Source organism: Erinaceus europaeus, chromosome 2 (genome assembly GCF_950295315.1).
Source record: "Erinaceus europaeus chromosome 2, mEriEur2.1, whole genome shotgun sequence".
Lineage (NCBI taxonomy): Eukaryota > Metazoa > Chordata > Mammalia > Eulipotyphla > Erinaceidae > Erinaceus > Erinaceus europaeus.
In genome coordinates this window covers 156,273,551-156,561,908 of record NC_080163.1, presented here as the reverse complement: position 1 = coordinate 156,561,908, position 288,358 = coordinate 156,273,551, and the positions used below count along the sequence as shown (strand labels likewise).

The following is a 288,358-nucleotide window of genomic DNA, read 5'->3' as shown; positions in this document are numbered from 1 at the left end:
TTCTGTCTTTGACAGATGACTGAACTGATACCCCAAACAGTTAAATGACTTGCCCACATTTACACTGCTGCTAGGGAGCACCCTCTTACCTAATGTTGAACAGACATTTATGTACTGGTCAGAAATACATGTTCTGGGGGTCAGACAGTAGTGCAGTCGGGTTAAGCGCACGTGGTGCAGCGAGGACCCGTGTAAGGATCCGGGTTTGAGCCCCTGGCTCCCCACCTGCAGGGGAGTCACTTCACATGTGGTGAAGCAGGCCTGCAGGTATCTGTCTTTCTCTCCCCCTCTCTGTCTTCCCCTCCTCTCTCCATTTCTCTCTGTCCTATCCAACAATGACAACAGCAATAACAACAACAATAATAATAATAACAACAACAACGATAAACAACAAGGGCAGCAAAAGGGGGGAAAATGGCCTCCAGAAGCACTGCATTCATAGTGCAGACACCGAGCCCCAGCCATAACCCTGGAGACCAAAAAAAAAAAAAAAAGAAAAAAAAAAGATACATGTTCTGAGGCAGGAGGTTTGGTTTGGTGAAGAAGTTGGTGCTGAAGCTATCCAGCATGGATGAAACCAGTTGAGACAGTGGGCTGAGTGTGAAGGAGGGAAAGGTTCTCATGCTCTCCTGTTATTTATGTTTCATCGTGATATGACTGACATAACATTACATTAGTTTCAGGTGTAGAATGTAAAGATTTGATTGTCTGGGGTTGGGCTCAGCGGGTTAAGCGCACATGGCGCAAAGCGCAGGGACCAGCAGAAGGATCCGGGTTCCAGCCCCCCGGCTCCCCACCTGCAGGGGAGTCACTTCACAGATGGTGAAGCAAGTCTGCAGGTGTCTATCTTTCTCTCCCCCTCTCTGTCTTCCCCTCCTCTCCATTTCTGTCTGTCCTATGCAACAACATCAACAACAATAATAACTACAACAATTCTTCGTCTAGCGTTTTCCCTTCTTCCGTAGCCAGTTAACAGCGTCAGGTTGAGCCTGTTGTAAAGTTTCGAGACCTCCTTTGAATCTGGAGAGGTGACAGTCGTTACAAGGGCAACAAAAGGGTGGAAAAATGATGGCCTCCAGGAGCCATGTATTCATGGCAGGCACCGAACCCCAGCAATAACCCTGGAGGCAAAAAAAAAAAAAAAAAAAGATTTGGTTGTCTATCTTGCAAATTTTTTTTAATGTTTATTTTATTTTATTTGCCTCCAGGGTTATTGCTGGGGCTTGGTGCCTGCACTACAAATCCACTGCTCCTGGAGGCTATTTTTTCCCTTTTGTTGCTTATTGTTGTCATTGTTGTTAGGTAGGACAGAGAGAAATCAAGAGAGGATGGGAAGAGAATGATAGACACCTGCAGACCTGCTTCACTGCTTGTGAAACGACCTCCCTGCAGGTGGGGGGAGCCAGGAGCTCAAACCAGGGTCCTTTCACTGGTCCATGCACTTAACCCGCTGCACTACCACCTAGCCCCATTTATTTTATTTTAATGAGAATTACAGCAAATGATGGGGGGGGGCACTCTGAGTACTGCTAAGCTCTGGAATATGGTGGTCCTGGGAGTTGAATCTGGGACCTTGAGACATCAAAGCATGAAAGTCTCTTATATAACCATTATGCTGTCTTCTCATCCCATAAAAATGTATTTTAAAAAAATATTTGGGCATGGGAGATAGTATAATGGTTACATAAAGCCATTATGAGGCTCCAGAGGCCCAGGTTCAATTCCCCCATACCACTATAAGCCAGAGTTGAGCAGTGCTCTGATCCTTCTATCTCTCACTCTCTGTATCTTTATCTCTAAATCTCTTTCTTTCATTAAAATAAATGAATAGGTTTTTAAAATATTCCTGGGCTGGGGAGATAGCACAGCAGTTGTACACTGGACTTATATGCCTGAGACCCCAGAGGTCTCAAGTTCTACCCTGACACCATCATACGCCAGAGCTGACCAATGCTCTGTTTGCTTGCTAATTTACTGTATCTCATCAAAATAAATATTTTAAAAACAAGATAGTCCTGGTATAAAAATATGGATGTTTAGTGAAAGAGTCCTAGTTGCCTGCAGAGGGTAAAAGGAGTGGTGAGGGTGGTCATGTATAGTAAATAAAAGCAAAAAGACTTCTGTGGCACTTTTGTTGGAAGCTTAACAAACAGCAGTTTCATTACAGCATGGGTTATAAAGGTACATAAAACTCTGGTAGCAGAATAAGCAAAGGGGGAAAGACCAGTTAACCATATGGCAGGGAGCCATGAGTCGTTAAGCTGAGTTACCAGTGTTCAGATACATGTGTTCAGGTCCAGGGGAAGTGGCATGGGAGAAGGCGAGTCCATGAAGATCAGCAGGAACTTAGACAAACAGAAGAGTCAAAAAAAGGCCAGAACTGCTGCCAGGTGCTTGTTTAAATAATCTCTTGCACCATTTGCTGGTCTAGCTTCGTGGGCGGGAGGCAGACAACCAGGGACTCATGGCTGAGCTGGGAACGCAGTTCAATCTTTATTGACGAGCGGGGATGCAGTTCAACAATCTAATCTCTTCTAATCTCTCTTCATTAGAAAGCCCTGTCTTTTATGTCTCCTGAGGTGGAAGTGTCAGGAAGAGGAAGTACGTAGGATAGGGGGTGGGGAGAAGGAAAATAGCCTGCGAACCAGTGGGGGTTAAACCAATGAAAACAATGATTATGTAAATAGACTACAACATCAAGCAATGCAACAGAAGGGGTCTTAGAAGCAGAATTTAGAAGCAGACCAACATTTCCCCCTTTCTTTTTAACTAATGGCCATAGTATCAGGAGTGTGGGGTGAACAGAAACCTATATCGTACAAAAGAACTGGCAGAAGACATGGAGGAACAAGTAAGAGAGCAACAAGAACCAGTGTGATGCCAAGGGGAGGCCTGAAGGGGCATTTCCTGCCTCAAAGGGCAGTGCCTAGCAGGCAAAAGGGCATTTCTTGCCTCTGGGGGCATCTCTTGCCTCTGGGGTCGTTTCATGCCTCAAAGGGCGTTTCCTGCCTCTGTGGGCAGGACCTAGTAGGGAGGGGGGGTTTCCTAATTCTGGGGACAGAGCCTGCAGGTGAGGGGGCATGGCCTATAGAGTCCCCAAGGCTGCTGGTTGCAAAGTCCATGGACTGCTGTGGTCAGTCTTTGAGAAACCCAACAGCATAAAGGGAAACTGCTGTAAAGTTGTGTAAAGTGTCTAAGAGATGTACTAGTAAGTCTGATAGAAGTGTCAGTGCAAAGCAGATGACCATGGAAGAAATGCCAGGGGATGTCTCGATGGGGAAGGTCAACCACTGTAATTCCGCTTTTCTGTAGAGAGTGAGTTTTGGAGTCTGTGAATCAGTTTCTTCAGGTTGTTCCAGGTCACATCATTGGTTTCTGGGTGGGGGGGCTGCTGTAGTCGTGCCATCTTTTGGGCGATGTCAGAGAACAGGGGTCCAGATGGATTTCCAGGGATTCCATATGAGCAGATGCTTTTTCATGTGAAGACTTGACAGCTGTAATTCACTTGTGAAGCAAAACTTGTAGCAGATTAGAAGTTTACTATAATTGATAACTTAGGAGTTTGCTTAAGTCTATGGTATGTTCTTGACATCAGGCTGACAACAGCCATATGCTAATTATGTTCATGTCCCATAATCCATTTTGCTCACTATAAGTAAGAACGAAGTTCCCAATAGTCATGAAGGTGTAGAAAAAAGAAATCTGGTGGTCCGGTAGGTGGCACAGTGGATAAAGCATCGGGCTCTCAAGCATGAGGTCCTGAGTTCAATCCCCAGCAGCACATGTACCAGAGTGATGTCTGGCTCTTTCTCTCTCCTCCTGTGTTTCTCATTAATAAATAAATAAAACCTTTAAAAAAAATCTGGGTTGAGCCATGGCACACCTGGTTAAGTGCACATAGTATTAAGCTAAGACTGGCACAAGGACCTGGGTTCAAACCCCCAGACCCCCACCTGCAGTGAGAAAAAAGAAATCTGAGGGGCCAGGTGGTGGCTCATCTGGTTGAGCTCACATGTTGCAGTGCACAAGGACACCCAGGTTCAAGCCTCCATGGGAAGGGGAAAGCTTCACAAGTGGTGAGGCAGGGCTGCAGGTGTCTCTGTCTCTCTTTCTCTCTGTCTCCCCATCTCCCCCTCCCATCTCAATATCTGGCTGTCTCCATCCAATCAATAAAGATAATTAAAAACAAAAAAGAAAGAAATCTGCTCCCCCATACTAGGTCTGACACTTGGCCTCCCTATGCATGGAGCAGTCAGGTTTCATCTGCCCATTGGCAGGGTAACTATCATCACTAGGGCCAGCAAACTTTTTTTTTTTTCTGTAAAGAACTAAACAGTATTTGGGACCAGCTGGTGGTGCATCTGGTTGAGCGCACATGTTACTATGCACAAGGACCTGAGTTCGAGTCCCTGCTCCCCACCAGCAGGGGGAAAGCTTTGCAAATGATGAAGCAGTGCTGTAGGTGTCTGTCTCTTTCTTTCTATATCATCCCCTCTCCCCATGATTTCCAGCTGTCCCTATTCAATAAATAAATGAAGTTTTTTTTTTTTAAAAAAAAAGGGTGGTCTGGGAAGTGGCACAATGAATAAAGCATTGGACTCTCAAGCATGGAGTCCTGAGTTCAATCCCCAGCAGCACATGTACCATGTACCAGAGTGATGTCTGGTTCTTTCTCTCTCTCCTATCCCTCTCATTAATAAATAAATAAAATTTTAAAAAAAGAACTAAGCAAGATTTTGAGCTTTGCAGATAATATGGTTTCAATGTAAATACTCAATTCTGCCCTAACAGAGTAATCATTCCTACAAAACTTTATTTAAGAACACTGATGTTGGGAGTCGGGCTGTAGTGCAGCGGGTTAAGTGCACAAGGTGTGAAACTCAAGGACCAGCTTAAAGATCCCAGTTGAAGCTCCTGGCTCCCCACCTGTGGGGGCTGGGGGGTGCTTCATAAGCAGTGAAGCAGGTCTGCAGGTATGTGTCTTTCCTTCTCCCTCTCTGTTTTTCTCTCCATTTCTCTCTGTCCTATCCAACAACAACGACATCAATAACAACAACAATAAAAAACCACAACAATGATAAAACAAGGGCAACAAAAAAGGGAAAATAAATTAAAAAATATTTTTAAAAGAACACTAATTTTTAGATTTTTTAATATTTATTTATTTATTCCCTTTTGTTACCCTTGTTTTATTGTTGTAGTTTTTATTGTTGTTATTGATGTCATTGTTGTTGGATAGGACAGAGAGGAATGGAGAGAGGAGGGGAAGACAGAGAGGGGGAGAGAAAGATGAACACCTGCAGACCTGCTTCACTGCTTGTGAAGCGACTCCCCTGCAGGTGGGGAGCCGGGGACACAAATCAGGATCCTTCTGCCTGTCCTTGCGCTTTACACCACGTGCACTTAACCCACTGCGCTATGGCCCGACTCCCTGATGTTTAGATTTCATGTCATCTTTATGGGTTACAAAAATGTTACATTCACTAACTTTTTTTTCTCCATGTAAAATGCGTATTTTGTAGATGCTTGATCTAAAATGGTGGTATCTAAGTGTCAGAAGGACACTAAATAGCCACTGAGTTGAATCCTGACCTGATCCATGACTCTCTGTTGACTAACTCCAGCCATTTCCTGAGGGTCCCAATAAAGTGAAACTTGCTTACTGGTATTTGGGGCTTTCCCCTAAGCAGACTATGGGATAATATACCAGAGGGGTAACCAGTTAAATCCTTCTGGGAATCCTTGGATGAAGTGTGTGGAGCACATCTCAAAAGTTCATCACCTACTCATTTCCACCTTGTTGATGGAGCATTATTCCTGAACCTTGACTTGACCCTGGCATTTCTGCAGGCTCTTTGCTGCAGACGCCTTGCAGCCAGAAAATGCCTACAAAGCAGAAAAAGGTGAGTGAGACAGCCAGTGCATCTGGAAACCTTCTACAGGTGGCAGCGGGGGAGGGGAGAAGTGGGTTGCAAAGTGACTGATTTCTTTTCTCTTTCTTTCTTTCTTTCTTCGTTTCTTTCTTTCTTCCTTTTTAAAAAAAATATATATATTTTTATTTTCACCAGGTTTATCACTGAAGCTTGGTGCCAGCACTAAAAATCCACTGCTACTGGCAGCCATTTTTTTCTTTTTTTTTTTTGTTTTTGTTTATTTGGTTTTTTTTTTAACAGGACAGAGAAAACTTGAGAAAGAGGAGAGAGAGAGATAAAGGGTGAGGAGGGGGAAATAGAGAAGGGGAGAGAAAGCCACCTGCAGACCTGCTTTACCTCTTGTGAAGTATCCCTGCTGCACGTGGGGAGTGGGGGCTCCAGCCCTTGTCCCTTCGCTTAACTGGGTGCACATCACAGCACTGAAGTCTCCCTCAGTGCTGTAGTAATTTGGTACTCTGGGGACTTAAATTTTGATTCCTTACAAAGCAGGAGCCCTCACTGGTAAGCTATCTCACTAGCCCTAAAAGTTTTCTCCTAAATCTCTCTCTCTCTCTCTCTCTCTCTCTCTCTCTCTTAATATCTACCACCACTTGACCGCCATGCTTTTATTTAAATTCCCAGAGAACCAAATCTGCTGCTTTTTATCACTAGCAGATAGTTGGTGACAGAGAGTCTGTTAGCCTTCCTGGATCTTCCCGGCTCTAGGTTAAATACTGCCAGTTCTCCTTATTCTCTGTGTTCTTGGCAACTTCCTCCAACCACAAGGCCTCTTCTTTGTTTTTTTGTTTTGTTTTGTTTTTTAATTCAACAGAACTGAGAGGAAGAGAGAGATAATATATATATATCACTTTTTTTTTTTTGGTGGCCTCCCACAATTCATTCTTGGTTTAGGGCAGATGACTGGAGTAGTGGTTGATGTGGCAACAGGTGGCTAGACAGTGAAGTCCAGAGGGAGACTGGTCACTCAGTGACACCCTTTAGAGTCAGCATGGCAGGAGATGGAGGCTGGTGAGGCTCAATGCAAGCCACAGATGGAACTTTTTCAGTACATATGAATCCCAGCAGGCTTCCATGGACAGACTAACAAAATTGACAGAAGCCTAGTGAGGAAGCCAGACCACAAATATATTAAATCACAATGGGACAAGCCCCTGCAAACCAGCTTGAAAATTTTATGTCAGCTTGTCAGCACATTCTTTCCCTTGTAGAAAAGCCCACATGGAAAGCCAGATTCAAGCTAGAGGGTTGGTATTCACAAAATCAAAACAAGGGGAGCAAGATGAATGACAAAGATACATGCAGTCTGGAATGATCTGGTGCTGGTGTGATTTCTCCAACTGTGTCCACAGCAGACATGACTAATCAATTACTGCACCATTGCCTTCATATTGCTTCCTGAATGAACTTTAATATTCTTACCAAGAGAGTAAGGATTAGAAGTCAGGCGGTAGTGCAGCGGGTTAAGCACACGTGGCGCAAAGCACAAGGAATGGAGTAAGAATCCTGGTTCCAGCCCCTGGCTCCCCACCTGCAGGGGAGTAGCTTCACAGGCGATGAAGCAGGTCTGCAGGTGTCTATTTTTCTCTCTCCCTCTCTGTCTTCCCCTACTCTCTCCATTTCTCTCTATCCTATCTGGCAAAAACAACATCAATAACAACAATAATAATAACCAAAACAATGATAGAAACTACATGGGCAACAACAACAACAAAAAAAGGAAATAAATAAAACATTAAAAAAAAAAGAGAGAGAGAGAGAATAAGAATTCAGAAAGCTCTTTGCAGACTCCCTGAATGACCAATAATGCTCAGAGAACTTTCAGAAATTCTGGACAACCTGGGAAATAAGATAGAATCTCAAAGATCAGATCAGTGTAAGAGCTCACCTGGATAGTGCATCTGCTCTAGCAGGTGCATGACGAAGGTTTCAGCCCAACCTCCACCAACTTGGGTTCTGTAGAGTCTTCTTTTCCTCTCTCTCTACCTCTGTCACTCTCTTTCTACCTGAAAAAAGTGGTTCCAAAGTAGTGAAGACCCAATGATGACACAAAGGAAAAAAAAAAACTCAGGTGGGGGAAATAATATGACTATGTAATAATATAATATAATAATAATATAATGTTATTATTATATTATAATGTAAATAATATAATGACTTTCATGCCAGATGCTTTGAGGTCCTCAGTTCAATCCCCAGCTTCACTATCAGCTGAGTAGTGCTTTAGTAAAAACAAAAAAAAAAATTTCAAAAGACTGCTCTTTGGTACTGCTTTTTCTTCTTTTTAATTTTTTTTACTCTTTTTTTATTTACTTATTGTTGGATAGAGATAGAGAGAAATTGAGAGAGGAGAAGGGAAAGAGACAGAGAGACACCTGCAGCCTGCTTTACCACTTGTGAAGCTTTCCCCCTGCAGGGGGAAACCAGGGGTTTGAACCTGGATCCTTGTGCACTGTAATGTGTGCTCTTAACCAGTTGTGCCAACACCTGGCCCCAGTACTGCTTTTTCTAAACATGCTCCACATAGTACTCTTTCTCTCTACCTAATATATTTCAGCTCATGTTAATACAATTGACTTTTTTTTCATTGTCAAATTATGATTACATTTCCAGACCTTGTTCTTCCGGCTTTGCCCAAAGGTACATCCTGTCCTGTCCTTAAGAAGTTTTGCAGATCAGTAATCACAAACATTGTGTGTCCAGTCCACTGATATACTCACCCATGTTTTAGGGTGATTTGCTGTGTACCTCTCAGGAACTTCTTGCAGCCAAGAAGTAGTGTGCTAGGATGTCAGCTTTTGCTCCATTATAGAACCAGCAGCATCATAATTTTAAACTGTCATGGGGGGTATAACTTGACACCGTCTAGACCCTGAAGTATACTGGGATGTTGGGAAGGGATGAGGAAGGTGAGAAAGCTCAAGCTAAACCCAACAAACCACTGTAGTTACCTCTTAGAGGCAGTCGGTGCACTATACTGGAGAGTTATGTCTTATTTTGGAGCAAGCAGACATTTTTGCCAGCCTAAAAAAGTGAACATTTTCCCAGCCACAAAGGTGACTAAAAGAAGCATCTGAGACAGCCCATGAAGCAGGTCAAGGAGATGGAAGAAGAAGATAAGGCATTCAAGCAGAAACAGAAAGAGGAGCAGAATAAACTCAAGGAACTAAAAACAGAGGCTTTAGGGAAGGGTTCCCTTGCCACAGATGGAATTGAGAAATCTGGCAAAAAGCTGTTTCTTATGCCTGAGGCAGCAGTGACCATTAATTCCATTCCTGTTTAAACATCTGGATTCCCTGCCATAACATCAATTGCCACCAGTAGTTAGAATGAAATGTCTTGGGGCCTGTTGTAAATTTAAGAGTAAATTTTTACAAAACAAAAACAAAAATAAGCATTTTGTCTCTGGCCCTTCCCTTGCCCCAGCCCACTCTTATAAAGAAACTTACCTAAAAGGAAAATTACATGCATACAGAGAATCTGAGTTGCTATGGGTCATTGATTAGAGAAGTGGGCCCTGCCCTCAGGGACTGGCCCATCTGACCTGGCTGATATATTCAGGAAGAAACAGAGAGACTGAGGGAAAGAGAGAAAGATACCAGAGCACCTGTTCTTTTTCTGGCATGGTGAGGGTTAGGCTCAAACCTGGATCTTGTCATAGCAAAGCAGGCACACTGTTCAGATAAGCTACCTTGCTGGCCCCCAAGATCCAATTCTAACTCAAGGAAGAATTCCAGTCTAGCAACCAGAGAGGTGGCTCAGTGTTAGAGCACAGAACTATCATGTGTGAGGCCCCAGTTTCCATCCCTGGCACTTCTAATGCTAGAGTGATGCTTTGGACTCTCTCTCTCTCTCTCTCTCTCTCTCTCTCTCTCTCTCTCTCTCTCTCCCTCCCTCTCTCCCTCCCTCTCTCCCTCCCTCCCTCCTCTTTTTCTCCATACCAGTCTAATGAGAAAAGCACAGACCCTAGCTTCTTTTATATATATATATATATTTTTTTTAATATTTATTTTATTTATTTATTCCCTTTTGTTGCCCTTGTTGTTTTATTGTTGTAGTTATTATTGTTGTTGTCGTTGTTGGATAGGACAGAGAGAAATGGAGAGAGGAGGGGAAGACAGAGAGGAGGAGAGAAAGATAGACACCTGCAGACCTGCTTCACCTCCTGTGAAGCGACTCCCCTGCAGGTGGGGAGCCGGGGTTCGAACCGGGATCCTTATGTCGGTCCTTGTGCTTTGCGCCACCTGCGCTTAACCCGCTGCGCTCAGCCCGACTCCCCAGACCCTAGCTTCTGTAGGGAGTCTGATGGAGAAGAAGCAAGCAGTATCCATGCTATAAACTGTCTCTTTACATATATCACTGTATTTGCTGTTTCCTTCAGTTAGCCAACAGGCAGGAGACTGGTTTCACTCACAACAGTGTTACACCCTGGCAAGTGTGTATATGCCAGAGAGTTAGTTAGTGGTTTCCAGGATGAACAGAGTAATTTTTTTTTAAAATGAGAGAAGGATACAGAGAACAAGATACAGAGATAAAGACTAGAGCTCTGTCCTGCTCTGGCTTATGTTAGTGCTGAACTTGGGTTTTATTTATTTATTGGATAAACATAGAAATTGAGAGGAAACGGGGAGATAGAGGGAGAGACACCTGCAGCACTAATTTACCATTCATGGAACTGTCCCTCTGCAGGAGGGGGCTGGGGGCTTGAACCTAAGTCCTTGAGCATTGTAACATGTATGCTCTATTGTGTGTGCCACTACCTGACCCCCATATTCTTTTTCAAGATTGTTTAGGGTATGTGCGTTTCACAAAGTTGGGTTACTCCAGCTGTGTTCGTTTTCTTTTTTTAAAAAAATATTTATTTATGTATTCTCTTTTGTTGCCCTTGTTGTTTTATTGTTATAGTTATTATTATTGTTGTTATTGATGTCATTGTTGTTGGATAGGACAGAGAGAAATGGAGAGAGGAGGGGAAGACAGAGGGGGAGAGAAAGACAGACACTTGCAGACCTGCTTCACTGCCTGTGAAGCGACTCCCCTGCAGGTGGGGAGCCAGGGGCTCGAACCGGGATTCTTACTCCATTCCTTGTGCTTTGCACCACTTGCGCTCAACCCGCTGTGCTACCGCCCGAATCCCACTGTGTTCTTTTTCAAGGTGTTTGATGATTTGGATTTTTAGTAAATGCTTTTAAACAATACTCTAGATGTCCAGAAAACCTGAGATGATAGTGTAGAGAGTTTTTATATACCACATAACCGGTTTCCCCAAGTACTAACAATAACAAATATACCATGCTACCTTTATTATATATTTATTATATTATAATATATGTACACTTATATATATTTATTATATTATATTATAAAGTAAAAGATGGCATATTGTTCATAATTGAATTGCACAGCTGAATCAGATCTTGTTTACCAACTGTTCTTTTTCCCCTCTGGGCCCCATTCATGTAATTATCATGTCTGCTTAGGCTTCTCTTGGCTGTGACAGCATATCTGAATTTCCTTGGTTTTGAGGGTCATAATGTGTTGTAGAATACTCTTCTGGGGGAGTCGGGCAGTAGCACAGCAGGTTAAGTGCACGTGGCGCAAAGCGCAAGGACCAGCATAAGGATCCCAGTTCGAGCCCCAGACTCTTCACCTGCAGGGGAGTCGCTTCACAAGCAACTCTGAAGCAGGTGAAGCAGGTCTGCAGGTGTCTGTCTTTCTCTCCCTCTCTCTGTCTTCCCCTCCTCTCTCCATTGCTCTCTGTCCTATCCAATAACAATGCATCAATAACAACAATAATAACTACAACAATAAAACAAGGGCAACAAAAGGGAATAAATAAATAAATATTAAAAAAAATGTTTTTTAAAGAATGCTCTTCTATTGGAATATGTCTGATTAAAAATTCATTCATTCATTCATCCATTCATTTAATGAGATAATGAGGGGCTAGGAGAAAGCTTACCTGAGAGGTCACAACCCTTACCATGTATATAACTTGAGTTCAAGCCCTGGCACCACATGGAAGCATCATAGATAGCACCAGGAAACTCCATGAACTTTGGAGTGACACTGTGGTGTCTCTCCTTCCTACCTTCTCTCTGAAAGAAAAGAAATGAACAAGTTGAATAGTCTGGGCTTAAAGCCCTTGCTTTAGATAGATTAGGGAAAGAGAGGGGGGATAGGTAGTGGTGCACTTGACTGAGCTCACATGTTAGAATGCACATGGACCAGGGTTCAAACCCCCTTCACGAGTGGTGAAGCAGGGCTGTAGATGTCTGTCTCCCTCTCTATATATCCTCTTCCTCTTTATTTCTGGCTGTCTATCAAATAGATAAAGGTAATAAACAAACAAAAAACTAAAAAGAGAGATAGAGATAGAACGCATTAAAGCATCCCACTGGCATGTATAGTGCTGGAGATCAAAATTGGTATCTTACACAAGCAAGCAAGTCCTGTGATTTATCACTGAGGCACCTCCCCAGCCACTAAAGTTTGTCATATGACTATGACAGGGTCTTGTGGATTTTGGAGAGGAAGACCTTGGAGATAAATGGCTGCTTTCATGACATCACATCAAGCATTCATCATGAATTAACTGCTGTTGATTTTGAACTCTGTGGCCTAACTGAAGTCTTGTTTGTCAGGTTTCTCCACTGTATGGTAACTCTAGTGTTCCTCCTTTCTTCAGAAGAAGTAATTCTGTAAAACTCGTATTTTTTCTAATTTTATTTATTTTCCACATCACCTTATTGAAGAAATAATGATTTCTTAAATACCATCTGTAAGTGATATCATCTGGTATTTTCTCTCTTTCTGGTTTACTTCACTTAAGATCATTTCTTTAAGTTTTATCAAAGCTATGGAAAAGGAGAAAATTTTACTTCTTTTTTTTACATTTCTTTTTAAAATTTTACTTATTTATTTATTAGCTATAGACAGAGAGAAACTGAGAAGGGAGGGGAAGATAGAGAGGGAGAGAGACACCTGTGGCCCTACTTCACCACTTGTGAAGCTTTCCCCCTGCAGGTGGGGACCAGGGGCTTGAACCTGGATCCTTGTGCACTGTAATATGCACACTTAACCGAGTGCAACACTGCCTGGTACCCCCAAAATTCATTTCTTACATTTAAGTTGTATTTCACTGTGTGTATTTTCCCTTTTATTTATTTGCTTGCTTGTTTGTTGATTGACTGATTGAGGCAGAAATTGAGTAAGGTGCGGGGGGCAATACAGAGATACCTGCAATAGTGAGTGCTTCACCACTTAAGAAGCTTCCCATCTTGCAGGTGGGAACTGAGAGGCTTGAACCAGGATCCTTGAGCACTGTAACATGTGCATTCAAATCAGTGTGCCACTGCCCAGCCACTTTACCACAACTTTTTTTAAATTTAATTTTTTATGTATAAAAAGGAAACATTGACTAAACCATAGGATAAGAGGGGTACAACTTCACACAATTCCCACCACCAGAACTGTGTACCCCATCTCCTCCCCTGATAGCTTTCCTATTCTTTAATCCTCTGAGAGTATAGACCCAAGGTCATTGTAGGATGCAGAAGGTTGAAGGTCTGGCTTCTGTAATTGCTTCCCCACTGAACATGGCACTGATAGGTCGATCCATACTCCCAGCCTGTCTTTTTCTTTCCCAGGTGGGGAAGGGCTCTGGGGAAGCAGAACTCCAGGACACATTGGTAGGTTTGTCTGTCCAGGGAAGTCTGGTCAGCATCATGCTAGCATCTGGAACCTGGTGGTTGAAAAGAGAGTTAACATACAAAGCCAAACAAATTGTTGAACAATCATGGACCTAAAGGCTGGAATAGTGCAGATGAAGTGTTGGGGGCCCTCCATTTTGTAGATAGCTGGTAGGCATATTTTAGTTATATTCCAAAGGGCCTGTGGCTATACTAGTGTTTTTTTTTTTTTTTCCTTTTTCTTTTTGCCCCTGAGCCTGAAATCTGATATGCAGGTGGATCCTAATTATTGTCTGGGGAGGTGATGTCATGGATGGCAGAAGGGCCAGAAAGCTGAATCAGGGAAGAGAGTAGCTCCAAAATACGGGAAAGGTGTATAAATATTGTTGACTGTAAACCCCATCAATTTGATGTGATCTGGGGCCCATATTCAGCTTAGGAGCCTATATGACCTCTGCATCCCTGTAGATCTGAGCTCACATTCTGTGGTCATAAGTAGGAACATTACAAGCTGCCCCAATATCAGGACCCTTCCTCAGGTGTAGCATAGAGTATGTTGTCCAGCCTCCCTTCAGAGGGTGGAACATTGTCTACCATTGTTGATCCAAGTTGAGGGCAAGGTTCTATACCACAACTTTTTTTTAACTACTCATCTATTGGGCATCTGGGTTGCTTCCAAATTAGGGCTTTTACAGACTATACTACTATTAACATAGGTGCACATATATCTCCTTGGATAGGTGTTTCTGTGGTTTTTGGAAAGATCTCAAGGAGAAGAACTTTCAGATCATGTGTAGATCCATTCTTATTGTCCTGAGGAATCCCCAGACTGTTTTCCACAAGAGTTGAACCAATTTCTCTCTTTTTTTTAATGCACCTTTTCTTTTCTTTTCTTTTCTTTTCTTTTCTTCCCTGTGTGTGTGTTTATTTATTTATTCATTTATTTAGGATAGAGACAGAGAAATTAAGAGGGGAGGGTAAGAGAAAGAGAGACACCTGCAACACTGTTTCAGTACCTGCAGGGGAACCGGGGCTTAAGCCCCAGACCTTGCACAATGTAGTATGTGCGCTCTACTAGGTGCACCTTCACCTGGCCACCTCCTTTTCTTTAGCCATTAAGCAATCTCTCCCAATTTCTGCCTGTCAGTACATCATGTTCTGGCCAAATAAAAAAATCCACCTAACATGCCCTCCACCAAGTCACACATCTGGATATCCTCATCCCCTCAAAACTTCTGTCAACAGCACTTCCTCTCTAACACTGCCCAACAGCTAAGCAAAAAAATCCCTCTTCCCTGCTGAACTGTCAGAGTTTTCCTCCGTGCCCACTCTTGCTCCATAACTCTATACACCTTAGATCCTGTGTCAAACACTGTGCCCTTTCTTCCCCCTCCTCTCTCAGGTTCTCTCTGTCCTATCCAACAACAACAACAATAATAACAGCAGTAGCAACAACAACAACAATGGATAAAAGATGGCTGCCAGGAGCAGTGGATTAGTAGTGCACACATAGAGCCCCAGCAATAACCCTGGAGGCAAAAAAGGGGGGGTGGCGGGGGGGATTGAATCTGGAACTTCAAAACCTTAATTATGAAAGTTGTTTATAGAACTTTATGCTATCTCTCCCATAGAGGTAACTGAGTTAGGTTTTTTGTTTATTAAAAATATTTATTTATTTATTTATTTCCTTTTTTGTTGCCCTTGTTGTTTCCATTGTTGTTGTAGTTATTATTGTTGATGTCGTCGTTGTTGGATAGGACAGAGAGAAAGGAGAGAGGAGGGGAAGACAGAGAGGGGGAGAGAAAGATAGACACCTGCAGACCTGCTTCACTGCATGTGAAGTTACTTCCCTACAGGTGGGGAGCCGGGGGCTCGAACCTGGATCCTTAAGCCGGTCCTTGTGCTTTGCGCCACATGCGCTTAACCTGCAGCGCTACCGCCCGAATCCCTGAGTTAGGTTTTTTGTTTGTTTGTTTGTTTGTTTTCTACTCCAAAGCACTCCCCAGCTCAGGCTATGGTAGTGGCAGGATTGAACCTGGGACCTTGGAGACTCAGGCATGAGTCTTTTGCATAACCATCATACAGTCTTTTGGCCTAACTCACAGTTTTTCTAATTGGTAATCTTAAAAATCTATGTATTTGTTGACCATCTGTATACCTTCTTTGGAAAAAAAAAAAAGGTATATAAATTAATTTAATTAAGCTGAGATTTTCTTTTCTTTCTTTTTTTGTCATGGAGTTGTGAGAATTCTTTCTATAATTTGTCTATTAAACTCTTACTAGACATGATTTGAAAATATTTTCTCTCTTTCTGTGGATTGCCTTTTTGCTGCTAATAGTACCAGTGGTGTTGATTGTGTTTAATACACAAGTTTTCCATTTTGATGAAGTTCAACTTATCTTTTTTTTTCTCTTGTACTCTGTGTTTTTGATATAACAGACCAGAAATCATTACCAAAACCCAATGTCATGAAGCTTTACAGTGTTTTGCTATAAGAGTTTGTTTTTAAATTTTTATTTATTTATTAATGAGAGAGATGCAGAGAGATATGAAACTAGACTTTGGCACATGCGATGCAGGGAGTTGAACTTGGGCCCCCATGTTAGAGATTCCAAGTCTTTATCCACTGTGCCACCTCCTGGGCCTTCTTATAAGAATGCTATGACTTTAGATCTTTCATGTTGATCTTTGATCTATTTTAGATCATTTTTGTATGTGATGTAAAGGAGGATCCAATTTTTTTTTTTTACACTTTTTTCCAACACCATTTGTTGAAGACTGTCCCGTCCCCATTAAATGGTCTTGGCATTATTTTAAAAAATATTTGAATGTATATTTGAGGATATATCCTCTGTAATTTTTACTCTGTCCCATTCATCTACATGTCTGCCACTATGTCAGCTCTCCATTGTATTGATTACTATAGTAGGGTTTTTTTTGTTGTTTTTTTTCTTTCTGATTTTTTTTAATTGGGGAATTAATGTTTTACATTAACATTCAACAGTAAGTACAATAGTTTGTACATGCATAACATTCCCCAGTTTCCCATATAACAATACAACCCCCATTAAGTCCTCTGAATCCTTCTTGGACCTGTATTCTCCCCACCCACCCACCCCAGAGTCTTTTACTTTGGTGTGATACGCCAATTCCATTTCAGGTTCTACTTGTGTTTTCTTTTCTGACCTTGTTTTTCAACTTCGGCCTGAGAGTGAGATCATCCTTCTGTTTCTGACTTATTTTACTCAACATGATTTTTTCAAGGTCCATGCAAGATCGGCTGAAAACGGTGAAGTCACCATTTTTAATAGCTGAGTAGTATTCCATTATGTATATATACCACAACTTGCTCAGCCACTCTTCTGTTGTTGGACACCTGGGTTGCTTCCAGGTTTTGGCTATTACAAATTGTGCTGCCAAGAACATATGTGTACACAGATCTTTTTGGATGGATATGTTGTGTTCCTTAGGATCTATCCCCAGGAGAGGATTTGCAGGATCATAGGCTAGGTCCATTTCTAGCCTTCTGAGAGTTCTCCAGACTATTCTCCACAGAGGTTGGACCAATTGACATTCCCACCAGCAGTGTAGGAGGGTTCCTTTGACCCCACACCCTCTCCAGCATTTGCTGCTGTTACTTATTCTTATGTATGACATTCTCACAGGAGTGAAGTGGTATCTCGTTGTTGTCTTTATTTGCATTTCTCTGACAACCAAAGACTTGGAGCATTTTTTCATGTGTTTCTTGGCCTTTTGGATCTCTTCTGTAGTAGGTTTTTGTTTGTTTTACCAGAGTACTGCTCAGTTTTGGTTTAGGATGGTGGTGGATTGAACCTGGGAGACCTTGAAGCCTCAGGCAAGGAAGGCTCTTTGTATAACCATTAAGCTATCTCCCATCCCTGTATTAAATTTTTGAAATCAGGAAATTTAAACACTCCAGCCATGTTCTTATTTTTAGTAGTTACTTATTTATGTATTTGTTGGATAGAAACAGAGAGCAATTAAGAGGGAAGGAGGAGACAAAAAGGGAGAGAAAAAGAGAGTCATCTGTAGCACTGCTCCACTGCTCCTGAAGCTTTCCCCCCTGCAAGTGGGGGCCAGGGACTTAACACCTGCTCTACTGGGTACATCACCACCCCTCAGCCATGTTCTTCTTTTTCAGGGTTGTTTAAACTACCTGGGTTTGATTACTCTAGCAGTGTTCTTCTTTTTACAAGGTTGTTTGACAGCTTGAGTTTCCTTGAAGCTCCATGTGAAATAGAATATGCATTTTTCTTTTTCTGGAAAAAAAAAACAACTCTGAGATTTTGATAAAGATTGCACTGAATTTGTAGACTGCTGTGAGTAATATTAACATTTAAGTCTTCTAACCCATGAACACGAAATATCTTTCTATTTATTTGTGTATTCCTTAATTTATTTTAGTAATATTTTTGTAGTTTTCAGTGTATACATTGTTTACCTTCTTGGTTAAGATTATTACTAAGTATTGCTTAATTAATTAATTAATTTTAACCAGAGCACTGCCCAGCTGTGGTTTATAGTGATGCTAGAGATTGAATCTCAAGCATGAGGTCCCAAGTTCGATCCCCAGCAGCGCATGTGCCAGAGTGATGTCTAGTTCTTTCTCTCTCCTCCTATCTTTTTCATAAATAAATAAATAAAATCTTTTTAAAAGGGGAGTAGTGCAGCGGGTTAAGCACACGCGGTGCAAAGCCAAGGACCTGCATAAGGATCCCCCGGCTCCCCACCTGCAGGGGAGTCGATTCACAAGCATTGAAACAGGTGTCTTTCTCTCCCCCTCTCTATCTTCCCCTCCTCTCTCCATTTCTATCTGTCCTATTCAACAATGACAACATCAGTAATAACTACAAAAACTATAAAAACAATAAGAGCAACAAAAAGGAAATAAATAAATGTTTTTTAAAAATCTTTAAAAAGAAAAAAAAAAGAGATTGAATCTGGGACCTCAGAGCATCAAGTATGAAAGTCTTTTGCATAACCACTATACTATATACTATCCCCCTGACCCTGCATTATTTTTTGTTGCTTACTTCCACTCTTTGATATTTTTAATATATTGAAAAATGGGGGCGGGGGTAGATAGCATAATGGTTATGCAAAGAGACTCTTATGTCTGAGGCTCCAAAGTCCCAGGTTCAATCCCCCGCACCACCATAAACCAGAGCTGAGCAGTGCTCTGGTAAAAAAAAAAAAGAAAGAAAGAAAGAAAGAAAGAAAGAAAGAAAGAAAGAAAGAAAGAAAGAAAGATGGGAAAACACAAAAGTTATATCAAAATGATTGATATAAGCTGTTTGATCCTCTCATGGATGACACATATACAATGATTGGATCTTTGAATTCTTTCATGATTATGAGGTCTATCTATCTACTCACCCTATAAAGATGGGAGGAATAGGCCTAGAGGGTCCCTTTTCCTAGAGTAGAGTGGGAATAGTATAAAGTCCCTCTCAGGTGAGCCCTGCTAAAAACCTGAAGCCACCAGAGGCTTCATTATAGCATCTCCCCCAGAAAATAATCTTAAGAACATTTAGACCCTGGCCCCGGGACCTGGTTTTTCTACCTGACACCTAAACAGTCACTCAGAGGTGCAGATGAGATAGAGTCGTAAACTTGCCTTCCCCTGCAGTCTTGCTAACCTTGTGCAGATTTTATCTGCTGGGTTTCTAGCCCACATCACTTTGAATTGGAAGAGTTGTGGGGGCCAGGTGATGGCACACCTGATTGAGCACACATGTTACAATAAGCAAGGACCTGGGTTCGAGCCTCCAGTTCCCACCTGCAGGAGGAAAGCTTTGCAAGTGATAAAACAGGGCTGTAGGTGTCACTCTGTCTCTCTATCACCCCCTTCCCTCTCGACTTCTGACTGTCTCTACCCAACAAATAAAGATAATTAAAAAAATATTTTTTTAATGGTTCCGGAGGTGGTGCAGTGGATATAGCATTGGACTCTCAAGTATAAGGTCCTGAGTTCAGTCCCATGCAGCACATCTACCAGAGTCATGTCAGGTTCTTTCTCTCTCTCCTCCTATCTTTCTCATTAATAAAGAAATTAATGTGAGGGCAAATTTTGTGAGAGCAAAAAGCGAGGGAGCACAAAATGTGTGATTGGTCCCTGCTTAGGCATTTCTCCCCACACTCTCACACTCTGAAAGCCTTTTTTTTTTTTTTGACCTTAGCATCGCTTGTGAAGCTGTTGTTTTTCAGGCATTGGATCTGCGGTGATTTATTTTTGGGTCTCTGGGAATGCACACATGCAGTACACACACACCTAATTCTATACCACTCCATATGTCCACAGAATTCATAGACCAAAGTTCTTGGAGACACAGTCTCTGCCTCTTTTTTCTCTCTTTTTTCCTCCCTCTCTTTTTTGCTGAAGTCTGTTGTTGTCCTATGCCCTGCTGGAAGCCCCCACTGTCACAGGGCCAAGTTCCAGGCCACTTGCTCTACTCCAGCTGCTGCTCATGCAGGGCCCAGCCAACTCCCATTTCCATAGCAACTGAAACTGATTTTTCCATTTCTGCATTTCTACTTTGGAAAGGAGCACATAATAGTCTTTTAAGAGAAAAAAAAAAATAAAACAGCTGAGCGACATCTGGCATAGTTAACTTGGACTATACAGAATGCCTCAAGCCCCTCCCCAACTCCCCTGGTCCCCTAATGCTCCTCCCCTTATATCCCTACCACCAGCCTCCACTCTTCTGACTCCTCGTGGCTTCTGGCTCAAAAGCAGTATTGAGTAGTCTGTGTGGGTCCTTTCTCCTTTAAATTAAAGCAAGATGACTCTGTGCTTTGCCAACGCCAAAAGAAGAGGTTAGAGGATCTATTTCCATTGCATCAGGAGATACTAGCCTGCGTCACCAGGGGAGTCTGTTTATTTACCCTCCCCCCTGGCCAGAGAGGTCAGAGATTGCCTGGATATATAATTATGTCACCTCTGAAGACAGAGGCTCCCAATCTCCAGCTTTCAGTAGGCAAGCATGATTCCAGGGTTGTCTGAGTATGATTTGATGAGTACCCACCCACCGTGGTGGTGTGGCTGGCATTACACACAAGGGAGTCAAGCTAGAAGTAGGATGAGAAGGGGCCTGGGAAAGCTCATCCCTCTCTCACTCTCCCAAAGATTTTCCTTCCTGACCAGACCCATCCCTGATGCCTAAAATTCCACCACTGTGTATGCATGCCCTTAGGGTCACACATTATTTTCTGTTCAAAATGTAAAGTCTGGGGGCCCAGAGGTGGCCCACTCAGATAAGCACACACGTTACCATGCCCAAGGACCTGTGTTTAAGCCCCTACTCCCCCACCTATAGGGTGGAGGCTTTCACAAGTGGTGAAGCAGAGCTGCATATGTCTCTTCCTTTCTGCCTCCCCCCCCCCTTAAATTTCTCTCTGCCCTATGAAATAAAAAAAAGGGGAGGAGGAAAAATGATCAGTGGGAGTGGTAGATTTGTCTCCCAGGGATCAAGCCCCAGTGATAACCCTCATGACAATAAAATAATAGCAAAAAGTAAACTTCAGTGACTATGGAGGTAGCCCAGTTGGTAGAACAGGGCTCAATCCCTGGCAGTATATGTGCTGTGGTGGTTCTGGTCTCTCTTTTCCTCTCATGAAAAACAAATAAATTAAAAAAATAAAGTAAAATCCATGTTAAATGTGATAGTTTGGATAACTAAAACCCCTTGCTTTGCAGACAAAAGTGCTCAATTTATGCTTGTTGTATCGACTTGATCTCTTGGCATACAGTAGCTCAGCAGATGACTTTCTGACACTTGGGAGGCACTTTCTGATCTGATATCTGGCCAGAAACACTTTTGGAATTGGCCTCTGGATAAGTACATTTTGACAGGAAGGAATTTTTCCCCCCACTGGTTGCTGCTTCTGATTCCTCTACTCCCTCACATCCTGCCGCACACCTCAGTCAATGTGGGAAGCCAATGTCACACACAAAATGCAAGAGGTTTCTGGTATAAGAATTTCCTCTACTGCTGCTCACTAAAAAATGTATGTTGGGAAAATAAAGAACATCAATAAATGCCTCCTATGGGGAGATAGTGCTTGTCCAAACACAGGTCATTATGTCTACAACTTGCTACCCTCACCCACTCCTGAGGCCCATGTGAGCTGGGCTTTTTGAGTCACTCATGATGTGGTTTTGAACGCAACGTGGGGGAAGAGCCCCCACGGTCTGTTCTGCTCTGGCGATGAAAAATACAAGCTGCATTTGACTGAATGACAAAAAGAAATCTGTTGAGCCAGGAAGCGTAGTAAATACCGTGACTCTCTGCAAATGTGCACAGCCCAGGCAGCTTTTTCCAGTCTGGAAAAATGAAGAGATTTGTCTGTGCAAAACCAGCCAAGACTCCACCCCTCCTCCCTTTCCCCCACCCTACCCCCACCTCCTAGCAGGGCCTCCCACCCAGCCCCAGACATTCAGTCATCAGCTTTCATCCTCTGTGACTTGCTTTGCCCCAGGAAATAACATTGCCCAGGCTCTGGGAAGAGACACCAGCCTCTCTCAAGCATCTTTGAGGGATGTCTGTCTGGCTGGGTTTTGCCAGTCATCTCTGACCTTGGATTTGGCTCACAGTAGATTTGTGCAGGAAGCAAAGTGGGTCTGGTGTCTCCTCTCCTCTTACTCATTCTCTCTTCCTTCTCCCCAGCCTCAACCTCCCCTCTTTTTACTTTGAAAGAACCTTTACCCACCCCTCTCTTTTCCACAATGTGTCTGTTGATGAGGAAGACTGCAAAAGATGAGGGTTTAACCTCTAATACAAGGGATGTATGTGTGGGGTGGTCGATTTCCCTCTGACTCTCAGACTACCAGTGCCTGGACAGACATTGCTGAATACAGTTTCTGTAGGGGAGGGACTCACAGGGGAAATGCATGTCTGTGCTTAGCCTTGAAGATGCATTTGCATAACAACTATGTTCTGTGTGTGCATGTGTGTGTGTGTTTCTTTGATGCTATGCTTTGCAGTGGGGTGGCAGTGCTGACAAAGACTGTGAGGCAGTGAACATCCACCCACCTGGAGGCTACCTGTACAAGTTTAGTTCAGTGTATTAGAAAGGGCACTGGGCACCCCATCACCTTGGGCCCTAGTCAGGGATTCCCACACAGACATGATGGACCTAAACCTCTAACAGATCCCAGTTACCACTGTCACTGGTCATCTCCATCAGGAACAACAGAACAACATAATGGATTCCTCTGTGGGCCCTTATCGGACCTGGTCCTCAATGTGGATTAATAATGGTAGGAAATGTTCCATTCTCTGAAGGGAGGTTGGATAGCACACTCTGCCTATCACCTGAGGATGATGGGTCCTGAAATTGGCGCAGCCTGGAGTGTTCCTAGCCATGACCATGGAATGTGAGCTCAGACCTACAGGCATACAGAGGTTACATAGGCTCCTGTGCTAAATACAGGCCCCAGATCAGATCAATGGGGTTTACAATTAATATTTATATACTTTCCCCATATTTGGGAGCTACTCTCTTCCCTGATCCAGCTTTCTTGTTTCTTTTCCAACTATGACACCATCGTCCCCACCCCCACACCCTGAAATAGCTTAGGTCACCTGCATATTGGATGGCCGGCACAGGCAAAAACTAGTTGGGTCATGGGCCCCTTGGAATATACCTAAAATAGACCTACTAGCTTTTTCTAAAACAAAGACCCCAAATCTCAATACACAATATTCTTGCCTTTAGGTTCATGATTAGTCAGCAATTTGCTCTGCTTTCTATCTTAACTCTTTTTCAGCCACCAGGTTCCAGATGCTACCATCATGCCAACCTGACTTCCCAGGATAGACGACCCCACCAATGTGTCCTGGAGCCCCACCTCCCCAGATCCCTGCCCCACTAGGGAAATAGAGAGACAGGCTGGGAGTATGGATTGACCTTCCAATGCCCATGTTCAGCAGGGAAGCAATTATAGAAGCCAGACCTTCCACCTTCTACACCCCATAATGACCCTGGGTCCATACTCCCACAGGGTTAGAGAATAGAGAAGCTATCAGGGAGGGAATAGGATATGGAGTTCCAATGGTGGGAATTGTGTGGAATTGTACCTCTCTTATCTTATGGTCTTGTCAGTGTTTCCATTTTATAAATAAAAACTTGAAAGAAAGAAAGAAAGAAAGAAAGAAAGAAAGAAAGAAAGAAAGAAAGAAAGAAAGAAAGAAAGAAAGAAAGAAAAAGAAAGAAAGAAAGGAAGGAAGGAAGGAAGGAAAGGAGTGAGGGAGGGAGTGAGGGAGGGAGGGAGGAAGGAAGGAAGGAAGGAAGGAAGGAAGGAAGGAAGGAAGGAAGGAAAGAAAAGGCACTGGAGTTGTAATCAGAAGCAATAGGTTTGTGCCCCGGGTCCTCTTATTCAGCACTGCATCCTTAGTTCCTAGCACAAACCTGCTAGCAGCAGGTGCTCTGTTGATGTTTATTGAATCAGTGAATGAATGCATTAGCCCATCACCTTGGACACTTTTCTCTTTGAATTTCAGTTTCCTTCTCTGTAAAATATTATTAAAGAAAATGTAATAGTTTATTAAGTGTATTTGTGAGAGACAGGGAGCACACAAGTATAAGTGTTCTTTGTCATCTATAAGTTGGAATTTAAGTCATTATTTCTCTCAGGTTTTCTATTTTACCTCTAGTGTGTATGCACCCTATTGAGAAGAGGGAATGCATTCTAAAGTGTCCCCTGAACACCTAGTTCTCCACTCTTTAATCATAGCACACAGGAGAGCATTTACGTTTAAGGTTTTTTTTTTTTTCCATCAACTGAGGGAAATAGTTCAACTAGTAGTAGAAAATGAGACTTTCATGCCTAAGGTTCCTGATTTAGTCCGTGACACCACATACACCAGACTGGTGCCCTGACCCTGACTTCTCTTTCTCTTTTTCTCTGTGCTTCTTGTGAAACTCTCTCATATGTAATAAATAAAAAATATTTTTTAAATTTTACTTATTCATTTAATGAAAGAGAGAGTGAGAGGGGACCAACCCCAGAGCATCACTCTGGCATGTGTAGTGCCAAGGATAGAACTCTGGATCTCACACAGTGAAGCCACTGGGCCAATTCCCTGGTCATTCACATTTTTTGTTTGTTTGTTTGTTTTGGCCCCAGGGTTATTGCTGGGACTCAGTGCCTACCCTATGAATCCACTGCTCCTGGAGGCCATTTTTTCCAATTTTTGTTGCCCTTGCTGCCCTTGTTATTATTGTTACTTTTGTTATTGCTGTCGTTGGCAGATAAGACAGAGAGAAATCGAGAAAGGAGGGGAAGACAGAGAGGGGGAGAGAAACATAGACACCTGCAGACCTGCTTCACTGCCTGTGAAGTGACCCCCCCTGCAGGTGGGGAGCCAGGGGCTTGAACAGGGATCCTTACACCTGTCCTTGCGCTTCATACCATGTGCACTTAATGTGCTACACTACCACCCAACCCTCCATTCACGTGTTTTTGACTGAGTAGTTTTAATCTGAGGACAAAGATGTTTAAGATCCTGACCTTCACTTACGGGCACTACCATGTTAGTTCCATATTTGGCCCCACATCTATCTACAACTTTTTCAGAGTAGAGCTTACCTGAGTTCAAACAGTGGGTTTTCTTCAAGTGCTAGAAGGTGAGCTACCTTCAATTTTTTTTTTTGCTTGTTTTGTCTCCTTATCTCCCCTTTTCACTTATCCAATTCCAGTTCATCCTTCAGATCTCACCTGAAACCTCACTTCTTCCAGGTTTCATCCCCAATGCCTTTCCTCTGCCTTCTCCATGTTCTTTCCTCACTGAATTGCAATTTCCCATTCACTTATCAGCCTCCCTCTTAAACTATGGAGCCCCTTCTACCCCCAAGAAATAAGACTATGTTCTTCCAGTTCATTGATGAACTTTAGCGCATAATTACCATAACGAACACCAACAAAGTGCTCAGTAATTGCAGGTTGATGGAGGCTAGGTGGTGGCATACCTGCTTGAGCACACACATTACTGTGTGCAAGGACCCAGGTTCAAGCCCTCAGTTTCCACCTATATGGAGGAAACTTTCAAGAGCCATGAAGCAGTACTGCAAGTTTCTCCCTTTTTCTCTCTCTCCCTCTATATTCCCCCCTTACCTCTCAATTTCTATCTCTATCTAAAATAGATACATAATTTTGTTTATCTTTTATTTTTTAAAGTTTTTTATTGTCTTTATTTATTGGATAGAGACAGCCAGAAATCAAGAGGGAAGGGAGAGATAGAGAGGGAGAGAGACAGAGAGACACCTGCAGTCCTGCTTCACCACTTGCAAAGCTTTCCCTCTGCAGACAGTGGCCAGGGGCTCTAACCCGGGTCCTTACGCATTGTAACATGTGTGCTCAACCAGTTGCACCACCACCTGGCCCCAATATATAAATAATTTTTTAAAAATTCAGGTGTGGGGGGCTAGGGGGAATAGCATAATGGTTATGCAAAGAGACTCTCATGCCTGAGGCTCTAAGAACTCAGGCTCAGTCCCCTGCACCACCATAACCCAGAGCTGAGCAGTGCTCTAGAGGGGGAAAAATGATGGTGGGTTTAAAAAAGTAGATAACAATAGTCTCTTGAGGAAATGGGAGAGAGACTGGAGTCCAGATCATTCTCTTAGGACACTGAAATATGAGGAACACTTCTCCTTCCACCAAAGTGGCTTGCATACAAACGAAGCATGCAAATACACATGCACGTACACACCCAAGCATCCGTGCTCACACGCTACTGCAGGTAATCACTTGTGCAATGCACTCTCCCTTGCTCTGAGATGTCTCTTCTTGTCATTGCCACCCACTCATCATTCTCACTCCCTGTATGTACATAAGGATTTGTGAGAATGAAAGAAATCAAATTGACAGAGTAAAGCTAACACCAGGAAAAAGAGACTCAATTATCACACCTTTGCTAGAAATAGTTCCTCCTCTCTGCACGATACATTACAGCGGCATCCCATTGTAAGAGAACTGTACTCATTTTTAAAAATAACTTTGTAGATGGCCCTGCCAGCTCTTTGGAGTCCAACCATTTATGTCTTTGGGCAAATAGTTCCCACTTCTATGCCTCAGTTTCCCTCTGCCTCTCTCACAGAGCTGAAGAACTGAAACTGTCCTCAAAGCATACATAGTATGTATTTTGAGGGACTGAGTGGATAGGGCAGAGGTTGGTGAGAAAGAGCTTCTTAAGTATAGTTACTGGTCATGCTTTTGCCAAGTAGGGAGAAAGGGAAATGTCATTTGATTCTTCAATGAGCAAGTAAGATGTTGTTCAGAAGGTTGACTCAAAGATGACCTGAGGCTGAAGTGATGATTGATCTTCTGAACTGGCCCCACAGACTGGCCTCAACAGAGGAGAATCTCTACAAAGGTTTGGGAAGGTAGCTGGGAAAGACCCAGCTGGCAGCCAATCCAGCATGATAAAATGACGGAAGCCCCAAATGCTTCTCAGGTCCTGGAACAGCAAGCAGTGCTACCTGCTTTGAATGCTGACAAGTCCTTTCATGCTGTGGCTTCACATGCTCTCCTCCCAGCACTGTCTACCACCCTGCAGAGCTAGAGTCACTTCCTAGGTCAGGGTTGCCAACTGGGAGACTCGGGTGAACTCAACACTGCTAGACAGGTTCTGCTTGGCTCCTAATGTCAACCTTTACATTCTTCTTTCATTTCAGTTCGTTCTTAAGTTGAGAGACATGGAGTCAATTCCAGATTTCCACTTTTTTGGGCAAATGGAAGATCTGGCTACACAGGGTTTACATTCTTCCTTAACAATAAATGATCATTGCACCAAAGCAAAGGACAGGTGTGGGTGCAGGGGTGGTGGGGGGAAGAAGGGGGCAGAGAAGGCTTTGAGAAGTGTTACAGAGTGTTTTTCTGGGCCCTGGGGCACAAGGGTAGAAAAAGACCTAAGTTTGGGGGTAAGGGTGTTTTGTAGATACCTGTCAAAGAGAGATGAGAAACTGTAGCCATGTGTTAACTGTAAACCATTATCCCTAAAATAAAATTACTTGGGGAAAAATATTTAAATAAGTCCTAATTCTTACTGGAATAATTTCTTTCTTCTTCTTCTCTCTCTCTTTTCTATCAAGAATTGAAAAGGAAGGGGGAAGTAGGAAGAGAGGAAGAAAGATATCTTCAGCACTGCTACACTGCTGGTGAAACTTCCTTCCCTGTAGGTGGGAACTGGGGGCTTGAACCCAGGTTCTTGTGCATGTAGTGTGTGTGCTCTATAGGGTATGCCATCACCCAGCCCCTTGCTGGAACAATTTCTGATGTTACAGAATTCACAAGAAATTTTTAGAACTAGATAATGTACATGAATTCAGTCGATAAAATAGTGATTTTATTAATAATAAAAAAATAACTGGTCAGAGCTGAGTAGCTGCTATCCCTTTCTTTCACTGAGGGATTACCATCTCCAGTCCCCCAGGTTGAGGCCTGTGTCAGCTGCCTTTGAGCATTTTACCCTTCAGGCCACTGTGTTACCTACCTCCTGGGTCCCTGAAGGTCTGTAACCTCTGCTTGAGTAAGGCCTTTCTGTCCCCTAGGTATTAAACAGACTTTCACTCCTGGCTTTGATGCTATCTTGTTCTGCCTCTCAGGAGTAAAGATTGGTCTTTTGCTGCCTTTCAGGGATAAGTTGCCATTATCATGAAGAACCACTTGGCCATTGGCTAAGGAGCAGGCAAGGACCTGCTCTTCTCTGCCCAAATAACACAATCCCACTTCAGCCATCACCTTCTGGGAATCATGCCTGTGACTTTTCTTTTTTCTATTCCATTAGTGACTTTCAAAGAGGAAATTTCAGTCAGCTAGAGGGAGCAGATGGCACTGTATCAGGCCTCCTGCAGGGTGGCGGTTTAGGGGAGTCAGGGTTTTCCTTTGATTTGATTTCCTGTGATATGATTCCTCATACCTGGTAAGTTTTGATCTCTCAGGTTATTGAGGTGTATTGTCCTAAGGAAGGAGTTAGGCCTTGCTTAACCTTGATCACAAAAAAAAAAAAAAAAAAAAATCAGTTTTCCTTGCCCTTCTTTCATAAACAAGGAAATTGGAACAGAGCAACGAGAGTCTTTTTCATGCGCTTTAGGAAAGAATGAGCAATGGAAAAAAAAAAGGAAATTGAGAGCTTTGGAGAGTTTATAGCAAAGGAGCATTTGAGTTTGAAATAGGAGCTGGGGATCCATATGTTTGGGAAGAAAGGAAAGAAAAGAACCAGCCACACGCACAGAGCTTCAAGGATATGTGCGGAAACAGTTCTGGGAAAGGGGGCAGGGAAGCCCATGTGGGTCTGCCTTTATCAGACCCAGATGTTCAGGCAATAGTTCTCAGGATGCCCATGAAAGGGTCCAGAGCCTGCTGTGCTAGTCTCACTGTTTTCTTAACTACCAAGGAGCACATCGAATTAGTGGCTGGGAGCTTTCTGCTCTATGCTCAATGACTCCCTGAGGCCCTGATGGGCCCTGTGTCACAACCAATTACCCACAAGCTGGACTGTCTCTTGGCAAAGTGGACAGGACTGGCTCACCTGGTCCCTGTCTCCAGGGCTTCCAATCCATCTCTGCTGCCCTCAGCCCCAGACAAATCTCAGAAAGCAGGAACTAGAAGGCCCCCAGGTTCGCTGTCAATTTCACATTATATCAATGATTAGCTTCTTAGAACCCTAGCTTTGCCATCTATAAAATGGGAGGAAATCATCTGTGAGGTGGATGTAAGACATGTGTAAAGGGCTCTGCCTGGAACAAAGCACAACACATCATAAAATTATCTGTTATACTTAAAAATTCCTGTGGAAGGGGGTCGGGCGGTGGCGCAGTGGGTTAAGCACATGTAGTGCAAAGCGCAAGGACCGGTGTAAGGATCCCGGTTCGAGCCCCCGGCTCCCCACCTGCAGGGGAGTCGCTTCACAGGCAGTGAAGCAGGTCTGCAGGTGTCTGTCTTTCTCTCCCCCTCTGTCTTACCCTCCTCTCTCCATTTCTCTCTGTCCTATCCAACAATGAACAACATCAACAATGGCAATAATAATAACCACAACGAGGCTACAACAAGGGCAACAAAAGGGGGAAAAAATGGCCTCCAGGAGCGGTGGATTCATGGTGCAGGCACAAGCCCAGCGATAGCCCTGGAGGAAAAAAAAATTCCTGTGGAAAATGGATTGCAGTAGAAGAAGCAAAACTAATGGGGTCAGGAGATAGCTGACCAGATGAGCATATGCATGATACCACATGAAAGAAAGAATGGAAGGAGGGAAGGAAGGAAGGGAGGGAGGGAGGGAGGGAGGAAGGAAGGAAGGAAGGAAGGAAGGAAGGAAGGAAGGAAAGAAAGAAGGAAGGAAGGAAGGATGAATGAAAGAGAGAGTCAGGCGGTAGTGCAGCAGGTTAAGCACACATGGTGCAAAGCACAAGGACCAGGGTAAGGATCCCAGTTCAGGCCCTCAGCTACCCACCTGCAGGGGGAGTCGCTTCATGAGTGGTGAAGCAGGTCTGCAGGTGTCTGTCTTTCTTTCCCCCTCTGTCTTCCCATCCTCTCTCCATTTCTCTCTGTCCTATACAATAGCAATAACAGCAATAATAATAACCACAACAATGATAAAAAAATGAATGAATGAATGAAAGGAGAAAGGAAGATTTCTATGGAACATCAAAAATATTTTCTTTATTATTTTTTTAAAGTTTTATTTATTAATTAATAAGAAAGATAGGAGGAGAGAAAGAACCACACACCACTCTGGTACTGTGCTGCCAGGGATCAAACTCAGGACCTCATGCTTGAGAGTCCAGTGCTTTATCCACTGTGCCACCTTTCAGATCATTTTTCTTTATTACTTATTGGGTAGAGACAGAGAGAAATTGAGAGGGGTGGGGCGATGGAGAGAGAGAGAGAGAGCTATGACACTGCTTCACTGCTTGTGAAGCTTTCTGTCTCATCTGCAAGTGAGGACTATGGGCTTGAACCCAGGTCTTTGTGTATTGTAACATATGTGCTCAACCAGTGCACCACCACCCAGCCCCTCTATGGAACATTTCCAACATGTATTCAAGTAGACATCATAAACCTTCATGCATCTCTAACCTAACCTCAACAGTGGCCACCTCATGACCAACCTCATTTCATCATTATTTCCATCCACTTCCCCAACCCTTCATTATTTTGAAGCAAATCTAATTATCACTTTGCTTTATCCCTTTGCCAAACTGATATGACTGACTCCCCTCTCAATCAACTGAAACCAACCCATCCTCAAATATCCCTTTCAGCACCCTTCTTGCCTTCCAAAGTAGCACATCTCCTGTCTTCATCATGAACCTAGAGCTTTGACTCCCAAGCCACTATTCTCATACAGCTGTCATGCTTGACAGCAGCTCAAGTTCTAAGTCCCAGGAGACCTAAGATCTTTGTATTTCACCTGACTCCGGTATCTTTAGAGAGAAGCTGGGCACCGAAGCATAATTCCTGGAAGGAATAGAAAAATCTTGAGCCATTTGAAGCCCTCTGTGCCCTCAAATCAACCACAGACACTCCAGGAATTGATGGAAAGGGTCTCCTTCTATTGGTACTTTTCTTTCAGGAAAAGGGTACTTGGAGGCAAAGAACACCACTGACTGCAGGAGACCCAGGCTCTCTTCTCCCAGCAGATACCCTACTGCTGACTATTGATAGTATATGACAGAACTGTGAAGATGAGATTCTCTTCTCCAGTCCTTATGGAGCGGATTGAATGCAAGTTTCAGAAGTCAGGAAGCCTGATTCGAACCCCGCTTCATCCATTTACAGCACATAGCTTCTCTGTGCCTTAGTTTCTCTTTCTCATTTGTAAAGTGGGGGGTTACAATTCTGGCCCCACAGTTGTTGAGAAGATTAAATGAGTTCATACTGTATTCATTAGGATTCTTGTGATAGCATGTGGAAGAAAACCCAGCTCAAGATATTTTTCTTTAAGCCTTAAAAGAAATTTGTAAAAAAAAAAAAAAAAAAATGTACCCATCCCCCAGCACCCTAAACTGAAAAGTCCAAGAGTGGATATGACTGAATTTGTTGTTCAGATGATAAACTAGAGACTTGATTTCTGTCTACTTGGTTCTGTCTTTTTGAGTTTTAATTTTTCTTTAGGGATAATATAGTAACATGACGATTGCATCAGTTTTAGTCACTGCATTTTCAGAGTCTTTGTCCCCAAAGTCCAAGAATACTTATTGCTGTGATTGAGTCATATGTCCATCCTTGAAGTGACTGCTGTGATCAAGGAGAAAGAGATGCATTTTTAAGAGGATGAGAACGAGTCTCAGAAGGAAATTGTAGAGGAGGTTGGGTGTGGTTCCAAATTGAAGGTGGCTGGGTAGCTGCAGGTGTTCACTATAAGTGCTTACTAAGTCTTTCAATGCATTATCAAGGCTCATAAAAATCATCAGTCTCTTCTATCTCATAGGCTATTTTAATTCCTTTTCTTTTTCTTTTCTTCTTCTTTTTTAAGCCAAGGTTTTTGCTGGGGGTTCATGCCTGCAAGATTCCACTGCTCCCTGTGGACTTTTTTGTTTTTTTTCTTTGATAGGCAAGAGCGACACATAGAAGAGGTACCAGAGCATTGGTCCAACGCTTGTGACATTGTCTCTTTGCAAGGTGCACCCACCTGGTGGCCAGGTGCTCAAATCAGGGTCCTCTTGTCCTCCCTCATGCATAGTAAAGTGTGTGCTCTACTAACTGAGGTATCCCAGCCCCACCCCAACCCCCACTTTTTAAAAAATTTATTTCCTTTTGTTGCCCTTGTTGTTTTACTGTTGTCGTTATTATTGTTGTTGTTATTGATGTCGTCATTGTTAAATAGGACAGAGAGAAATGGAGAGAGGAGGGGAAGACAGAGAGAGGGAGAGAAAGATAGACACCTGAAGACCTGCTTCACCATCTGTGAAGCGACTACCCTGCAGGTGGGGAGCCGGGGGCTTGAACCGATATCCTTAAGCCGGTCCTTGAGCTTTGAGCCACCTGCACTTAACCCGCTGCACTACCGCCTGACACTCCCCAACTCCTTTTTTAAGATAGTGACAGAGAAGGGGAGTCAGGCGGTAGCGCAGTGGGTTAAGTACACATAGCTCGAAGCACAAGGACTGGCATAAGATAGTGACAGAGACAGAGAGTGCAAGAAACCATGGTACCAAGCTCTCCTGCAATGTGGCAGGGCCCAGGCTCAACCTTGGTGGTACACTTGACAAAGGAGCACACTGTCCAAGTGAGTGATTTCACTGGCCAGCCAATCTCCACTTTTAATTCCTTTTCAAGTGAGTTGTCACATGCTTGATCTCATTGACCTTCATAGCAGTCTTGTGTGACCACAGCTAGTGCAGGGACCATCTTTCCATTTCACAGATGAGGAAATCAAAAGCACAGAGCATAGTCACAGCAAGGTAGCTTGAGTTTGGCCTGGAGCCTTACAGAGAGACACAATTGGCTTTGAATTCATTGGCAGACCCACTGGAACTGGTAACTGGGATAAACAGGCTGCGGGTAAAAGTCAAGGGATCTGGGTCAGCTGCCTGCAGTCTAGACTGGCAGCAGTCTGGGTAGGTCACGTACTCATTGTTGATGCCCTGGCAGGTGACAAGGGAAAGAGCAGGTAATAGGCCAAGAAACTGTCACCCCAGGACTATCCTTTCAAGACTGATTCCCTTTACACCAAGACACTGGAGTTTATCTCATCCCAAGAAAAAAAAAAATAGTCCAAATAAAGGGAGCTGGGTGTTGTTGGTTAGCCCTGACAGTTGTAAGACTGACTTCTCCCAAGAGAAACTGGTCCCAAAGCCAAGACTATCCTTTGCCAAATATGGAGGGAGGATGAGGGAGTGGTGTATGTTTGCGTGTGTGTGTGTGTGTGTGTGTGTGTGTGTTTGCAGAATCCTTTGGTCAAATGGTGGTGGTTTGGCCAGAGCTCTTGGGATCCGAGAAGTGTTGTTGGCGTCTCCAGAGAGCCTTCCAGAAAACAGCACTCTTCTTCTACACCTAGGTTCTGCATGCATTGAATAAAAAAAGACAAAGGAATGGCAGAGAGCCAAAAATACCACCTTAATTACCACTAAGGCTAGTATGGAGTATGTCACTTAGAGTGAGAACAGAATTGGCTTCCCAACTGAGCCCAGAAGAAGAATAGAACCAAGCAGATCATTCCAGATAGCCTTCCAGAGTTTTCCAACCTGATAGCTATGCCATCACCATAGGCAGTGAGAGTCAAGATAAAAAGTATATGTAAGGGAAAAAAAAAAATCTCTTCTTGTGGAAACTAAAAATGGAGAAATCATGTGACCTTGGCCAGTTCTTAATCTGAGAATTGTCTCAGGTAGAATGAACACAGTAATGGTGCCACGCTCACCAGGAGGGATGATGTGCATGACAGTCCTGGCACGTAGTGATCAGTCAGTAGAGGCTGGCCATGTCTGTATACAGTCCAGGCTCATGGCAGGTGGCCTTGCTTTTCTCTCCAGCATGAAGCCAGGACCCCTGAGTCCTGCTGTGTTTGTGTATCACTCTTTCTCTCCAGCTGTAAAAATTCATGAGACTGTGGGTTTGCAGAGGGGGGCTCTTCAGTTCTTGGCTCCTTCCCAGGCTGTATTTTCTCACTTGGGGTTGGGGGAAGCACAGGGGGATGGCAGACATCCTCTTTACTGTGGTGAGTCTCCTCCCAGCAACCCACCCCCCCATGCCCTGTTCCAACAGAGCCTGGCTCAAAGTTCAAAGCCGAGGTGGCTTTGTTGAGTAATTCAGTGACACTGCTTGCCCGCCCGCTGTCTAAGGGTAAGTCTCACTCCCACACAGCCATTTGCTGAGCATCTGCTGCCCTGTGTTTTGTGGTGTGGAGGCTGGGAACAGGCACGAAGCCCCAACTGACCACGGTGGGGCTGTGCTTCCTTCCTCTCCCCTCTGCCCTTGGGCTCTTGGTCTCACACACCACCCCGGCTCAGGGAGGTTTCAGATCCGCTCCCAGGCTGGTTGGCGCAGACTGCATCTGGATTCACACCAACCTCTTCCTCCTGGGGGTTCAGAGTGTTCTTGGAAGGGAGCCTGGGAAGGGAAAGGCCTTCCCCAGCATTCCCCATCCAGTGGTTGGCTGACAGCATAACACCGGGCTGCCAAGAGCACTGGAGTCAGACAGGCCTGAGTTCAAATCCCTGAGCGACCTTGGATAAGCTGCTCTCTGCTTCAGTTTCCTCATCTTCTAAATATGTGACAGTAAAAGGATCTGCCTCCTGAAACTATTGCCAGGATTCAAGGAGAGAGAGACTGGAACATTCACTCTATGGCTAGCATGTGGGGTGTGCTTGAAAGCAGGTAACTCTTGACCATCAGTGGGGCTTCCCCCACCTCCCCACCTCTTCACCTCCCTCTGGATATATTCACAGTGAGGAAGTGAACACCACCTCCTTTGACCCATAACACCTCCTGAGTCAGACCCCTATCATAATGACTACAATGTGACCATATTGCTTTGGTTTTCTGCAAACCTCATTTGGGGACAGAGAAGGACTATTTCATTTGTCTTGTAACTCCTGAGCCTTCTGTGGTGCCTGGCATTTAAAAAGTACTACAAGCTTGGAGTAAATTAGTCTAGGGTAAAGGAACAAGGGAGTGTCTGCCAGGCAGCAGCTGTTCCAAAACTGGTTTCTGAACTCTAGGGTGGTCTTTCTTAGCTTCTTTGCTTTCTTTTTTCTTTCCCTCTATTATTTCCAGGGTGGGGAAGAGGAGGCAAAGTATTTATCTCCAAGGCTTCACTGCCCTTGGCTGACTTTTTCCAGATAAAAAGATTGGGGGCGGGGCATGTGGGCAAAGGAAGAAAGCAAGGCACCAAAGCTTCCTTCAGTGTAATAGGGACCAGGCTTGAACCTGGGTTACACACATGGCAAAACAGTGCACTATCCAAGTGGGCTATTTTGCCAGCCCCTCACTTCTTTTCTTTTTCCTTCCCTTCTTCCCTCCCTCCCTCCCTCCTTCCTTCCTTCTTTCATTCCTTCTGACCTTCCCCCTTTCCTTCTTTTCTCCTACCCTTTTGACCTTCCTTCTTCAGACCTTCCTCTATCTCTTTTCTAAATGGAAATATCTTCCTTCTTGCCTTTTCTTGTACTATCCAAGCTGCGAGAGCATCCCTTGAGAGCCCTTCACCCAGCAGAGAGCAGCGATTCCTCTTTCAAATTGAGTCTGTCCCCTGACTCATTCATTAAAATGCATAGGGCACATGACCAAACTGCATAATGAGTCTCTCATGAGGAAGGCACAGAAGCCGGGAGATGCTGCCAACTGCAAAGGCAAATACTAACCCCCCCGCCCCCCCCAGCTGTGGATCAGGCTCATTGGCCATGGTGCCCTGGGAAGGCTGGGGGCTGCTGTTCATCTCCAGTAAATCAGCCAAGCCCTGGAGAGCTGCAGCCTGGCACAGGCTGTACTGTCTTGGAAGCTGTGTTGCTTTGCAGAGTCCAACCCGTGACCTTTTCTCAACCTCTCCCCAACCCCCACCTCATGTAGCTTTTCATTTATTTAAATGTCTTTTTAACTTTGCAACTGTTCTGTGAATATATTTCTATCATTAAAAAAATTCAGAGGCTGGACAGTGGTCTACCCAGTTGAGAACACACATTGCAGTGTGCAAAGACCTGGGTTCAAGCCCCCAGTCCTCACATGCAGGGGAGAAGCTTCATTTTAACAGTGAAACAGTGCTGTAGGTCACTGTCCTCTCTCCCTTTACCCTTTCAATTTCTCTCTGTACTATCAAGTAAGTAAATAAATAATTCAAACATAGGAGCTGGGCGGTGGTTCACCTGGTAGAGCACATGACTTAGCCTGGGTGTGAGCCCTGGAACCACATGGGAACACCATGGTTGGCACTGGAGGAGTCCCATGGATGATGGAGCAATGCTATGTTGTTCTCCTTCTCTGTTTTTCTCTCTCCCTTATTTTCTTATTCCTTTTAATTTTTTTAATATAGAAAGGGAGTTAAAGAGGCCATAGTGGCGTATTGCACCAAAGTAAAAGACTCTGGGGTGACTGGGGGGGAGAGTACAGGTCCAAAAAGGATGGCAGAGGACCTAGTGGGGATTGTATTATTATGTGGAAAACTGAGAAATGTTATGCATGTACGAACTATTGTATTTACTGTCAAATGTAAAACATTAATCTCCCAATAAAGAAATTAAAAAAAAAACATAAGGATCCCGGTTCGAGCCCCCATCTCCCTACCTACAGGGGAGTCGCTTCACAGGCGGTGAAGCAGGTCTGCAGGTGTCTATCTTTCTCTCCCCCTCTCTGTCTTCCCCTCCTCTCTCCATTTCTCTCTGTCCTGTCCAACAATGAGGACAATAATAACTACAACAATAAAACAAGGGCAACAAAAGGGAATAAATAATTTTTTTCCCCCTCCAGGGTTATTGCTGGGCTCGGTGCCTGCACCATGAATCCACTGCTCCTGGAGGCCATTTTTTCCCCCCTTTTGTTGCCCTTGTTGTTGTAGCCTCGTTGTGGTCATTATTATTACCATCGCTGATGTCATTCGTTGTTGGATAGGACAGAGAGAAATGGAGAGAGGAGGGGAAGACAGAGTGGGGGAGAGAAAGATAGACACCTGCAGACCTGCTTCACCGTCTGTGAAGCGGCTCCCCTGCAGGTGGGGAGCCAAGGGCTCGAACCGGGATCTTTATGCCGGTCCCTGCGTTTTGCGCCTCATGCGCTTAACTCACTGCACCACCGCCCGACCACCAATATTTAAAAAAAATTTTTTTAAAAGAAATTAAAAAAAAAAGAGACCATAGCACTGAATTTTCCTTCAATGTAGTGGGGACCAGGCTCAAACATCACACATATGACAAAACAGGACTGTCCAGTATCCAAGTGAGCTATTTTGCTGGCCCTCTCTCTCTTTCTTTCACTCTCTCTAAAATAAAGAAGTGATGTATGACTATTCTAATTCTGGAACACAGTTATATTTAAGTTTCTCCCTCCGTCCTTCCCTCCCTCCCTTCCTCCCTTCTTCCTTTCCTTCCTTCCTACCTATCTTCCTCCCTTTCTTTCTTCCTTCCTTTTGTTTTTTTTTTATTGTCATCAGGTTTATCACTGGGGCCTAATGCCTGCACAACAGATCCACCTCTGGCAGCCAATCTCTCTCTCTCTTTCTCTCTCTCTCTCGTTTGACAAGACAAAGAGAAATTGAGAGGAAAAAAGAAAACCTAAGAGAGATACCTACAGACCTGCTTCAATACTCATGAAGCTTCCCCCTTGTAGGTAGTGTTAAAGGGCTTGAAACCTGGTCCTTGGGCATGGTAACATGTACACTCAATGGGTTGCACCACCAGCCAGCACCCTACACCTAAATTTCTAATCACAGAACAATCTGCTATGTTTATTTGGAAGGGATCTGAGAAAGATGATTTTTTTATTGTTTTGTTAAGAACTGTCCTAGAACTTAAGGAAGACAAAAGAGTGTTGGGATCCACATATCACCTCCACGGGGCAGTGTCACCTAGTGGTAATAGGAACCTAGCATGTATAGAGAGCTATATGACAATAAAGTTGTCTCAGAGGGGAGTCTTCAGTACTGAGGAGTTGTCAAAGAGGGCTTACTTTTTTCTTTCTTTTTTTTTTTTTTAAAGATTTATTTATTTACATAAGAGAGCAAGGAGAGAGAGAAGCAGATCATTACACTGACACATGTGATGCCTAAAATCAAACCTGACTTCATGCTTTTGAATCCAGTTCTCTAGCCACTATGCCACCTCGTGGGCCACTTCTTTTTTTTTTTTTTAAAGTCACTTGTGAAGCTTGTTGTTCTGAGTTTCTTTCCTTTTTTTTTTTTTTTTTTAAATCTTTATTTATTGGCTAGAGACAGCCAGAAATCAAGAGGGAAGGGAGAGAGACTGAGAGACACCCGCAGCCCTGCTTCACCACTCCTGAAGCTTTCCCCATGCAGGTGGGGACTGGGTGCTCAAACCTGGATTCTTGTGCACTGTAACCTGTATACTTAACCAAGTGCGCCACTACCCAGCCCCAGGCCACTTTAAAAAAAAAAAACAAAAAACGGGAGTCGGGCTGTAGCGCAGTGGGTTAAGCGCAGGTGGCACAAAGCACAAGGACCGGCATAAGGATCCCAGTTCGAACCCCGGCTCCCCACCTGCAGGGGAGTCGCTTCACAGGTGGTGAAGCAGGTCTGCAGGTGTCTGTCTTTCTCTCCTCCTCTCTGTCTCCCCCTCCTCTCTCCGTTTCTCTCTGTCCTATCCAACAACAACAACAATAATAACTACAACAATAAAAAAACAACCAGGGCAACAAAAGGAAATAAATAAATAAATAAAATAAATATTAAAAAAAACAACTAGTTTTTATTTTAAGTTTTAAAAAGATTTATGTACACATGTATGTATGTATTTCAAAGAGGTGGAGAGAGAACTAGAGCAACACTGAAGCACATGTGATGCTGGGGATTGAATTTGGGACCTAATACTTAAGGGTCCCAGACCTTATCTGCTGCACCATATCCCAGACTGAACTTACTTCTGTGTTTGATTTTTTTTTTTTTTTTTGCTGGAGCTTCACTCACTGGGTCAACATTTTTCAGATAGAAGGAGACCCACAGGGACAGAGGCAAAGAGGGGAAAACAACACAGCAAGGAAGTCTCTCCTAGTGCGTTCATTGGGAGTGGGTCTCAGTCTTGGGTCATGAGCATAGAATAGAAAGCACACTCAAAGGTAAACTCTCTTGCCAGCCCTATGAATTAAAAATAAGGGAGCAGCTGGGCTGTGGTACACCTAGTAGAGTGCATACATTACTATGCACATGGACCTGGGTTCAAGCCCCAGGTCCTTACCTACAGGGGGAAACTTTATGAATGGTGAAGCCATGCTGCAGGTGTCTCTCTTTGTCACTCCTAATCTAGATCTTCCTTCCCTCTCAATGTCTCTCTGTGTCTATCAAAAAGAGAAAGAAAGTGGTCCAGGAGGTGGTGCAGTGGTTAAAGCATTGGACTCTCAAGCGTGAGGTCCCGAGTTCAATCCCTGGCAGCACATGTACCAGAGTGATGTCTGGCTCTTTCTCTCTCCTCCTATCTTTCTCATTAACAAATAAATAAAATCTTTTTTTAAAAAAAGAGGCACTTGTTTAAAAAAAAAGAGAGAGAGAGAGAAAGAAAGAAAGAAAAATAAGAAAGAGAGAAAGAGGGTTGGGGAGACAGCATAATGGTTCTGCAAAAGACCTTCATGCCTGAGGTTTTGAGGTCCCAGGTTCAATCCCCAGCACCACTATAAAACCAGAGCAGACCAGTGCTCTGGTCTTCCACTCTCTATTTCTCTCTCATTAAAGTAAATAAAAATAATAATATAAAAAGAGAGAGAGAGAGAGATTGACTGTTGGAGTGGTAGATTTGTCATGCAGTCATTGAGCCCCAATGATAACCCTGGTGGCAATAAATAAATAAATAAATACATTTAAATGTGTGGTTGAATAAATGAACCTAGAATCTTGTACAAGCACAATAGTAACCAAAGCACTGCCCTCCTCCATGATTCCCATCCCAGCAAAGAGGGCTGTTGTCCACACTTAGGAAGCAAACAAATAAACCATGTTGTTCTTTGATTAGGTATAACTGTGTTCCAGAGATGTCTACACATTAATATAGTCATGCATCACTTAAGAACCAGGATACATTTAGAGAAATAAGCTACTAGATGATTTTGGTTTTGTGCAAACATCATAGGATGTAATTAATTATACAAGCCTAGGTGGTATAGTCTCCTACTCATCCGGGCTGTATGGTACAGCCAATTGTGGAACACATAAGCATATGTCATTTATGCAATTCCTTGTTAACTAAACATCCTGACAGGAGACACAGCTATATTGGAATCTTGAAGAGTGAAAAGGTTGTCAAAATCCAGTTATTGTCATAGTGGCCTTTTGGGCACTAAGGCTGCTTGTACTCAACTTTCATGAGACAGGCCTCACAAAATTCATTAATTCATATCTTGGGTAACAACCTATTTAACTAGCTATGTGACCTTGGGAAAAACACTGTCTCCCAAAGACCACCTAGGAAGACAAAATGCAAATAATTCTGATATTCTTTCATTGAATTGTTGTGAGGTTTAAATGGAATTTTCTTTGTATAAATTTAGTACTATGTCTTGTACTTAGTCAAGATGCAATCAATATTTGCAATTATTATCATTTTTATTTTTACACTAATCTGTAATAATCTGATTTATGCATTCAGAGTTTAAGGCATATTTTTAAATGTTGGTTTCTTTTACTTTTTTTATATTTTATGTATTCCATTTAATGAGAGAGAGAGAGACATAGAGTGTGACCAGAGCATCACTCAGCTCTGGCTTATGGTAGTGCTGGGGATTGAACCTGGGGCTTCAGAGCCTCAGGCATGAAAGTCTTTTGCGTGGCCACTACGCTTATCCCTGGCCCTAAAGATTCACTTATAGAGAAAGAGAGACACTAAGACTAGTGCATATTGAATGCTGGCATCAAATCTGGGACGTCAAGTTTACAGTCCAGCAGTGCTCTAACCCACCACAGGCCTACTTCCCCAGGCACTCAGTGATATTTTTATTGGCTATCCATTAAATTCCAGGCACTGTCCTTGACCCAAAGAATACAGCCAAGAGGGAGTCAGGGGTTCTAATCCTCAAAGTGCTTATGTGTCTCCAGTGAATACACTGAATCTTTCAGTTTAATAAGCACTTTGTTCTCCATTATATTTCATGGTTTATACTAGCACTTCAAAGTCGGACAAAAGCAATCTAATAGAACAGATAAGCTATTGGGTTGCTGGAAAAGTCATGATGCATTTTTGCATAGACAGGAAAATACGTCATGACCTTTTTGACAACTCAATAGATAGAATATGATTGTAGAGACAAGAAGTTGAAGTTTGAAGAATTAAGCTAAAGGAACAGTGAGAAATTAAACAACTTGATCAAGGGTCTTTCTGACTCTAGTTTCTCTGCTCTCTCATGATAGACAGCCATGATTGTTCTGGAATGGAAAAGGGCATATATGCAGCCCCTAGAACCCTGAAAATCCTGACCCTACCAATGGAGAGGCAATTCTACCCTTCGCTCACCTGAGAGCTCAGGTTTTGTGCATGAAGTCAGTCAGTCAACCATTTTTCTGCTGAGTGTCCTTCTGCTTGATGCCAGCCTGGGAGTGGTAGGGGGCACGGAGCACAGGGAGAAACTTTTCAATGAATAACACCTATTCTAGCCTATGGTTCATGAGCCTCACAGCCCAGCTGTCCACTTTCCCCCTGAGCTCCCATAGAATAGAGGATGCTAGGACTGTGGGATTAGTGGTCAAACCTCACTTCTCAAGGTGGCACCCAGAGTTACCCACTAGAATGGGGTTTTCTGCAATCATCCCTGTCAGGGTCAAGAGGGCCAGGGCTGATCCCATCTAAGAACATGATGCACAGGAGCTGGATGTCTGTCTGAAAGAAAGAGGCAGGGGGAAGCCTGGCAAAGACCCCGGGGAGAGACAACTGGGGGCCTGTCATCACATGGAGACCCAGGTCCTGCACTGGACTCTGAGGGCAGCATTTCCTCAATCTCCTCATAGTGGCAGTTCACCCTTATCCTCTGACCACAGGTGACCTTTCTGAAGCTGCTTAACAACTAGTCACTTATATATGAAAGGGTTCCCACAACCAATGTTAAATGTTCAGTCTTTGTGGAAAAACACACCTTCCTTCCCAGCATCACTGTCTGCTATCCACTCTGTCTCTTGACATACCCACACCCTCCCAAGGTTATTTCATACCCGAGAGTAGATCTTTCAGACTGAACCCATGCGGGGTCCAGGAGGTGGTGCAGTGGATAAAGCATCAGACTCTCATTCATTCATTCATTTGAACATGCTCCCAGCAGACACTTTCTTCAGTACCAGCTAAGTAGAGACACAGAGAAGGAGAGACACCATAGCACTGTTCCATTACTCATGAACCAACCCCTCTCCCCAGTATGCTGTGGTTTTCTCATATGGTGGTGGGGGCTCAAACCCAGGCTCTCTAGCACAGTAAAGTATGCACTACCAGGTGACTTTATCTCCTGGTCCCAGCACTCTTTTATCTTCAATTGGAACTTCTACAACATGCATCTGGTTCTTCACTATATGTGTTCACCTCTTTATAATATAGTACACATCTGTGAGGCTACCGCTCATTCCTCCTCTGTACTTCTGCCTTTTCCAATACTTTGCCCCCCCATATGAATGTAATAATTTATCATCTTAACAACAGCACACATATCATACCCATTTACATTTCCTCCCAGCATTTAAACATTATCACCTTTATAAAAATGTATTTTACTAGTGATTTAATAATGATCGACAAAATTGTGGGATAAGAGGGGTACAATTCCATATAATTCCCATCACCAGAGTTCCATATCCCATCCCCTTCATTGGAAGTTTCCCTATTCTTTATCCCTCTGGGAGCATGGACCAAAGATCTTTATGAGGTGCAGAAGGTGGGAGGTCTGGCTTCTGTAATTGCTTCTCCACTGGACATGGATGTTGGCAGGTCAGTCCAGACCCCCCAGCTTATTTGTTTCTTTCTTTCTTTCCTCCTCCTCCTCCTTCCTCCTCCTCCTTCTGCTTCCTCCTCCTCCTCCTCTTCCTCCTCTTCCTCCTCCTCCTCCTCCTCCTCCTCCCCTTCTTCTTTTATTAAGGAACAGTTTTTTTTTTTTTTTAGGTTTAATTTTTTTATCTTTATTCATTTATTGGATAGAGACAGCCAGAAATTGAAAGGGAAGGGAGTGACAGGAAGGGAGAGAGACAGAGAGAGAGACACCTGCCGCCCTGCTTCACTCACTACTCACAAAGCTTTCTCCTTGCAGGTGGGGACTGGGGGCTTGAACCCAGATCCTTGCACACTGTAATATGTATGCTCAACCAGGTACACCATCACCTGGCCCCTCCCCAGCTTGTTTCTGCCTTTCCCTAGTCAGGTAAGGCTCTGGGGATGTGGTGTTCCAGGACATATTGGTGAGGTCATCTGCCCAGGAAAGTCAAGTTGGCGTCATGGTAGTAGCATCTGCAATTTGGTGGCTAAAAAGCATTAATATATAAAACAGAGGGATCCAAGCAGCAGCGCAGTGGGTTAAGCTCTCATGACACAAAGTGCAAGGACCAGCGTAAGGATCCAGGTTCAAGCCCCGGGGTCCCCACCTGCAGTGGGGGTCACTTCACAAGCAGTGAAGCAGGTCAGCAGGTGTCTGTTTTTCTCTCAACTTCTCTGTCTTCCCCTCCTCTCTCAATTTCTCTCTGTCCTATCCAACAACAACAGCAGCAATAACATTAACAACAAGGGCAACAAAAATGGGAAAAATGGCCTCCAGGAGCAGTGGATTCATAGTGCAGATGCTGAGCCTCAGCAATAACCCTAGAGGCAAATAAAATAAATAAAAAAATATATATATACCGGAACAAATTGTTTAATAATCAAGAACTAAAGGTAAGAGTATAGCAGATGAGATTTGGGGTCTTCATGTTGGAAGAAGCTCAGGAGTCTATTTTAGCTACATTCTGATGGGCCCATGACTTTACTAATTTTTGCCTAGGCCAGACAACTAATGTGCATGGAGGCTAAAAGTATTGTCTGGGAGGACTGTGTCAGAGTTGTGAATAGGACCAGAAAACTTTTTAGATAAAGAGGCAGAGAGAGAGAGAGAGAGAGAGAGAGAGTGTATGTGACAGAAACCACAGCACCAAAGCTGTAGTGAGGTCTGGACTCAAGCCTGGGTTGAGCACATGGCAAAACAGCACACTATTGTGTGAACTATTTCACTGACCCTGGACTTCTTATTTTTTTAATTTATTTTACCAGAGCACTGATCAGCTCTGGTTTATAGCGGTGCCAGGGATTGAATCTGGAACTTCAGATTCTCAGGCATGACAGTCTGTTTGCAAAACCATTATACTATCTACCCCTGCCCATTTATTTATTTTTAATGTAAATTTTATTAAACAACACCTCTTGCAGTCTGCTCATTTTTTAAAAAAAATTATTTATTTATTCCCTTTTTTTGCCCTTGTTATTTTATTGTTGTAGTTATTATTGTTGTTGATGATGATATCCTCATTGTTAGATAGGACAGAGAGAAATGGAGAGAGGAAGGGAAGACAGAGAGAGGGAGAGAAAGATACCTGCAGACCTGCTTCACCGCTTGTGAAGCGACTCCCCTGTAGGTAGGGAGCTGGGGCCTTGAACTGGGATCCTTAAGCTGGTCCTTGTGCTTGGCAGCACGTGCGCTTAACCCGCTGTGCTACTGCCCGACTCCCCAGTCTGCTCATTTTTATTGGATATCCTGGTATGGTTAACAAAGGTCTGTGGGGTTCACCTCACAAGGTATCCATGAGGATTTAATGAAGTACCATATGCTTGCAAAGCCTCTTCCATGAGACCATGTCACTGTCTTAGTCAACTGATCCTTAGCACAGTGCCTGGTTCCTCATCATTATCATCAGTGTCATCAATTTAGCAACAACAATAATAATAGGCAGCATTTATTGAGCTCTTACTAAGTGTCAGATACTAGGTTAATGAACACCTTCATTTTTATTATCTCATTTAATCATTCTAGAAACCCAATAAGGTAGACTGTATTACTCCTCCCATATAAAATTTGAGAAATTAAAATTAGCTTTCCCAGAATCATGCAAGTAGTAAATGATGCAGCCAGGATCTGAAGCCTGGCATCTGACAACCAAGCCCTTAGCCACTATATTGTAGGTGTCCAATAAACCTTTTTTTAAGTTTTATATATTTATTTATTTTCCCTTTTGTTGCCCTTATTGTTTTTTTATTGTTGTATTTATTATTATTGTTGTTACCGAAGTCATCGTCGTTGGATAGGACAAAGAGAAATGGAGAGAGGAGGGGAAGACAGAGAGGAAAAATAGACAGAGAGAAAGATAGACACCTGCAGACCTGCTTCACTGCCTGTAAAGTGACTCCCCTGCAGGTGGGGAGCCGGGGGCTCGAACTGGGATCATTATGCCAGTCCTTGCATTTTGCGCCATGTGCGCTTAACCCGCTGTGCTATGGCCTGACACCACAATAAACTCTAAATGTAGTGTCTTTACTTACCTATAGCTACAGGTAGGTAAGATGCTATGGTACATACTTTTTAAAATCTCCTATCAAAAGTATGGAACTTGCATACACATTCTGATTATAAACAAGGTTTTTTTAAATTATCATTTTACAGTAGTCAAATGAAGCTCAATTTATAATTGCTTATAATTTCTGAGCAACTATTACATAGATCTGATGAGAGATCTATTCTACAAATTTATCCCCAAATATCATGAGATATGAATTTATCCCTTACCAACAACTCCCCAAATTCTGTTCTATGTTGTGCTCTTATCAATCTTTTACTATCTCAGTCATGTATCAATTATGGAGCCATAGGAAGAGAATGTTTGTCTTGCCTATATCTGTATCTTTAGTTGGTTGTCAAAAAAATGCATCTGATGCAGAGTTGGCTAAAAAAAAAGAGCATTCATTCAGGAGTCGGGCAGTAGCACAGTGGGCTAAGAGCACATGGCGCAAAGCACAAGGACCTGCATAAGGATCCTGGTTCGAGCCCCAGCTCTCCACAGGAGGTCACTTCGCAAGTGGTGAAGCAGGTCTGCAGGTATCTATCTTTCTCTCCTCCTCCTCTGTCTTCCCATCTCTCTCCATTTTCTCTCTGTCCTATCCAACAACAACTATGACAGCCGTAACAACTAAAACAAGCACAACAACAAGGGCAACAAATGGGAAAAATAGCCTCCAGTAGCAGTGGATTTGTAGTGCAGGCACCGAACCACAGCAATAACCCTGGAAGCAAAAAAAAAAAAAAAAGCATTGATTCAATGAATTACCATTGACACATTACCAGGTAACTACCAAGGTTAATTACCATTAATATGTTACCAGGAGTGAATGAATGAGTGAATGAACCAATCAACACTAAACTGAGGGCAGCCCAGAATGTGATTCACTGGGTAGCACTCTGGACTGGGTTGCATGAAGTCCTCAGTTTGAACCCCAGTGACACATATGCCAGAGTTATGCTCTGTTTCTCTCTCTCCACCGTTCCTCTCATAACTAAATAAATTTCTAAAATGCTTAATTGCATGGCTAATAAAGAAGAATATATTGTTTTGATTTTGTGGCTTTATTTTGGAGCAAGTATTTTTTTTTTTCAGTTTTCAAACATTTCTGAGGGGAGGAGTGAGATTTGGTGTCTCTGTATGTCTAAAGGATAAAACAGTTCTGAAGATCCCAAACAATATTTGTTTGCTTTTCCTTTATCTCTTAAAAACCCACATCAGCAGTGAGCAGCCTGTCTCAGATAAGACTGGCAGTGAGGCAGGAAGCATTTCACAACAGAACAAAAACACCTGGCAGCTTTAACATAGCAAATTTTCTAGCAGCCTACATTGGTATCCAGGTCCACTGCACTCCATTACATATGCAAAGCATCTGATATATGTGTCACAGGCCTAAAGCCCTGGCTGTTGTTATTTCCAAACTGGAGTGCACTAGATAAATGCAGGAATCAGGAACCATCCCTCCTAGTCTGTGGCTCAGTTCTCAGAGCCTGGCCAAACGGGTAATTATAGCTTCCCTCTGTGGTGTACAGGGCAGGAGGCTGATTTAATAAAGGAAGCCTGCTGTCTGTCTCCAGCCTGGCTCTGACTCATGGAACCAGGGAGTCCCAGAAGTGCTACCCACAGAGGGTGGTGAGCAGCTGGGGGGTGGGAGGTGAGGGTGGCCTGCTAGCAAAGCTGAAAGCCCTAAGAATGAGGAAACTCCCAGCTTGGCCTGGAGGAACCTGCAGCTGGAGCCAGAGGAAGTGAGGCTCAGACAGAGCAGCTGCTGTTCCAGCAACTGCAGCCACTGCCGCACCCTAGAAAGGAGGCCCTTGCCGCGTGGAGATGTAAAATAAAATGGGTTAGTAATTTTCATATTCAAAATTCACTGGGGGAGAAAAACTTGCGTTGACTCTAGGAGTGATGGCTGCCTTTGTGTGGTAATACCCTGATGGCTTTAGTTTCTTTGTGTGTGTGTATGTGTGTAGGGGGGTGGGGGCTGGGGGCTGGGGGCTGGGTCCACAGAGTCTGGAGTGAGGAGATTTCTTTTCCTTTGCGCTCCCCCCCCCCCCCGCCGCCCCCACGTTGGCAGAGGAGGCAGCTAATTAGGTCTTTACAGCCACAGAGAGAGGCAGGCAGGCAAGCAGGCAGTTTGACCTGGGAGTGACTTCAGCTACACCCAGGGTGACAAGCCTGCTCTGGAGTGGATTTGGATTCCACTTTGCAAAGGTCACCAGAGGTCATTTGATCTTCCCTTCGATCTCCAGTAGCTCCTTCCTCCTTCTCCTCCCCTCCCCCCCTCCGCCCTGACTGACAGCCTGACCGAGACAACTTGACCTCCTCCTGCAGGCCCTGCGGGCCAGGAGATTCCGGCTCCCACCCCTTCGCTTCCCGCTGAGTCACCACTCCCAGTCAGGTGATCCTCCCCTGGTCCCTTCGGAGAGCACCTTGACCTATATTCCGAACTCAACTGCAGATTCTAATTGTCTGGAGAGCCAGCCCGCGGGGCGAGCAGGCTGGGTTCCCGACTTCACTGTTGGCAGCTCCAGGCTGCAGACAGGCGCCCCGGACAGTGGGGCCGGGTGGGGGGTGCCCCAACTGAGAACCCGGAGGAAGTCCGGGCTGGCCTGAAAATGGAAAGTTAGGCGGCTGGAGGCTGTGTGGGGCTGGAAAGAGGGGAGAGCGAGTTGAGTCAGCCGGGAAAGCTGACAGCCACTGGGTGGCTTCCTCCCCTCCTGCTCAGGTTCAGTGGCTCTTGGCCAGCCCCTGATTGAGCAGGCTGCTGGGGACAAATGGTGAAGGACATGCAATCCCAGCTTCAGGCTGGGGTGATGTTGCTGCCCCCAGGGAGGAGGCAGAGGTGAGACACTATGCAAATCAGAGGCTAAAGATAGATGACTCAACTGGATAATCCTGCTCAGAAAATTCTCCACCACCCCCTCTCCCCACAAGTTCCCATCCCAAAATTACTCACAAAATGGCTTCTACTTATTTTTCTTCCCCTATGGGTTCTTTGTGCAGTCTCTGTGTCCTCTGTGAGAATGATGGTGCTGTAGAAAGAGAATTAGAAGTGTTCAGAGTCAAACTTTAAGCCTCATCCTTCGGCATCGTGCCTGCAAAAAGCAATCTGAAAGGGAGATCACAGTTTCTATGGAATGAGAAAAGGCTCTGTACTAGAAGTCATTCCTCAAAGTCAAATGTTACCACTGAAGAGCCCATTGACCTTGGCCAGTCACTATGGACCCCAGTCTCCAATCTGTCAGATGGGTCTTTTTTTCTGAAACCACACTATTGGAGCTAGTGTGAACATGAGATCAGAAGCTGTGTTCAGAAATATATTAATTACACATGAAGATGCCCAACTATCCTTGCCTCTAGATGGTTCTATCATCACTACTACCACCCCAGACTGAGAGGATTATTGAACTTGTGCTTAACTCCACCTACAGATGTGAATAGAAAACCTGTAGCCTCTAGCTACATTGTGGTCTACCAAAGGTTTAGCACTCAGACACAGTTGCACATCCCTCACAGGTTAGTCTTACATTTTTGTTCTTTTAGATCCAGAAAAAAAATATGCACTTTTCACAGTTTGGGTAAAGTCCAGTTTTGTCGTCTGATTGTTTTTTTAAAATAATTTTTATTTATTTATTCCCCTTTTGTTGCCCTTGTTTTGTTGTAGTAGTTATTATTATTGTTATTGATGTCATTGTTGGATAGACCAGAAAGAAATGGAGAGAGGAGGGGAAGACAGAGAGGGGGAGAGAAAGATAGACACCTGCAGACCTGCTTCACCGCCTGTAAAGTGACTCTCCTGCAGGTCGGAGCCGGCGGCTCGAACCGGGATCCTTTTGCTGGTCCTTGCACTTTGCACCACCTGCGCTTAACCCGCTGCACTACCGCCCAACTCCCAGATACATACTTTTTAAAAGATTTATTTATGGGTCGGGGCTAGCCAGTATGCTGGAAATGCAAAGAGACTCTCATGGCTGAGTCTCCAAAGCCCTATATTCAGTCCCCAGCACCATGAGCCACAGCTGAGCAGTGCTCAGGAAACAGAGAGAGAATCAACCAAAGCATCACTCTGGCGACACACGTGGCCAGAATAGAGTCCAGGACCTTATTCTCAAGAATCCAGTGCTTTTTTTTTTTTTTTTTAAGCAGGATCTTGATTCGTTGTTACCGATTAAGGGATACCTCTGAGGCTCTCAGGAGTACAGGGCCTACCACTTGTCCAGGGGACCACGGTTGGGAATGTATTTGACTCCACAGCCCTCTGGGAGGAGGCACTTTTCGGCCACCATGTCTTCTAACTCATCTACATTAAACGTGGTGAAGCCCCACTTCTTGGAGATGGGGATCTTCTGGCGTCCAGGGAACTTGAAGTTGGCCCTGCGCAGGGTCTCAATCACATGCTCCTTGTTCTGCAACTCGGTGCAGATGGACATGATGATCTGGCCACAGTGCCCTGGGGCTTCCCAAAAGCACCTCGCATCCCTGTCTGGAGCCTGAGACTAGGGACAGCAGAAGGTTGGGCATAAAATGAGCACCGAGCAGGAAGGGCTGTCTCCAGGGCCCCTTAGGGCAGCTACACATGCAACAGGCTGCACTGCCCAGGAGGCTGCTGCTTGTAGCCGCTGCACGCCGGGCGCCATGGGGAGGCCAGTGTCGTCTGATTGTAATACAGTCTCTGAAGTTACTCTCTGGTGCGCAGTGGGTGCTAGATGTCAAGAAAGGTGCAAGTGAGATGGATGAAAAGAAGAGGAAGGGGAAAGGAAATTAGGTAATAGGAGTAGAGCTGGATTTACCAGGAAGCTGCTTAAATGATTAAATTTAGAGCCCTGGGGCCAGGTGGTGACTCACCTGGTTGAGCACACACATTACAGTGCACAAGAACCAGGGTTCAAATCCCCCAGTCCCCATTTGTAGGGGGGAAGCTTCACAAGTGGTGAAAATACATGTTGCATGTGTCTCTCTTCCTATCTCCCCCTTTCCTCTCTGTCTTTATCCAAAATAAATAAAATTTTAGAGCCTTGAGCTTCCATGTGTCCCTCCTTTTTTTTATTTTTAAATATTTATTCATTTTCCCTTATTGTTGCCCTTGTTTTTATTGTTTTAGTTATTATTGTTGTTGTTATTGGATCATTATTGGATAGGACAGAGAGAAATGGAGAGAAAAGTGGAAGACAGAGAGGAGGACAGAAAGATAGACACCTGCAGACCTGCTCCACTTCTGAAGTGACTCCCCTGCAGGTGGGGAGCCGGGGGCTCAAACCGGGATCCTGATGCTGGTCCTTGTGCTTTGCGCCACATGCGCTTAACCTGCTGCACTACCACCCAACTCCCCATGACTCCCTTCTGTGTTTTTTTTTTCTTTTTTTTGTTTGTTTGTTTTGGTTTGGGTTTTTGTCTATTGCCCCTTGTGTTACCAGCGTTATCACTGGGGCTCAGTGACTACACTTCTGGTGGCCATTTTTTCTTTTTATTATTTTTTAATTTTTTATTAGATAGGAAACATAGAAATTCAGAAGGGAGGGGAATGTAGATAGAGAAAGAGACACAGAAAGAAATTTGCAGCCATGCCTCACCACTGTGAAGCTCCTCCCCTGTAGGTAAGAAGCAGGGGACTCAAACCCTGGTCCTTTCACATGGTAATGTGTTTGCTCAATAAGCTGAAACACCACCTGATCCCCCCCAAGACTTGTTACTTACTTTTAGGTTCATGTACTTCTTTCATTAAGAGAGCCCACAGTATTGTACACTCTTCAGACCCTACCAACTATTGATCTGCTCCCTTTACAGGAAGTTTCTGAGGGACCCAGCCCTTGTTCTTGTTTAATATTAACAAAGATTAAAGAAATCCAAATGGTGAGATCTTCAGTTTCCAAGGTTGAATCTGGACCATGCTGGTTACTCAGCATCTGGTACTGGAGAAACAGCTTTCAATCTGGAACTTTCTGACTACTTTCTTCCCTAGTCCACTCTAGCAAGTTGTGAGGTATTGGCATAATTGCTTAACCTCTTTGGGCCTACATTTCTGTAAGTTTAAGATCATGGGAGATTATTTCAAAATGCTTAAGTTTCTTTCAAGTTATATTTACTTCTTTTTCTTACAAGAGACTAAATCTTTGCTCATTCAGTCTACGCAGTGCCAGGGATCAAACCTGGGACTTCACATGTGCAAGTTCTTTGCTCTACCAATGAACTATACCCCTGGCCTCACAGTGCTTTGTTTTAACTGCCTGTTCATGGCTGTATCCCATTTGTTGAGTACAATATCAAATAATAATGATATGTTATTAGCAAAAAATTGCAGAGGGTTTATTTGTGTGGGGACAAGACAGAGCTGTTACATAAATCTCCCCAGATCATCCAGCTAGTAAGTGGCAGAGCTAGTGAAACCAAAGCAGTCTGGCTCCAGAGTGCCCTTTCTCAATCTTTATAGCACTCAGTAAAAAAAAAAAAAAAGAGACAATTTTGTAGGACAATTTTAGATTTACAGAAAAAAGTAAGTACTACAGAAACTTTGATGAATGAAGCAAATCAACAAGTCACATGTCCCTTGATTGAGTATGGAAGGAATTCATACATCTGAGCTCCTTATATGCCCAGATTTTTTTGTTATGTCACTTAATTCTTATGGCCATCTTCTTGCATAGATAACATTAACTCCATTTTGCAGTGGGTAAGCTAATGCTCAGAGAAGCTTTTAGCTCTAGTTACCTAGCATGTGAATGATTAAAACTAGAAACTCTGACAAACATGATCCTAAAGATCATAGTCCCTCCTTCTGAGAAACCTCATAATCATTATCAAAAAGTATTTCATCTTGTATTCATTAATTTAATGATTGTTTCCAGTGCCTTATGACTTTAAGAAGTGTATTGCGGGAGTCGGGCAGTAGCACAGTGGGTTAAGCATACGTACGTGGTGCAAAGCACAAGGACTGGCATAAAGATCATGGTTCCAGCTCTCGGCTCCTCACCTGCAGGGGAGTCACTTCACAGGCGGTGAAGCAGGTCTGCAGGTGTCTATCTTTTTCTCCCCCTCCTCTCTCCATTTCTCTCTGTCCTATCCTATAATGATGACATCATTAACAACAACAATAATAATAAATACAGCAATAAAACAAGGGCAACAAAAGGAAAAATAAATAAGTTTTTTTAAAAAACATTTGTATAAAAAATGTGTTTTGTATTCATTTTTATCTTTTGGTCTACCCTACAACTCAGGATAATCAATGAGGCAGTTACTACCATTCCATTTTATAGTGGCAGCTACTCAGTCTTTAAAATAATTAATATCGGGGCTGGGCAGTAGTGCAGAGAGTTAAGAGCACACAGTGCCAAGCACAAGGACCAGCACAAGGATCCCAGTTTGAGCCCCGGCTCCCCACCTGCCGGGGGGGGGGGGGGGTGTCACTTCACAGATTTGCAGGTGTCTGTTTTTCCCTCCTCCTCTCTGTCTTCCCATCTCTCTCAATTTCTCTTTGTCCTACCCAACAGCAATGACAGCAATAATAACAATAATAATTACAACAAAAATGATAAAAACAAGGGCAACAAAAGGGGAAAAATAGCCTCCAGGAGCAATGGATTCATAGTGCAGGCACCGAGCCCCAGCAATAACCCTGGAGGCAAAAAAAAAAACAAAAAAAAAAAACTATCACTCTACTAGGAGATAGCTCACCCAGTAGAGTGCACATTTTACCATGTGTAAGGACCTATGGTGTGGGAGCACCATGTGTAGCAGGTGCTCTGGTGTCTCCTTCTCTGTCTCTTTCTCCCTGTCTTAGATTGGAAGGGAAAAGAGAGAGAGTTTGCCAAGCACAGTGAAATAAAGCAGGTGCAAAACCCCTGTGGGCCAGAAAAAAGGTTAAGATCATATGAGAAATGCTGAGATAGAATCAGGACTGAAGCACAAATATGTTGACTTTTACTCTCTGCCCCTCCCTTCTCACCAGGGCATCCCTTCCTTGTTTAACCACTTCATCACACATTGCCTTTTGCTACGCCCACACAGAGGAAACACCTTGCTTGCTAGGAGTCCTCAAGGGACTGGTCCTCTTCCAAAATCTAAGCTTTGGCTATATTTAAGTCTTTGTATGTGTTTGATATGTTATCTACACTTCTTCTTCTAGCGTTTGCCCTTCTTCCGTAGCCAGTCAACAGCGTCAGGTTGAGCCTGATGTAAAGTTTCGAGACCTCCTTTGAATCTGGAGAGGTGGCAGTTGTTGACTATGTGGGTCATAGTCTGTCTGTAGCCGCAGGGGCAGTTCAGGTCGTCTCTGGCTCCCCAGCGATGGAACATAGCGGTGCACCAGTCATGGCCTGTTCGATAGCGATTGAGGAGGGCCCAATCATAACGTGCTAGGTCAAAGCCGGGTTGACGCTTGCAGGGGTCTCTGATGAGGTGTTTGTTCTTTACCTCAGCTGACTGCCAGCTCTGTTTCCAAGAGACTGGAACAGAGAAGTTCAGTGTAGGCATAGGGGACCAGATTGGGTGACGAGACGTCAAGCGTTGGACAGGGTGGGCGAAGATATCTGCTTATATTGGCAGGTCCGGTCGAGCGTAGACGTGGGAAATGAACTTAGATGATGCCGCATCCCGAGGAATATCTGGCGGGGCGATGTTGCTAAGAACTGGCAGCCATGGGACCGGGGTGGAACGGATGGTTCCAGAAATTATCCTCATGGAGGAATATAATTTGGAATCGACCAAGTGGACATGGGGGCTACGGAACCATACTGGGGCACAGTATTCTGCAGTGGAATAGCATAATGCCAGAGATGATGATCGTAGTGTGGAAGCGCTCGCGCCCCATGAGGAGCTGGCCAGTCTTGCAATGATGTTATTCCTCACGCCCACCTTTGCTGCAGTTTTTATGAGATGTTCGTGAAATGACAGAGTGCAATCGAGAGTAACGCCAAGATAGACTGGCTGGGCTTCATGCCGGATTCTCGTATCGCCAAGCTGCACATTAAGCTCACGCGAGGCCGAGGCATGGTGTAGATGGAAAACAGATGATACCGTTTTTGCAGTGCTAGGGATTAGTCGCCATTTTTTACAGTAATCAGATATCAGAGATGTCTTTCGTGAGTGTTTCCTCGAGGATGTCGAACTTGGATGCCTGAGTTGCACAGCAGATGAACTTCCTTGAAGAAGTTTCTGGGAGGTCATTGATGTAAATATTAAATAGCGTAGGAGCCAGAACAGAGCCCTGGGGGAGGCCACTTGAGACAAGTCTCCATCTGCTAGACTTGTCACCCAGATGCACCCGGAATCTTCTGTTTTGGAGAAGAAACGATATAGTGTTGGCCACCCATGGAGGCACGCATCTTGAGATCTTGACTAGGAGACCACGGTGCCAGACCGTGTCATAGGCTGCTGTGAGATCAACAAAGACAGCACCCGTCTTTAAATTCTTCTGGAATCCATTTTCAATGTAAGTTGAGAGGGCCAGGGCTTGTTCGCAGGTAGATCTTCCTGGGCGGAAACCAGCTTGGGCGGGTGATAGGAACTTCTCTGTAAGATGAGAAATACGTGGCAGAAGCAGCCTCTCAAGGAGTTTGTAACACACGGAAAGGAGAGAAATTGGTCTATAGCTGGCGGCCAGTGTTGGGTCTTTCTTTGGTTTCAAAACCGCTATTATCTTCGCACGACGCCAAACTTTGGGCATAGACTCAGATTCCAAAATGTGGGACAGGAATGAAGCGAGCCACTTCTTTGCCGCGGGACCCAGGTTAAGAATGAGTTCTGGGGTGATGTTATCATAGCCAGCAGCTGTTCCCGGTTTAACCCTCTTCAAAGCGTCTTCCAGTTCAGACAGTGTAAAGAGAAAGAGTTTTGGAGATGGACAAGATAACTGGAAGTGGGATGACCACTCGTGGGAAATTTCTCTTTTCCAGACTGGGTCGATCTTAGCACGTCCAACTTGAGTTAGGTGACTGGCCACTGAGTTTGGAGATACGGGAGGATGGGAGACGGGAGGGGGTTGGCTACTGGCACCCAGTCTGTGAAGAAGCTTCCAGGCCTTCCTACTTGAGTGGGTGAAGTTCAGACTTTCCGTGAGTTGTTGCCAGCAGGCTTGGCGTGCTGCATCCAGGGAGGCAATGAGATGGTCAGCCACATCTGGGTCGCCCGACTCATCAAACTGCTTTAGTAGTTGCTCGCATTCAGCATCAAGACAAGGCGTATAGTTAGCACGTCTCCCACGAGGAATGGCTTGGGAAGCTGCTTTAAAGATGGCTTGACGGAAGCGCCTGTAGGAATCTTCAGAGGGGATAGAGTTAATTGGAATTGCAGGAATAGATTTGTTGGTAAGATCACTGAACAGACGCCAGTTTGCTTTCCAAAAGTTCCATCTTAGTTTCTCCAAGCACAGAACCAGTGGGAGCTGGAGACCAATGTGGATGATAGCTGGGCGGTGATGACTGTGCGGGAAGATCTTGAGAACTTGTCTCGTAGCGGGAAAGGCTTGGCTGTTGACTGTGCTAATCCAGCACAGGTCGGGTGACGAGTCTTTATTCCATCTAGCACTGTGAAAAGAGCCTGGCTGTTTGGGATCGAATAATAGGGAGAGGTCATTCGCTGAAGCCCAGTCGGCTAAGATAGAGCCGTCAGCACGAGTGGAGGAATATCCCCAGTCTTGGTGATGACTATTAAAGTCTCCAACGTAAACGGCTGGGTGATTCGGGCTAGGCAGGACCTCATTATCCCATGAGGCTTATATACGTTGACGAGCTGAATAGTTCCAATAGTAATGGAGTCATAGAAGGTCAAAGAGACCGTATGGTAAACGTCCGCAAGACATGATTTGGCGTAGATGGCTCGGCCGTGTTTAGGATGGAGATTATAGCATATTAAATCGAATCCACTGATGGTGAATCGAGCAGCTTCATCGACTGCTATATGTGTTTCTTGTAGGCAGATAACACCTGCCTGATGCTGTATCGCCAATTGACCAATAAGAACGTGTTTGGCAAAGGGCAGCCCCTCAACATTAAGTTGGAGGACTCGAAGAGCAGGACCAACAGCTTGAAAGCTGTCAGGAGCTGCTCGTTGCTGGCTTTGAAAGTGACTGGGATCCATGTGGATTCAGTCGGCTAGGAAGGATCGTCAGTTTCCCCAATGAATGGGTACTCACGAGATGCACCACGGCAAGGTCGATCCAATCCACTGATCTACACTGATACCAAAGCTTAAAGGAAAAAGATGAGCTGTGACTTTTTTTTTTCTCCTAATGCAGGGTGAGTTGGCCATTTACAGTTAGAGTATCTGATTTTGATGGCTTATTATCTGTATCATTGGGCTTGAAATTTCATTTTAGTGGTCCGGGAGGTGGCGCAGTGATAAGGCTTTGGACTCTCAAGCATGAGGTCCTGAGTTCGATCCCCGGCAGCACATGTGCCAGAGTGACGTCTGGTTCTTTCTCTCTCCTCCTATCTTTCTCATGAATAAATAAATCTTAAAAAAAAAAAAAAGAAAGAAAGAAATTTCATTTTAGTACCACAGGAAAGAAAAGAATTCTTCTCACCCTCAGGGCAATAAAAATATGCCTCTAAAAAAGTTATCTTTTAGTTATGCAAAGAGATTCTCATGCCTGAGGCTCCAAAGTCCCAGGTTCAGTCCCTGTACCACCATCAGCCAGAGCTGAGCAGTGCTCTGGTAAAAATAAAATAAAATAAATAAACAAGTTATCTTTTGTTTTTCTTGCCTCTAGGGCTGTTCCTGGGGCTTGGTACCTGCACTACAAATCCACTGCTCCTGGTGGCCACTTTTTCCATCTTATTGACAGGACAGAGGAAATTGAGAGATGAGGGGGTAATAGAAGGTGGTGGTGGGCCAGGAGGTGGTGCAGTAGGTAAAACATTCTCCTGTCAAGCATGAGGTCGGTCCTGAATGCAGTCCCCCACAGCATATGTACCAGAGTAACATCAGGTTCTTTCTCTCTCTCCTATCATTCTCATGAATAAATAAAAATCTTTTTTAAATGGGGGGAGGGGAGATAGATACACATCTGCAGACTTGCTTCACCACTTACTTGTAAAGCGTTCTCCCTGCAGGTGAGAGACTGAGGGTTCAAACCCCAATCCTTGAATGGGTCCTTGTACTTATTACTGTGTGCACCTAATAAGGTGCACCACCACCCAGCCCCCCTAAAAAAGTTATATAAATGCTGGGGAGTTAGTATAAATGTTATGCAAAAAGACTTACGTGCCTGAGGCACAAAGCCCAAATTGAATCTCCCACACCACCAAAATCCAGAGCTGAGCAGTGCTCTGGTAAAAAAAAAAAAAAAAAAATGGACACCCTTCCTTGATAGCCTCTAGTTGGAAGCTCCCAAGTTATTACTCCAGAACAGCTTTTTGTTTGGTTTGTTTGCTTCTGAACATGGCCTCACACACATGTGATTCTACTGCTTTAGGCCACTTTTTCATTCAGATAGGGAGAAAAAGCACAGAAGCAGAGCTGCCTCCAGTCATAGTTTGAATGTTTGACTGTGGACAGTGCACATGGCAAAATTCATACCCTAGCTGATGAATTATCTTTCCAGCTAGAAACTTTAATATATATATTACTGGGATTCAGGTGGTAGCACAGCAGGTTAAGCGCAGGTGGCACAAAGCGCAAGGACCAGCGTAAGGATCCCGATCCGAGCCTCCAGCTCCCCACCACAGGCAGTGAAGCAGGTCTGCAGGTGTCCTTCTCTCCCCCTCTCTATCTTCCCCTCCTCTCTCCATTTCTCTCTGTCCTAGCCAACAATGACAACATCAATAGTAACTACAACAATAAAACAACAAGGGCAACAAAAGGGAATAAATAAGTATTTTAAAAATACATATTACCTATTTTGAAAAAAATGAAATCTAACTTACAGAAAGGTGTAAGAATGTTACATTGAACTCTTTTCCCCCACCCCCTGGATTATCAAGGACTTGGTTGCTGTTAAATATTTTTTGTTCTCGTTATCTTCAGGGTTTCACTGCTCTGGACTGTTTCAAGTAGAGGGACAGAGGGAGAGAAGGAGAGTTATGAGAGCAACAAAGCTTTCCCCAGTGACATCCGGGATTGGGGGCCCAAACCTGGGATGTGTATGGCAAAGCAGGCACCCTCCAGTGAGCTATCTTTTTGGCCTTTTGTTAAGTTTTTTGGCTTATTGGGGAAATAATAATTTATTAACACAAGACAGTTGGTGTCACCTGGATAAAATTAAAATTCTCATCCTTCTGTGTTTAAGTGTTTGCACACCAATCTTTCCACCACAAATTTAGGCCTCTAACCATCATTCCCTTTGTTAATTTGTAAAATCTAATTTACTACAATCTTGTTTCTCTTTATCATAATTTTATTTACTTGGAATAGAAATTGCATTTCTTTTTTTTAAGCTTTTATTTATTTATTAATGAGAAAGATAGGAGAAAGAAAGAGAGAAGAACCAGGTATCACTCTGGTACATGTGCTGCTGGGGATTGAACTCAGGACCTCATGCTTGAGAATCCAGTGCTTTATCTACTGTGCCACCACCCTGACTACGAAATAACATTTCTTTAGTTCAAAATTCAAAAAGATGGCGGGGGCGGCTGGTGGCGCACTGGGTTAAGCGCACATTGTGCGTGCGAAGTGCAAGGACCCCCTTAAGAATCCCTATTTGGCAGTCACCGGTAGTGCACTTGGCGCAAAGCTCAAGGACTGGAATAAGCATTCGGGTTCGAGCCTTAGCTTCCCACCTGTGAGGGAGTCGCTTCACAAGCGGTGAAGCAGGTCTGCAGGTGTCTATCTTTCTCCCTGGCTTCCCCTACTCTCTCCATTTCTCTCTATCCTATCTAACAACGATGACATCAATAACAATAATAATAACTACAACAATAATGAAAAAAGCAAGGGCAACAAAATAAATAAATAAAAATAGGAATCCCTGTTTGAGCCCTGGCTCCCCACTTGTAGTGGGGGGAGGTCCTCTCACAAGAGTTGAAGCAGCCTACTGGTGTTTCTGTCTGTCCATCTCCCCCTGCCTCTCTCAATTTCTCTCTGTTCTATCCAATACAATGAATAAAAAAAATTCAAAAAGATAAACAGCGAGGTTTCTTCCCCAAATCTTGTTTCCCATTATCTAGTGTATGTGTTTTGTTTTTAGTAGATTTTAACCCTTTCCCCATATGGTAATATACTCTGTGATTCTATTTATTTGTTTGTTTGTTTGTTCGTTTGTTTTGCCTCCAGGGTTATCACTGAGGCTCCATGCTGGTACTACGAATCCACTGCTCTTGGCAGCCATCTTTCATATTTTTATTGGATAGAACAGAGAGGAATTGAGAGGGGAGGTGGAGTTAGAGAGGGAGACAGAGAGAAACACCTGCAGACTGCTTCACTGTTTGTGAAGATTTCCCCCTGCAGGTGGGGAGCAGGGGCTTGAACCTAGATCCTTAAGCAGGTCCCTGTGCTTCATACTACGTGTGCTTAACTGGGTGCGCCACCACCTGCCCCCCCCCCCCATGATTCTATATTTTAGTTTTCTCATTTAATTTTGCTCATAAAGAGTATTCTCATTTTCTAAAATATTATGTTATTGTATTACATTGTATGACTGTTCCATTATTTGGTTAACTAGATCAAAAAATTGTTGCTTAAGTTATTTTTAAACTTATGTCATTTTTGAATAGCCTTGTTCTTATGTTATTTGCAACCTTTCCTTTTGATTTTATTTATTTCTCTTCTGCTCATTTTTGGCTTTTTAGCAATCAAACCTGGGATCTCTCTTGTATGCAAATCCTATCCCCAGCAATTTTCTGACTTAAAATTTATGTATTTTGTCATAATCCAAGGCTTCACCACTGCAGAATGAGTATATATATTACTCATATATATATATATGAGTTATATATATACATATATATATATGGAGAGAGAGAGACTGAGGGAGAGAGTGGCAGAGAGTGAAAGAGGCCACACCACCAAAGTTTCCTTCATTGTGGTGGGACCAGACTTGAACCTGGATCATGGAAATGGCAAAACAGCAAAGCAGACCACTATCCAAGAGAGCTATTTTGCTAACCCAATTTTGCAACTTTCAATAGAGAATGGAATTCAGATTTTATTGAGTTTATATATTTGGAAAGTTTCATAAATTTTGGTACTTAGAAGGCAAGTCATTCCTTGACTCTATTTTATACTCCTTTGATTTGGGGGTTGCTAACTTACATAACATGTTTCAGATCTTAAATTTTTTCTGTGACATTTCTCTGGTCCAATAGTGCTCAGAACTTGCTCAGAGCAAGTACACTATCCATGAGTAAGTCATTTTCTTGTGCTGAAATGATGTATTTCTCACTGTTCTTCTGTGTCGACCTCAATTTAGCACATTTGTCAGTGAATTTAATACAAAAAGAACCTATGTAGCCATTATGAATCTGTACTGGTCTTTCTTATATATTTATTCATTCATTCCCTTTTGTTGCCCTTGTTTCATTGTTGTAGTTATTATTGTTGTTGTTGTTGGATGGGACAGATAGAAATGGAGGGGGGGAGATAGAGAGGGGGAGAGAAAGACAGATACCTGTAGACCTGTTTCACCGCTTGTGAAGTGACTCCCCTGCAGGTGGGGAGCCGGGGGCTCGAACCGGGATCCTTAGGCTAGTCCTTGCACTTTGCGCCACGTGTGCTTAACCCGCTGTGCTACCACCCGACTCCCTTTGTACTGGTCTTATCCATCAGTAAGGTTGCATCATAACTTGTCAGGTTAGAATACTTGACCTGCTGTTCAGGCTTCATGATATTTCTATTTGGAAAATGAACAAAAATTTCCAAAGTTTTTCTTTGAAGAATTTAAGGAAGCCCGCCTACAAGGGGACACTTCACAAGTGGCAAAGCAGGTATGCAGATGTCTTATCTTCCTCTCCCTTTCTTTTTTTTTTTTTTTTGTCTTTTTTTTAAATTTTTTTTTATTCCTCTCCCTTTCTATCTACCTCCTTCTCCTCTCAATTTTTCTGTCTTTTTGAATGAAAAGAAAAAAAAAATCAAGGAAGCATACTAAAAAGGTGCTAGTAACCAACAAAAAGATAGATATATTTCCCATCAGACAGCTGCAGAGTTCAGCAGCCAGAAACAACTCTGCTTCTTTTCAAAGTTAGTCTTATTACATGCATTATGAGGACATGTTTCAGAGAAAGAACTGAACTCCATCACTGTTAGTTTGGAGGAAAAGAAAGGTTCATAATGTAGTTAAAACTGTAACTGCCACACTAAACACACACACACACACACACACACACACACACACACACACACACACACTATCCCACCACCACCATTTCCAACACAACAGTCATACACTACATCCCATGTCATTCATATGGTGTTTTTATACTATACCATTCTGAAGGAAACAATGACAGAAAAAAAAAGTCACATCATTCAGAATCCTGCTGCTAAGATGGGTTCTTCTATTTACAAAAGGAGGAAGAAGAGGAGAGGAAAAGGAGGAAGAACAAGATCATTCTTGAAAAAGTTATAGAACTAGGTCTGGACAATGGCACACAGGGTTAAATGCATGTAGTACTAAGTGCAAGGACCTTCTCAAGAATCCAGGTTCAGGCCCCCAACTCCCCACCTATGGGAGGGGGGGGTGGAGGTCGCTTTGCAAGTGGTGAAGCAGGTCTGCAGGTGTCTCCCTGTTTCTCTCCCTCTCTGTCTTCCCCTCCCCCTCTTAATTTCTCTCTGTCCTAGCCAAAAAAAAAAAAAAAAAAAAGCCATAGGAGCAGTGGATTCATAGTGCAAGCACTGAGCCCCAGCGATAACCCTGGAGGCAAAAAATAATTTTTTTATAAAACTAAATGTGCATGTTTGTTTTTTTTTAAATTTCTTTATTGGGGAATTAATGTTTTACATTCGACAGTAGATACAATATTCTGTACATGCATAACATTTCTCAGTTTTCCATATAACAACACAACCCCCACTAGGTCCTCTCAAGGACCCCCCCCCCACCCCAGAGTCTTTTACTTTGGTGTAATACGCCAATTCCAGTTCAGGTTCTACTTGTGTTTTCTCTTCTGATCTTGTTTTTCAACTTCTGCCTGAGAGTGAGATCATCCCATATTCATTCTTCTCTTTCTGAATTATTTCACTTAACGTGTGCATGTTTGTTCTACAAGACATGTCTTGTCAAAACTTTGGATCTCTCTTCCAACTTTAAGTTTATTTGTTTATTTATTATTGGAAAGAGACAGAGAGAAATTGAGAAGGGAGGATGAGATTGAGAGGTAGAGACCAGAGTGGTACCTGCAGCCCTACTTTACCACTCATGAAGCCTTCCCCATTGCAAGAGGGGACCAGGGCCTTGAACCCGGGTCCTTGTGCACTTAATGTGTGCACTTAACCAAGTGCACCACCACCTGGCTCCTTAAATTAAGTTCTCATAGCAACAAATTCTACTTTAAGGATTATGGAGATAACATAGCACTATCACATCATACTTGTATGCATGCCTGAAGCCTTCAGTCCCTGCCATCACTTTATGCCAGAACTGAGCAGTTCTTTGTTCTGTCTCTTGCTTCTCCCACTGCTCTTCACTTCTCTCTCTCTCTGTGTTTCTCCCTGTCTCTCATAAAAATAAATAAGTAAAACTTAAAAAAAAAAGGGGGGAAGGGAATTCTGCTATGCATCAAATTGTTAACTACTGAAATAATTTTCCCTCTGGGACTTAGACTTATTTTTATTCAACAAGTCTTTATTGAGAGCCAGGCAGTGGTGCACCCACTAGAGCGCACACATTGCCATTTTTCAAGTGTCTGGCTGAGCTTCACTGACGGGAGACAGACGACCAGGGACTCATGGTTGAGCTGTACGCAGTATCTCTTTATTCATGCAGGAAGCAGCACAATCTATACCAAGCTAGACTAAACTAACAACTAACTAAAACGGAACAATGTTGTCTTTATATATACTTCCCAAGTAGGGTGTGAACAGGATGTGACGCAGAGAGGGTGGAGAGAAAAGTGACTGGTGAAAATCAGAGTGTGACAAGGAGAGGGGGCGGAGCAGGCAAGAATTCTATCACTGAACCACCAATGCCCTGGAGAGAGGGTGGTGCTTGTTAACAGCGGTTATGTAAATAGAATGAAGTGGTTATGTAAATAGAATAGTGTTAAGCAGGGGGGATTAAACTAATGAAACAGAAGGGGTTTTTAGAAGCATACCAACATTCAAGGACCTGAGTTCGAGCCCCCAGTACCCCTGCAGGGGGTGGGAAACTTCATGAGTTGTAAATCAGTGCTATAGATGGCTCTTATTTTCTATCTCTATCTCCCTTTTCTCTCTCATTTTTTCTCTGTCTCCATCAAAGAGGGAAAAAGGAGGGAGAAGGAAGGAGAAGAAAAAAAAGAAAAAAGGCTGCTGGGAGCAGTGGTTTGTTGTGCAGGCATGGAGCTTCAGAGATAACCTTAGTGACAATAGTAATAATACAAAAGGGGGGCACCAGATGGTGGTGCACTTGGCTAAGAGCACTCATTGCAGTGTGCAAGAATTCAAGTTCAAGCTTCCTGGTTTCCATCTGCAGGGGGAAAGCTTGACAAATAATGAAGCAGGGCTGCAGGTGTCTCTCTGCCTCTTTCCCTCTCTCTGTCTTCCCCTTCCTTCTCAATTTATCTCTGTCTCTATCTAATAATAAATAAATGAAGATTTAAATTTTTTAATAAATAAAAATCAAATAAAATCTTTATTGAATGGACCATGCAGGCACTACCATGGCACTGAGGACAGAGCAGACAGGCAGAAATCCTTATTCCATGAAACTTATGCTCTAGTGAAGAGAGAGAAATCACACTAACAAAATAGGCCCAACAATATATCATATGGTGCTCAGTGTTGGGGGGGGGGGGGAATCAAGCAGAGAATGCAAAAGAAAGTGTATAGAGGATGATCACATTTAATTTAAAGTAGTTAGGGAAGATCTCACAAGTAAATAACATTGAAACAAAGTTCTAAGCAGTATTGGTGGCATAATGGTGGCTTTCCGGATAAAGTAATTAAACCTCTTCTCTGGTAGTACAATTTGAGGGTAAAGCTTTTTGTTTGTTTGCTTTTATCTCCAAATATTCTTTCCATCACCTAATGATGAGTCCTCGCCTTTTCTTATCAGCAATAGAAACTTTTAGCTTGAAAACCAAAAGTAAGCAACACAGTCCTGCTGACATCTCTTGTGTCTTGGTTTATCTGATAGTTTTGATAAGGGAAGAAAGGTGATTTTGGAAGGAGAGGTATAAGTGGAGACAGCAAGCAGGTCTTAGGAAATGCAAGGAGGGGGATGTGATTTGAAAGCCTGGCTTGCCTAGCTGGTGCTGAAGTGGGCCTGAACTGCTCCATGGGAATCACTGTCATTTCTCCTACCATGTCCATGTTACCTAGTCCTGGGGATAGTTGTGGGGCTCTCAGCCAGTTCCTCCTGAGCAAAGTGCTGAGTGAGGTGCCCTGAGATAGAGGATGCAGACTGATGTGTGGTTGGAAAATCTCCCTAGGGTTTTGGAGTGTTTGGAGTGGTGCTATAGATAAATGGTATAAATGGGAACACACAGAAAGCAATCTAAGATTTGTAGCTCTTTGAGTCTACGGTTAATTTAACATCCCTCAGAAAAAATAAATAAATAAATAAGAGTCAAGAGACTCTGGAGCTGACTGGAAGATCATGTAGCAGGAGAGAACTGAACTTGTATTGTGCTCTAAGTTTCATCCCCAACATTGCATATGTTGTTAGACTAAAGCTCTAGCCTATTCTCTCCCTCTCTTCCTCCTCCTTCCCCACCCCCCCAGAAAAAGTAAATACTAAAAACCAAAAAGCTCTGGGGAGTAGGAAGGGGATTCAGCATTTGAGGTGTATACCTTGCATAAGTGAGGCCCTGGGTTTAATCCTCACCACAGCATGAAATAGTGGAGGGTTGATGGCATAATGGTGGCCTTCCAGGTCATTAAATCTCTTCTCTGGTAGTATAATTTGAGGGTAAGGCCTTTTTTTTTTTAATCTCCAAATATTCTTTTCATCAATGAATCATGAGTCCTAAAGTCTTCTTCTTCTTCTTTTTTTAATCTCTTATTTTTTTATTGGTTTAATAATGATTGACAAAACCATAGGATAGGAAGGGTACAATTCCACAAAATTCCCACCACCAGAGTGCTGTATACCATCCCCTCCATTGGAAACTTTCATGTTTTTTTTTTTTATTGGGGAATTAATGTTTTACATTCAACAGGAAATACAATAGTTTGTACATGCATAACATTTCCCAGTTTTCCATATAACAATACAACCCCCAGTAGGTCCTCTGTCATCCTTCTTGGACCTGTATTCTCCCCACCTACCCAGCCCAGTCTTTTACTTTGGTGCAATACACCAATTCCAGTTCAGGTTCTACTTGTGTTTTCTTTTCTCATTTTGTTTTTCAACTTCTGCCTGAGACTGAGATCATTCCATATTCATCCTTCTGTTTCTGACTTATTTCACTTAACATACATTTTGCAAGGTCCATGCAAGATCGGTTGAAAATGGTGAAGTCACCATTTTTTATAGCTGAGTAGTATTCCATTGTATATACATACTACAACTTGCGCAGCCACTCATCTGTTGTTGGACACCTGGGTTGCTTCCAAGTTTTAGCTATTACAAATTGTGCTGCCAAGAACATATGTGTACACAGATCTTTTTGGATGGGTGTGTTGGGTTCCTCAGAATATATCCCCAGGAGAGGAATTACAGGATCATAGGGTAGGTCCATTTCTAGCCTTGTGAGAGTTCTCCAGACTGTTCTCCACAGAGGTTGGACCAATTTACATTCCCACCAGCAGTGCAGGAGGGTTCCTTTGACCCCACACCCTCTCCAGCATTTGCTGCTGTTACCTTTCTAAAACTCTTCTTATTAGTAATACAGACTTTAGCTTAAATGCTTAAGGTAAGCAATACAGTTCTGCTAAAATCTCTGGTGCCTTGGTTTATCTTCTTCTTCTTCTTCTAGCGTTTGCCCTTCTTCCATAGCCAGTCAACAGCGTCAGGTTGAAAGCTGTCAAGAGCTGCTTGTTGCTGGTTTTGAAAGTGACTGGGATCCATGTGGATTCAGTCGGCTAGGAAGGATCGTCAGTTTCCCCAATGAATGGGTACTCACGGGATGCACCACGAGAAGGTCGATCCAGTGCATCCCTTGGTTTATCTGATAGCTTGGGTCTCCTTTCTCTCTTGCAATTTAAAAACAAAACAACCAAAGTTTCCTCCTTAGTCCTTGCTGTAGAACAAAATTACTTATGATGACAGTTGCCTGATCTCTTGAAATGATATTGTCCCTTATAGCTCTTTCTTTGGTTTACCTTTATTCTTGTAAGCTCAGTTTTCAAAGATGCTTCTATTGACATAAGTTTTAGACCATGAGTCACAGACTCCTATGTGTAGAGGGAATAGACAATACTGGATATAGGCAGATAGGGTCTTTACTTAGTTCCTGGGATTATTATCAATTGGAAATTCCAGGTTAATGTTGCTAGATTTCCTCATGTATCAATAGGAGCTGGAAATCCAAGCTTTAGTCACTAGTCTCCTAATTTGTAAATAAGTGCTGGCAACTAATCCAAGATAGTTAGATGTGTGGTGCAGGGCAGTTTATGGCCTCTGGTACATACAGATAATTTTGGTGCATCATGAATTTAAAAGACAGGCAGGCAAAGGAGTGGTTTCTGATCAACTTGACACTATAAGAAAGTCAAACTTTTAGTGAGTTGACTTCTGCCAAATTGACCCCCTTGCCAAGATTCTGCTTCATCTAATTTACTAGTTGATTCAAAGAGACAGGTTATTTCTGAGTAGTCCTAGTGAAGTAGGAGAAAATTTTGCACTGAAGTGTCAGGTCTCAAATGAAGTGTTTGTTCTCTCACAAACTTATTCTGCAACTTTGAGTAGATATCTCAGCCTTTCTAAAGGCATAATAGCTTCATCTGCAGAATAGAAGGCTAGACTGTTTGCAGAGTATGCCCTTCCAAGCCCAGGAAGTTTTCAAGATGCCTTTGAGGGGTGGGGAAGGATGAAGGATCCCAGAGTTTGCAGAAAGCAGCACAGCCTTTGTTCTGTTTTCTCTTTGGGACTTCTGCTTTTCTGTTTTAGACCTTGAGCTTCTGCCAAAAATAAAAAATCTCTTTGAAGCAAAGTTTCTAAGCCTGCAAAGAAGTTCCAAAGTCACTGAATTAGTTCGTCAGCTCTAAACAAGGTATTATAAGTAGAGGTTTGCAATCTCTGAAGCAAACTGCTAATCTGCATGATGGTTCTTTCTCCATTTGCCTACTACCGCTTATCTGATTAAAAATGCTGCTAGAGGGAGTCAGGCGGTAGTGCAGCGGGTTAAACGCGGGTGGCTCAAAGCGCAAGGACCTGAGTAAGGATCCGGGTTTGAGCCCCAGCTCCCCACCTGCAGGGGATTCACTTCACAAGCAGTGAAGCAGGTCTGCAGGTGTCTGTCTTTCTCTCCCTGTTTTTCCCTCCTCTATCCATTTCTCTCTGTCCTATCCAACAACAATGACAACAACAATAATAACTACAACAATAAAAAAAGGGCAACAAAAGGGAATAAATAAATATTAAAAAAAATAAAAGTCATATCAAGTAGACAACAAATATTACAGAAAGATTCTGACACATGGGCCAGTTCAGTGGCTTGTTTGGAGGGGATTTTCTTCCTTTATTTTGTTGAAAAAAAAAATAGGTCCTTGTTTTTGACAGTATATTCTTATATATAATGTAGTCACATGTGCTACTAGTAATGATGATTTGATCAACTATATCAAGTTTTCACAGTGATCTGCAAATTCTAGGTGTGCTACCATTCAAAATTCTGGAAATCACTTAGTTAACTTAAAAAAAATTAGATATCATTTATTGATAACCTTGTGGGCTATCAATAAATAAAACCTTGTGGATATCATCTCTAAGCTTCAGACTACTAGTCCTAAAAGGGAATATTTTTACTAAGATTTATTTGTTTATTTATTTATTTAGACAGAGAAAACAAGAGAGCAGAGCTCTATTTAGACATATGTTGTGCCCAGGATCAATCCTGGGGCTCTATGCATGCTAGTCCTGAGCTCTATCTGCTAAACAATCTCCCCAACCACAATTTATTCATTTACTTATTTATTTATTTATTTATTTAGAGAGAGGCACAGAGAGAGAGAGGCAGTGCATCACTTTGAAGCATATGTAGTGCTTCAAACTTCAGGTCTCACACTTGCAGGTCCTATACTCTACCACTAAGCCACCTTCCTGGCTGCAAAGAGATATATTTCTTTCCTCCTTATTTATTTATTTATTTACTTATCATTTATTTATTTTTAATTATTGCCACCGGGTTATCTCAGGGGCTTGGTGCCTGCACAACAAATCTACCACACCCAGTGGCATTTTCCCTCCCCTTTTATTTATTGAATTTATTTATTTATTCCTTTTTACTTATTGGATGGAGACAGACACTTGTAGCACTTGCTTCACCACTTGTGAATGTCGTCCTTTGTCCTTGTCTTGCCCATCCCCCTCCCCTCATATGAGTACCTGGGGCTTGAATCTGGACTCTTGCCATAGGTGTGCCTCCGCCAGCCCCTAAATATGTTTTATTTTGTTTTCTTTTACTAATAAATAAGGGAACTAAAGGTAGGTGAGGCCAAAGACTTGCCTGGACCACATAGGATTCCAACCTGTACCTGTTCCAGCATTTTCACATCTAGGGAATCTCTAAAGTTGTTTCCAGCCCTGAGAAGTTAGGAAGAGTTCTCCGGTTTCAAACTGTCCTAAGATCACCTGCAAAACTTGCTTTCAAATTTCCAGACTCTCTTATCTACAGAAAGCCTGGGACCGGAAGCTTGTTAACTCAGAGCTATTTGAGTTTGTTCTCATCTTGACTGATAAGAAGGGTTCTGAGTTTAAATAGTCCCTTCCTTTGCCTGGACATCTTCAGTGGGAAGTGAAAGACCTTTAGATCTGGGAGTAAAAGAAACTTTGGGGGATGAACAAGTGGATTTTTCAATCTTATTTCTGTGCTTGGCTGAATTGAATTACTCCTACTGCAAATGAAATAGTTTCCCCTGTTTGCTGATCTACTCACTGTTCTGGCCTAATGGATCTGGTTTCCCTAGTGGGGGATATATGATGAGAGTGTCCCAAAGCAAGTATTGATTATGGGTAATTTTGTTTAGCACTGTGCTGGGCACATAGTATTTCCTTGGTCAATAATTCTAATTGCCATAATGACACTAGAATTCTGGTTTGAAAGTTCACCTACAGGACCAAAGTCCAGTAATTTTTCATTTGCACATTTATAGCATTTTTTCAGAGAATGTGAACATTATCTTTAAGAAACAACCAAGTGTTATTCTTGTTTCACAGGGAAGGAAAATTGCTAATCATTCATTCAGTTGGCAAGTGGCAGAGTCTAGACTACAACTCAGATGTTTTTACTTCTAATCCTGTAGCCATTTGGCTTTTCTTGACTTCCTTAAGAAAGTTGCATTTATTTATTTATTTATTTATTTATTTATTTATTTATTTATTTTAGAAGAAGAGAGAGAAAGAGAACCAGGCATCACTCTGGCACATGTGATGCAAGGGATCATAGTTGGGACCTCATGCTTGGGATCCCAGCACTTTATTATCCACTACACCAACTCCTGGACCACTTATCTGACTTTTCTAATCAGGGAGAAAAAAAAACCAGTTGATGTTTATTATGAACTGAGCTTTTGCTAATATTTCCAACAGAAAATATGAAAAGTTTATTTATTTATTTATTTATTTATTTACTTACTTACTTATTTATCACCAGGGATATTAATAGGACTTACTAGTGGACAGTTCCACTGCTTCTAGGAAGCTACTTAAAAAAAAAAATTTTTTTTAAATAAATGATGAGAGATACCAAGGGGGAAAAGACAGAAAAGGAAGGAGAAAAAACAAAAAACAAACAAACAAAAAAATGCTCTACCATCCATGAAGCTTCCCCTTTGCACGACGAATCTATGCATGAGAAAGTGTAAGCTATTTTCTCCTCCCACACCTCGATTTTTGAAAATATTTCAGTGGCTTAAGAAATTTATCAACAACCATTATTTTTTCTTTACAAAAAAAGTAGTTTCCAGAGAGGTGGCATTGTGGATTAGAGTACATGACTTCTGTGTCTGAGGCTCCTGATTCAGTAGCCAACACTGCATGTGCCAGAGTCGTGTTCTTAGTCTCTCTGTCTCTCTCTCAATAAATGAAAACAAGTCTTAAAAAAATAATAATAATGTGGGAGTGGGGCGGTAGTGCAGCGGGTTAAGTGCATATGGTGCAAAGCGCAAGGACAGGCGTGAGGATCGCGGTTGGAGACCCCAGCTCCTCACCTGCAGGGTGGTTGCTTCACAGGTGGTGAAGCAGGTCTGCAGTTGCCTATCTTTCGCCCCCTTTGTCTTCCCCTCCTCTCTCCATTTCTCTCTGTCCTATCCATCAACGATGGCATCAATAACGACAACAATAATAACTAAACAACAAGGGCAACAAAAAGGAAATAAATATTTTTAAAATCTTTAAAAAAAGTTAGCTCAATAAGGCCTTATATTTTAGGTTTTTACCAATAATGAAAATATGAATGTATGAATATGTTTTAGTGTTTTTGGTTTCTTTTCCTATGGAGTGCTAGAATCAACCCATGGTATTGCACACACGATATAAGGCATGTATTCTACCACTGAGCCACCTCCTCAGCCCAATTTTTATTTTATTTTATTTTATTTTTTTAGAGGAACAAAAAGGTAAAGAGAGAGAGACCAAAGCACTGAAAACTTCCTTTTATACAATGGGAGCCGGGCTCAAACCTGGGTTGTGCACAGGGCAAAAATATTTTGTTGGCCTTTATTTTATAAATTTTTTATACCTTGGGGAATGGAATCAGGAGGGCAATCAAAATACCACTCCACCATCCACGGAATTACACTGGTTATGTTTTTTCGCTCTGTCATGTGGTGTCAAGGATTGAAACTAGGGCCTATAGTCTGAGTAAGGTATGTGCTCAACCATCCAGTCATTTCCCCAGCTCTGATGATGTACTTCTTCTTCTTCTTTTTTTTTTTTTTTTTTTTTTGCCTTCAGGGTTATTGCTGGGGCTCAGTGCCTGCACCATGAATCAACTGCTCCTGAAGGCCATTTCCCCCCCTTTTGCTGCCCTTGTTATTGTAGCCTTGTTGTAGTTATTATTGTTACTGTTGATGTCGTTTGCTGTTGGATAGGGCAGAGAGAAATGGAGAGAGGAGGGGAAGACAGAGAGGGCGAGAGAACAATAGAAACCTGCAGACCTGCTTCACCACCTGTGAAGCGACTCCCCTGCAGGTGGGGAGCGGGGGCTCGAACCTAGATCCTTATGACAGTCCTTGTGCTTTGCGCCACGTATACTTAATCCGCTGCGCTACTGCCCGACTCCCTGAACCTAGGTTCTATGGATGCCTTTTCTCTCTCCTGAAAGGTTAACTTTTCACGTGATTTGTAATCACAGACTATCAAATGAGGCAGATATTTAGAAGTCACAAGGGTAATCTATCAATAGGCAAAGGTGACTTACTTGGAGAATAAGAACTTGATAGGTAATTAGTTCAGTGCTGCTTTGAACAGTATTTTCCTGCCTTGGCTACACAATTTTAGTAAAAGAACTTTTTTTTTTAATTAATTAATTTTTTTAAGAAAGTATTTATTCCTTTTTGTTGCCCTTGTTGTAGTTATTGTTATTGCTGTCGTTGAAAGAAATGGAGAGAGGAGGGGAAGACAGAAAAGGGGAGAGAAAGACACCTGCAGACTTGCTTCACCGCCTGTGAAGCGATTCCCCTGCAGGGGTGGGGAGCCAGGGCCTCGAACCAGGACCGCCAGTCCTTATGCTTTGCGCCACATTTATAATTTATTTATTGGATAGAACCAGAGAGAAATTTATAGGGAAGGAGGAGATAGGGAGAAACACACTTGCAGGGGGGCCAGCACACATAGCCCCGTGAAAGAAATCCAATTCAAGCCCTCAGCTCCCCATCTGCGGGGAGGGTGGGTAGGGATCACTTCACAAACAGTGAAGTAGGTGTCTGTCTTTTCTCCTCTCTCAAGTTCTGTCCTACCTTATAAAAAAATGGGGGAAATGGCCTACAGTAACAGTGGTGCTGAGCCCCAGAGATAACCCTGAAGGAAAAAAAAGAAAGAAAACACTTGCAGTACTACTTTTATCACTTGTGAAGCTTCTCCCACTGCAGGTGGGAACTGGGGTTTTGCACCCAAGCCCTTGAATATGGTAACATATGTGCTCAACCAGATATGGCACTGCATAGCTCCATGCAAAGTTTTAGAAACTCTCTAGGCAGACACAACCACATATTTTCATTTATTTACTATTTATTATTTATTTAAAAGGTCTGTTTGAGGGCAAGGGGAGATAGCATAATGGTTCTGCAAAGAGACTCTCATGCCTTAGTCACCAAAATCCCAGATTCAATCCCTGGCACCAACATAAACCAGAGCTGAGCAGTGCTGTGACTAAAAAAAAAAAAAAAAAAAAAAAAAAAATCTGTTGATTAGCATAAGAGAAGAGGGAGGGAGAAAATACCACAGTATTACTCTGGTACATGTACTACCTGCGGTAAGACTCAGGACTTTTTGGGTTAAGTATGATACTGTAGCACTGACTATGCCTGCTCCCAGACTGCAATTTTTATTTACCAATTAACACATGAGAGACTGAACCAGAGCATCTCTCTGGCGCTTCACCCATTGAGCCACCTCCAGGTAAGCCCCCTGCTTCCCTCAAATCTTGTATTGCTGGAGCATGAGGGCAGCATGCTGGCCCTTGCACTACTCTGCTTATTTATTATTGTGGCTTCCTGATCAGCTTCTATGGGCTGATATTTCATCTGCCAGAAAGGCCAGTCTCAGTAGGGCTGGGGCTTCTTCTGGGGTATTTTTACCAATGAAGCCACACTCTAACAGTGTCATACTGTCCTCAAGGAGCTGGTCATTCTTGAATAGTTTCTGTTCTCTGGATGCCCTCTTAAGGATGCCCTCAACAACACACTTCAGCTCAAACACGGTGCTGTTTTCCTTGGCATCTGTGAAGATGGTGGTCTTCTTGTGCTGGATCATGAGGAAAACGTCCATTTGATAGTCTGTTCCAGGGAGGCACATTGTTGAACTTGTGATAGAGCACAGCAGTTATCTCTTCTCCTTAGTGACTCCACCAGTCATCCTTTGGTCCTTGGAAACATTGAGGAAAAGAACTCAAAAAAAATTCCCTGCAAATCTGGTTGCTGCCACAAAGGGTTCAAAGGCAAGTCATTCAATTACATATAGAAGTCTAGTTGGCTTTACCAAAGAACTCACTACCTCCAACTAGCAGGTAAAAAGACTCAAAGGACTTTTAAAACATACTCAAGGTTTTAAATTTTATTCTTATTTGATAGGGTAAAGAGAAGTGGAGAGGGAAGAAGGTGATCAGGAGAGAGAGAAGGAGAGATACCTACAGCACTGCTTCACTATTTGCGAAGCTTCTCCTCTGCAGGTGGGGACAGAGAGCTTGCTGATTGTGTACTCAACCAGGTTCACCACTGCCTGGCCTGCTTTTATTTGTTTGTTTTTTGCAAAGAATTCTGTTTTTTTTTAATTAATTTATTTATTAGGGGATTAATTCTTTTTAATTTCTTTACTGGGGAATTAATGTTTTACAGTCAACAGTAAATACAATAGTTTGTACATACATAATATTTCTCAGTTTTCCACACAACAATAGGTTCTCTGTCATCCTTTTCCAGAGACTGTGCTCTCTCCCCACCCCCCACCCCAGAGTCTTTTACTTTGGTGCAATACGCCAATTCCAGTTCAGGTTCTACTTGTGTTTTCTCTTCTGATCTTATTTTTCAACTTCTGCCTGTGAATGAGATCATCCCATATTCATCCTTCTGTTTCTGACTTACTTCACTTAACATGCTTCTTCAAGCTCCATCCAAGATCAGCTCAAAACAGTGAAGTCACCATTTTTAATAGTTGAGTAGTATTCCATTGTGTATATATACCACAACTTGCTCAGCCACTCATGTTATTGGACACCTGGGTTGCTTCCAGGTTTTGGCTATTACAAGTTGTGCTGCTAAGAACATATGTGTACACAGATGTTTTTGGATGGCTGTGTTGGGTTCCTCAGGATATATCCCCAGGAGAGGAATTGCAAGGTTATAAGGTCGTCCACTTCTAGCCTTGTGAGGGTTCTCTAGACTGAGGGTTCCAGGACACACTTGTGAGGTAGTATTCCCAAAGAAGTCAGGTTGGTATCAGGGTAGTATCTGCAATTTAGTGGCTGAAAAAGCAGTAAGATATAAAACAATGGGTGGGGGTAGATAGCATAATGGTTATGCAAAGAGACTCTCATGCCTGAGGCTCTAAAGTCCCAGGTTCAATCCCCTGTGTCAGCATAAGCCAGAGTTGAGCAGTGCTCTGGTAAAATAAATAAATAAAACAGAACAAAATATTTAATAATCAGGAACCTAAAGGCAAGAATATAGCAGATGAGATATGTGGTCTCCATTTTGGAAAAAGTTAGTACGGCCCATGACTTTACTAATTTTTCTGTGAGCCCAACAGCCAACATGCAGGTAGGCTAGAGGTATTGTCTGGGAAGATTGTGTCAGAGTTGGAAAAAGGACTAGAAAGCTGGATCAGGGAAGAGAGTAGTTCCCAAATGGGGGAAAGTATATAAATATTGTTACCTGTAAACCCTATTGATTTGATCTGGGGCCCATAGTCATTGCAGGAGCCTATGTAACCTCTGCATCCCTTTAACAGCATTTTTTAAAAATCATTTTGATGAGGAAATGTTTATTTATAAAGCTGTTATTGCCACAGAGGCACAGTTTCAGATCTCTCCAAGATAAGTGTCAACACAACCTACCCTCCAAAGCCCGGTAATTTTGAAGTTCTCCAGGTGATTCTATTATGTATCAAGGTCTAAGAATTTCTCTCTTTTCTTTTAAATTTTGTTTATTTATTTATACCAGAGCACTGCTCAGCTCTGGTTTATGGTGGTGCATGGGCTAGCACCTGGGATCTTGGAAACTCAGATGTGAAAAGTCTGTCTGCATAACCTTTATGCTAGCTCCCCCACTCAGGTCTAAGAATCTTTGACAGAGGCTTCTACTGTCTTGTTCAAAACCTAGTGAAAGAATCCAGATGACAATTCTTTTTCCAGAACATCACAGGTGTGTTGAATAAACAACTTTTTTCAGTGTAAAGTACACATTTGTTCAACACCTATTCTCTAAGTGCTGGGAGTGTTTTTAGAAACAAGTCAATCTCTACCTCCAGATGCTTTTTTTTTTTTTTTTTTTTTTTGCTTTTTGCAGTGGACAGAGATAAGGAATAAACTGACAAACAGAATTGTGATAAGTATTAAAGAAAAAAGCAGACTGGGTAGATAGGGGTCATGGAAGGCCTCTCTGAGAAGCCATTTTGGCAAAAAGCAGAAGGGGAAGGAACAGCCCTGCCTAGATCTGATGATAAGGCAAGGGAGTAGAAGGTGGAAAAGGTCCCATGACAAGGAGAGTGGTGTGTTTGAAGAACAGTCACTTTCATTTATCTGGAAAGAAAAGTGGCAGATAGTGATTGAGCTCCAGCTTGACGTTTCTTACAGTTTACACAAATCACTCAGTAAGTGCATGCCAAATAGTGCATACTCTGCAAAGGAGAAGTATCCTCCCAAAGCTAGGGTACCCTGTGTTGGACCAAGAGGACTCTGCATTATTAGCCCAAGATTGCTGACTGTAGAAAAAGTTAAGCAGCAAACTGACATAGAAATAAGTATGAGAAGGAAATAAGTTCATCTACACATTAGCTATCTAGAGGATTTGGCCTAATTCTGGAGTCATTTATCTTGTTGCTAACCATCCTTTGAACACAGCCAATCAGTGTGGCAGAACTGTCCTCATTTTACCATTCAGTTTTCTGACATACTATTTTTGAGGTCTCTTCCCAGTTTAACTTTCTGGAAAGTGGAAGGTTTGTCAAGTTACCTAAAGTTCTGGAGAAATCAAAGACTAGGCAGTGTGCACCGGGTTGGGTCGCGTGTATGCGTTACAATGTACAAGGACCCAAGTTCAAGTCCCTGGTTCCCACCAGAAAGAGGAAAGCTTCACAAGTAGTAAAACAGTGCTGCAGGTATCTTTCTTTCTCTGTCCCTCTGTCCCTCTCCTTCCCTATCAATTTCTCTTTGTCTCTATACAATTAAAAATAAAATTGGAGAATCTAAATGTGTGCCTAAGTGTTCTTAAGAATTTTTTGTTTTCAGAAACACAAGCCTCCACCCCCATCCTTGTTTTCTGCTTAAATTGTTTAAGGTCACTCTACCTATTTCATATCTGCTGGTAGCCAGAGGAAAAACACTACATTGATTTATTTTCAGAAAATAATATTCTAAAAGTCCCTCTGCTCTTGATTTTTTTTTTTTCAAATAACCTGTAATTAGTTTTCCAAGTTGGCATGCTGCTCCTTATCCTCTGTAAAACAAGTCATGGGGTTCAGTGCAAAGATAACAACTATAATTATAGATCATCAACCATAATGTCCCAGAATTCCAATAATTCACAAGTGCTTTTACATACAAGATTATTAAAACAGCCTGACAATTTAAAAGTGCTTTAAAAATATGATCTTACAGGGGTTGGGTGGTAGCACAGCGGGTTAAGCACACATGGTGCAAAGTGTAAGGACCGGCATAAGGATCTCAGTTCTAGCCCCTGGCTCCCCACCTGCAAGGGGGTTACTTCACAGGTGATGAAGCAGGTCTGCAGATGTCTATCTCTGTCTCCTCTCTCGATTTCTCTCTGTCCTATCCAACAACATCAATGGCAACAATAACAACAAGGGCAACAAATTGGGAAAAAATGGCCTCCAGGAGCAGTAGATTCATAGTGCAGGCACCAAGTCCCAGCAATAACTCTGGAGGCAAAATAAATAAATAAATAAATAAATATAGATTAAAAATAAAATATCTTACTAAAAAAAAAAAAAAGACCTTTGTTAGGAAATCCATCTAAGTTATGAAAATACCGAGCTGACAACAACAACAGAACAAGGTTGTGGTCATTGTCAAAGGATTTATTTCTAATAATAATAGATGAATTTTATAAATTCTTCCCAAGACATAAGTAGGAGTGTAAAACTTAGTCAATGAAATTAGGGGAAGATGGTAAACAAATTATAGTCATGGTTGTAACTAATAAGGAAAAACATACTATGAAATACTCAAAATAAACCCAGAACAATTTTGTCTTTTTTGAAACTTAAATAAGACAAGATGAGTTTAAATCGTACCAAGAAACCTTTCTTCTTGAAATAAGGTACCCATATGTCTGTAAAGTATACCAATTGATTAGAAAAATGCCTGTCTACATCAGTCCTTAGGCTCAGTGGTATGGATTATACATGGTTTTTAAGCACACTAATCACAGCATATTATATATGAAAGTTAAGTATTATCAGACTTAATTTTTAAAATCATTAATTAGGGGGCTGGGTGGTAGTGCAGTGAGTTAAGCATACATAGTGCAAAGCGCAAGGACCAGTGTAAGGATCCCAGTTCAAGCCCCCAGCTCCCCACCTATAGGGGAGTCGCTTCACAAGTGGTGAAGCAGGTCTGCAGGTATCTATCTTTCTCTCCCCCTCTCTGTCTTCCCCTCCTCTCTCAATTTCTCTCTGAACTATCCAACAACAATAACAACTACAACAAGGGCAACAAAATGGGAAAAATGGCTTCCAGGAGCAGTGGATTTGTAGTGCTGACACTGAGCCCCAGCAATAACCATGGAGGCACATAAAAATAAAATAAAAATAAAATAATTAATTAGTGGATATTTATTTATTCCTCATAAATTGCTGTAAGACTGAAGAATTATGCCTGTCTTGTTCATCATTACATTCCTAGGCATCCAGCACTGTACCTGCCAATTCACACTCCTTTAATACTTGAATGAATTCATTTTTAAAATACCACCCATTCTTTATGCATTGGATCTCTCAAAACTTGATTTAGACGTAACTTCTCCACGAGTGCCTAGATTACCCAAAGGAGTCAGACAAACAAAGACAGGGAGATAGATACTCAACATTATCTTATCAAGGAAACAACCAAAATGTTTTTTTCTGAAGACCTTTTAAGATTAGGAGAAGCAACTGTTTATAAAATCAGAACAGTGGAAGATTTGAACTGTCAAGTAGGTTCATGCTTTGAAGTATATTCCTGCCTAAAAGCAAGGGATCAACTAGATAAAGTGTAGAGACTGTAAGATCTGCCCCCGATTAAGTAGGTCTAAGAGTAAAAGTCTGAAGAACGGATACCTGGCTGAGCACATCAGTTGGATGACATTATCTATAGTAGGCTCTAAATTTGAAAACAGTGTTGAACATGTTTTAAAATCATCTTTCAGACACTTTAAGTTACAGCTAAAAGCCTACTCAGACCTCTTTTCTGTTTGCTTAACAGCCTAAAGTAGGCTAGAGAATTTCCTAGTTACATCCTTCACTCATATTCTCAAAAGAACCTGTGTTCCTCACTGAGTTAAGGAAGTTTCAAATTCCCGGAGGCTCATGTGAAGTTAGTTTTCACTTACTGTTAACTTCTAAGTTCCTTTTACATTCTTGTTCTAGAATGGGAAATATCTGAGTTCTTCAGGCTGCTGTTTATCATTCAGAAAGATGTTCTGGTCTATAATATAATGGAACATAAAACATCCAGGTTATGAGTATACATTTAAGTTTGTGAAATATTTAAAAAGCATGCCTTACAGTTTACAAGTACTTATCATTGGTCTGTGAAAGAACATTTTCTTTAGTACCTAAACCAGTGAATAAATGTCAATAAAAATGAGTGAGAAGGTACTTAAACACACAGTTGTCAAATATTTGCTATAGTGTATATTCGTTATTAATCTACTATTATTTCTATAGTAATAATAATTCTTCCTTCTGTAACTGATCCCACACCTAACTGGTCCACATGCATGGTGTAGGCATCTGAACTAAATAAATTTATCAATGTCACACAAAACTGATTAACCCAACATGAGAAATAATAGTGTCACTATACCAGTTTTTGACTTGAAAGTATTAACTAAGTTAACATTAACATTAACTTAAACATTAACTGCTTAACTAATTTGACAGATATAACTAAAACTTCGTGCTTTTGTCTGAACTTATATATGAACACACATATTTGTGTGTACTTATAATATACGTAATACTTTGATAGAATTGGAAGTCATGGGTTAGGCATTATTTAAAAAACATTAAGGGCTGGGAGATAACTCATCTGGTACAGTGCATACCCTATTTTGTGCTCCAGGACCTGGGTTTGAGCTTGTCCACCATGTATGGCACCAAGGGTAGCTTCCTGAACAGTGGAATGAATGGTGCTGTGATAACTCTCATTCTCTCTCTCTTTTTTTTTTTGCCTCCAGATGGATGAATTCATTGCTCCTGGTGGCCATTTTTACCTTTTTTTTTTTTTATTATTATTTGACAGGACAGAGAGAAATTGAAAGAGGAGATAGAGAGGGAGAAAGACAGACACCTACAGCCCTGCTTCACTGCTTGTGAAGTGGGTCCTCTTCAGATGGGAAGTGGGGGCTCGAACCTGGGTCCTTGTGTGTGATGATGTGTGTACTTAACCAGGTGCACCACCACCCAGCCCCAGATCTCTAGCACGGTCTTTCTCTTCCTCTCTGTCTCTTCCATAAATTAAATGGAAAAACAGCCTGCCAAGAATAAGAAGCCCTGGCAAGAAAAAAACAAACAAAAGCAACTCTATTGAGGTAGTATTTACATCCCCCCCCCCCCCACCAGAGCACTGCTCAGCTCTGGTTTATGATGATTTGGGGAATTGAACCTTTACCTTTGGAGCCTTAGGCATAAAAGTCTTTTTGCATAACCAGTAATCAGTATGCTATCTCCTCAGTCCAAGATAGTATTTACTTATCACAAAATTTACACTTCGGTGGTATGTAGTATATCCACGGTTGTGCAACCATCACCATGTCTAATTTTAGAACATTGTCATCAACCCTCAAAATCACCTGTTAGCAATCATTCTCTATTCTTTATCTCCTTCCCCCCCAGCCCAACCCTAGGTAACCACTAGTTTACTTTTGGTCTCTATAGATTTGCTTACTCTGAGTACTTCATATAAATTAATTACACTACATGTGACTGTTTTTTTAAATTTATTTCTTTATTGGGGAATTAATGTTCTACATTCAACAGTATATACAATAGTTTGTACATGCATAACATTCCCCAGTTTCCCATTTAACAATACAACCTCCACTATGTCATTTATCATCCTTCATGGACCTGTATTCTTCCCACCCACCCACCTCAGAGTCTTTTACTTGGGTGCAATATGCCAATTCCATTTCAGGTTCTACTTGTGTTTTCTTTTCTGATCTTGTTTTTCAACTTCTGCCTGAGAGTGAGATCATCCCATATTCATCCTTCTGTTTCTGACTTATTTCACTCAACATGATCATGTGACTGTACTTGACTTTTATCAGGCTTTTATCACTTTGTGTGATGCTTTCAATGTTCATTCATTAGTACTTAATTTTTTTCCCTCTGGGGTTATTGGCTTGGTGCCAACACTACTAATCCACTGCTCCTGGAGGCTATTTTTCCCATTTTGATACCCTTATTGCCCTTGTTGTGATTATTATTGTTATTGTTGTGATAGCTGTTGTTGTTGCTGGATAGAACAGAGAGAAATCGAGAAAGGAGGAGGAGACAGAGAGAAAGATAGACACCTGTAGACCTGCTTCACCGCTTGCGACGCAACCTCCCTGCAGGTGGGGAGTTGGGTGCTCAAACCTGGATCCTTATATTGGTCCTTGTTCTTTGCACCATGTGCACTTAACCCGCTGTGCTACTGCCCAGCCCCCTCCTTAATTCTTTTTTTTATGGCAGAATAGTATTCCCCTGCATAAATGTGCTACTATTGTTTACACATTCATAAATTGATGGACATTTGGGTTTTTTTCCATTCTGGGCACTATTTATTATTAATCATACTGCTATGAACATTTGTGTGTAAGCATGGGTATATGTGTTCATGGAGAGGGGATTGATGGGTCTTAGAATAACTATGTTTAACTTTTGAAGAGTTATTTTCCAAAATGACTGTGCCATCTTACATTCCAACTAGCAGTGTAGGAGGGCTTCCATTCTTTTCAATACATATTACTTCCTTTTATTAAAACCATCCTAATGGCTTTGACATACATATTGTTACCTTGATTTGCATATCTTTAATTGTGACTGAAGTATGTCCTCGTTGACTATTTGCATATCTTCATTGGGGAGCTATACTATATCTTGTATATTTAAAAATGGGATCATCTTCTATTGTTGAATTTTAGGAGCTCTTTATACAGTCTGGATTCTAAATCTTTAACACATGTTTTATTTGCAAATATTTTCTCTGTTTCTGTGGGTTTATCCTTTCTTCTTTTCTTTCCTTTTTTTTTTTTTTTTTGAGATGTCAGAGAATAATTGGGATGTCACATATGTGTGGTACCTCCAGAAGCCTCCCTATTTAAATTGTCCATTACTTTTTTGAGAGAGAAGAGAGGAGAGATCACTACAGAAAGAGAAAGAGGAGAGACATTGTCCATGGTGCTCTCATGTGTGGTCCTGGAGTTCAAACCAGGGCCCCAGGCATTGTAATGTTTGGGCTCTACTGGATGACCTATCTCCCCATCCCTGTTTATGCTTCATTAATTTTTTATAAGATAGAGAAAAATGACAGGAGGGAAAGAAAGGAAGGAAGGAAGGGAGGGAGAGAGGGAGGAACAGATCACTACTCATCTCTGGCTTAAGGTTGTGTCAAGGATTGAACCAGGGGCTTCTAGAACATGTCAGTCAGTGCTCTGACAGGCTATCTTCTTAATCCTCTGCAACTTATTCTTTTTTTTTAATCTTTATTTTATTTGATAGAGATAGCCAGAAATCTAAAGGGAAGGGCCGGCCCCTTCTACAACTTCTTACCGGGTATTCTTTAAATCACCCGGCCCCCCTCTGCAACTTCTTACCGGGTGTTCTTTAAATCACAGATATTTTCTACTTACTTTAATGTTCATTTCATCTACTTTTTCATTGCTTGTACATTAGCTTTTTTTTTTTTTTTAATGGGACAGAGAGAAAATGATAGGGTAGAGGGTAAAAGGGAAAAAGAGAGACAACTGCAGACTTGCTTCACCACTTGTGAAGCTTTCCCCCTCCAGATGGGGACTAGGGACTCTTGCATTTGGTAACGTGTCTGCTATACTGGGTGCACCAACACCTGCCCCTCTACACAACAGTTTTTAATGAAGTCCAATTTATCTATATTTTCTTTTGTCAGTTATGTTTTTGGTGTCATATATAAGAAGCTGTTATCTAGGGGGCCAGGAAGTGGTGCACTTGGTAGAGCAGACATGTTACCCCATGCATACAGGCCCAAGTTCAAGCCCCTGCTCCCACATGCAGGGGGAAAGCTTGTCAAACAGGAATCAGTACTGCAAGTGTTTCTCTTTCTCTCTTTTGATTTATCCTTCTCTCCTGCTCTTCCTTCTTCCTTTTAAAATTGCCACAGAGGTTATTGCTGTGACTTGTCACCTGAACTATGAATCTACTAGTAGTGGTGGTCATTTTTTACTTTCTTTTTCTTTTTTAGTTGATAAGACAGAATGAAATTGAGAGGGAAAAAGAGATACCTGCAGCACTGCTTTATTGCTCATGAAACTTCCCTTCTGCAGGTGGGGATCTGTGCTTGAACTTGGGTACTTGCATATGGTAGCATGCTCAATCAGGTGCACCACCATCCAGCCCCTCCTCCATATGTCAGTATCATACTGTCTTGATTATTATGGTTTTGTAGTTAAGTTTTGATATTAGGGCCCTGCAAAATAGCTCACTTGGATAGTGTACTGCTTTGCTATGTGTGTGATCTAGGTTTGAGCCCAGCTTCCACTCGATTGAAGGATAGTTTGGTGGTGTGGTCACTTTCACTCTACCTTTCTGTCTCTATTTTAAACAAGCAAACAAAATATTTTGATATTAGACTACATGAGCCTCACCCCCAGGTTGTTTTGACTACTCCATGGAGATCACTTCTGTAGGGTGACCCTTAGATTTGCTGTTTTAGGATCCTAATTATATCATTATGTCACAAAAGGAAGCAGACATTAGAGAATTGATTCCTATACCTCAAAACTTGAAAGAACTAAAGTGCCAACTTTGATGTATGCATTATGAATTCTTTCTTTTTTTTTTTTTTTTTTTAAAAACAACTTATTGTGTTGCCTATACAGGGGCTGTTCCCCTTGCAAGTTACTAAAATGTTATTTCATAAAGATAGAATTCCATACTACATCCAAAGCAAGGGATATGGTATAGTAAGAGTTACTGTCTTTAGGACCAGAGAGCTTTCAGTTTGAGTCCTATCTCTGTGATGGTATAACCAGGGCAAGGTTTTGGATCCACTTTAATTGTAAAATGGGAGAAGTTGCTTCTTCATAAAGTGGTCATGATGGTAAAGTGAAATAACAAAAATAAACCCAGTGCCCAGGACTAGTTAAAGTTCAATAAATAAGACCTATTACATGCACTTGCTTTGTTCAAAATGCTGAGAACTGCTTGCTGTCATGGCATGGAATTTTTTCATCACCTGATTGAGTCAGGTCACCAATTCATCAAAGGCAGATTCAAGGTCTTCTTTATTTAATGTGTTGTGGGTAAATAAATTCATGGCTCTGCACATGAATATTACTACTGAGTAGCTTCTTCAGCCCATTTGTCCATTCTTTATATTTTTGAGATACAGGGAGAAAGAGACAGAGGAGAGGCACCATAACATGCCTCCACCATACATAGAGCTTCCCTGATGCTCTCCATAGTGCTCAAGACTAGTGCTGGGCCTCATATACAGCTAGGCATGCACTCTGCTGGGTGAACTGTCTCCTGGACCCCCAGAGCCTTTTTGATTTGAAGGGGACCAGGTAGCAATGGAGTTCTCACTCTTGATTGGGATAGAGGAGCTCAGAGAACATGACTTGACTCTGGATATTCCATTGCCTGAGGGAAATGGTAAACCAATGTTACTATTACTAGATTTGGATGTTGATAATGATAATGACTTCTATTACAATGTAGATGGCACTGTTTACTGATCTGGTCAATAAATTCAATGAAGTAGAGACATCCTTTATAGTAACTTTTCCAGAATTCACCTATCCAGAAACCTGTTACTGAGATTAATCCTAATATTAAAAAAAAAAAAAAAGAAAAGCGGCCACTTCTTCTTCTAGCGTTTGGCCTTCTTCCATAGCCAGTCAACAGCGTCAGGTTGAGCCTGATGTAAAGTTTCGAGACCTCCTTTGAATCTGGAGAGGTGGCAGTCGTTGACTATGTGGGTCACAGTCTGTCTGTAGCCGCAGGGGCAGTTCGGGTCATCTCTGGCTCCCCAGCGATGGAACATAGCGGCGCACCGGCCATGGCCTGTTCGATAGCGATTGAGGAGGGCCCAATCATAACGTGCTAGGTCAAAGCCGGGTTGACGCTTGCAGGGGTCTGTGATGAGGTGTTTGTTCTTTACCTCAGCTGACTGCCAACTCTGTTTCCAAGAGTCTGGAACAGATAAGTTCAGTATAGGTGTAGGAGACCAGATTGGATGACGAGATGTCAAGCGTTGGACAGGGTGGGCGAAGATATCCGCTTATATTGGCAGGTCCGGTCGAGCGTAGACGTGGGAAATGAACTTAGATGATGCCGCATCCCGAGGAATATCTGGCGGGGCGATGTTGCTAAGAACTGGCAGCCATGGAACCGGGGTGGAACGGATGGTTCCAGAAATTATCCTCATGGAGGAATATAATTTGGAATCGACCAAGTGGGCATGGGGGCTACGGAACCATACTGGGGCACAGTATTCTGCAGTGGAATAACATAACGCCAGTAGGTGATCGTAGTGTGGAAGCGCTCGCGCCCCATGAGGAGCTGGCCAGTCTTGCAATGATGTTATTCCTCGCGCCCACCTTTGCTGCAGTTTTTATGAGATGTTCGTGAAATGACAGAGTGCGATCGAGAGTAACGCCAAGATAGGCTGGCTGGGCTTCATGCCGGATTCTCGTATCGCCAAGCTGCACACTAAGCTCACGCGAGGCCGAGGCATGGTGTAGATGGAAAACAGATGATACTGTTTTTGCAGTGCTAGGGATTAGTCCCCATTTTTTACAGTAATCAGATATCAGAGACATGTCTTTCGTGAGTGTTTCCTCGAGGATGTCGAACTTGGATGCCTGAGTTGCACAGCAGATGTCATCGGCGTAGATGAACTTCCTTGAAGAAGTTTCTGGGAGGTCATTGATGTAAATATTAAATAGTGTAGGAGCCAGAACAGAGCCCTGGGGGAGGCCACTTGAGACAAGTCTCCATCTGCTAGACTTGTCACCCAGATGCGGCCACTGAGCAGTCAGGTCACATAAATTCATATGCTCAAGGCAGGGGTAGATAGCATAATGGTTATGCAAACAGACTCCCATGCCTGAGGCTCCAAGGTACCAGGTTCGATCCCCTGCACCACCATAAGCCAGAGCTGAGCAGTGCTCTGTTAAAAAAAAAAAAATCATATGCTTAATCCAAAGAAGAATCTCACAGGAAGTCTTTACTCAAAACCTGATGGTCTAATCAAAGTTTTTTTTTTAATATTTACTTATTCCCTTTTTGTTGCCCTTGTTTTTTTATTGTTGTAGTTATTATTGTTGTAGTTATTGATGTCGTCATTGTTGGATAGGACAGAGAGCAATGGAAAGGGAAGGGGAAGACAGAGAAGGAGAGAGAAAGAGAAACACCTGCAGACCTGCTTCACTGCCCGTGAAGCGACTCTTCTGCAGGTGGGGAGCCAGGAGCTTGAACCAGGATCCTTACATGGGTCCTTGCGCTTTGCTCCACCTGCGCCTAACCCGCCGTGTTACCGCCTGATTCCCAAAAGTTTTTATTTTCAAGTTCATAGTAGAATAGTAGCCCAAAAAGTCAGGAAGGAAAAGGACCTAGGAGGTGACTCAATTAGTAAAGCACATACTTCACATGCATACGACCCAGGGTTCAATCCAGAGCACCACAGTAGAGCACTAAAAACAGTGTTCTGGGAACTAGATAGCTAATTAAGTTGTGCTTTAATTAGCTTAAAAAAACAACAAAACAAAACAAAAACCCCATAAATTGAGCCAGAGAAGCAGCTTAAAAGTAGCATGCATAGATGAATCTGAGTTCATTCTGTGGCAGCACAGAAAAAGGTGTGGTGGTGGTGGTGGTGGTGTGGTGTGTGTGTTCCATCAGGTTTTTTTTGCTGGGGCTTTGCATCTTCAAAATTCAACTGATTCTGTGGAACTGTCTATTTTATTTTTAGACAGAAGGTGAGAGGCAGAGAAGAGAGAGTAGAGAGAGGAGAGGTACCACAGCACTGTTTCTCTGCTTGTGAAATTTCCCCTGGTTCTCCTGCATGGCAGAGTATGCAATCGACAGGGTGAGCCATCTTCCCATCCCCATTTGTTTGAGGCTATTTATTTACTTATCTGTTTATTAATTTATTGCCTCCAGGGTTATCGCTGGGGCTTGTGCCTGCACTATAAATGCACTCCCCTGATGGCCTTTTTTTTTTTTTTTTTTCCATTTTACTGGACAGGACAGAGAAATGGATAGAGGAAGAGATAGTGAGGGAGAGAGAAAGATAGACCTACCTGCAGCCCCGCTTCATCGCTTGTGAAGTGACCCCCCTGCAGGGAACAGGGACTCGAACCTGGAACCTTGATCTTTGAGTGGGTCCTTGCAGTTTGCTTAGTACTATGTGTGCTTAGCCTGCAGCGCCATCGCTCCCATCCTTTTTCTTTCTTTCTTTCTTTCTTTTTTTTTTAATAGGTAAAAAGGCTGTTGGGGGAGTCAGGCGGTAGCGCAGTGGGTTAAGTGCACGTGGCGCAAAGCTCAAGGACTGGCAGGAGTAAGGATCCCAGTTCGAGCCCCCGGCTCCCCACCTTTAGGGGAGTCACTTCACAGGTGGTGAAACAGGTCTGCAATGCGTCTAACTTTCTCTCCCCATCACTCTCTTCCCCATCCTCTCTCCATTTCTCTCTGTCCTAACAACAATGACAACAATAGCTACAACAATAAAACAACAAGGGCAACAAAAAGGAATAAATAAATAAATATTTTTTAAAAGGCTATTAGGTTGAAGAATGGAGAAGTGACTATGCAAAACTGATAAAAGACATAAAAATCAGGGAAGTTTTAAAGTAACAAAAATAGCAGTCTAGAGGACATACATGTAACTTTGAGGACATTCATCAATAATAATGTTGATAACTATAGTTAATACTCTTTAGTCACCAAGTGTAGGCATTTTTAAACAGTCAAGAAAACATGAGTTTTCCCTGGAGGTGTGTGTTGGTGTAGCTAACTTTTCATTTATGTGGATATCTTAACTCTTCAGTGATGCCACATATATGAGATGTTAACTGACCTTAAATTTGACTCAACAGGTTGAATTTGCAAACTATGCAGTATTCAAATAAGTAATATTGTGAGCAGAGAGATGAATAAGTTCTGTGCAATCTGACATCCTAGTATATGGTTGTTATTAAGTATCCTTAAGCTGTAATTGTAACTTCTCTGTAGGGTTTCCTTCCAGCCCCTTCAATGTCTCAGTTAAATACAGTTGTGTTGATCCACTCTGGAAGGCCTTCTTGTGGCCTATAAAGAATGAAACTACTCCGCAACTAGCATTCACTGTACAGGTAGCTATTCCATTCTGTTCAGGCATAAACAGGTACAGTGATACTGCTCTGTGCTATGTGGGGAATGAAATTCAAGAGATTTCTGTCAATTTTAAGGTGAGTGTGAAATATTACCCACACTGTTTGAAATAGTAAACGGTCTTGAACAAACATAGCATGGCTGTATTGCTAACAGTTCATTGTTTGCTTCCATCTCTCACTCTAATAAGGATTTTAAAGTTTTAATTAGGCATTAGCACCAACGCTGGGCCCAAAAGAGACACGTAGAACTTTAGAGCTGGAAGGCTTTTAGAAAAGGGGGAGGGTTGTGTGTCCAGGCTTTATAGTTTACAGAAAACCACGGGCCAGGGGCACATTTAAGATTTGATGTGTGGGAGCTGGGCCTTAGCGCAGCGGGTTAAGCGCACGTGGCGTGAAGCGCAAGGACCCGTGTAAGGATCTGGGTTGGAACCCCCGGCTCCCCACCTGCAGGGGAGTCGCTTCACAGGCGGTGAAGCAGGTCTGCAGGTGTCTATCTTTCTCTCCCCCTCTCTGTCTTCCCCTTCTCTCTCTGTCCTATCCAACAACAATGACAGCAATAACAACAACAATAACAACAATGATAAACAAGGGCAACAAAAGGGAAAAAAGTTTTAAGAAGTTAAAAAAAAATTTGATGTGGGTCACTTGTTTAATTGAGTGACAAGAGCATGAGGGAACCCAGGTGTCCCCACGCCTTCGCAGGTCAGCGGTTTTCTAGCACATCGTCCTCCACCCTTGGGTCATCCTCTTCTGTTTTTCCTGTTTCTTTTATTCTTTCCTTCCCTCCACAGCGGTGCAATTTCAAATGTGTGCCGGCATCGGACTGGGTTCTGAAACCCAGGTCTCCACAACTTGACATGTGCCTCTCTCTCTCTTTAGATGTGGACTTGGGGGCTGGGTTTCTCTTTAGCTAGCTGCCTCTTCTCATGGCAGGTGCTTAGCACCTGGACCGAATCGCTGCATCGTCGGGCGCTCTCTCCAAGCTCCCGGTTGTGCTGCACAGGCAGGCATGTGTCGCTGGGGTCCCTGGGAGTAAGGAGAAGAAAAGTGGGTCCGAAAGCATGGCTGGCTGAAGAAGCTGGAGGCCCAGGAAGCCTCGGTGTTGCGGGAAGGTGGGGAGATGCCTCGCATGCAAGGGTCCCGGGTGCAGCCAACCCCGCCTCCGGTCAGCTCGCGGCCGAGGCGTGCCCGCGGGGCCTGACGTGGCTGCAAGGGCTGCGGGGAGGGGAGAGGCCGCCGCGAGGGCGCGGCCTGACGTGGCGCCTCCGCGGGGCGGCGAAGAGAGCCCAGGCCACTGCACTGCCCGGCGCTCCGGCCAGAGGGCGCCCGGCCCCAACACTTCCCCCCACCCTGAGGCCGCCCGGGGCTCAGGGAGTAACCGCACCCGCGATTGGGTCGGTGGCGCGGCGGGGCCATGTTGGAGCCGGGCGGCGACCCCGCCTCCAGCTGTCCTCCGCCCCAGGTCGGGTCGGGCCGGGAGGGGTGGGGGAGAGACCAATTGGATCCTCCCTCCCGGGTCGCCCGACACGGCAGGAACTGAGGCGGGAGCAGCAGCGGTCACCACCGCCCCTAAGAGCCCGGACCAATCAGCGGCTCGGGCACAAATATGCAAATGGAGCACCGGTGCTGCCGGAGTGCCGCTTGCAGGGGCTGGTGGGGTCGCGCTGGGGGAGTGAACTGGGCCAATCAGGCGGGTGCGTGGCGGCGCGGGGGAGGCGGTGCCCCTTCACTCCTCCCTCCTCTCCCTCCCGGCCCCGCGCTGACAGGGGGGCCTGGCCGCGCAGCCGGTAAGTGCCGCCGCCGCCCGCCGCTGCCACCCTCCGCCCCAGGCGTGGGGAGGAAGCCCGGGGGGCACCGCGGTACAGCGGCCGCCGCTCAACTGGTGGGGAGAGGCGGGGACGGGTTCTGACAGCCGGGTGGTCTCCCGAAGCCGCCCCCGCCCGGCCAGCCGCGCGTGTCAGTCTTGGTCGAGGCGGGGGGCGGCGGGGGCGCCTCAGTCATGGCGAACCCCTGCGAGCGGCGGTGAGTACGTGCAGCCGCTGCCGCTCGGCCGGGCCGGGGGCCGGGGAGGGGGGTCGGGCCCGGCCGGGCTGCGCCGCCTCCGCCGCCGCCGCCGCCGCCACCGCCGCCACCGCCGCTGGAGGTGAGGGGCCCGCGCCCGGGCTGGGCGGGCGAGCGCTCGGGGAGGCCGGGGACGGGGTGCAGCCTGCACGTGCGGTGCGGCCCAGCCCGCCCGCCGCCCGCCTCCCGCCTCGCGCCTGTCATGGCTGCGGGCTGCTGCCCCCGCCCCCCGCGCTGGCCCGCAGACCCCGGGGTCGAGACCCGGCCGCCGCGGTGGCCGCCGCGCCTGTTGCGCTGCAGGGAGGTGAGGGCAGGGCTTGGGTGGGCAGCACCCCCCTCCCTCCTCCCCACCCTGCGTGAGGTCGGGGCCTCCCCCTTGTGCTCGCTTCCCTCTGGAGGGTCGGGCTTCCCTCCATCCTGCAGCCTCTTCCTCTCTCTCTCTCTCTCTCTCTCTCGCCCTCTCGCCCTCTTGCCTCCGTGACTCATGACAGGGCGTCCTGCACGAGCGAGCCCTGGGTGTCCCCCGGCGCTTTCCCAGGCCTCGCCTCCCTTGTGGCAGCCTCTGCTTCCCTGCAACCCTGAGCCTGGGGCGGGGGGAGCCCCGGGGCCGGGATCGGGACTTTGCCTGCCCCCCAGTGTGTATGTGTATGTCTGTGTCTGTCTCTCTCTGTCTCCCTCTTCCTCTCCCTCTCTCTCCCTCTCTCCCTCTCTCCCTCTCCCGCAAAGCTTCTGCCGGTTTCCTTGGGCTCTAGAGATGGGTGTTTCCTGGCTCTCTTCATGGACATCCATTCCCACTGCCAAGCACGACCCAGAAAGTCTGGGTGTCTTCACTGGCTCGTTGCAGTCACCAGCCAGCTTCAGAGTGGTTTCAGTTTGTTCCTTTTTTGTTTGCCTCTCCACCTCCACCTCCTTCACCCTCCCCCCTCCCACTTGAAAAAAAAAAAAAGGATAGGAAAAAAAATCATAAAACTTTCCCGAATAAAGCGGACAAGAATTTGCTCCCAAGTGGTGATGTTTACAATGTTACATCTGGGTTTTGATACTATTTGTGACTTTTTTTCTTCTCGTCAGTTGTGTGCAACACTCAAACGTATTTCAGAATTCCCCCATGTCAATAAAGTTTGTCATCATTTATAAAGTCTCCCTCACACTGTAGTTGCTAAGTTTGGCATGCTCCTTTTCGTCTTACCCTTTTCAGATTTCACACTCTCCAGTTCTACACCACCAACGACCATCCTGAACAGAAACGAGGACACATTTCTCTCCCTACACTGTGCATTATTGTACTCGTACTTGTAAGAACTAGGTCTGCAAACACTTGAATATAAGAAGGTACCTTAACCCAGGGGGAACTACACGATGCAGAAGGAGGGGTTTAGCTGTGTGCCTATACATACATTTTTTTTTTTTTTTTTGCAATGCAAAGGGATGATCATAGTGTTTCTCCTTTCTACTGGATTTTCAAAGTTTGGATTTAAATGTGACATTTTTCTACTAGGAGTTATCACAGAGCCTTTCATATTATAGGTACTTGGGCAAATGTTTTATTAAATAAAAAATAGCTATTGCTCCTAGTAAATTAAGCCTGTTTAGTGTATCTATCTTCCATGGCTTTTCTGTCTATTGCTTTACCAGTTCTTATGACTTGTAATATACTGATTAGCAGGTCTCAGTCCTTAGAGAACTTACTATAAGCTACATATGAAATGCTCTGGAGGAAAAAAAAAAAAAAGGCAAGGGGTGTCTCTCAGTTGGTTGGGGTATCTTGGTTATCCTTGAACAGTTTCAGAAGAGTGGGTGTTGTAGAGTGAAAAGCAAAAAGTCTTACCATTGCTTAACTAGAAGATACTGTCCTAAGGACATAGGAAATCACTTGGGGGGGGGGTGGGAGTAGCGGTGGGGGTGGGGTGAAGTAGAGTCTCTTGTTCAATAACCATTAGAGGCTTCCTGACTTTGGAAGAGTATTGAGAGTGAATAAGAATTCTTTCACTTTCCTGTGTAGCTATAGTCAAATTTCTTAACCTTTCTGAACTTTACTTGTCTCTAGTTTTGCAATCCCATAATTCTTTTATTTTTTTTAAATTTGTTTTCCCTTTTGTTGCCCTTGTTTTTTTTTTATCATTGTTGTGGTTATTGTTGTTATTGATATCGTTGTTGCTGGATAGGACAGAGAGAAGTGGAGAGAGGAGGGGAAGAGAAAGACACCTACAGACCTGCTTCACCACTTGTGAAGCGACTCCCCTGCAGGTGGGCAGCCAAGGGCTCAAACCGGGTTCCTTGTGCTTTGCGCCATGTGCGCTTAACCCGCTGCGCCACCTCCCGACCCCCTTAGCTAGAATTAATCCTACAATTCTAAGTAGCTGGTGAGTTAGATATATATGTCTATGCATACATATATACATTTTTTTACATTTAAGAAAAGGCAAAGGGTTTGACATTCACTGAACATAAGATTTTTCAAAGAATAGCCTCAACTATGAGTAAGGACAAAAAAGAAATGCTGTTTATGGGGAAAGTACATGACAAGATATAAAGTCATGGAATTTTCAGATTGAAAGTCACTGTTTAGAAATGTTTTTATTCAGAGTTGTATGGGTGGTGGAGCAGTGCTGCAGGTGTCTTCCTCTCTCCCTCTCTGTTTTCTTTTAGAAAAAAAAATTGGCTGCAGCAGGAGACTGGGAAGTGAGGGGTGTGTGTTAAGGCGACTAGGAATAGTGGAGTTATCATGCAGCCACCAAGCCCCAGTAGTAACCCTGGTGGCAAGATAAATAAAAATTAAAATCTAACATTAAAAAAAATAATATTGATAGAAGCTAAAACTAAAATTTTCAGACATGTGAATATTTTAAATTTTAGTCATTGATAACAACCAAATCCTTTGACAGAAGGAAAAGAATAAATTTTAGAAGTCATTTTATAAAAGAAAAATAAATAATGAGGTAAATTGATCTACTTGGGGACATAGTGAATAAAAGCGTAGGTGAGAAAATGGAAACTTGGCAGTTAGTCACAGTTAAAAAGAATTTGAGTCAAATGAGATATGTGGAACTGAGATGAAGTGGTTTTAGTGGTCCTTTATGTGTAGCTGAGTTGCCTTAGTGTGATTAGCATGTTTTAAGATAGTAAAGATTTTTACATACTAGAATATTGGGCTTTTTAAATATGTGGTATTGGGAATGGACCCGCGGACCTTGTGCATACACTCCATTGCTAATCTATCTCCTGGGCTCAAGTTTTTATTTTATATATAAACAGTGCTTTTTTTGCACTGGATGCCTCATGCATACATGATTTCACTGCTCTCAGTCTGACTTTTTCACTCTTTTATTTCAGATAGAAAGAGAGAAAGACAGAAAAGGAGAAATACCACGGCACTGCTCTACCATCTGTGGAGCTTCCCCTGGTGCTGTCCTTGGTGCTCCCAAATGGTGGTGGACGCAACCCAGATCCTCACACATGGTAAGCTAAGCTATGCATTCTAGTGGGTAAGCTGTCCCTTGGCCCTTTAATGTTTTTATGAGAAAGATAATAGAGAGGAAGAGATACCAAAACACCACTCCACTCCACCACCCATGGAGTTCTACCTATCTCTGGCCTAGTGTTCTATTTGTTACTAGGGAATTGAACCCAGCTCCTCATTCCTACAGTGAAGACAGTGAACTCTATGCTGAATGCCCTCTATAACTGAGTCACCTAGATGGCAGTGTAGTTTTTTTCATGCTTAGTTATTATTATTATTGTTGTTATTGCCTCCATGATTACCACTGGAGCTTGGTGCCAGCACTACGAATCCACTGCTTCTGTGGCTTTTTTTTTTTTTTTTTCTGTTTTGATGAATTAGACAGAAAGAAATTGAGAGGGAATAGAAAGATAGACACCTGCAGACCTGTGAGACACCCCTCTCCCAGCACTTCGCAGGTAGAGAGCCAAGGGTTCAAATCAGGATCCTTGCATGGTCCTTGCCGTTCCTACTATGTGTGCCCTTCTGACCCCCTGCTTACTTTGTAAATACAAGTTATCACACTCCACCTTTATAACTTTTCTAATACATTGTATCTCAGTTTACTTCCTTATTTGGACTTCAGTGCTGTAGATTATACTTGTGAATAAAATCATCTCTTATAGTTTTAGCCCTTAGAAATGTCTCTTTTCTGTAAGGTCAGAACATTGTTGTTACACTTATTTGACTTGTATCACTCTCTGACATTACTCCTATTATATTTGCCTTTGATTCTACAGAGAAATACTTGTTCCTCCCTTTTATATAGAAAGATGAAAAGCTGATCAAATAGTACTGGGAGACCTAGAGAAAAGAAAGTCATCTTGAGATATCATTTATTCACTAGGCTCCAGATCATTGTTATACATTAAACAGGTTTATTAAATGAATATTAAGTGATCCCATAATTATATGTAATTTATCTGTTGAGTGAATATAAAGCAATTCTTACTATTGTTGAATATATAGTCAAATTGTGGAGATGGATAATAAGTAAATAAACAAAATGTAAAATAACAAGTTGTGAATTCAATAAGGGGATAGAATGCTGTGAGAGGGCTATGGAGAGGATTTTAAATTGTGTGAGCAGAGAAGCTTTCTCTCGGTGGTACTGAAGACATTTTTTTAAACAATCTAGAGAGGAGCATATTTCCTGGAAGAGAGGAAAGTATGTATGACAGCTAGAAGGTGCTTCATATGTTGGAAGAAATGAAGGGTGTTCATGTTGGTAGTAGCATAACGATAGAGGAAAACTGCAGGATAAATGAGAAAGGCAGAGAGCAGATCATGTGATATTTTGGTAAGACATGTTGAAGACTTAATGGGTTTTATAAGGACAACAAAGTCATTAAGATTTTTGAAGCAGATAATATGCTTTACTTTAAAATGTTCAAACATCGCTTTTGGGGTGGGGCTGGGCAGTGGTGCACAGAGTACAAAACACAAGGACCTACTTAAGGATCCCAGTTCAAGCCCCCAGCCCCCCACTTCAAGGGGTGAAGTAGGTCTGCAGGTGTCTGTCTTTCTCTTCCCCCTCTGTCTTCTCCTTACCTCTCAGTTTCTCTGTTCTTTCCAAAAAAAAAAAAATCACTTTAGTTGAAAATAGATTGCAGAAAGACAAAAATGCTTTAATACTACAGTAATCTGGGCTAGACATGATGCTAGCTGGAACTAGAATAGCATTATGGAGATGAAGACAAGGAAAATAACATGTATCTCATAATTTTAATTTGATTTCATAGGGAAGTAGGAATGACAGGAGATTGATAGCTTCATGATAGATTGAATGCTAAAGAAAATGTCAAAAATCACAACAGGTTATTGGCTTGAGGATCTAGGGAGATGATGAAATTTATCAAGATGTTGAGAAAAATGATGAAGGAGGGAAAGATTTGGCAAGAAATTTTGAACACCATCCAGAGACAAATATTTCAGTAAGTAATGAGGTCTAATTTTATCTGAATAAGTGCAAGATTATAGTCATATTAGTCTCAAGATGGTAGCAGTCTTTAAAATTATTAACTTTATAAACTTGTAAGAAGCCTAGTATTAATTTTTTAAAAAGATTTCCTTTTTTAATTTTTATTTTAATGAGAGAGAGGAATACAGAGAAAAAGAGACCAGAACACTGCAGCTCTGGCTTATGGTGGTGCTGGGTATTGAACCTGAGACCTTAGAGTCTCAGGTTTGATAGTTTTTTTGCATAACTGTTATACTATCTCCCCAGGCCATTTAAGTTTATCATTTTTAATGAGACTTCTGTGCTTATGAGTAAAAATTACAGCTCAAATTATTAGTAGCTATTATTTATCAAATAGCTGTGACTAATGATATTCCTATTATAATTTGGTATTACATGAAGTTAAGCAAGTGCTTTTTACTTTCTTTAATCAGTAATTTTAAGCACTGTTAATACTACAAAATTACATGACCTAAATTTTTTTATTTTTCTTTTTTTTTTAAATATTTATTTTATTTATTTATTCCCTTTTGTTGCCCTTGTTGTTTTATTGTTGTAGTTATTATTGTTGTTGTCATTGTTGGATAGGACAGAGAGAAACGGAGAGAGGAGGGGAAGACAGAGAGGAGGAGAGAAAGATAGACACCTGCAGACCTGCTTCACCGCCTGTGAAGCGACTCCCCTGCAGGTGGGGAGCCGGGGTTCGAACCGGGATCCTTATGCCGGTCCTTGTGCTTTGCGCCACCTGCGCTTAACCCACTGCGCTACAGCCCGACTCCCAATTTTATATTTTTCTTGTCCATTGATCATTTCAGTTTCATTTACGTGACTAAGCAGCAGCAGTATAACATATTAAATTGTATCCTATCGGAAATCAATGCCTATTCTTCTGAAATATAACTGCTAATATATCTTATTATAATAGTTCTTTTTATAAGAGGAAGGAAAAACAGGATAATGTTTTATAGTTTCTATTGTCTCATAAAGTTTTTGTGTTTTACCACAGGTTGAATACATTGCAACTTACACTCTTTTCCATTAGATTAACTTAATAGAATTTTAGTATTTTTTCAGTTGTTATCTTTGAAATGTTTTTTTTTCTTAATTTTCTTAAATCTTTACTTATTTGCTGGATAGAAACAGTCAGAAATTGAGAGGGAAGGGGGTGATAAAGAAGGAGAGAGACAGAGAGACACTTGCAACACTACTTTACCACTTGTGAAGCTTTCTTCCTGCAGATGGCTGCCAGGGGCTCAAACCTGGGTCCTTGCACACTGTATCATGTACACTCAACCAGGTGCGCCACCACCTGGCCCCTAGGATATAACTCAGCAGTAGAACACATACTTTCCATGCTAGCAGCTCTGCAGTTGATACTGAGTTCAGTACTGGAGCATCACGGATGTCATAGCAAGGAAAAAAACAGATGGAATTGGGGGTTAGGTGGTGGTGTACCTGGTTAAGCACACACATTACAGTGCACACGAACCCAGGTTCAAGTCCCTGGTCCCCACATGCAGGAGAGAAGCTTCATGAGTAGTAAAGAAGGTCTGTAGATGTCTCTCTGTCTCTTTTCTTCTCTATCCCTCCCTCCCCTCTAAATTTCTCTATCCAATTAAAAAAAAAACATTATTGCACTGGATGATAGAGTGCTGCTTTTTTAAAAAATTTATTTCTTTATTGGGGAATTAATGTTTTACATTCAACAGTAAATACAATAGTTTGTACATGCATAACATTCCCCAGATTCCCATTTAACAATACAACCCCCACCAGGACCTCTGCTTTGAACTCTACTTCTCCCCTCCTCTTTCTTCCTCTAAAAATATACAACAGAAATTGGGCCATGAAAGCAGCTCAGTTGTCTTGTACATTAGCAAGATACTGGGTTCAATTCCTAGCACTTTATTTAAAGAAAAAAGGCATTTGATGCTTATATAATTTTTTCCATTCAAAGAACTGAGAAACTTTATCTAAAAAAAAAATCTAGAATTTAAAATTGTTGATTTAATGTACTTTTTTTTTCCCCTTTTTAAAATTTCTTTATTGGGGAATTAATGTTTTACATTCAACAGGAAATACAATAGTTTATACATGCATAACATTTCCCAGTTTTCCATATAACAATACAACCCCCATTAAATCCTGTGTTATCCTTTTTGGACCTCTATTCTCCCCCCCACTCACCCCAGAGTCTTACTTTGGTGCAATACGCCAACTCCAGCTCAGGTTCTACTTGTGTTTTCTCTTCTGATCCTGTTTTTCAACTTCTGCCTGAGAGTGAGATCATCCCATATTCATCCTTCTGTTTCTGACTTATTTCATTTAACATGACTTTTTCAAGGTCCATCAAAGATCGGCTGAAAACGGTGAAGTCACCGTTTTGGTAGCTGTGTAATATTCCATTATGTATATATACCACAACTTGCTCAGCCACTCATCTGTTGTTGGACACCTGGGTTGCTTCCAGGTTTTGGTTATTACAAATTGTGCTGACAAGAACATATGTATACATAGATCTTTTTGGATGGGTGTGTTGGGTTCTTTAGGATATATCCCCAGGAGAGGAATTGCAGGATCATAGGGTAGGTCCATTTCAAGCCTTGTGAGAGTTCTCCAGACTGTTCTCCACAGAGGTTGGACCAATTGACATTCCCACCAGCAGTGTAGGAGGGTTCCTTTGACCCCACACCCTCTCCAGCATTTGCTGCTGTTACCTTTTCTGATGTATGACATTCTCACAGGAGTGAAGTGGTATCTCGTTGTTGTCTTTATTTGCATTTCTCTGACAATCAAAGACTTGGAGCATTTTTTCATGTGTTTCTCAGCTTTTTGGATCTCTTCTGTGGTGAATATTCTGTCCATGTCCTCCCCCCATTTTTGGATGGGGTTGTTTGTTTTCTTGTTGTTGAGTTTTGGCAAGCTCTTTATATTTTCTGGTTAATAGCCTCTTTTTGATGTATAGCATGTAAAGATCTTCTCTCATTCTGTGAGGGGTCTTTTGGTTTGGGTAGTGGTTTCTTTTGCTGTGTAAAACTTTTTAATTTGATGTAGTCCCATAGGTTTATACTTGCCTTAGTCTTCTTTGTAATTGGATTTGTTTCATTGAAGATGTCTTTAAAATTTATGCAGAAAAGAGTTCTGCCAATATTTTCCACTAAGTATTTGATAGTTTCTGGTCTAACATCCAAGTCCTTGACCCAGTTGGAATTTACTTTTGTATTTGTATTTCTGCATGTTTCAACCCATTGTTTCCAACACCATTTGTTGAAGAGACTCTGCTTTCTCTATTTAATAATCTGGGCACCTTTGTCAAAGATTAGATGTCCATAAGTGTGAGGGCTTACTTCCAGGCTTTCAATTCTGTTGCACTGGTCATTGTGTCTATTCATGTTCCAGTACCAAGCATTTTTTATGACAGTGGCCCTATAATACAATTTGAGATCTGGGAGTGTGATGCCTCCAGTTCTGTTCTTTCTTCTCAGGATTATTTTGGCAAATCTAGGTCTTTTCTGGTTCCAGATAAACATTTGTTGCATTTGTTCTAGTCTCCTAAAAATTGTGGTTGGGATCTTGATGGGGATTGCATTAAATTTGTAGATGGCTCTATGTAGTATATTCATTTTGATGATGTTAATTCTTCTAACCCATGAACATGGAATATCTTTCCACTTTCTTGTGTCTTTTTTTTTTTATTTATTTCTTTATTGGGGAATTAATGTTTTACATTCAACAGTAAATACATTAGTTTGTACATGCATAACATTCCCCAGTTTCCCTTCTAACAATACAACCCCCAGTAGGTCCTCTGTCATCCTTCTTGGACCTGTATTCTCCCCACCCACGTACCCCCACCCCAGAGTCTTTTACTTTGGTGCGATACGCCAATTCCATTTCAGGTTCTACTTGTGTTTTTTTTTTTTTTTTCCTGATTATGTTTTTCAACTTCTGCCTGAGAGTGGGATCATCCCATATTCATCCTTCTGTTTCTGACTTATTTCACTTAACATGATTTTTGTGTCTTTTTTAATTTCCTTGAGTAGTGGCTCATAATTTTCAGTATACAAGTCTTTCACTTCTTTGGTTAGGTTTACTCCTAGATATTTTATTGTTTTTGTTGCTATAATAAAGGAGTTGATTTCTGGATTTCAACTTCTTCCAACTTAGTGTTTGCATAGAGGAATGCCACTGACTTTTGAATGTTAATTTTGTAGCCTGACACCTTACTGTATTGCCTGTTGATTTCCAAAAGCTTCTTGCTGGATTCCTTGGGTTTGTCTATGTATAGTATCATGTCATGTGCAAATAGGGAGAGTTTGACTTCTTCTCTTCCAGTCTATATCCCTTTATTCCTTGCTCCTGCCTGATTGCTATGGCAAGAACTTCCAACAATATGTTGAATAATAGTGGTGATAGTGGGCATCCCTTTCTAGTACCTGATCTGAGGGGAAATGCTTCCAGTTTTTCACCATTGAGTATGATGTTGGCTGTAGGTTTGCTATATATAGACTCCACTATCTTAAGGAGTTTTCCATCTATTCCCACTTTTTTTAGTGTTTTGATCATAAAGGGATGTTGTATTTTGTCAGAGGCTTTCTCTGCATCTATTGATATGACCATGTGGTTTTTGGTCTTGCTTTTATTGATGGGTTGGATCATGTTGATTGATTTATGAACATTAAACCAACCTTGCATGTCTGGGATAAACCCCACTTTGTCATGATGAACAATCTTTTTAATATACTGCTGTATCCGGTTGGCTAGAATTTTGTTCAATATTTTAACATCCATGCTCATCAGAGATACTGGTCTATTGTTTTCTTTTTTGGTTGTGTCCCTATCTGCTTTTGGTATCAGAGTTATGGTGGCTTCATAGAAGCTGGAAGGGAGCATTCCTGTGTCTTTAATCTTCTGGAAGACTTTCAAAAGTAGAGGTGTTAGTTCTTCTTTGAAGGTTTTGTAGAATTCATTTGTATAACTATCTGGTCCAGCACTTTTATTCTTGGTAAGATTTTTGATAACTGTTTCAATTTAATTAGCTATTAGAACTATTTAAATTAGCTGTTTATTTGTGCTTTTTCTTGTTTCCTAATGTGTGTTTTTATCGCTATGAATTTCCCTCTCAGTACTGCCTTAGCTGTGTCCTATATATTTTGATAGCTTGTGTCTTCATTTTCATTGAACTCTCGAAACATTTCGATTTCTTCTTTGATTTCCTCCTTGACCCAGTAGTTGTTAAGTAGTGTACTGTTGAGCTTCCACATTTTGGGACTATTACTAATCTTTTGTTGATTGTTAAGTGTCAGTTTAATTCCACTGTGGTCTAAGAAGAGGCTTGGGATGATTTCAGTGCTCTAGAATTTGCTGATACTGTCTTTGTGGCCTAACATATGGTGTATCCTTGAAACTGACCCATGTGGACTAGAATAAAATGTGTATTCCAGTTTCTTGGGATGAATGACTCTGAAAATGTCCAATAGTTCTAGTTTATCTTATCTCCTCCTTTAGCTCTCTCATTTCTTTATTGATTTTCTTCATGGATGATCTGTCAAGTTGAGAGAGTGAGGGTGTTGAAGTCCCCTACTATGACTGTGTTGCTGTTAATATATTGCTGTAGCTCTTTCACTAGATGTTTGATGTATTTAGATGGCTTCTCATTGGGTGCATAGATGTTAATAATTGTTAAGTCCTCTTGATTGACTGATCCACTGACCATTAAGTAGTGTCCATCCCTATCTTTTAAAATTTTATTTATTTTAAACTATCATGTCAGATATGAGAATAGCTGTTCCTGCCCTTTTTTGTGGGCTATTGGCTTGTATGGTAGTTTTCTGTCTTTTCACTTTGAGTCTTTGTTTGTCTTGTTGAGTTAGTTGGGTTTTCTGTAGACAGCATATTGCTGGGTTCTGTTTTCTGATCCATCTTCCTACTCTGTGCCTCTTAGTAGGTAAATTCAGGCCATTGACATTTATTGATATCAAAGATTGAAGAAATTTTAACACCATTCTTGTTGATTTTTAGAGTGTTCTTGTCTATGGCCTATTTATGATGGTCTGGCTGTTTATAGGAGACCTTTCAGAACTTCTTTCAGGGCAGGCTTGGTGTTAGTTGATTCTTTCAACTGTTGCTTGTCTGAGAAGGTTTTTATGTCTCCATCTAGTCTGAATGACAGTCTAGCAGGATACAGTATTCTTGGTTGAAAGCCTTTCTCATTGAGTACTTGGTAGATATCTTGCCATTCTTGTCTGGCCTGTAGTGTTTATGTGGAGAAGTCTGCTGCTAATCTTATGGCTTTTGATTTGTAGGTCACTTTTTGTTTTTCTCTTGCAGCCTTCAGGATCTTTTCTTTATCCTTATTCCTATCTATTCTAAATATGATATGTCTTGGTGTCTTTGAGTCTGGGTTAATTCTGTTTGGGACCCTCTGGGCTTCTTGAACCTTTATGTCTTTGATGTTGTCTAGATTAGAGAAGTTCTCAGCTATTATGTCCTGAAGAATGCTTTCTTCCCCTCCTCTTTTTCTTCCTCTGGTAAGCAATGATGCGTATATTATTTCTTTTGAAGTCATCTCATAGGTCTCTGTTGTTGTTTTCAATATCTCTTACTTCTTTTTAAATTGTCCCTAGTTCATCTTCGAACTTGCTAATTCTGACTTCAGCCTCATTTATTCTATTCTCTCTCCCCTCTACTGTTTTCTGGAGTTCATCTATTTTGTAACCCTGTTTTGATACTGTTTTAGCTTGTTCAGCTAGTTGTGTTCTTAGCTCAGCTCTTTCAGCTTTCAGCTATCTAATAACCTTGAAATAATTGGTGTTTTCTTCCAGACTCTCATTTGTTGTTTCTGCATTTCTGATGATAATTCTTTCAAGCTCTTTACTCACTCCTGTGATTATTTCCTTAACCAGTGCTTGGATGTTGACCTGATTATTTTGTGCTTCACCCTTTGGTGGGCTTTTAGCTAGACTTTTTTTTTTTTTAATTTTTTTAATATTTATTTTATTTTTTATTTATTCTCTTTTTGTAGCCCTTGTTGTTTTATTGTTGTAGTTATTATTGTTGTTGTCATTGTTGGATAGGACAGAGAGAAATGGAGAGAGGGAGGGGAAGACAGAGAGGAGGAGAGAAAGATAGACACCTGCAGACCTGCTTCACCGCCTGTGAAGCGACTCCCCTGCAGGTGGGGAGCCGGGGTTCGAACCCAGATCCTTATGCCGGTCCTTGTGCTTTGCACCACCTGCGCTTAGCCTGCTGCACTACAGCCCGACTCCCTTAGCTAGACTCTTATACTGATTCATTTTTCCAGTATTTCTTCTTGTTGGTTTAACCTTTTTATATAGTATGTTATGAGTCCCTCTCTCAGTACTTTTCAAATTGCTGATCACTCTTGCCTGGAGTGACTTGTGTCTAAGAAAGGTACTCAAGGGCTTACAGTTGTAGAAATTAACAGTTGTTTCAATATTATTTTAATTCTTGAGTTGGAGCACAGTGACTTTAAAAGCCTCTTTTGTTCTTTTTCTTTCCTGTAGGCTATGGGAGCCCAAGGGTTTTTAAACTATAAGTAGGCTTCTTAGCTTAATCCCTCACTCCTAACCAAGAGATAAAGCTATAGAAGAAGACTTAAATGAACATTTCTGTACATTTGTCTTTCTATTTTTAATTTTATTCATTTTGTCATCTCTCAGACTTTACCACTCCAGACCCACTTTTTTAATGTTTTTTTTACTTTGTTTTTTAGTTTTAATTTTTATTTTTCCAGAGTATAGCTCAGCTCTGGTTTATGGGGGATTGAACCTGAGGACTTTGGAGGCTCAAGCAGGAAAGTCTCTTTGTATAACCATCATGCTATCTCCCCCACCCACCAGACCCATTTTTTTATTTTCTAGAATTGGTGTATTAATGAGAGAGAAGAGGAAGAAGGGAGATAGAGAAATAGAGAACCCAAGTATCACTTTAGCATATGTAATGCTGGGAATCAAACTCAGGATCTCATACTTGGGAGTCTAACACTATTGACTGTGCCTCTCCCTGATCTCTTTACATGTATCTTTTGCTGCACATGCACACAAGTTCATGTGAAATGTATTTATAGAATAGGCGGCACTGGCCATAGGCATACATATATATTGTCTAAGTTAAATAATAATGCCATGTGTTTTTCTAAATTTATTGTTTTAATTTACATGCCTTTTACATTTCTAGATTAGACTTCATGAGAATGGCAGTTACTCCATATTCAGTCCCATAGTTGGTCTCAAGTACTAATGTTCATAAAACCTTGTTTTCTTTTTAATCTCAAAATTGTTATCAATTATTTACATATAAGTGAGATATTGCATAAATCAATAAGAAATTAAAAAATTGCAGTCAAGTTGTAGTATCCAGATTATCCCAATTGGGTTATTACAGATTGAAACAGTTTTATGTTCTTGAGGTTATAGTGCAGCCAGAGTCATTGCCTTTTCTCCTCTCTCTCTCTTTCTTACTTTTTTATATTTATTTGTTTATTTATTGTCATCATTGGAGCTTCGCTGCTTCAAATCAATTTTTTTTTCCACAGATAGAGAGGCAGAGGTAGAGGGAAAAACGCCTCATCACCAAAGTTTCCTTCAGTCTAGTGGGGGCCAGGCTCAAACCTGAGTCAAGAGCATAACAACATAAACACACTATCCAAGTGAACAATCTTGCCAGCCCTCATTGTCTTTCCTTGATTCTTAAAAATGTATTTCTCTTTTTAATATTTCTTTTAACCCTACACCATTGGGGGAGAAATAATTTTGGAAGGGTGAAGATAATTGTATCTGTAACTTAAAAAAAAACTTTTTAAAGATTTATTTATTTCACAAGATAGATAGACAGACAGATAGACCAGAGCATCACTCTGACATATGTAGTGCCAGAGATTAAACTTGGTACCTTATGTTTGCAAGTTCAGTGCTCTACCACTGTGCCATCTCATGGGATGCAAGAAATCTGAAAGAAGATGGAAAAAAAGAGATTCTGTACTTCTCTTGAGATGATAAGAATGTACCAGAAATGATCATAGTTCCCAGGGCAAGTGGTAGAGATATATACAATTATAAAATATCTGGTCTATATAATTGGAACCCCCAAAACACTGCTTTCTTAGTATGTCTTTGGTCAGAGTCTTTCAAGGAGGGCACTGACATGCTGTCTGGTCTCACTGGAATTGTGGTTTGATAGTGAGTTTTGTGTCTTTATATAGCTATAGAAGGAAAAAAATTATTCCAAGAAAAATGGAATTGAATTTCCATTTAAAACACACACTCAGCAATTTGAATGTGAAATCACATTTTAGAAGATATGTTGAAAAAAGGTGTGTCAACATTTGACTCAGTTTGAAATACTATATAAAAATGAGCAGTGCACAAAAGCTTATCTGTTAAACTTTTAAATAATCAGAAATGCAAAGAAGATAATAGGAAAGCAAAATCAAGGATAGAGTAGTATCTTAGACTGTAAGAATTTCCAGAAGGCAAGGGGTTAGTTGAATTGATTTTATAAAAACCAACTTTTATGGGCAAGCAAGATTGGTTATTTGAATACTGTGCCTGCTTTGTCATGTGTATGATCCAGTTTCCAGCTTGGTCCCCACCAACTGGAGGAAGTTCAGATGCTATGTTGTCTTCCCTCTATCTATGTCTCTTTCTGTCTCTGTCTGAAAAAGTTGATCTAAAGTGTTGAAGCCCCAGCAACAAGAAAACAAAACAACAACAACAAAATACAAGGCAACATATTTTATTATAGCCCATGCAGGTTAGTAACTGGTACCTAATATGATAAAATGATAGGCCTTGATTTTTTTTTTCTCCAGGGGTATCATGGGCTCAGTGCCTGTACCACAAATTCACTGCTCCTAGAGGTTATTTTTCCCCTTTTGTTGCCCTTTGTTATTTATCATTGTTGTTATTATTATTGTTGTTGTTGCCATCATTGTTGTTATTGGATAGGACAGAGAGAAATGGAGAGAGGATGGGAAGACAGAGAGGAGGAAAGAAAGATAGACACCTGCAGACCAGCTTCAGTGCTTGTGAAGCTACCCTCTTGCAGGTGGGGAGCCGGTGGCTGGAATCGGGATCCTTAATGCTGGTCCTTGGCGCTTTGCGCCACATGCACTTAACCTCCTGTGCTACCACCCAGCCCCAGGCCTTGATTTTAAATGTACTCTCATGGCTGATTCTAAGCTAACTTCTGTTGTCACTTTGGTTAGTGATGGCTGACATTTCTTGGTGATGAAAGACGAACTGAGAAATCACTCAAATTTGTCTAGGGCATTTTAAGTACAGTTACAGTAATTTTATGGGGTCAGGAAACTAAAGTACAAAAGGTTGACAAATGGGTGTTAGAGGCAATGGATCACTGGTTTTCAATATTTATCACTGAATGGAAGTATAGAAATAGGATGGTTTTGCTTGTGCTTCTGTTGCTGCTTATGCACAAAGTTAAAGAAGAAGCAGGCAAAAAAAAAAAAAAGAATCAGGCAATTGCAAGGACTGGCTAAAGATTCTTTATAAATATATCTCTATATATTTATTTATTTTCCCTTTTGTTTTTATTGTTGTAGTTACTGTTGCTATTGTTGTTGTCATAGTTGTTGGGTAGGACAGAGAGAAATGGAGAGAGGAGGGGAAGACAGAGAGTAGAAGAGAAATAGAGACACCTACAAACCTGCTTCAACGCTTGTGAAGCAACTCCCCTGCAGGTGGGGAGCCCGGGGCTCGAACCCGGATACTTATGCAGGTTCTTGCGCTTCGTGTCATGTGCGCTTAACCCACTGCGCTACCACCGACTCCCGAAGGAAGTTTTGTCATTTGTTTGTTTATTTATTTATTTATTTGGATAGAGACAGCCAGAAATCAAGAGAGAAGGAGGTGATAGGGAGAGAGACAGACACCTGCAGCCCTGTTTCACCACTTGTGAAGTTTTCCCCCTGCAGGTCGGGGCCAGGAGCTCGAACTCAGGTCCTTGTGCACTGTGACATGTGTGCTCAACCAGGTGCGCCACCAGCCTTAAAGATTTTTTAGAAAGCAAATGTGTGCAGGTGTGAAAGTCTAGTTAGAATGGTACTAAGAGATGAAATATTTATTTTTTGAAAATTGTGCTTCTGAGACAAGTTTTTTTTTTAAGTGGCAGGGACAGGTGTTGGTGCACCTGGTTAAGTGCACACACTGCATTGTGCAGGGACCCAGGTTCAAGCCCCTGGACCCCACATGCAGAGGGAACACTTCACAACTGGTGTTCCTATGTCTCTCTTCCTATCTACCTCTCCCCTTTCATTTTTCTCTCTGTCTCTAATAATAAAAATAAATTTAAGGGAGTCGGGCGGTAGTTTAGCAAGTTAAGTATACGTGGCACGAAGCTTAAGGACCCATATAAGGATCCCGGTTTGAGCCCCTGGTACCCCACCTGCAGGGAAGTTGCTTCACAGGCGGTGAAACAGGTCTACAGATGTCTGTCTTTTTCTCCCTCTCTCTGTCTTCCCCTCCTCTCTCCATTTCTTCTGTCCTATCCAACAATGATGACATCAATAACAACAACAGTAAATAATAAAACAACAAGGGCAACAAAAAGGAAAAAAATATATTAAAATTAAAAAATAAATTTAAAAAAATTTTAAAAGTTGCTTGGGAAGTGGCACAGAGGATAAAGTATTGAATTAATTCTCAAGCATGAGGTCCTGAGTTTGACCCCTGGTATCACATGTGCCAGAATGATGCTCTGGTTCTTCTTTTGCTCTTCTTTTTTGTAAATATTTATTTATTTATACTCTTTTGTTGCCCTTATTGTTTTATTGTTGTAGTTATTATGGTTAGATGGATATGACAGAGAGAAATGGAGAGTGAAGGGGGAGAGAAAGATACACACCTGCCTCACCTCCTGTGAAACAACTCCCCTGCAGATGGGGAGCCAGGGGCTGGAACCTGGATCCTTAAGCTGGTGCTTGCGCTCTGCACCACATGCGCTTAACCCGCTGCGCTACTGCCTGATTCCCTCTTTTGCTCTTCTATCTCATTAACAGATACATAAATCTCCTTTTGAAAAATGGTAGATACAAAGATCAATATGTGTTTCTGAAAATAAAAGATGAATTTCAACTGTAAAAGATGACTAAAACGCAAAATTGTTCTTGTGTGAGAATGAGAAAGTTAAGATTAAAGGTGTGAGGGAAATGGTCCAGGAGACGGTGCAGTGTATAAGGCACTGGACTCTCAAGCATGAGATCCTGAGTTCTGTCCCCGGCAGCACATGTACCATAATGATGTCTGGTTCTTTCTCTCCTCCTTTTTTTTTCTAATAAAAAGGAAACATTGACAAAACCATAGGATAAGAGCAGTACAACTTCACACAATTCCCACCACCAGAACTCTGTATCCCATCCCCTCCCCTGATAGCTTTCCTATTCTTTAACCCTCTGGGAGTATGGACCCAAGATCATTGTGGGATGCAGAAGGTAGAAGGTCTGGCTTCTGTAATTGCTTCCCCACTGAACATGAGCATTGACTGATCAATTCATACTCCCAGCCTGTCTCTCTTTCCCTAGTGGGGAAAGGCTCTGGGGAACTTGAGCTCCAGGACACATTGGTGGGGTTGTCTGTCCAGGGAAGTCTGGTCAGCATCATGCTAGCATCTGGAACCTGGTGGTTGACAAGAGAGGTAACATGCAAAGCCAAACAAATTGTTAACCAATCATGGGCCTAAAGGCTGGAATAGTGCAGATGAAGAGTTGGGGGGGGGGGTGTCCTCCATTTTGTAGATAGCTAGTAGGCATATTTTAGTTAAATTCCAAAGGGCCTGTGGCTATACTAGTTTTTTTTTTTCCTTTTTTTTCTTTTTCTTTTTTTTTTTTTTGCCCCTGAGCCTGAAATCTGATATGCAGGTGGGTTCCAAGTTATTGTCTGGGTAGATGATGTCATGGCTGGGAAAAGGACCAGAAAGCTGGATCAGGGAAGAGAGTAGCTCCCTAATATGGGAAAGGCATATAAATATTATTGAATGCAAACCCCATCGATTTGATGTGAACTGGGGCCCATAATTAGCTTAGGAGTCTGTGTGACCTCTGCATCCCTGTAGATCTGAGCTCACATTCTGTGGTCATGAGTAGGAACATTCCATGCTGCCCCAATATCGACCCATCTTCCTCAGGTGTAGCATAGAGTATGTTGTCCAGCCTCCCTTCGAAGAATGGAACATTCTCTACCATTGTTGATCCAAGTTGAGGGCAAGGTCCTATGGGGGCCCACAAAGGGGTCTATTTTGTTGGTCCTGATAGAAATGACCAGTAACAATGCAGAGAGGGATTTATTTGAGTTCTAGGCCCACCAAGTCTGGGAATCTCAGGACTCCCTGACTAGGGCCCCAGCTGGTGAAATGGCCTGATAGTGACTAAAGAGTCATTGTTAAAGTATGCCAGTATCTTGCCCTTATTCAGCTTTTGCTTTGATAAGGTTAGCTTTGGAGTGAGTGAGAGAACTGTAATAGGAGGTAGGTGAGGAGGGTATCTAAGTCTAAGTGGACGCTATTTCATTATGAACTTGATACTGACTCACTAAATTCTATTGTGTAATTTTGCTTTCAGGTATATATTTTGCCCTAACTTATGGATACATGTGAACATATGCTCTATCTTATGGGACTTGGTCTATATCTAGATTTTGGGACTTTGTTAGACAGTGAACTTCCTGGAATGGAATTAGAGACTACCATGAAAGAAAAAGGTCTCACCCGAGTGATGAGGGTGAAGGGTTGGCATTCCATGCCTGACATCTCTGGACATAGTCTGAAGTGAAGCATGCTGAGGTGGTACTCATTGCATTGATTAGGTTGGGATCGGCAGATGTAATATCATTTGGTATTAATTGAGAGAAGCATGCAGGGAAGTGAGCCCCACCCCAGAGGTTCCAGGATTGGTGGAAATATAGGCTCTATAGAAGAAGTGGGAGGTTCCTGCTGTCTTAGGGTTTAAGAAGACGATAGTTATTGCTATAATCACATTGTTTGGTAATTGGGTTAACTTTGAAAAATCTCTTTGTTAGTGATGCTGTATCATACACACCATCACTATATTTTATGTCCTTTGACATTATTTGTATATAGCTATACCACTGGTTGCTTCTGTTCTCCCTGGACTAAGCTTTTAAGAGAGTCAACATATCAAAGACTCAGCCTATGTATTAAAAAGACTCAATCTGTGCTTTAAAAGTTTGAGATATTCAATCAGTTTTTCCCCTCTCATATTACCTAAATAGTGATTTATATGACTACAAATTAATAGGAGTGTACATAAACACCATTCCCACCACCAGAAGACTGTCCCCCATCCCATCCCACCCCCCGCCATGAAGCTGAACACCCACCCTCACCCTCAACCCAGGGTTTTTACTTTGTTGCCCTACTACATCCTCCTATCTTTCTAATAAATAAAAATATTTTTTTAATGTGTGAGGGAAAACAAGATAATTGCAAAGAGATAACTTAGAAGCATAGGAAGTGAATTTAAATACAATGAAGGTAAAGATTAGAGTTAACTTGTATTAAGAAAGGTTCCAAACATATAATAAATATTACAAATATTCAGAAAATATTAATTTAATTGAATTGGATTGAGGCCTGAAGATAAAATTATAGGGGTGATATTAATACACTATGTAGTGTGAAGTTGAGTACAGGAAAAAGTGATGAGAGGACATCATTGGAAATAATTAGTAAATAAATTTGAAGAGACATGGAAAAGTCTAATAGGAGAACTTCACTGACTAGGTTCTTGGGAACTGAGCTATGATTATTAAGCTGTTAGAATGTTTTAGGAACTTTTTGTTTTTCTGGAACTTGATCTTTGTGAATGCATAATTGCATATGTCCAGGGCAATTCTTCATTCAGATAGAAAGACTAAAGAAGACACTACACCAACCTAGCATTTACCATTGCTGTGCTGTTGCCTAGGTGGTGCTGGGCCTTGAACCTGGGTCACACACATGGCAAGGCAAAAGTTCTACCCAGTTATATATCTCTCTGGCCCTGTTTTAGGAACTTTGAATGCATTTCTAAACTCTGCAACTCAGGAGATAAAAGTGGTGCTAATCAACCTGGGTCTCAGTTTTTAAAAAATATTTCAATTCCAGAAAACTTTGCATTTCAGTCAACTTTAGTTCTTGATATTAAGTAAAATTTATTATACTTCAGAATATATATTTACCTTTAATTGGGTTATGTTTGTGATTGATATTTAAGAAATTTTTGAATGAAATTATTTGACCTGACTCAAATAGCAAGTAGGAAATTAGGAATCTCTATTCAATCTCAATTCCCAACTTGATTATCTTCAATCAGCTTCTACTAAAACTAGAGATGAGATAGTTTTTTTAAAGATCTCCCTTTCTGTTTGTTTGTTTGCTTGCTTGCTTGCTTGCTTTTTACCAGAATGTGCTTTGGCTTCTTCCTCTTTTCTGTCTCATGTCAAGCTCTCATATGTAATCAGTTTTTAAAAAAATGGGAATAGAAGCATTAAGATGAATATTATTTAGGTTTTTAATTCTTTTAAATCAAGGAATCTTTTCTGTTTCTAAAATCATATTTGAAAGTTCAGTCTATAAAATAAACAGATGAATAATTCAGAGCAAACTCCTTCACTTAGGAAGAATCTTTAGCCCTTTTTCAATAGTTTAAGATTACTCAGCATTCCAGGAGCACAGATTGAGAATTGGGTATTTAAGCAGTGCTTTATGTGGATGATTTTAGAATAGTTCTGTGAAATCAGTAATGTTGTAATACCTATTTCACAAATGAAGAAACTGGCCTTCAAAGTGATTTTCTTAAGATTACACAGCTAATGATTGATGAAGGCTTTCCACCTTCACAAGATTCTAATTTTGTTAGAGTACGTACTTCTTTTTTTTTGTGTGTGTGTGTGTGTATGTGTAATTTCTTTCTTTTTTAAAATTTATTTATTTTCACTTTTGTTGCCCTTGTTTTTTATTGTTGTAGTTATTGTTATTACTGATGTCATCGTTGTTAGGACAAAGAGAAATGGAGAGAGGAGGGGAAGACAGAGAAGGGGAGAGAAAGATAGACACACCTGCAGACCTGCTTCACCACTTGTGAAGCGACTTCCCTGCAGGTGGGGAGCCAGGGGCTCTAACCTGGATCCTTAAGCTGGTCCTTTCCCTCCGTGCACTTAACCCGCTGCGTTACTGCCCGACTTCCGGAGTTCGTACTTCTACTTCTACTTACTGCCTATAAAAGAGTGTCACATGAGATCCAAAGAGAAAGAAATAAGCTAGAGCACCACTCTAGTGCATGCAACACCAGGGATCAAACTGGAGCCTCAAACATACTAATCCAGTGCTTTACCATTTGAGTAAATGGGTCTCCTTTGCAGGATTCAGTGAAAGTAGAATTCGTTGACTGAGGAACGAAAATAAGGAATTAAACTTTAAATTGGATTACTGAGGCATTCTTGTGTATAGGTTAAAATATACATAAGATTTATAATCTAGCAAGTAGACCAGCCAAAAATAATGATACAGTATGTAAGCTATGGAACACAATAAATGAGTACTTACCAGTTTGAGAAGTGTGTGTGTATGTATTTTTGTATATATGCTTCATAGAAGTGAACAAAACTTGAATGTGCACACACACATACACATATAGTACTGATAGAAAGTAAAGAATGTTTGATGAATTTAGGCGTCACTTCATTATGACTGAAGCATGGATTGCTTCTGGTGCATTAGAAACAAATAGTAGTAGAGGGACACTGGTTTCTTTTGCAAGGGAATAAAATGAGGAAATATATTTTGGGAGGGCTTAGGCTTATGATAATTATGATTAAAGTGAATATTTTAAAAAATATTTATTTTAGGGGCCGGGTGGTGGCGCACCTGTGTAAGTGCACATGTTACAGTGCACAAGGATCCAGGTTCGAGCCCCTGGTCCCCACCTGCAGGGGGAAAGTTTCACGAATGTTAAAACAGGGCTGCAGGTGTCTCTCTGTCTCTCAATCTCCCCCTTCCTGCTTGATTTCTGGCTGTCTCTATCCAATAAATAAAGGGAATAAAAAATATTTATTTTAGTGAGAAAGATTCAGAGAGAAAGAAACTGATCAAGACCAGAGTACTGACCAGCTCTGGCTTATGGTGGTACTGGTGATTGAACCTGAGAACTCAGAGCCTCAAGCCTGACAGTCTTTTGGCATAATTACTGTGCTATCTCCCTAGCCCAAAGTAGATATAGTTGGAAACAATCAGTGACAATACACTTAGATTTTACTGATTTTTTTTTTTTTCAGCAAGTCAATATAGTCTTGATGTATGTAGCTACTTTTAAAGGTCAGTGAGAGGAAAATATGTATTTATCGAATACTATGTTTTATAATTTTGAGTATGTGCTTTTAAACTCTACAATCCTGAAATACAGACAGGTGAAGAAACAGACTGAAAAATTGTAAGAATTGTTCAGTTACACACCTTAGAAGGAGGCCCTTGGAATCTGAACTCACTACTGAGTTTCTCCAACTATGCCATAAGTGACTCATATTTGCCAGATATTTTTTAGTTGCCTGAATATCTAATTTATTTTCTAATTTAACAGTTGACTACCAATAAAGAATTTAGTTAGACTAATACAAACCTTATCAGAGATACATGATACATGTATAACTGAAAATTATTTTGGGCCGGGTGGTGGTACACTTAGTTGAACACACATGCAACTATGCTCAAGGACTCAAGTTTATGCCTCCAGCGTCCCCACCTTTGGGGGAAGCTTCATGAGTGATGCTGTCTCTTTCCTTCCCTAACTACCCCTTTTATCTCAGTTTCTGTCTCTAATGAATAAAGAACTACCAATATTAAAGAAAAAAGTCTGTCTAAATATTATTTAGAAGGATGTCGTGAATGACTAGTACAAATTGCTGATTTTGTTTTCCTGTTAAATTCTAATTTTTTAAAGCTATATATATTTTTAATATTTATTTATTGCTTTTTGTTGCCCTTGTTTTATTGTTGTAGTTAATCTTGATTTCATTGTTGTTGGTAGGACAGAGAGGAGAGAGGAGGGGAAGAGAGAAAGGGGGAGAGAAAGATAGACACCTGCAGACCTGCTTCACCGCCTGTGAAGCCAACCCCCTGAAGATGGGGAGCCGGGGCTCGAACCGGGATGCTTGCACCAGTCCTTGCGCTTTGCACCACATGCGCTTAACCCGCTGCACTGCCGCCCGACTCCCAAGTTCTAATTTTCATTAGCATTCATGTTTTGCTTATTTATTTATTGGAGAGACAGAGAAGTTGAGGGAGATAGAATGGAAAAGAGAAAGAGAGACATCTGCAGCATTACTTTGCCACTTGTGAATCTTTTCCTTCTGCAGGTGAGGATCAGGTACTTGAACCTGGGACCTTGCACAGAGTAATATGTGCACTCTACAGGTTGCTTGTGACATGACCTCTAGCATGGTTTGAAGATGTTAAAGTTAAATTATCCTGAAAAAAGAAAAGAGATGGACAGTGATATTCCTACAGTCAACATAGTGACTGCTTTGCCTTTAGCACAATAGTATTTTATGGAATATATAACTCATATCCCTTAAAAAGAAAAAATAATTTTAATAAAAAAGTAGGTTTTAACATTTTTTAAATAAAAATTACTGTTTTATAACAATATATGTCTGAGAGGATCCTTTACAGCACCTACTTAGAATTGCAAGACTCTGATCAGCTATATTAAGTATATACTTTTTATTATAAAGAAGTGAGGTAGAATTCATGTAAAAGTACATTAAGGTGCAAAGAAAGCTTGTGAGGACAGACCTGCAAGGGCCACAGTGAGAGAGAAAAGGCCTGCCCATGTCTTTCCTTCTCTTAAATTGCCTATCTTCGTCACACCTGGGACTAGCTTCCAGTTGACTTGCTGATATCACCTGGCTTTCCTATTAAGTTACGGTTCCCCAGGTGTGGTTACCTTTCTAAAACTTCACCCATAGAGAAAAGGTGCTTCTTTTGTGCCCTGGAAAAATTTATCCAACTGCTTCCCGATGCTTCCTTTAAGTTCTTCCCCGCTGGTATGGGGAAATGTGATAACACAAAACAAAGTGACCAAGTCCTGACTGCTTGAGACTTCAGGTCCCGCGTCCCTCAGAACTATTCCTAACAGTTTCACCTGAGACTTTTAATAGTTGAAAAAAACTTATATGTTATATAGCATTCCCTCTGTCCTACTCCAAAAGAAAGTGCTCTTTGTATATTCCTTGAAGAAGCTCCAAGAATTTATTTACTGCTCATTGTCTGATAGGTACTAGAAATATGTTAAACATTTCAGAATTCAGTATTGCACATGTGCAAGGTCCTGGAGTAATTCCCAAACACAACAATAACAACTTTTCCCCCTGAACTTACATATACAGAGAACCTGTGATTTAGAGGAAGCAAATATGTAACATATATAATACTAGCTAATAATACAATGTAAAAAACATAGAGTAGGGAAGGAGAATTTGAAGTTCTGGAAAGAAATTTGTGGTCAGGGAATGCCTCGGTGAGAAAATTAAAAATGTATGTTTGTTTGTTTTTTGATACCAGAGATTTAACCCAGGGCCCCATAAATAAGGAAGCATGCACTCTACCACTGAGCTACACGTCCTGCCTGAGAAATTTACTTTTGACAAAAGAACTAAATGAGGAATGATGTACTCAGCAAGTGCAAAGGTCTTAAGGAAAAAGCATGCCTAGCTCTTGTATGTATGAGTATGGTAAGATATATATAACATAGTACTTGCCATTTTAACCATTATATATAAAATTTATATTTCTGTTCACAGTGTTTCACAACTGTCACCACTATCTTATTTCTAGATTTTTTTCATCATGCCAAACAAACTCTGAACTCATTAAGCAGTAGCTTCCTGCTTTCATTTTTCCCCTAGTATACTCTAAAATTTCTGACTCTTGTAAGTTTTCCCATTGTAGATATTTGATGAGGATTCATGCAGTATATTCCAGATTGTATTTATTATTTTAGCATAATTGTTTTCAAAGTCATCCATGTTGTACCATGTATCCGAACTTCATTTCTTTTTTATTTCTGAGTAATATTTCACTCATATATATGAGTTTATTTAGTCACCTGTTATTTGATATTTGTATTATTTTCGATGTTTGAATATTGTGAACACTCACTTGAAATTATCTGAGTTCCTGTTTTTAATTTGTTTGGTTATATAATGTATGCATAACAGAAGAATAGGTGGGTTATACATTATTTTATTTTATTATTATTTCAGAGGTAGGGCCTTCCTTGTACATGCCTGATTTTACTCTCTCAGGCAGTTTTTTCATTCAGATACACAGAGAGGAGGTGACTTCACTGTACCAGAGCTTCACCAGGTGCCACTGCACCTACCTAGCCTGTGGTGTGGAAAATTGAACCTGGGCTCTGTGCATAGCAAGCCACTCACCCTACCCATTGAGCTGTCTGTTCAGACCCTATAATATATTTAAGTTTTTGAGAAACTACCACACTGTTTACTAGTCACTGAACCTTTTTATATCACCCCCTCAACCCCCCCCCCCCGCAATATCTGTGGATTCCACTTTATCTCCTCTCTAACATTCCCAACACTTATTTTCTCCTTTTTCTTTATAGTATTCTCAACAGGTATGAAGTGAGCTCTTAACTTTGATTTTGATGTGTATCCTACTCAGTGACTAATAGAGTCTCCTCATGTTTTTATTGGCTAATTGTACACTTCCTTTAGAGAACAGTCTGTTGAAGCTTTTTGCCTACTTTTTAATTGTGTTGTTTTTATAGTGTTAGTTGTGGGAGTTCTTTATAAAAATTAGATATTGGGTTGGGAGATAGCATACTCAGTAGAATACACACATTACCATACTTGAGGACCCAGGTTCCAGCACCAGAAACACATGGGGGCACCAAAGGAAACTCCACAAATGGCCAGTGGTAGTGTGCTCTGGAATCTGTCCTCTTCTCTCTGTCCTTCCTCCTTCATTCTTTTTTTATTATTACTATTCTTTTTTGTTGCCCTTGTTTTATTGTTGTAGTTACTATTACTGATGCCATTGTTGTGGGATAAGACAGAGAGAAATGGAGAGAGGAGGGGAAGACAGAGAAGGGGAGAGAAAGATAGACACCTGCAGAACTGCTTCAGCACCTGTGAAGCAAACCTCCTGCAGGTTGGGAGCCGGGGGCTTGAACTGGGATCCTTGCACCAGTCCTTGCACTTTGCACCACTTGTGCTTAACCCGCTGTGCTACCACCCAACTCCCTCCTTTATTCTTTTTTTAAACATTTTATTTTTTAATTAATTAATTTTTTTTGGTACCAGAGCACTGGTGGTATGGGCAATTGAATTTGGGACTTGGGAGCCTCAGGCATGAGAGTCTCTTTGCATAACCATTATACTATCTACCCCCATCCTTATTTTTTAATGAGAGAAATACAGACAGAAAGATAAAGAATAAGACCAGAGCACTGCTCAACTCTTATGGTGGTGCAGGGAATTGAACCTGCAACCTCAGACCCTCAGGTATGGAAGTCTAAATGTTAAACCTTTATTTTATATATGATTAGCAAATAGTGGGTTGTCAGAAAAGTTGTGATATACTTTTCTATGCCAAAATGTGCCATGTCTTTTCCAGCAACCCAGTATTTCCTCACATTCTGTATGTTGTCTTTTCATTGTCTTGTTAGTGTCCTTTAATATACATGCTTTTTCCCCCTATCATTTTATTAGGAGTTAATAGTTTATAGTAGAGTTTGCAAGTGGACACAATTTCGCACTTCCCTGTGATAGGTATCTGGAGAACACTTTTACCCCCAGCCTAGGTCCTTTCCCACTATTATGTATCAGGACTCCAGAGCTTCACCACCCTCACACACACCCCAACTCACCCCCAGTTCCTTTCCCCCTTCTCTGAAGTCTGATTCATCTGTTTTCTTTATTTCTATTTGTTATTAGTAATTTATAAGATAACAGGTATAATTCCACACCTTTCCTTCCATCATTGTGTCCCCATTCCCTCCATTAGAAACTGCATTAGTATGTATAAATGTGGACAGATAGCTACAGAGATGATGGCTGGCCCATGTGGTGAATTCACCATTTTTAATAGCTGAGTAGTATTCCATTGTGTATGTCTACCATACCTTACTTAGCCACTCATTTGTTGTTGGACACCTGGGTTGCCTCCAGGTTTTGGCTATTACAAATTGTGCTGCTAAGAACATAGGTATACACAAGTCTTTTTGGATGGGTATATTGGGTTCCTTAGGATATATCCCCAGGAGAGGAATTGCAGGATCATAGGGTAGGACCATTTCTAGCCTTCTGGGGAGTTCTTCAGACTGCTCTCCACAGGGGTTGGACCAATTAACATTCCTACCAGCAGTGCAGGAGGGTTCCTTTGTCCCCACAACCTCTCTAGCATTTGTTGCTGCTACCTTTTCTGATATATGACTCTCCTTTCCCCCATTTAATAGTCTGAGCACTTTTCTCAAAGATTAGATGTCCATATGTGTGGGGGTTGTGGTCTCTTTCATTCTGGTTATTCTGATTTCTTTAAAATTTCATATTAATTTTAGGTTGTTTTTAATTCTTTGGATTGTTTAGTGGAACTTAAATTGATTTTGTAGGTTACTTTGAGTAATATTGTCACCTTAATATTAATTACTCAGTCCATGTACATGAAATATCTTTTCATTTAGCTATATCTATTTTTAGATCTAATTAAATCATTCTTCCTTTTTCTTCCTTCCTTCCTTCCTTCCTTCCTTCCTTCCTTCCTTCCTTTCTCCCTTCCTTTTCCCCTTCTTTCCTTTCTCTCTATCTCTTTCTTTCTTTCTTTCTTTCTTTCTTTCTTTCTTTCTTTCTTTCTTTCTTTCTTTCTTTCTTTTTTCCACCAGGGTTATTGTAGGGGTTCAGTGCCAGCATTACTAATCCTATGGCTTGCAGCAGCCATTTCATTCCCCCACCCCACTTTTTTTCTATTTTATTGAATAGGACAGAGAGAAATTGAAGGATGGAGGGAGGGATGGACTGAGAGTGAAAGTAAGAGAGAGTCCTGCTTCACCACTCATGATGTTTGCCCCCTGCAGGTGGGGCGCTAAGGCTCAACAAGTCCTTGTGCATGGTACTATGTTCACTTAGCTGTGTGAACCACCACCCAGCTCCTGATGTACTTTCATTTCTTTCAACAATCTTTTTGAATTATATACATTCAGTGTATACAATGTGTACATCTTATATGCCTTTGATTAAATTTATTCCTATTTTATTCTTTTCAATGCTGTTTAAGCTGGAATTGGTACTTTAATTGTTGGCACATTGCCTGCTATTTTCTTTTAAATTTTTTATCTTTATTTATTTATTAGATAGAGACAGTTAGAAATCTAGAGGAAGTGGGAGACAGAGAGGGAAAGAGACAGAAAGACACCTACAACCCTGCTTCACCACTCAAAAAGCTTTCCCCCTGCAGGTGGGGACTGGGGGCTTGAACCTGGGTCCTTGCATATTGCAACATGTGTGCTCAACCAGGTGCGCCACCACCGGGCCCATTCTTTCTTTCTTTTCTTTCTTTCTTTTTTTTTTTTTTTAAGAATGTATTTATTAATGAGAAATATGGGAGGAGAGAGAAAGAAAGAACCAGATGCATCATTCTGGTACATGCACTGCCAGGGATTGAACTTGGGACCTCACAGTTGAGAATCCAATGTATTATCCACTGTGCCACTTCCTGGACCACTTGCTTGCTATTTTCTTGAAATACCAGTGATTTTTCTATGTAACTTCGTATTCTGCAGTTTGCTGAATTAATTGTTTCTAAAAGATTGGATGTATATGTAGTCTTCTACATATACAAGATCATACTGTCTATAAATATAGATAGTTGTGATTATTCCATTCCAATATGAGTGCCTTTAATTTTACTTCCTTGACAGTTTTTTTCCTGACTAGATCTTTCAGTACTATGTTGATTAGTAGAGCTAAATGTGGGGATCCTTGTGTTGTTTCTGATCTTGGGACAAAAACTCATTCAGGGGAGTCGGGTGGTAGCGCAGCTGGTTAAGTGCACATGGCACAAAGCACAAGGACCGGAGTAAGGATCCCGGTTCGAGCCCCTGGCTTCCCACCTGCAGGGGTGTCACATCACAATCGGTGAAGCAGGTCTGCAGGTGTCCTTCGCTCTCTCTCTCTCTCTCTCTCTCTCTCTCTGTCTTCCCCTCCTCTCTCCATTTCTATCTGTCTTATCCAACAACAACGACATCGACAATAATAACTACAACAATAAAACAAGAGCAACAAATGAGAATAAATAAATAAATATAGAACAATAAAAATACTCATTCAGGCTAATGATTCAATATTCAGAGTAATGTTGACCTCACAGAATAAGACAGAAAGTATTCCTACATTATCACTTTTGTATAATTTTGAGAAGGGCTGGTAAAAGTTCTTTAAATACTTGATAAATTATAGTGGGGGTGTCACCATTGAAGAGCTTTGTATGTAAAAGGGTGGAGTCCTGAGTTTGACCCCATAGCTCCACATGTTAGAGTGCTGCTCTCATCAGTGTCTCTCTCTCTCTCCCTCCCCCCATCTTCATTTATTAAAATTGTTGGACTATATCTTTAAAACAAATAAATATCTGATAGAATTCACCAATAAACCTATCTGACCTTGGACTATCTTTTGTTGTTGTTTTTTTTAAATTGGGGTATAATTAATTTGTAATATAAATTTCAGATATATAACTTAATGAGTTTGCATTTGTATATATTATAAAATTATCACCATGGATAGCTACAAAAATTTATTCTTGTGAAAAGAGCTTATAATTATCAACTTTCAAATATGTATTATGGTATCATCATATAGTCACCAAACTATACATTATATCTCCATGATTTATATTTTTAACTGGAAGTTAAAGTCAGTTAACCACTTCACCCATTTTGTTCTTTCCCCCTGGCCCCCAGTCTCTATCAGCTACCAGTCCTTTTCTGAATCCATGTACTGGGTTGCTTTAAATTCCACATGTAAGTGAAGTAATTTGCATTTCTCTATTTCATTTAGCACAATGTGTTCAAGGTTCATCCAGATTATCCTGGGTGGCAATGTTTATTCCTCTCCTTATTTTGTTTAAGTTGTCTCCATGTCCTAGCTATTATAAATAATGCTGCAACAAACAGAAAGGAGTAGTACATGTGTCTTTTTAAATTTGGGGTTTATTTTTGTTATATAAGTACACAGAAGTGTTATTGGGGATGGAGAGGTAGATTATGTAGTAGAGCATGTACTTTGCCATGTGTGAGACCCAGATTTGAAGTCCGTTACCACACAGGATCATCATGGACAACACAACAGGAGCTCCATGAATGGTAGGGGGATGCTAAGTATCTCTCCCTGTCATTGTATGCCTCTTCTTTTCCAGCCCCAACAATGTTTAGGTCTTTGAAATATTTAAGATTCTGTTTTTTCAATAAAAGAAAATAATATAATTTAACAATGAGTTAAAATGCTGAAGAAATGACTAAATAATTTGACAGGAATCTATGGTTATCATGTTAAGTAGGATAAAACCATTAACATGTAGAATTTACTAAATGTATGAATTCATTTAATGGATATTGCGTGACCTATTTGAAGACTATAGAAACAGCATTGGACATTGAAGAAAGTCAGTTTCTCAATATATATATATATATATCAGTGTATATGTGCATACACACATCCTTCCTGTTACAGAAAACATTCAATGATCTCATTTTACTCTTAAGGCCCAGTTCAAATGGTATCTTATCACTATACCTTTCCTGACATTTTTCAGACAATCCTATCTAACTTGTATAATCGTAGTATTTTGTACACATCTCTACTAAAACAAAAATCATACTCTATATATTCTCTTCCCTTCTAGATTATTAATTTTTGAAGGCAGAAATTTCATTCTTATATTTAAATATATTTTGCATGATCACCACATCATTAATATTAAATAAATATAGAAAGGAAAATATGTACTGTGATACTGACTCTAAATACTTGTCACACATAGGTGGACTTAAGCAGGAACAGGGTGTCGGGCAATAGCGCAATGGGTTAAGCGCACGTGACAAAGCTCAAGGACTGGTGTAAGGATCCTGGTTTGAGCTCCCGGCTCCCCACCTGCAGGGGAGTCATTTCACAGGTGGTAAAGCAGGTTTGCAGGTGTCTGTCTTTCTTTCCCCCTTTGTCTTCCCCTCCTCTCTCCATTTCTCTCTGTCCTATCCAACAACGACGATAAGACAGGGGCAACAAAAGGGGGAAAAAAACAAGTTAAAAAATGTCATAAAAAAAAAAAAGAAGCAGGAACAGAAATGGAAAACACAAAATAAAGCTTGGGCTGGGTGTGGTGTGTTGCACCAAAGCAAAGGACTCTGGGGGACTTTGAGGTCCTGGTGCATGATGGTGGGAAAAAACCCGAGTTGGAATGAGAGTGTTTTGCAGATACGTATCATGGACACAAGATTATACTCATATCTCAACAACTGTATCCAGTAGAGCACACATGTTACCATGCACAGGGACCTGAGTTCAAGCCTTGGCTTCTACTTACGGGGGGAAGCTTCCCAAATAGTCCAACAGTCCTGCAGGTGTCATACTTTTTTTCCCCCTCCCTATCTCGCATTCTCTCTCAATTTCTGTCTATCAGAAAAGGAAAAACACACCAAGCCTGAGGGATAACCCTGGTATCAATAAAAGAAATTAAAAATCCACTAGAAAACTCCTAGAAATTATTAAGCCATACAGTATAGTGACAGGCTCCAGAATTAATATACAAATATCAGTGGAATTCCTTTATGCAAGCTCTCAGCTATTAGAAGAAGAAATCCATAAAATCAGTTCCATTTACTATGGCAACCAAACAGTCAAATATCTGGGTATAGTCTTAGCAAAATATGTGAAAGACATGTACATTAACATTATTCCCCAATAAATAAATAAATAAATAAACCAACAACTTCTAGCAACTGTGTGAAAGAATGCTTAAGGTGGGCCTCCACAAGTTCCTTCTGACTCAGAACAGATCCAAGTGAGAATCCTATCTTCTTGAAAATTCAAAAAATTAGGGGCCAGGCAGTGGTGCACCTGGTTAAGTGCACACATTACGGTACCCAAGGACCCAGGTTCAAGCCCCTGGTCCCCACCTGCAGGGGGAAAACTTCACAAGTGGTGGTGAGGTAGGTCTGCAGGTATCTGTCTGTCTCTCTTCATCTCTATCTCCCCTCTCAACTTCTCTGTCACTACCCAATATTAAATAAATAAATAAAAAGAAAGACATGTACAGTTGTGATCTTTTAAATGGCAGTGTTGGAAACTGAATGTAGGTTTCACAGTTGGATTCTGCTGAGCATCTTCCCCAGCCTACTTTTGTGTATGTGTATGTATGTTTCTCATGAAAAAGAGACAGAAAGAGAAAGCAAAGTACTGCTCAACATTTGACATGTGGTGGTGGCAGGGATTGAACTTGGTACCTCTGGGACCACAGAGACCTTTGCCATGCAAGTCTGGTGTCTATCTCCCCTGCCTTTATCTAGAGAGAGAGTGAGAGAGAGTCTTATTCTATGTTTTAAGATAATTAGAATTATAATAAGTTTATAAACTATTAAGAGAAAATGTATGAGAGATGGAGAAACGCAAAAGCCTAACTCCAGCATCTGTGGAGTTCCCTTGGTGCTGTCCATGGTGCTTCCACATGATGCCAGGGATTGAACCCAGGGCCTCATGAGTGGTAAAAGCGTGTACTTTTTACTCAATGAGCTGTCTCTGGGTTGATGTGATATTTTTATACATTTGGAAAGTAATACATTTACCTGACTGGATTAATATGGTTGGTCTAAAAGAGGAACTTAACTGACTACTGTATTGACTGTAGAATAGATTGTTCAAGTTAAAAAATATGACTGTCAGATTTCATGAGCATTTTCTCATAGTTCACATACTCTAGTTTTGCAACTAAGGTTGAAAGTCATGGTATCTCATTAAATATATATCCTCCTGTAATCTTAGTGTCTGTATTCATTTTCTTCATTAGATTTTCAGTATGTATCAATAATACATATTGATAACGGCCTGTTTACTTGTTTATATCCCCCTTCAGAGATCAGTTCTTATTATCCTTCTATTTCTTGAAAGTTATCAGTATGTATTTATTAAATATTAAAGTTTTCTTAATTAAATTTCTATTTCCCCCATACTTTAGGTAAGCCTTGGGTTATATAAATATGGAAAACATTCTGTTACCATAGTCTACCATAATATACAAAGATTCAAAATGATATACTTCTGATACATCATAAACTTATTTGCAGAATAATCTAGGAAATGTCCATCTGTATCAAATCATTTGATATATGTAAATTCTGTATTAAAACGAGTTTTACAAGTTAAAAGTGCTTTATATTTTTATTTAAGTTCACTGTTAGACCTTGCTAAATAGTAATATTATTACCTAATGTCATATCTTATTGAAAGACTGGCAAACGCTAGAAGAAGAAGATTGAAAGACTGGGGAGATGACTCAGTGGTAGAATGCATGCTTTGCATGAATGAGGACCTCAGCTTGAGTAGCACCACATAAAGCAAAAAAAGATCAAAAAGGGGGGGAGACACCAAGGTGTCAGAGCAGTACTTTATTTCTAATAATGAAAAATATTAATAAACCATTTTCAGTGAATTATTATACAATAAATTTGTATACTGATTTTTAAATTTATGTATAAACTTCATTTTTAGAATATTAGCAAATACTCATTAAATTTTTTAACTGCTTTTCTTCTTATTTTCCTAGGATTCTGACACTTCATGTCATGTCATTATCTACAGCAATAATGAACATTGACTTGTTTTGGATTAGCTGATGGCCTTCAGAAATGATTCAGTATTATCTACTACAGAGAAGCTGAATATACTCCATTTGGAGTGAACAACCCAGATTGTTAACTACATTTTTCAAGATGACAGATCCAATGATGGATTTTTTTGATGATGCCAATCTTTTTGGTGAGACCTTAGAAGGTTTATCAGATGATGCTTTTGTACAACCAGGACCTGTTTCATTAGTTGATGAATTGAATTTGGGTGCCGAATTTGAACCTTTGCACATAGACTCACTAAATCATGTTCAAGGTACTCCAACACATCAGAAGATTACTGATTATGAACAGTTAAATCAATTTGACTCAATGAAATTTCACCAAGTTAATCAGTCTTTCGGTAGCCCAGCTGAACATGTTTTATCTCCACATGCTCAATTCAGTTGTTCTCCAATCCATCCCCCAAACCAACCCAATGGTTTGTTTCCAGATGTAGCAGATGGGAGTCCAATGTGGGGTCATCAGACAGCGACTAGCATTTCACATCAAAATGGGTCTCCTTTTCACCCACAAGGACATTCTCATGCTATGCATCAAAATAAAAGCTTTGTTGCACACCATGACTTTGCCTTATTTCAGGCGAATGAACAGCAAACACAGTGCACTTCACTACGCTCCCATCAAAACAGAAATAATCTTAATCCAGGGCAAAATTCTCTTAATCAGTCTAAAAATTTTATGGATGTTAACGTTTCTGGTCCACACAGAGTCAGTGTTAATCACCCACCGCAAATTACAAGTGCATCAACTTCACAACAGTCTCTTTCGATGCAGCAATTTTCTCAACCATCAAATTCTTCAGTACATTTCCTTAAGTGTAGCAATCACCAAGAAGGAAATTTTAATAGACCTTCTCCAAATATGACTTCTTGTTCTGTCAGCAATTCACAACAGTTTTCTTCACATTATTCCTTTTCCAGTAATCATGTATCACCAAACAATCTTCTGCAGTCCTCTGCAGTCCTTGCACCTAACCATACAAATCAGACTTTATCTGATTTTACTGGAAGTAATTCCTTTTCACCTCATAGGGGAATCAAGCAAGAATCCACTCAGCACATGTTAAATCCAAATGCATCATTGAATTCATCTAATTTCCAAATGTTACATTCATCACATCCTCAGGGTAATTATAGCAATTCAAAATTATCTCCTGTGCATATGAACTTCCCAGATCCTGTTGACTCAGGAACTCAAATGGGCCATTTCAATGATCATGTAGAAACCAATGGCTTTTCATCATTAGAAGAAAATTTACTTCATCAAGTTGAATCTCAAACTGAGCCATTCACGGGACTTGATCCTGATGACCTCCTTCAGGAAGGTCTTCTTCACCATTTTGATGAGTCAACATTTGGACAAGATAATTCAAGTCATGTTTTAGATCATGAGCTAGACCGACAATTTACTTCACATCTTATAACAAGGCCCTGTGATATGGCTCAAACTCAGTTGCATAGTCAAACTCGGAGTTGGCATGCATCACTTTCTAATCATCAGCATTTACATGACAGAAATCGCCTGTGTTTACAGAGACAGGTATGTAGCTCTGTTATTTTGATGAATTGGAGTAGAGTGGGCTTTTACTCATTTGGCTAATTTTATATAGGATATCAAAGCTTCTTAACCTCAGTTCTGTTCATAAACATGCATATTTTGATAGAGGCTTATATTGTTTTTTGATAGTCTTTTATTTGAATGTGATTCATTGATGTGCTCAGAGTAACAGACTAACTTTTTTTAAATTTTTATTTATATATTAATGAGAAAGATAGGAGAGAGAAAGAACCAGACATGACTGGTACATGTGCTGCCGGGAATTGAATTCAGGACCTCATGCTTGCAAGTGCAATGATTTATCCACTGTTCCACCTCCCAGGCTACTAGACTAACTTTCTGCATTGTGAAAATTTCAAAACTTCAAGACCTGGCCTTCATTAAAAAGGGAGCAGTAGTTTGGGAATATTTTACTGCTAAAATAGGACTGTTTTTTCTTTTAAAAAAAGTTCACAAAAGTAAATAAAACTTTAGCACTCAGTTGATAAAGCATATCAGCAGATACTCATAATTGATTTCAGATTAACATGCATTTTAATTATACAATTTGCAATGTGTTATTTTTCTCATCAGAAAATATTTGAATGTCAGTGGTCAAACTTACGGTGAAATTGGAACTACATAGATTTGTTAACTGATGCAAATGTTCTGGATAGCGGTTTGGTGTTATATTTAAGTATAAAAATATTGTATTGAGAGCTGGGAGGTAGCACATCCAGTTAAGTGCAGACACTACCCAGGGAACTGGGTTCAAGTCTCCGATCCCTACCAGCAGTGGGGAAGCTTTAAAAGCAGTTAAGTAGGTCTGCAGGTGTTTCTCTTTCTCTCTCCCTATCTCCCCCACCCCTCTCAATTTCTTTCTGTCCTATCCAGTTAAAAAATAGAGGGAAAACGTATCATATTACAGTAACCCAATAGAGAAAAAAATTAAAATATATGAAGATACTCATCTTACTATGTCTATAAGAGACAAACAAGGGGCCAGGCAAGGGTGCACCTGGTTGAGCACACATGGTACAATGTGCAAGGACCCTGGTACTGAGGGATCCCAGCCCCCACCTGCAGTGGGAAAAGCTTTGTGAGTGGTGAAGCAGTGCTGCCGATGTTTCTTTCTCTCTCCTTCTCTGTCTCCCCTTACCCTCTTGATTTCTGGCTTTCTCTACTCAATAAATAAAGATAATATAAAAAAATTAAAAAATAAAGACAGCATAATTTCATATGTTTGTGTTGGATGGGCTAATATGGATATTAAAAAGAATAATAATACTGCGAACATATTAATGAGGGGGAAGCATAATTGAAACTGAAGATCATAGCCAGGTGGTTAAGTGTTCAAACTCTGGTAACAGAACAACTTGTTAGAAGTTTGATTCCAGCTACTTAATAGCTCTGACTTTTAGTTATATGATCTCATGTCTCATTTGCTTCATCTTTAAAATGTGGGGGAAAATTGTATCCTTAATATGTGGCTTTGGTAAGGATTATGGTTCATAATATGTAAAGGTGGTTAAAATTGTACCCAGCAGGTAGTTAGCACTTAATAAATTCTTCTATAATTATACTACTTCATAACAATATGGAAATAGGCATATAAAAAATCCTGGAAGGAAATCATTTTGGGGTGGTACTATTATACTTTGCTGAAAGGCATTTAATGTAATACTTTATCATTTTCCTGAATTCTTGTAAAATTAAGCATTCATAAATGATTCAGTATTTCCGATACCTGTGAACTTCAGCAGGCACTGAAATACCACAGTTCTCAAAATTAAACACTATGGAATCCATTTCTTGTTGCAAAACCTTGACGTAGTAAAATCTTGACTAGGTAATATCTCTGCTGTTTCCATTGGTTTGATTTTAGTTCAGTTTCAAATAGTACTTTAAGTATGATTTTTTAAACGTCTGAATAGATCTTGTGGTAGCTAAAAGTTAGATTGTAAACTCTCCTCTAGCCCATATTTTTGTGGCAGGAGTAGAATATTAGGATTGTACTCCCTCTACTGGGAGAGAATAAAGCATTTTAGGAGAACCTGGGGTAAGAAGACCCACTAATTGAACTTGGGGCCTTGTTAATCCGTTTACATGTAGATTTCTGACTACTTTTACTAAGCATTCTCTCTGGTGTGTAGTTTTTTTTTTTCTTTTTTTTAATCTGGTATTTATTGACGTCTGAGTTTTATGTTTCTAAGGCTTTGGCATTTAAATTTTTGAAATTAATGTTTTCAAAATGTGTACTACTGACTTTAAGAAAAGTGGAGATTTGCTTTTATAGATTAGAATGAATGGATGGTAATTATTATAACTAAAGTAGTCCCTAAAACTCTGAGATTTTTTTTTAAGTTCATAAGCAGCCTTCATATAGCATCTTATTCTATATTAGCTTTGTAAGACTTTAAATCTGTTTGCCTTTTTGTTTAGGTTTATTTTGTTGACATCTTGTTATTTTTGTTACATGTTCAAAACTGGAAAAGTCCCTAAGGGTCATTTGATTTTTTTTTTTCTTATTTTCGTATTGAAGTGTCAAAAGAGTGGTATTGCTTCTATTTTTATTTGTTTAAGGACTGTCCATACAGTCTTCCAAAGGGGCTGTACCAATTTACATTCCTACCAGCAATGTAGCAGAGTTTCCTTTTCTCCACAGCCTCTCCAACACCTGTCCTTTCCTGGTTTGTTGATGTGAGCCCTTCTCTCAGATGTGAGATGGCATCTCAGTGTAGTTTTAATTTGCATTTCTTAATGATAAGTGAAGTGAAGCATTTCTTCATGTGTCTGTGGGCCACATGTAGTTTTCTTTAGAAAACTGCCTGTCTAGTTCTTTGGCCCACTTTTTTATTAGGTTATTTTTACTTCTTTTGTAGATCTGTACCAATTCTATATAAATTTTGGTCTCAGTCATTTGGATGATGTGTGATGTGCAAATATCTTCTCCCATTTATTCAGTTGCCTGTTTATCCTTGTGTATATAGTTTGCTTTCAATGTGTAGAAGCTTTTTAGTTTCTTGTAACCTCACTTACTTACTGTTGTTTTCATTTCTCATATCAGGGGGTTGAGTCTTCAAATACATCTTTGATGTGAAAGATGTACAAAGTTTCACTGACCTTTTTCTTCTATAAGTTTTAGAGTTTCTGGTCTAATATCTAGCTCTTTAATCTATTGTGATTTGATTTTGGTATATGGTGTTAGGTAGTGGTCTAGTTTGCCCTTTTTTTAAAATAGCTTTTTTTTTTTTTTAATGAGACAAAGGATTCTGTATTATTAAACAGCAAACAGTGTTAGTGATCATGAGTAGTGAAAAAAATTTTTGAGGGTTCTTTTTTAAATTTTATTATCTTTATTTTTATTTATTGGATAGAGACAGCCAGAAATCGAGGGGTGAGGGGGTGATAGAGAGGGAGAGACAGACACCTGCAACACTGCTTCACCACTTGCAAAGCATTCTTCCTGCAGGTGGGCACTGGGGGCTCAAACCTGGGTCCTTGTGCACTATAACATGTTCACCACCTGGCCCCTTGAGTGTTCATTAAAAAAAATATTTGTATTCATTTGTTATTGGGTAGAAACAGAGAAATTGAGAGGGGAGGGAGAGAAGTAGAGAGGGAGAGAGACAGAGAGACACCTGCAGTCCTGTTTCACCACTTGTGAAACTTTCCCTCTGCAGGTGGGGACCAGGGATTTGAACCTGGGTCCTTGCACACAGTTATAGTGTGCACTTAACCAGGTGCACTGCCACCTGGCCCCTTTGTCTCATTTCTGCAGTAAAATTAACATGCATCACTGTATGATCTTTCAATGTTTATAAATTAAATTTAATGTTAGAATTCTGTAGCAGAGACAATGTTATGGGATAGGACAGCTGAACTAGCAATTAAACTAGGAAATATAACTTTAGGCTATATGTAATTATACATAGTTTTTGTTGTTTTTTTTGCTTTCTGATGAGTGTGTTACTTTATTTGCTATTGTGAGTTTTAAATCCCCAAAGGTATGGGAAACATTCATAAGCTTTTTATTTAAATTTTTTTTGTTGTTGTTAGGGAGTCAAGTGGTAGCGCAGCAGGTTAAGCACATGTGGCACAAAGCACAAGGACTGGCATAAGGACCCCAGTTCGAGCCCCTGGCTTCCCACCTTCAGAGGAGTCACTTCACAATTAGTGAAGCAGATCTGCAGGTGTCTATCTTTCTCTACCTCTCTCTGTCTTCCCCTCCTCTCTCCATTTCTCTCTGTCCTATCCAACAAGGACGACATCAATAACAACAATAATAATAACTACAAGAATGGGAGTCGGGCTGTAGCGCAGCGGGTTAAGCGCAGGTGGCGCAAAGCACAAGGACCGACATAAGGATCCCAGTTCGAACCCCGGCTCCCCACCAGGCGGTGAAGCAGGTCTGCAGGTGTCTATCTTTCTCTCCTCCTCTCTGTCTTCCCCTCCTCTCTCCATTTCTCTCTGTCCTATCCAACAACGACGACAACAATAATAACTACAACAATAAAACAACAAGGGCAACAAAAGGGAATAAATAAATAAAATAAAATATTGAAAAAAAAATAACTACAACAATAAAAAACAAGGGCAACAAAAGGGAATAAGTAAATTTTTTTTTAAATTTTTGTTATTAATGGTTTGTTACAAGATTATATGGTTACAATGTATAGTTCCACAAGACACAAAGTTCTGTATCCCTATCTTCAACCTCCCAGAGATAACCACTGCAGTTCTTACAAGTCTTACAAACAGTTTGCTTGTTTCTTCTTTGTTTGGAACTTTTTTGGCAAGTTCATATAAATCAGATCTCTAGATTTCCACATTTGAGTGAAACAATCTGGTAGTTGTCTTTCATCTGTTTACTTATTTCACTAAACATGATCACCTCTAGTTCCATCCATTTTGTCCTAAAGGACACAATATCATCTTTTTTGATTGAAGAGTATTCTATGGAATATATACCCCATAACTTCTTTACCCAGTCATCTGATGATGGGCATCTAGGCTGCTTCCATTCTGGCTATTATGAATAATGCAGCTATAAACATAGGGGCTCATATGTCCCTTTTAATTAGTGTTTGATTATCCACTGTTTCATGTAATCTCACTTATTTACTGTTGTTTTCATTTCCCATATCAGGGGGTTGAGTCTTCAAATACATCTTTGATGTGAAAGACGTATAAAGTTTCACTGACTTTTTTCTTCTATAGGTTTTAGAGTTTCTGGTCTAATAATGTAGCTCTTTAATCTATTTTGATTTGATTTTGGTGTATGGTGTTAGGTAGTGATCTAGTTTCCCCCTTTTTTTAATAGCTTTTTTTTTTAATTGGATAGAGATAGAAATTGAGAGGGTAGCAGGAGAGAGGCAGAGAGATACATGCAGCCCTACTTCACTTCTTGTGAAGCTTCCCCCCTACAGGTGGGGACCAGGGACTTGAACCCAGGTCCTTGCACACTTGTAGTATGTGCGCTTAACCAAGTGGGCCACCACTTGATCTCTACACTTTTCTACATGTGGCTGTCCAATTTCTCAGCCCATCTGATGAAGGACCTTCTTTACTCCATTGAATGGTTTTGGCCCCTTTGTCATGTACTAGGTGGTTGTATTTCTGTGGGCTCATTTCAGAGCTTTTGATTCTGTTCCATTTATGCAAGTATCCATTTTTATTCTAGTATCATGCTGTTTTACTATTGGTTACTTATTGATTATTTTACTATTGATTGCTGATTACTATTTTATAGTATAAAATGAAGTTGAGGAACGTGATACCTCCATATTTTTTTTCTTAGGGATGCTTTGGCAATTTGTGGCCTTTTTTGGTTCCACACAAATTTTTGGACAATTTGTTCAATTCTCTTTAAAAAAAAAAAAAAGGCTATTGGAGAAGGTCGGGCGGTAGCACAGCGGGTTAAGCGCACATGGCACAGAGTAAAGATCCCAGTTCGAGCCCCCGACTCCCCACCTGCAGGGGAGTCGCTTTGTAAGCAGTGAAGCAGCTCTGCAGGTATCTATCTTTCTCTCCCCCTCTCTATTTTCCCGTCCTCTTTCGATTTCTCTCTGTCCTATCCAACAACAATAATAAATAACCACAACAACGATAAAACAACAAGGACAACAAAAGGGGGGGGGAATAGCCTCCAGGAGCAGTGAATTCATGGTGCAGGCACCGAGCCCCAGCAATAACTCTGGAGGCAAGAAACAGACTATTGGAATTTTGATAGGGATTGCATTGAAATTGTAGATTGCTTTTGGTAGACTGGTCATTTTAGTAATATTCTTCCAATCCAAGAACAATGAATATTCTTCCACTTCTGTGTGTCCTCTATTTCTTTTAGCAGTGTCCTATAGTTTTCATGTCCTTTGTGACATACACCTTAAGGTATTTTATCTTTTTGGGCTCAATTATAAATAAGATTGAGCCTTTTTGTCCCTTTCCTCTAATTCCTTGTTTGCATACAAAAATGCCACAAATTTATTTGTATTGATTTTGTATCCTGTTACTCTATACTGAATTATTAATTATTTCCAGTAGTTTTTTGGTGGAGTTTTTGGGGTTCTTTTGGTATGATATCATGTCATCAGCAAATAGTGATAGTTTGATTTCTTCTTTTCCTGTTTGTATGCCTTTGATAACTCCTTTTTTTGTCTGATTGCAGTGATGAGGACCTCAAGAACTGTTTTGAATAACAGTGGAGATAGTGGATATCCTTGTCTGGCTCCTGATTTTTTGGGGGGAAGCTTTCAGTTTTTCTCCGTTAAGAATGATGTTAGTGGTAGGTTTGTTGTAGATGGTCTTAATTTTGTTGATGAATGGTTTCTCAATTCCTAGTTTCTGGAGGGTCTTTTTCATAAATGGGTGTTGGATCTTGTGTAATGCATTTTTGGCATCAGTTGATATGACCATGTGATTTTAATCTTTCTTTTTGTTGATATGATGAATTACATTGATAGATTTGCAGATGTTGAACCATCCCTGTTTTCCAGGGGTGAATCCCACTTGGTAAATTATTCTGTTGATAAACTGTTGAATTCTATTTGCCAAGATTTTGTTCAGGATATTTGCACTCTAGTTTTCTTTCCTGGTAGAGTCCTTTTCTGCTTTGGGGATCAAAGTGATGTTCACCTCATAGAACATGTTTGGTAGTGTTTGCCTTTTTACAGTTTTCTGGACTAACGAGCATAGGCATAACCTCTTCTTTGAAAGTCTTACAGAATTTGTTAGTAAAGCTGTCTGGGTCTGGGCTTTTCTTCTTGGGGAGATTTTTGATGACTGGTTGAATTTCTAAACTAGTGATTGGCTTGTCTAAGCTTTCTACTTTGTCTTGGACTGGGTTTGGAATTCTAGGAATACGTCCATTTTATCTAGGTTGTCCGATTTATTTCCATAGAGATATTGGTAATATTCACATATGATTCTTTGTATCTCCTCATCTTCAGTTGTAATCTCTTCTCTCTCATTCCTGATTGTTTTTGTTATAGTTTTCTTGTTCTTTTTGTGAGTGTATCCAGTGGTTTATCCATTTTACTTATCCCTACAAAGAACCAGCTCTTGAATCTCTTATCTCTTTAATCACTTTTCTGGATTCTATTTTGTTTATTTCTGATCTGATTTTGACTGTTTACTTTCTTCTGTTTACTTTTGGGTCTCTTTGTTATTCTTTTTCTAGTTGACTCAGTTGTGATGTTAAGTAGCTTACTTGAGGTCTTCTATGTTTATTAATATGCGCCTGTATTGCTATAAACTTCCCTCTTAGGACAGCTTTTGGACATCCCACAGTGTCAGGTAGTTAATCTCTTCATTTCCATTGCTCTCAAAGTAATTTTCAAATTCTCTTTTAATTTCTTTAGTGACCCAGGTATTCAGAAGTGCATTGTTGTGGGGATAAATAGCATAATGGGTATACAAAGAGACTCTCATGCCTGAGGCTCCGAAGTCCCAGGTTCAATCCCCCGCACCACCATAAGCCAGAGCTGATTAGTGCTCTGGTTAAAAAAAAAAAAAAATTAAGTGTATTGTTCAGTCTCCATAGTTTGGCTATATTTCTTTGTTTCTTTTTGTAGTTGATTTCTAACCTCACTGCCTCATAATCAGAAAAGATATTTTTTATGAATTCAATATTCACATATTTATTAAGGCTGTCATTGTGTCCCAACATATTCTTTGGGAATGTTTCATGTGCACTTGAGAAGAATGTATATTCTTTTTTGGAGGGATGAAAGATTCTGAATATATCTGTGAAGCTTATCTCATCTGACTTCATTTAAAGCCTCTACTGTTGATTTTTTTGTCCTGATGATCTGTCTTGCTGAGAGTGGTATGTTGAGGTCTCCGACTAATAATACTGTGCTGCTATTGATATCTCCCTTATGGTCAATAAATGCCATTTTTTGTTTGTTTGTTTGTTTGTTTTAATTTATTTCCCTTTTGTTGCCCTTGTTGTTTTTTTATTGTTGTTGTTATTGATGTCATCATTGTTAGATAGGACAGAGAGAAATGGAGAGAGGAGGGGAAGATAGAGGGGGAGAGAAAGACAGATACCTGCAGACCTGCTTCACCACTTGTGAAGCAACTCCAGGCAGGTGGGGAGCCCAGGGCTTGAACCGGGATCCTTGAGCCAGTCCTTATGCTTTGCACCACGTGTGCTTAACCTGGTGCGTGCTACCACTGGATTCCCAGTAAGTGCGTTTTTACATACCTGGATGCATGCATATTAGAAACATATATATTGACAATGGTTATGTCTTCATGTTGGTTTGATCATCTGACCAATATCTAATGTTCATATCTTTCTCTTTTCACATTGTTTGTCTGAAGGTCTAATTTATCTGATAATAGAATAGCTATTCCTGCCCTTTTGTTTGCATTATTGGCTTTAAATACCTTCTTCCAACCTGTCACATAGAGCTTGTGTTTGTCTTTCTTTTGGATGTGTGTTTCCTGGAGACACTGAATAGATAGGTCTTACTTTTTAATTCATTCAGTTATTCTGAATCTAATGACAGGTGAATTTAGGCCACTCACATTTAGGGTGCTTATTGATAGATGTAGTTTGCCTTTCTGGTTTTTGTTTTGAAATTGTTTTATGTTCTTGTTGACTTTTTTCCTGTTTGTTGCTTTATGTGGATGGTTTTCTATAATGGTCTTGCTTACTGTCTATGTTTTCCATTTGTCTTTGTGCTGTATTTTATTTTGTGGTTATCATGAATATTATTGTCTAACTTATGTTATCATGCCTCTGGAAGTCCCCATTCATAGACTTAAAAATCTTTGATTAAGGGGGGTCTGGCAGTAGTGCAGTGGGTTAAGCGCATGTGACACAAGGACCATCGTAAGGATCCCTGTTTGAGCCCCCAGCTCCTCACCTGCAGGGGAGTCACTTCACAGGTGGTGAAGCAGGTCTGCAGGTGTCTATCTTTCTCTCCCCCCTCTGTTTTCCCCTTCTCTCTCCATTTCTGTCCTAATAACGACATCAATAGCAACAACAATAATAACTACAACAATAAAAAACAAGGGCAACAAAAGGGAAAATAAATATCAAAACATCTTTGATTAAGATAGGTTTGAATAGGCTAGGTAAGGTACATATAAAAATAATGAATTTTATTTTTTAATGATAAAGGTAATACAGAGATGGGGAAATAAATCATTTGGATAGTGTATCTGCTTTGGCAATGTTTTGACCCAGGTTTAAGCCTAGCCTCCAATGCACTGGAGGAAGTATTGATACTGTGTTTCTTTCCTTCTCTCTTTACTAGCTTTCTGTCTGGGGGAAAATAAAAAGTCTGCCCACAACAGTAAAGCCCTGGTGATAACCAAAATAGAAAGGAAAAAGAAAAAAAATCTAACACCATAAGACCGTAATGTTATTTAAAATAAATAGGACCGTGGTCTGGGAGGTGGAGCAGTAGATAAGGCTTTGGACTCTCAAGCATGAGGTCCCAAGTTCAGTATCTGGCAGTATATATACCCAGAGTGATATCTGGTTCTTTCTCTCTCTCCTATCATTTCTCATGAATAAATAAATAAAATCTTTAAAATAAATAAATTAGACCAGGCCCAGGCAGTGGCACACCTGGCTGACCACACACATTATAGTGCACAAGGACCCAGGGTTCAAGCCCCTTGTCCCCACCTGTGGGGGGAAAGCTTTGCAAGTGGTGAAGTTGAGCTATAGGTGTCACTCTGTCTCCTCTTTTCCTCTCCATTTTTGGCTGTCTCTGTCCAGTCAAGATAATAAATTTAAAAAAATTAAAAAGACCATGTGAAAAACAGAAAAATAAAAACATTTAATATCACTATTGAAAGATACTACTGTTAACATTTTCTTCTCCTTCTTCTTCTTCTCCTTCTCCTCCTTCTCCTTCTCCTTCTTCTTTTTTTTTTTTTTTTTTTTTTTGCCTTCAGGGTTATCACTGGGGCTCTGTGCCAGCACTACGAATCTACTGCTTCTGGAGGCCATTTTTTCCATTTTGTTGCCCTTGTTGTGGTTGTTATTGTTGTTATACCTGCTGTTGTTAGATAGGACAGAGAGAAATAGAGAGAGAGGGAGAGAAAGATACCTGCAGACTTGCTTCACCGCTTACGAAGTGACCCCCCTGCAGGTGGGGAGCTGGGGCTCGAACTGGGATCCTTGTGTCAGTCCTTGTGCTTTGCACCAGGTGCACTTAACCCACTGTACTACCTACTGCCCAGCCCGTGTTAACATTTTCTCATTTGAATTTCCTGTGAGATCTGTTGTTTGTCTCTCCTGTGTCTTCTACCTATATTTTTTCCATTTTTTTCAAAATTGATATTAGTGGGTTGACAGGATGGCTCACCTGCTTTGTCATGTACTCAGCACAGGTTCATGCTCTGCATCCACCACATTGGAGGAAGCTGGTGTTTTTTTTCTCTCTCCTTCTGTCTCTCCATCTCTCTAATTACATCTGAAAAAGTCTACCCAGAGTAGTGAAGCCCCAGTGGTGGGAAGAAAAAAAGAAATTGGTTGTCATACTGCTTATACTCTTTGCAAATTGCTTTTTTTTAAGTTCAAAGTTTTAAAAAATATTTATTTATTTGTTATTGGATAGAGGTAAAGAGAAATCAAGAGGAAAGGGGGAGATAGAAATAGAGAGAGAGAAACAGACACCTGCAGCACTTCTTTACTGCTTGTGAAGCATTCTCCTTGTAGATGGGGATAGGGGGCTTGAACATTGTGACACTTGTGCTCAACCAGGTGCACCACCACCTATCCCCTAAATTGTGCACCCTCTTTCTCTCTCCCTCTCCCTCTGTCTCTCTCTTTCTCCCTCTCTTTTTCTCTTTAAGCTTTTTAAATTAATAAATCATAGGCTTTTTCATATTATTAAGAACTTTTCTGAATATGTTTTTAAGTGACTCAATATTCAATAGATTATCATATGAGGTGCATAAAAGTAAGGTTATTGAGATGGAAAAAATGGTCAATGTACTTGAAATTATTGTTCCTTTAGACTCCTTTCAAACCTTACCTATGCCTTCTTAACATGTCCTCGCTAGCTTCTATTTTTATACTTTATGAATCAGTATTTCTTAAGGCTGGAAAGATAGGATACTCAGCGAGGCATGTCTCTTTTCATGTGCATCGCCCACATTCGAGCCATGGAACCACCTGGAAAGTTTCATGTCATTGAGAGAAGCTCATTTGCTTCTCATTTTCCTTCTGTTGCTTTCTCTGTATCTCTATATATACGGATGCAAAAGTGACCTGGGGAGTGTTAACATTGTGCATGTGTAAGAAAGAGCCTAGCTCAACAAAACAAAAAAAAATTTTTTTTTTAAATGCCCTTGCCTTAGACCTGGAACTAGGTACTTCTTCTTGGAGCTTACTTACTTTTATCCCTATAGCATAGGAACTCAAAATATAATTGTGTAACTTCTTAATTGGGGTTTTGTTTTTGAAAGCTTATTATGAATACATTTTAGAAATGTTGGTTTTATTTTCACATCTGATTTATCAACGTCTATGATTAAAATTGGATACAATATTTGAATTTATGCTACATGCTAAGAAATGCTGATTCTTTAGCTTTTTCTTTCTGTTTTGAATGTGGTGCTGGGGCCATCTACCACTGCCTGGCAACTTCCCTGGGCTGTCTTTCTCATTCTCTTAGAGAGGGTTGAGACACAGAGAGAAAAGTCACAGCCACAGTTTATAGAAATAATGTTTATACCGGTTATAGAAAAACTTTGGAGTTTCCCATGTAGTGCTGGCAGTCAAACCCGGGGCCTTGCTCTTGCTCACAGTTTGCACTCTCCTGGGTAAATTATCTCCTGACCCCTGAAGCATTTATAAAATACTTATTAAATTAAAATATATAAAAATAAAAAGTATATATATATGTATATATATATATGTTTCTCTGAGACCCCATACATATGTAATACCACTGCTGCAAGCCAACTGTTTCAGATTCACAGAGAGGAGGGGAGACTGACCTAGAACTTCTCTGGAACCTTGGCAAAGCAGGCATCTTACCAGGTGAGCTATCTCTTGAGCTCCTTAAATTCAAATATATTTTGAAAACTTGTATAACATAGCATGTTAAGTACTTAGGCTTGTTTTTTGTTTGTTTGTTTGTTTTGTTTTTCACTCATAAAAGAAATAAAACACATATAACAAGTATGCATACCCCCCCTCTCTAGAGGAGTATATTAGGTCAGCAGTGCATGCAGAGATTATATATAAAGAATTGCATCCAGTGCCGGGTGGTGGTGTACCTAGTTGAACATACATGTTACAATATGCAAGGACATGGGTTCAAACCCTTGGTCCCCACATGCAGGAGGAAAGATTTATGGTGCTGCAGGGGTTTCTGTCTTTCACCCTCTCTATATCCCCTTTCCTCTCAGTTTCTGACTGTCTATTCAATAAATAAAGATAATAAAAATATTTAAAAAACAAGCAAAAATTTTTTAAAAACTTGCAGCCAGGGAGTTGAGTCAGTGGTAGGGCTCAGGACTTGCATGTGTAAAATCCTGAGACTGATTCCTGGTACCATGTATGCCAGAATGAAAGTCTGGCTCATTCTCTCTCTCAAAAAAGTAAGTAAATAAATATTTTTATATATAGTGACTCTACAATGGTGGTTAATAATAAAATATCAGTTTTTACTTAGTGTTGTGTTTCTCCTTTGGGAATTAATATTTCTTATAAGTTAGTGAAATTATTTATTTTAAACATCTCTTAACTGCCTGTGAAGCTGTGAAGGGATAAACATTTTACATCTACACTAGTAATGCATATTCAGTGAAACTATTTTTAAAAATTTAGAAAATAGGGGCTAGGTGGTGGCACACCTGGTTGAGCCCACAAGTTAAAATGTGCAAAGACCTGGATTTGATTCCCAGGCCCCCACCTACAGGGGGAAAGCTTTGCAAGTGGTGAAGCAATGCTGCAGGTGTCTCTCTGTCTCTATCTCCTCTTCCCTCTTGATTTCTGGTTATCTCTATCCAATAAATAAATAAAGATGAAAAAACTTAAAATTTTTTAAAAATTTAGAAAATGGAAAAGAAGAAAAGTCACTTTACACCTAGTCAATTGGAAGTAATGATTTTTTATATTTTATATATTTTTAGCTTCATGTAGTCTATGACTGTTTTCTTTTTTTAATTTTTTATTTATAAAAAAAGGAAACGTTGACAAAAATCATAGGATTAGAGGGATACAACTCCACACAATTCCCATAACCAGATCTCCATATCCCATCGCCTCCCCTGATAGCTTTCCTATTCTTTATCCCTCTGGGTGTATGGTCATTATGGGGTGCAGAAGGTGGGAGGTCTGGCTTCTGTAATTGCTTCCCCACAGAACATGGGCACTGGCGGGGCAATCCATACTCCCAGCCTTTCTCTCTCTTTTCCTAATGGGGCAGGGCTCCAGGACACATTGATGGGGTCTGTCCAAAGAAGTCTAGTTGGCATCATGTTAGCGTCTGGAACCTGGTGGCTGAAAGAAGAGTTAACTATATGTTGACTGATCATGAACCTAAAGGCTGGAAAAGTTCATATGAAGAGTTGTGGGGGGTCTCAGTTTTATAGATAGTTACTAGTTCTAATTTAGCTATATTCCGAAGAACCCATGACTATACTAGTTTCCTCCCCCCCCCCCCCCACTGAGCCTGACATCTGATATGCAGGTGGATCTAAGTTATTGTCTGGGGAGATGATGTCATGGCTGGGAAAAGGACCAGAAAGCTGGATCAGGGAAGAGAGTAGCTGCCAAATAATGGGAAAGATGTGCAAATATTGTTGACTGTAAACCCCATCAATCTGATCTGATCTGGGGTCCATATTCAGCTTAGGAGCCTATGTGACCTCTGTATCCTATAGATCTGAGCTCACATTCTATGGTCAGGAGTAGGAATGTTCCAATCTGCCCCAATTTCAGGACCCTTCTTCCTCAGGTGTAGCATAGAATATGTTGTCCAGTCTCCCTTCGGAGGATGGAACATTCTCTACCGATGTTAATCCATGTTGAGGGCAAGGTCCTATGGGGACCCACAAAGAGGTCTGTTGTGTTGTTCCTGATAGAGATGACCAATCTCTTGTCCTTATTCAGCTTTTTGCAGTCCTTCCTTCTTTTGATAAGGTTAGCTTTGGAGTGAGTGAGGGAAGTATAATAGGAAGTAGGTGAGGAGGGTATCTAAATCTAAGTAGACACTATTTCATTATGAACTTTATGGTGTCTTTTTAGATCAAAAGCTGAATAAGGGCAAGAGACTGGCATACTTTAACAATGACTCTTTAGTCACTATCAGGCCACCCCATCAGCTGGGGCCCTAGTTGGGGAGTCCTGAGATTCCCACACATACATAACCAGCCTAGATCTCGAATAGATCCCTCTCTCCATTGTTACTGGTCATCTCTATCAGAAAATCACCATTTTAACACCTGAGTAGTAGTCCACTGTGTATATTTGTGAATATTCCACAAATATTGTGTATATTCCATTATGACCACTTCGTCAGTCACTAACCCATATACTTTTAATATGTATTGTGCAGGGTGTCTTTTTTTTTTTTTTTTTGCCAGCAGGTTTATCACTGAGATTTGGTCCCTGAAGAACTCCACTATCCCCATTGGCTTGTTTTTTTTTTTTTATGGAGGTTGAGAGACAGAAAAGGAAAGACACCTGCGTGACTGCTCCAGTACTCATAAAACACCACCCACGCAAGATGGGGACAGGAGCTTGAACCCTGATCCTCACACATGGTAAAGGAATACACTGAGGGCCAGATGGTGGCACACCTGGTTGAGTACATATGTTACAATGCCAAGGACCTGGGTTCAAGCCCTCAGTCACCACCTACGGGGGGAAAGCTCAGCAAGTGGTGAAGCATTGTTGCAGATGTCTGTCCTCCCTCCCTATCACTCCCTCAAATCCCAATTTCTGGCTGTCTCTATCCAATAAATAAATAAAGATGATTTAAAAAAAAGAGTAAAGGAATACGTTCTACTGGGTGAACCACCACCTGGCCACTGTTTTTTTTTTTTACAGAATGTTATTTTTTAAAAATATTTATTTTATTTATTTATTCCCTTTTGTTGCCCTTGTTGTTTTATTGTTGTAGTTATTATTGTTGTTGTCGTTGTTGGATAGGACAGAGCGAAATGGAGAGAGGAGGGGAAGACAGAGAGGAGGAGAGAAAGATAGACACCTGCAGAACTGCTTCACCGCCTGTGAAGCGACTCCCCTGCAGGTGGGGAGCCGGGGTTCGAACTGGGATCCTTATGCCGGTCCTTGTGCTTTGCGCCACCTGCACTTAACCCGCTGCGCTACAGCCCGACTCCCCTGTTTTTGTTTTTGTTTTTTTGTCTCCAGGACTATTATTGGGGTTCACTGCCAGCACTATAAATCCACTGCTCCTAGAGGCCACTTTTCCCATTTTGTTGCCCTTGTTGTGGTTGTTATTGTTGTTATAGCTGTTGTTGTTGCTGGATAGGACAGAAAGAAATCAAGAGAGGAGGGGAAGACAGAGAGGAGGAGAGAAAGATAGACACCTGCAGACCTGCTTCATCGCTTGTGAAGTGACACGACACCCCCCCCCCCCCCCCCCCCGGGAGGTGGGGAGCCGGGGGCTCAAACCGGGATCCTTGGGCTGGTCCTTACGCTTTGCGCCATGTGCACTTAATACACTGCGCTACTGTCCAGCCCCCCAACCACTGTTTTTTTAAATTTCACTCCACTACCTAAATTTTTTTCAGATATCTTTTAAAAGTCTTCTCCTAAACATAGTAATCCACAATTAAAAGGAACTGTTCTAGAGCCACACGAATGTAGGGACCAAGTCATCATGCTCAAAGTCCCAGGTTCCAGTCTCTGCCTACTGCCTGTGTGGGGGAGGAAGGAGAGGGGTTATAAGCTGTAAAGCAGATCTGAACGTGTCTCCTATCTCCCCCTCCCTTCTCAATTTCTTTCTGTGCTACCTAATAAAAAAGTATAAAGAGGAGGATGGTAGAAAAAAAAAAAAAGGAAAATCAGCTGCCAGAAATAGTGGATTCACAGTGCAGGTACCAAGTCCCCAGCAATAATGCCGGTGGCAAAAAAAAAAAAATAAATAAATACAATCGGGCAGGGGCAGATAGCATAGTGGTTATGCAAAGAGACTCTCATGCCTGAGCCTCCAAAGTCCCAGGTTCAATCCCCTGCACCACCTCAAGCCAGAGCTAAGCAATGCTCTGGTTAAAAAAAAAAAAAAATCACAGTAATGCACAAACAAAACCTGAAATATGGACCTGGTGCAGGCCCACCTGGTTGAGTGTACATGTTACAGTGCACAAGGATGCAGGTTCAAGACTCCACTCTCTACTTGCAGGGAGAGAGCCTCATAACTGGGGAAGTAGATCTACAGGTATCTGTCTTTTTTAAAAACTATTTTTAAATTTATTTTCATTATCTTTATCTATTGGATAGAGACAACCAGAAATTATCAGGAAGGGGGAGATAGAGAAGGAGAGAAGCAGAGAGATACCTGTAGCACTGCTTCACCACTTACGAAGCCTTCCCCCTATAGGTGGGGACTGGGGACCTGAACCTGGGTCCTTGTGCATAGTAATGTGTGCACTAAACCAGGTGTGCCACCAGGGTGTCTTTTCTATGACATCACATTTACTGTAGAGGTGTTTATTAATGAGGAGAGCAGAAATGGTGCCAGAGTATCACTCAGTGTCAAGTGACTGAATTTGGGACCTTATGCTTGAAAGTGTAACACTTTACCTCGCAGGCTGCTACATGTCATTGTACTTTATCCTCAATGAGCTTATGATATTAGTGGTGGCATCTTAATATGCAAATTTAATTAAAAAAAATATCACTTTATAAAATCATAGTCCCAAAATTTTAAGACAGATTTGAGAAAGGTAGGCATTGAGAAAGAATACAAAAATCATGATTGTGTGGAACACACTCCAATATTTTTGATGTTTTTAATAATAATATGTTGACTACAAAACAAATCTTTTAATTTTTATTAGTGATTTAATATTGATTTACCAAATTATGAGATAACAGGTGTATAATTCTGCACCATTCCCACCACCAGAGTTCTGTGTCCCCATTCCCTCCATTGGAAACTGCAGTAGTTCTCCCAAGGTCATAGATATGGGTTGACTATTTCTTTTCTTTTTTTTTCATTTTTATTTATTTATTATTTGGAGACATAGAAATAGAGGAGGGGGGAGATAGAGAGACACCTGCAGCCCTGCTTCACCACTCGTGAAGGTGGGGATCAGGGGTTTGAACCTGGGTTCTTATGCACAGTGATGCATAAGAACTTAACCAAGTATGCTACCACCTGACTCCCTGGATTGACTATTTCTATAACTATCTATATTTTAATTTTTTTTTCTATGGTCCTGCCTTCTCTTCCTTTCTAAGTCACACCTATACCTATTACTACTTTTGAATGTTCTTCCTCTTTTCTCTCCGGGTCCTGATGGAATTGGAGTTCAGAACCCTCTGATCTGGTCATCTTCCCCTGTTATTTCTCCCCCTCTGAGAGTATGGACCGAAATTCTTTATTTGATGTAGAAAGTGGAAGTTCTGACTTCTGTATTCAGTTTTCCAGTGGACATGGGTTTTGGCAGGTTGATGAATACTTCCAGCCTGTTTCTATCTTTCCCTAGTGGGACAGGGCTCTGAAGAGGTGGGGTTCCAGGGCACATCTGTGAGGTCATCTGTCCAGTGAAGTCAGGTTGGCTTCATGGTAGCATCTGCAACTTGGTGGAACTCCGTGCCTCCTTTGTCCTTTTCACCCTTCAGTTGCCAGCCTAAAGGTGAGTTATATGTCTCTGTCTTGGTTCTACTTTGATATCTCCTGCATACTTCCTCCACCACTGGCCTGGAAATCCTGCCCTCACCCGAAATTCCCATGTTTAAAGGAGCCTCCTTGGAGAGCATATGCCATGTGTTGTCTTCAAGCCTCCATCTTGACTCTGCCCCCTATAATATTGTGTATAAGGGGGCCAAGAGGTGGTGCACCCAGTTAAGCACACATACTACTATGCACAAGAACTCATGCAAGGATCTGGTTCGAGCCCCCACTACCTAGCAGAAGCAGGGACATTCACAAGTGGTAAAGCTGATCTATAGGTGTTTATTTTTCTGTTCCCCCGCCGTTTCAATTTCTCTTTGTCCTATTGAATAAAAGAGAAAGAAAGAAAAAAAAAAAAGGAAAAGATAACTGCTGGGAGCAGTAGATTCATATTGCAGGTGCAGAGCCCCAGCAGTATCCCTAGAGGCAAAAAAGAGAGAGAAAGAGAGGATGAAAGATAAGGGAGCAAGAGGATCACGACACTGCTCAACTCTGGCATGAGGTGGTGCTGGAGATGAAAATCTGATCTGCTATCTTTTTAAAGTGCTCTCTAAATGTATTTCTTCCTTCAGGGAAAGTGTAGGTTATAATTGGGTTAGCTTGAAGGAATTTGTGTAATTTGAGGAAGATAGGTGTGTTGCTAAGGATCTGTTTTAGATTTTATCTAGAGTGATGTGAAGAATGAGGAATTACAAATATTTGAAAGTTGTTTTAGTAATATACTAAGAAGAAATATAGACGACAGTACTTTCTTTGGTGAGAAAAACCATTTAGATTTATTGAAATGTACATAGGGAATACATTTAATTTTCAGCATACTTATTCTGATATTTATTAAAATGACATTAATTATTGAATCATGGCTATTCTTCAAGAGCTACAGTTTCTCAAATTTCTTATGTTAGAATTTGAACTTTTGGGGAGTCGGGTGGTAGCGCAGTGGGTTAAGCGCACGTGGCGCAAAGCACAAGGACTGGTGTAAGGATCCTGGTTCAAGCTCCCCGGCTCCCCACCTGCAGGGGAGTGGCTTCACAGGCAGTGAAGCAGGTCTGCAGGTGTCTCACTCTCCCCCTGTGTCTTCCCTGTCTTCTCTCTGTCCTATCTAACAACATCAATAACAACAACAATAATGGTTATGCAAAGACACTCTCATGCCTCAGGCTCCAAAGTCCCAGGTTCAATCATCCGACTCCAGCATAAACCAGAGCTTATCAGTGCTCCTGGTAAAATATAAAAAAGAAGAAGGAGAAGGTGAAGGTGAAGGTGAAGGTGAAGGTGAAGGTGAAGGAGAAGGAGAAGAAGAAGAAGAAGAAAGAAGAAGAAAGGAATGTGCAGATAAACTACAAATGTTAGAAAGGATTAAAACAGAAAAATACTTTTGTGTGTGTTCAGTTATAGGGTTTTTTTTTTTTGTTTTATTTTGTTTTCAGAGCAGAGAACTCACACATTTGTGATTTTACCATCTCTGGGCTTCTGCTTTGTTGAGGCAGAAAGGGAGATAAGAAAGAGATCCCATAACTCTAGCTTCCACCTCCTAGGTGGTGCAGGGGCTGGAACCTGAGTTACTTGAGTGGCAAAGTATATACTCTATCCGGTGAGCTATCTTTCTGACCTCAATATAAAGTTCCTCCCTCTGTCCTTTCCTTTCTTCCTCCCTCCCTCCCTTTGTTCCTTCCTTCCGTCCTCCCTCCTTTCCTTCCTCCCTTCCTTCCTTCCTCTCTGCCTTTCTTTCTCCCTCCCTTCCTTCCTTCCTTCCTCTCTCTCTCTCTTTCTTTCTGCTTGTTTTAAGTAGTTCGTATGTTCTTTTATGTATTAAGAGACTTTAAAGACAGGTCAAAAATGCTTCTGAAAAAGTTTTGCTGTGTAAAAATGAGCTTAATTTTTCAGTGTGATATTGGAAGAATTAACATATGAAGTACCATTTAATTCCTTTAGTTGATAGTAATAATGTTGAAAAGGTGGTTGAGGATTAGTCTCTGATTAAAAATAGTAAAATAAATATTTTACTGTTCATGATTAAAGTTTCCCTATTGTGAAACTTTGCTACTTTAGTTATGTTGGGATATTTGCTTTTACTGCAAAAAAAATTCAATGGAATTATGTATTTACTATGCTTTTATTATATGATTTAGTTCTTGGTCAGATTTACTGTAATTTCAGAGGATGATCTTTTGTAGACACTTCCATGGAATCTAACATTGTCTAAGAAAGGTATATTGATAAGGGCTCTTCATTTGGGATTAATACAGTCTACATTGTCATTTCTGTATACTTTTAATTTTTTAGAAAAGTCATAAATCACACTATGTATTTATTCATGTATCTTATTACCTTTATTAATATATTATATTGGTTTACAGTATATAACTTCAAGATCATATGTTTTTACCTCTATATGTTTATAAAACTCACTGAATATGGAACTGGGCAGTGCCGCAGTGAGTTAAGCACACCTGGCACGAAGCGCAAGGACCAGCATAAAGATTCTGGTTCTAGCCTCTGGCTCCCCACTTGCCGGGGGTTCATTTCACAGGCAGTAAAGCATGTCTGCAGGTGTTTAATCTTTATTTATTTATTTATGAGAAAGATAGGGGGGAGAGAGAAAGAACCAGATATCACTCTGGTACATGTGCTGCCAGGGATTGAACTCAGGACCTCATGCTTGAGAGTCTAGTGCCTTAGCCACTGCGCTACCTCCTGGACCACATGGTGTTTAATCTTACTCTCCCCCTCTCTGTCTTCTCCTCTCTCCATTTCTCTGTCCTATCCAACAACAATGACAGCAATAACAATAGTATTAACAACAATGACAATAAACAGCAAGGGCAACAAAAGGGGAAAAAAGAAACCTCACTGTATCTGCTATTAAAATATTAGTGTCAGCCCGCTTAAAAGGTTTACCCATTCCTTCCATTCTTCCTCCTATCTGATATCCATAATAGTTTTTGCTAGGAGTCATAGTAATTTAAAGGTACATAGGGATTTGATAGGAAGGGAAAAAACTTAGCCTAAGTATATGAAAAAATGAATTTGTATAATCATCTCAAATGGGAATTCACATTCACATATCATTAATTCTGTTAAAGCAGTAAATGTACTGAGACCTACTTTTTTAAAAAAATTATTATGTGGAATTTCAGATACCAAATAAGAGTAAGTATTTAAGTTATACTTGTTTGTGGATGTGTGAACAAGCAAATATGTAAAACATTAACTTCCTATTTACATTATGAACATAAGTTCTTTATACAGTTACAGTCAACAACCATCTACCTACTGCATAATACTTTTTTTTAAAAGTAATTATGATTAAAATGATGTAGTCATTTAAAACTAATGATTTTAGTGGTCCAGGAGGTGGCACAGTGGAAAAAAGGTGCCAGACTCTCAAGCATGAGGTCCTGAGTTCAGTCCCTGGCAGCACATGTACCAGAGTGATGTTTGGTTCTTTCTCTCTTCTCCTATTTCTCTCATGAACAACAACAACAAATGTTTACTGACTCTAGACTGAGACTTAAATTCACATAACCTCTTTATTAGTTTTTGGGTTTTTTTTTTCTTTTTTAAGAAAATTGTAGATATAAAAACTGGAAAAGCACAGAAGTATTATGCGTATACCCAGGAACCTACAATTGAGGTTTAATAAATGTAATATTTGTGTTTTTTTTTGTAATATTTGTTTTAAATCTTGAATTTTTTTTCTTTTAGGAAATGGGATATAATGGATATTGAACACCCCTCTCCCTTTCTAAAGCAAACCTCTGTTCTGGCTTTGTAAACCATTTTTAGAATGTAGTTCTAGAACTTCTCATATATGTATTTTTTTTCCCCTACTGCTCAGCTCTGGCTTATGATGGTGCAGAGGATTGAACCTGGGGCTCAAGGCCTCAAGCATGAGTCTCTTTGCATAACCATTATGCTATATCCCCTGCCCTAGAACTTCCTCATAAAAATATACATTCTTCTAAACATCTGGGGAGGAGAGGAGAAGGAATGGAGAGGAAAGCAATATATAGACAGTCTTTAACTATTTAAAAGATGTTTGAAATAAGTAAGGTAAATGCTAAAATCTATGTAATCTCATTTCATGGGTGTTATTTTCTCTATGTTAAAAATATTTCATATTGTCCACGAAATAACTCATTATTTATCAGCCTGTGCCTTACCACTTTCGAGGCACTGGGTTTGTGCCCTGATGTCAGATAGGAGCACCAAGACAGTATTTGGGGAGGTGCTCTGTGGATGGTGGAGCAATGCTGTGATGTCTCTCTGTCCATCTCTCCTTTCTCCTCTCTAAGTAAAAAAAAATTAAAGAAACTGGGCCCCGGGAGGTTACTCAGTGGCATTCTACATGATCAAAGCCCTAAATTCTTCCTCTAGCCTGGTTTTAAAAAAATAAACAGAAACCTGATAGTGACTTAAGCATATTATACTGGCAATAGCATTTAATGTCACATGTAATTTTGGACTGATTCAATATATTTAGTGTTGTGGGTAAGTAGTAAATTTGTGAGATTTTGTGGCTTGATATTTTAAATATATACTTTTGTTCGTGATTTGATGGTTTAAATATATACTTTTTTTTGGAACTTAAAGAACTTTGGAGGTCACCAGGCAGTGGCACACCCGGTTAAGTGCACGTAGTACTGTGTGCAAGGATACATGCAAGGGTCTGGGTTCAAATCCCCACTCCCCACCTGCAAGGGGATTGCTTCACTAACGGTGAAGCAGGTCTGCAGGTGTCTTATCTTTCTCTCCCTCTCTCTCTATCTCCTCCTCCTCTCTCAATTTCTCACTGTCCTATCAAATGAAAAGAGAGAGAAAGAGAGAGAAGTTCCTACAGTGTCTATCACAGGGGAAAGGAGCTGGCCATAATAGGGCATGCTGGTCCGGCACCTGAGGGACGAGCAGTGACACCCCAACCCCTCCCAGAGGAGCACAGTCTGGAAGGTCAGTTTATGAACCTGGTCCTGCTCAAGTCTTCCAGGATATGACTGAGGAGAAGGGCAAGCCCGGAGATAGGGTGGTCATGCCCTACAGTCAGGTGAGGCTGCAGTTTGGCAGGGATTGCCCAGCCTGTGGGAAACCTGCTGTTCTCAGGCCAGACACTTCTCTGAGATCCAGAACCTGGCCTTCACCTCAAAACAGTTTATTCTTTTCTACCTCACCACCATAGTATTTGGTGATCATCTCCTCAGTACAGCCACCTAGGTTCCAGATGTTACCATGATGTCAACCAGACTTCCCTGGGCTGATGACCCCACCAGTGTATCCTGAAGCCCCGCTTCCACAGAGCTCTGCCCCACTGGGGAAAGAGAGAGAGAGATGGTCTGAGAGTACTGATCGACCTGTCAATGCCCATGTTCAGCGGGGAAGCAATTACAAAAGCCAGACCTTCCACCTTCTGTACCCCCGAATGACCTAGGTCCATTCTCCCAGAGGGATAAAGAATAGGGAAGCTATCAGGGGAGGGGAGGGGATATGGAGTTCCGGTGGTGGGAATTGTGTGGAATTATACCCCTCTTATCCTATGGTTTTTGTCAGTGTTTCCATTTTATAAATAATAAAATTTTTAAAAAGAGAGCGAGAAAGGCCACCAGAAGCAGTGGATTCATAGTGTTGGCACCAAGCCCCAGCAACTGGAAGCAAAAAAAAAAAAAAGTACTCTGGGTAAGGCTCTGGGGATGTGGGGTTCTAGGACACATTGGTGATGTCATCTGCCCAGGGAAGTCAGGCATCAAGGTAGCACCTGCAACTTGGTGGTAGAGTATTTGAACTTGAGGGGTGACATCCCCGGCCTCACATCTCTGGACATAGTCTGAAGTGAAACATGCTGAGGTGGCACTGGTTGCACTGATTGGTTGAGTTCAGCAGATGCAGTATCAAATGGTATGGATCAAGAGCAACATGAAAGAAAATGAGCAAAGCCCCAGGACCAGGAGAAATATGACTTTTACAGAGAATGAGGAAGGTTCCTTGCTGTCTTGGAGTTTAAGAAGACAATAGATAACTATTATTATAACCAAGTTATTTGGGAACTTGATTTACTTTGAAAATCCCATGGTTAGGATTTACTGTACCAGATCTTATCATGATTTGGGTTACTTAGTGCTATTTACAAATAACTATATCTTATATGCTGACAAGTCGGGTTGCTTCTGGTCTCCCTGGTCTAAGATTATAGGTGATTTAAGACCTAATTTCATTTTTCTGCATGTTGCTGTCTAGTTCTAAGTTTCTTTTAATTATTTTTCCCAAGTTTTTATTTATTTATTAATGAGAAAGACAGGAAGAGAGAGAGAGAGAGAGAAAGAACCAGATATCACTCTGGTACATGTGCTGCCATGGATTGAACTTGGGACCTAATGCCTTGAGAATCCAATGCTATCCACTACACCACCTCCTGGACCACTAATTCTTTTTTAAAGCCCTTCTTTCTCTCTTTCTGGGCTTCATAACTCCAGGATAACTTTTTCTTTTTCTTTTCTTTCTTTCTTTTTTTTTTTTTTTTTTTTGCCTCCAGGGTTATTGCTGGGGCTAGGTACTGGTACTGTGAATCTTACTGTCCTGGCAGCAATTTTATTGGATAGGATAGAGAGAAATTGTGAGAGAAGGGGGAGATAGAGAGAGAAAGATAGACATCTGCAGACCTGCTTCACTGCTTGTGAAGTGACCCTCCTGCGGGTGAAGGGAGGAGCAGCTGAACCTGGATCCTTGCACAGGTCCTTGTGCTTAGTACTATGTGCAGTGAACCAGGTGCACAACTGACTGCCCCCCCCACACACACAGGATGACTTACAGATACAGAAAGACAGCAGCAAAGAGACAGAGAGAGAAAATGAAAGTGACTACAGTGTGGAAGCTGTTTCCAGTACAGTGGTGGCCAGTACAGTACAGGCTTAAAACAGTGTACCATCCAAGTAAGATATCTGGCTGCCCTGTCTCTTAATTTTTGGTTCCCTTGTTTCATATAATTTTTGCTGAAGAAATGGAATAATTTGACTAGAGTATCTCACATTTTGGATTTTATTGATTGTATTACTATGGTATCCTCTATTATGCTTCCCTCTTTCTTTTTTCCTTTAATTCTTACAGTAAATTTTTTATAAAATTTATGGGGGCTGGATTGTGGTGCATCTTGTAGAGTATGCCCATTGCAATCGGAGTGGCCTCCCCCAGGGCTCTGTTCTGGCTCCTACGCTATTTAATATTTACATCAATGACCTCCCAGAAACTTCTTCAAGGAAGTTCATCTACGCCGATGACATCTGCTGTGCAACTCAGGCATCCAAGTTCGACATCCTCGAGGAAACACTCACGAAAGACATGTCTCTGATATCTGATTACTGTAAAAAATGGCAACTAATCCCTAGCACTGCAAAAACGGTATCATCTGTTTTCCATCTACACCATGCCTCGGCCTCGCGTGAGCTTAATGTGCAGCTTGGCGAGACGAGAATCCGGCATGAAGCCCAGCCAGTCTATCTTGGCGTTACTCTCGATTGCACTCTGTCATTTCACAAACATCTCATAAAAACTGCAGCAAAGGTGGGCGCGAGGAATAACATCATTGCAAGACTGGCCAGCTCCTCATGCGGCACGAGCGCTTCCACACTACGATCATCATCTCTGGCATTATGCTATTCCACTGCAGAATACTGTGCCCCAGTATGGTTCCGTAGCCCCCATGCCCACTTGGTCGATTCCAAATTATATTCCTCCATGAGGATGATTTCTGGAACCATCCGTTCCACCCCGGTCCCATGGCTGCCAGTTCTCAGCAACATCGGCCCGCCAGATATTCGTTGGGATGCGGCATCATCTAAGTTCATTTCCCACGTCTACGCTCGACCGGACCTGCCAATATACGCGGATATCTTTGCCCACCCTGTCCAACGCTTGACGTCTCGTCACCCAATCTGGTCCCCTACGCCTACACTGAACTTCTCTGTTCCAGACTCTTGGAAACAAGAGTTGGCAGTCAGCTGACGTAAAGAACAAACACCTCATCACAGACCCCTGCAAGCGTCAACCCGGCTTTGACCTAGCACGTTATGATCGGGCCCTCCTCAATCGCTATCGAACAGGCCATGGCCGGTGCGCCGCTATGTTCCATCGCTGGGGAGCCAGAGACGACCCGAACTGCTCCTGCGGCTACAGACAGACTATGACCCACATAGTCAACGACTGCCACCTCTCCAGATTCAAAGGAGGTCTCGAAACTTTACATCAGGCTCAACCTGACGCTGTTGACTGGCTACGGAAGAAGGGCAAACGCTAGAAGAAGAAGAATCGGAGTTCAAGCCTGGGTCCTCACTTGTAGGGGTGAAGTTTCACCCAGACTAAAGCAGTGCTGCAGATGTCTTTTTATCTCCCCTCATCAACCCCCCTCCACCTCCTTTTCTGTTTCTCTCTTTCTGTATCCAATAATTAAATAGCTTACCTAGAGTGGTGGCGTTGTGCAGGCACTGATTCCCAGTCACCTTGGTGGCCTGCTGTCCCAAAAATATGAATGTGTACTTATTACCTGAACTCCTATGTAGATGATCAAAATAAAGATGATACTTAACAGTTTTACCTTGCCAGTGTAAAATATTGGATTTATGACAGTGCTAAAAAGAAATGTCATAGTTAGCTAAAAGTGGAAACTTGGGTATTGCTACAAATAAAAAAGATTAAAATAAGATTTTCAATGTGTGAAATGACAGTTAACAGATGTGAAGTAAGCAGAGGAAAATAATTGCTTTGTTTCCTTCAAAGATTTTGAAACAAATCTAAAGGTAAAACTGAAAGAAGACTTTGACAGTCTTTTTCAATTTGCCCTTGGATCAATTTCCCCTATCTTTTCTCTTTAAATGATAGTCATTATTGGTAGCTTGTAGGAAAAATATGTTACAGATGCAAAATGAGCCACCACACTAATGTCTGACACATACTCATATAATGTAGATGGGTATAATATGAATATTTGTATAAATAATTATTGTGATTTTTTGTGTGTGTGACTTTTTAAGTGTGGGGCTGGAGAAAGAACCAAGTGCAGTCACTAGGCAGTGAACCAAATACCAGTGAGCAACCTCTCCAGCTAGATTCTTTTTTTTTTTTGCCTCCAGGATTATTGCTAGGGCTTGGTGCCTATACTTCTCCTGGCAGACATCTCTCTCTCTTTTAATTTCTAAAATGTAAATATTGAAAAGACTATAGGATAAGAGGACGTGCATGCTTCGTTCGACAGCACATATACTAAAATAGGATAAGAGGAGTACATTTCCACACAATTCCTACCACGAGAACTCCATATCCCATCCCCTCCCCTAATAGCTTCCTATTCTTTAACCCTCTGGGAGTATGAACCCAGGGTCATTCTGGGGTACAGAGGGTGGAAGGTCTGGCTTCTGTAATTGCTTCCCCACTGAGCATAGGCATTGACAGGTCGATCTGTACTCCCAGCCTGCCTGTCTCTTTCCCTAGTGGGGCAGGGATCTTTTTTCCATTGTTGTTGCTGCTGCTGTTATTGTTGTTGGATAGGAAAGAGAGAAATTGAGAGAGATGGGGAAGACAGTAGGAAAGAGAGACACCTGCAGACCTGCTTCACAACTTGTGAAGCAACCCCCCCTGCAGGTGGGGGGCTCGAACCCGGATCCTTGTGCAGGTCCTTGTGCTTTGTACTGTGTAACCTGGTACACCACCAGCCGACCCCCTCTTTTTCTTATTATTCTGTTTCCTTTGCAGGGATTCAGGGGAACAGACAGACACCAGAGTAGTGTTCACAATTCATGAACCTCCCTTGGTGCCATCTACCATGGTTCCAAGTGATGCCTGGGATCAAATCCTGGGTCTCACACATTAAATAAACTGTCTACTCTACCTGCTGAGCTATCTCTTAGTTGTTTTTCTTTTTTTCCTTTTATCAGAGCATTGCTTAACTCTGGCTTATGGTGGTATGGGGGATTGAACCTGGGACTTTGGAACCTCAGGCATGTATCTCTTAGTTTATTCTACATTTTGTTTTTTAATTTGCCATCACGGTTATTGCTGAAGCTTAGTGCAAGCACTATGAATCCACTGCTCCTGATGGTCTTCCTTATGTCCCTTCCTTTTGTTTTATTTGAATGAACAGAGATAAATGGAGAATGGAAAGGGAGATAAAGGAGAGAGAAGGGGCTGGATGGCGGCTCACCGGGTTAAGCGCAAATAGTAAAAGTGCAAGGACCCTTGTCAGATCCCAGTTCAACCCCCCAGCTCCCCACCTGCAGGGATGTCATTTCATAAGTTGTGAAGCAGGTCTGCAGGTGTCTGTCTTTCTTTCTTCCTCTCTATCTTCCCCTCCTCTCTCAAATTTCTCGCTCACCTAATAAAAAAAAATGGAAAAAGTGACCTCCAGGAGCAGTGGATTTGTAGTGCTGGTACTGAGCCCCAGCCATAACCCTGGAGGCAAAAAAAAAGGAGAGAAAAATGTAACCAGATATTTGTAGAGATGATAGTTAACCTATGTCTGCAACCTTGGGAGAACTACAGTGGCTTGCAATGGAGGGATTGGGGATTCAGAACTCTGATGGTGGCAACAGTGTGGAATTATACCCCTGTTGACAGGTAATTTTATAAATCAATATTAAATCACTAATAAAATTAATACAAATTTTTAAAAAGAGAGAGATAGATACTTGCAGACCTGCTTCACTGTTCATGAACTGTCCTCCCTACAGGAGGGGATTGGAGGCTTGAATCTGGGTCCTTGAGCATGGTAAATGTGTGCTGTCAGTCAGATTTATTTATTTATTTATTTTTAAGATATTTATTCATGGGGGGAGAGGGAGAGAGAGAGAGAGAACCAGACATCATTCTGGTACATGTGCTGTCGGGGATTGAACTTGGGACCTCATGCTTGAGTTAGTCCAATGCTTTAACCACTGTGCCATCTCCCAAACCACTGAAGATTTATTTATGTTTTCATGAGAGAGAGAAACCAGAACATCACTCTGGCACATGAGATGTTGGAAGTTGAACTTACGACCTCATACTTGAAAATCCAAGATTTTATTCACTGTGCCAGTTCTCGGGGGACCTTTGCCTTAATTTTTAATTTTCAAACATTTTTGGCTTTTTTTGTATTATGCAATTTTTTAATTGAGGGAGATAATGCTCTACCATGGATTCATTGACATATGCATATAATTTTATTATGTATTAGGCCCTCAAAGTTTTATCCCTATCTTCCCTTCCCCAAGCATTTTGTATTTTTAAATTATGAAAAACTTAAAGAAAATGTCACAAGTGGGATGCCAAGCTTCTTTTTTTTTTTTACAATATTTTTGCAATATTACAAAGATATTGAAGTATATTGATACTTTGCTATTATAATTACTGACTTCAAATAAAATAAAATAAAATATTTAAAGCTAAAAAGTCAGTAAGAAAGAAATGGAGGGGGAGAGAGAGAGAGAGAGATACCTGCAGCACTGCTTCACTGCTTGTGAAGCTCTTCCTCCTCAGGTGGGGACTAGGGGCTTGAACCCACATCCTTGTGCATTGTAGCATCTGTACTCAGGCAGGTGTGCCACTGCCAAGCCTCTCTACCTTTTTTTTTTTTTTTTTTTTTTTTTAAGTGTAGCACCAGGGAATGAACCAAGTGTTTCAAGCATGACTTTCTTTTGAGAGGGAGTGAGAAAAAGGAGAGTGAAACAGATAGAGAGTAGAGATAACTGGCACCTCCCTCTCATCATGGTGCTCCTATTTCGTGCCCAGATTCTTAGTTCCTGCTCTTTCACCAGTTATGTGAATTTTAGCAAATTTCTTCTCTTTACTTTATTATTTTTTTAATTTTATATATTTATTTGATAGGAAAGAGAAATTGAGAGGGGAAGAGGAGAGAAAGAAGGGAGGGAGAGTGAGAGGGAGTGTGGGGGGTGGTTTGCAACACTGCTTCACCACTAGCATAACTTCTCTCCTGCAGATGGGGACCTAGGGCTTGAACCCCAGTCCTTGTGCATGGTAACATTTGCACTTAACCAGGCAAGCCACCTACCTCCTGGACCCACAAGTTTCTTCTCTGCCATATCTCAGTATCCTCAGCTATATAATGAGGGTAACAGTGGTATATATCTTACAGAGTTTTTAAGATTGAGTTATGTAATATTAATATAATATGCAAAATTAGGAATACTACCTGACACATAATTGTGACCAAGTATTAGGTTTTATTCTTATCATTATTTTTTAATATTTTTATTTATTAGTGGGAAGAGACAGAGAAATTGAGATGGGAAGAGGAGATAGAGAGGAAGAGAGACACCTGCAGCTCTGCTTTACCGCTTGTGCAGCTTTCCCCCTGCAGGTGGGGACAGAGAGCTTGAACCTGGGTCCTTATGCACTGTAATGTGTGTGTTTAACTAGGTGTGCCACCACCCGGCCCCCATATCATTATTGTTTTGCCATTTGTTGTCATGGGTCTGCTCTTTTATATTTAGAGATTCCACCTACATGTTTTTCCCATCTGCTAGGTCTCTTCTCTCCACTTTAAGTATTACCAATTAGCATTCAGAATTAAACTAGCTATGGCCTGTAAAAATGCTTAGAATGGTGCTTAGCACTTAGTAACTTCTCAATAAGTACATAGTAAATATTCTTAATTATTGGCTATTGTGATCTTTATGTAGCTGACCTCTCAGGGCAGATTCATTCTTTGCCATTAATGATGCCATGTCTTTGATTTCTGCTCATGCTCTTGAAGTTGAGCTCTGCTTTTATAATGTTGCTCTGTATAGCAAATTTCGGTGCCTAAAAGAGAAAAAAAATCACTACTTTGATAAAGATATCAGATGACTTGACCATATCAACTGAAACAATGTGTTATCAACGTGAGAGAAAAATTGAATGTTGAAGCAATGAAAAATCTTGTTTTAGCTATCTAAGGAAATCACGAAAATATTCTCGGATATTTTATTGAAAATATAATGATGAGAAAAAAATATATAAAATATATATAGAAAATATAGTGATGAGAATTCAGGTGGATTAGTGACTTTTTTGGCAAGCTAGAGTTAAGAAATTCTGTTACTGATTTGACATCTGTTAGAAAATTATAAGAATTCAGAACTATAGTTTCACACCACTTTGTGTGTGTCTGCATGTCTATATGGTATACCACACCTACCTCCAAAGGTCCTATACCCCTCCTCCTACCCCCGCCCCCAATCCTTCTTCCTTCTGATAACCAATATACTGTTCACAGTCTAACAGGTAGTTGAAACTAAAAATTTACCTAAGGAAATCAGCAGCTCAATTAAAATATGATGTGAGGAGTGAAGGTCAGGAAGGCTTTATGGTTTTTGTTTTTTTATATAAATAAAACTAACGTGTTTATCCAGCTTTAAAAAAGGAAAAATATTAAGTGTGGGTAGCAGTTCTTTCTAGACATCTCTCATGTGTTATTTCAAAATCTTAAACTTCTTCAGAACTCAAATGAAATAACTTCATTTCTCTATTTTAAAAATAATATTGTGAGCTTTTTGTTAGAAGAATTAGGAGACAGACCTTACCTAATTTCTTAAAGAGAAGTCGCTTGTTATGTGTTCATTTGCATGACCTGTTTGTTAACCCTTTGGACATCTTCGAATACTTTCATAATTTATATATTTTAGAGTATTTCAGAGAAAGGTATTTTCCTGCAGTACAAATTGTATTGTCTTTCTTTTTTTTTTTTTTCAAGTATTGATAGCAATGCAAAGCCGTTTCACCACAGTTTTGGTTTTCAGATGAAAATCAGGGTTTTGTATACACTTTCAAAAAAAGAGAAAACTTTACTGCAGGAAATGGCAGTGTGAGAGTTAAAATATTACATGGAGGGAAGAACAGTCCATTGGGGGTTAAATTGCAGAGTCTAATGGAATAATAACTGGTAGCACCATCTGCTGGCCTACTTCCGCAGAAGGAGTCAGTATTTTTAACGACATCTCTAATATTCATGCTGATGCATTTTGATGCTTTGTGCATTCATTTCTTTCTGTGCTTTGTTGGAATCTGGCTATCTGCTTACAGCTATTGAGGAAACCCAGCGTCTTAGGAGGGTTTTGCAGCGTTTTTCTTATCTACAAAGAATGAAGAGTGAATATAAACTTGCCAAGGCAGAAATGTGTTGATAAATCACAATGTGTATTTTTGGAGGGTTGTGCATCTCTTGGTTGCTGCTTGCTAAATAGGCCATTTAGGAATCTTCTTTCAATGCTTTTTTCTTGAGCACTGCCTGGGGTGGTGAAAAAGCAGAGGGCAAGCCTTTGTCTGACGCCAAAAATGTCTTCAGTGAAGAGGCCAAGAGGAAGGGTAAGTGAAAGCCTGAATGAGTGGGAGGAGGAGGGGTTCTTTGGGCTAAAAGGCTAATGGGATTGAATAACCTTCCTTATTACTGGCTGCTGCTGCGGGAGTCGTACTGCATCGCCATCTTGAGCTTGTTGCTGTTTTCTCGAGTCTTGGTTATTTGTTATAGCCTGTAGGCCTAAAGGTGGCATTTTAGTAAGCGATTCTAAACCCTCCTTCCTTTCCCAGTGCTGCAGCACTGCTATGAAACCTTTGATGAGGCAGGTATAGAAAGGATATTCAGTGAAGCACACTGGAATCAGCATGAAAATGTGTTTGGAAATTCCTGGTGTTTTTTTCCTTTGCTATAGTCAGAAGCATGTTTACGGGTAAGAACATAACAAAACTGTGATCTAAGATTATCTGGTTGAATGTGTTTGAAGAGAATATTCTTTTTTAAATGCTGTTGATCGGCTTCCTGTGATTGCTAAAATATTAATAATAATTTAACGTAAAACTGTAAAACTTGTTTTCTCCCCCCCTCAGAATTGCTTGAGCAAAATAATTGTGATGGGGGTGGGGGGTCTACTTATAACTCTTACATGGAAAAACTAAAACTTTCTCAAAATTTAATTAAGAGGAAGAATGTCTGTTTACTAACTAGCTATGTTGCTGCATATATTGCATATTTAAATAATTTAAATTATTTGAGATTCTGTTTCACTTTTCTTGTAAAACAGATCTAATTTACCTAAAAATTTAAGGACTAGTAATTCTAAGTCAAAATTGCTATTTTATATTTATTGACAATTTTCAGAGTTCTGACATGAAGGATAAGACCTTTACTCCAGTTGTACAGACTAGTTACAAGATAAAATTTGAAACAGCTATGTTTAATAGAACACAGTTTGAAGCAGATAATCAGATATGCTATGAAACTATAAATTAATCTGTTAGTCTTATTTAACCTTCATTTTTAAAAGCAGTAGTTGAACTTCTAAATTTATTCCTAGGCTAATTTCTAGAACATCAAAAGTTTTAATTTTAAATTTGTAGCACTCATGTACTTGCACATATATTTTACTTATTTGAGCTTAATTTTAAATTTTCAGATACCAGTATGAATTGTTTCAAGTTCACAGTGCATAAAAATACTTTGGTTTTTTTCTAGCCTCCATCTTCCAAGAAGAGTGATGGTTCTGGGACATGTACTAAGTTGCAGAATACCCAGGTGAGGATCATGTCCGAGAAGAAGCAGAGAAAAAAAGTGGAATCAGAAAGCAAGCAAGAAAAGGCTAACCGAATAATATCAGAAGCTATAGCAAAAGCAAAGGAACGTGGGGAACGCAATATTCCACGAGTAATGAGTCCTGAAAACTTTCCTACTGCTTCAGTTGAAGGAAAAGAGGAAAAGAAAGGTAGAAGGATGAAGTCTAAGCCAAAGGACAAAGAGAGCAAAAAAACAAAAACTTGTTCGAAGTTAAAAGAGAAGACAAAAATTAGGTAAGTTGGTTAAGAATTAAGATTAATTCCTTTGACCTTTTTTGTTAAAGTGTACTTTGTCTAGTCTTTTACTATGGTTTGTGTGATATGCTTACTTGCACTTTGGGGTTTTTGTTAGATACTTTGTATACCTTACTTTCTGAGTGAATTACCATGACTTTTGCGGGATCTGTCAATACCTGATTTTATTATTTTGGGAATACAACCTTTTGAACATTATCAGTAAAAGAAATTTAAAGTAGGGAAATATTTCACATGTAAATCAGAAAAAGGGAAACTGAACAATATGAAATTTGTACTGTGCTACCAGTTCACTTTCTTGACAGAATGAACACTGAAATTCTTTTTTAAATTTATTTACATGAAAATTGTATTTCCTTAGACAGCTTATAGTTTGAAAACATGAAATTTACTCTGTTTTCATAAGCCCACAAACTTGAAGTAAATAGACTGAGTAGCAAGAAAACTTAAGGCCATTTAAATCAGTATTAAGCGGCTCTGGTCTCTAGCACTCTCTTACCGTCTTTCTGATTTACTTTATGTAATAAAGAGGCCAGGTGACGATTAATGCTCTAGGAGAATTATAAGGGCAAAGAATTATTTTTAGGCAAGTACATTAATCCTAACTATTTTTACTAGAGTACTTAACACATTTTCAGAAATAAGTTTTATTTGCTTTGTATGTATGCTTTGTATATACAAGGGTAAAAATTATCTAAAACCAGTGCAGTTGATAATTATTTTTGCTGGAACACATTTTATTTTTATTTATTTATTTTTATTGTGTGATTTCACTGATTTGAAATATCTAGAATAAAGGATATTATATTGGTGGTTGTCAGGGACAAGAGGGAGGTGAGTAGTCCTGTGCATGTTTCCTTGGGGAATGAGTTAAAATGTTTTGGAATTCAGTACAGATAGTGGTTGTACACTTTAAAATTGTTAATTTTATATCATATATTTCTTATCGCAATTAAAATTACATCACATCCTTCTTTTATTTGTATTTTTTACTAGAGCACTGCTTAACTCTGGCTTATGGTGGTGTGGGGAGGATTGAACCTGAGAATTTGGAGCCTCAGGCATTGAACCTGAGAATTTGGAGCCTCAGGCATTAGAATCTCTTTGCATAACCATTAAGCTATTTACCCCCCACCCTGCAGGAACACTTTCAATGCTTTCTTTATATGCTATTTTAGGAAAAGTACTTAACCTAATTTTTTGTCAGGTTAAAAAGTACCCATTAAACAAAGAATTCACTTATTAAAATGCTCACTTGCTACAGAAATTATTAATGTGTTATAGATATTTAGAATTAGACAATTTTGGAAACCAAATTATTTCTTGACATTCTAAGTGCAGCCACCTTATTGAATTATACTGTTAGGTTCTGATTACTTTAGTCCAAACTATTAAATAGCATGGGCTCCATTAAATAGCTAGAAATTAAATCTTTACTTTTATTTTGGTGTGAAAGTATCTTTCCCAGTGTTTCTATTTTACTTAGGAAGCCCCATATTTATTTCTTTTTATTAATTTATTCCCTTTTGTTGCCCTTGTTTTATTGTTGTAGTTATTGTTGTCATCGTTGTTGGATAGGAGAGAGAGAAATGGAGAGAGGAGGGGAAGACAGAGGCGAGGCGGAGAGAAAGACAGACACCTGCAGACCTGCTTCACCCCTTGTGAAGCGACTCCTGCAGGTGGGGGGGGGAGGCTCAAACTGGGATCCTTACATCAGTCCTTGCACTTTGTGCCATGTGCACTTAACCCGCTGCGCTACGGCCTGACTCCCAGGAAGGCTCCTATTTATTTCTTTAATGTATTAAAATTTATGTTTTTCAATTTTAAGTTATACAGAAATAGAGGCAAAAGAATGCTCAGTTTGAAGGATAGTGAAAATCTTTCAGAAAGCATGAGGATGTTGGTATATTGATTTAACTAAATTTTAGGAGGAATGTCTAGGTGGCAAAAGAAATCAGAAGTGAATCTGATTTAAGAAGAAAGTACATAAGGGGAAATAGAAATATATTATAATTGAGAAGCATGAATCTTTGAAAATGTTGAACTAACATGCCAGAAGGGCTGGAGACAGAGTTTTCACTGGGTAGGGTTTGTGCCTTGCTATGCCCATGGCCTAAGTCCAAACCTTCTACCACGTGGGAGATACTATGGCATTGGAGGCAGCTCTTCTTCTTCTTCTAGCGTTTGCCCTTCTTCCGTAGCCAGTCAACAGCGTCAGGTTGAGCCTGATGTCTGCTTGTTGCTGGCTTTGAAAGTGACTGGGATCCAAGTGGATTCAGTTGGCTAGGAAGGATCGTCAGTTTCCCCAATGAATGGGTACTCACGGGATGCACCACGAGAAGGTCGATCCAATGCATCCCGGAGGCAGCTCTAATACTGTGCATCTTTCTCGCTTGCTCACTGAATAAGAAAGCTGCTCAGAGAGGTAAAATTCCACACATATGAGGTCCTTTTCTAAAAAATCTACATGTATGTAGTACAAAGTAATAATATATTGTAGTATAAGTTCTTAAATCATTCTATGCTATTTGTCTTTTTGTTAAAAATTTATTAACAGTGGATTATTTTAAAATAACATAATATGGATTAGTTCAGCTCTTTATTTTAGAGAGGAAATCTTTAGAAAACAAAATAGGTAAGACTTGTCCTGGAATAGTAAAATATTGAGTGTTTTCTAGGAAAAATTGTTGAATATAGAAGAGTTTGATAGAGGAATTACAAATGGCAGTTAAGTAAATTGAAGCTTACCTATCTCTCTCTCCATCTATCTCCCCCCATATATATGTATGTATATATATAATCTTTATTTATTTATTTATTGGACAGAGATAGCTAGAAAGTGAGAGGGAAGGGGGGACATAGGGAGAGAAAGAGATAACCTGCAGCACTGCTTCACCACTTGCAAAGCTTTTCCTCTGCAAGTAATGACCAGAGGCTAGAACCCAGTCCTAGTGCATTATAACGTGTGCTTAAACCAGATGCTCCATCACCCATCCTGCTTGCCTATAAATACTAAGCTCTGGAGTAAAATGATGTCTTCATCATTTGGACAGATAATTATCATGTTGAATTTAAAAGCATATTTGGAAATGAAATTGATATGTAATATAGAGTTCCTACATTACTCACTTGAAGTATTTCATTTTGTGCTTACCAACAGTCAACTATATTTCATTATATTGTATTAATTGACTTCTTTTTCTGTCAAGAGTCACATTCAGTGTCAAATAGCATTATCTGAATCGACAGCTTTTTATAATACTAACTTTTTCTACGAAGTTGAGGTAGTTTTAGAAACCATTGGGCTGTGATTAATATCAAATAAAATCAAATAGAATTGAAGGGAATATATGCTGTAACTTGACTACCAGCAATATGAAATATAATATTTCAGTGATTGAATTTGTCTTTTAAATTATGGTTGACATAGTCAGTTGGTATTTATTTAACCTACATAAATGATATAATGTAGTCTAGGAAGACTGATAAAACAACTCTGCTTGCTATTACACTTGAAATCTTTTTGTTACATTTGTTACCTTTGTAGGTTGATTTTATTTAAATACAAGGAATAGAGAACTCTTGAGATTATTCTTATTTATCTTTACAATAGTTCTGATTGGGCATGTTGTATGGTAATATGGTTAAATTATCTCACTTTAGAACGAGTCGCATTTGTTCACATGCAAGTTTTGTCACTTACAAGTAGCATGATCCTGCGTGCACAAATGCTTCTCCACTCTGGACACTTCTTTTTTTTTCCTCATGTAAACTGGGTATAATGATAGCACTTGCCTCAAGTGTTATTTATCACTTTGGAGTTGATCTACTTTAAGACCTATAGATTAACACTTTGTACTTAATAATGAGACCATCTACATAATATATATGTATATAGTGTGTATATATCTACTATATATCCTTTTAAGGGGGAAGGGAAAAATCAAGTCTACTTATTTTTCTACCTAGGTTCTCTTTCCACTGAGCTTCTGTTTGTTTGCTTATTTATTTATTTATTTATTATTGGATAGAGACAGAGAGAAATTGAGAGAGGAAGGGGAGATAGAGAGGGAGAGAGACAGACACTTGCAGCCCTGCTCCACCATTCGTGAAGCTTTCTCCCTACAGTTAAGGGGCCAAGAACTAGAATCCAGGTCCTTGCGCACTGTAATGTGAGCACTTAACCAGGTGCACCGCCACCTGGCCCCTAAGCTTATGTTCCTAAATAAGATTTGTTAAATAAACTGAAGCAGTTGCTACTTGCTAAAAGGGATGATGATTTAGTTTACTAAAGGCCTTTTCTTACCCCTGGCCATACCTGTGTTTAGCAGGGTAGCTTGGAGATTGAAAAGGTTGCCCACAGGTATATGGAATAGTATGAGCTGAAATGTCAATGGCAAGTGTAAAAGAAACAGTGAAGTGAGTCTGGAAACAACCTTTCTTTACCTTAAGCTTTTTTGTGATCCAAGGAATCAAACTCTTTTTTTATTTACTTTATTGGGGGATTAATGGTTTACTATCAACAGTGAAATACAATAGTCTGTAAATGCATAACATTTCCACATAACAACACAACCCCCAACACAACTAGTGATTTTGTAATAGTAAAGAATAATTTCTAAAATAAACTAGTTCTATGATTTCCTGTAGTTTATGACTTTGTTGTGTTTTGGATTTTTTTTCTTTTTTTGCCACCAGAGTCTTTATGCCTGCTAATTCTACTGTTCCTAGTGTCCATTTTTTCTTCTTCTAGATAGAAGGAGAGAGACTGAAGCCCTGCTCCATGAAGCTTTTTCCCTGCAGGCGTTCCCATTGTGGTGACTGGGGGCTTGAACCTGGGTCCTCATGCATAGCAACGTGTGCTGTACATGTGAGACACCACCCAGTCACCCTGGTTGCAAAATAATAGGAAGTTAATATCCGTTTGAATAAAATATATATTATTTCTTGGTGTATGTAAATAAATTTAAAATATATATGGTATACATGCATTATGTGTTTTAAATTATTTTTTTGAATACTTGGGAACATTTTCACCCGATACTGGCTTCATTCAACACTGCTACAAATACTAGAGATCTATGACAAAAGGATCATACTAATAGATATATTAGGAAAGTACATATGTGTTTTAAATTTTAATCATATTCCACTACTAGTCTATGTAAATTCTGTAATTTTGAAAGCTAATCAGATAAAAAAATTAATGATTCTATTACTTACAGTTAAATTTGAACTCAGTAAAATCTAAAACATAATCATCTGTTAAAAATATATGATGGGCAGGGGAGATAGCATATTTTTTTAAATATTTAATTTATTTATTAATGAGAAAGATAGGAGGAGAGAGAGAGAGAGAACCAGACATCACTCTGGTACATGTGCTGCCAGGGATTAAACTCAGGACTTCACACTTGAGAGTCCAATGCTTTATCCATTGCGCCACCTCCCGGGCCACAATAGCATAATTTTTTTATGCAAAAATATTTTCATGCCTGAGGCTTGATAGCCCCAGGTTTCATCCCTGGCAACACCCTAAACCAGAGCTGAGCAGTGTGTTAGTTAAAAAATAGGGAGTCGGGCGATAGCACAGCAGGTTAAGCACACGTGTTGCAAAGCGCAAGGACCATCTTAAGGATCCTGGTTCCAGCCCCAACTCCCCACCTTTAAGGGAGTCGCTTCACAGGCTGTGAAGCAGGTCTGCCGGTGTCTTTTTCATTCCCCCTGTGTCTTCCCCTCCTCTCTCCATTTCTCTCTGTCCTGTCTAACAACGGCAACATCAATAACAACAATAACTGCAACGACAATAAAAAAAGGGCAACAAAAGGGAAAATAAATATAATTTTTTTTATATATAAAAATAAAAAGACAATGCATTACTTATTGTGAATTGAACTGAAATTTGCATTTTCCTTTATTAAGTGCATCTTTACATAGAATTTATTAGTAAGATTTCTCATTAGCAAAATATATTTATTTCATTGAATCTTAGATACCATTGGTTATAAGATACATATTGATTTTATGTATCAGCAAGAAATAAAAATGTTGCTAGTTAAAGCTGTGGCATATATTTGAATTTTAGTTGAATCCTGATTTTGAAGGAAGATACGTTTCTTAGGGCCATTGAACTAAAATATTTGAATTTTAATTTCCTATTTTGGTAAGCCAGATGGTGGCGCACCTGGTTAAATGTGCACACTACAGTGTACAGGGACTAAAGTTCAAGCTCTTGGTCCCCACCTGCAGGGGGAAAGCTTCACAAGTAGTGAAGCAGGTCTGCGGGCGTCTCTCTGTCTCTTTCCCTTCCTATCTCCTCCTCCCCTCTCAATTTCTCTTTCTCTAATAATAAATAAATAAAATTAAATATATATGTCCCTATTTTGTCAGATATTTTTTACCATAAATAATGTTATTTGTCTTATAGAGAGTATGTTTTTAAGCAAAGGAACTTAATTAATGGGCTCAGGAAATAGTTCTAGTAGAACACATGCTCTGTTTGCCATGTGCAAAGATCTGGGTTTAAGCCCCAGATAGGACATAGTCATGGGGAAGATTCATAAACAGGAGATTAGTGCTATATAGTCTTGTTTTCCTCCCTTCTTCCCTCCCTCTTCACATCTGAAATTAAAAGAGAATAAAAGGAGTTCACCAGGAGCAGTGAAATCTGCAGGCATAAAACCTCACACTCAAAAGAAAGGAATTAAACTGAGGTATTGACCATGCTTCACACCTAGTTAATACCTGGATCATTACTTATTTTCATGAAACAACTCAGTGAATTCAAGTAATTTGTAGTTCAGGTTCTAAAAAATACCCAAAATGTTACTTTCAAAAATTTAAAGATGAACTCTTATAAATAAACAAGAACTCCTGTAAAACTTGATCATTTTGTCCACTTAACCAGGAGTTGTTTTCTTTTTGTTAATTTTATTGTTCTGTTTAAGATTTGTATTGTGATCTGATAAACATCAATGTTTTATTTTAAATTTGTTAAAGATGTTCATTTTTTTAAAAATTTATTTATTCCCTTTTGTTGCCCTTGGTTTTTTGTTGTTGTTGCTGTAGTTATTATTGTTGTTATTGGTGTCGTCGTCGTTGGATAGGACAGAGAGAAATGGAGAGAAAGATAGACATTTGCAGACCTGCCTGACCACTTGTGAAGCGACTCCCCTGTAGGTGGGGAGCCGGGGGCTTGAACCGGGATCCTTATGCCAGTCCTTGTGTTTTGCGCCACGTGCACTTAACCTGCTGCACTACCACCCGACTTTCTGCATGTTAATTTTTAAAGTAGTGACTGAGTAAAAAAAAAAAATATATATGAAAACTAGATTCTATTTTGCTTTATAATAAGCAAAGAACTTTGTATAAAAGCAGAACTTATAGTAGTACCAAGCAAATCAAGCATTTATGATGTCATTATTAATGTCTTACCACTTAAGTAAGATAACCAGGAGTTTTGGGTTAGACCCTAAACTAGAATCATTTCACTAAGCGAAAGGAGTGAGTTTCTTAAAAAAGAAAGAAAAGTAAGAAGGAAAGAAACAAGAGTTTGTTGACTTTGAAACTCACCCCAGTGCATTTACTTTGACTTTAAAAAGAAGATACAGATGTCGAAATACTAGGTTAGCTCGTTTTGTTCACTTACGAAAATTAGATGTGTTAATTATAACAAATGAATTAATTGAATAAGATTCATTGTCCAATTAATTACAATGAGAGAATCAACAGGGGGCAGTAACAGATTGACTCTATAGAATGCAGTTTGTTACACAGACTACATGTGGTCAGGATTTAGATGAGGGCATAAATTACATCTGAAAATCTAGATGTCAGATATAAATATAAACATTGAGGTTTTCTAGTGCCCTTGCTTATCAAGTGAATTAGCATTTCAAATTTATACTTAGCCGAAATTGCCCTTTGCTGTCTTAAGGTACATTTTGATAGTTATTTCTTTTGTTTGTCTTTTTGTCAGTTTGCTGACATTGAAAACAGATCACTATAATATTTGTGAAAAGTTGAAATTTGCACAATTTGTTAGTCATTACTTTGTTGCTCTACAGTGGTGATATTTCTCTTTCTTTTTTTAAAAACCAGAGCACTGCTCACCTCAGGCTTATGGAGGTGCAGAGAATTAAACCTGGGACTTTGGAGCCTCAGGCATGAGGGAGGGTCTCTGCATAAACATTATGCTATCGACCCCTGTGGTGGTAATATTTGTAATAGCTAACTATCAGTATATTTGAAAAATGTATTTACAGTGAAGTTTTCTTTTAGACTTAATACGGTATATTGTTACTTGAAATAGAAGAATGCTCTTTGGTAATTAGGTATCTTGCTGAACTGATTTCATGTTCTTTTTCCTGTTTTTGGACCACTCCTGAAGCTGACCCACTATAGGTGGGGATCAGAGGTTTTAAGCCAGGTCTTCCATGTGGTAACACATATGCTTAACCAGTTGTGCCACCACCAGTCTTCTCTATCCTGGATATTTTTAAAGTTTGAGATTAGAATCCTGGTGTTAGAATCTACATATAAATCCATACTGACTGTTTTTATTTATTTTGTGAAAGAGACCTGAGCCCCCCACATGAATTTTCTATGTTAGGACCCATTTAAATCCTGTCCTTTGCCTACTGGTCTACTTCCCTGGCTACTGTTTTTTTTACTTTTTATTCTAAAATAACTTTAAAATTATGAAAATATTTCAGAGTTCCATTAGAGTGCTAAACTTAACTTCCTCAAATATCAACCTCATATCGAACCCAAGTACAGTTATTAACAACAGAAATTACATATATAAACTACAAATATAATCTTTCAAACCTCATAAACATTGTCAGTTGTTTTATTTATTTTTTGCCATGATCCATTTCAGAATCTCACATTTCATTTTGCTGTCATGTCCCTTGCATTCCAATTTGGGATAATTCTTTGTGTTTGCATCCCATGATCTTTCCAATTTTAAAATATTGTCCACTAATTTTGTAGATTAGCTCTCAATTTCTCAAGGAAATCTTATGTCTGTCAGGAATTTTTGTCTCCAGGGTTATCGCTTGTGCTCAGTGCCTGTACTATGGATCCATTGTTCCTGGAGGCCATCTTTTTTCCATTGTTGTTGTTGGATAGGACAGAGAGAAACTGAGAGAGGAGGGGAAAACAGAGAGGGGGGAAAAGCAAAGTAGACACCTGCAAACCTGCTTAACCAGTTGTAAAGCCGACACCCTGCAGATGGGGAACCAGGGACTCAAACCAGGATCTTTGTGCTTTGCACTATGCGCATTCAACTGGTGCACTACCTCCTGGCCCCCTGGAATTTGCATTTTTTTACCATTTCTTCCCAATGAACCTTTCTTAAACTTTGAAAGAAGCCTTCTTACACAGTGGTCAATATCAACATAATGGCTCCTCTGTGTAGTACTACCTATATACTTCTTTAGAATGTTTCAGAATTTAAAATAAATTCTGCGTGATATAATTGTTTCCAAGGAGCCCAATTTTCATATTATTAAAACTAGTTTTTAAGTCTTAAATATATAGTTTTTACTGAAGATTTATGCATTTAGAGACTGAGAGATGACTTAACTTGGTGAAGCCCTAGATTTGAGTTCTGACACCATGAACAGCACCAAAGGAACTCCATTAATGGTAGAAAATGCTATAGTGGCTTTCCTTAGCCTATTTCGTTCCTTTCTCTCTAAAATGAAGAATGCAAACTTGACCTGAGGAGGCTGATCAGCGGTAGTATCCACATTTGTGAGACCCTAATACTACTTTTTTTGTTTCTTTGTTTTTGTTTTTTTTGCCATCAGGGTTATCACTGGGGCTCAGTGCCTAGACATCAAATCCACTGTTCCCAGAGATCATTTTTTCCCTTTCTTTTTCTGTCTTTTTAAATTTCTTCTTTGTTGTTGTTTGTTTTCTTCTTTATTTTTTTTAATTTAATAGGACTGGTATAAATTGAGAGGGAAGGAGAGAGAGAGAGAGATAGACTTACAGACTTACTTTACCACTTGTAATGCTTCTCCACTGCAGATAGAGACCAGAGGCTTGAATCTGGGTCCTTTACATTGTAATGTGTGCACTTAATTGGGTGCACCACTGTCTAGCGCCCCCCCCCCCCCCCCCCCGTGCTACATGTTTTTAAGAGGAATTGTGAGGGGCTGGGTAGTGGCCTACCTGAAAGAGTACACAAGTTATCATGCTTGAAGACCTAGGTTTAAGCCACTGGCCCCCACCTGCTAGGGTTGGGGGGGGGATTTACCAGGCTGTGGAGCTGTGCTACAGGGGTCTCTCTCTCTTCTTCTCTCAGTCTCTTTCATCCTCTGTCAAAAGAAAGGAAATAGTGGCCACTAGATATGGTGGTGTCATGAAGACAACTCCAGAAATAAACCTGTTGGCAAAAAAGGGGGGAGGAGTGATTGCTTTGTTACTTGAGATTGTGATATCTATAAAATACTTAAATAGTTTTGTGAAATTTTAATGTTGGGGGAAAGTTCTCAATTTAATATAAGATCTTTGAATCAGGGACATGTTTTAATGGCAGAGCACAGGACTTACGTACATGAGGTCCAAGTTCTATTTCCTGGTACCTGCATATGCCACCTATTAGCTGTATTCTTATTTCTATTGTGCATGAGCTCTTGATTGTTTTTTTCGCTGGCTAGCTTTCTCCCTGTCACCTCTCAAAAATATTAAAAATACATATTTTAAGAAATAAATTTAAGATTCCTCAACTTCTAGGTGGTAAATAAGAATAGATTAAATTGAACTTCCCAGTGTCAGTGTTTAGAGAGAAGATCGAAGACAAAATTTTATGCAATGCTAAGTTTAAAAGGCTGACAAAAAAGAGCTGACAAAGACTAAATATTGCTGAAAACCAACATTCAATAAGTAAATGTAGGAATAAAAGCCAAACAAGATTTGTGTGTAGAAAAAATGATATTTTTAATAAATATAAATGAATAAACAAAATAAGTTGTTTTGCAATAACCACAAAATTATTGTATAATGGAGCCAGGGCTATAGTAAGAAAAAAGTGACTCTTTTTTTGGTGGTTGTTGTTTGTTTATTTTTGTCAGAGCTCTGGGGCATTGGAGCCTCAAGTATGAGAGTCTCTGCATAACCATTATACTATCTACCCCTGCCCATGACTTATATTTTTTAAATTTTACTGGATTTAATGTTTTTTAATCTTTATTTTTATTGCATAGAGACAGTCAGAAATCGAGAAAGAAGGGGGTGATAGGGAGGGAGACAGACACCTGCAGCCCTTTTTCACCACTTACAAAGCTTTTCCCCTGCAGGTGGGTCTGGGGGCTGGAATCTGGGTCCTTGCACATTGTAACATGTGCACTTAACTAGGTGCACCACCACCCGGCCCCCTGATTTAATGTTTCAAAGATCATTTGTAGACTTTTACAGTAGAAGTGCAAACTTTGGAGGGAGGCATTCCTCTATTCTTACTATTTCTGTGACTTAGTATAAGTTATTTTACTTTTTATTATTTATTTATAAAATACAATATAGAAAATAACAACAAAACCATAGAGTAAGAGGAGTAAAATTCCACACATTTCCTACCATCAGAGTTCCGAATCCCATTGGAAGCTTTCCTATTCTTTATCTCTCTGGGAGCATGAACCCAGGATCATTATGGGGTGCAGAAGGAGGAAGGTCTGTCTTCTGTGATTGCTTCTCTACTAGACCTGGACACTGGCAGGTCTAGTACTCCATACTCCCAGCCTATCTCTGTTTTTCCGTAGTGGGGCAGGGCTCCAGAGAGATGGGGTACCAGGGTACATTAGTTGAGATAGTCTGCCCGGGTAAGTCAGGTTGGCGTCATGGTAGCATCTGCAACTTGGTGTCTGAAAAAGCATTAAGATACAAAGAAGAACAAATTGTTCAATAACCTGGAACATAAAGGCAAGAATATAGCAGATGAGATTTGGGGTCTCCATTTTGGAAAAAAGCTAGATATGTTCCAAGGGCCCCATGACATTATTAATTTTTGCCTGAGCCTGATAGTTAACACATGCGGGTGGGCCAAAGGTATTTTCTGGGGAGATGGTGTTAGGGTTGGAAATAGAACTAGAAAGCTGGATCAAGAAAGAGAGTAGCTCCCAAGTTGTTTTACTTTTTATTATTATTATTATTTATTTTCCCTTTGTTGCGCTTGTTGTTTTGTTGTTGTAGTTATTGTTGATGTCGTCGTTGTTGGATAGGACAGAGAAAAATAGAGAGAGGAGGGGAAGACAGAGGGGGAGAGAAAGACACCTGCAGACCTGCTTTACCGCCTGTGAAGCGACTTCCCCTGCAAGTGGGGAGCCAGGGGCTTGAACCGGGATCCTTATCCGGGTTCTTGTGCTTTGCACCACGTGCGCTTAACCCGCTGCGCTACCACTTAACTCCCTGTTTTACTTTTCTAAGCCTCACCTTCCTCTTACGAATTAGTGATGCTTGCCTGTAAAGTCAATAGAGATTGACTCTTGGAAAATACTCAATTAGTGAAAGATGTGAATATGAAAAGTAATTTCAAAAGAGTTCAAATTAAAGTGGGTTGAGGAATGAAACTGAAACCATCTATATAAAAAATGAACTTTTTTTTTTTTTGAGAATTATGGATAAGGAGGAAATACAAGATCATGTGGTATGTGATACTAGATGTGACCTCAAGAGAGATTGTATTTTTGGCATCAAACCAGGAGACACCAGAGGAGGAATGAAATGACCATTGAAAGTGAGGAGAGGGAATGGAATATAACTATAGTTGGTTCCCCAGTGCTTTTCCAGTATTTCTTTACCTCTGGATGTTTTTTTTTTTTCCTCCTCCAGGGTTATTGCTGGACTCAGTGCCTGCACCATGAATCCACTGCTCCTGGAGGCCATTTTTTTTTCCCCCTTTTGTTGCCCTTGTTGTAGCTTCGTTGTGGTTATTATTATTGCCCTTGTTGACGCAATTTGTTGTTGGATAGGACAGAGAGAAATGGAGAGAGATGGGGAAGACAGAGAAGGGGAGAGAAAGACACCTGCAGACCTGCTTCACCGCCTGTGAAGCGACTCCCCTGCAGGTGGGAGCCGGGGGCTCGAACTGGGATCCTTACTCCGGTCCCTGCGCTTTGCGACACATGCGCTTAACCCACTGTGCCACCGCCCGACCCCCCACCTCTGGATGTTTTTACAATAGCCCTAAATTGCATACTCTGTCCACTGATTATCTCTTTATTCTGTGGTATTCCTCTACCTAGAATGTGCATGCATGTGCTCTCTCTCTCTCTCTCCACATATATACATAATCTGTGAAATTCAGCTGCTATCTAAAACTTTGATCTTTTCTATAAGGTTTCCTTTTACTCTTCATGTTTGCAGACCTCCCTTTGTGTTCACATTAAATCCTATGCCAGCGGGAGTAGAGTGGTAGTGCAGTGGGTGAAGCGCAGATGGCGCAAAGTGCAAGGATTGGAGTAAGGATCCCAGTTCAAGCTCCCAGCTCCCCACCTTCAGGGGAGTTAGTTGCTTCACAAGCTGTGAAGCAGGTCTGCAGGTGTCTATCTTTCTCTCCTCCACTCTGTCTTTCCCTCCTCTCTCCATTTCTCTCTGTCCTATCCAACAATGACAACATCAATAACAACAATAATAACTACAACAATAAAAAAAGCAAGGGCAACAAAAGGGAGTAAATAAAAAATTATTAAAAGAAAATCCTATGCCAGCTTCCATTTTAACATTTTAACTGAGAGCATACATTAATAATAATACTTTTCTGTTATGAAGTCTGTCCACTTTATTTTCAAATTGTTGAACCTAGAAAAGCAACTAGCATTTAATAATTGGACACAGTTATTGTTAGCTGAGAATTTTCTGTTCCTCAGGACTACAAAGACCTAACATACATGATCTTAATTCTTGTAGTGATAGTAGTTATTTTATAGAACTTAAGCAACTTTCAGTACTTAGGAATATAATAACTATAGTGTTGGTTTATACATGTTCCTTTAGAAGAGTATTCTATTCAAAATAGAACTTTTTAAGTCTTGGTATGGATTTTATGAAAAAATATCATGTTTGGTGAGCATTTAAGAAAGTTTATGTGATAATTTGAACAAATATGGAAAAATATTTACTGTTTACTCTTTTCCTCTTGAAAAAGCAAACTCATCATTACATTGGGTAAAAAACAAAAAAGAAAGAATGAGTCTTCAGATGAAATATCTGATGGGGAACAAATGCCGCAGCACACATTCAAAGAGGAAGACTCTCAAGTGAGTATTAAAATCTTTTCTGAGAGATGGAACACTGGAAAAGTTACTGAGATAGCATAATAGTCTATTGTGGGTATTTATACGCTAGCTTAGTATAAAAAATACATTTTATGGTATTGCAAAGCTTATATGACAGCTATTAAAATTTGCTCCTAGTAGTACTTCCATAGAATGTTAGACCTGGGAGGAAACTTAGATATCCTCTCCAAATCCCTCATTTTTTCAGAAAATAAAACTGAAGACCAGAGAGATTAAATAGCAACCCAAAGTCTTTTGGTTGTTAATGAGAACTATGTAGTGATATTATTGTATTCTTATAGGTTGCTTTTGAATGGATTTGATTATGGAGATAACTTTTTAATCATATAAGTTGCAAAGTAAATGGATTGAATTACTCTTAAGAGATAATTCCTTTTGTCTCCTATCAAAGAAAAAAAAGAACCAATTATCTTTAAAAGATCCTAATGTAGACAAAAAAAATACTGTGCATTTTACCTTTCTGGGGAAATAGATATACAAAAGAATCTTTCGAAGTTAAATAAAAAGAGAGAGAGACATCTATAATGAAGGTCAACAATTCAGGCCACCCTCTACTCTTTAATAATTCAAGTACAACTCTAGACCATAGGGGTGGTGGCTGTTGTTGAATTATGGGGCCAGAAAGCCCCTGAATGGCCTTTCTTCTTCCTTATGCAGCTTCTTATCCAATGGGAGAGTAGTGGCTCAAGGCTCCTGGGCTGCTGCAAGAGTTGAGGTAAGGGCAGTGACTGAAGCGCCTAACATTATATGGCCTGGCTTTTTATTCATATGTTATCCTTAACTTAGGCAAACATGATTGACTTACTCAACTTGAGAAAATTCAGTTTGATTTTTACTAGAATAATGCTGGCCATTTTTCTATTATATAATCACCAAATAATGAAATGGTAGACTAGGTAAACATGCGGATTGCTTACATACCTTTTATAATGGTATTATATTGTTCTGCTACCTGCGTTGCTTTATACAACAAAACTGAATGAATAAAAGAAATATTTTTCAGTAAACAATTATAAACCTGCACCATTCAGATATTTAAATGTGTCTTTATATTTAAAAGTGTCATGATGAAGAGGCACACCAGACTTTGAACTACAGTGCACTGTTAAGATCTGAAGGCTTCAAACTAATTTCAATTTAAAGTTGGGAGTCAGCTACAGATTAATAGATGGTCTTTAAAGTGGATCTAAAACTGAATATGAATTATTTTTTTATCTTTAATCTTAATAGTACAGTGGTCTAGTTATATTTAAAAACTTAATTTTAAATTAAAAAAAAAACTTCTTAAATTGGGCCTATGGATTATCACAGGAAAAATGTTATATTGCAATAATGAAGTGTTAAGCATTTGAAAACATGCTTCTGACCTCTTATGTAAAGTGCTTTGAACTTATTGAAGTCTTTAAAGAAAAAAAAAAGAAAGTGAAGGAAAAGTGAGGGACATTTAAATAAAGAATTTCTCACTATTTTAAGTGTACTATGAAAGTTATGGAGAAGTTAGTAAAAGTACATTTCTATAAAATGGGGATATCAAATTAGTTTCTCTATTTTTTTTAAAAGATTTTATTTATTTATGAGAAAGATAGGAGAGAGAAAGAATCTTCATAGTATGAAAGTTTATAGGAAGTAGCCCTCATTCTATCTTGTATAGAATTACCTCAATGTACATACTTGTGAATTCAGAGAATTCTTTCAGGCCTCTCAGTTTCTGTACTACTATATATCCAAGGAACAAGAAAGGAAAATTTAATGTTGTAAACATCTGATGCAATTTTCTAAATGAGTACTGAAGTAGTCTTATACTTTATGACAGAATATTTGTGCTTACTGAGACATGACATTGGTAGTATTATGTTAATGTGATATCACTATTGGTTATTGACTTAAACAAACTTTTAACACAAAGAATTCTATGACACCCACAATAGAACTTTAAGCATTCTTTTGGCTTAGTGTTAGAGATCTGCAAACTGTCCCCCTCTCCCTCCCAGGTACAATAAATATCTCTTCTTTTTGAGAATAGAGCAACTTTCTGGAATTCCTTTTATTTTAATTTCCAAAACATTCTTGTCTCCCATATTATCAAATATTTTATCTGTCTATTTGATAGAGACAGAGAAATTGAGAAGGAAGGGGGGAGATAGAAAGGGAGAGAAATGGGAGTTGGGCGATAGCACAGTGGTTTACAGGCACGTGGCAAGAAAGGGAGAGAAGTACCTGTAGTAGTTGCAGCCCTGCTTCACCACTTGTGAAACTTCCCCCCTGCAGGTAGATGGGAACCAAGGGCTTGAACCCAGGGCCTTCCATATGGTAATGTGTGTGCCCTACTGCATATACCACTGCATGGCCCCTTCAATTTCAGATTATTAAAATTGTTACATTGAAGCTTGGAAATGTATATATCTTCATGACCAAGAGATGCAAGAGATGGTGCATCCTAAGTGAGTCATGGCATTGTCTACTACAGTTGGCAGATCTCACCACATTAGTATCATTTTTTTTTCTTCGAATTATTCCACTACTCAAGAGAAAGAAAGAGAGTCATACTAAAGGCCACTAAAACCTTTCTTAGTGCAAATAATAGTTTGTGCCCGTAACTGCTACATTGACCCATCCACAATTGTCATGGCTACTGGAGCATGAAAGACTTATCAACTTAAGAAATTTTGAAGAACCCTAAAGGAGAATGCATAGATTATTTTGCTGGTTATATTTTGAGGGAATGTTGTGAGAGTTACTAAATACACAGAAGAAAATGTAATAAAAAGTGAAAGAACAGATAAAATAACCAAATATTGAGAACCAAGCTGACTGAGAAGCCTCCACACAACATTTTGGGGAGATGAAAGAAAGAAAGCTTAAATCCTATGGGATTTTAAAGCCTACATAAGACTTTGTTTCTATAGTGGTAACATAAAGTGTTACATGTTTAGGGAGGTAAGTAAAGCCAGGTGTAATTTGGTACTTAAATCAAAATTACTTAGATTATTTAAAAACTTATGTTCTGCATGAGCACTTTTTAAAAACTTGTTTTTATAAGAGCGATCTTCATATTTTTAAGAGAGAGAAGTTAGTGAACATGGATTCCTCCTTCATTTACACTAGATTATTGTACTATTTGTTTTTAACACCAGTTCATACACTTTGTGGCAAATACTATTTAATTTCTTATTCTATCCTTCTGATTAAAACCATTATTCACCTGATGGATTTTTGTATGTTTTTGTATGTATGGGCATTTTGATAATTTTAATCAAGGTCTTAAGATGTTTAATAAAACAGAAACCTTTTTCCTCTTATTAGTAACTGTTTTGTGAGAAGAGTAATAAAACAGAAAAGAAAAAAAACTAATTAAATGCATTATGCCCAAGCTGTCAAAGTTAGATAAAAGAAAATATTTTACTCTTAACAATTTCTAAAGAAAAGTAATAAAGGTATTACTACTCTTTGTTATTTGAAGCTGTAGTAAATAAGACTAAAGATTGTCAGCCTTTGGCAATAGGAAAAGTACACTTTTCCTTTAATAAGGAAAACCAAATATAAATGTATGATTTCAAGAATTTAATATACTAAATTACCACATGAAGAGTACTTTTTAAGTATTTCCTTTAAAATAAGCCATATAAACATGCTCCTTATGGTTCATTATAGAAAAGAAGATCAAATCGACAAATTAAAAGGAAAAAATATGCCGAAGATGCTGAAGGAAAACAATCTGAAGAAGAGGTTAAAGGCTCTATGAAAATTAAAAAGAATTCAGCTCCTCTACTTGGTGAACAGCCTTTACAATTATTTGTGGTAAGCTAGGTTTGGGATTATGACTATGAACTCATTAGAATCAGCCAAGTCATATTATCTTTGCTTCTAAAACTATTCTTTTTTCCCCTTTTGCTTCTTCATTTAATTTGTCATCACAATTTCCAACTCTTATTACTGAAACTCGTGAAAAGCCTACTTTCTGCAGAAAACTTCGAAATTTTAAACCTGGTCACAGTACTTTTCTTTTTATTAAAACTGTTCTGCAGTTTCCTATGTCTTAAAATAATTATACCTTTCCAGTTTAGCATATAAATTCTTTGCATGAATTGTCTGTCCTCCTTATTTCTTGCCACATCTACCAGCTCTTAATTTTGGACTTAACATAGTTACCTGAATGCTATATTTTGACACCTATATATTTTTGAAATACATTTCCCTCTTTGTATAATATTTTTAACTTTTCATATCAGAATTGTGGCTCAGCCACTCATCTGCTCACTGAGTAGTCGGACACTTTGGAAAATTACTTATCTTGTCTATGCTCCAGCTTCCTCGTGGAAATGGAGATGTTAATAGTACCTGCCTCATAATGTAGTTGAAATGATCAAATTGGTCAGTATGTGAACTACTTAGACTAAAGCCAGATGCATTAAGCAGCATAATTTGTTTATCATGATAATGACATAGCAGATAGTCAAAATAGTAATGAATTATTTTTCCATATTTGTATTTTTTCACATTAATTCTTTGGTTTTTTGCTTTTGTTTTTGTTTTTAAATCACTGCATTGTGGAAATAGTGACTTGCAGGATAGTTGTTGACAGTGGCTTTACAGCCTCTCATCTCATGGTAGATTGTGTATATACTGTAACTACTGGGGACTCATTAAGTCTATTTTTATTTATTTTATTTTTTTTATTTTATTTATTTTTTATTTTATTGGACAGGACAGAGAAATTGAGAGGAGGGAGAGAGAAAGACACCTGCTGACCTGCTTCACCGCTTGTGAAGTGACCCTCCTGCAGGTAGAGAGCTGGGGGCTCGAACCAGGATCTTTGCGCAGATACTTGCCCTTTGTACTATGTGTGCTTAACCCAGTGTGCTGCTCCTAAATCTTATCTCCACTATCATTCTCATATGATATTTTGATGTTCAGTATGGTGCCTAGTCCATGTACAAATAAGTGTTAAAATTTACATATACTCGGGAGTAGGGCAGTAGGTAGCGCAGCAGGTTAAGCGCCCAGGTGGCGCAAAGTGTTAAGGACTGGTGCCAGGTTTCAACCCCTGGCTCCCCATCTACAGGGGAGTCGCTTCACAAGTGGTGAAGCAGGTCTGCAGGTGTCTATCTTTCTCTCCCCCTGCTCTCTCCATTTCTCTCTGTCCTATCCCAACAACGACATCAATAACAACAACAATAATTACAACAATAAAACAACAAGGGCAGCAAAAGGGAATAAATATTTTTTAAATGAAGATTTAAATATACTCATAGGCATACTAAAGAAATTTTGAGAGTGTACTATCATAAAGATTTTTTTCTTTCCTTCCTGTAGGAGAATCCAAGTGAAGAAGATGCTGCAATTGTGGACAAAATCCTGTCTTCTAGAGTTGTAAAAAAAGAAGTAAGTAAATATACATTACATTTTTATACTTCATATTCCATGATCTGATTATAAAAGTCATAGTTATTGGTTTTATTTTTTTAGATATCACCTGGAATGATGATTGACACAGAAGAATTTTTTGTAAAATACAAAAATTAGTAAGTATTAGGATTAGAAAAGTAATAATGGAAAGGTGTTGGTTTAAATATAAGTGAATATTTGAATATGTTAAGTTAATGTATAATTGCATTATAAAGGTTGTACATGTTTATATTTTATTATGAAAATATACATGTTTTATATAAGCATTTGTCAAAATTATACATACTCAACTTTAAATACGTTCATTGTTGTATGATCTTAATAATCATTAAAAATGAGATCAATGAAGTGTTAAAACTGTGGGTTTTTTTTTTTCAGAAGACATTAATTACTACAATCAAAATACAAGGCTCTTTAGAAATATTTTCACAGTTTATAGATATAGTTATATTTGAATTGTGGAACTTTTCCAGTTTTAGTCAACTTTCTCTTAGAGTTTATTGAAAGTATTTTAAATAAGTAATATTGGTTTCAGTATATGTTAACCTTCCTTATAACAAAGGTATTATAGACAAGAAATAAATCATAAATTACATTTGATACTCTTATAATTCATTTTACTGTTGTGTTTTTTTAAATGACAAATTACATTCAGATAGTGATAGTCTTAGGATTTAGTGATCCATCATGGCTTTATTTTAGAAATTCATATATGGAGTCTCAATATTAGTGACATATGCTACCTGTTACTTGTAAAGTTCAAGATAGTAGTTTGTATTAAATGTTGTGATTAAAAGCCCTGAAACATGGTACTTTGATTATTCTAATATATTGCTTTTATAAAATTTTTAGTTCCTATCTTCACTGTGAATGGGCAACAGAACAGCAGCTTTTGAAAGATAAAAGGATACAACAGAAGATCAAGCGATTCAAATTGAGACAAGCACAAAGAGCACACTTTTTTGCAGATGTAAGAAAAGATAAATGAGACTGCTATTTGTTGAACTTAAAACAGATACTATTCGGGAGTCGGGCTGTAGCGCAGCGGGTTAAGCGCAGGTGGCGCAAAGCACAAGGACCGGCATAAGGATCCCGATTCGAACCCCGGCTCCCCACCTGCAGGGGAGTCGCTTCACAGGCGGTGAAGCAGGTCTGCAGGTGTCTATCTTTCTCTCCCCCTCTCTGTCTTCCCCTCCTCTCTCCGTTTCTCTCTGTCCTATCCAACAACGACGACAACAACAATAATAACTACAACAATAAAACAACAAGGGCAACAAAAGGGAATAAATAAGTAAAATAAAATATTAAAAAAAAGATACTATTCTTCAGAATTTAATTATTAGTCATTTTATTTTTTCGATTTCCAATTATCTCCTTTACCCATGACTTACTAAAATTAGTCCAGTGTCTTCCTGCTCTATTTTGTTCTCTCTCCTTTTTTTAACTGTATTTTAATCAAGTACAAAAAGAAGAGAAAGACTAGAGCATTGCTTATCCTTGGCATATAATGGTTTGGGAATTAAACCTGGACTTTTGGGGGCTCATGCATAAAAGTTTGATACACAAACTACTGTGCTATCTCCTTGATACTCATTTTTCTTTCAATAAACTTTTTAGAGCAGTTTTTGAATTACCTAATTATTTCTTTTAATATTTATTTATTCCCTTTTTGTTGACCTTGTTTTATTGTTGTAGTGATTATTGTTGTTGTTATTGATGTTGTTGTTGGATAGGACAGATAAATGGAGAGAGATGGGGAAGACAGAGAGGGAGAAAGACAGACACCTGCAGACCTGCTTCACCACTTGTGAAGCGACTCCCCTGCAGGTGGGGAACCAGGGTCCTTACACTGGACCTTGTGCTTTGCACCACCTGTGCTTAACCCTCTGCACTACCGCCCGACTCCCAATTTTTAACTTTTTACTTGAAAAAATTCTACATTAACAGTTAAGTTATAAAAATAGTACAAAAATCCCCATGTTTATTTTAACTAAGTTACCTAAATGTTACTGTCATTGTGTTTACTTTATCATATTCATATTCACTTCCTCTTTACTTCTGTACCTGTATTTATTTTTTTCTCTTTCCCTTATTCTTTTCTAGCCCTTTTCCCCTGCTTTTTACCCATTCATGTATTTTCTTTTTAAAATTAAATTAATTGCTTGATTTTAGATAGAGAGTAGGGAGATGGGCCAGGTGGTTGTGCATTTGGTTGAGTGAATGTGTCACAATGCAGAGGACCCAGGTTCGAGTTCCCAGTCCCCACCTGTAAGGGGAAAGCTTTGCAAGTGGTGAAATATTACAGCAAGTGTCTCTGTCTCTGTCCCTCTCTGTCTCTCCCTTCCCTCTTGATTTCTGGTTGTCTCTATCCAATAAATAAAGGTAATAATTTTTTTTTTTTTTAAGAGAGAATAGTGAGAAACTAAGAAGAGGGTAAGGAGGAAGGGAGAGATACCTGTAGCATTGCTTCATCACTCATGAAGCCTCCCTCCTACAGGTGAAGACCAGTAATTTGAACATTGTATCTTGAGCATTATATCCTTATGCTGGTCCTTGTGCTTTGTGCCATGTGCGCTTAACCCACTGCACTACCGCCTGACCCCCATTGAGCATTATATCATGTGCTCTCTACCAAGTGCACCACCTCCCAACCCCACACACTTTATTTTTTAAACTGTGGGAAAGTAGGTTACAAATACATCAATACTTTCTAAAAATATTTTCTTATAGTGCTAGAATTAGCATTGATGTGTTTAATCTCATCTACATGCTTTTATATATTTTATAAATTCTTCCACTAATGTTTTTTAACAAAAAGTGTATGTATTTATTATGCTCCAGAAGTCAGTTCAGCATCACATGTTGTATGAAACTATCACAATCTCATTTGCTTTAATATATTTTATTTTTATTAATATTTTAAAAATTGTATTGGGGTTAGTGGTTTACAGTATGGTTGTTGACATATGGGCACATCAATACCCCATGACCCATTTTACTCTCCTCTCTCTCCCTCCCTCCTTTCATCCTTGACACCTCCATTCCTTCCCCCAGAGTTTTGCTTTGTTGCAGTATGCCCTGCCCAGTCCAGGCTCACTCTGTTTTTCTTTCCTGATTTAAATTGCACTTAAAAGTGAGACCATCTGGTATTTGTCTTTCTCTTTTTGACTTTCCTCACTTAATATAATGCCTTCAGGTTCCAGTGAGAATGAAGCAAGGGAGATGACTTCATTTTTGGTAGCTGGTTATATATATATATATCACAGCTTTCTTAGCATTCATCTGTTCCTAGATATTTGATTGCATTTATTGCGATTGTAAATGGGACTGATGCCTGGATCTCTTGTTTCTTTTCTTCTTTCTATTGCTGAAGGGGCTTCAGTATTTGAGCTAACTTTTTTTTTTCCCCAATTGAAGCAGAGGATGGGAGAGAGACATCACTGGACTGATGTTTTCTCCCATTGCTCTGGTGGACATCAGGGCCTATAACTTGGGACACATATTCTAACTTGCTGGCTTCTTCCTTAGTGAACTGTCTTGTCAGTTTATCATGCCTCATTTAATCATCATTGTTGCTCAATTGCTTCAACATTTTTTACAAGTATATATAGTTGTTTTTTTTGTTGTTGTTGTTTTTGTAAACTGTCCCCAAATTAGAGGTTTTCTTTTTTTGGCATCTGGCAGATTTTTCTCCACCAGAAAGTTTCCAATAATTCCTTTCAAGTTATAAAGCAGGTCTGCAAGTGTCTATCTTTCTCTGTCCATCTCTTATCTTCCCCTCCTCTCTCAATCTCTCTGTCCTAGCTAATAAAACTAAAAAAAAAAAAAAAAAAAATTGCCATAAGGAGCAGTGTATTCATACTGCAGGCACTGAGCCCTAGGATAACCCTGGGAGCAAAAATAAAATAAAACAAAATAAATGTAAAATCCTATTCACTCCACAAAATCTAATGTGGACCTGATACCCAAACCCAAAAGTCAACTAAAGTTATTAAAAGAAGTTCAGTCCTGTGTACCACCATATGCCAGCACTAAGCAGTGTTTTGGTCTCTTCCTCAATGTACATTTCTCTCAGTATACCTCTCATAAAAAAATTTAAACTTTAAAAATAACATTTAAAGAGTTTAAGCTAGGAAACAGTATATGAGTCATTTTTGAGAAAGATTACCGGATCCATGTGAAAAGAATTAAAGAAAAGCACGATAGTTGAACTAGTTATTTTTTAAAGGTTCAAGTAATGAGACTGTGAGAATGATGAAGGAAGAATCACTAAGTCATCAGAAAAGTCATGGTGCATTTCTGCGTAAAAAAAATATGCCATGACTTTATCGACCACCCAATAATTCCTTGTAATTAAAGGCATTCTGCCTGGGTTTGAAGCCCATCCCCCACCCCACTTGCAGGGGGACATTTTATAAGCTGTGAAGCAGGTCTGTAGGTGTCTCTCAAACTCCACCCTGGCACTGAGTCCTAGTGATAATCCTGGTACAGTTCTTTACAAATTGATGACTTATTAGATGTGTGAGACAAGAAAACAGATGTGTAAGATTTCTTCATTTTAGACCTATATAATCAGGGCTAGCTGGGTTACCATAACACAGAAAGAAAATACTAGAAGTATAGTTGAAGAGAAAATGGGTGAAGTTGGATTTGAGGCTGTACCCATAGGGACTTTGTATTATTAAAGTAAATGAATAGGAACCATAAGAGCTTTCCTACAGATAGCATAATTGATTTTCAACACTTAGACCCAAAGAAAGTAGAAAAAAAATATATATATATAATAAATGTTTCACTTTTAAGCTTTCTAAAGGACTTAACTTTTATATTACTTTAGTTTCTAGAATACCTTATTTTTTAGTATTACCTGGTTGTTTTCATTGTATATTTTTGGTGATTCATAATATAGTCAAATATCTTAGATGTTTTTTGGAAATGAACATGGAGCTATTCCATTTATTGTCGTCTTTATAGAAATCCAGCTTTTGTGTTTCTTTTATAGTGAGTAGCTAATAAATTTGTCTTTATTTCACTTTCATTTTTCTACTTTGTCAAATATCACTTGTCTTTTGTAAATTTTAGATGGAAGAAGAACCATTTAATCCAGACTATGTTGAAGTAGACAGAGTATTAGAAGTCTCTTTTTGTGAAGATAAAGACACTGGTGAGGTAAATATTTGGTAAAATCTTTTTAAGTAAACACCCTCCCCCAATTCTCCATATGTTAAAATGTATTGCTTTTTTTAAGTTAAAGATTTAAAAGGATTAAAAAATGTTTTGTTATTCATGTAGGCTAGTATATTAAATTACTTCTACCTATTCTCAATTAAGATATCTTACTGTTTTGCAAAAGACTAAAATAAAACTTTTTTTTTTTATATAGCCTGTTATTTACTACTTAGTAAAATGGTGCTCATTACCTTATGAAGATAGTACATGGGAATTAAAAGAAGATGTAGATCTTGCAAAAATAGAAGAGTTTGAGCAATTGCAAGCTTCGAGACCTGACACAAGACATTTGGTAAGAACATTACTTATCAACTTAATAAAAACAGCATTTGTTTCATTTTATACTATTATAAACTGCTACATTAACTTTGAGCTAGCCTTTAAAAGTCTGTAACTCAAATCATAAGTGTGTTTGCTGGATCAGAATATATGTGCTTTCAAAATATTTAAAATAAATCGTTTCCTTCCAAATCCCCCCCCCAAAGCTAGTAAACATTTCCACTTTTCCTGTGTACTAGTTTTCACTATCCCTTCTCTTAAATTACGTATATTTTCACTTTAAAACACATGGTTATTATTATGTGAATTTAGTTCACAGAGAGCCAAAGTAAATTTACCTTGAGACCTATTTTGATTTTATTATGCCTTCCAGTCTTTTTGCAAATATTATATAGTCATGGAAATTTATGTAGTACATTGGAAGTGTATACCAGAAAGGATAGGAATAGGTCACTTTTGAATTAGTTCCAATGTGAGGAAGGCTTCCATAGATAATGTGAAGATGTGAAATGAATTAATTGTTCCATAAAAGAAATCATATTGTATCTACAGTACTTTTTCTTATCTTATTTTCTAGTTTTCTTGGCTTCCAGTAATACCCACAGCCTAGTACCAGGAGTAAAGCAGCTCTCATACATTTCCTTTTAAATTCTAAATGTCATTCCTTGAACCAATATTAGCAAGCTTAGGTAAAAATGTGTATCAAGATATTGTGGAAAGGAAAGATTTTCTTTTTGGTAAAGTTATTGAAGGTGAAGCGCTGGGTAGCAGATCAGGGTCCCCCTTGGAATTCCTGGTTAGGTCATGGAGGAATATCATAGTGAAGAATCACAGAGAATGGGGACAGGTGGTGGCGCACCTGGTTGATCACACATTATAGTGCGCAAGGACCCGGGTTTGAACCCCGGGTCCCCACCTGCAGGGGGAAAGCTTCAAAAGTGGTGAAGCAGTGCTGCAGGTGTCTCTCTGTCTCCTCTCTATCTTCCTCTCAATTTCTGGCTGTCTCTATCAAATAAATAAAGATTTAAAAAGAAATAAAAAAATTACAGAGACTCAGGTTTCAACAAGCCAAGCACTTATTAGAACAAGTACTGAGGTGGGAAGAAGAGAGATACATGCACAGGCATGTGTAGGCCTTCAAGAGTGAGAGGAGCTAGTAGGTCCCACATTGGGGATAAGTTACCCTAAAAAAGATGAAAAATGTACAGAAGTATGCTGGTTTCTCAAACCCTCAGTCTCCTTCCCCATCCCCCAGCCCCTTTTGCTCCAATCCATAAAAGTTGATTTTGCTCTGTGTCCTGCCTGTCTGGTTAATGTTTGACCTCCAGGCATTGCAATCTGGTGTGCACATCCACAGTTCATAGCCTCAAAGCAAACGAGGAGCTATTGATGCAACATTGTGGCATCTGGGCCCTTTTTATGCTATATGGTGAATGTAGCAGAGAGGATGGTATGGGGTTGGGCAGCCAGTTGGTCAGCTTGACCAAGTTCTGGGTATGCTTTTCTGTAGCCTTCTGGATCCTTCATGTGGGACAGACAGGGATCCTAAGCTTCTCTTCACAGGGTATATGCTTCAGTCATAATCAGATGGTTAGCCTCTACAAGTAATCAGTGGTTTCCATTTATAGATGCATATCATAATCATTTTGGGAACGTAAAAAAAATTAGTGATGATTATACTACCTGCAAGTGGACCACAAACATAAGCAATTTTATGCCCATGACTAGGAAACATCACTGCTTCAGATATACAATATAATAAAGTCCTGAGCTGAAGGGACTCATGTAGTAAAAGTAATCCCATTAATTAATATAAAATCAATCTGACAAAAGAACTAACCTATCATAGTTAAATAATGTAGGAGGCTTATAATTTTTTTGCCAGTCTATTGCTATTAAAGTATTATATAATACATTAAAAAGTATTTTTAGAGATTCTGGAAATGAAACTTCTTCCTAACCCAAAGCTAATGAAATGTAATAGTAATCAGACTGTTGAAAAGAAGAGTGTGGTGGATATGATTTAATGTAGAAATTCTTTTAAGCAAAAATTATGTATTGCATGTTAAATATTCTAAAGTTCATATGCTACTTTTTAAGAAATATTTTCTCTAGTAAATTCTGGTTGTAGTAAGTAACAGTAGAACTTTTTTTCTTTTTTTTTTTTTCCTTTTGCCTCCAGGGTTATTGCTGGGGCCCAGTGCCTGCACCACGAATCCACTGCTCCCGGAGGCCAATTTTCCTATTTGTGTTGCCCTTGTTGCCATTGCTGTTGGATAGGACAGAGAGAAATGGAGAGAGGAGGGCAAGACAGAGAGGGGGAGAGAAAGATAGACACCTGCAGACCTGCTTCACTGCTTGTGAAGCAACCCTCCCTGCAGGTGGGGAACTGTGGGCTCGAACCAGGATCCTTATGCCAGTGGTGAAGCAGTGCTGCAGGTCTCTCTCTGTCTCTCTTCCTCTCTATCACTCTCTTTCCTGTCAATTTCAGGCTGTCTCTATCAAATAAAGATAATAAAAAAATAAAATGTTTACAGTATTTGCGTTGGTCTTTAATTATTTTAAAGAATCTGTAGAGCTAATTTGGTCTTTAGATATTTCTTGTAATTTCACTACAATGCTATGGCTTTGACTTAGTCTTAGACTACTATGATTATTTTAATAGCAGTGCTTTTCACCATATATAGGATGTATTAAGGATTTAAACTCTTGAATGCATCATTTATTCTTTGTCCCCCCCACCCCCAAAAAAGGACCGTCCTCCTCCTAATATTTGGAAAAAAATAGATCAATCCAGGGACTATAAAAATGGCAATCAACTCAGGGAATATCAACTGGAAGGACTCAACTGGCTCTTGTTCAATTGGTACAACAGGTATGTAGTAAATCATAAAAGAAAAGTCTTTAGTGTGTTAGATGATGCCTGATGATTTCTAAAAGCTTCTTGCTGGATTCCTTTGGTTTTTCTATGTATACTATCATGTCATCTGCAAATAGGGAGAGTTTGACTTCTTCTCTTCCAATCTGTATGCCTTTACTCCTTCCTGATTGCTGTGGCAAGAACTTCCAACACTATGTTGAATAGTAATGGTGATAGTGGGCGGCCCTGTCTAGTACCTGATCTGAGGGGAAATGCTTGCAGTTTTTCACCATTGAGTATGATGTTGGCTATAGGTTTGCTATATATAGACTCCACTATCTTGAGGAATTTTCCATCTATTCCCATTTGTTTAGTGTTTTGACCATAAAGGGATGTTTTATTTTGTCAAAGGCTTTCTCTACATCTATTGATATGACCATGTGGTTTTTGGCCTTGCTTTTGTTGATGTGGTGGATCATGTTGATTGATTTACGTATATTAAACCAACCTTGCATGCCTGAGATAAACCCCACTTGGTCATGATGAACAATCTTTTTAATATACTGCAGTATTTGGTTGGCTAGAATTTTGTTCAATATTTTAGCATCTATGTTCATCAGAGATATTGGTCTGTAGTTTTCTTTTTTGGTTGTATCCGTGTCTGCTTTTGGTATCAAAGTGATGTTGGCTTCATAGAAGCTGGGAGGGAGTATTCCAGTGTCTTCAATCTTCTGGAAGACTTTTAAAGGTAGAGGTATTAGTTCTTCTTTGAAGAACAGCAATAATAACTACAACAACAATAAAAACAACGGCAACAAAAAGAAAATAAATATATAAATATTTTTTTAAAAAGCCTCTTTCATTCTTTTTTTTTCTGTAGGCTATGGGAGCCTGAGGGCTTTTAAACTATAAGTAGGCTTCCTAGCTTAATCACTGACTCCTGACAAAGAGATAAAACAGGGTGGGGCAGGGATAATCCAGTGGTTATGCAAAGAGACTTTTACAGCCCCACTGCTAGGCCAGGGAGGTATAGATCTTTTCCCGAGTTTCCTGGTTAGTTCTCTGTCCCCTGGTGTCAGTACAGAGCATCCCTGCCTCTCCTCCAGATTATGAGGGCAGTAGCAATGGAGACTCACAGTTGCATTTGGTGAGTCTCAGGGGAGTTTTCTCCTCCCTTCAGTGGTCCCCTTGTTGGTGAAACAGTCTAGAGGTTGTGTCTCAACTGGTAAACTGCTGGATTATTGCCAGCCACTTAATCTCTCCCTAGGTGCCTCTCTGTCCACGAGCTACACATGTTTACACTCACTGGTGGTTTGGTGGGCTCCTGAAGTCGTTCTAGTCCTGTCTTGTTGCCGTCCCAGGTGGTCTCCTTTGGTATTCCTAGTTGACCTGGGAGAGGAGAGGAAAAAAAACACAGCTGTTGCTGCTCCGTAGCCCCACCTCCCAAACCTTTGTAGACTTTTTTAAAGCCTACATTAACATTTTACAATTTTATAAAACAGTGCTGTCTTTCTGTGCTATAGTACATTATATAAATACTATTTATTTACGTGTTTGCTTCTCTAGTAGAAGTCCCTGCAGGAGAACACATTCTTTTTTTTTTTCTGTAGTTCAGTTAATTAATTTTATTTATTTATTTATTTAAAAAAGGAGACATTAACAAACCCATATCATTAGAGGGTACAACTCCACACAATTCCCACCACCAGATCTCTGTATCCCATCCCCTCCTCTGATAGCTTTCCCATTCTTTATCCCTCTGGGAGTATGGACCCAAGGTCATTGTGGGATGCAGAAGGTGGAAGGTCTGACTTCTGTAATTGCTTCCCTGCTGAACATGGGTGTTGACTGGTCAATCCATACTCCCAGCCTGCCTCAGAGAACACGTTCTATTTCTTTTGTAGCCCACCTTCTTATGTTGTCCCCAAGATAAAGAGAATATTTAATAAATGTTTCCTGAACTTATAATATATAGTCTGCCTTGCTCTTGCCACTTCACTTTTTTTAAAAATAATCAAACATCTAATGAGTGTTGAAGCTGCAAAACCTGTAATTTTCCTTTTGTGGAATTGTAATAAAATTGTCATTAGCCTCACCTGCACTTAAATAGATTTAATTTTTAATGCATATATTTTAACTTCATCTTTGATTATTTATTTTTGTATCTTTGTCTTAAAATGTAGTGAATCAAAAACACATAAACATGCATAATATATTTGTTTATTTCAGACGAAACTGCATCTTAGCAGATGAAATGGGTCTTGGCAAAACCATTCAATCAATTACATTTCTCTACGAAATCCTTCTGACTGGTATAAAAGGACCTTTCCTGATTATTGCTCCACTTTCTACTATTGCAAACTGGGAGAGAGAATTTCGCACGTGGACTGATATTAATGTTGTGGTGTATCATGGGAGCCTGATTAGCAGACAGATGATACAGCAATATGAAATGTACTTCAGGGACTCACAGGTGTGTTATTAGTGATTTTGTTTGTTGTTTAAAAGGTCATGTTTTAAAAGATTAGTATTGCATACTAATTACTTTCAAATTGGCATAGATTTTAATTACTAAGATCATAGCTTAATCTCTTTATCATATTTACATAACAATAAACATTTTAATGGTTGAATGAAAAAAGTTCTGAGGGTCAAGATAGAGTTTACTGTAAGAAAAAAGTATGCCGATTTATACAAATGTGCAAATTTGTTGTACTCTTGATTTTCACCTAGAGTAATTTATTTTATTGCTCTAAATATAAATTGAGAGAGAAAACACAAGATGAAATTTGGACTGGATTGGGTGAGTAAGGTGTATTTCACTAAATCATAAGACTGGGGAAGAAGGGGAAAGATGGGGTAGAGAGAGCCTCAGGATCCTGGTGCTTGATGGAAACGGAACTAAGTTGGCAGAGAGGGTGTCAATAAAGAGACCTTTCCCAGGCAGATGGGAAATTGTACCCATGTGTCAACAACTGTACTGTAAACCATTAACCCTCCCAATAAAAATTATATATATGTAGATTTTTATCACTTCATTGGAGGATATAATTTACAAGAGTTATTGTCCCATGTGTACACATGTGTACAGTTATCTCTCATTAATAGATGTCTGCATAACATACTCAATACCAACTAAAAATTTCCTCCACTATCTTGCACTGAGTCCCCCCCCCATCTTTATTTATTGATATTTCACATGATTAAGTTACTTACTTAACATTATTCCTTTAAGTACCATCCATGGTAGAGCAAAAGAAAAGGTCTCATTGTTTATTACAGCTGAGTAGTATGCCATTATGTTTATTTACCAGAACTTTCTTAAACATACATTGATAACATGGGTGGGTTTCCAAATCTGGGGTAATACAAATATTTAAATTTATTTTCTAGAGTTAAATGATCTTTTTATTATTTTTTTCCCTTTTGTTGCCCTTGTTTTTTATTGTTGTTGTAATTTTTATTGTTGTTGATGTCATTGTTGTTGGATAGGACAGAGAGAAATGGAGAGAGAGAGAGGAGGGAGAGAGAAAGAGAGGCACCTGCAGACTTGCTTCACCACCTCTGAAGCGACTCCCCTGCAGGTGGGGAGCCAGGGCTCGAACCTTACGCCAGTCCTTGGGCTTCGTGCTACATGCACTTAACTTGCTGCGCTACTGCCTGACCCCCTTAAATCCTCTTTTTCATCTTCCAGTTTTTCCCTGTATTTAAAATTTTTTAGATGTTCACTGAACACTCTGGGCTTTGGGGTAGGACAGTAGCGCACTGGGTTAAGCTCATAAAGTATTAGGCAGAAGGACCTCTGCAAGGATTCCAGTTAGAGCCCCAGGCTCCACACCTGCAGAGGAGGGGAGTGCTAAGAGGGGGTCACTGAGGAAGGTCTGCAGGTATTTCTCTCTCCTATCTTCCCCTCCTCTCTCAATTTCTCTCTGTCCTATCCAATTAAAAAAAAAAAAAAAAAAACCCTCTGGCCTTAAGTGCTAATTGAGGTGAGAACCATGTGCTGGTTTTCACTTATTTTCAATGCATTTGGACTGGATACTTTTAAAAATTTGTTTTATATACTCTGATATAAGCATACCTCTAAATCTTTCTCCATTTTGAATGGGTTATTTCAATACTCAGATGTTTTATTTCTTTTCCTCACTTCTATATGCTAGATGCACACTAACCATTGTATACTGTCCACTTCCATTCTTTAATTTGCTAAATATAATGTGATAAAACTAAGAAATGGTAGTATAAGAAAATTTCCAGCAGATAATTAAGTCTAGGAAATAAAGAAGTACTGAAAGTTGTAGGGTTTTTTTGTTTTGTTTTGTTTTGTTTTTGCCACCAGGGTTATCACGGGTTTCAGTGCCAACATATGAATCCATTGCTCCCAGAGGACACCCCCCCCCTTTTATTATCTTTCATTTTATTTGATAGGATACAGAGGTAGAAAGTAAGATAGATACCTTCAAACCTATTTTCAGTGCTTATGAAGTATCCCCTCGGCAGGTAGGAGGACAAGAGGTTGAACCCAGGTAATGTGTCTGCTCAACTGGATGTGCCACTGCCCACCCCAGCAAGTTGCAGTTTTAAGTACTAAATGACTGTTAACTTTTATTACTGATGAACAGAATCATTTAAAACAATTCACACTGTTTACTTTTTTTTTTTTTACATAGAGCTTATAACTTGGCAAGTCTCTCAACAATCACCTTAGTCTTATTTTTATTTTGCTTTTGCCTTGTAAGAACTACTATAAGACCAGATTGCCTCATTTGATTAAATTTAGTGACAGATGATTATGTATAGCCTTCTACTTTTACTTCCTAACTGTAGCAGATTTTCTACTACTTGAGACTGGAAATAATTGAATTGATGTTGTTTCTTTAACCTTATTAACCATTCTATTTCTATAACTGGAACTATTTCATATCTTAAAAATAAATTATAATTATTCTTAGATCTTATTATATTTTATTGAAAACTCACCTTTGTACTCCTAGAGCTTGTGACATCTTAGTTTGTTTATTTTTCATAAAGTTTCATTATTCTTATTTTTACCAGAGCATTGCTAACTCTGGTTTATAGTAGCACTGGGGATTGAACTTGGAACCTCTGTGGCCTCAGGCATGAAAACTGTTGTATAAACACTATGCTATCTCCCTGGCTTCATTACTCTTAGTCATGTGTCTGTAGAGAGTTTTATTATCTGTATGGCATCATATAAATGATTTCAGTCTAACCTTTTATAGAAGGTACAGTTTAAGAGATTTTTTTTTAGCAAAGTCACAATTTTTTTTTCAAAGATTTTATTTATTTATTAATGAGAAAGCTAGGAGGAGAGAGAGAACCAGACATCACTCTGGTACATGTGCTGCTGGGGATTGAACTCAGTACCTCATGCTTGAAAGTCCAACGCTTTATCCACTGCGCCACCTCCCGGACCACAGCAAAGTCACAACTTTAATGTTTCTTATATGTTTGGTATAAATGTGATAGTCTAAAACCTGGAAGATTTTTATCAGCTGACAAGCATTTTAAGTATCTCAGTTTAACAGTGTTATACACTATTATCTGAAGAGTTTAATATTTCAAAAGGTAATGATGTCTCTTTTAACATAATAGACATGTCTGTACTTTAGTTACTTTTCCCAATTTATTTTAATAAAACCTAATTGAATATTTAATCTCTTCCCTCCTTCAAGTTATTAAATAGGTATAAATCACAATAGGAGTAAAATCACACTTGAATTACCAAGAACAATATAAAGCTATAAGCATTTATTTAGTATTTACCATGTAACAGGAATTATACCAGTTTATATATTTCACCCCATTTTGTCATGTCATACTGTATGTAGGTAATAATATCCCATTTACAAATGAGTAAGCTAGGATTGAAAGAAGTTACATATAATTGCCCACAAAATGACAGAATCAAGATAGGATTAATAAAACCAGCATAGTTATAATTAAGAATCTTTCCCCCAGCTCCCCACCTGCAGGGGAGTCGCTTCACAGGCGGTGAAGCAGGTCTGCAGGTGTCTTTCTCTCCCCCTCTGTCTTCCCTTCCTCTCTCTATTTCTCTCTGTCCTATCCAACAATGATGACAACAATAATAACTACAACAATAAAACAACAAGGACAACAAAAGGAAATAAATAAATATATAAAAAAATTTTTTTTGTGAATCCTTGCCCTTAAACTTTATTCTTTCCCCTTAACTGAATACATCATATCCCAGTTTTTTAGAACTATATAGTTTACCATACACAGTATTTTATACATCTTTTTAAAATTTTCCTACTGGTGCTATTGTTCAAATCAATGACCCGTGTATACAGTGTGTGTGCATTACTCTGAAATGTGAAGGCCCAGTGATAGCTAATCCAGGGGAGCCTACATCTTGCCAGTTGCAAGAACCTGGGTTCAAAACTTAGCACTAAGGTTCGAGCCTTGCTCCCCACCTGCAGGGGAGTTGCTTCACAAGCGGTGAAGCAGGTCTGCAGGTATCTTTCTCTCCACCTCTCTGTCTTCCCCTCCTCTCTCCATTTCTCTCTGTCTTATCCAACAAGGACATCAAGAACAGCAACAATAATAACTACAACAATAAAACAAGGGCAACAAAAGGAAATAAATCAATTAAGTAAATATTTTTTTAAAAAACTTAGCACCAAATATCTAAACTTAGGGGTGACCCAGGGCTCAGGGCTCATTCTTAGCAGTTATAGCCATACTTATTCTGTCAGAGATTTTGTTCATTCACATTATTTAAATACCATCTACATTGCATGAAAGATCTCTCTCACCTGCGTTAGCCTCTTTCCTAAATTCTAGACTTATGTTTAAATGCCTATTCAATGACCTCACTTGGATAACTAATAGATATGTCCAAACCAGAGTCCTAATCAAATTCTTTTTTTTTAAAGTATTTTATTTATTTATTAATGAGAGGGATAGGAGGAGAAAGAACCAGGCATCACTCTGGTACATGGCTGCTGGGGATTGAACTCTGAACCTCATGCTTGAGTCTAGTGCTTTATCCACTGCGCCAATTCCCAGACCCTAACCAAATTCTTGTTGCTCATGGTAAAAATTTTAAAGTTGAACTTAAGTCCTTGCGTTTATCTCACCCTATACTTATTCATTAACAAATCCTATTAATGCTATCTCACAGTACCTAGATTTGTGTACTTCTTGTAACTTCCTTGATGATTGCTTACTATGAGAGCCTCTTAAGTGATTTCTGATCCTCTCCTTGACCTATTTAAGATATTTGTTCTTTACCATAGAAGCCAGAGGAACTTTCAAATACTAGTCAAATTGTAACTCATTTTGTCTCAAAACTCCAGTAGTTTCTTGCTCAGATTGAGAGCCAAAGTACTTAGCGCAACTTTAAAAATTCATGTACACCTTTATCTCCTCTACACTCCTGTTTTTAACCACACTGGCTTTTTGGAATTATTGGAATACTGCCAAAGATAATTCTCACATAAGGGCCCTCATACTTGCTACTTCTACCAAGAAAGTTTTCACCTCTAAGCCTTTAAGTATAAATAAGCCTTACTTGAGGATTTTGCTCTGGTGTTACTTCTCAATGTATAAACTCATAGTTCAGTTTCATCCCTGTACTATACACTACACCCCTCTTATTTTCACTCCACAGCCCTTTTGGGATTTTGTTTTCTTTTCCTTAATGGTTATATCCTGTGTTTGAATCAATGGAATGTTAGTTCCACTTGGATAATTATTTTTGTTCTGTTTACTGCTGTATCTCCAGAAACTAGAAGATTATCTGGCAAATAGACACTCAGATATTTGCTGAATAAATTACTTCAGTGTAAAATTTACTATATTGTTTTTAGATATCATTAGATGTTTTTACTCTATTTGACATGAATTTAAAAATGATCAAGATATTCTGATTATTATCTAATAATACATTTATAGGGACATATTATTCGAGGAGCCTACAGATTCCAAGCCATCATCACCACTTTTGAAATGATTCTTGGAGGTTGTGGAGAGCTTAATGCAGTTGAATGGCGATGTGTGATTATTGACGAAGCACATAGGTTAAAAAATAAAAATTGTAAGCTTCTTGAAGGTCTGAAGCTCATGAATCTGGTAAATAATTTATCTTTATAACCTAATTCAGTTTATTAGCTTCCTAGGCAAAACACTAAGTTTTTTTATTTGGTCCCCTATTTATCCACACCTATCCCAGTTTCAGCCTTTAACTCAGCACTTGAAGATTGTTCTATCAGATGGGATATAAGAAACAAAGCAAAGGACAATACAGGGTAGATTCTTAACAGACTATCGTTAATGGCAGCAGATTTAGGAAGGATTCTGGGAGATCAGTAAAGAAAGGTTGAGAAACTATGGTTTTATGGTCCTATAGATGGAACAAGATTGATGGTTTGTTTGCGGGTGAAAGGTACTAATACCAGTTTTGGGGAAATATGGAATTGTACTCTCTTGACAATAGAAATCTGGTAAATCAGTATGTTCTCTGTAAAGTGATGTTGGAATTGGAGAATTTTTTAAAAATTGCTGTATATTTTCCTATACCATATACTAGCATTTTAACACAAGCAGATAAACACATACATACAAAACATAAACTTGTGTGTTTTTATTATAAATGACTTGTGCTATTATCATTAAAATACTTATTTTATATATATATGTATTTTTTGTTTGTTTCTACTACATTTCATGTGTAATACAATTCAAGCTTAACAGTATATCCCGGTCAGTCATACAAATTGTTGGGTTATAAACTTAGTAGTTTTCAGACTTTGTTTCTGTGTGGAAAATCAAATTATAAAGATCATGGTTTATATAAGTTAGCATGAAGAATGAGTAGATCCAAACAAAATACTCTGTTTCTAAAAGTATTTCTCTGACATGTTTCTTATTTATTTATTCCCTTTTGTTGCCCTTGTTGTTTTTTTATTGTTGTAGTTGTTGTTGTTATTGATGTCGTTGCTGGATAGGATAGAGAGAAATGGAAAGAGGAGAGGAAGACAGAGAGGGGGAGAGAAAGATAGACACTTGCAGACCTGCTTCACTTCTTGTGAAGCCACACCCCTGCAGGTGAGGAGCCGGGGGGGGGGGGGGGGGGGGGGTCGAACCAGGATCCTTAACGCTGGTTCTTGCACTTTGCGCCATGTGTGCTTTACTTGCTGCGCTACCGCTCAACTCCGTATTTATTTATTTATATTTATTAATGGATAGAGACAGAAATTGGGAGGGGAGGTGGAGATAGAGAGACAAAGAGACACCTACAGCCCTGCTTCACCACTCATGCAGCTTCCTCCTGCAGGTGAGGACTAGGGGTTTGAACCTAAGTTCTTTCACACTGTAATGTGAGCGCTTAACTAGGAGTGCCACCGCCTGACCCCCTGTTTCTTTTTCTTAAAACCTATTTTTAAAAGCAAGAATAGGTGATTAAAAAAAATAGCATTCAAAGTGATGATGAGAGTGATAATTTTTTAAAAAGGGTTGAGAGAGTAAAAATTTACAAGTACAGATGAGCTTTTAGTTCATTCTTGAAAACTGTATTCAGAAAAATAATAGCTTTTCTAACACTGAACATTTGTTGACCTACATCAGTTTTCATATCGTTTTAGTAGTACCATGGTACTTGACGTGAATTATTCTTGCTTTATGTAGGAACACAAGGTGCTTTTGACTGGTACACCTCTCCAAAATACAGTTGAAGAACTGTTCAGTCTTCTTCACTTTCTTGAACCCTTAAGGTTTCCTTCTGAATCAACATTTATGCAAGAATTTGGGGATCTGAAAACAGAGGAACAGGTATCCTACTGGTTTTTTGTTTTTGTTTTTTTTACAAATAAAGACATTGAATCCATTGTTGTAATGATCTGTGTGTAAGTGTAATCAAATATGCCTGTATGCTTTACATCTTTGTTGTTTGCTATATAGGTACAGAAACTTCAGGCAATTCTGAAGCCAATGATGTTGAGGCGATTGAAAGAAGATGTGGAAAAGAAGTTAGCACCAAAGGAAGAAACAATAATTGAAGTAGAACTTACTAACATTCAAAAGAAATACTATAGGGCTATTTTGGAAAAGAATTTTTCATTCCTATCCAAAGGAGCAGGGCAGACTAATGTGCCGAATTTGGTCAATACTATGATGGAACTCAGGAAATGCTGTAATCATCCATATCTCATCAAAGGTAGCTAAAAAGAATTATGATTGAATACTTTCTTTTTTCTCCAACAAATGCACATGAATTAAAAATAAAACATTTTAGCATATTAGGTTACCGTTATCAGAGAATTTATGTTCAGTCTATTGTAGATTGTAATTCCTCCTCCAGTTTAATCCTCATAGTTAAAGATAACAAAGCCGGTCTTTGGGCTTTCAGATTTATATTTTGTTTCTTTCAATCTAGATGCTCAGTTCTCTCAGTTATTGTGCTGTTACTTTTTACTTTTTTATTCAGTTTTATTTATTAACATGAGAGAGGAGAAGTGAAAGCGATAAAGTATCATTCTGACACATACGGTGCCAAGACTTGAACTTGGGCCTTCATGATTGAGTGTCCACTGCTTTTTCTACTGTGCCACCTCCTGGGGCTTATTATGCTGTCAACTTTTTTTTTTTTTAATTATCCTTCTTTTTTTCTTTCTTTATTGGGTAGGGACAGTCAGAAATCAAGAGGGAAGGGGGAAATAGGAAGATAGACACCTGCATTACTGCTTCACCACTTGCAAAGCTTTCCCCCTGCATGTAGGGACTGGGGGCTTGAACCTGGGTCCTTATACATTGTAATGTGTACTCAACCAGGTATGCCACCACCACCTGGCCCCCATGCTATTAACTTTTTTAAAGATTTCTCTATTAATGAGAGAACCAGAGCATCATTTCAGCACATATGGTGCCAAAAAAATCAAATTTGGACCCCATGCTTATAAGACAACACCCCAACCACTGTTGCCATTTCTTTTTAAGGTCATACTGAATTCTCTACCAACTTTCTTTTAGCATTTAAGTCTTTTCACTTATTTCTGGAAGTATACCTCTCATTTTATATGAAGTCATTTCCTAGGCTAATAATTAACTCAGTTGAAATTCTAGTTATTGCTAAATAGTCTATAACAAAGCAGTATGCCTCTTTAATGTTGATCTAGACTCTTTGTATTTTGACTCTAGACATTACATCAAAAACCTATAGCACAATTTCCTTTTTAATTTTTATAACCACAGGATGCCCACCCACAGTCTCAACTAGATTATGATCATTCTTCAGTGATGACCACTGTGTGTTTAAATATTGATGTTTGTTAAACTCTTTGTGTTTACTCACCTAGATTAGAACCATGGTCTCATTAATTCTTCTCTTAATAGCATTCATTAAACATTTAGAGAACATAAATTTACACTATGCCAGGTGTCTTGGGAGGTAAAAAGATGCTTAAGGGGAGTCAGGTGGTAGTGCAGCAGGTTAAGCGCAGGTGGCACAAAGCGCAAGGACCAGAGTAAGGATTCCAGTTCGAGCCCCCGGCTCCCCACCTGCAGGGGAGTCGCTTCACAAGCAGTGAAGCAGGTATGTAGGTGTCTATCTTTCTCTCCCCCTCTCTGTCTTCCCCATCTCTCTCCATTTCTCTCTGTCCTATCCAACAATGATGACAACAGTAATAACTACAACAATAACACAACTAGGGCAACAAAAATAAATAAATAAATAAATAACTTTTTAAAAAAAAAAAAAATGCTTAAGACACTGTCCCAATCCTCGGTGGAATTATAATCTAGTGTTGGTGGGGATTTAGTTATAAATACAAATAGTTCTATTAAAAACAATACTTTTGGTACCATACTATTTTAATGTGTTGCTAACACGTTAAAGAGCAGCAGTCTATTTTATATAAAGTTAAGGAAGTTGAACAGTTGTGAATTGATGTTGTCTTACATTTCTTTGACAGGTGCTGAGGAGAAAATACTTGGAGAGTTTAGAGATACATATAACCCAGCTGCTTCTGATTTTCATCTTCAAGCAATGATCCAGTCTGCTGGTAAACTGGTACTTATTGATAAATTGCTTCCCAAAATGAAAGCAGGAGGTCATAAAGTGCTCATTTTCTCTCAGATGGTACGCTGCCTTGACATCCTGGAGGACTACCTTATACATAAAAGGTAAAATATGTCATTCTTCCACTGATTTATGCTATGAATTATGCTAAGTGTATCCTATTAATGCTTTTTCATCACTGTACAGTAACCCAACTATACCCATACTTTCTCTTTATCTAGATAAGAGCCCATTTGAATCTATGAGTAAAGATTGCATAGCATCATGTGTCAGGTGTATACCTAAACTACATATGTTGCAATGGTAGGGCTAAGGAGACTGATTAAGAAAATTCAAAATTGACAGGTGTTTATTAACCTAGGAATGGGCTTATTAGTTAGTGTACATGCTACTTGATTTTGTAAGCTTTGTGACAGTGGTCACACTTCAAACAAACTTATAAATGTCTACAACATTGAAAAAATGTGAATCAAGTTTCTTTTCAGATATATTCCATTGTTATACTTTCTCAACTTTCTTATTTATCACAGGCACTATTTGAAACTTTATACGTTGTAATCTTTTCTCATTTGTTTAATAATTTACTTCTTATATTTTATGCTGCACAGCAGCAGTCAACTAAAATATTGTCTAGTGGTAAGAAAGAGTGTTTATCTTAGGACATTTCATCAGCACTTTAGTCATCCAGTCAGATACTAGAATATTAAAAAATTAATATTAAAAAAATTAATATTAAAAAAAAAGCTGAATCCAGGGACTGGGCAGTGGTATGCATGGTAGAGTATACATATTGCCATGATCAAGGACCCCTGAGAAAGGAATGAAGGGAGGAGGGAGGTAAGGAAGGAAGGACGGAGAAAGAAGGAAGGAAAGAGGAAAGGAGAGGGAGGGAGGGAGAGAGGGAGAGAGGGGCAGGCAACTGGGAGCAATGGATTCATCAGGAGGGCATTGGGTCCTATTGGTTACCCAAGTGGCAATAAAAAAATAAAGTCAGTTGTAGATTTTAATTAGATCATGACCCTTATGGTTTATATTAGCAGAGATTATGTAGTTAATTTTTAAATATATATATTTTTTATTTAAGTGAGAAAGTGAATGAAAGACCAGAGCACATCTCAGCTCTGCCTTATACTGGTGCTAGGGATTGAAGCTGAGACTTTAGGGCCTCAGGCATGAAAGTCTTTTGCAGAGCCATTATGCTGTCTCCCCAGCCTCATTTTTATTTTGTATTTTTCATCTTCTTCTGGTTTAGTGCCAGTATTCCACTTCTTTAGCCTCATTCCAAAATACATATTCTCAGTTTTAAAGTTTATCCAGTAGGAGGGAAAGCAAATTATACTATTGCTACAAGTAGTCATTCTTTTATTTTCAAGTTTTTGCTACATGATTGAATGTCCATTCTGGTGAATTTTATGGAAAACCTCCATTCTCTTTTTGTCAGAAGTAACATTAGAAATCACATTCCCATTTGACAGATAGTTGAGATAATAGAGGACTTGCAAACTGTGTGTGGAAAGAAATGTCTTGAGTCAGAAGAAGTGTGATGATAAGTGCCACACTCTTAGTTCCTGAATTTTAGTTTTTATTGATAATTTATTTTTGTTTTAGAGTTTCCTGCTAGATGAAGTAAAATGTTAAAAATAATTGCTTACCAATAATGACTAAAAATAACTAGTATTTTAGGTTGCTCTTTAGACTACAGTTTACAAGCAAATATATCAGTTGACAGTAGCATGATTAAGACAAAGACACATTTTATTGTTTCTTCTGTAGTTTTATGAAAATCTCTCTGCTAGTTGTAAGACATGAATTATTATAATGAATCAACAGAGTAGTTTTAAAAGCATTTCTTTGTGATAGGAGAGAGGAGGAAGGATAGAGAACCAGGGCATTATTAGAACGTGCGATACCAGGGTCTGAACTTTGGCCATCATGCTTGAAAGTCCAATGCTTTATCCCCTGTTCCACCTCTCAGGCTACCAACAAAGTAGTTTTATGGACCGCATTTCAAATTTGTTGAAATATTCATTGTAATGGCATTTCACTCATACATCTAGAAATTTAGAAGTTTTGTTTCTCTGTTACTAGTTAGCATTTCCTCTCCCAAGTATAAAGTCATTAAAACTGTCTGGAGTAATATGATTTCTTAATTTTATAGTAAATGTAATGTTGCCAGAAAAATATACTTTGATAGAATGTATGCAACTTTGTAAATGTATTGTATCTCATTTGACAGATACTTGTATGAAAGAATTGATGGAAGAGTCAGAGGAAATCTTCGACAAGCTGCAATAGATAGATTTAGTAAACCTGACTCAGATCGATTTGTTTTTCTTCTCTGTACCCGAGCTGGTGGGTTGGGCATCAACTTAACTGCAGCTGATACATGTATAATTTTTGATTCTGACTGGAATCCTCAAAATGACCTTCAGGTAAACAGTTCCTTTAGCTAATGGTATTACATGTTTTAATTTTTATTGGTATAATTATTTTTGTAACCTTTTATTTTCTTATGACATTTTATGTAGAGCATACGTCTTCTTGGAATCTTCAAAAGTTTGCCTACTTAAATAGTTTGTCTAAAGTATGTTATGTAAATTTTACAAATGTCAAAACTCTTAGTAACTAATTTTTAATAAATAAAAACTTCAAAATTCTAATTCCTTAAAAATAAATGTTATATATATGGAGTATTAGAGAATACTTATGGAATATTAAGGTATAAAGTTATGACTATAATGGACTTCATAGAAATAATAGTTGAATCAAACAGCAAATATTTATAGCTAACATATATTTAGAAAATATCAATAAAGTATAAGAGGAATTCTTTTTATTATTCACAATACTCTTAATTATACAGCAATTAATATTATTACTTTAGATAATTGGAAATAAATATGTTAAATCTAGTGTTTATATACCTGGTTTAATGAAAGATACGGTTGCAACCTCATAAATGTGGGTAGTCTGGTTTTCCCTCTAGAATACATATTTTACTTAAAACCATCCTTTAAAACCATCCTTTGAGGGGGGGGTCGGGCAGTAGCACAGCGAGTTAAGTGCACATGGCGCAAAGTGCAAGGACCAGCTCAAGGAGCCCCCAACTCCCCACCTGCAAGGGTCACTTCTCAAACAGTGAAGCAGGTCTGCAGGTGTCTATCTTTCTCTCCCTTTCTTTGTCTTCCCCTCCTCTCTCCATTTATCTCTGTCCTATCCGACAACAGTGACATCAATAACAACAATAATAATAACCACAATAATGATAAAACAACAAAGGTAATAAAAGGGAAAAAAATAGCCTTCAGGAGTAGTGGATTCATGGTGTAAGCACAGAGCCGCAGCAATAACCCTGGAGGCAAAAAAAAAAAAAAATCCTTTGAGCATGTGATATCTAAAATAAAATACAGTCATTTGAAAAGGAAGAAGTGTACTGGATTCTTCTTCTCTTAACTGTTAATGTAAATTATTGGTAATGTAAAGCTACTTTATTCAGACTAATACTTTCCTTACACTTGGATCAAAGTTACTTACTCACAAATCTACATTCCAAAGTGCATAAAATAGATATGTGTATAAGGATATTGAAAACAGACATACTATCAATGTCACCTGTACATTTCAAAGCCACAGTTAATAGAATTATCCAGAGACAATAGAAAGGTGATTAATATTTCAGAGAAAGACCATTGATTCTTTTTTTGTATTATTTATGAATATATTTTAATGTGGACAGAGAGAGAGAGATACACCACAGCACTGCTTAGCTCTGGCTTATGGTGGTGTTGGGGATTGAACCTTGGACCTCAGAGCCTCTGGGATGACTGGTTTTTGCATAACTGTTATGCTGTCTCCCTGGCCAAAAACCACTGATTCAGTTTTTTATTAGTGATTTACAAGATTATAAGATGGGAGCATAATTTTACAATACTCCCACCTCCAAAGTTCTGTATCCCCATTTCCCTCCAGCAGTAACCACCATAGTTCTCCTAAGGTCATGGATATGAGTTTTGTTTGTTACCCATTTTTATTTACTTCTAAGGCTCCGAGTTCACTTCCTTTGTAAGCCACACCTAGACTTGTTAAAACTTCCTAGTGCACTTTCATTTTTCTCTTCGCTCTCAGTGATGGTATACTGGACAGAAATGGTCTGGCTCCCAATGGAACTGGGCTTCAGAGCCCTCTGGTCATCTTCCCTAACTTTCCCCCCTGGGGGGGTATGTACCAAAATTCTTTTTGGGTTACAGGAGGAAGGAGTTCTGGCTTCCTCAGTTGCTTCACCACTGGACATGGACATTGGTCATTTGATCTATTCCCCCAGCTTACCTGACCATTGATTCTGTATATTTTTAGAGTCAAGCAAGATCTGTCATAGTAATTTTAAATGTAGTTGAAGTGAAGATAAAATATGAAATTATTAATATAAACTCTCTTGTCTCTACTTTAACATAAGTTAATAATATTTAAATAACATTAATTCCCCATAGTTACTTAGTGTAGGAAAAATTTAGAAATTTTGGTTAGCTTTAAAGCATAAAACTTGAAATGTGGTTAGCGAAAAAGAAAAATCTACAGTTAGTGTTTGTGTTCATGTCAAATATTAAATTTTAAGACACCTTTAAAAATAATGATCCTTGGGAGTCAGGCAGTAGCACAGTGGGTTAAGCGCATGTGATGCAAAGCGCAAGAACCAGTGTAAAGATCCCGGTTCGAGCCCCTGCCTCCCCACTTGCAGAGGAGTCGCTTCACAAGCAGTGAAGCAGGTCTGCAGGTGTCTTATCTTTCTCTCCCCCTCTGTCTTCCCCTCCTCTCTCCATTTCTCTCTGTCCTATCCAACAACAAAGACAGACAACAATAATAACTAGAACAATAAAACAACAAGGGCAACAAAAAGGGAATAAATAAATAAATATTTAAAAAAATAATGATCCTTGATACTTAATTAAAAATATGTTAAGGGAGTCGAGCGGTAGCGCAGCGGCTTAAGCGCACATGGCACAAAGTGCAAGAACCAGAATAAGCATCCCGATTCGAGTTCCCAGCTCCCCACCTGCAGGAATGCCACTTCACAAGTGGTGACGCAGGTCTGCAGGTGTCTGTCTTTCTCTCCCCCTCTCTGTCTTCCCGTCTTCTCTCCATTTCTCTCTGTCCTATCCAAAAACAATGACAGCAGTAACAACAATAAACAACAAGGGTAACAAAAAAGGGAAAAATGGCCTCCATGAGCAGTGGATTCTAGTGCAGGCATTGAGCCCCAGCGATAACCCTGGAGGCAAATATATATATTTATATATATAAAAATTTGGCTTTCTGTTGATTGTGGGGTTATTTTTCACACTGTTAAGGTCTACCTTCATTTCTAGAAAAATAAAATTCTGCTTCAGTAACAAGTGTCTAAAAAAATGTTCACATACTTTCCTATGCTATTTGGATAGTTCATTGTTAAGTCCCTTTGTATAATGCCTTTTGTATTATTTTATAAAAAAGAAATCAAATGTATACTTTTCACTTTTTGTAGGCCCAAGCTCGTTGCCACAGAATTGGTCAGAATAAAGCAGTGAAAGTCTATCGACTAGTAACTCGAAACTCTTATGAGAGAGAAATGTTTGACAGAGCCAGTCTGAAACTGGGTCTAGATAAGGCTGTGTTACAGAGCATGAGTGGACGAGAAAGTAATGTTGGTGGTGTATGTATTTTTTCTTTTTCACTTGGCATTTATTATTTTTGTTTTTTATGTTTATTCATTTTATTTTACTTATTCTTTTTTATTTCACCTCATATAATGTATTATTTAACTTTATACTAAACACTAAATAGGATCGGTTATGTAAATAAAAAAGATTTCAGAATACAACTGTGTTTAATATCTTTGAATCCTGATTTTTTTAGCTTTAGTGCTTGTAAATTTTAAGAATATGTTTCCAAAGTAGAAATTCTTTGCTCTTATTTTTAGAACATTTACATCATGGCTTGGTGAAATAGAATTTGTATTTTTCTACATTATTTCTCTAATCAGTTTTTCATATGTGAAATGTCAAGCTGTTAGCATTGGCTGGTAAATTATATTTTTCTCACATTTCCCTGATGATTACTGTCTTACATTTTGTGCTTACATGGGAATCTTAGTATTAAAGAACCCTGGTGTTGCATGCTTTCCTTCAGATTTGTTTTTACTAAACCTATCTTAGAAAAATGATAGCTTTTTCTTTCTTATTGTAAATAAACAAGACAACATTATTGTTTGAGGGAATTCTATTTTGCATATCCCATTCCCCACTGTGCTCTTTGACATGTTTTTAGGAATACTTTCTCATTTCATGGAATTTAATAAATGTTGCAAATCTTATCTTCTTTAGATTCAACAGCTTTCCAAAAAGGAAATAGAAGATCTGCTTCGAAGAGGTGCTTATGGTGCAATTATGGAAGAAGAAGATGAAGGCTCTAAATTCTGTGAAGAGGATATTGATCAGATTCTACTGCGTCGTACAAAAACTATTACCATTGAATCAGAAGGACGTGGGTCAACATTTGCCAAGGTAACACTTTGAAAAATTAACTTATTCTAACTTTATACAGCATCTACCAAATGTGTCATTTAACTTTAGTTTATACTAAACACTAAATAGGGTGGGTTATGTAAAAATGACTTCAGAATACATTAATTAAAATGAACTAGCTCAAAAGGATCCGGTAATATGTTCTTTTTTTCTTCATTTGTTTCTGACATAGCAAATTTCACATGTAATTTGCTCCTAGTGAAATAGATTTAGTTTAATGGGTAGAAATAGAGGTGGGGGTTGATACCATAATGGTTATGCAAAGAAATTCTCATGCCTGAGGCTCCAAGGTCCCAGGTTCAATCCCATGTACTACCATAAGCCAGAGCTGAACAGTGCTCTGATGAAAAAAAAAAAAGCAGAAATATAGATATATCAAATATAGATATATCAAAATAAATATAATCATAGCTTAAAATATTTTACAGTTATCAACAACTGAATAATTTAAAGATGCAGCCTAACAAAATGAAGAACACTGAAGACAGAATTCATATTAGGAAAATAAGATATTCAGGGCAACAAGATAACTCGCTTCAATAGTACATCCGCTTTGTTACGCACCCAACCTACATTTGAGCCTGATCCCTAATGCATTGGAAGACAATTTGATGTTGTGTTATCTTTTCTTCTCTCTGTCTAGAAATAAAAAAGTTAACTCAGAGCATTCAAACCCCAGAGATTTTACAAAAAAGAAAAGGGATGTACAATTTTGAACTGTACTATACATATAAAGGTTTTCTTTCTAACAAAAATATTTACTTTTTTAAATATGTATTTATTTATTTCCTTTTGTTGCCCTTGTTGTTTTATTGTTGTGGTTATTATTGTTGTTGTTGTCATTGATGTTGTTGTTGGATAGGACAGAGAGAAATGGAGAGAGGAGAGGAAGACCGAGAGGGGGAGAGAAAGACAGACACCTGCAGACCTGCTTCACCGCTTGTGAAGCGAGTCCCCTGCAGATGGGGAGCCAGGGGCTCGACTGAGATCCTTAACGCCAGGTCCTTGTATTTTGTGCCACGTGCGCTTAACCCGCTGTGCTACCGCCAGACTCCCAACAAAAATATTTTTACGATATTTAAGAAAGTAAATCACTTATATTTCTTGTTCCTCTGTTATTTCTTAAATTACATTTGTTAATGATATAAGAAAAAAGAATTCACATAAAGGTATAGTGGCACATTTCCATTATTTTGCGATTTTTAGGAGACATTTCTCTAAAAATATGATGGAATTAAATAGAGTCAGGGTATCCCAGAAAATGATCTGTTTGGGGCAAGCATTTTTTCAAATTCTTGCTCAATATAATTTTTTAAATTCATCTAGCATTTTTAGAATACATCTCTGTCCTGTGTAGTTTCTTGATCAAAATATTCTCACTTAGCAAAAGTTTTAAGTTAAACAGTATAAATTGATTTTATTTCATTCCTAAAACTGTTGTCTCAGTTGGCATTAAGCCTTTTGCTTTAAGCAGGTGGTGTAGGTATACTGTGTTTCAGACCATTGCTTTTGAAATGTCTTTTAAATATATGTATATATACTGAATTCATTTAGTTCAAAGTAAATATACATTGATCAACTATTTTCTCTAGACTTTAGAATACTTTGAAAAACTGCCATTTTGCTTTTAGGCAAGTTTTGTGGCATCTGGAAACCGGACAGATATTTCTTTAGATGATCCCAACTTCTGGCAAAAATGGGCTAAGAAGGCAGAAATAGATATAGATGCCATCAGTGGCAGAGTAAGTATTTCATTCCATATATATATATAACCATAACTTAAAGCTTTTTTTTCTATAAGTGAAGTACAATACGGAATAGCATGTTAAAAAAATAGAAATATATTAATATATTGTAAGGGAACAGAAATACAGTGTGAACTGAATGAAAGATATAAAGGGAAAATACTAAAAGAACAGAAAGTCACATAAAGTTTCAATGAATATTAGTAAAAGATTAATTTTAGTAATCATGTTTAGAATTTAAGTTAGTGAGAAATATAATACATTCTTTACAGAGTAACCCTAGAATTTTTGCATATTTCAAAGTTTATCTCTTCAAATATTTGTTAATTATAAGTGGAAATTAACATTATGTAACCCCTTAAATACTCTGTACATAGTGGGGTATCACATGAATTTTTATAGTCTGGCCCCTGTTTCCTCTCTAAAGGTTAATCCTTCTCCTGCTCTAGTACTTATCGTGTCCTAAATGTCAAATGCTACACCACTTCCCTGGCTCTTTCCTCTATTATAATGCTATTTTCTTGGGTGTCTATCATACTACTACTTCATTTCTTTTCAGTATCACTACTGTGAAGCTTTCTTTGACTTTATCTGTACCTAACTTGTATTGTTAAATTTTTGCCAGGGGCCACAGGGAGGTTGCTTGCTTACAGGTCCTTGCACACAGTGGTGGAGAAGACCTAGGCAGTGGGTCAGAATGTCTTGCAGAAAACTGAGAAATCTTATACATATACCAAAAGCTATATTTACTATGTACTGTAAACCATTAATTTCCCCAATTAAAAATATATATTTGCCTGGAATAACATGTATTTGTTAACACATCAATATGACCCTCAAGGTCTTAGATTCCATATGAGTAGGAAACTTTTTTATTGATGATTTAATATTGATTTACAAAATTACAAGATAATGAGGGTATAATTCCATATGGTTTCCACCACCAAAGTTCTGTATTCCTATCCTCTCCATTGGAACTGTAGTAGATCTCCTAAGGTCACCAATATGGGCTGTTTCTATAAATATCTATCTATTTCTATATATTTTTCTCATTTTTTCAACAGTGCAGGAAGCTATCTTAATCATCTTTTATACCCATATCCAATAACATAGTGCCTACCTTGAATATCTCTAAAGTAGAAAGTAATTCAAGTTACCTCGAATGAACGAAGACTGTATTATATAGGGAGGTTTACACACTTAATAGCTTTATTTATTTATTTATTTATTTATTTATTTATTTATTTATTTATTTTGCTGTTCATGAGTATAACTCTTGTAAAGCACTGAATATTTTTCTATATTTGTGTAATCTCATCACATTTTGACATGTAAATTTCTGGGTATTTCTTGGGTTCATATTTAAGATAAATTCAAATCACAAAGATTTACCTTACCAATGCTTATTTTAAAAACTGAAAATTATTAGAGTATTAATAGGTAGGTAAAATTGTATATAAATTCACTTTAAAATACTTTTGTTATAATATTTTTATTATAATATTAATAATCATGATTCTAGCATATATTGTGCCAGGAATCAAACCTATGCATCCAAGTTTGACACTCTACTTACTATACCACCTATTAGGTCATTAAAATATATTTTTGTGGTTATTGCGGAAATACAGTTAATTTCGTATGAGCCATAGAGACAAATGTCAAGTTCTTATATTGCATGACTATAATATCACAAACTAAAGGACTGTAAAAATATTTGGTAGTCTTCTGCATCCCACAATGACCTTGGGTCCATACTCCCAGTGGTTAAAGAATAGGAAAGCTATCAAGGGGGGGATGGTATACAGAGTTCTGGTGGTGGGAATTGTGTGGAGTTGTACCCTTCTTATCCTATGGTTTTTTTAGTGTTTCCTTTTTATAAAAAAAATTTTTAAAAATCAGGTGTGTCACTGCCTGCCCCCCCAAATATATATATATATATATGGTAGGTTGTTGGTTGATTTATTTTTTAGTAATTTTTTTCTGGCCTTCTACCTTTATTGTTTGTATAACTTAAAAGATGAGAATGTAAAGGATTGTTGTAAGCTAAATAGTAACAGAACCTTCAACTAATAGCTGTTAAATTTTACAGAACAGTTTGGTTATTGACACTCCAAGAATTAGGAAGCAAACAAGACCGTTTAGCGCTACAAAAGATGAATTAGCTGAATTATCTGAACCCGAAAGTGAAGGAGACGAAAAACCCAAACTCCGGAGACCCTGTGATCGTTCCAATGGCTATGGAAGAACTGAATGCTTTAGAGTAGAGAAAAATCTGCTAGTTTATGGGTAAAATGTTACTTTTGATGATTATTGTAGTAGTCTAGAATGCAAAATTATGGAAACATACTATATGCTACTGTGTTTTTATCCTTATATAATAAATGAAATATATTTCTAAGTACCCTGAAATTCAATGTTTTGCATTTATTTAATAACAGGATGGTAGAATATACTGAAGCCTTTTAACTATAAAAATATCACTGAAGTTAAAATCCTGCTCTTAGATTTGTATATTTAATAATATAGAAGGAATAGTATTGTTATCCATTATCTTAAAATTGTACTAGAAATTAGTATATCTTATTCATAAAGTTTATTACACAAATCCAGTTATGCCAAGGTACATTTTTAGACCTTTCAAAAATAGTGTTTTTCTCTAATGCTCAGCTCAATACTAATAAGCTATGCCTTTTTTTCAACCAGATGGGGCCGATGGAGAGAGATTCTATCTCATGGCCGCTTTAAAAGGCAATTAAATGAGCATGATGTAGAAATAATTTGCCGAGCTTTGTTAGCATATTGTCTTGTTCACTATCGAGGAGATGAGAAAATCAAAGGATTCATTTGGGACCTTATTACTCCCACTGAAGATGGACGGACAAGAGAGCTACAGAATCATCTAGGTAAGGAAGAACATTTTATTTCCTCTTTAGATTTATTTTTAATTGTGTAAATATTGCTTCACTTAGTAACTTTTAATATGCTGAAGAATTACAGAAAATGTCAAACAGCTTTAATGACTGACTCAATTTAAGTTCAAGCTTTTGATAATACCAGTGTAAACACTTTTGTGTAATTTCCATATTGTTAACAAATTAAATTTTTTGTTTTTCTCAGATGGAAATACCTCCTTTGTTTATTATTGGGTAGAGAAAGGGAGGGGGAGATAGAGAGGAAGAGAGACACCTGCAGCCCTAATTCACCACTCATGAAGCTTTCCCCCTACAAGTGGGGACTGGGGGCTTGATCCAGGGTCCTTGTGCACTGTAGCATGTGCGATTAACCAGCTGTACCACCACCTATCCACTGGAAATACCTCTTAAGATAGACTGTTTTGCCGATAACTGGTAAACCCATGATGTCTCATTAAAAAAATAAATAAACAGGGAGTCAGGAGGTAGCGCAACAGGTTAAGCGCAGTGGCACAAAGCGCAAGGGTTTGAGCCCTTGGCTTCCCACCTGCAGGGGAGTCGCTTCACAAGCGGTGAAGCAGGTTTGCAGGTGTCTATCTTTCTCTCCCTCTCTCTGCCTTCCTCTCCTCTCCCCATTTCTCTCTGTCCTATCCAACAACGACATCAATAACAACAATAATAACTACAACAATAAAACAACAAGGGCGGGGGCTGGGCGGTGGCACAGCGGGTTAAGTGCAGGTGGCACAAAGCGCAAGGACCAGTGTAAGGATCCCGATTAGAGCCCCAGGCTCCCTACCTGCAGGGGAGTTGCTTCACAGGTGGTCTGTCTTTCTCTCCCTCCTCTGTCTTCCCTTCTCTCTCCATTTCTCTCTGTCCTATCCAAAAAGAGAGAGAGAGAGAGAGAGAGCGAGAGAGAAATTAAATGAAGCCTTAAAAAAAATTTATAGAGAGGTCCAGGGGGTGGTGCAGTGGTAAAGCTTTGGACTCTCAAGCATGAGTTCCTGAGTTCAATCCCCAGTAGCACATGTGCTAGAATGATGTCTGGTTCTTCCTATCTCCTCCTATCTTTCTGATAAAATCTTTTAAAAAATATTTTTAAAAAATGTAAAGAAAACAGCAAGGGCAACAAAAGGAAATAAATAAATAAAGATAATTTTAAAAATCAATATTTAAAAAAATAAATAAGGGAGTCAGGTGGTAGCAGAGCAGGTTAAGCACACCTGGTGCAAAGCACAAAGACTGGAGTAAGAACCCCAGTTCGAGCCCCTGGCTCCCCACCTATAGGAGAGTCGCTTCACAGGAAGTAAAGCAAGTCTGCAGGTGTCTTTCTCTCCACCCCCCCCATCTTCCCCTCCTCTTTCCATTTCTCTCTGTCCTATCCAACAGTGATGACATCAATAACTACAACAATAAAAAACAAAGGCAACAAAAGGGAACAAATAAAAATGTAAAATAAATAAATAAATACTTTGTTTTATTTTATTGAGAGTTCAGTGCTTCAGGCCTGAGAGTCTTTTACATACTTTGGCTTAGTGGTCCACAGTTTATTTGGTGTCTTTAATGATGCATATTCATGATATTTCCAGTTTTAAGCCATTAAAAATCAAGTTTCAGTACCAGTGGTACAGCTCACCTGGGAGAATGGCTGCTTATCACAGACCCAGGTTTAAGCCTTGCCCCCACCAAACTAGGGGAAATTAGAGAGCTTTGGTATGTTTTCCTCTGTGCTTCCTTCTCCTTCCCCCTCTCCCTCTCCTTCTCCTCTCTCTCTTCATTGTTTCCTTCCTTACTTTTTGCCATCAGGGTTATTACTGGGGCTTATTGCCTGCATGACTATTTCACTGCTCCTGGTGGCCATGCCCCTCATACTCTACACTTTTTTTCTTTTAAAAGAGGGTAAGAGAGAGAGAGAAAGGAGAGATACCTGAAGCACTGCTTCACCCTAGTAAAACCTTCCCCACTGCAGATGAGATCAAGAGCTTGAACCTGGGTCTCTGCACATGGTAACATGGGAGCTATAAAGTAATACACCACTATCCAGTCCATCTCTCTCTTTCTGCCTGAAAATGTTTAATAAGTACATGAGTATACATAGAAATTGAGTGACTATTGATTCATTAAAAATAAAATTTGCTGTACAGTGTGACTAGCTATTTACAGTCAAAGTAAAGGTATGTTCTAGAGCAGTTTTTCTCTACAACCTTTCTAACAAAATGTTCTTTTCCACATAAAATAATTTACTTACATAAATAATTGAATTTCTATAAAGATAAAATGTAGTACTATGCACATAAACTTTGAGTTGCAACATTGTTCTGTTTAGTCAACAAGTACTTTGAAGTGCTATATGCTTCTTTTATAAGGCACTAAGTGAATCTCTTCCCCCAGCATAGGGGGCCATGGTTTCAATGTGACTACCATTTGGTATCCCATTCACTTTTTAATGATCTCTGTATATGTCACCCCAGGAGGTGGTGCAGTGAATTAGGCATTGTATTATCGGGCATGGGATTTTGAGTTCTATATCTAACATCACATGTACCAGAGTGATGATCTAGTTCTGTCACCTCCCTCTTCATAAATAAGGAAATAAGTCTTTGAAAAAAATTCCCTGTGTATTCTACACAGACTAGAAAGTCTGCATTAATTTCTTGCAATGATAAAATAAGTTTCAAATTACAGATCTTTATGCAAATTGTCTATTATTATTATTAGAAAAAAGGTATATAACCCCCACTAAGTCCTCTTCTACCATCATGTTCCAGGACCTGAACCCCCACACATACACACTTCAGTCTTTTACTTAGGTGCAATATACCAATTCCAGTCCAAGTTCTACTTTGTGTTTTGCCTTCTGTTCTTATTTTTCAACCTCTGTCTATGAATGAGATCATCCCTATTCTTCCTTCTCTTTCTGGCTTATCTCACTTAACATGATTCTTTCAAGCTCCATCCAAGTTGAGGTGAAGAAGGTGAATTCACCAATTTTTTTCATCCTTTTTTTATTTCTTTATTGGGGAATTAATGTTTTAAATTCAACAGTAACTACAATAGTTTGTACATGCATAACATTTCCCAGTTTTCCATATAACAGTACAACCCCCACTAGGTCCTCTGTCATCTTTTTTGGACCTGTAATACGCCAATTCCAGTTCAGGTTCTACTTGTGTTTTCTCTTCTGATCTTGTATTTCAACTTCTGCCTGAGAGTGAGATCATCCCCTATTCATCCTTCTGTTTCTGACTTAGTTCACTTAACATGAATTTTTCAAAGTCCATCTAAGATCGGCTGAAAACGGTGAAGTCACCATTTTTAATAGTTGAGTAGTAATATTCCATTGTGTACATATACCACAACTTGCTCAGCCACTCATCTGTTGTTGGACACCTGGGTTGCTTCCAGGTTTTGGCTATTACAAATTGTGCTGCAAAGAACATATGTGGACACAGATCTTTTTGGATGGGTGTGTTGGGTTCCTCAGGATATATCCCCAGGAGAGGAAATGCAGGCTCGTAGGGTAGGTCTATTTCTAGCCTTGTGAGAGTTCTCCAGACTGTTCTCCACAGAGGTTGGACCAACTGACATTCCCACTAGCAGTGCAGGAGGGTTCCTTTGACCCCACAACCTCTCCAGCATTTGCTGCTGTTACCTTTTCTGATGTATGACATTCTCACAGGAGTGAAGAATATCTCATTGTTGTCTTTATTTGCATTTCTCTAACAATCAGAGACTTGGAGCATCTTTTTCATGTGTTTCTCAGCCTTTTGGATCCCTTCTGTGGTGAATGTTCTGCCCATGTCCTCTCCCCATTTTTGGATGGGGTTATTTGTTTTCTTTTTGTTGAGATTTGCAAGCTCTTTATATATTCTGGTTAGTAGCCTCTTGTCTGATGTATGGCATGTTAAGATCTTCTCCCATTCTGTGAGAGGTCTCTTGGTTTGGGTAGTGGTTTCTTTTGCTGTGCAGAAGCTTTTTAATTTGATGTAGTCCTATAGATTTTTGCTTGCCTTAGTCTTCTTTGTAATAGGATTCATTTCATTGAAGATGTCTTTAAAATTTATGTGGAAAACAGTTTTCCCAATATTTTCCTCTAAGTATCTGATAGTTTCTGATCTAACATCCCAGTCCTTGATACACTTGGAATTTACTTTTGTCTTTGGTGAAATATAGTCATTCACTTTCATTCTTCTGCATGTTTCAACCCATTTTTTCCAACACCGTTTGTTGAAGAGACTCTGCTTTCCCCATTTAATAGTCTGGGCACCTTTGTCAAAGATTATATGTCCATAGGTGTGGGGGCTTACTTCTGGGCTCTCAATTCTATTCCACTGATCAGTGTGGTCTGTTCATGTTCCAGTACCAAGCAGTTTTGATGACAACGGCCCTATAATACAATTTGAGATCTGGGAGTGTGATGCCTCCAGTTCTGTTCTTTCTTCTCAAGATTGTTTTGGCAATTCTAGGTCTTTTCTGATTCCAGATAAACATTTGTAGCATTTGTTCTATTCTCCTAAAATATGTGCTTGGGATCTTGATGGGGATAGAATTAAATTTGTAGATGGCTCTGTGTAGTATATTCATTTTTTTTAAATATTTATTTTATTTATTCCCTTTTGTTGCCCTTGTTGTTTTATTGTTGTAGTTATTATTGTTGTTGTCGTTGTTGGATAGGACAGAGATAAATGGAGAGAGGAGGGGAGACAGAGAGGAGGAGAGAAAGATAGACACCTGCAGACCTGCTTCACCGCCTGTGAAGCGACTCCCCTGCAGGTGGGGAGCTGGGGTTCGAACCGGCATCCTTATGCCGGTCCTTGTGCTTTGCGCCACCTGCGCTTAACCCTCTGCGCTACAGCCCGACTCCCAGTATATTCATTTTGATGATGTTAATTCTTCCAACCCATCAATATCTTTCTACTTCTTTGTATCTTTTTCAATTTCCTTGAGTAGTGACTCATAGTTTTCAGTATACAAGTCTTTCACATCTTTGGTTAGGTTTACTCCTAGATATTTAATTGTTTTTGTTGCTAGAGTAAAAGGAATTGATTTCTGGACTTCATCTTCCTCTAAGTTAGTGTTTGCATAGAGGAATGCCACTGACTTTTGATTGTTAATTTTGTAGCCTGACACCTTACTGTATTGCCTCATGATTTCCAAAAGCTTCTTGCTGGATTCCTTAGGTTTTTCTATGTATACTATCATGTCATCTGCAAATAGGGAGAGTTTGACTTCTTCTCTTCCAATCTGTATGCCTTTAATTCCTTGCTCCTGCTTGATTCCTATGGCAAGAACTTCCAACACTATGTTGAATAGTAATGGTGATAGTGGGCAGCCCTGTCTAGTACCTGATCTGAGGGGAAATGCTTCCACTTTTTCACCATTGAGTATGATGTTGGCTGTAGGTTTGCTATTTATAAACTCCACTATCTTGAGGAATTTTCCATCTATTCCCATTTTTTGTAGTGTTTTGACCATAAAGGGATGTTGTATTTTGTCGAATTCACCATTTTTAATAGCTGAGTAGTATTCCAAAATTTATTCACTCATTCATCTGTTGTTGAAAACCTGGGTTTCTTCCAGGTTTTGGCTATTACAGATTGTGCTGCTTTAAACTTAGGCATACACATATCTTTTTGGACTCCTTAGGATATAGCCTCAGGAGAATTGCAGAGTCATAGGGAAGGCCCACTTCTAGCCTTCTCAGAGTTCTGGACACCGCTCTCCACAGGGGTTGGACTAATTTACATTCCTACCAGTAGTGCAGGAAGGTTCCTTTGTCCCCACAACCTCTCCAGCATTTGTTGCTATCTTTTCTGTTGTATGACATTCTCACAGGAGTGAATTCTTACTTCATGTTGCCTTTATTTGCATTTCTCTGACAGTCAGTTGACTTAGAGCATTTTTGGATCGCTTCTGTGGTGAATATTCTATTCATATCCTCTCCCCATTTTTGGTGTCTTTTTTTTTTTTAAACAGGCCTATCAGCCCCTGTACCTAGGGGTAGGAAAGGGAAGAAAGTGAAGACTCAGACAAGCTCATTTGATATACAAAAAGCAGAATGGCTTCGGAAATACAATCCCGAACAGCTACTTCAAGATGAAGGCTACAAAAAACATATAAAACATCATTGTAATAAGTAAGTAGTAGGGTAACAGGATTTAATTAAAATTGACTTTTCTGAATTTATTAACTGTCTTAAAGCATAGAAAAGAAAATAAATGTCATGTACATTTTCCTTTCTAGTAATTTTAACTCCATGGATGAAGTTTGTTTACTGTTTCATTTCTTCATTTGTTTTTTATTTCTTTACTCTCATTTTTAGAGTTTTGCTTCGTGTAAGAATGCTATATTATCTAAAGCAAGAAGTCATTGGAAATGAGTGTCAGAAAGTATTTGATGGAGTTGATGCAAGGTATGTTAAGTGTCTTGTTTACATTTATTTCTAAGTATCATAATGAAGCAAAAATTATATATGACAAAAAAGTAGACATTTATAGTTCCTTGTTCAGTGAAATTCATAAAAACAAGATCCACCAAGCTTAGAATTAACCTACGAATTTCTTGCCTTTTCTCTGTTAATTTTGTCTTTGACTCTGTCACTGAAGATTGTACGTGTTCTGGGAGGTGGCACAGTAGATGAAGCATTAGATTCTCAAGCCTAAGGTCCCAAGTTCAATCCCTGGCAGCATATGTACCAGAATGATGTCTGGTTCTCTCACTCTCTCTCTCTCTCTCCCCCTCTCTGCCTCCCTCTTCTTATCTTTCTCGTGAATAAATAAATAAGTAAAAAAAATCTTTAAAAAGAAAAGGTTATAATAGTAGAAATGATAGCAGTTGCATTAGTTGTAATAATAATGATATCAAACCTAGAGGCCATTAAAGTAAAAGTGATGTGCCTTTGAAGTTCTCAGACTATGAAGAGAAACCTGGGACCTTGTGCACGGTACTGTGTGTGCTCAATAGGGTGTGCCACTGCCTGGCCCCCTGGAGCATCACTCTTAACACATGAGATGCCAGGAATTGAAATCAGGGCCTCCAAGGGCCAAGTGGTGGCACACTTGGTTAAGTGCACAAATTATCATGCACATGGACCTGGGTTCAAGGCCCTAGTCCCCACTGGCAGGATGGAAAGATTCACAAATGATAAATAAGTTAACAAGGTGTCTTTCTGTTTCTTTCTCCCTGTCTATCTTCCCCCCCCCTTTCAATTCCTCTCTGTTCTAGCAAGTAAAATAAATAAAAGTTTGAAGGAAAAAAGAAAAATCAGGACCTTCATGTTAAGCACACTACATTATGCCACCTCTTAGACCCTTCTCTTTTTCTTTCTTGAATTTTTTTCTAATTTTTGTTTTTTTAGTTTAACCTTTTAAGGATTTTAAAATCCTTTAAAGCATTGTTTACTGTCTACCTTGCATTATCACTTCAGTTCTAATTAATCTTTCATTTCTACTCCCCCCACAGAACTGGTTCTTCTTTCTCAATGAGGGATGCAATGGTTATGCAAAGAGAATCTCATGCCTGAGGTTCCACATTAGTCTTAACAGGTAGAAATAGAAGTGAGGGTAGATAGCATAAGGGTTATGCAAAGATTCTCATGCCTGAGGTTCTAAGGTCCAAGGTTCAATCCATTACACCACCAGAAACCAGAGCTGAGCAATGCGCTGGTAAAAACAAAAATAAAGGGGGCCAGACGGTAGCCCCGCACATGGCATGAAGCGCAAGGATCCCAGTTTGAGCCCCCCGGCTCCCCACCAGCAGGGGAGTCGCCTCACAAGCAGTGAAGCAGGTCTGCTGGTGTCTGTCTTTCTCTCCCCCTCTGTCTTACCCTCCTCTCTAGATTCCTGTCTTTCGTATCCAACAGCAACAGCTATAACCACAGGGGCAACAAAAATGGGGAAAATGGTCTCCTGGAGGGCAGGCACCAAGCTCCAGTGATAACCCTTCAGACAGAAAATAAAATAAAAAATAAATAAAGCTGGAAGTCGGGTGGTAGCGCAGCGGGTTAAGCACACATGGTGCAAAGCACAAGGACCGGCATAAGGATCCCAGTTTGAGCCCCCGGGTCCCCACCTGCAGGGGAGTCGCTTCACAGGCGGTGAAGCAGGTCTGCAGATGTCTATCTTTCTCTCCCCCTCTCTGTCTTCCCCTCCTCTCTCCATTTCTCTCTGTCCTATCCAACAATGATGACATCAACAACAATAACTACAACAATAAAACAAGGGCCACAAAAAGAAAAATAAATAATAATAAAAAAATTAAAAACAAAAATATATAAAGTTAAAAATGTATTTTTCCTGGGTTGGGGAGATAATATAATCGTTATGTGAAAGTATTTCATGCATGAGGCACCAGAGGTACCAGATCAGTCCCCAACAGCACCATAAACCAGAGCTGGGTGATGGTGCACCCGGTTAAGCACACAGTACTATGAAAAAAGATAGATGAAAGTATCCAGGTTAGAGCCTCCATTCCCCACCTGCAGTGGGGTTGTTTCACAAGCAGTGAAGCAGGTCTGCAGGTGTCTATCTTTCTCTCTCCTTCCCTACTTCCCTCACCTGTCTCAATTTCTCTCTGTCCTATCAATTAAAAAAAAAAAAACTGCCAGAAGCATTGGATTTGTAATACTGGCACCAAGCCCCAGTGACTGGAAGCAAAAAAAAAAAAAATATTATTTTTTTTTCTTTATTTCCTTTTGTTGCCCTTGTTTTGTTGTTGTAGTTATTATTGATGTTGTTGTTGTTGGCTAGGACAGAGAGAAAGGGAAGACAGGAGGAGAAAAAGCAGACACCTGCAGACCTGTTTCACTGCTTGTGAAGCAACTCCCCTGCAGGTGGGGAGCCGGGGGCTTGAACCGGGATCCTTATGGCGGTCCTTACGCTTAGTGCCACCTGCGCTTAACCCACTGTGTTACCGCCTGACTCCCCCCCAAAAAAGCTATTTTAAATTAGTGGTTTAATTAGGGTTTATAAGATATTTTTTCCATTTATTAGTTCTTTTTAAAAAATATTTATTCCCTTTTGTTGTCCTTGTTTTATTGTAGTAGTTGTTACTGTTGTTGTTGTTGGATAGGACAGAGAGAAATGGAGAAAGATGGGGAAGACGGGTGGGGAGAGAAAGACAGACACCTGCAGCCTTGCTTCACTGCTTGTGAAGTGACCCCCCCAGCCGGTGGGGAGTCGGGGTCTCGAACTGGGATCCTTATGCTGGTCCTTGTGCTTTGTGCCACCTGCTCTTAACCCTTTGCCCTACTGCCCGACTTTCTATTTTTATTTGACAGAACAGAGAAAAATGAAATGTTACTGGTGATAGGAGGAAAAAAAAAAAGAAGTAAAGGAAAGAGGATTTGTACAAGGAGGAAGAGCACAGAATGAGTCTATCACATTAAAAATAAAAATATTAGTAGTTTTAAGTAGGAGGCAGAGCAGTGGATTGGTTCTTAATCCTTTAATAGATTTCTAAATGTTGGATTGAATGGGAACTTTGTCCTCAGCTTGCTCTCTCTCTCTCTCTCTTTTTGTCTATACTTTCTCCTTAGGTGAACTCATCATACCAAATAAGCTTATATAAACAGTTGACTCGAATTTACATAATCAACCTAGAATTCTCTCTTGAGCTTTCGGAGGTAACTAGCTCCCAACACTTCTTTTTAATTTTTTGCTGTTTCTGGGGTTTTACCACTCCAGGACAACTTTTTCAGATACAAAACAAGACAGATGGGAAAAGGGAAAGACCACAGTACTGAGGCTTTCCCCTGTGAACTGTCTTGCCGAATCTTCTCTTTAATATTCTAGAATTAGAATAGTTGTTTATCTAGCATTTATGAGGTTCTATTTATTTCATCTTTTATTGTTTTTTAATTTGGTTCCAGGGATCAAACCCAGAGTCTTACACATGAAAAGCAGTAATTCTCCAGCTGAGCCTCTTCCAACTTCTCAGAATTTCTTCTTGAATTTCTAGCTGGCATTTAAAATTTTCCACAGTTCTGTCTCTAGTCACTCCCCCCACTCCCACCCCTTACACACACACCTTCCTTTTTTACAAGCCTTTTCATCATAGTAAATATAACACTGCTATTCTAGTATCATTCTCAGTTCCTCTCTTGCCCTTAAATCCTGCCAAAAGACCTGTCAGATCATTAAAGTATGTGTTAACTTTGATCACTTTTCACTGTCTTTTCTCCTAAATTCTTAGCCCAAACCACCATTACCTCACATTTAAATGTTTACATTGGTCTCCTAATTTGATCTCTACCTTTGTGCTTAACCTTCACACCAGCCAAAGTGATCTTCCTGTAGCAAAAAAACACTCCATGGCACTCTTCATAAAACCATTCAGAGTTCTCATTTCTCTTAGATTGAAATCTAAACTTCCTCCAAGGTGCTAAACGATTTGTGACCTCTTACTTCATTCATTCTCTCACCCACAATTTCCTAACCACTGGGGTTTTTTGTTATTGTTGTTATTGTTGTTTGTTTGTGTCTTTTTATTTTTAAAATTATTTAGGAACTGGGCAGTAGCACATCCAGTAGAATGTGTACATTATCATTCACAAAGACCCAAGTTCAAGCCTTCAGTCCTCACCTACAGGGGGATGGGGGGGGGGCTTCATGAGCAGTAAAACTATGATTACAGTGTCTTTCTCTTCTACCTCTGCCCTTTCTCTCAATTTCTGCCTATTCCTATTAAAAATAAAGGAGAAGAAGAGAATGAAAAGTAAAATTGCTGCCAGGAGCAGTGGATTTATTGTACAGATACTGAGCCCCATCAATACCCGTGGAGACAATTAAAATAAAGATTATTTATTTATTAATAGAGGTCAAGAGGATTGGAGGAGAGAACCAGAGCACCAACCACTCTGATACATACAATGGCAGGAACTGAACTTGGGAGCTCATGCTAGAATGTCCAACACTTTATCCACTGCTCTGCCTCCTACTTAAAACTACTAATATTTTTATTTTTAATGTGATAGACTCATTCTGTGCTCTTCCTCCTTGTATAAATCCTCTTTCCCTTTACTTCTTTTTTTTTTTCCTCCTTTCTATTTTTATTTGACAGAACAGAGAAAAATTAAAAGGGGAAAGGAGACAGAGGGAGAGAGAAAAACAGACACCTGTTCCACCACTCATGAATCACCCTTCCTGCAATTGGGGAGTGGGGACTTGAACTTGGGTCCTTGCACATGGTGCTATGTGTTCTCAACCAGGTCTGCCACCACTCAGGTCCCTCAACCCCTTTTATCTTTCAACAGAACCACCTCGTCACATCATTTAGGTTTCAACTCAAGTGTTACTCGCCCAAATAGGTTTTTTCTGCCCATCCCAGCTATAGGAGCCCACTAGCCACTCACTATCGCTTAACCTTATTTTAGCTCATGAGTATATTATTAAAAATTATATTTATTTTTAAATTCTTTCTCTTGTTATACTGTAAGTTGCTTGTAAGTTAAGCATTCTGTCTTTCTGATCATTATAGTCTTAGTATCCATATTCCATAACACAGTAATTACTCAGAAATTATTTATGAGAACTGTTGACTGACTCTTCTTTTTTTTTTTTCTTTGTTAAGTCTGGGTTAGGCTTATTCCAGTGTACTTTGTCACTGCTTTCATCACATAGCATTACAGAAACTATTCACAAAGGCAGGGATTTGCCTGGGTTTTATTTGTTTGTTTTTGGAGGGTGTGTGTGTATGTGTGTTTTGTTTTTGATTTTGCTGTTTCCATCACTGGTACTTACTCAGTGCCATATGTTTATTCTACCAGGGTTATTTCTGGTAACTGCATAATAAATCCACCACTCCTGGCAGCCATTCTTCCTATTTTTTTTCTCCCCCTTTCTTTTTATTTGATGGGACAGAAAGAAATTGAGAGGAGCAAGAGGAGATGTTGAGGGAGATGCATAGATCACTGCAGCACTGCTTTACCACTCCTGAAGCTTCCACTATGCAAGTGGGGACCAAGAACTTAAACCCAGGTCCTTGTGTATGGTAACATGTACGCTCAACCAGATGTACCACTGCCTGGCCTATAAATATATATATTTTAATTTCTTTATTGGGGGATTAATGTTTTACAGTCAACAGTAAATACAATAGTTTCTTCATGCATAGCATTTCTCAGTTTTCCACATAACAATACAACCCCCAGTAGATCCTCTGTCATCCTTTTCCAGGACCTGTATCCCCCCCCCCCCCATAAATATATCTTGAATAAATGCTATATAGCCTGTTGAAGTTAAAGGATGCTTTACTGCTGGAGGTAACACATGAAGAAAATCTATGAAAGTATAAACAACTTGGGAACATGTGCCTTATAATTATCCCTTTTCATAGCAGTTAATGAACATTTCACATCCATATGGCACTCATAATTGTACCATGCAGTAGGTAGATTATATATATACTTTGTGCTCTTTACACACAGAACCATCCACATTCTGGTATTTTATCCATAGTGTCATAGTGTGCCACCTAATGGCTAATAAGGGAACTACTTGACCCATTTGGAGAGCCCATCTCCAGTTTTGTTCTTTCCTTTGTCTTCAGTTCTTTCTTTCTCATTTTTAAGATTTATTTATGAATTTGTTTACTTATGAGTGAGAGGGAACTGGAGCACTGCTCAGCTCGTGCATAGGTAGTGCCAGGGCTTGGACCTAAGCTCTCTGGCCTGTCAAGCATGCGTTTTGGTGCTATAGCAGGCTGGCTATGTCCCCAACCTATCTTTAGTCCTGGTCAGGAATTCAGTGATAAATGAGTTTCAATTTATTATTCTCACCAGGTTTATTGCTGGGGCTTGGTGCCTACATGAGAAATCCAGTGCTCCCAGTGACCTCCTCTTCTCCCTCACCCCACCTCTTTCATTGACTTAGAAAGTGAGAGAACAGGGAGAGAGAGAGAGAGGGTATGAGACATCTATAGCACTGCTCCACCATTCCTGAAACTACCTCTCTGCAGGTGGAAGCCAGAATCTTAACTGAACTTAGGCCTTTGCACATGTTTCTGAAAATATAGAGCAAAAATATTGAACACTGGAGGTATCATTTTTCAGGAATTCCATTTTAGTAAATGCAATTACATCTTAGTAAAGGTCTCTATATTCCTTGGGTTAAAAGTTTTTCAAATGGCAAGTTTTTCAAATGGCAAATACATATAAGTAGTACTATGTTCGCTTTTTGTTTGTCTTGTTTTCCTTTTCACTTTTTTTTTAAATTAAGTACTGTATTCTTTTTTAAAATTATCTTTTATTTATTGGGTAGAGACAGACATTAACTTGAGAGGGATGGGGCAGATAGAAGAGAGACAGACACCTGCAGCCCTGCTTCACCACTTGCAAAGCTTTTCCCCCTATAGGTGAGGACATCAGGCTCAAACCTGGCTCCTTGTTCATTGTAATATGTGCGTTCAACCAGATGCACCACCACCTGGCCCCTGTATTCATTTTTTTAATGTTTTCCTTTTCAATCTTTTTTTTTCTTACATCTTAGTATCTTTTTACTGTACTCACAGTTACAATTTCATTTTTGAGGGCCAAGAGATAGCATACCTGGTAGAACTCACACTTCTTCACCTGGTCCTGTCACTGTTCAGCCCCCTGAAATTTCTTGTGTTAAAATTAATATTAATTTATTTTATGGTAACTTAATACAATTTTTAAATTTCAGTTGATCAATTGCAAAGATTTTCTTTAAATTAGTGTAGTACATTCCTACCCTCTTAAAAATCATAATGCTTTACATGCTAGATAATAATTTGCCTTCTCTTTGCCTTGTTTGGAATAGTAATACCATATCATTATTTTTTAGTGACATTGATGTTTGGGTCCCAGAACCAGACCACTCAGAAGTGCCTGCTGAATGGTGGGATTTTGATGCTGACAAATCACTCCTTATTGGAGTTTTTAAACACGGTAAGTGAGAAGTAAGGTAGGTAGTACCTTCTATATATAGTATAAAACAGCTAGCTCTTAATTTATTGATTTTCACTGAAAGCTTTATTCCAGTATATTCAATATTATTATAATATACACTAGCAAACTTTGTCTTCTAAATATTTAAATATTATTAAAACTAATTTTATATTCAGGGAGTCGGGCGGTAGCACAGCAGGTTAAGTGCAGGTGGCACAAATTTTATATTTAACTAGTTTACTAAGAGAACTCAAGATGTTATCACTGCATTTCTTTACAAATGGTGGTCTTTTTAAATGTTATTTATTTTTATAGAGCCAGCATCTTAACACATGCATAATTTTACTACTGCGAAGACAACTTTTATTTTTCATTCAGATAGAAAAAGAAAGATACCACGTTTCCTGAGTTTGCTTGGTACCCTGGCAGGTATTCAGATCCAGGCTGCAAGCATTGGCAAGGCCCAAAAATGTTTTTATGGGAACTGTGTTGTGTGTGACCAGCTTCTCTTTTTTCATTTTAACTAATTGATCAATTTAATTAACTTAATATATATATATTACCAGAGCCTGTAATACCTGTGATAATTTCCAGAAGGAAAAAAATCCTATACCATTTTTGTATATTGCTTCAGTAACATGTTAAAACATAAGTGTGTGAGAAGTGCCTAACAGTTACACATCTTTTCTGATTGGTGACCTCTCCAGGTTATGAAAAATATAACACTATCCGAGCAGACCCAGCATTATGTTTCTTGGAAAGAGTGGGAAAACCTGATGAGAAAGCAGTTGCAGCAGAACAGAGAGCAAATGATTATATGGATGGGTATGTACATTTCCGAGTCCTTAAGGTTCTGATGATCTCTAGCTACACTATTGCTTTTTTAAATCTTTAAATAAAGTAGTAGTTAGAGAATTAGTGTTTATAATGCAAACAAACTAATGATGCTCTAATAAATTAACACTTGTCTAACAGTGTGATCAAGGAAGAGACTAGACCTGCTCCCACATTTGATGAGCCCTACCATGATTATTAAAGTCATAAAATACTAGGAAGGAGAAGAAAGCTAAGAATATTACAGTTAAAGAGATATACTTTGTTGACTTTAAGACCCTCATTATCTCTTTTTACTAAAAGAGAAAAATAAGAGACTGTAGTAAAGATAACAACAGCACATCTGTCCTATCAAAGAATTTTAAAAAGGGAAGGGGGTGGCTGCTGGGAGCAGTGACTTTGTAGCGCTGGAAGTGAACCCCAGCGATAACCCTGATAACAATTTAAAGAAAAGAAAAATATGAACTTGAGAGTAAAAGTAAATTAGACCTAGCTTCCTTCCAACTTTCTATTTAACAGCTTTTCTAGTTTGGCTTGAGCTTCTGGGAGAAAGGATAAAGACTGCCACCACACCCCTTTTTTTCTTAATTTGTTTATTTTTAATTATTGAGGAATTAGTGTTTTACATTCAACAGTAAATACAATAGTTTGTACATGCATAACATTTCCCTATTTTCCATATAACAATACAACCTCCACTAGGTCCTGTGTCATCCTACTTGGATCTTTCTTCTCGAAACCCACCCACCCCAGAGTCTTTTACTTTGGTGCAATACGCCAATTCCAGGTCAGGTTCTACTTGTGTTTTTTTTTTCATGATCTTGTTTTTCAACTTCTGCCTGACAGTGAGATCATCCCCTATTCTTCCTTCTGTTTCTGACTTATTTCACTTAACATGAATTTTTCAAGGACCATCCAAGATCGGTTGAAAACAGTGAAGTCACCATTTTTTATAGCTGAGTAGTATTCCATTGTGTATATACCACAACTTGCTCAGCCACTTATCTGTTGTTGGACACCTGGGTTGCTTCCAGGTTTTGGCTATTACAAATTGTGCTGACAAGAACATATGTGTACACAGATCTTTTTGGATGGTTGTGTAGGGTTCCTTACGATACATCTCCAGAAGAGGAAATGCAGGCTCATAGGGTAGGTCTATTTCTAGCCTTGTGAGAGTTCTCCAGACTGTTCTCCACAGAGGTTGGACCAATTGACATTCCCACCAGCAGTGCAGGAGGGTTCCTTTGACCCCCACAAGCTCTCCAGCATTTGCTGCTATTACCTTTTCTGATGTATGACATTCTCACAGGAGTGAAGTGGTATCTCATTGCTGTCTTTATTTGCATTTCTCTGACAGTCAGAGACTTGGAGCATCTTTTCATGTGTTTCTCAGCCTTTTGGATCTCTTCTGTGGTGAATATTCTGTCCATGCCTCCCCCCATTTTTGGATGGGATTGTTTTCTTGTTGTTGAGATTTGCAAGCTCTTTATATATTCTGGTTAGTAGCCTCTTGTCTGATGTATGGCATGTTAAGATCTTCTCCCATTCTGTGAGAGGTCTCTTGGTTTGGGTAGTGGTTTCTTTTGCTGTGCAGAAGCTTTTTAATTTGATGTAGTCCTATAGATTTTTGCTTGCCTTAGTCTTCTTTGTAATAGGATTCATTTCATTGAAGATGTCTTTAAAATTTATGTGGAAAACAGTTTTCCCAATATTTTCCTCTAAGTATCTGATAGTTTCTGATCTAACATCCCAGTCCTTGATACACTTGGAATTTACTTTTGTGTTTGTTGAAATATAGTGGTTCTCTTTCATTCTTCTGCATGTTTCAACCCATTTTTTCCAACACCGTTTGTTGAAGAGACTTTGCTTTCCCCATTTAATAGTCTGGGCACCTTTGTCAAAGATTATATGTCCATAGGTGTGGGGGCTTACTTCTGGGCTCTCAATTCTATTCCACTGATCAGTGTGGTCTGTTCATGTTCCAGTACCAAGCAGTTTTGATGACAACGGCCCTATAATACAATTTGAGATCTGGGAGTGTGATGCCTCCAGTTCTGTTCTTTCTTCTCAAGATTGTTTTGGCAATTCTAGGTCTTTTCTGATTCCAGATAAACATTTGTAGCATTTGTTCTATTCTCCTAAAATATGTGCTTGGGATCTTGATGGGGATAGCATTAAATTTGTAGATGGCTCTGTGTAGTATATTTATTTTGATAATGTTAATTCTTCCAACCAATCAATATAGAATATCTTTCTACTTCTTTGTGTCTTTTTCAATTTCCTTGAGTAGTGACTCATAGTTTTCAGTATACAAGTCTTTCACATCTTTGGTTAGGTTTACTCCTAGATATTTAATTGTTTTTGTTGCTAGAGTAAAAGGAATTGATTTCTGGACTTCATCTTCCTCTAAGTTAGTGTTTGCATAGAGGAATGCCACTGACTTTTGAATGTTAATTTTGTAGCCTGACACCTTACTGTATTGCCTCATGATTTCCAAAAGCTTCTTGCTGGATTCCTTAGGTTTTTCTATGTATACTATCATGTCATTTGCAAATAGGGAGAGTTTGACTTCTTCTCTTCCAATCTGTATGCCTTTAATTCCTTGCTCCTGCTTGATTCCTATGGCAAGAACTTCCAACACTATGTTGAATAGTAATGGTGATAGTGGGCAGCCCTATCTAGTACCTGATCTGAGGGGAAATGCTTCCACTTTTTCGCCATTGAGTATGATGTTGGCTGTAGGTCTGCTATATATAGACTCCACTATCTTGAGGAATTTTCCATCTATTCCCATTTGTGTAGTGTTTTGACCATAAAGGGATATTTTATTTTGTCAGAGGCTTTCTCTGCATCTATTGATATGACCATGTGGTTTTTGGCCTTGCTTTTGTTGATGTGGTGGATCACGTTGATTGATTTATGTATATTAAACCAACCTTACATGCCTGGGATAAACCCCACTTGGTCATGATCAACAATCTTTTTAATATACTGCTGTATCCGGTTGGCTAGAATTTTGTTCAATATTTTAGCATCTATGTTCATCAGAGATATTGGTCTTTAGTTTTCTTTTTTGGTTGTATCCCTGTCTGCTTTTGGTATCAGAGTTATGGTGGCTTCATATGGTGGCTGGCAGGGAGTATTCCAGTGTCTTCAATCTTCTGGAAGACTTTTAAAAGTAGAGGTATTAGTTCTTCTTTGAAGGTTTTTTAGAATTCATTTGTAAAACCATCTGGTGCAGGACTTCTATTTTGGGGAAGATTTTTGATAACTGTTTCAATTTCATTAGCTGTGATGGGCCTGTTCATGTTATCTACTTCCTCTTTACTTAGTTTTGGAAGTTGGTAGGTATCTAGGAAATCATTCATTTCTTCCAGGTTCTCTAGCTTGGTGGCATATAGTTGTTCACAGAAGCGTCGCATGATATGTTGAATTTCTGCGGTGTCTATTGTGATAGCTCCTCTTTCATTTACTATCCGATTTATTTTTGTCTTCTCCCTTTTTTGTTTTGTGAGTCTGGCTAAAGGTTTGTCGATTTTGTTTACTCTTTCGAAGAACCAGCTTTTACTTTCGTTGATCTTTTGTATGGTTTTCTTATTTTCAATGTTATTTATTTCTGCCCTAACTTTAGTGATTTCTGCCTTCTATTTGCTTTCCGGTTCCTTTGTTCTTCTCCTTCTAGGTCTTTAAGATGTGCAATCAGGCTGTTTATTTGTGATTTTTCTTGTTTCCTAATGTGTGCTTATATTGCTATGAACTTCCCTGTCAGTACTACCTTAGCCTTGTCCCAAATATTTTGATAGCTTGTGTCTTCATTTTCATTGAACTCTTGAAACATTTCGATTTCTTCTTTTATTTCTTCTTTGACCCAGAAGTTGTTATGAAGTGTATTGTTGTGCTTCCACATTTTGGGACTATTACTAATCTTTTATTGATTAGTAAGTGTTAATTTAATTCCACTGTGGTCTGAAAATATGCTTGGGATGATTTCAGTGCTCTTGAATATGCTGATGCTGTCTTTGTGCCCTAACATATGGTCTGTCCTTGAGAATGACTCATGTGGACTTGAGTAAAATGTGTATTCCAGTTTGTTGGGATGGATGACTCTGAAAATGTCCAATAGTTCTAGTTTATCTAGCTCTTCATTTAGCTCCCTTATGACTTTATTGATTTTCTGCCTGGATGATCTGTCAAGTTGAGAGAGTGGAGTGTTGAAGTCCCCTACTATGACTGTGTTGCTGTTAATATATTGCTGTAACTCTTTCAGTAGATGTTTGATGTATTTAGATGGCTTCTCATTGGGTGCATAGATGTTAATAATTGTTAAGTCCTCTTGATTGACTGATCCTCTGAGCACTAGGTAGTGTCCATTCCTATATTTTTTTATCTTAATCTATTTTAAAGTCTATCGTATCAGTTATGAGAATAGCTGTTCCTGCCCTTTTTTGTGGGCCATTTACTTATATGATCGTTTTTCCATCCTTTCACTTTAAGTCTTTGTTTGTCTTGTTGAGTTAGTTGGGTTTCCTGTAGACAGCATATTGTTGGGCTGTATTTTCTGATCCCTCTTCCTACTCTGTGTCTTTTAATAGGTGAATTCAGGCCATTGACATTTATTGATATCAAAGATTGAAGATATTTTAATGCCATTCATGTAGAGTTTTAGAGTGTTCTGATATGTGGCCTATTTATGGTGGTCTGACTGTTTATAGGAGACCTTTCAGAACTTCTTTCAGGGCAGACTTGGTGTTAGTTGATTCCTTCAGCTGTTGCTTGTCTGAGAAGGTTTTTATGTCTCCATCTAGTCTGAATGACAGTCTAGCAAGATACAGTATTCTTGGTTGAAAGCTTTTCTCATTGAGTACTCGATAGATATCTTGCCATTCTTGTCTGGCCTGTAGTGTTTGTATGGAGAAGTCTGCTGCTAATCTTAATGGTTTTCCTCTATAGGTGACTCTTTGTTTTTTTTTTTTTTTTTTCTTCCAGCCTTCAGGATCCTTTCTTTATCCTTATTCCTTTCCATTGTAAATATGATGTGTCTTGGTGTCTTTAAGTCTGGGTTAATTCTGTTTGGGACCCTCTGGGCTTCTTGAACCTTTATGTCTTTGATGTTGTCTAGACTAGAGAAGTTTTCAGCTATTATGGCCTGAAGAATGCTTTCTTCCTCTCTCCCTGTCTCTCTCTTTCTCTCTCTCTCTCTCTCTTCCCCTAGTAAGCCAATAATGCGTATAATGTTTCTTTTGAAGTCATCCTATAGAACTCTGTTGTTGTTTTCAGTATCTCTTAATCTCTTTTTGAGATTTCTTACTTCTTTTTTTTTAATATTTATTTATTCCCTTTTGTTGCCCTTGTTGTTTTATTCTTGTAATTATTATTATTGTTGTCGTCGTCGTTGTTGGATAGGACAGAGAGAAACGGAGAGAGGAGGGGAAGACAGAGGGGTAGAGAAAGACAGACACCTGCAGACCTGCTTCACCGCCTGTGAAGCAACTCCCCTGCAGGTGGGGAGCCAGGGTTCAAACCGGGATCCTTGTGCCGGTCCTTGCGCTTTGCACCACGTGCGCTTAACCCGCTGTGCCACCGCCCGACTCCCTTCTTACTTCTTTTTTAGTTGTCTCTAAATCGTCCTCAATCTTGCTAATTCTGTCTTCAGCCTCATTGATTCTATTCTCTCTGCCCTCTACTGGAGTTACCCATCTATTTTGTTACCCTGTTCTGATACTGTTTTAGCTTGTTCAGCCAGTTGTGTTCTTAGCTCAGCTATTTCAGCTTTCAGCTCTCTAATAACCTTGAGATAATTAGTGTTTTATTCCAGACTCTCATTTGTTGTTCCTGTATTTCTGATGACAATTCATTCAAACTCTTTACTCAATCTTGTGATTATTTCCTCAGCTAGTATTTGGATGCTGACCTGTTATTTTGTGCTTCACCCTTTGGGGGACTTTTAGCTGGACTCTTGTCCTGGTTCATTTCTCCAATATTTCTTCTTGTTGGTTTAACCATTTTATATAGTATATTATGAGGTCCCTTTCTCAGTACTTTTCAAATTACTGATCACTATTGCCTGGATTGACTTGTGTCTAAGTAAGGTAATTAAAGAGTTCACAGTGGTGGAAGTTAACAGTTGTTTCAATCGTATTTTAATCCCTGATTTGAAGCTCAATGGCTTAAAAGCCTCTTTTGTGCTTTTTCTTCCCTGTAGGCTGTGGGAGCCCGAGGGCTTTTAAACTATAAATAGGCTTCTTAGCTTAATCACTGACTCCTGACCAAGACATAAAGCAGGGTGTGACAGAGATACTCTGGTGGTTATGCAGAGAGACTTTCACAGCCCCACCGCTATGCCACCAAGGTATAGGTCTTCTCCTGAGTTTCCTGGTTAGATCTCTGTCCCCTGGTGTCCCTCCCTGCCACTGCTCCAGATTCTGAGGGCAGTCATAATGGAGACTCAGAGTTGCACTTGGTGAGTCTCAGGGGAGTCCTCGCCTCCCTTCAGCCGTCCCCTTGTTGGTAGAACAGACTGGAGGTGGTGTCTGATAAACTGCCAGTTTGTTACCAGCCGCTTAATCTCTCCCTAGGCTCCTCGCTGTCTACCAGCCACATGTGTTTGCACTCACTGGTGATTCGGTGAGTTCCTGAAGTCGTTCTAGTCCTGTCTTGTTTTGGTCCCAGGTGGTCTCCTTTGGTATTCCTGGTTGATCCGGGAGAGACTAATTTGCTTAATTTAAAGAGAATCCTAGAGATACAGAAAGAACAAGACCAGAGCTTTGCTCAGGACTGATTTATGTTGGTGTTTGAAGGTGAACCTGGGATTTCAGAGCCTCCCAGCATTAATGTCTTTTGCATAATCATAATGCTATCTCCCCAGCCCAAAGAATGACATTTAAAGCACAATTTAAAAAAATCTTCCGGGAGTCGGGCGGTGGCGCAGTGGGTTAAGCGCACGTGGCGCAAAACGCAGGGACCGGTGTAAGGATCCCGGTTCGAGCCCCCGGCTCCCCACCTGCAGGGGAGTTGCTTCACGGGCAGTGAAGCAGGTCTGCAGGTGTCTATCTTTCTCTCCCTTCTCTCTCTGTCTTCCCCTCCTCTCTCCATTTCTCTCTGTCCTATCCAACAGCAAAGCAACATCAACAATGGCAATAATAACCGCAACAAGGCTGCAAAAACTAGGGCAACAAAAAGGGGAAAAAATGGCCTCCAGGAGCAGTGGATTCATGGTGCAGGCACCGAGCCCAGCAATAACCCTGGAGGAAAAAAAAAAAAAAATCTTCCAACAAAATTCTATGTGATTTTAAATTCATTGCAGTAATTTGAGCATTTACTGTTATTTTAACAGGGATGTAGAAGACCCAGAATACAAACCTGCCCCAGCTCTCTTTAAAGATGATATAGAGGTATGCTTTGCATTATATGTTGAAATCCTTCATTCTGGGGAGGCCGGGCAGTGGTGCATAGGATCTCACTTTGAGCCTCTGCACACCGCTTTCGTGGGGACATACTTCATGAGCAGTGAAGCAGATCTGCAGGTATCTGTCTTTCATCCCCCCTCTCTATCTCCCTCTTCTCAATTTCTCTGTGTCCTATCTAATAAAAATTGGAAAGAAAATGAAGGGGCCGGGTGGTAGCACACCTGGTTGAGTGCACATGTTACACTGCACAAGGACCCGCGTTCAAATCCCCAGTCCCCACCTGCAGGGAGAATGCTTTGCAAGTAGTGAAGCAGTATTGCAGGTGTCTCTCTGTCTCTCCCTCTCTATCATCCCCTTCCCTCTAGATTTCTGGGTATCTCTAGCCAGTAAATAAAATAAAGATAATTTAAAAAGTTTAATTCCTTTAAAGAAAAGAAAAGAAAGAAAATGGCTTCTGGGTGCAGTGGATTTGTAGTGCTGGCACTGAGCCCCTGTGGCAAATATATATATATACACACACATACGTTCATTCTAGTTACTCCTTTGTTTTTCTTGTGGTTTTTCCTTCATCTTGCATTACTTGTAATTCTTTAGTTCCTCACAATATGAGTAAAATTGAACAGCTTATATTAACAGATACCACATATTATTATCATACTGAACTTGCCTGATTTCCCCTTTTGTACACACTGAGGGTTGATGTGTAATGTGGCTGACGCAGTGCTACACTGCCAAGAACTAAGAAGCTGTCTCCCATAAAATCCTAAAGCAGGCTAAGAATGGTATACAGTGACAGGTAGAAACTGTACTTGCACAGTTTGAAATTGAGAGTCAAGCTTAAAGGAATTACAAATTACAAAAGCATAGTTCTAACAGCATTGCTTACAAAAAGTCAAAAGAACAGAGTTGGAAAGGGCAAAAATACAGATAATAACCTGTGGCATAGGGAAAATGATGTAGTTTTTATCATTTATTGGGGACTTAATGTCTTACATTATAGTTCTTGGCACATGGGTACAGTTTCACATCTCTTGATGATAGGTCTCTGCAAAACACTCTCACCCCCAACTTAGGTCTATTTCCACGCAGTGCAGCCTAACACTCTTCACCCACTCCCTTCCCCTTCTTGCCCACTCTTCTTTACTTTGGTGCAGTACACCACATTCAATTCAAGTTTCACTTTGTAATTGAAAATGATATTAAAATGAGAAGTTTCTATTAACATATATGAAAATGTGATAAAAAGATTAGATGATGCTATAACATTCAGATACATTTTGCTTATCTCATTAGCGAAGAAACTTAGATATTGACGCATATAAAGATTGAGATGAGACTTAGACCACTATGTGATGGTAAAGCCAAAATCGTTTTGGGGGACAGAACTTTCAGGTAAGAGAGAAAGCTCCCCCAGTAAAACACACACTTTTCCATGTACAAGGACCCAGAATTGAATCTTGAGCACCACATGGGAGTACCATGTCAACAGTAAAACTCAAGGCACATTAACAGAGGATGGGTGTAGGAAAAGGAGTTAGCCTGAAAGTAACCATATAAAAGGAAATTTAGTAAGTAATGACTATTCCAGGTGCCCCGGGCAATAGAGAAGTATGAAAAGGTGGTAATTGAAGACTAGAAACTTAAATGTTTATTTTTGTTCAAGTAATCACTAAGAATTCTATTATGAAAATATTCTGTTAAGAACAATTTGTTTTACTCTCAACATCTACATATTATTATAAACTTATAGCAAATCATTAAAAAATGTTTGATTCTCTTTTCTTCTTACCTCTCTTTACTCAACTACCCTGTGATAAATCTCTATTTTCTTTTAAAGGATGATGTTTCATCACCAGGAGATCTTGTTATAGCAGATGGAGGTAAATTACAATGATGTCTTCATGTTCCTATAAATTAACGCTCTTGTAGTAACATGAAGTCAGTATATTAATAAGGCTTTGTGATGTTTCGAATGTATATGAGAATTTTACTGAAGACAGTTGTAATCATTATAGTACATATAGGTTAATTGGGAACTGTAGCATTTCACTAAGTCTTTTCATGGAAGTTTTGATTTTTATGACTTACCAAACTTGAAGAATATTATTATTATTATTATTAAAGTGTTTAAAGTACACTCAGTTTCTGATTAGTTCCATAATCTCATTTAGAACCACTTTAATCATCCAGTTTCTGTGCAGAGCCTTGCTTCTATTTTCTGTGATGACAGAATAGAAACATCTTGTCACTAAAGTACATCCATTTCCAGTTGACAACCAATAGTGCCTTACTTTCTTTAGTTCCACTATTCGTGAAAGAATAGTTTTTGTTTAACATGAATGATTACTATGTAATAGTGGTGCATATAACTATAATACTATACCCTGGAAATAAGAGTGTTGTATCCTGTACTTTATTGGATGAATAAAAGTTTAAAGCTACAACATTGTCAAATTGAATTAAGTTACAGCATTTATTGATAAAGCCAATAAGATGTATTAGATCTGGAAATGCAAGAGTTACATTTTCCCTATAAGTGAAGTTCTCTTTAAATAGACAGTATTGGGACCTAGAGATAGCTCACCTGCTAGAGCACAGGCCTTGTGCATAAGATCTTACATTAGAGCCTCTGCACCATATGAAGGTTTCAAACATGGCATCACAGGAGCTGCATGAATGGTAGACTTGGGTTCTCACTGTCTCAAAATATTTTGAAGACTGAAAGAATTGGCCTTGGGAGGCTGCTTGCCGGTGGTATTATGCATGAGGGAGGCCCTGGACTTAACTTGCCATCCTGTATAAAAATGAACAGATAACATGGCTATTCTTTATCTACTGTAACCCACTTACTTTGAGCAGATCTTAAAATTCTTTGTATTATTATCAGATCAGTAGTTTAAAGAAAATTTTTTTTTATTTTTTTGTCCTCAGGATTATCACTGGGGCTCAGAGTCTGCACTACAAATACACTGCTCCTTGCTGTCTTTTTTTTTTTTTTCTTCATTTTATTGGATAGGACAGAAAGAAATTGATAGGGGAGGGAAAGAAAGAGAGGGAGAGAGAGACAGATACCTGCAAACCTGCTTTACCACTTGTGAAGACTCCCCTGGAGGTAGGGAGCAAGGGGTTCAAACGGGAATCCTTGCATAGGTCTTTGCACTTTGTACTATGTGCACTTAACCCAGTGCACCATCACCTGACCCCTAAAGAAAACTTTGATGAGGGGGCCAGGTGGTGGCACACCTGGTTTGAGCACACATGTACAGTGCATAGGGACCCGGGTTCAAGCACCCAGTCCCCACCTTCAGGGGGAAAGCTTTGCAAGTGGTGAAGCAGGGCTGCAGGTGTCTATATCCCCCCTCCCTTCTCGATTTCTAGCTATCTCTATCCAATAAATTAAGATAACTAGAAAGGAAGAAAGAAAGAAAACTTTGATGAGAGGATTCGAGGTAGTTTTTTTTCCCCCATTCATATATTCAGAGTGAAAGAAAAAAATTTTTTTGCTTTTTGCTATTGCCAGGGATTCACTACTCCAGGCCAATTTTCAGAGAGTTAGAGACAGAAAGCGAGGTAAAGATGCCCAGCACCAGCTTCCTCAAGTGCGGTAGTACTCCCATGTGGTATACTGAGGGCTTGAACCTGAGTCGTACACATGACAAAAGCAGGCACTCTCCCAGGTGAGCTATCTTGTTGAGCACCAAGAAAAAAAAATTTAAGAGGGGACTTTTGCTGTTATTGTAAGGTTCATGACAATGTCAGTTTAAGGAGTTCTTATTTTATTTCTGTTTATAGTTTTATTTTTGTATTGACATGAGTCTCTTTAAATATAGATGGCCAGCTAATGGAGGGTGATAAAATTTACTGGCCTACTCAATCAGCTTTAACCACACGTTTAAGGCGTCTCATCACTGCATATCAGCGTACTAATAAAAACAGACAAATCCAACAGATGCAACCTACTTTCTCAGTGCCTGCCAGTGTAATGCAGCCTCTTTATGAAGAAGCCACTCTTAATCCTAAAATGGCGGCCAAGATAGAAAGACAGCAGAGGTAAGACAATATTATCAGTTTTTTAAATAGTGTCTAAATATAGTTGTTCATTCTGAAGAGTGTTAGATTAGTTCATTTTGAAGAACAAATATAGAGGTTTTTCAAAGTAGACATCTTTATACATAGATACATGTGTGCATAAGTGCTTGTTTCCATATGCACATATTTACATGTACACACAAATTAATAAGGTAAAACTAATAAAGGTTATTGGCATTGTACTTACAGACCGTACTTGATCATTCTTTTGTTATGTTTATGAATAGTGAGGTATGAGAAAAAAATGAAGATTCTAAGCAAACTGAAAATGAAATTATCAAAACAAGAATTAAATTATCAAGCAAACATAAATTTAGATCACATAAAACATTCTATCTTCTTTTTCATCGTGAAAGTTATAAGTGTATAGAAGACAAGCTCATCTGAGCTTTATGCAGTGAATGAACCCTTGGAAATAGTGATGTTAGAGGGGAACAGATGGGAATACAACATCCTGATAGAGATAATATTAAGGAGACAGGTAAGCTTTCTAATCCCAAAAGGTCTAACTTGTTGAGAAAATATTAGAAATACTTAACTATAACATGACATCCTTGTTAAGCATGGGTCTTTGAATGTTCTCTGGAAAATATATCATTTTTGTTTCAGTTGGATATTCATTGTCATAGCATTTAGTCTGAGACTTAAGATCTTATTATCTTAGACATAATCTAAGATACTACTACCAGCATAGATAGTTTCTAATAAAGGTTATTGGCATTGTACTTACAGACCGTACTTGATATTTTACTTTCTACAATTCTGTGTTGACTTACTTCTCTCCTGATGTTGGCTGGAAGGTCCAAAAGGGTGATTTCATTTGTATGGCTAGTAGTTAATGCTGGCCACCAGCAGGTCTCAGATTCTGAGAGAACATTTTAGGTTGCAAACTTCATGAGGTCCAGAATCAGCAGTTACAAAATATCCCTTTTAACTACCTACTGTTGTTCAATAAACAAACAAAATCACAGGGCTAACCAAGACTTAGGGAAAGGGAAACAGATCCTAAATCTCTGTAGGAAGAATAACAGAGAATTTTCACCATCTTTATTTAACAACATGTGTTTTCCCTCGTGCTGTCAGATATGGTTTATATGAAAACATTAATTTTCCCATGCTATTCAGTGGTTCTCTATTTTGTATAGTGTAAAGCCTCAGTTCAAGATTCTCTTCAATTTAAGCTTCCAGTGCTTTTATTTTAGCTACTTCTATTCCCTCAGCCAGAATTACATGCTTTATACTAGTTCATATTGTTCCGGTTCCTGAATGAAAATACTCTCCCTGCTCTTTAGTCCTTACCTAGCCCACCCTTCAGTGCTTAACACATCTTCTATCTCTTCTATTAATTAATTTTTTATTTTATTTATTTATTTTTTGCCTCCAGGGTTATCGCTGGGGCTCAGTGCCTGCACTGTAAATCCACTGCTTGTTGGAGGCTATTTTTTTCCTTATGTTGCCCTTGTTGTTTATCATTTTTGTTGTTATTGCTGTCATTGTTGTTGGATAGGACAGAGAGAAATCGGGGGGGGGGAGAGAAAGATAAGACACTTGCAGACCTGCTTCACCGTTGTGAAGTGACCTCTGTGCAGGTGGGGAGCTGGGGGCTCAAACCAGGATCCTTATGCCGGTCCTTGCTCTTTGCACCATGTGCGCTTAACCTGCTGTGCTACTGCCCAGCCCCCTTCTGTTAATGTTTTCAACCTGTCTAGTCTAGCTCACAGTATTGTATTATGCATTCATATAGCACTTACATAAACTAATAATTTGTTGCCATGTTAAAAATGACATTAATTTTTTTCTGTGTCTTTCTAAGTTGTGGTCTTTAGAGGTAGGCACTGTATTATTCATATAAATATAGCTATATACTGGGTTGTTGTAAAAGTCATGACTCATTTTTGCATAGAACTCATAGAAAAATACATCATGGCTTTTCCAACAACTCAGTAGATGTATTGTCTTTTCAGTTCATCCTATCTTTTCCATTCCTGTTTTTCTTAATCCAGTTCATATGATTGATTTCTAAGACTTTTACATTACCATTACATTAATTTTCACGATAATAAAAATAGCCTGTTAATGTTTTCTAAGGATCTTTCTCTGACATACCTCATTTACACATCCATCTTAAGAGTTTCACCTCACCAATGTGTTCTGGAACCCCACCTCTCCAGAGCTCTGCCCACAAGGGAAAGATAGAAACAGGCTGGAGGTATGGTTTCACCTGCCAACACCCATGTCCAGCAGAGAAACAATTACAGAAGCCAGACCTTCCACCTTCTGCACTACCTAATGATCCTGGGTCAATACTCTCAGAGAGATAAGGAATAGGAAAGCTTCCAGTGGAGGGGATGGGATATGTAGCTCTCATGGTGGGAATTGTGTAGAATTGTACCCCTCTTATCCTATGGTTTTGTTGATCATTATTAAATCAGTCAATAAGTAAATTTTGGGAGTCAGGCAGTAGCGCAGCAGGTTAAGCGCACGTGGCGCAAAGCGCAAGGACCGGCATAAGGAACCTGGTTCTAGCCCCCGGCTCCTCACCTGCAGGGGAGTCACTTCACAGATGGTCAAGCAGGTCTGCAAGTGTCTTATCTGTCTCTCCCCCTCTCTGTCTTCCCCTCCTCTCTATTTCTGTCTGTCCTATCCAACAACGACAACATCAACAACAATAACTATAACAAGGATGACAAAAATGGAATAAATATTTAAATTTTTTTTTTAAAAAAGCAAAACCTTTAAAAAAATAAGTAAATTTTATAAAAGGAGTTTCACAAATATTCTTTTATTTTAAAGATTTGGATTTCATTTTACTTTTATATTTTATTAATGACTTTTACAATCAACAAAGTTGTGGGATAAGAGGGATCTTATGTGGTCTTGTTTCCCATGGTTATTTTTTCATATGGGAGACTCATTATTTAAAGGAAAAGAAGCATGACTGCATAGATGAGTTCATTAGCATGCTTAAAAATATTTACAGAGCAGCAACCTTGGATTTAACCCTTTTAAAAGTGGTAGGTTAGTTGAAGCCTTTTAATTTTTGTTATAATATTCAGCAATAAGCAATGTGGCTTTTTCTTTAACTTAATTCAAAACAGGTGGACAAGAAGAGAAGAGGCTGATTTTTATAGAGTTGTATCTACATTTGGAGTGGTATTTGATCCTGACAGAGGCCAGTTTGATTGGACAAAATTTAGAGCTATGGCTAGGCTACATAAAAAAACTGATGATAGTTTGGAGAAATATTTGTATGCATTCATGTCTATGTGTCGGAGGGTTTGTCGTCTTCCTTCCAAAGAAGGTATGTATATATATTTTTTCCTGTTTTACTTAAAGAAACAAAATTACTGAAAATTCACTACCTTCAGCTCTCATTTTAATGTTATTTTCAACATAGCAATATTCCAGGATTGTGTATGTTTGAAAGTCTCTATTCCTTCTCCTCCTTTTAGATTTTTATTCATTGGTTCATTTTCATCACTGGTACTTCACAGTTCTTGGCTGACTTTTTGAGATAGATTGTATTTTCCAACAAGTTTTTTAAGTCCACTGAATAAAGTAGGAGGTCACTTGGTTGTCCAACTACCTGTTAATTCAGATTAGATTTTTAGTCTACTTTGTCTCTGGCCATACATCTTGAACATACCCGATCTCATCTGATCTCAGAAGTTAAGCAGGGTCAGACCTCATTAGTACTTGGATGGGAGATTTTAATCTACTTTAAATTCTGTGGTAAGAACATAAATGGATAGAAAGGAAAGATCAACAGGACTGGAGATTTAACTCACCAAGTAGGAGTTGAGGCCTTGCCCTAAGTGTGGCCCAAGTTCAATCTTGAACACCACGAGGGAGGTGCTGTGGTACTAGAGGAAATTCTGATGCTGTAGTTTCTCAACCTTTAAATCTACCCATGTGTGTTTGGAGGTGGGGGAGAGAAATGGCATGGAAGCAGTGAAATCATGCATGTATGAGGCTCTGTTATATGTTGTGTTATCTGTTATTTATGGTTACTACAAAGCCTTCCTTTTTGTTTTTTCTCTTTAAAAAACAAATTGTATTAGTGATTTAATTTTGATTTACAAAATTATATGATAATGGGTATAATTCTATACCATTCCCACCACCAGAGTTCTGTATCTCCATTCCCTCCACTGGAAATTGCAGTAGTTCTCCCAAGATCACAGATATGGTTTGACTATTATATCTTTACTACCTATCTATATTTATATATTTGCCCTTTTTTATTATGTTCCTGCCTTCTCTTCCTTTGTAAGCCACATCTGCTACTTCTGAGTGTGTCCCCGCCCCTCCTTTTTTTTTTTTTCTTTTTCCTCTTCTCTGTTCATCTTCCTCTAACATTTACCACTCTGGCAGTATAGACCAAGATTCTTCAGTGGACATGAGTGATAGCAGGTGGGGTAGGGCTTTGGAGAGGAAGTTCCAGGACACATTGGTGAAGTCAGCATGGAATTATAGTAGTTTCTGCAACTTGCTGTCTGAAAGGCAAAAGATATAAAGCAGGACAAATTGTTTAATAAACAGGAACCCAAAGGTAGGAATACAGCAGATGAGATTAGGGATCTTCAGGTGAGAAGAAGCTAGGAAGTCTATTTTAGGTATGTTCCAAGGGGCCCCATGACTTTAGTAATTTTTGCCTGAGCCTGATAGGCAACATGCAAGTGGACTAAAAACAATATTTGAAAAAATGGTGTTTGAGTTGGGAAGATGGTGTTCAAGTTAAGAATAAAATAGAAGGCGGGATCAGGGCAGAGAGTAGCTCCCAACCATAAGGAAAATATGTAAATCAACTATTTACCATGTCAGTCTGACCCAGAGCCCATATCTATTCATGTTTAGCACAGGAACCTATATAACCTCTGTGTCCCTGTCAATCTGAGCTCACAGTCTATTTTCACAGCTGGGAACATTCTAGGCTCTTTTTTTTTTAAGATTTTTTTTTTATTTATTTATTTTTCCTTTTGTTGTCCTTGTTGTTTAACACTGTTGTGGTTATTGATGGCTAGGACAGAGAGAAATGGTGAGGAGGGGAATGCAGAGAGGGGGAGAGAAAGACACCTGCAGGCCTGCTTCACCGCCTGTGAAGCGACTCCCCAGCAGGTAGGGAGCTGGGGGCTTGAACCGGGATCCTTAGGCCAGTCCTTGTGCTCTGCAGCACATGCGCTTAACCCACTGCACCACTGCCCGACTCCCTCTAGGCTCTTTTTAAAGAGGTAGATCTATTCATGAGAAAGAGCATAAAGAATGTTCTGACATGCAGTGTTGGCAATCAAACTTAGGATCTCATGCATGTAAGTTCTGTGTACTACCCACTGCACCATCTCTCAGGTTGCTGTTTTTGTTTTATTTGCCTAATTCCTGCTAGCTTTATATAGTTATATGAGTGAATTCATCACTTGAACCTAGCTTTAAAAGAAAAGTGTAAGGCTAATTACTAAATTTCAATTGAAAAGTTAGTGCAAGAAAAAAAAGAAAAGTTAGTCCTTCCTTGATAGTAATGATTGGGGTTTTACTTAGATCATTTTCTCAAACTTCCTTAGTTCACAGCACTGTTTCATTTCTTTTTTACTGTATATGAGCCCAAAGGCCTGTTTAATGCACTTGAGACCTAATAGTGCTATTGTGAGTAAGTAGGTCCAGGAAGCTTAATAAATATTTGTTTGCTTTTATATTTTTTGTTATTGACCTAATAATCATGTAATTGTTTGAATATATAACTTAACTTAAAAAGAAAAAATACTTTGTTTCTTCTTTAACTGACCAGTTTTTGCACCTGTTAAGCACTGTAACAGCTGCCTAGATCTCCAAAGTAGAGTAGGCACTCTGATTCTTATTTCATGTTCAATATTAATTTTCCATGGTCTTTCTTTTTTATATTTTTTTTTATTTTGAGCTACTTTTAGGCTTTCAGAAAAGTTAGGGGGCAGTACAAGTTTACATATATATTCCTTAGTCTGCCTCTATTCTTGTAACACATTGCATGATTATATAACTAAGTAACAGCATAATAATTAGCCCAGGAAACTAGCATTTGTACAATACTTTTAACAAACATAAGCGTTGGTTTGATTTTTTTTTTAATAGCTGTGGTAATTTATTTATTTATTTATTTATTTATTTTGCCTCCGGGGTTATTGCTGGGGCTCGGTGGTTGCACTACGAATCCACTGCTCTTGGAAGCCATTTTTTCCTTTTGTTGCCCTTGTTTATCATTGTTGTTCCTATTGCTGTGGTCATTGTTGGATAGGACAGAGAGAAATCGAAAATGGACAGGAAGACAGGGGACGAGAAAGACACTTGCAGATCTGCTTCACTGCTTGTGAAGTGACTTCCCTGCAGGAGGGGAGCCAGGTGTTCTAACCAGGATCTTACCCTCTCCTTGCACTTAGCACCATGTGCGCTTAACCCACTGTGCTAACAATCTAAAGTTGAAACAATGCCATCACAGACTAGTACTTCAGAATACTGTTTGACAATTGTCCCTGTGCTTTTCTCAAATTTTAAAAAAGCCTTAGGTGTCACTAATTCTTTGAGTTACATTGGTATATTTGAGAAACAGTGAACTTTGATATGTGGGTTATTACTTAGCTCTTTTTACTTACATATTTTTTAATTTCTTTATTGGGGATTAATGGTTTACAGTTGACAGTAAACTACAATAGTTTGTACATGCATAAAGTCTCCCAGTTTTCTTCATAACAGTTCAACCCCCAGTAGGTCCTCCTCTGCCATCATGTTCCAGGACCTGTACCCTCCACCCCAGAGTCTTTTACTTTGGTGCAATACACTATATTTATATTTTTAAATAAATCCAGGTATTTTTCCTCTGATTAAAATATGGACTGATAAAAACAGATGGTAGTGCAACCTTAACATTAAACATTACACTGTATAAGGGCCCAGGTTCAAGGCCCTGGTCCCTAGCTACAGGGAGAAAGCTTCATGAACAGTGAAACAGTGCTGCTGTTGTCTGTCTGTCTGTCTCTCTCTCTCCTTCTCTCTTCCTTCTTGATTTCCCTCTGTCTCTATTCACTATACATAAGCACAGTCAATAAAGCACTGAACTCTCAAGCATAATGTCCTGATTTTAATCCCTGGCACCCACGTGCCATATATAGTGATGCGATGGTTCTCCATCTCTCATTAATATATAGATAAACTTTTTTCAAAAATGAGAAGTAGTTACAGAAACTATACAATGGTAATTCTTAGATGTATGTTTTAGAAGACATTACTTGTTTTAAGCCTGTGATGGAAATATTTTTGAAATTAATATTTTTCTTCTTGTTTCAATGTAGAATTGGTGGATCCAAATATTTTTATCCAGCCAATAACAGAAGAGCGTGCTTCCAGGACTTTGTATCGCATTGAACTTCTAAGGAAAGTACGGGAACAGGCCCTTCGACATCCACAGTTGTTTGAACGCTTGAAGCTTTGCCATCCAAATCCAGATTTACCAGTCTGGTGGGAATGTGGACCTCATGATAGAGACTTGCTCATTGGAGCTGCTAAACATGGGGTGAGCCGAACAGATTATCACATTCTCCGTGATCCTGAACTCTCATTTATGGCAGCCCAGAGGAACTACAGTCAAACTAAGATGACTCATTCAAGGACTTCTACCCCACTTTTACAGCAATACCAAGTAGCACTTTCTGCTTCTCCTCTTACCTCTCTACCTAGGCTCCTGGATGCTAAAGGTATTATTCTAGAGGATGTGAAAGTTAAAAGCGAAAACCTCAAAGAGGAGCCTCAGTCTTCTGAAGAAGAATCTATGTCTTCAGAGGAAAACAGGACACTAATAAAGTCTGAGCCTGTAAGTCCAAAGAATGGTGTTGTACCACAGGCTACTGGAGACCAGAAATCTGGTGGAAAAGGTGAAACAGACAGACGCATGGTTGCAGCCAGAACAGAACCCCTTACTCCAAACCCAGCTTCTAAGAAACAGCGAGTCCACAAACGAGGCTCAGAATCTAGTTCTGATTCTGACTCTGATTCTGAGCAATCATCCTGTTCTTCCAGATCATCGTCTTCCTCATCTTCCTCCTCCTCCTGTTCCCATTCTCGATCGGGCTCTAGTTCTTCTTCATCCTCCTCTTGTTCTTCAGCATCATCATCCTCATCATCATCGTCGTCATCCTCCTCCTCCTCATCTTCATCAGAAGAAAGTGACAGTGAAGAAGAGGAAGCCCAAAAACGAGGTATATGCTTTTGTTGTATTTAAGACATTTCAAGCGAAAATTAAAAGAAGTTGATTCAGACAGCTTAAGCATGTTTAAGATTATTAGCTTCTTTGTATATAGATTTTCTTTTTTTTTAATATTTATTTATTCCCTTTTTGTTGCCCTTGTTTTTTTGTTTTAGTTATTATTATTGATGTCATTATTGTTGGGTAGGACAGAGAGAAATGGAGAGAGATGGGGAAGATAGAGAGGGAGAGGAAGATAGACACCTGCAGACCTGCTTCACCACTTGTGAAGCAACTCCCCTGCAGGTAGGGAGCCGGGGACTCAAACCGGGATCTTTACTGCCAGTCCTTGCTCTTTGCACCATGTGCACTTAACCTGCTGCGCTACCACTCGACTCCTATATATAGATTTTCTTAGAGAAGTACTTCTGAAAAGGAAACTAGAATTACTGGTACACAGCACCCACTCAATATTCAGGTCCAAGAAGTTTGAAATTTTAGTTTTATTTCTTTTTTGTTGCTTCAGATGTATTGTTTTCCCTGGAATAAGTTAACCAGTAAGTAAATAAGATAATATTCTTGGGCCAGGGAGATAGCACAATGGCTATGCAAAAAAAAAAAATTCATACTTGGACCTCCCATTGCCAGAACTGGGCAGTCAGTCACAGGTTAAAAAATAAATATATACACTGATAAAATATTATATTCTAACAACCAACATAATTTCTAGCTTTAACAGTCAGACCTATAAGAATTTCACAGGCAAGTGTTTACTCAGAAAAATCTAGAATAAGAACTATAGCTTTTTAGTAGAGTAATTTTAGGTGATAATATTCTATAGGCTCCTTGCAGCATTCTAACATATTAGGGTAAAGAAATGAGTCAATGTCAGATAGGCACAAGAACCATTCAGGCTTAAAGGGGCTTGTACCCCATCAGAGCCAGAATCTCTAATAATACCCATATAGAGCTAACTTTCAGAGTAGACACAAAGAGATAAGCAAAACTAAAAGTGGCCCTCCTTACAGAATGATAGTATGTCCATCAGGTTTTTATCATCTTTTCCATCAAGATGTAATCTATCAATTAGGAGCATATGTATTTCCAGGAAAACAAACTCAGAAAGTTAAGTAGGGGTCTAATTTTCATGCAGAGGAGAATTTTTAAAATCTTTTTCCCACAAATATGTTTTGTGTGTGTGTGTGTGTGTGTGTGTGTTATGTTTATTTCTTAAATGATGGGCACATTTTTTTATTCTAAGAAAATTGTTTAAAGATTTGAAAATATATATGAAATCATTTAATCTTTTAAAAAATAAAATTATAATTGGGGATGGGAATAGATAATGGTTGTGCAAAGAGACTCTCATGCCTGAGGCTTTGAAGTCCCAGGTTCAATCCCCTTCAACACCATAAGCCAGAGCTGAGCAATGCTCTGGTGAAGATAATAATAATAATAATACAATTATTCTTTATAGATGGTACCTCTCACATGAAAGCCTATGATGAAGAAAGTGTTGCATCATTGAGCACTACCCAGGATGAGACCCAGGATAGTTTCCAGATGAACAATGGAACAGCAGAATCAGCTTACATCTTACAAGGGGGATACATGCTGGCAGCTTCATATTGGCCAAAGGTAAATGACTAATATTTTTCCTTGTCATTTTTTGTGTCTTCTATATTGCTTCAGAGGAGGTTGCTATCTTATGTTTATAAACAGGTCATTTGAGATTTATGATAACATCTTGATGGTAGCATGAAAACAACCAGCTATTACTAACAAGTAAATCAAATCTACTTAAATGCATACATTTCCCACTTAGAATAAAAGATAGGCCAGCAAAATAGCTCACTTAGATAGGCCACCTGTTTTGTCAAGTCTGAGGTCCAGATTCAATCCTTTTTCTCCCCACCAGACTATAGGAAATATCTATACATCTCTCCTTCTGTCTCTGTTTTTCATGATCTCAGATAGAAAAAAAAAAAAAAATTGATTCAGAGCAGTACAACTGCCATAATGACAAAAGAAAGTAGAATAAAAGATAATGAATGCATATGCTCTCACACAAGGTAATAATAAAATGTGTTCCTATAAAATAAGTGCTTTCCCTTGAATCTTCTCAAGGGAAACTTACCATAGTCAGTTGAAACCTAGAAAAAAAACTAGGTTCGTTTAAGTACATTTAGTGGTGGAAGTCTACATCCTATTAATGGAATACTCAAGGTATGTGACTACTTGTGCCAGAGAAACTAATAATGTCACAATGTATATGTGAAGACCTGTGTGTATATCAAGTAATCCTATTTTGTTCCAGCGTTAAATCCCTCAAGGTTCCGAGCCATTTGATCTCCAAAAGTCTGACCACATTATTAAATATATTTTTTATATATTTTACTGCATGCTTTTCCAGGACCGTGTGATGATCAACCGGCTGGACAGTATCTGTCAAACAGTTCTGAAAGGGAAGTGGCCTTCTGCTAGAAGAAGTTATGATACGAACACAGTGGCTTCTTTCTATACCACAAAACTGCTGGACAGCCCTGGTGCAGCCACAGAATATAGTGAGCCCAGCGCACCCACTCCTCCAGGTGCCGGTGTTAAAGAAGAACATGACCAGTCAGCACAGATGTCAAAGGTGAAGAAGCATGTACGAGAAAAGGAGTTTACAGTGAAAATCAAAGACGTATGTTTATTTTTATTGCCCTAGGACCTGATTGCGATTGCGGTGTGCAGCATGCTTTTCCTGCAAATGGCTGCCTGCTCTTATTCTTAACTTCCTTCACACACTTGTTTTCTGGTATTTGGATTGTTTTCTTTTTGATATCCAGGTTATTAAACTTGAACATTCTACTAGAGGAATCACCATTAAATAAGTTTCTCTACCTATACTTCTGAAAATAGTTCTTCTGCTGATCAAGACGCTTTCTTAAACAGTCTGACAATTTCTAATTGTTTTTGTTTCTTTTAAATAACATTTAAATGGTATGTCAGTACACTTTCTAGTTAAACAATTAGCAAGTCCTATCACCAGTAACATTTCATTTTTTAGTATGACATGGAGTTAGACTGATTACTTGGTGAATCTTAGATTGTGTCCTCTGAGATGTTATATGAATAATGTATATAGAGATGTTTGTCTAAACCTGAAACTGTTACAGTGTACTAGTCACATGGAGAACACGGTTTTGCTCAGAAAACTGAGAGTATCTAGATGTTATGCATTTAAAATAGATTTCAGTATTCATTTTAGAAATTGATATAATGCTCTTTCTTCAGAGGACTTATGAACAAGAAGAGAACTTGATATTGATTAATGTTTCAGGATTTTTTCTTCTTTTTTTTTTTTTTTTTACTTTCTGTAAGTGAAAATTTCCTTCTGGTGTCTTTTGGTGACATTGTTTTTAATTGTTTCTTTCTCAATAATGGTGTTTGTTTAACAGGAAGGTGGTTTGAAGTTGACATTTCAGAAGCAAGGACTTGGTCAGAAAAGGCCACTTGACAGTGAAGATGGTGCTTTGGGGCAGCAGCAGTACCTCACTCGACTTCGGGAGCTCCAAAATGCATCAGAGACCAGCCTCACCAATTTTCCAAAATCCATGCCAGTATCAGGTGAATGTTTTAGTAATAATTCCCTTTGCATTAAATATCCCCCCTATCATTTCAAATTCTTCTTTTTACTTTTGCAATAAAAATGTGCCATGTGGGGTGGAGGGGGTGGTTCCAGGTGGTGATGCACGGGTTGAGTGCACATGTTATAATGCACAAAGACCCAGGTTCAAGCCCAAGGTCCCACCTAGAGGGAGAGAGCTCTGTGAGTGGTGAAGCAGTGTTGCAGGTGTTTCTTTGCTTGTTTGTTTTTACCAGAGCACTGCTCAGCTTTGGCTTATGGTAGTAAGGGGGATTGAACCTGGAACTTTGGAGCCTCATGCATGAGGGTCTCTTTCCATAACCATTATGCTGTCTACCCCTGCCTATAGTGCTACAGATATAGCTCTGTCTCTTCCTCTCTACCTCCCCCTACCATCTCTTTCTGGCTGTCTATCCAATAAATAAAGATAATTTTTAAAAGTTTTAAAAAATAATAATAAATAAAAAAAAAATATGCCATTTAATGTTGAGACATCTCTTAAAACATGGAGGGCAATTTAGTTTGGGGAACTTGACTATTTGTGAAATATCATTTTCTCCAGTTTATTTAACCAGATAAAAGTTCAGGGCCAATCAGTGGCTCACCTGGTTGAGTACACATATTGACAGTGCACAAGGACCCAAACCCCAACTCCTATCGGTAGAGAGAAAGTTTTGTGAGTGGTGACTGGTCTTCAGTTGAGGGAATCCAAGTAGTTGCACTCTCCCGCTAGAATCTTCAAACAAGCTCTCAAGAGTTGAGAATTTTACTGAAGATCAGCTGAGTCTCACTGTGCTACAGTATGCTGTTCTTTAACCAGGGAGATTACACAGTAGTATCACATAGGACTTGAGTGAAAGTGGTGCCAGGTTTGATCCTTAGTAGGCAGCCACCAATAGGCAGATCTGAGTAGAGCAAAGTTTTCAGTAAAGCTAATGAATGGTTTGAAGTTCCTTTATACCTTCATTTACATAATGCTACAGACTTTTGTATTATACTAAATGTGGTTGTCGTGCAATTCTTGGAAACACTTCAAACTTTTACTGGGCTTGTGCATAGCGTATGAAATTCCTATATTATGGGGAAATAGTGCTTTTTTGTGTTGATTACGATTTCCAACTGCTCCTATTACCAATTTTAATTTTAAATTGTAATTAAATTATAAATTAATTAAAGTAATTGTTATCTACTATGGATTCATTAAACCAGTATAATTTTCCAATTACTGAGATAATAGATATATATGAATTACAGTATAAATTTGAATCAGCCATATCTCTATAACTAAACTGTAAATTGCCCAAACTGAGCTTGTACACTGACAATGTAGTTATTAAAGAGTTTGCTTGTTTTTGCCAGAAAATTAGGACATATGAGGTAATAAGCTCTGGGTCTCTTTTGCCAAACTTAAAAATGGGGAGAAAAGGGAGTTGGGCAGTAGTGCAGTGAGCTAAGTGCACATGGCGCAAAGCACAAGGACCGGCGTAAGGAGCCCGGTTCGAACCCCTGGCTCCCCACCTGCAGGGGAGTCTCTTCACAGGCGGTGAAGCAGGTCTGCAGGTGTCTGTCTTTCTCTCCCCCTCTCTGTCTTCCCCTTCCTCTCTCCATTTCTCTCTGTCCTATCCAACAACGACAACAACAGTGACATCAATAACAATAATAATAACTACAACAATAAAACAACAAGGGCGACAAAAGGAAATAAATAAATATAAAAATTTTTTTTTTTTAAATGGGGAGAAAAGTCATCCCAGGGGTGGTGAAATAGGCTTCAGCTCCTCAAAAGGAACATGAAAATCTACTTCTATCAGCTACATGACTCGTGGGAAATGGGTAACCAAGTTTTAGTCTTTTCTGTTTGTTTGTTTTTAACTATTTATTTATTTATTCCCTTTTTGTTGCCCTTGTTTTATTGTTATTGTTATTGATGTCATTGTTGTTGGATAGGACAGAGAGAGATGGGGAAGACAGAGAGGGGGAGAGAAAGAGAGACACCTGCAGACCTGCTTCACAACTTGTGAAGCAACTCCCCTGCAGGTGAGGAGTTGGGGCTGGAACCGGGATCCTTATATGGGTCCTTGCGCTTTGCGCCACCTGCACTTAACCTGCTGCATTACCGCCCAGCTCCCCCTTTATGGTTTTTGAAATGTGGGGCTTGTGGGATAGAGAGGTAGCATTTTTTGGGTGAATTAAATAATACATAAAATGGAACTAGTATAGAGCTTACCAATTTACTGCTAAACAAATGTTACAATTGAGGACTTAAATATTTTATAATTAGATGCTAAACAGATGCTGCTATTATAATTACTCATAATCTAGCACTTAAGCTCCTGAAGTTTATCTGAAAGCTTCAAATAAAGATTCAGAATATAATGTAAATTAAAGAAGGGCACAAAAATAGCACACATTTCTACAAGAGGTTGAAAAGAAAGAACTCAATCCTGAAGCTGCCTTAAATACTGTACAAAGAACCAAGCAAACTGGTGTTGAACATTGAATTATTTATTACTATTTTTTATTGTGATGTTGGGTTAGTGACTTAGTATATCTAATGTCATTTATTAAATGACATTAATTAATTAAATGTAATTAATTAATTTAAAAAGACTTAAAAAATTCAATGTCTTTATTTATTGGCTAGAGACCACCAGAAATTGAGAAGGGTTGGGTGGTAGAGAGGGAGAGACTCTGCCTGCAGCTCTGCTTCACCACTTGCAAAGCTTTCCCCCTGCAGGTGGGGATGGGGGCTTGAACCTGGGCCCTTGCACATTGTAACATGTGCACTCAACCAAGTGCATCACCATCCAGCCCCCTTAATAAGACCTCTAAAGTTTTGTTTTGATAATTTAAAAAAAGCACTTGTAAATGTTAACTCAGTGTATGTCACCTAGTAGTCATCCAGTGGGAAGAAACCACTTTTAGGATTATAATTACATTTTAAGATTAAAAAAAAAAAGATTTATAGATTAGAACATATTATATTTTTCATTTTGGATTTCAGCTTCAAATGAATCAGCAATATTTAGAAGAATAACTCAGAAATAGATCATGGTAGCTGGGGTTTTTAGTTAGGATTTTGGGGGAAAGGGTCCTATTTTTGTGTGTGGAGCCAGGCTTTGCGCATATGTGATTTCACCACTCCATGCCCCCACTTTACATTCAGGTATAAAGAGAGAACACAACACCAGAGCTCCCCCCTGATGCAGTAGCACCATGGCAAGACATACTATGTCCCAAGTAACTATCTCTCCAGAAGGAGAGATGGAAGTATACCACAACACTGAAGCTTCCTTCCAGTATGATGGAGGCTGGGCTGGGCTGGGCTGGAATCTGGACTGTGCTTGTAATAAAACAGGATCACTATTTAGGTGAACTATCTTGATGGCCCCTTGGCTGCTTTTTTTTTTTTTTTTTTTTTCTTAAAGGAAGTTATAAGTCAAAGGTGTAGTGTGTAATTTGCCAAGTAGAATATGTTTATAAATGTATACTTTGGAGAATGTATAAATGTTTTCCATATGACTGCCTTTTAGGTGCTTGGTAGATTTTGCCTACACATTAAAATACTGAATAATACATTTAATTGCTATTTTTGACTTATTAGACTTTCTTTAAATTTTTTTATTCCCTTTTGTTGCCCTTGTTGTTTTATTGTTGTAGTTATTATTGTTGTTGTCTTTGTTGGATAGGACAGAGAGAAATGGAGAGAGGGAGGGGAAGACAGAGAGGAGGAGAGAAAGATAGACACCTGCAGACCTGCTTCACCGCATGTGAAGCGACTCCCCTGCAGGTGGGGAGCCGGTGTTCGAACTGGAATCCTTATGCCGGTCCTTGTGCTTTGCGCCACCTGCGCTTAGCCCGCTGCACTACAGCCCGACTCCCCTCATTAGACTGTTTTTATTGCTACATTGAAAAACAAAATAGTGTGGTCTGGGAGGTGGCACAGTGGATAAAGCATTGGACTCTCAAGCATGAGGTCCTGAGTTCAGTTCCTGGTAGCACATGTACCAGAGTGATGTCTGGTTCTTTAACTCTCTCTCTTCCTATCCCTCTCATTGATAAATAAATAAAATATTTTTTTTAAAAAAGAAAATAAAAACAAAATACTTATTTTGCTATACACAAATCATTATGTGGTTAATAAAAATAAAGATTAGAGGGGCTGGTTGGTTGCACATTCTGTAGAGCTTACATGTTACCATGCTTCAGGACCCAGTTTCAAGCCCCTGATCCCCACCTATAGGAGGAAGCTTCATGAGCAGTGAGACAGAGCTGCAGGTGTGTGTGGGGGGGGTCCCTTGCCCTCTCAGTTTCTCTCTGTTGGTATGCAAAATAAATAAGGAATTCACTGCTATCTAGAAACTTAAGAGTTCTGTGTAAGAGGCAGGATTGCACAAAATTTATGAGAAAAAATAATGTTTTTTCTAGAAAATTACATTGGTTGGGGAAGGTGGAAGAGGGTCAGAGAGTAACATGAAAACAGAGATTGGATGTTAGGAATATAGAAAATAGTTTCTGGATAAGCTGGCTTGACCTATGCACAAGTACTTTGGTGTACTTTTGCACCAAAATAAATAAAACTGTTGGGTGGCGGTGAGGAGGGGTTCAGGTCCTGGAATATGATGGCAGAGGAGAAAACAGAAAAGAAATTAAAAGGGGGGGCACAGGGAAGGAGGGAAGGAAGGCAGAAAATGGGGGACAGGCAGTGGCACACCTGGTTAAGCACACATAGTACCAAGTGCAGGGACCCAAACAATGATCCAGGTTTGAGCCCCTACTCCCCCTCTGCAGGGGAAAGCTTCATCGGTGGTGAAGCAGGTTTTCTCACTCCCTCTCCTCTCTCACTTTCTCTCTGTTCTATCCACCGAAGTGGAAAAAATGGCTGCCAGGAGCAGTAGATTCCTGGTGTAGCCACTGAGTCCCAGTGATAATCCTGGAGGAAAAAAGGAAGGATGGAAGGAAGGAACCCCTTAAATGATTCAAAATGCATTTCAGGGACAGTGGAGTTCATTCCTTTCATGTTTTGACACCCTGAGTTTGATCCCCTGGAACCTATAAGGAAGTTCTAGATTATATGTTTGTTTGTCTTTGGTCACCAGGTTTATCACTGTGGCTTGGTGCCAGCACTAGAAAGTCACTATTCCTGATGGCCATTTTTTTCCCCATTTATTTTACCAGAGCTCTGGTAAGCAGAGTAATCAGCTCTGCTTGATGTTGTTGCTGGGGATTGAACTTGGGACCTTTGGTGCCTCAGTCATGAAAGTATTTTTACATAACCATTATGCTATTTCCCTGGCCCCTTTTTTTATTTGATAAAACAGAGAGAAATTGATAAGATTAGAGGGAAATAAAGAAAGAGACAGACACCTGCAGGCCTGCTTTACTGTTCATGAAGCATCCTCCCTGCAGTTGGGGAGCCGGGGCTCAAACTCAGGTCCTTGCAATTAACTGAGTATGCCACCACCTGATCTTCTCTAGTTGCTATGTTTTTAAGGTCAGAAGTTGTTTCATTCACTGAGTCTCTAAAGTACCTTGTACTTAACTATTTGAATATTTACATAAAGGAAAAGCATTCTTTCATACCTCTTAGAGAAAATTTTATTCAGTGCTTCGAGGAGAAAAATTTAGTAAGAAAAATTTTACAGGTGATCTTAACTACCCTAAGTAGACTGGGAGGAACATGAACTATGGGAAATTAAGAATGAGTTGGTTAAGTGGCCGGGTGGTAGCGCACCTGGTTGAGCGCACATGTTACAATGCGCAAGGACCCAGGTTCAAGTCCCCAGTCCCCACCTGCAGGGGGAAAGCTTCACGAGTGGTGAAGCAGTGCTGCAGGTGTCTCTGTCTCTCTTCCTCTCTATCCAACCCTCCCCTCTCGATTTCTGGTTGTCTCTATCTAATGAGTAAAGATAATAAAAATTAAAAAAAAAAAAGAATGAGTTGGTTATGAACAAGGAAACACAAATTGATGCCAACATTTAAAAAGCCTTGAAAGTTACAAATGTCCTTAAATTTAGGTTTTTTTGGATTAAGGTCATTTTTAAAAATATTTATAAAATGGAAACAGTGACAAGGCCATAGGATAAGAGGGTTACAACTCCACACAATTCCCACCGCCAGAGCTCCCCTGATAGCTTTCCTATTCTTTTTTTTTAAATATTTATTGTATTTCTTTATTCCCTTTTGTTGCCCTTGTTGTTTTATTGTTGTAGTTATTATTGTTGTTGTCGTTGTTGGATAGGACAGAGAGAAATGGAGAGAGGAGGGGAAGACAGAGAGGAGGAGAGAAAGATAGACACCTGCAGACCTGCTTCACCACCTGTGAAGCGACTCCCCTGCAGGTGGGGAGCTGGGGTTCGAACCGGGATCCTTATGCCGGTCCTTGTGCTTTGCGCCACCTGCGCTTAACCCACTACGCTACAGCCCGACTCCCAATAGCTTTCCTATTCTTTAACCCCATGGGAGTATGGACCCAGGGACATTATGGGGTGCAGAAGGTTGGAAGATCTGGCTTCTGTATTTGCTTCCCCACTGATCATGGGTGTTAACAGGTCGAACCTGTCATACTCCCAGCCTGTCTCTTTCCCTAGTGGGGCAGAGCTCTGAGAAAGTGGAGCTCCAGGACACATTGGTGGGGTCGTCTGCATCATGGTAGCATCTGGAACCTCAAGTATTGAGGCTGATATGGTCATGTTTTTAAGTGAAGATAATATACGATTAGATATTGTGGCACAAGAGTAAAAAGATCAATGATGAAATAACACTGTAGGGGCCAGGCAGTGGCGCCCCTGGTTAAGTGCACACACTACAGTGCACAAGGACCCAGGTTCAAGCCCCTGGTCCTCACCTGCAGGGGGAAAGTTTCACAAGTGGTGAAGTAGAATTGCAGGTGTCTCTCTCCCTCTTTATCACCCCCTCCCCTCTGAATTTCTCTCCTCTATCCAATAATAAATAATAAAAATTTTAAAAAAAGAAATAACACTATAAGAGAATGGAAGGTGGTCCAGGAGGTGGTATAGTGAATAGTGACTCTAAAATATCAGATCTGAGTTCAGTCCCCACATGTACCAGAGTGATGTCTGGTTCTTTCTCTCTCTCCACTGTCTTCATGAATAAATAAAAATTTTTAAAAATAAAAAGAAGAAAAAAGAAAATGGAGGAATTAATAGATTAAATAAAGGAGAAAAGTGTGTCTCATATTTGAGAAAGTCATGAATGTTCCTCCAGAGGGGGAAGGGTGAAAAGATGTATGAATATCAGGGAGAGAAACTGAGGAGACAAGTCAGAAATTGAAAGCAACCTAGATTGATGTTTCCAGTCCAATTATTGCTTGGCTTGGGATATTCAAAAAGGTGATTAAGAACTGGCTTTTATATCACTGTTGTGCATTTTTTATTTGATTAGGTACTTCTATTCAATCAACCCTTGGTGCCAATGGAATTATACTAGATAACCAACCTGTTGTCAAAAAAAGACGAGGAAGGAGAAAGAATGTAGAAGGTGTTGACATTCTCTTTTTTAACAGAAGTAAACCAGCTAATCATGTAAGTAGAGCAGTGATTAAAAACCACTTGTTCTTGAATTAAAAATGCGTCCTTAGGAAATGTACATACTGTGTTTTGTGAATGGTAGGACAGTAGTTAGGAGATTACTTTAAAACTTAGCAGAATTTTAAGCAATAGCTTGGCTTTTTCCTCTTCAGAAAGAATTGTTTCATTGGGTCAGAATTAAAATAATGAAACATGGAAATCAGATCTTCATCTGGTGTTTTTCTGTAGGTTTCTTTAGGCTTAACTGCCTCACAGATTTCTGCAGGAATAAATCCAACACTGTCCTATAATCAAGGAATCCCTGATGGAGAAAGTCCAGTTCCAGTTATTAATCTTAAAGATGGGACAAGACTTGCAGGTGATGATGCTCCGAAGAGAAAGGACTTGGAAAGATGGCTTAAGGAGCACCCTGGTTATGTGGAAGACTTGGGAGCTTGTATTCCTGTAAGTGAGAACTTACCAGCCTTGGCATATTTTAGTCTCTGAAGGATCTTTCTAACTTTCTCTCATGACTACGAATGACTATACATTTTTCTACTTAAAGCCATTCTACATCACTGCTTATAAATCATTTACCATGACTTTATGACTAAGTTCTTAAAAATATGAGACAAGTGGGGGAGATAGCATAGTGGTTATATAAAAGATTAGAAGAGAAAACACTAAGCAGAACTTGGAATGCAGTTGGTGTACTGCATTAAAGAAAAAAGAGTCTGGGGTGGGTGGGAGGAAGGATTCAGGTCCTGGAACAGAATATGGCAGAGGACCCAGTGGGGGGTTGTATTATTATGTGGGAAACTGGGAAATGTGCCTGTACAAACTATTGCTATTTACTGTTGACTGTGACACATTAATCCCCCAATAATGTGCTTGCTTCAGCAGCACATATACTAAAATCCCCCAATAAAAAACTTTTTTTTAAAAAAAGACTTTCATACCTGAGACTCTAAGGGTCAAGTTCAATCATCAGCACCAATATCAGCCAGAGCTGAGCAGTACTCTGGTAAGAGAAAAAGAAAAAAATATGCACACACACATATACGTATATCAGGACCAGGAAACACTTCAGTATGTAGAGTGCATGACTTACTATGTGAGGCCCTGGGTTATATCCCCAGCATATAGGAACACAGAGAACAGCAACAAGTGACACAGTGCCCCAGTGTCTTTTTTTTTTTTTTTTGCCTCCAGGGTTATTGCTGGAGCTCAGTGCCTGCACCATGAATCCACTGGAGGCCTTTCTTCCCCCCCCATTTTGTTTTTGCCCTTGTTGTTATTGCCATTGATGTTATTGGATAGGACAGAGAGAAAATTGAGAGATGAGGGGAAGACAGAGGGGGAGAGAAAGAGAGACACCTGCAGACCTGCTTCACCGCTTACGAAGTGACCCCCCTGCAGGTGAGGGGCCAGGGGCTCAAACCAGGATCCTTGCGCCTGTCCTTGCACTTTGCGCCATGTGCGCTTAACCTACTGCACTACCGCCTGATGAATCCCACCCCCTCCCCGTGTCTTCTTTCTCTGTTAGTTTTTGTTTTTTGCCACACGGCTTATCACTGAAGCTTGGTGCCTGTGTGACTTCACTGTTCCCAGTGAACTTTGTTTTTTTACTCTTTCTTTTTGACAGAGAGTGAGAGACACAGAGCTAGAGGCTTTTGAAGCTGTATTTTAAACCTGGCCCCTCGTGCATAGTAAGGTGTGCTCTACTCAGTAAGCCACTGTGACCATTTCCCTGTCTAAGAATAGGAATTTTAAATTTTTGGTTTTTGAGACCACTCTTTGGTTTCATACATACATGAGACCCTTGGTTTATTACCCCAGCACTGTATAAAAAGACATTAAAGATGGTCCAGGAGCTGGTGTCATGGATAAAGCATTGGACTCTCAAGCATGAGATAGCAAATTTGATCCCTTGGCAGCACATTTACCTGAGTAATGTCTGATTCTTTTTCTCTTTAGTCCTCTCTCATTAATAAATAAAATCTTAAATAAAGTAATAAAAAGACATTAAAGCGGGAGTCGGGTGGTAGCGCAGCAGGTTAAGCGCACGTGGCGCAAAGTACAAGGACCAGCATAAGGATTCCAGTTCGAGCCCCCAGCTCCCCACCTGCAGGATGGTCGCTTCACAAGCGGTGAAGCAAGTCTACAGGTGTCTTATCTTTCTCTCCTCTCTGTCTTCCCCTCCTCTCTCCATTTCTCTCTGTCCTATCCAACAACAACAATAACTACAACAATAAAACAACAAGGGCAACTAAAGGGAATAACTATTTAAAAAAAAATTTTAAAGACATTAAAGCAACATTTATTGCAGTAAAGAATACAAAACAGGGCCAGAGATATAGTTCAGTGAATAAGGCATATGCCATACCATGAGTGGCCCAAGTGTGAACTCTGTCACCATATGGACAGTGGTGTCAACACCAAGGGACTTTACTGTACTGTGTCACTCCCCCCACCCCATATAAATGGAAAAGAAGCCCAGAGTAATGAAATCATACATGTGTGAGGTCAGGGATCTTTAAAAAAAAAAAGGTGGGGTGAATCTGAGGTGAAATTTATCAGCAGAGTGGTCCAGGAGGTGGTGCAGTGGATAAAGCATTGGACTCTTTATAAAGCATGAGGTCCTGAGTTCAGTCCCCGGCAGCACATGTACCAGTGATGTCTGGTTCTTTCTCTCTCTTCTCCTTTCTCATTAGTAAATAAATAAAATCTTTTTTAAAAAAAATTATCAGCAGAAAAAAGTAAAGCAGTTTAGCAGAAACTGCTCCAGCAATATTAAATCCTTCATGTCCTGCTCTTTTTCAAAGCTAGTGAAAGGATTCTACTTCAATATAGAATAATGCTGATCATTAATGGTGGCTTTGGATAATTCCTTAAATATAAAACTTGAGAATACAGGTCCATGAAAAATGATGAATGAAATAGTGGGGGTTGTATTGTTAAATGGGAATCTGGGGAATGTTATGCATGTAAAAATATTTTTATTTGCTAAATTTAATGAGAGAACAGAAAACTGCTCTGACTTATGACTGGTGCTAGTGATTGAATCTGGGACCTTCGAGCCTAAGGCATGATGTGTTTTTGCATAAACATCATGCTATCTCCTCAATCCCAAATACATAGATTTTAAAAGATTAAATAAAGGAATTGTAAAAAAGATCGTATGATTCTTTTAAATCTTAACATTTTGTTATAGTGACTTTAGAATTTTAATATTTTAAAGTATAACAAAATGTATATGTATATATATTTTATGTTGAACTGTAAAGGTACATTCATTCTGAGTATTATAAGATTAAATTACTTAGATCAACCCATTTGCACTACTTCCACAGGTAACAGTTTCAGAGCTGTTTCTTTGTATTTTAGAGAATGCAGCTGCATGAGGGAAGACCCAAACAAAAAAGACATCGTTGCAGAAACCCCAACAAACTAGATGTTAATAGTCTTACTGGAGAAGAACGTGTTCAGTTGATTAACAGAAGAAATGCCAGAAAGGTATTTATATATTTGCTTGTAAATTTTTATATTGGGGGGTGGGGGCCAATACCCATGATGCTTCAAACTTCCAGGTTCAATCCCCATACCATCATAAGCCAGAGGTGAGCAATGCTTTGATGGTTAAAAAAAAAATTATATTGATTAAGAATTAATTCAGTATATAACTGACCTCTAGAACACTGTTTGAATATGTAGCGTTTTTGTCTTTTGTGTCTTTGCTTTGCTTTTTATTGCCACCAGAGTTATAGCTAGAGCCTGGGGCCTTGTACGAAGAATCCACTGCTACTTTTTTTTTTAATTATTATTAGATAGGACAGAAAAAAATTGGGGGTTGGAGAAAGAGACAGAAACAGATACCTGCAGTATAGTGAAGGTTTCCCTATACAGGTGAGAAGTGGGGACTTGAACCCAGGTCCTTGCACTTGGTATTATATGCACTTAGTAAAATCTAGCAGATTTATAGGAAAAGACATGGACTATAATTTTATACAGTCTAATTTGAAATCACAAATCTTTGACTAACTTCAGGACCCAGTTCAAGACATGGCCCTCCCCACCTGCAAGAGGGAAGCTTCACAAGTGGTGCTCTAGTAGGTTCCCTATTTCCCCACTCTATCTCCCCCTTCTCTTAATTTCTCTGTGTCACATAGAAAGGGAGAGAAGGTCGCTGGGTGGTAGCACAGCAGGTTAATCACACATGGCTCAAAGCACAAGACTGGTGTAAAGATCTTGGTTCAAGCCCTTGGCTCCCCACTTGCAAGGGGATCACTTCACAGGCAGTGAAGCAGGTCTGCAGGTGTCTATCTTTCTCTCCCCCTCTCTGTCTTCCCTTCCTCTCTCCATTTCTCTCCATCCTATATGACAACAATAACAGTGATAAAACAACAAGGGGAACAAAAGGGAAAAATAACCTCCAGGAGCAGTGGATTTGTAGTCCAGGCACCCCAGTAATAACCTTTGAGGCAACAAAAAAGAGGGGGGAGAGGGGAAGGAAGGTGACTTGACTACATTCCTGTACTGAAACAGTAGCCTTACATATACATATGTTCTATCTATAGTTGATTCTCAGCAGAACAGTCTTTGTCTTCAGGAGTCAATTACCAATGTCTAGAGACATCTTTTATATTCACAATTCTTGGATAGATACATGGGTCTTGGAGAAGTGATATACACAGAAAGATGTTTTGGGCATTTAGTCTGTAGAGGACACAGATGCTGCTAAACTTCCCACGTTGGAAAACACCCTACAACATAAATCCAAAATGTCTATAACACATCTAAAGATCCTGAGCAGTTTGTATGTTACAGACTAGCGGTACCTCTGAGGCTTGTCTTTTTTTTTTTTTTTTCTAATTTTTATTTAGAAAATGGAAACACTGATAAGACCATAGGATAAGAGGGGTACAATTCCCACCACCAGAATTCTATATACCATACCATCCCCTGATAGCTTTCCTATTCTTTATCCCTCTGGAAGTATTCACTCAGGATCATTATGGGGTGCAGAAGGTGGAAGGTCTGACTTCTATAATTGTTTCTTCGCCGAATATGGGCATTGACAGGAGGATCCATACTCCCAGCTTGCCTCTCTCTTTCCTTAGTGGAGCAGGGCTCTGGGGAAGCGGAGCTCCAGGACACATTGGTGGGGTCTTCTGCCAAGGGAAGTCAGGTTGGCATCATGGTAGCATCTAGAACCTGGTGGCTGAAAAAAGAGTTAACATATAAAGCCAAATTGTTGACTAATCATGAACCTAAAGGCTGAAATACTGCAGATGAAGATTTGAAGTCTCTGTTTCAAAATAGCTAGTAGGTCTATTTCAGGTAAATTACAAAGGACCCATCACTTAACTAGTTTTTGCCTGAGCCTGACATCTGATATGCAGTTGAACCCAAGTTATTGTCTGGGGAGATGATGTCATGGCTGGAAAAAGGGCTAGAAAGCTGGATCAAGGAAGAGTTCTTTTTGGAAAAAGTTAGTAGGTCTACTTTAGGTATATTCCAAGGGGCCTATTACTTTACTAGTTTTTGCCTGAGCCTGATATCTGATATGCAGGTGAACCCGAGTTATTGTCTGGGGAGATGATGTCATGGCTGCAAAAGGGGCTAGAAAGCTGAATCAGGGAAGAGAGTAGCTCCCAAATATGGGAAAAAAAATGTATAAATATTGTTGACTTTACAGTCTAGAGCCCATATTCAGCATCTACATCCCTGTAGGTCCAAATTTGCATTCTGTGGTCATGAGTAGGAACATTCTGAGTTGTACCAATTTCAGGACCCATCTTTTTCAGGTGGTAGACAGAGTATCCAATCCCCCCCTCCCCTTTGGAGGATGGAACATTCTTTACCATTGTTGATCCACATTGAGGGCAAGGTCCTATGGGGGCCCCAAAGGGATCCATTATGTTGCTCCTGATGGAGATGACCAGTGATAATGGAGAGAGATATCTATTCAAGGACTAGGTCCATTATGTCTATATGGGAATCTCAGAACTCCCCAACTAGGGCCCCAGCTGATGGGGTGACCTGATAGTGACTAAAGAGTCATTGTTAAAGTATGCCAATCTCTTGCCCTTATTCAGCTTTTGTAGTCCTTTCTTTGATAAGTTTAGCTTTGGAGTGACTAAAGGAAGTGTAATAGGAAATAGGTGAGGGTTAGGGTTGTATGTTTTATTATATTCTGATTCAAGCAACAAATAAGAAAGATTAAATGGCCTCAAAATATGAATGGGAATTTTTTTTAATCCTCTGACTTAATTTGGTCCTTGACTTAAGGGAATTAAATTAGTATATATAGTTCATATTAATTTACTTTCTGGCAGTTGACTGCATGGAGAGCATAACAGTACCTAAAAGCATTTAATTTTCTTGGGAACTTTTTAAGATTAAGTATTTTAATATTGTTGCATATGTCAACTCAGTAATTTTTCTTTTTTTTTAATTTTTATTTATTTATTTTCACTTTTGTTGCCCCTGTTTTTTTATTGTTGTTGTAGTTATTATTGTTGTCATCATTGTTAGATAGGACAGAGATAAATGGAGAGGGGGGAGAGAAAAAATAGACACCTGCAGACCTGCTTCGCCACCTGTGAAGCGACTCCCCTGCAGGTAGGGAGCCAGGAGCTTGAACCGGGATCCTTAGGTCAGTCTTTACACTTCACACCATGTGCACTTAACCCACTGCACTACCGCCCGACTCCCTCTTTTTTTTTTTTTTTTTTTAACTATCATGCAGGGGCTTGATGCTTACATGACAAATCCACTACTCCTAGCGGCCATTTTTCCTTTTCTTTGATAGGACAGAGTTAAATTGAGAAGGAATAAAAAGATAAAGGGAAGAGATAGAGACACCTACAGCACTTTCTTTATAGCTCACAAAGCATCCCCCATACAGGTAGAGAGCAGGAACTCAAACCCTTATCCTTGCACATTATAAAGTGTGCTTTTTGCCATGTGTTCCAGTACCCAGCCCAATTTTTATACAGTTTGTGTTACTATCTTAGAATTACATATTTTTATTTGTTAAGTTTAATGTCAAATGCTCTAAATGTTATTTTCAATTATTTTAACCTCATGAAGAACTTGTTCATTTATCTTAAACTGCATAGAGTGTTTCATTGTCCTGACTGTCAAGAGTATAAGCTTAAGGAGTGATAAATCACTAAAGAAAATAATCTGTCTGTTAATTCCCTGTAAATCTCCAGTGATCTTTTAGTTTTAAATGGATTTAATAAAGGGGATAATCTTTATTTTTAAAAAATGGTAACAGGCTATCAAAAGCCTTTCAGAAATAGTAGAAGAGAATATTTATATGTGTTGTAACTGTTCATATTAAACTTTGTCTATAAACTATCGAAATACAGTATGTAATCATTCATGGAGGTACAGAGGAAGAAAATACTCAATACCCTTAGACTACAAAGAAATATTAAGTTGCTAAACCCTAATCATTTAAGTAATTTAAATTTCAGAATACTATTTTATTTAAATGTCATGTTCATCATTATAAGTAGATTATTTTGGGTTTTTTTTTAGGATTTATTTATGATTACTTGGTTATATCACTTCACATACAAAAGAACTTTTTAAAGTACCTTTAGCGTATTGTTTTACATTTATAAATAATTGGTTTTGGGGAGGCAGGAAGTAGCTCATCTGTTAGAGTACACATGTTACCATGCATGCGAACCCTGTCTGAGCCCTGTCTTAAAGGCTACTCCATGGAGTGCCTGCTTGAGGGAAGCTTCAATTAGTAGAATGGTGCTGTGATATCTCTCTCTTCCTGTCTCATCTACAGCAAGTGTGCTGAAGCCGTTAAATCTCATGCCCCCAGTCCCCACCTGCAAAGGGAAAGCTTTGCCAGTGGTGAAGCAGGGCTGCAGGTATCTCTCTGTCTCTCTCCCTTCCTATCATCCCCTTCCCTCTCAATTTCTGGCTGTCTTTCCAATAAATAAATAAAGATAAAAAATTTTTTTAAAGGGAGCCAGGCAGTGGTGCAGCAGGTTAAGCGCACGTGGAGCAAAGCGCAAGGACCAGCGTAAGGATCCTAGTTCAAGCCCCCAGCTCCCCACCTGCAGGGGAGTCACTTCACAGGCGGTGAAGCAGGTCTGTAGGTGTCTATCTTCCTCTCCCCCTCTCTGTCTTCCCCTCCTCTCTCCATTTTTCTCTGTGCTATCCAACAACAACGCCATCAATAATTACAACAATAAAACAAGGGCAACAAAAGGGAATAAATAAATAAATATTTTTTAAAAATTAAATCTCATGAGAACAACAAAAAGGAAGGAAGGAAGCAGGGAGGAGAAAAGAAGGAAATGCCAGACAGCACAGGAATACCTCCATATTTAATATTGCTCATAAGGAAAAAAAAATTTTATTGTTTTTCATTTACAGGTTGGAGGTGCATTTGCTCCCCCTTTAAAAGACTTATGTAGATTCCTGAAAGAAAACTCAGAATATGGAGTGGCTCCTGAATGGGGAGATGTTGTTAAGCAATCTGTAAGTATTTTATAAGCACTACTCAGATATCATTGTGAAAATTAGATGGTATTTAATTGTGTCTTAGATTAAGTTTTTTTAAGTTAAGTAATTAACAAAATATTGGGGGCCAGCTAATGTTACACCTGGTTGAGCACACCTCATCTGCAAGGATCCAAGTTTGAGCATTCGCTCCCCACCTGCAGGGGCAGACCTTCAAAGCAGGTCTGCAGGTGTCTCTCTCTCCTTCTCTATCTATCCCTACTCTCTCAATTTCTCTCTGTTCTTGCAAATATATCAAGAGGCAAAGAAGGAAAAAATGGCTGCCAGGAGCAATGGATTCTCAGTGCTGGCACTGAGCACCAGGAATAATCCTGGGACAACTTAAAAAAAATTAACAAAATATTTAATGAATATATGATTTTTTTTTAGTCCACAATTTTTACTTTGCAGAACATGCTACAAATTTTTCAGATGCTTATTCTTTTTAAATGCAGAATCAATATGTGCTAATATGCCTTTATTTTAACATCAAGGTAATATTTAAACAATGTCACAAAAGTAATGAAGTGTATGTAAGAATATTCACTTTAGTATAGTAACAAAGTATTGAGAATATATTAATGCCCTAACTAGATATTGGACAACTCTGAAAGTATGTTTTGGGCTGGGGAGATAGCTTAATGGTTATACAAAAGACTTTTGTACTCAATCTTTTTTTAAATTTTTTTAATTATTTATTTATTCCTTTTGTTGCCCTTTTATTGTTGCAGTTACTGTTGTTGTTATTGTTGTCATCATTGTTGGATAGGACAGAGAGAAATGGAGAGAGGAGGGGAAGACAGAGAATGGGAGGGAAAAAGAGACACCTACAGACCAGCTTCACCGCCTGTGAAGCAACCCCCCTGCAGGTGGGGAGCCGGGGGTTTGAACTGGGATCCTTACCCTGGTCTTTGACCTGACTCAATCTTACTTTTTTTTTTAAATAATTTATTTTATTTATTTATTCCCTTTTGTTGCCCTTGTTTTATTGTTGTAGTTATTATTGTTGTTGTCGTTGTTGGATAAGACAGAGAGAAATGGAGAGAGGAGGGGAAGACAGAGAGGAGAGAGAAAGATAGACACCTGCAGACCTGCTTCACCGCCTGTGAAGTGACTGCCCTGCAGGTGGGGAGCCGGGGTTCGAACTGGGATCCTTATGCTGGTCCTTGTGCTTTGCGCCACCTGCGCTTAACCCGCTGTGCTACAGCCCGATTCCCTCAATCTTACTTTAAAAAAAAAAAAATACCTAAGCGCTGCTCAGCTCTGGCTAACGTGGTGCAGGGCATTGAACCTAGGACTTTGGTGAATTTGTCTGAATAAAGAGGTGTTAAAAAATATAAAATACTGATTTATTAGAGTTTAGAAGAAGGAATATAAAATATCCCCATAATTTTGAAATTATGAAATTGAAATATTTTGGTTATAATTTTAAATAAAATATATTATTAAAATTAATGTTACCGGGGCCAGGTGGTGGTATACTTGGTTGAGCACATATGTTACAGTGCGCAAGGACCTTGCTTCAAGGCCCTGGTCTGCACCTGCAGGGGGAAAGCTTCACAGATGGTGAAATAGTGCTGCAGGTCTCTCTCTATCTCCCCCTTCCTCTCAATTTCTGTCTGTCTCTATCCAATAAATAAATAAATATAATTTTTAAAAAATAATGTTACTGATTCTAACTTGCCTTTTGAGTGTAACTACTAAAGATTTTTAAATTACATGTGTAGCTTACATTAAATTTTTGTTGAGCAGGGCTGATCTGGAGCTTCTTCTAAAATTTCTAGGTGTTTTGAGCCCCAGAAAATGACACAAATTACAAAAATTAAAAAGGCTTCTTTGTTCTGAACTTGCTGCTTCCCAATGCACAGGTGCTACTGCTGTCCTCAGCTTGTTTTTCTGTTTGCATTACATTTTCATCTTGGTTTTCTCTCTTATTCCTAAAGTGGTAGTTTAAAAGTTCATAGGTAGCATCTCATTTTAATCTTCACTTTTCCCTTATACTGCCTCTGTCCTTTGTTTATACGTCTATATTAGGAGGAAGCTACTTTATTGGTTTTCTAGAGCAATTGTTGATGTGAAACATGTAAGGATATGGGAATAACCCTCATGAAATTTTTAGAACCTTCTGCTTTCTAGAAGTAGTGTCTGAACGTACACCTAACAATATGAGAGAAGACTAGGAACTTTGCTCTCTTAACTCAGTGATGCAATGAGATATTTTAGGATGTTTTTAAGCCACTACTTACATTCATGTGAAATTAGGTTACCTCTTTCTTAATTGACAGATTAAGTTTATGAGTAATTGCCTATTTTAGTAGGTTATTTGAATGGCAAATTTAGAATTATTGTTTTCATGTTCATAGTAATAAAGTATTAATTCAGGGCTTTTTTTTTCCCCAGGGATTTCTTCCAGAAAGTATGTATGAACGTATTCTCACTGGTCCTGTTGTGAGAGAGGAGGTAAGTAGGAGAGGAAGACGGCCTAAAAGTGGAATTGCCAAGGCCACAGCAGCAGCAGCAGCTGCAACCGCCTCCAGTATTTCCAGCAACCCTTTGTTAGCCAATGGATTACTTCCAGGTGTGGATCTCACAACTCTTCAGGCCTTACAACAAAACCTACAAAACTTACAGTCTCTGCAAGTAACTGCAGGGCTTATGGGAATGCCTGCTGGCCTTTCTTCTGGAGGAGAAGCTAAAAACATTGCCGCCATGTTCCCCATGCTACTGTCAGGAATGACTGGACTACCAAACCTTTTGGGCATGGGAGGACTCCTGACAAAGACTACAGAGTCTGGAACAGAAGAAAAAAAGGGAAATGACTCTAAAGAGATCGAGGGGAAAAAAGAAAGGACAGAGAGCCAAAATTCAGAGAACGGTGGGGAAAACTCTGTGTCAAGTTCTCCTTCAACATCCTCTACTGCTGCGTTAAATACAGCTGCAGCTGCCAACTCGTTAGCTCTTAACCCACTGTTACTATCTAATATACTTTATCCAGGGATGCTTCTCACTCCAGGCCTTAATCTTCATATTCCAACTTTGTCCCAGTCCAATACTTTTGATGTACAGAAAAATAAAAACAATGACTCAGGCTCATCTAAGTCTGTGGAAATAAAAGAAGATTCCAGAGTTAGAGATCAGGAAGACAAAGGGGGGACTGAACCAAGTCCTCTCAATGAAAACAGCACAGATGAGGGTTCAGAAAAAGCCGATGCTTCATCTGGACCTGATAGTACGTCGTCATCATCTGAGGATTCAGATTCTAGTAATGAAGACTGATTCCCAGACTGCACTTAAATTATGAACTGATTTTAGATTTTTTTTTCTTTTAATTATGAATTGTAAATACCCCAGTGTTGAGTGCATCAATAACTTACTGACCGAACATTTCAGTTACATGTTTAGAAGTGCAAACTGCTTTCAGAGACGTTTTGCATGTACTATTTCTTAAGATTCATAAGTTTCTGAACTCGTATGTACTATCAAATACATAAAGGTGTAAAATTACAACAAAAGGCATTATAATTTTGTTGGGGGTTAATTTTATGAAAATTATGCTCAATAAGAGTTGTATATTTAATATATTTGCAGTGGACACAGAATACTTTATGCATATTACTGATTTAATTTGAATATAGTTTTACAGCCTCCTTGACACCTATAATTTACAGATCAAAACTCAGCAATAATTTGGGCAGCTAATGAATGTCATGAAAGCTGTAGAATCTACATCACCATTCATTGCTTTAATTACATGAAAATGCTCTAGTGTTGTGATGCACTGCTGATGTTTCCAATTCAGGTACAAGTATGTTTTAAAGAAGAAATAAGTTTCCCAATCAGCCAATTTAACTGGCTACCTGTTACCTCAGCTGAGTTAGTTTAGGAAGTTTACATTCGTTTCTAATTCTATACTTGTTTTCAGGGGTTTTTTAAACACATCCTATATATCATGTTAATCTGGCAAGAAATATGACTTGCTTTTTGCTGACCTCAAGCAGTAAAATCAAGTTATGAAATGATCCTGTGTCATGTGACTTTGGCACCCTCTAGACATACTTAGTTTTATCTCCTCAAACTTTGGCCTCCTTTGAGAAATAATTATGTCTCCAATGAGTAATGTCTATTCCAGGGTTCAGAAAAGGCAAACTCATGGAATGCCACTGAAAAGAACTTTTCAACACAGCATACTTCATGTAAAAGAAATTGTTCGTTTGCTTTATTTGTGTAGATTTCTATTTGTGTTTTATGTCATGGAAATATTCCAAAAATAACAGATAATAGTGGTAAAGTAATATGCAGTTAGTCTAAATTCATTTTGAGTTTCTAGGTGTAAGTGGACTAAACGTTGCCCAGAATCAGTGTTGGGTTATCAGTATATGTTAAATATACTGAGTTGCCCATTTTGAAAATGCACTTTGAATAAGCTCAAAAAAATATACAAGCTATATTAATCTGTAAACCACAAAATTGAAGCCTGGGGCTTCTGATAATTTCTTAGAACCCTTTTATCATGTAAAATTTGTCTGATGTTTGATTTGTGATACAATTTCTCCTGCTAAAGCTGCTATTACTCTGATAAGGTATAGATCCAGGTTCACCTTCATATACATTTAAACAATAACTAAATTGGACATGAACTATCATTTACAGCCTAAGGACAGATATTTTAGCATTTTTCTGGTACTTGTATAAGTCTGTGATAAAGTTTGTGAGGGGGCAAATAGGGAAAAAAAAGTACCCCACTTCTCTCCCACAGAAGAAATAACTCAGTATGTTTTGATAGAACTCTGTTACTTTGTCATGAATTAATAAGCAATTACATTGGATTTTCCAAGACCTTTACTAGTAAATTATGTTTCTGTATGTAAAATAACTAACCCCTTATTAGAGACAGTGTTATGTATTTACAAAATTATATAAGTTCCATTGGAATTGTATTGATTTTTGTATTTTCTCAAATTAGTACTTTGAATTGATAGTCCTTTATGCAATGTCTTAGCAATAGTCACTATAATGCCCATGCAGGAGAAGTGGGTAGTAATTCTTCATCATGAAAATGATATATTACATATTTAGTATCTTCCGTTTGCAGTATTGCACTTTTGTTTAACTAGAACACACCTATGAGATAGCCAAAGTTTTTCAAACACAGTTAACTTAGTTTGCCGGTGGAGTATTTCAACACCATCTGTATTTCCCTTCCCACCCTCTAGTTCTACCTACATGATCTTTATTCCTTTCTTCACCCAATTTTCAAAGAATAAGGAAAAAGGCTCTAGATCTTCTCACTAAAAAGGTAATTTATATCAAACTTATGAGATAAAATATTTTCCTAATTATGATCAAGTGAATTTGGTTAACATCTTAGTGATTCTCTTTCTAGGTAATAAGGCAATTGCAGTTTTTGAAGCATTAAGGGTAATATTAACTTTAAACATTCTCTTGGGTTTCAAGAAACATTTCTATTTAATGTTGATTGGAAAAAAGTCCAGCTGTCGGCTAAAAAAAAAAAAAAGTATGTTGTGTCAAGTTAAGGGGTATAGGGAAAAAAATCAGTAGGATTAATTACATAATACAAAAGTTGCAGTTGAAAGGATATTCAAGTATGTGTTGGTAGTTACTAAAAGAATTATAGCTGTTATTGCCTTGTATTTATAGCCCTTGTTTCAGGTTTCATAATTCAAGTCTTAGTCCAATTTTTCTTTTGGACATTTGCAATATTTACCAGTTGTGTTTTGTGTAGTCTGAATTTGCTTTATGTAGTTGAGCAAACGTCTTAAAAAGTCATTTGTAATTTATTAAATTACTTTCTATGATGTTCTATAGAGCAAATGGAAGTTTAATTATTTTTTATTAAACATATTCTTTGACTACCCATGATGTCAGCCTCTGTACATGACAATACTTTTTTATTGAATATTGAGCATTATCTTATACCAGTTAGAAATTAGTCACAAATGTTAAGAGCAATTTTTCAAGTCAATTACTTTTTTGAGGGGAGTGGAGGACCAAAGCACAGCTCAGCTCTGGCATATGGCAATGCCTGGGATTGCACTTCTTCTCTCGGGCATTCAAATCCTGTTTTCTCACATGATGAGCTATATTCTTGGCCCAGCTTTGGAAAATTGGTATAAGTTGGCTATCATTGTATTTAGACTATCATTTTCTTCCCTTGGAACTTAAAACGTTTAGGAAAGCTCAGAGATATATTTAACCTGATTAGGAAAGCTCAGAGATATATTTAACCTGATTAAGAAGTCCATTATGCAAATCTGCAATCATTAATTTGTTCTTGAGTCATTCCTAATTCTTTGCCATTGTTAGCAGCATTTTTTGAGGTAAGAGTGGAGATGTGGTCCGGGAGGTGGCACAGTGATAAAGCTTTGGACTCTCAAGCATGAGATCCCAAGTTCGATCCCCAGCAACACATGTGCCGGAGTGATGTCTGGTTCTTTCTCTCTCCTCTTGTCTTTCTCAGAAATAAATAAAATCTTTTTTAAAAAATCCCACATTGGAATCCTTATTAAAAAAAAAAAAGTGGAGAAAATAGAGAAGAGAGACACTATAATACTGATTCGCCATCCATAGAGCTCACCTAGTGTAGTCTTCCTGTTGTGTAGGTTCAAGCCAGGACCTCCTACATACTGAACCACACAATCCACCAGGTGAGTTTATCTCCAACCCCCATAGTGGTTTTTTTTTTCTTGTAAAAATGAAAGAATTCATTTTTCCTCTTACAAAGGTAGAGCAGTGGCATCTCATGCATTCATTTAACATAAATTCAACTGTGTTTTTAAATTATCTTTATTTATTGGATAGAAACGGTCAGAAATTGAGGTGTAAGGGGGAGATAGAGAGGAAGAAACAAGACACCTGCAGCCCTGCTTCACCACTCACAAAGATTTCCCCCTGCAGGTGGGAGCCAGGGGCTCAAACCTGGGTCCTTATGCATTGTAACAAATGAGCTCAACCAGTTGCACCACCAGCCAGCCCCCATAAATTCATTAAACAATCTTTTTCCCTTGTTTTGTTTTGGACAGCATAGCATATAAACTAACTACTTCATCTGTCGTTCCTTTTAAGAACAGTAATTTATTCCAGTGCTAGAGCAGTAATTTGGCAATATTGGATGATTTTCAGAAAAGATATGCTGTGTAAAATGATATATTCTGGGGGGTTTAGTTTTGTTTTGTTTACCAGTGCACTGCTCAGCTCTGGCTTATAGTGATGCGGGGAATATGAACCTGGCACTTCAAAACCTCAGGCATGAGAGTCTAATAAGGAAAAATAATTTTGAGGCAACTCAACTTTACGCAATAAAAATACAGATTCAACTCTTAACACAAAATTGATACAAATTCAGCTCTAACACAAAAACTAAATTTAAATGCAGAAAATCACAAAGAAAAGTTTAAGTTACCCATAAACCCACTCAAGATGAAGTTGATATAGGTATCCAATCTTACATATGTATGCTATATATGTGTAGTTGGTTGAATAGTGTCATAAATATCCATTTCAGCCCAGAACTTCAGAATGTAACTTTACTTGGGGATAGGGTCTTGATCATATAGTCAGTAAGATGTCAGACTAGCTTAGTGTGTGCCTTTATAAGGTGAGGCACAAAATTAGAAGCATATTGGAGTGATGCAGCTAGAAGCCTAGGAAAACTAAAGATTTCCAGCAGTCAACATAGGACATGAGAGAACAATGAAACAGATTCTTTAGTGTTTCCAAAGAAAAAACAGCTTACCAGCACGATTTTGCATTTCTGGCTGAAAATGTGGGGAATATTTTTTTCTATTGTGTTAAAACTACCCGCACTATGGTAATTTGATATAACCATCATGGGAAACAAATAAAGTACACCATTTACAGCATGAGCAGAACATCCAGATAAAAACTACCAAGAAACAATAGTCTTAAGTGACAAATGAGATGGAGTTAATACATATAAAGCATTCCACTCCAAGACAATACCCTGTATGTGTTTTTGTTTCCAAATACAGAAGATTTTCAACATAAACCATATATCAGAACATAGATCGTCTTTACTTGTATGGACTGAAATATCAAGCATCTTTTAGGCTCCTAATGCTGTGCAATTAGAAACCCAGTGAAAAAATGAGCGGGGAAGTTAGGAATTACTAGAGATCATACAAGTTACTGAAAACTATTGGATAAGGAATTCAAAGGTAAAGTCAAAAATAACTGGGACTGAATGAAAATGACATGACTTACTAGAACCCATGGAATGCAGCAAAATAATACAGAAAAGGCAATAAGGGTCTACTTCAGGGAATAAGAAGCATTGCAAAAAAAAAAAATTTAAATGTTAGTAAAAAATTGGGTCAGAGGGCCAGCAGTAGCACAGCAGGTTAAGCGCACATGGTGCAAAGCACAAGGACTGGCTCAAGAATCCTGGTTCGAGCCCCCAGCTCCCCACCTGCAGGGGGGTCGCATCACAAGCGGTGAAGCAGGTCTACAGGTATCTATCTTTCTCTCCCCATCTCTGTTTTCCCTTCCTCTCTCAATTTATTTCTGTCCTACCCAATAACAACAACAAGGGCAGCAAGGGCAATAAAAATGGGAAAAATAGCCTCCAGGAACAGTGAACTTACAGTGCAGGCACCCAGACCCAGCAATAACCCTGGAGGCAAAAATAATAATAAGGTCAGTGTGCTTTTTACCTGTATAGGGTCCCAAATCCCAACTCCAGCACTATGCAGGAGCACCATGAACAGTACCTGGGACTGTCCATAGGTGATAGGTAGTGCTGAGGTGTCTCTTTATCTCTTTAAATAAAATACGAATAACCTGGGCAGTTTCAGTGGTATTGCACATGTGTTAGTCACTGAGTTCATTCCCCCATACTACAGAATCAGAAAAAGCAAAACCAAGTGTTAATAGAAGGAAGGAAATAAATAAAAATAGAGTGGCCCTATAGGTGGCTAAGTAGTTAAGGGATTGAAGTCAAGCATGAGATCCTGAGTTGAATCCCTAGCATCACATGTGCCAGATTGATGCTCTGGTCCTCTTCCCCCTCCCCATTAATTAATTTTTAAATGTACCAAAAATTAAAAAATAAAAATTACAGTGTATCAGAAAGTAAAGAGAAATCAATGGAAAGTGAAAAACTTCCTAATTCCTAAGAGAACTAAATCCCACAGCAGTAAGTAAAGCTGAGAACTGACCCAAGTCATGTTTTCTGTGTCCTGAAAAGGTTCAGAAAAGCGCAGCACAGGGAGCCAAGCCATGGTGCACCTGGTTAAGTGCACAAGAACTAGGGTTCAAGCCACCCTCCCCCCAGTCCCCACCTACAGGGGGAAGTCTTCATGAGTGGTGAAGCAGGGTTGCAGGTGTCTCTCTGTCTCTTTCCCTTTCTATCTCCCCCTCAATTTATCTCTGTCCAATCATAAACAAATAAAGTATTTAAAAAAAAATAAAAGATTCCTGTGTAGCTAGTATAAAAGTGTGACTTGGCATGACAAAAGGTTCACCCAGATAGTGTAGCACACTGGAAGATGCTTCAGTACTGTGCTTTCACTCTCCTCTGTCTCTGCCTCATACTGTCTGAAAAAGTCAGCCTAGAGAGGTTAAAACCCTGGTGGGGGGGAGTGTGAATGGAAAGCTGTATTCATGGAGAAAGTTAAAGTTTTGATTTTTCCTCCATTTGTGACCTCTGATTGTCCCTCTTACTACTGAGATCTAGTTATTTTTTACCAAAGGCGTTTCTGGATTGGGGAACTCTTGACACAGACTTGGACACCATAGGCAAACTATAGGAGTACATGAGTGATAGTAAAAAGCTTATGCAATCACCACAAGCCACTTTTCCTCCACTTGGCTCCCAGACTTTTGGCATTCAGATTCATATTTTCCAGTAGAAGATTATAAAATTCTTCCCTGGGGAGTATGACTAATTTCTTCTGAGAAAATACATAAAACAGATGTTTCATGGTTGCTTCCCAATAAATAGCACATTCTGTTTACACTACCGAGGAGGTTCTCAGTTTAGGGTAATTTTCCTGCCCAAGAGACATTTGGAGGGGGTGGGGTGGTAGCGCAGCATGTTAAGCGCACATGGTGCAAAGCACAAGGACTGGAGTAAAGATCCCTGTTTGAGCCCCCAGCTCCCCACCTGCAGGGGAGTCGCTTCACAGGCGGTGAAGCAGGTCTGCAGGTGTCTTATCTTTCTCTCCCCCTCTCTGTCTTCCCTTCCTCTCTCCATTTCCCTCTGTCCTATCCAGAAACAACAGCTGCAATAACAACAACAATAATAATAACAACAACAATGATAAATCACAAGGCCAACAAAGGGGAAAAAATAGCCTCCAAGAGCAGTGGGTTCATAGTGCAGGCACCGAGCCCCAGTGATAACCCTGGAGGCAAAAAAAAAAAAAAAGAAAAGAAAAGAAAAAGAAAAAGAAGAGAGAGATTTAGAGGTATCTAAGACAATTTGGGTGTCACTACTGAAGAGGGGAATGTTTACCAGGCACCTGAGGAGTAGATACTAGTGATGCTACTTGGCCTTTTACAATACATAGGGCATCCCTTACTGTTAGCCTCCATAAGAAGGAATTAACAGGTAAAAAATGTCAGTAGTCCCAAAGTTTCCTTACAGTCATCAAGCCCCACTCAGGTAAGCTAATAGCTTCCTGTTAGCTTACAGATAGGATCTGGGGACAGCAAGATAGCTCACTTGGATAAAGTGCTTACTTTGTCATATGTACAACCCAGGTTTGAACCCAGCCCCCACATTACTGAAGGAAACTTCAGTGCTATGGTATCATTCTATTTCTCTCTCTTTCTCTCTCTCCCCCTCCCTTTTTTTTTTTTTTTTTGCCTCCAGGGTTATCTCTGGGGCTTGGTTTCTTCCCTATGAATCTACTGCTCCTGGAGGCTATTTTTCCCATTTTGTTGTCCTTGTTTTGGTTGCTATTGTAGCTGTTGTTATTGGGTAGGACAGAGAGAAATTGAGAGAAGAAGGGAAGACAGAGGGGAGGAGAAAAAGATAAACACCTACAGACCTGCTTCACTGCTTGTGAAGAGACCCACCTGAAGATAGGGAGCTGGGGGCTCAAACCAGGATCCTTGAGCCGGTCCTTGTGTTTTGCACCATGTGCACTTAGCCCGCTGTCCTACCGCCCAGCCCACCTTTTTTTTTTTTTTTTGTCTCTTTCTATCTGATAAATAAAGTTCACCAGTAGTAATGAAGCCCCAGTGATGAAAAAAAAAAATTACCTGCCTAGATGGGTCTATGCAGGTTCCATGGTGTTGGTTTCATTCAATACTCCAGAAGGTTTCACAGCAAAGTCTCTGAGTTTCTTTGAGGGTACCATTATTTGGTAGCTGACAAACAAAACAATTTGGACTCCAGGTGAGAACATTAAATAATTAAACTGAAAAACTGAAGTCCAGAAGTGACTCAAGATCAGGAATAGTCTGTACATTGCTGCAAGAGGCATGGTTCAAAGATTGACTCTTGGAGACTTTTAACAGGCTGGCAGTATTTTGCTTAGTAGTATCTCTGCAATTGCCAATCAAGTAAAGCTATTTTATTAATTTCCCACCTCCCTTGTTAGCCCACTTCTGGAAACTATGGATTGAGTATCCTGCTATTCTTCTTGCTACCTGTGATGACTGATAAAGATCATGTCACAAGTCCTCACGTCCCTGATTCTCAAAACAATAGTTGAGGTGTGTCCTTTTCAACTGAATCTGTCGCTGAATTCTGACTTTGATTCAAGCGTATTTCCCAGAAAGTTGGTAGTTTAGGGTTATTTTTGGCAATTCACTGTCCCTTAGCATTTCATCCTTGTCAACACCATCATCTATAATATTGTGAACTATACGACTACTTCTTTCCCAGTTTCCCCTATCCCTGGCAGGAACAAAGGAACTCGAGGTTGTAGGTTGTGTAATGGTGACATAGCCAAAACTAATGATAGCCCCCAAACCTACTTAGATTATTCACTATAAGATGTTACAATTGTGATGCCTTCCTCTGACCCTTTGAGATGTATATACATAAACACATATACAATCAGAATTATATACAATCTATATATAAATCAAAAGCATTCTTTCTTGAGGCCTGAGGGCCATTCCTGTGAGAGAAGACAGAATATATATGTGTGTGTGTGTGTGTGTGTATATATATATATATATATATATATATATATATATATATATATATGTATATATATTGCCTCCAGGGTTATCGCTGGAGCTTAGTGCCTGCTCTACGAACCCACTGCTCCTACAGGCCATTTTCCCCATTTTGTTGCACTTGTTGTTACTGCTGTTGTTGAATAGGACAGAGAGAAACAGATAGAAGGGGAGACAGAGAGAGGGAGAGAAAGACACCTGCAGACTTGCTTCACCACTTATGAAGTGATCCCTTTGCAGGTGGGGAGCTGGGAGCTCAAATCAGCATCCTTACTTGCACTTCACGCCATGTGTGCTTAATCCACTGTGCTACCGCCCAACCCTGTTGGCTTCTTTTTCTAAGATTAATTCTCTCAGGAAAGAGAGAGAGAGAGAGAGAATGACTCTGGCCCAGGACCAAAGTCATGACTTCATGTTTGAGAATCCAACCCTTTATTCATGGGACCACCTCACAGGCCACTAGGATGCTTTTTCATTCAAACGTAGAGACGTCTGAAGAGAATTACTGAGACAAAGCCTGGATAAGGCACATGCCCTATCTGGTGAGATCTCTCTCTAGCTATTCATTCTCTTTTTATTTATTTAATCAGAGCACTGCTTATCTCTGGTTTATCATGGTACTGGAGAGTGTACCTGGGAGCTCTAGTGACTCCAGTAAAAAAAAAAAAAAAAGCCAGCTATACTACCACTGGAGCTTTTTCCATGGCCCTATTCATCACCCCCATTTTTTTTGAGGGGGATAGGAAATAGGGAGAGAGAAAGATAGACACCTGCAGACCTGCTTCACCGCTTATGAAGCATCTCTGCTGCAGGCGGGGATAGGAGCTCAAACACGGTCCTTGTGCATATTACTGTGTGCACTTTACCGGGTACACCCTCATATTCATTCCCTTTTTTATTTTTAATTTTTTAAAATATTTATTTATTTATTACCTTTTTGTTGCCCTTTTTAAAAATTATTGTGGTAGTTATTGTTGTTGTTGGATAGGACAGAGAGAAATGGAGAGAGGAGGGGAAGAGAACGATAGACGCCTGCAGATCTGCTTCACCGCTTGTGAAGCGACTCCCCTGCAGGTGGGGAGCCGGGGGCTCAAACTGGGGCTAGAACCAGGATCCTTACACCGGTCCTTGCACTTTGCGCCATATGCACTTAACCCGCTGAGCTACCGCCTGACTCCCACATTCATTCCCTTTTTAAATTCCCTCAATCACCTCTGCATAATTCAAATGTAGTTCAGCTGTTTCTCATAATGTAAGCCGTCAGCTGTTATCACTCTTTAGAGACTGACTGGGTTTCCTCACAGTGTGGTGTTTGAGTTCAAAGGGTCAGGGTAGAGAAAGATACAAAGCACATGTGCAATACAGGTATACTTTATCATCAAGCATCAGAAGTCACCTTAAGAAGATTTCAACACTACTTCTGGAAGAACAGGTAAGGCTAGAGATATTCTAGCTATTTTTGAAATGTATATGCACAGTAAACTTTGAAAATATTGATGTTAACAAGCAAAACACATTTTCTATGTGGTAGTACATTTTTTAAAAAAAGATTTAATATTTATTTATTCATTCCTTTTTGTTGTCTTTGTAGTTTTTTATTGTTGTGGTTATTATTGTTGTTATTAATGTCGTCATTGTTGGATAGGACAGAGAGAAATGGAGAGAGGAGGAGAAGACAGAAAGGGGGACAGAAAGATAGACACCTGCAGACCTGCTTCACCACCTGTGAAGTGACTCCCCTGCAGGTGGGGAGCTGGGGGCTGGAACCGGGATCTTTATGCTGTTCCTTGCCACGTGCATTTAACCCGCTGTGCTACCGCTTGACTCCCAGTAGTACATTTTTATGACTTAAACCCATCAGCTGTAGTTAAATTACACTAAATTTTACTAATCATTAGTCAAGAGGATTTTACCTCAACAAACATTTCAAGTTCTCTTAGTAACATGTTGATAAACAATATCATGTTGGTTAGTATAAGTAGTATCAATATTTAAACCATGTACCACAAGCCCAAATATAAGTAATGTACTAGAAATTTTTTTTTACTAGAATTTTTTAAAATTATTATCTTTATTTATTGGATAGAGACAGAAATTGAAAGGGAAGGGGGCTATAGAGAGGAAGAGAGGCAGAGAGACATCTGCAGCACTGCTTTAACACTCGAAAAGCTTTCCCCCTGTAGGTGGGGACTGGGGGCTGGAACCAGAATCCTTATGCATTGGAACATGTGCACTCAACCAGGTATGCCACCACCCAGACCCCTAGAAATTTTCTTTATTTTTACTTTTTTTAAATATTTATTTTATTTATTCCCTTTTGTTGCCCTTGTTGTTTTATTGTTGTAGCTATTATTGTTGTTGTCGTTGTTGGATAGGACAGAGAGAAATGGAGAGAGGAGGGGAAGACAGAGAGGAGGAGAGAAAGATAGACACCTGCAGACCTGCTTCACCTCATGTGAAGCGACTCCCCTGCAGGTGGGGAGCCGGGGTTTGAACCAGGATCCTTATGCCGGTCCTTGTGCTTTGTGCCACCTGTGCTTAACCCGCTGCGCTACAGCCCGACTCCCTATTTTTACTTTTTACTAATTTGTTATTTATGTGGTTGCTAGAGCTAGAATAATTCAGCAAGATTTTCCTGACAGAGACAGAGAAACGGGGACAAAATGTGAAAGGAAAAGATACAGTATCAAAGCTTCTCACAGTGGGTGAGGACTGGGCTTGAAACTGGGTCACTGTTAAGGCAAAAACATGCACTCTCTCAAGTGAGCTATCTTGTTGGCCCTTGTATAATTTAGAATTTCTCATACATTCACTTTAAAATATGTAAAAGTCTTTTGTATTCAATCTCTTACTCAACACAAGGTCAGCACATAAAACAGGTCTAACTCTGCTTTCCCAACTTCCCTGAAGGTTTCATGGAAAGGTTTCAATGTCTCAAAATTGTTCCTAATAGATTCCCTGTCTCTAGTTTCTTCTCTACATGCAATTTTTCTCTCGCCCTCTTACCGATTTTAAATGCATACTTTTGTTGCAGTCTTTCTCAGTTTACATATCCCACCAAGCGAGACAAAAATAGGAAAGTAGCAATTCCTTAAGGCTCTTCAAGCCTGCAAATGTTCTACACTATACCTACTGATGAATCAAAGAAGATTGGGAATGAAGTGACTCATGTCCACTGTGGATAAGTAATGAGAAAGCAGGGGCCAGGCAGTGGTGCCCACATAAAGTGTATGTGTTACAGTGTGCAAGGGCCAGGGTTCAAACAGCTTGTCCTCACTTCCAGGGGGAAGCTTCAGAAGAAGCAGCAGTACTGCTGGAGTCTCTGTCTCCCTTTCTTCTCTCCTCCCTTTTTTCCTCTCAGTTTCACTCTGACTCTAAGAAAGAAAGAGAGAAGAGAGAGTGGAAGAGAGGAGAAGAGAGAAAAAAAGAAAGAAAAACGGGGGCGCTGGGCGGTGGCGCACCTGGTTGAGCACTCACGTTACAATACCATAAGGACCCCCGTTGAAGCCTCTGGCCCCAACCTGAAGGGGGAAAGCTTTGTGAGTGGTGAAGCAGTAGGTGAAGCAGTACTGCAGGTGTCTCTCTGTGTCCATCTCCCCCTTACCTCTTGATTTTGAGCTGTCTCTATCCAATAAATAAAGATAAAGACCACCCCATCAGATGGGGCCCTAATCAGGAAGTCTTGAGATTCCCAAACAGGCATGATGGGCCTAGACCTCAAATAAATCCCTTTCTCCATTGTTACCAGTCATTTCTATCAGGAACAACACAATAGACCCCGTTGTGAGCCCCCATAGACCTTGCCCTCAACTTGGATCAACAACGGTAGAGAATGTTCCATTCTCTGAAGGGAGGCTGGACAATATGCTGTATGCTACACCTGAGGAAGATGGGTCCTGGTATTGGGACAGCTTGGAACGTTCCTACTTATGACCACAGAATGTGAGCTCAGATCTATAGGGATGCAGAGGTCACATAGGCTCCTAAGCTGAATATGGGCCCTAGATCACATCAAATCGATTACAATCAACAATATTTATACACCTTTCCCATATTTGGGAGCTACTCTCTTCCCTGATCCAGCTTTCTGGTCCTTCTACCAGCATTACATCACCTTCCCAGACAATAATTAGGATCCACCTACATATCAGATTTCAGGCTCAAGGAAAAAAAAAAAAAGCCAACACTAGTATAGCCACAGGCCCTTTGGAATATAACTAAAATATGCCTCCTTGCTATCTACAAAACAGAGACCCTCCCCAACTCTTCATCTGCACTGTTCCAGCCTTTAGGTCCATGATTGGTCAACAATTTGTTTGGCTTTGTATGTTAACTCTCTTGTCAACCACCTGGTTCCAGATGTTAGCAGGATGTCGACCAGACTTCCCTGGACAGACAACCCCACCAATGTGTCCTGGAGCTCTGCTTCCCGGGAGCCTTTCCCCACTAGGGAAAGAGAAAGGCAGGCTGAGAGTATGGATTGACCTGTCAACGCCCATGTAGTGGGGAAGCAATTACAGAAGCCAGACCTTCCACCTTCTGCATCCTACAATGACCTTGGGTCCATACTCCCAGAGGGTTAAAGAATAGGAAAGCTATCAGGGGAGGGGATGGGATACAGAGTTCTGGTGGTGGGAATTGTGTGAATTTGTACCCCTCTTATCCTATGGTTTAGCCAATGTTTCCTTTTTATAAATAAAAGAAAGATAAAAATAAATAAATATAAAAATAAAAAATAAATGGAAATGAGAAAGTAAAGAAATAAAGCCAGGGCCGGGTGGCAGATATACATATTCATACACACACACACACACACATCATTAACAAAATTCACCCTATTATGTGTAAGGGGTTGAATTACTTCTAAAAACAAAAAAAAAATATTTGAAAGCTTCTGTAAAATTAAAAAATAAAAAGAAATAGAAATTAGTAATTATGCTAAAATTGGAAATTAGTCCAGGCCCTTGTTATTTATCTAAAATCTCCCAGTGAATGATTATTACTTCTGAGGATAATTTGGACACTATTTATCTTCTTCTTCTTCTTTTTAAAGTATTTATTTCCTTTTGATTGTCCTTGTTTTTATTGTTGTTGTAGTTATTATTGTTGTTGTTACTGATGTCGTCGTTGACGGATAGGACAGAGAGAAATAGAGAGAGGAGGGGAAGACAGAGGAGCGAAAGATAGACACCTGCAAACCTGCTTCACTGCTTGTGAAGTGACCCCCCTGCTGGTGGGCTGGAACCGGGATCCTCAGCTTAACCCGCTGCACTACAGCCCGATTCCCTATTTCTTATCTTATCTAATGTGTCTTAAGTATTTTCTCTTCAACATATTTTCTATTTCAACATTCTGGTCCTCCAGAATGTTCTCACGATGGGCAGGTACTTAAAAATTTAAAGAAACCGCCTTATTTCACGTAGAAAGACAATGCCAAGTGGCTCTTTCAAACGTGGTTTTGGCCCCTGCGGGCTTGCGGCCTGGACTACATTTCCCAGCAGGCCTCGCTCAGAACTAAGGGTGCCTGCGTGAGGCTCCCAGCTGAGAGCGGCTGCTGCTGCGGCGGCGGCGGCGGCGCACTGGCCGTCAGGACTGCGGACAGTCGGGCGCTTCGGGGTTTGAATGGCTGCGACCCGGGGCCCTCAGCTCACCTGAAAACCGGTTGCCCAGCGCTACGAGATGCCGTCGGGAGGCGACCAGTCGCCGCCGCCCCCGCCGCCTCCTTCGGCGACCGCGGCCTCGGATGAGGAGGAGGACGACGCGGAGGCGGAGGACGCGGCTCAGCCGGCTGCGTCGCCGGCCCCTCAGATCCAGCAGCGGTTCGACGAGCTGTGCAGCCGCCTCAACATGGACGAGGCGGCGCGGGCCGAGGCCTGGGACAGCTACCGCGCCATGAGCGAGAGCTACACGCTGGAGGTGCGCGGGGGAGGCCGCGAGGGGCTTCCCGGGCCTAGTCGCCGTGGGCCCCAGCGGGAACCGGGCCCTTTCTCATCCGGGTTGGGACGGGTGCGGGGACTCCCACTGGTAGACAGACAGACAAGCGGACGGGGCCCCTCCCCGCCCCCCCTCTTTAGTCCTGGGCCTCATGCTTGTTAGAAAACCCCGAGTGACCCCGAAGGGGGAGCTCGCCGCCCGAGCGAGCAGGTGCAGCTGGTTGTCAAAAGCTGTCGGGAAGGGGGCGGGCGGGCTACGCCGTTCTCCCGGTTTCTGCAGGTTGAAAGCGGAGTCTCCTGGCTTCCCTTTCAACCTTCCCGCCCCGCCCCACCGGACCCCTTTGGATCCCCCCTCCCCCTTTCCATCCCCAACTTTGTCCGGGGATCGCCTTCGTTTGAATAATCGCGGTCTTTCTGGGTGGGGGTGGCGGTGAGGGCGAGCGATGTGAGTATTAGGTGTAAACAAAGACGATTCTTGCTCGGGGCAAATGAACCACAGACCCGGCCGCCCTCCTGGAGGCAGACACGCCCCCCCCCCACACACACACACGCTTGTCGCTGGCGAGTCGTTACTGCGGCGACCTTAAGGGACCTTTTGACGACCCCCCCCCACAAATACATCCTCTCCCAGATATTGGCGCAGGACACCGGGAGACGGTGACCCAGGCTGCACCCAGGCGTGTTCTAGTCCCTTTCTTCCTACCAACTAGGGGAGGAGGAAAGCTGACCTTGCAGCCAGTGAGGCTCCACGCTGTAGGCACCGCCCTTTTCTGGGCCAATGGGAAGTCACCCGGAAGTCTGGATTGTTTATGGGTTCTTTGCCTGTGTGAGGGAGGCCTTTAAATGTCAGATCCTGTGGGGGTTTTTTTGTTTTCCTGTTTTTTTTTTTTAATTTTTCTTAGTGATTTCACAATGCTTTGCATGATGTAAAATAACAGGGCTGTCATTTCATAGTTTCCACCCCCAGACTTCCCTGTCTCAGCCCCTCCATTGGAAGCATTCCTATTCTTTATCTCTCTCTGCGAGTATGGACCCAAACTTTTTTTTTTTGCCCCGCCCCCCCAAACATTTTATTTTTTATTTTCTTGCCTCCAGGGTTATCGCTGGGGCTTGGTGCAGCCATTTCCCCTATTTTATTGGATAGGGCAAAGAACTTGATAGAGGAGGGGAAGGTGGGGAGAAAGAGAGGTACCTGTAGACCTGCTTCACCACTTGTGAAACGTGCCCCCGAACCTGGATCCTTGCGAGGGTCCTAGCGCTACTTACTGGACCAGAGTGCTTTATGGGGTGCATAAGGTGGGAGGTCTGGCTTCTGTAATTGCTTCTCTGCTGGACATGGGTGTTGGCAGATAGATCCATACCCCCAGCCCGTTTCTATCTTTTCCTAATGGGGCAGGGCTCTGGGGAGGTCGTCTGCCCAGGAAAGTCAGGATGGTGGCTGAAAGGTGGTAAGATATAAAGCAGGATAAATTGTTTAATAAACAGAAATGCAAAGGTAGGAATAGAGCAGATGAAATTAGGGGTCTGCGGGCAGGAAGAAGCTAAGAAGTCTATTTTAGTTATGTTCCAAGGGGCCCATGACTTTAAATTTTTTCCTGAATCTGACAAGTAACATACAGGTGGACTAAAAATATTGTCTGAGAAGTTGGTTTCAGAGTTGAGAACGGGGTTTTATTGCATTGTGGTATGGTTTGTGGATAGCCAAGGGTACATAGGCTCAACATAGGAAGTAGTGACCCAGGCATTTACACTGTGATGACTCTGCCTGTGAGTTGCTCACAAGCTTATTCTTTTAAATTTTTTCAGTCATCAGTATAAAGGAAATTCAGTCCCTTCTTCTCACAGTTGTATCAATATCTTTAGAAAAAGAAAAGATAGTCATGGGCCAGGGATGTATGTGGCTCAGTGGTAGAACCCATGTCTTGGATGTGTTATCCTTGGCACTGCATAAAAACAAAGACAAAGGGAGTCGGGCAGTAGTGCAGCGGGTTAAACACACGTGGCACACAGCGCAAGGACTGGCTTAAGGATCCTAGTTCAAGCCCCTGGCTCCCCACCTGCAGGGGAGTCACTTCCCCTCTCTCCATTTCTGTCTGTCCTATCCAACAACAACGACATCAATAACAACAACAATAATAAACACAACAATAAAACAACAAGGGCAACAAAATGGAAAATAAATAAATAAATAAAGTTATATAAAAAACCCAGACAAATAGAGCATCATAAATAGCTGGAGGTAGGTGTTCTGTTATCTTTCTCATTGAATAATGATTTTTAAAAGATTGGGCCAGGAGGTGGCGCACCTAGATAGGCTCCTACATCACAGTGCACAGGGACTGGGGTTCAAGCCCCTGGTACCCATCTGCAGGGGGCAAAGTTTTGTTGAGTGGTAAAGCAGGGCTACAGGTGCCTCTCTGTCTCTTTCCCTCTCTCCCTCTCAATTTCTCTGTCTCTATCCAATAATAAACAAAAGATAAAAAAGAAGAAAAAAGGGTTTAAAATAAGATAGGAATTGACTGGCCTTTGAACCTGTCAGATTGAGGTGTGCCTGAACTGTTACTTGAGCAGCACAGAATTCAATTTTGTGAAACATAAACTGAAAATATTTATACCTGCTTTGCAGGCCTATTTAAAAAAATTTTTGTTTTAAGCCATTGTTTATTTTTAATTTTATTTATTCTTTAATATTTTTATTATCTTTTTTATTTACTTAATGGAGAGAGACAGCCAGAAATCAAGAGGGGAGAGGGTGATAGCGAGGGAGAGAGACAAAGAGACACCTGCCACACTGCTTCACCACTTGTAAAGCTTTCCCCCTGCAGGTGGGGACCAGGGGCTGGAACCTGGGTCCTTGAGCATTACAACATGTACCACCAACCAGGTGCACCACCTGGCCCATCAAGCCATTGTTTACTTGTGATTAATAGTGGTTTACAAGGTTATAAGATTATAGGGTATCAGTAGCACACCTACCAGTGAAGTTCTGTGTCCCCACCTGCAGACGTGTTTTTAAAATCAAATGACATAATGTGTAGTTTCTGGCTTATAAAGGACTCCTGTGCTTTACAGTTTACAAAGCTCTTTCAATTATTATTATTATTTTAAATTATTATTATACTGCTCAGCTGTGACTTCTGATGATGCAGTGGATTGAATCTGGGACCTTAAAACCTTAGCATGAACATCTTTTTGCATAACTGTTATGCCGTCTCCCCACCTTTTCATTATTTTTAAATTTTATCTTTAAAATTTTTTTTTATTGTTGTAGTTATTGTTGTTATTGATGTCATCGTTGCTGGATAGGACAGAGAGAAATGGAGAGAGGAAGGGAAGACAGGGGGGGAGAGAAGGATAGACACCTGCAGACCTGCTTCACCACCTGTGAAGCGACTCCCCTGCAGGTGGGGAACTGGGGGGCTCGAACCGGGATCCTTACTCCGGTCCTTGTGCTTGGCGCCACCTGCACTTAACCCACTGCACTACCACCCGTCTCCCTATCTTTTAAATTTTTTTACTTATTTTGCCAGTAGAGTTATCACTGGGGCTTGCACAGTCCACAGTTCCCAGCAGCAATTTCCCTTATTTTCTTCTTCTTAAAAAAATATGTTTGGGGGCCAGGCAGTGGTGCACCCAGTTACGCTCACATAAGCACAAGGACTTAGGTTTGAGTCCTCACTTCCCACCTGTAGGGGCTCCATTTCATGATCAGTTAAGTAATTTGCAGGTGTCTCTCTCTTCTTCTCTCTATCTCCCCATCCTCTCTTTAAAATTAAAAAAAAATATTTATTTCCTTTTTGTTGCCCTTGTTTTTATTATTGTTATTGATGTCATTGTTGTTGGATAGGACAGAGAGCAATGGAGAGAGGAGGGGAAGACAGAGAGGGAGAAAAAGATAGATACCTGCAGACCTGTTTTCACAGCTTGTTAAGTGACTCCCCTGTAGGT

General features: G+C 39.7%; 3 protein-coding genes and 1 pseudogene across 21 annotated transcripts in view; 2 read left to right on the top strand and 2 right to left on the bottom strand.

Annotated features, from left to right (window-relative positions):
- The first annotated feature begins 47,444 nt into the window (after nt 1–47,444).
- On the top strand, nt 47,445–272,186 carry CHD9 (chromodomain helicase DNA binding protein 9). 19 transcript variants are annotated; one of them, XM_060185538.1, is made up of 41 exons: nt 47,445–47,621; nt 94,052–94,177; nt 115,768–115,922; nt 125,035–126,658; nt 160,463–160,794; nt 174,968–175,079; nt 178,770–178,916; nt 180,432–180,500; nt 180,585–180,640; nt 181,377–181,494; nt 185,607–185,693; nt 185,908–186,045; nt 188,786–188,907; nt 191,122–191,365; nt 196,834–197,010; nt 198,565–198,708; nt 198,838–199,093; nt 200,847–201,057; nt 203,190–203,385; nt 206,472–206,639; nt 207,310–207,489; nt 209,142–209,252; nt 211,348–211,544; nt 211,962–212,161; nt 218,147–218,306; nt 218,493–218,582; nt 225,973–226,076; nt 226,784–226,901; nt 234,244–234,301; nt 236,154–236,196; nt 238,147–238,366; nt 241,504–241,706; nt 245,722–246,624; nt 248,089–248,249; nt 249,025–249,297; nt 250,055–250,223; nt 257,647–257,786; nt 258,021–258,236; nt 261,159–261,287; nt 266,181–266,285; nt 268,707–272,186. In XM_060185538.1, the coding sequence occupies exons 4-41, from the start codon at nt 125,201–125,203 to the stop codon at nt 269,580–269,582; spliced, it is 8,691 nt and encodes a 2,896-aa protein (XP_060041521.1). In that variant the 5' UTR covers nt 47,445–47,621; nt 94,052–94,177; nt 115,768–115,922; nt 125,035–125,200; the 3' UTR covers nt 269,583–272,186. The 19 variants fall into 19 exon arrangements, with proteins under 19 accessions (XP_060041521.1, XP_060041525.1, XP_016050346.1 ...); XM_060185546.1 differs by lacking the exon at nt 47,445–47,621 and adding an exon at nt 90,382–90,444 and having other exon boundaries at nt 249,025–249,249; XM_060185545.1 differs by lacking the exon at nt 47,445–47,621 and adding an exon at nt 90,382–90,444 and having other exon boundaries at nt 249,025–249,261.
- Nucleotides 49,978–50,299, bottom strand: LOC132536989 (large ribosomal subunit protein uL16-like). The gene has a single exon (XM_060186457.1). The coding sequence runs from the start codon at nt 50,206–50,208 to the stop codon at nt 49,984–49,986; it is 225 nt and encodes a 74-aa protein (XP_060042440.1). The 5' UTR covers nt 50,209–50,299; the 3' UTR covers nt 49,978–49,983.
- On the bottom strand, nt 50,322–50,447 carry LOC132537351 (small nucleolar RNA SNORA70; annotated as a pseudogene).
- An 11,844-nt stretch (nt 272,187–284,030) lies between the features above and the next one.
- RBL2 (RB transcriptional corepressor like 2) overlaps nt 284,031–288,358 on the top strand; it is a 71,111-nt gene continuing 66,783 nt past the window's right edge. Inside the window, exon 1 of the mRNA XM_060172160.1 lies at nt 284,031–284,393. Coding sequence (XP_060028143.1) covers nt 284,157–284,393 — 237 coding nt within the window. The 5' untranslated portion in view covers nt 284,031–284,156. The remainder of the gene's footprint in view (nt 284,394–288,358) is intronic.

Excerpts from the sequence above, each read along its gene's own strand:
- LOC132536989 (XM_060186457.1), bottom strand. The coding sequence starts at position 50,208 with ATGTCCATCTGCACCGAGTTGCAGAACAAGGAGCATGTGATTGAGACC.
- CHD9 (XM_016194860.2), top strand. The coding sequence starts at position 125,201 with ATGACAGATCCAATGATGGATTTTTTTGATGATGCCAATCTTTTTGGT. Across the intron at positions 218,583-225,972 it reads TTTGATGGAGTTGATGCAAG|TGACATTGATGTTTGGGTCC; the intron begins GTATGTTAAGTG and ends ATTATTTTTTAG. Across the intron at positions 246,625-248,088 it reads AGAGGAAGCCCAAAAACGAG|ATGGTACCTCTCACATGAAA; the intron begins GTATATGCTTTT and ends TATTCTTTATAG.